Genomic DNA, 281018 nt, shown 5'->3' with positions numbered 1-281018 from the left:
AAACAAGGCAAAGCCATAAGAATACAATAAAAGCTGCTGCAATCTACAAACAAAAATCGAAATAACATTTTGCAAAAAAAAGAAAAGAAAAGAAAGAAGAAAGGCTGTTATCAAGCACACATTCTTAAAAACACATAATACAGTTAGTTGTTGCAAGTTACTCTACTTGTTGTTGTTGTTCTTGCTGTTCAATGGTGCGTTTCTATTACATTTCAAATGCATTGTTGTTATTGTTTTCGACGCTACCACAAGTCGTATGCATTTAATAGCGTTAAATGAATTGAAGTTGTTGTTGTTGTATTTCCTACATCATTTTTACTTTTATTTTTTTCTAAATCTCCATTCCTTACACTTTACCTATTTCCACTTTTTTCTTCTTTTTTACTCATATCCTTGTTGTACTGTAAGAATCGTAATCGTAACCGCAGCGCGTTAACCATTAACTGTTCCACGATTTGGTCGTGATTCACCGTTACAAAAAACGACTGTCAGACACCGTATTCACATATGATATCGCCCAGCTTCCCCCATGCCAAACGTCACTCATCCGTCACTCAATCGTTAGAGAAGTAGTAGATGTAGTAGTAAATTACCCTGTAGGAAAAATATATATATCTTAAAATCACTACACTAGCCCATAGGTAGGATACTTCGTACCAGTCATTGTCCTTTCATAGAAAATAATATTTAAACAACAGCGAAACTTGTCACACATTAGCGGCCGATGTTTCGAATTTTTGATATCAAAATAATTTCAGATATACACAACTTTTATTCTTACAGCCTAGAGAAGCAACAGATTTTCATTAAATTCGACTAGACAACAGTCTTCAAGCGATAACGTCATTGAATACTCAGACTTCCTCTAGAAAAAGCGACCTGAAGTATAAATTTGTGTTACTTCCGAAAATCCATCGAACAAACCAAATTCAAGGAGCAAATCCGTTCTCCTTAAGACTTCTCTATACTATTTTATACCAAACATTCTTTCTAAAGCTTTGATCTATCGCATGTCTACAAAAAGCTTCTTACGTCGAACTTTCGAAAACTCTGATATTTTAGTCAATTTAGTTATTTTAGTTAAGAATATAAAAATATTTGAAAGTTTTATATGGGAGCTCAGGAGCTTCCACTCTTAGCTCAATACATAATTCAACAAAACGAGAATGTGTTAAAAAAATGTTTTTCAAAAATTCTAATAAAAATTTCTGGAGAAAACTAGCATAGCCTAGGGAATTCATAGTCACTGTATGATTATTTTGAAATAGGTCAGTCTTCGGACTCTATGTTATTTTCATAAAAATATAAATCGAATAGAATTTTCGTTAATCGATACAAAAGTCACAACATAACCACTCAATATTATTAAAATTTATATAATATATTCAAATTTCCTACTGAGTACACCCATACATATGCTACAAATACAAATACTCATACGTTCACCCCATAATCGTTCATGTGTGAAAAGGCACTTTCGGCGTTGATATCGAAACCTTTTAAGGGAATTTCTTTTTCATGGATTATTGCGGTACTCGGTGTATTTGAATTCAAATACTCGTGTCTGATATTTATATGTTTTGTGTAATACTTTCTGTGTTTGGCGGAGAGATTTGCTTTTGTGGGAGTATCCTTGTCCTCCCCTGGGTGAAGCGGTTTTTTTCTATCACTGATGCGAACGCATTTACTTATTTAGGAAGGGTTAGGCAGATTTGAATACCTTTCATAGCCGGCAAATAAATCTGATTGCTTTTTTTTCTCAAATATAATTAGTATCCGTTATTTTATCTTTTGCGAAATATCGGTAATAATTTCATGGATTTATGGACATGAACTGGTAATAATTTAAAAAAATTAGAAGAGGAATTTGATTTGAAGAAATTCGAAGCTTTGAGATTCATGGTGATAAAATGCAGATATCGAGCCACTAAAAAAAACAAACAACAAATCAATGGGTTAAAGCTGATCTACACATGAAACTCGACGATTCCAAAAATATTGGTTCATTGCAGGCTAAGGTTGTAATCTAGTTAAGGACGTTTCTCTTGGAATAGTATTTATTATGAAAATTCAATGGAACAAATCCTGTAGTTCTCATAAATCTCTTAAGTACAGTCATCCATTAATATCGCACACATTTCGTTGACATTTAATATCCTTTCGCGAGAAATTACTCTCACCCCACAATAATGATAAATAATCAACTTCCGTATCAACACTTTCTTAACTGATTACAGTGAGCAACATGAAACCAGCATTAATCTAAAATCCGCTACGCTTAAACACGGCGATTTGCCGCCACAAATCGTGCACTAATACCACAGCTCCCATTCCAAGTTGGGTACCAAATTGTGCTCCAACTCACATAGCTGTGGTGAAACCAAACAAAATCATAAATTTCACAAGCAGAGATAGAAGAGTAAATCGCAACAAAAAAAAACAAGAAGCGCTAAACTTTTTCCGCAACAAAGTAATTAGTCAAAGGCGCTTCAAAAGGATAAAGCAAAATAAAATTATGATGATGACTTGTCGTGCTTGAGCTGAAACCAAATAAAGTTTCGTTTACGCTTCCGATTCAGCACTTTGCCGCTGCACTAATTACTGTCGCTCATACGCAGTGTCGGTCGGAAGGGAGGGAGATGAAGGGTATACCGGCAGCTATGTAATTGTAGCTCACGCCAGTGCTGAGTCAGTTTTGTTAGACACTCAGCTGTGTCTCTTTTTTGGGAAGAGAATGAGTGGTGAGTTTGGTAGCAGTGAAATTCGATTATTCTTCATTTATGTCAATCAAATTTCTTTTTGTGTGACAAAACTGAGAGCAGCGGTGCCTCATAGTTATCAAGTTACATTTCATTAGAGATTTTAATGATCCAGCAGTTCTAAGTGTTATTTTATGTTCATGGTATTTTAAATCACAATTTATTATAGTTTATGAGTATAAAATCGATGCTTAATGAATACACAGTAAATCTATAAGGTTGTAACTATTTTGAAAGACAACAACAAATGAAAGACGTGGATGGCAAGTAGAGGCTCCCAAACGCAAGTTGGAATCTAGTTCTACACAAACTAGTCAAACGCAAGTTGGGTTCGACATTTGCCGGGATGGGAGCACACAACCCATAGTATGGTACCAGCTCTGTAACCCACTCGGCTGTGATTGACCCGATTCTGTATGCCATAGAGATGGAGACCCCAGCTCGAGAAAAGATCACACCTTCGTTTCTAACGCAGATGGATCTATCGAACTATTACAAGTCTGTTCTACTTACATATATTTTACCATATTTTTTGGAGTAAGACCGCTACAACTATAATAAACTACTGCATTTGGTCTTTTGAGGGGCCTGTTGGTTATCTTCGGTCTACCTAACTAATCTAACGAAAGAACCCGTATTTATGTTCGTTCAAAGACTGTGATTTCTTAAGTATTTCCTGAAAATTGTCACATATCTGTACAAATATCTTCAGCCGCTAAGTAGGATCTTTCTATTTAAAGATGCTTGAAGAAAAAAGGCTCGTACAACCATCTTTCATTCTACTCTATTAAAGTTTGTTGATCTCCATCACAAGTTCCTTTTAACCAGCATTTAATATCTCCATTCAACTGCTAATAAAGCAATAAAAAAGAATTTCCCTCATTCACAGCCTTTTTTCAACGTTTTATTTCCTCTATTGTTCGCAAAAAATTGAAATTTAATATGACGATTCGCCGTGCGGCTACATTCTGTGGCATCAATGGCTTGTTTATTTTGTCATAGTTTTTCCCCATTATTGTTGTTTTTGCTTGTAAATATGTACATATGGATTTGCTGAAGTCTTCCTCGATGCGTGTATCCGCATTTCGTGCTTATTATCGTCACAAAACGCCGTCTGTCTGTCTGCCATACTGTCTGCCGCAACTTTTTCATCCGTCTTGGCGATTTATTTATTTACTAAATCTGTTGTTGGAACTGGAATGCTTACTGGCGGCGTTTACTATACACTTCGGTAATAATATACCGTCAGACATATATACATGTATGGGGATATAAGATTCCCTGTAGGTAAAAACTAGTTCGATGACCACGTCTAGTTCGAAACTATAATAATTTTGCGGAAGCAACAGTAGAAATATTCGAAGTACAATCTATGTTCGAATTTATTTTGACAGTACCATCATCTCAAGCTAAATTATTCATTTATTGTATTGGAGTATCAAGAGGTTCTGAACTTGACAACTAGTGGGCCTCACTTTTGCTTCAGTTATTCAAAAGAGAAAAAAAATGAAAGCGAACAAATGGAAATGGATTTTCAAGAGATTATTGATGCAATTCATTTTCTTACAGGGTGTTTATATAGTATTTTGTTTGTTGCTGACTCGATTGTGTTTACATTCACAAGTTTATTATTGCTTTTAGTAGCATTTTGCTGTTCCTTGTTTATTTAGCGCTCAGCTTAGTCTATTAAGTAAGCTCAGTGCTATGGTATTAAGCGATATTTAAATGTGTTTTCGTGCCGTACTTGGTATAGGGTGTCTACGTGTCAAGTTTTTAATTCTCTTCCTGATATCAGTGTCTAAAACGAGTAAAGGATATTAAGTATCGATAGTTCCATGGTTCCAACAATGTTTCTTGAAGCCGAAGGATCCTTCTTTTCTTTCATAAAGGCCTGCTTCATCCTCCCCACATTTTGGATATTACTTTTATGATAAATCTCAACGAACAAAAATTATGTTCTATTTTATTGTTCCCGTCCTATTATACGGCTCAGAAACACGGATGATAACATCCCGAGATACTAACACTAGATACTTGGGGCATTCGAGAAAACAGTTTCCCCGCAATATCTTTGGAGCCGTCCGTGTAAGCGAGAATTACCAACGAGAATCCAACGAATGCTCTGGTTAAGTCATATCGTCCACTGAAAAGTTCCTTCGATTCGATATCAGTGGACGGACAACAGAAGCATGGGCGCTCACGAATTCAAGAAAGGGATCAAGTACTTTGGATGAACAACTGGTGAAGTTTTGTGTTCTCGGTCAGACCGACGCACGGTTGTAGTGCCAGAGAAGAAAAATGAGATAACTCAAAAAAAGGGGAGAACACTCTCGAAGTTTTTAAGTTTTTAGACAATCAAACAATCTGTGAGCCCACAGTCTCAATGAACTTCTAGTATTCTCGCTGGTTCCACCGAAATATATAGTATTGTGCACAGTTTTTCCCAGCTTGAAATCTGCCGGCGTCTAGGAATCCGTTATGGGACATAGGACTGCTCTTCATTGGAAAAATTATAATTATCCTTTATAGTTACGCTGTGAGATAATGAAAATATAGCCGTAGTCGAGGAACCAGCAGAGTCGTAAAGGATTGGATATCTTAGGAAGTCCTTTTCACAGCGATATATACATTTCCTGTACTCTTGGAAATGTATATGGGTTTGTTCACACATTACCACTTCCTCACCTCCATGCTTCTGCTACTTTACCATTTGCCGCATTGACGCGTGCCACCGTCACCACCACAACCTGCACTCTCCCCACCTGCCTATTGTGTATATTAATATTTTGCCACTCGCTTCAGTGCCTCTGATATACATGCTCTAAAACGCTTTCATTACATTGCGGCACGCTTCATTTTTTTTTTGCCACTCGCCTAATGCATAAAACACACGCTTCGCAAGCACTTTGCTGTGATGATTTTTTACGCAAAATGAAAAATGACACAAAAGCCAAAATGCCACAAAATGCACACGATGGGACGACTCTGGATGGGCGGCAGGCGAGGCAAGAGTAAGGCATGAGTGTGTTACAAAAAGCAAATGAACGCCGCTAAAAGCTACTGTAGTGGATCTGCTGTGGCGCCACAAGCGCACACCGTACCATCATTTTTCAAGGTAGAATGCGCTGGACACAATGCAAGGATATGGCGATGGCGGTGGATGAGCCGAGTGTGTTGAGCAGCAGCGGCGCCACCGGAAGTTACATTAAAATGTCCTTTGGCGTTCGATGACTTTTATGGTGTTGGACTGGAATGGAATATTGAGTGCCGTTTGGGTATTTTATATTTGTAATTGTTGCTGAACGGTAGACTGCAATATGTCGGTGAGGAGAGTTGGATTCGTTGGTGAATAGGGCGCTCGAAATCAGTAAATTTTATGAAGGGATGTTGCTTCTGAAAACTTGTTATAAAAACGAAGCGAACTTGAAGAACGGGAAAGACATTCGTAAAACCGACTTTATGAAGGAAACATCACTTCAACCCATAGAAGAATTACCAACGAAGCCTGAAGAGATTTGAAACGTTGGAAGTACCATTCAACTACGATGTTTAGGGTCCGAATAGACACCTAAATATAAAATGCGAGACCCTAAACAGTCGTTGTATTCGCATCTTCCCTTCCACGAGACCCAGAGGTCTTGGATGTTTCATGGTACATAAGTAAGAACAAAGAGAACTACGGATGAGGTGGTTTTAGAGATTAGGGTCGTCTAACGACCTCTTATATGTAGAAAACTAAGAATCCGAAGCGAAGATAATGAGACAACTCGGAATGAACTGGAGGACTTTGGAGGTCATCACTTTTTCAGATCATGTGAGCTAGAAAGAAAAATCGATTCATTCTTTTTTGTAGCGAAGAAAAGATAAACCAAAGAAAAAACACTCCAGTAGAAATAGATGAGACGATTGCCTTTTTGAATTGAAACAGCCACAACAACACCTAATAATATTTGAAAAGTGACTTTTCACGTGCCGTTACCTTTAAAAGTTAACAACAATCGTCCATGAAAACACATTTGCATACACTTGAACGCTCTTTAAAATATATATGTACGAAAATACAGCGTCACCAAGTACCGTTACTAAGTACAAATATAGAGGTATATATTCATAAGCTTTAGGCTTCACAACCATCAACTGTCCAATTCCCCGCCATAATGAATCTAATCACTTACGCTTGAGTGCATCAATTATGCTACCATCAAGCCAGTCATCAAGCCAACCAGACACCCAGCCACACAGCCACCCATTACACCTATTCATCATCAGTCTGCTCTACTGGCGATTCAACAATTCGTGTGTCTGTCGGTCTGTCTACGCTTTGTTCCGCAACGTATTGTAGTCATATGTTTAACCCCCCTGTCGACGCGCATCGCTGTCTCACTGCTTCATCTCCATAGATGTTGGCAGGCGGGCTCATGTTCATACAAATCTTTTTTGGTCGTCGTTTTGCCTTTTGACGAGCGTAACAAAAGCGTCAGCACGTAATCGTCGTGTTTTTGAAAATTTGTTTGCGTCATCGTAATGAAGATAACTTTATGATTTTTCCTTTCACCCACACCTCCGACTAAGCTCTGCTACCTCCCCTTCCACGATTGTGTAAGCCCAACTCAGCTGTATTTCTATTGTGTTCGGTAGATTTAACGCGGGGTTGCTCGTTGTGAGGTGATTAAATGTGTGGAGAACACAATATTGAAGTGGTTTACAACGTAGTTACACAAATATGGCGTAAACGATACCATCCTTCTCACTTCTAGAAGCGTACTTAAATGTCTTTAATGTCCCCATGCTCATTAGAAAAATTAAAAAGGCAAAATCATATATTCAAAGGTCCCTCTTTTTTGGATTGAGAAACATTTAAATTAGCGGTATTATTCAAAAATCTGGACCTGGATAATGAAAACCAATCAATAAATGAAAACATTACCTACAAATACGTCCGTTCATTTTTAGTAGAAGCCATAAAATTCCCAGTTAGGACAGTATATATGTATCTCCCTATGATTGGTACTGTCCACTGTCAAATAGTAAACTGTTACACAAAACCAAAAAATCTAAATTAAGTAATCGAAGGGAAAAATAATAGAGTAGGATAAAATACATAAAAATATTAAGCGATTAGCAAAGATGGATCGTTACTCAACCATTATGGAAATGAAATAAAGAATCTTCTTCTTCGGATTGTATATATGTAGCTGTCACCGTTGCTATGACTGATCCAGCTTTCTCGGATTCAATCTCACTATCTTGTTTTCGCACTAGAAAAAAATAATATTTGGAAAATATAAATTGGAATACTTTTGATACTGTCCGATGTAGTATTGAGAGTTTTTGGAATTTACTAGGGTCTGAATTAGTGTGACGTTTTCGAACATTACGTCGAATTTGAGAGTCTTTAATACAGTCAGTACAGCTAATTCTAAGGTATTCGGTTGTGGGATCTTAAGTTGAAACAATACCTCCCAAAAGGATATAAGAATTATGGTGATAAATACTATGGTATAATTGGAGAGAACGTGAATCAGAAGCTTTAGGAACGTTTGTGTAATAGAGACCCACAACACCGGGACTGTTTGAGGTATACGTTAGCGGTACATGAAGTTTCGCGAGTAAACGTGATACAGACATTTCGGGAATAAAGATAATATTAGAGCAATATTAAGTGTGTAAATATGAATAAATTTTATGGGAGAAAAACTGAGAAAAACACTCAGAATAATCAGTGTATCAGAAAATATTATAGATAATTAATATTGCAAGTCGATGTTCAAATTTTCCTGTAATTTGTTATGTAGATCTTCAGAAAGATAACCTTATTAAGGTCTGTTGTATCTTTGATGATATATTCTGCTGTCTTGAGATCGAAGTTCAAAATATTATTTTATGTTGTTTCCACTTTTAGGATAGCCGAGTTTCAAACCAATTATATCCCGAGAAGTAAACAAATACACACACAATGGTCCGGTCTTTAACCTCTCTTAGCTTTTGGTTACTGTATTTTTTCGAAGATTTTTATGTACATATGTTTGTATTGAATAAACTTAAAAATTACGGTGCCGATTACAAAAATTCTTTCACCATTGGAAAGCCACATTTACCCCGAGTAACATAAGCTATGTTTATTGTTAGAAACTCAACTTTCTGCAAATAGTTCCTAGGTGAGGGTATCAAAAAGACTCCGTGTTGGAGAATCTTAATCTGAAACAGAAAATCGTCTTCAAGCCATTTTCTTCGCAATCGCGTACCAGAGAGTCGAAAAACGGGCGTTCGTATCTGCTTGCTGAACAAAATTTCAAAACCTGCAACGGCTTGAAGAACAAAATATAAGAAATATGCAAGTTCGCACTGGGTCATCGAATTTATAATGAGAGAGAAATACAACGGACACCAAAGACTAGCGGTGGTAATCAAGTTTTAGCTCATTACAAATAAAATATAATTTCAATTTCGAATTTTTTTTTCATTTTTACAATGAACCCACGCAAGAAACGACAAAGTACATACATATATATGGAAGCGTGTGAAAAAGTGTGTACAAACTTATAACTTTTGAAATGTTTGTTTAAACTCGTGCGAAGCCGGAGGGGTCTGCTAGTAAGTTATAAATACAATATTCTATTTTTTATATCAATAAGTATGTCTGTCTGTCAGTCGTAAAAATCACCGCTTCTACATAACCACAATAGTGATGAGGGTGGCTTGTGCGTCAAAGGTCACTCAAGCAAACAGAAATCATTAAAAGTCAGTGAATCGCATTGATATTAACTCATATTGCCTATCACAAAACACTTTTAGCACCACCCTCCCCTGAAACATACAACAATCTCACACACTCCTACACTGATTCACTCGTACCTTATTGTTTGTTATCATGACTCCTTCCAGTTGTTTTAACCCAAACAATTCCAGCGAACGTGCAAATAAACGTGTTTACCACTTTTTTCTTTTCACAATTTTTTTGCACGCGATAGCTACTGAGCAGCGGTGAACGGTAAACGCTTTTTGCACAAATACACAAACGAGTAAGAATTTTATTTTATTCATATATAACTGTGTATATATAGATGAATGTACACTGTAACATATGAACCTGTCAACATATCGAGATTTTCTACGAAATCAACGCTTACAATTGCCGCCGACGGACAGCATGCCGCAGCGTTTAGCCGAATGATTGAGTGGGTGGTTTGATGGATTGACAGCATGAATCTGCTAAATCAACAAAATCACAAACTTCGGCAGGTCATATTACAGTGTTAAAGTGTGCAAACACACACATACAATATATTTATAGGAAGGCTTCCTCTCATCTCTTCAGCGCCTACAGGTTGCAAGCACACACACACCCACGCGTGACCTGCGGTTATTTACACACAGTTTCAATATTACTAAGCTCGATGACGCACACACATCAACAACAACAACAATATGTATACGCAGTGTTGCAAAGTAATGCTTGTTTGCCTTCGTGCGGCATCGCTTGAATAGCTGGCGGGCGAACGCTGTGATTACTCGTTTATCCTCTTCAACGGTATTTAATATCCGCATTAAATTGAACTTTTGGGAATAATCACGATGACTTTTATTTGTTTGGGATTTAGTTTTGGGGTATTACTGCCTCGCTTGGCCACTGGGTCAGAGGTCAAGGGAATTGATGAATTTAAAAAAAGTTAAAAGAATATTAAAACAGTTAAAAAAATCTACCAATATTTACATATAATAATTACTAAAAAAATACTTCCTTATCATTTCCACTGGGTCAGAGGTCAAAGTGAGTTTAAAAAATTTTGAAAAAAAGAATTAAAAAATCTTTGAAATTGTAAATAATTACTAAAATATACTTCTCAACATTTTAATTATCATTTCAGAGTTTAGCACTGTTCAATCTCATCAATCATATTGAATTTCGAAACACACCGTGTTGCCATTGTAGCGCAACAAAGCGGAAAAACGCAATTAAATCTCGCAAGCAAGCAAAATACACGCACACACATACACATCGCGCGGTATTTATGCAAATTTAATTAGAAATTTTCCTTTGAAAGAAACCTGCAGACGTTGCTAAAGCTTTTGTACACACACACACAAGTAAACATATTAATGAAATGGAAACCACAGCTAATACCATGAAAGGACTTTTAAAGGAAACCCAAAATGACAACCACAAAAGATGACTACAGTTACATATAAGTATTAATATGCTGATGCCGCACAGCTGCTCGGCTTAATTATGATGTTTATAAAAATATTGATTGTTTAATGAAGAAGGCATTCTTCACCGAATTGAGTCAACATTTTGAAAATAGTCCATTTTAGAAAGTATAGAAACCCTAAAATGTCAGACCCAAAATTTTTTATGAGTCCGAATTCGACCGATTTTGCTCTTTCATGGACCACGTTAATTGGATTAAAACAACGAGAGGATTCACAAAAAACTCCTCCAAAAGACGCCGGATTTCAGGAATGGCAAGAAAACCATCTTAGGAACCTACCGAAACCAACAAGGTTCGCGCCGAAAGGACAGCCCTTGGCCGGATAAAATCCAAGTCAATTTCAGTACCGCAGAACCGGTTGTCGTGGGAATTGAAGACCTTAGTCAACTCAGCTGGTTCCTTACACAGTTATGACACTCTCGTATCTATTGTGTTCTGAGGCAACTCATTCTAAAAAGCAACCATTAAAATTGGCTACCGAAATTCGGGGTCAGTGGCCTAAATTTTAAGAGCGCAACGCACAATTTATGGTCCTCACAATCGTGCTGTCAGATCAACAATTGAGCGCCTAGTGGAAAAATTTGAATTCACAGACACAGTACAAAATGTTTCTGTGCTAGTGAGACAAAGAATTTCCCGTAATGTCGAGAATATTGCTGCCGGTAACGCCTCAATTGAGGAAGATCCAAAACAGTCTCTCAAACGTCGTTCTCAAGCGATGGGCATCTCAATGACGTAGTCGTGCGAAAAGATCTTGGACTACTTCCTTACAAAATCAAAATGACGCCAAAACTGAAGCCGTTTGCCAACCAAAATCGTCGTATAGTCGGGAATTATCAAAATAGTCAATGGGAATTGCTACCGCTCAATGGTGAACGTATATTTTTAGCCCAAATTGGATGATATGGACTTGGAAAATATGTGGTTCCAACAGGACGGCACCACAAGTCACACACCGAATGTCACAATCGATATCTCACGAAATTGTCCGAGGCGGCCAGGTCGTGTGATTTGAAGCCGTTAAACAAGTCATGGGTCTATGCCAACAAGCCAGAGACGATTGATGAACTTTGTATGAATATCGAAAGTGAAATTGCATCAGTTTCGGCCGATCTATGTTTGAAAATCGAGTTCGAATTGTTGGTTCAGCGTCTGGACCTGTAGTGGCCAGGCAAAAGGAATCGAGTTCCATACATAATGACATCGAATGTACTTTCACGGGAATAAAGAGTTTCATTAAAAAAACTTTTGTATCGCTCTTATTGAAAACCCCTTTACAGTTAAACATTGATATAAAATATACATTGATTTTTTTAATTTTAATGACCATATTCACTTCAAATATATATAAATACCTTCCAGAATAATTTAATATTTTAAATAGTCTATCCTCTTTATCTAGTGCTTTAAAAAGTAGTACTTACCCACTTAAAGCTTAACAAATCGCTTACTTATCTCATAAGTATTTCTTAATCCATCAACTAAGATGCCACAAAACAATGCTAGCAAAGAAGTCACAGACAAAACAAGGGGGTATCACAGCAACAGCGCGCGGGGGATTTAATCAAATAAAAGGGAATAAGAACTCATGTCACCGGCGCATGTAAAACAATTACAAGAGCGCAAAACATGTTTACGAATTTGTCACAAAAACAAAGCGACGAAACGGTAGTCAGCAGGGAGTCAATAGACGACCGGAGTTTAAACCGCGTTGCGACCTGTCACTGATACCACGGCCGCGTGGAGTTGTGCATACATAAATTCCCATTAAGCGACCACCATGCGGCGGCAAGGCGGCGTAAGGCGTATTCCCGCTGGCAAAGGACGTAAGGACGACGCGATGCATTATGGGTAAGTGGGGAAGCCTGCCCGTAGGTGAGTTATTCAAAATTCAAGGCAAAGACATTTAAGTAGATTAAAAGGCGTTTATGTCGACGCAAATGTGCGATGTCTTCGTCGCACAATAAAAAGCGGTAGATTCTAGTAGGGGAAAGGGTATGCATGGAGTTTTTTAAAGAGCACGGAAGCTCTATTAGAGATTGGTGCTTTTTTATTTGCTGGGAGATAGTGAATTTAACAGCCTTATGAAGCCCCATATGTGCTACAAATTTAGAAATGGTTGCTGTTAACTTAGTAACGGAAGTTTTCACCTTAAAGTTCCTTTGAACGGACCTGGGGCTCTGTTCGCGGATCAAACATCGGAGTATATGGAAGATTGTACGATTAAAGAAACGGATGCGCTTCGTTTAGGCAACCCTCGTATGTAAACTCGATACAAATCTGCAGTCACCGGTCTTGACTAGCCGACTGACTGATTTGTGGAGGATGGAAGCCGTAATGTAAGACAATGAATACGATATGGCCACTCGACTATGCAAAATATTCCAATAATATGAATAAAAGTTGCCACAGGAAAGGGAAGAGAAAAGTAAGGATATTTATGACGGAAGTGACTAGACGCTGAAATAAGTCGACAAGAAGTAACACAGAACAAAGAAAAAAGTACGACAAAAATAAATTTTTTATAGATGTTCTTCGTTTTGCTGTCTAAGGTATCCGCTTGAGGGGCTCATCTTCAGCGTCGCTTGCTTAAAATGGGCATAAATCAGTCGATGAAAGTGAAGAGCAAAATATTGCCAACAAACCGACAGAGTTGTATTGCAACGCTGCCAAAGATATGGTAGATAGTAGATAAATTTCTCCCCCACAAAAGCGAGTGCGAACAGCGCCATTGAGTATTTTAATAAGCGCCGCTTGAAGTCGGTAATAAAATATGCCGCCCATCGATGATCTCCCGGCGACTGGGCGACAAACTGCCACGAAAAGTGACTAACCGTTAACAGGCATCGACGGAGTGTTGGAGACTCGCACTTTTTCGCGACACAAGCATCGTATCGATGGCGCCCCCTGGAGAGCGATTTGTAATTTTATGTTGACGATTGCGCTTTTTCTGCTCTTGTGGTTTTGCATTCGCAAACAGCAGGCCGGCAGACGCAGGCAGGTTCGCGGCGGGCATAAGTGGACGCAGTTGTTGTGTGTATGCCACTACTTGTATAATTGTCTGCTGTGCTGAGAACAGTGGATAGTCAGTCAAAGCGCAGTGGGTGACTTTGCAATGTTAAATTGTTGCAATGAAAAATTGTTGATGCGGCAGATTTCCGTTCAAATTTATGCGGTCATAATTTTTTGGGGAAAGTGAGAAGTGATTAGTGTGCGGAAGCAAGTGAAAATGACATGAAGTTGGGAAACGCGTTTAAAAATGTCTTTTCTAATTTGTTGTTGTCATTTGAGCGGAGAAGTTGTGATATTTTTGAGAATCAGTTTTTTTATAATGTAGGTTGTACCGTTAAAAATTCTTAAATTGGCGTTATAACTTTATTCTTCTAAACCTATGTTTTATATACATATCTACATACTCTCTTATTTGCTCTCAAAATATTATTGAAGTAAATTTCTTTTCAAATCTTGAACCAAGTGGTCAATGCACTCAAGAAAAGCCAATTTTACAATTTTGCTAAGTGTCTTGTAGATGCGCCAAAAATAACTAAAGCACTTGAATGTGCAATGAAGAAATTCAGGAGAAGGACGAAGAGAGTGGACTTAATGCTACTTTAACTAATGAAATTGCAATTTTTCGACAAAAGAAAGATATACATACTTAAAGAACAAGCAGCGAAGAAGACATACAAACAGTGATGGAATATGAAAATAAAAATATTAACGGAATTTTTGAATACTAAAAATTTTAACATTTTATAAGAATATAGAACAATATTCTTTCCTGTCTTATCAAAAAGAGGTGTTTCTTCTTCCCGAAATCTAGGAACAGATTTAGGTTAACAGGTGAAAAAAATAAAGTTTACGCTTTAACGGTATCAATTCGGTACAAAATTTTCGATAAACCTATAATTGTTTCATCACTGTAGCTTTTTGATTGAGAATGTCAGCAGAAATCCCAGAAATAGAACAGGGTTCATAAGAAATAATATAAAAATGCCGCTTTCTGAATTCATTATTTGTACCTAAAATACCGATAACCCGTACAATACAGCCAACACACATCACTGTTAAAAAATTTCAGATACAGTTTGTGTGCGAAAAAGTTGGCTGACCACAGGCAATGAACTTCAATGCCACAATTATATTTGGGGGCAATCTTAGCACAGCTGCTGAGCTATTTTTTTCATGTGTGAGCATAAAAAGTCGCCAGTTGTTATGAGGCCCGAAACGGTCAGTTTATTCAACACATGAGACAGCTGAGTGACCATTTTAACAGTGCAAACAATGCATTTGGACAATCAAGCAAATGGCTTAAACATACATTAGCCTAATTGAAATGTCCTCACAAAATGTAAAATGGCGTCAAAGGAGTGAGAGAGAATGTGGACGTATAAGAAGAGAGTGAGAGATGAGCTGCATATTGCTACAACGGCATTTGGATTTTAAGTGTCTCGAAAGACACTGAAGTAATGAAAATCTGTAACAAAGAGCTACATTCATCTGTATTCGAATATGAGAGAGAATTAAAAGTTCTAAGAAGACTCTGTATGTATATGAGCGAGAAACTTTGTGGTACAGAAATACTTGTAGACATTGGAATTCGCCCACTGAGAGACGACAGAGTTTTGGAACAATTTAATATTTTACCTAGACTTGGATTGGATCCTGAGTGGTCGAATTTTACCAATTCACCACCTATATGTAAAGGATGTTCCAAGAAGTATTCATACCAAATTTTGTTGATATTCATCGAGGGGTTTGGTTTAAAAATATTTTCTAAGGAACAGTGGCCTCACGACCTTTACAAAATGGTTCCTTGGTGTATATTTAACATAAGTTTACAAACACATATATTTTTAGTCAAGTAATTGGAGTTAGTGGCTATATAACCATTTTGGAGAGGGAGAGTGAGAGTAAATAACAACAAATGTATACGAAATCCCAGTTAGTTGGCATACAAATCGAAAAATATTGAAAACAAACAGCGACTAATGCCTGTGGCAAGCAAAAAATCACAGAAAAACAATAAAAAATACAAATAACGGTAAATAAATAAAAATAAAATAACAGAAATGTGTGAGAAAAACGCAAAAATCGAACTGGAAAAGCAAAGCCTGAAAAAACAACACCATCGTTATATGTAGTATTGAACTCCACAGCCACAAAAACGAGTGAGGGTTGTGGCGAGAAGATGTTGGAAAAAATCCTTAAAAACATTTATGTGGCACGTTCCAATACTCAAAATACCTTAAACACTTGTATGTTGTATTGAGGGATGAGGAGAATGGCAGCAAATAATACAAACAGTACATTGAAATTGAAGTAGTAGAAAATATTTAGTATAAAAGTAGAAATGTACTCACTATTAGGTGTTATTGTAGTTTATAAAGGTGTTTGCGTGTGGCGCGATGAAAGCTTGTGGCATTAACGGCATTATGATAAGCTTGTAGCTGGATCAACAACGCTCAACACTGCTGGCTTGCTGCTCCAGCCAGCTCAGCAAGTAGTTTGAGTGTTTTTGTGATTGTTGTAGCACTCTCCCCGTCAAGGGTTACCAGCCACCTGTGGTGTGAAGTGTCTCGTTGCACGCCCGCCGTATTAAGGCGCCGGTGCGCAGCTCAGCACGCTCAGGTGCAAATTAAGATTTATCAGCGAACAAATTGAATTTACGTGAAGTGGCATTAAATTGTTTTGTTGGCATGACGCGCGGCTTTCAAAGCAAAGTCTGTGAATAAAAAGTGGAGAAGGAGAGTGGGTGAGTTAGTAGATGCAAATAGAAATCGTGGCAATGTTAAATTTAGATTTAAAAAAGGTAAATAAATTAATAATACTACAGAGGTAGAATTCTGTATTTCTGAAGTAGCTTAGAACTAGTGAGATTCACAATTTATGGCAAATCTTCGAATTAAATTTATTTTAAAACCCTAAATTTATTCAAACTATTTTCATCTCTCTTCTTTCATACAGAAATGTATAAGCTACTCTTCAGTCTATCCAGAGACCTACACAATGGGAGAAATGAGATACGAATAAAACGCTTAGCTTTCTAGAACCTGGGTCAGTCGGAAATATAGGTCGTGAAGTCGTCTTCAGGCATTTGAAATTTATTATTTTCGAATTAGTTATTATTGAGAGAAATATTATTAACTCGCCTCTATAGTAGTTTGAACTCTAACCTAGCAAATTTGACGAAAATGTCCCTTACGAATTTCACTAGTCCAACTGAGTACACAATAATTTCGTCGTATGTTATATATATGTATGTATGTATATAATCTCATATAACACTACAAATTACTATTGGTTATATGCCATAATAAGTAACACTCCTCTCCAAAAGAAAGAAAAAATCTGTTCTCTCACCTCAGTAGGTGTGAATTACCACTTAATAAATTTTATATGACCTATGGGAATTTCGCTTTATTACTGTTGTTGTAACGAGTATATTCGACATGTTTACGAAATGTGCCAATTCATGTACACGAATGTTCGACTGACTGGCATTTGGAAGGTTAAATATTCAGCATGTTTCAGCTTGTACGCCGTGAAGTATGCAACAAAAATATACAAAACAACAAATATAAGCGCGAAATCACATAGAAATCACCCTAACTGAAAGGTATTTTAGCTTATTGTTGTTTTTGTACCGACAGCAATCAACAGGTAATATACTTTTATATGTAAATATGTGTGGAGATGTGTGTTTGTTTGTATGAATAAGCCTGCTTAAGCACGTGGACAGTCTGTGATACTTGAGTGGCGTCTTTGGGGAGTCTCTTGGTTTAATAATTGAATTATTCATGAAATTTGTGGTGAATACTATTTGGAGACGCAACTAGAGAGCTTTCTTTTGACAGTTATATGGCTATTATTGCGAAAATTGAGGTTATAAAATAAATCAGTTGACATAATATATTATTATCAATAATGCGGGAAATCAGGAGAATTATAGCAACTTAGAGTATTTGGTAGATTTCTTATTAGATGAAACACCAAGAAAAACTGTGGAACTCATTTTTACTTGCTTTATAAATTCTTTCTCAGAAGCATTATTAAAAAATATCTCTAATTAACTCGCTCGTTCTGTAATTAATTACTTATTTTCTTTTTTTCTGAAGCTTAACACATTTTTTCTTTATCCAATATCAATATAATTCTTTTTTTCATTAAAAATGTGCATCCCTTTCCCTGCTTTGTAATTGACACTTCAAGAATTTTCGGATTTTTTTTGTAAGAAATACTCTTGCTGTGGCAATCAATAAGCTAATAATGAAAAATGACGAAGAAAACGCGCCATTTCTTACCACCAACTTGCTTTTACCCCTAAAAGTATGCTAGTACTCGCGTGTGTCGCGCGTAATTTGAATATACCGTTTTCTTGCTGATTTGCTGCTTCGTCACGTTTTCTTGCTTTACTCGTCGACGCGCATCGTTGGCTGATTTTTCTTTTGGTAACTTAATACAATTCTTTCAATTGCCAATTCAAGCTACGCGCCAATTACGCAAATAAAAAAAAAAAAAAAAAACAAAAAAAAAATGAAATGAAAACCCAATAAATAAAAAAATAAATAAAAAGAAAAATTCCTAAGAAATTAAATAAATAAAAATTCAATTAAATGTAATCGAATATTTGTCGCGCGAATTAACGTTTCACTGGCGACGAGTGGAGTGCGGTGGTGAGTTTGTGATAAGAATATTTAAATATTTTTTTTTTATTGAAGTGGGGTATCATATTATCATGAAAAAGGAACATTCATTTAAATTTCTTTAGTTCTTTTATTTCTTTCTAAGTCTCAAGAACAGAAATTATTTATGAAATTGCGATAAAAGTGCTGCGCAGCTTATAAGATTGACGAAACAGAAAATGTAGAAAGAGCATAAGCACACATATGTCCTCATAACCTACATGTTCTTTAAATTGAATTATAAACAGAACAGATATATATTATCAATAAGAAGGGAAAGGATAAATAAAAAACACTATTTTTAATACAGATTGCGATCTTAAACCAGGGATGATGGTTTTCTAGATTTCGTAGCTTTCTTAAGCTCTGTCTGGTTTCAACGACCTACCAAATATGTATGTTGAGTAAAAACTTGCTGGAGTATAAATACTATTACCCTTACTTTGGGATATCATAGGATTGCAATTTGATAGCTGAGATTTTGATTCTAGTGGAATTGAACTGTCAAGCTGCTTCATTCTGCAATCCCGACTGAATACATTCCTCATAAGTATAACTAACAAACGAATAACATTTTCTGGAGAAGTCCATAACTATCAAAATTCTTAAAAAGCTGTAAAACTCTATAATAACCTCTTAAGGGGGGAGCCTGCTTTAGAGGCTTCAAAAAATCGATTTTTTTTGCGAGCAATTGGCCGAAAACCAATTTTTTGAAGAGTCCGAAGGACAGTTATATGGAGCAGGAATCGCTGATTAGCATAGTAATAGGGTAAGTTCAAGAAATTTACGATTTTTTGTGAACGAAAACGCGATTTTTCGGATTTCCATTTTTATGATTTTTTCAAATTGGTGGGCAAGATAGGAAAAAAAACTTAACGTCCTATCGAAACGAATCAAAATGCGTTGTATTTGGAAATTAATTCTCTTCTAGGTGAATCTAAAATACATTAAGAAAGTTAACATTAATCCGGTTTTTAAACGATTTAAAGTAAATTTTTTTATAATGATTTTTTTTAATCTGCGAAAAATTGTTGAATTTTTCACTTTTTGTTGTATTTTCTTGGTTCACCTAGGAATTACACTATTGAAAATAAAAAATTTCTTTTTTTTTTTTGGTTCAGATGAAAATTGCGTCCTGCATTTTGCCCGCCCCAGAGAAATTGCACACTCAAGGCGCATCCGTAAATTTCTTTAAACATGAAGAATATCTAATGTATAATACTAAAAAATTTTTAGAAGACTCTTCAAATATATAAGAATAAATCCTAAAAGTTTCATTTCAATCAGACATTTCCATTCCAAAAAAATCTTTGAAAATATAGATTTTTTGAAGCCTCCAAAGCAGGCTCCCCCCTTAACAAATCTACATATAGGAAAACTTCGTTTTATTCTTCCTTTTAGAATAGTTTTATATTCCATTGATCAAACTATAAACTTAAGGGGTTAGGGGTAGTCAGAGACACGAAAAAAATTATAATAAAAATTAGTTTTCTAAATTAATATTCATTTTTAATTTTAAAATTAAATCTATTTTTTTTTTACAAATTTCAGAATTTGCTTTAGAAATTAACAAATCTCAGGATTCAGGAAATTTTTGGGAAAAAAAGCCTTCGCCAAGCCTGAGTTCATTATGTATTCTAAATACTGAATAAATTTCATTAAAATCTACTGAGCGGTTTTCGAGTTACAGTCGTCACCAGTTCAAAAAACATGTGTGTGTGATTGGCGTTGCAACCGTTTAGCCGGTTATAGCCGAATCGACGTTAGTGCGCCACCTCTCTCTCTCCTTCGCAGTTCGGCGCCAGTTGGAGATTCCAAGTGTAACCAGGTCGCTCTCCACCTGGTCCCTCCAACGGAGTGGAGGCCTTCCCCTTCCTCGGCTTCCTCCGGCGGGTACTGCATCGAACACTTTCAGGGCTGGAGTGTTTTCGTCCATTCGGACAACATGACCTAGCCAGCGTAGCCGCTGTCTTTTATGTCAAAAAACATAGTTTTGAGAAAAATCCATTTTTAGTTTCACCCAAGCGTTTTGGATTGAGTTTTTGAAAATCCCGACTACCTCTAACGCCTTAATCATTAGTTTTTGTTCTAACTAGACTCTAATTATTCGTAAGTTTGAATGTCTATTTTAGAATATTTTACAGTTTAACTATTGAGGCTCTTAAGTCGATGTTGCCTTACTTTGTGTAGATATTGAAGAGAAGTTTACGTATCCAGTAAAGAGCCCTCCAAAATAAGGCAACTATTTTTCATTTATTTACTTGCTGAGAATTAAATTTGTTTAAATAATTTTTGCTTTTTATATCTTAAATATATTTCCACTTTCTATTTCAGTCTCATCTATTCGTTGAAGTGTCGCTTTCGGAAGCAGACCTTGACCAGACAAAGAAGAGAATGCTGAAGCGTTAAATAAAGTACACATACAAACACAAAATTATTTACGTCTATACAATTTTTTGTCATACAAATTTTATTGGCCATTTTTACAACATATAGGCAACCCGACTCTAAACTTCATCCGAAACAAACAACAAACCAAGCGCTTCAACGCGTACGCGACGCTACAAATCCACTTGAGAAAGTTTTGCTCTACAAATTAACATCACGTTTCCGGGAAATCCCCTTAATATGACGCGACAGTTTGCGGCTGTAAAAAGAGTATACTTCAAAAGTAGAAATATTTTGGTTATGGCAAGCGAAAAGCGGTGAAAGGAACGCAACAAAATTGATGATAATGTGGCAGAAAAGTTGAGGAATTGGGACTAATATACAACACATACAAACTTGAGGTTTCTAACTTAATTTTTTTCAAAATTTTTGTTCACAAAACTCTTGCAGGTGATAGTTAAAGCTCCGTAGTAAAGTGTGACGCCAAATTTTGTTTGCCGCACGAAGGTAAATTAAATTATAGACGTTCTAAACTTTTCAATTAAGCGCAGTTGCAATTAAATTTGATTTCATTTAGAAAAGAAGAAGAGGAGGAATAAGCAAGAAAAAAATCATAGAGAAGGCAACTCGAAGTCTAAAAATTGAAGAACGCGCCCAAAAGTCAGTGTCAACTGAGTATGATGATGAAGAAGAAAAATGAGATGATGATTTGAAAGAAGATTGGCGAAGAAGCTTAGTATGAAAATAAGGATATTGAGGAAGAGGATAAAGATGTAAACGATGACGATGTTGCTGCTGCTACTCCTACTGGCTGTGAGTGATTCGCTTGGCCTACGTTTTGTTGTTGATAAAAGCAAAATTTCTACGGTTCTCCGCTATCTAAAGTTGTTTATGACCAACGTAAAAGAGCTGTGAATGCCGGCATAGACGAGATACGAGCGAGAAATTCAATTAATGTCAAGTGTTGTGGCTGTGCTTAGAACAAAACAAATTGATTATGCTGAGTGTGTCTATCACACCTCAATGGTGAAGCATCAAGTACAACAAAGCACAACAAAAACCAACAACAACTAGTGCTTTAACAGCAGCAACAACAACTATACAAAACATCAATATCAATTCAACGTCAAGTCCGAAAAACAACAACAACAACAATAATAACAAGTAAGGAAGGACTAAGTTCGGGTGTAACCGAACATTTTATACTCTCGCAATTTATTTATTTAACTTTATTTATATTATATAATACACAATTTGGCCCACATATTCGTCATATATATTGTATAAAGTCCATTGAAAGTTGGAAACCCTAATATTAGGTTAGAAGCACCGAGGTCCTCGTGTAAGATATATGGGGCCTTAAAAACCTATGGTCCGATTTCGGCGATTTTTAGAATGGGGCTGCCACACTATCTTATCTTCTTCACTAGTGCTTACTTTATATATTGTAAAGTAAACGATTCGGATCGTCTTCAAAGTTCTGGTATATAGGAAGTAGGCGTGGTTGTGAACCGATTTCGGCTATTTTCACAACATATCATTGGGATATAAGGAAACTATTACAAACCAAGTTTCATTGAAATCGGTCGAGTAGTTCCTGAGATATAGTTTTTGACCCATAAGTGGCCGCCGCGCCAATTTTCCATTTTGTAAAAAAATCTGAGTGCTGCTTCCATCTGCCATTTCTTATGTGAAATTTAGTGTTTCTGACGTTTTTCGTTAGTGAGTTAACCCACCTTTAGTAATTTTCAACCTAACCTTTGTATGGGAGGCGTGCGTGGTTATTATCCGATTTCTTTCATTTTTGGACTGTGTTAAGAAGTGGCTAAAAAAACGACTGCAGAAAATTTGGTTTATATAGCTTCATTTTACCCAAAAAAATTACTTCCAAATATGCCCCTTCCCAGTGCGATCCTTTATTCCAAATTTTACTGTTATAACTTTATTTATGGCTTAGTTATGACACTTTATGTGTTTGTGGTTTTCGCCATTTTGTGGGCGTGGCAGTGGACCGATTTTACCCTTTTTCGAAAGCAACCTTTCTATGGTGCCAAGAAATAAGTGTGTCAAGTTTCATCAAGATATCTTAATTTTTACTCAAGTTACAGCTTGCACAGACGGACGGACGGACATACAGACATTCGAATTTGAACTCCACTCTTCACCCTGATCACTTTGGTATATATAACCCTATATCTAACTCGTTTTGGGTGTTACAAACAACCGTTATGTGAACAAAATTATAATACTCTGTGCAACAGGTTGCGGGAGTATAAAAATCACCAAACACACTGGTTACGCTGGTGACACAGTGGTTAAAGTGTAAAACCGTAAACGGCTACGGTGTTATGCCAAACGAAATCAGTATTAATAGAGATACTTAATATAACATACAAACATACATAGGTATATGTGAATGTATGTTTGTGTGCTTCATGTATGCATTTGCCCTGCCATCAATTCCATTACGTTATCATCTATCGTCATGCCGTTTAACCCCCGTTTTGGCATGTGCGTAACCCACCACGACCCATTCATCCCTTCTCCTCCTTCATCCCCGTCGTCAATATTTGTTTTTAAATGTGTTTTGGCGAAAGCTCGGCGGCAGCTCTTTTCTTTTTATGGCTTTATTAAAAACCTTGTGATTATCTGATATTGCTTACAATTGTTCGTGTTGTTGTTGTATTTACTTTATGTTAAGTGTGGCTGGGTGTGCCGCTATCAGAGATACCAGCAATAAACAATGTGTACGCAAATATTTACCGAAGCAACAAAATTAAATTTTAAAAGTAGCAGTTTACAAGTGTTTGTTGTTTCTTTAGGAGGAGTTTCGCTGCAGTATATGTAAGTACTATATTTACTTTTGGTATGGTAATGAGTGCTAGAGTTTTGGAAAGTAGTGTATTAAGCGGTTTTAAAGCTAGCCGCTTTTATAGAACTAGAGTTACAAAGACTACCTAGGCTTTAATCCTTCTAGATCGAGGCTCAAAAGTTGTTTAATTTAAGCCTACGGAATATCGGTGTATTAGAAATCATCAAGTTCCAAAAATCTTTTTAAATATTTACCAAAGCAGGAAGGATTGAAACTAGGAGCGAACTCTTGTTAGAATACAAAAAGAGCCCATTTTAAGTTCGGTTTAAGGCTGGTTGCCAATATTGAGATCACACTTTAATCGTTGTGGACCAGTCCTTTGTGGTATTTATTAAGCCTGATAAGCAATTGATCCCCCTACAGAAACGTATCTTAGAAGAAGGAGCTCACTTAAGATCTTGGGATATACACCGGCTCAAAAAAAAAAAACAATATCAAAGATTTTATTAAATACTGCAATATTTAAAAAGGACTCTGAATAGAAGCGAACTCTTGTGAGAACGAAAACGAGATTAAGTTTGTTTAGGTCACAAGGCTGATACACGAGATCAAGATTTGAATGGTTGTGGACCAGTACTACTAAATAAGGATCAAAAGCGATTGATTTATATTGCAGTTGGATAAATGTATTTCACCCGCTCTCACTCGCAAAACCAGAACAGTCAAAAATTGAGTGCCTACATCACTGTTGCCCAAACAACATCGACAATTCTTTAGAACCACTATAACTGAAACACCACCTACATATCTTGCTAGAGAGTAGAAGCTCACAGGATATCTTGCAATGTACCCTGAGCCATACGGACCTTAAGAGCGGCCGACCAGTACCAAACGAGAGCAGAGAACAGAACTCCGATTCTTCTTTTGAAGAACATCTATAGATAGAGTTTTAAAAAGTGGTAGCTCTTTCTCTGTTCTGGGCGAAGAACTTGAATATTCTGAAGGGACGGATTGTATGTTACAACGATGGCTTCAGTTTAAATTAATGGGGTGAAATGCCTAGGGTGTTATCATGGAACATTAACCTCGTTTCAAGGAACATATCCACCAACTGGACCAATGGAGCCTTATTACATTTCACTTGAGTCATATTTGGAGTCCAATTATGGTTTCCTACGAGTAAGGTTGATGATGACTCCAGATTCGTTCGCATAGCCAGGCTGCTTGGAAAAGGAACTCGCATTGTTGCTCGGTCATCAGCAGGGATTATTTACGACCAGCTCTTAATTTGTATTACTGTAACTCTAAGCGCTGTATGTACTCAACATTACTTTACAAACCACTCAGAAATTCAAATAAAAAGTAATAATTCCAGCGAAAGCATTTATTTACATATGCATATAAATAGGAATATTTTAATCTACCATTCGAAGAAAGATTTCCATTTTTAGAATTCATTTATTAATATTTGTCTTTTGCCCAATCGACATGTCTAATAACTGCCAGGCATATAATTTTTCGATCAAGAGATTAGCAAACAGACAAATACACACGCACAAAGGCCGTAGCATACACGTGTGGCGTTGCTGTGGGGTGATGGTTAGGGAAAACTGAAAGCTGAGCGGGCTGCGAAGGATTGCAAGGTTTTAGTCAACACATAAGTGCGTCGCATACACAATTTGTTTGCGAGTAAACAAAACGGTGGCAGCGGATAACGGGCGTGTATTTTCAGTGGGCGGCGCTGAAAATTTACATATCAACGCAATGAAATAAATTGTTGTAGCAATTTTCCAACAAAGCTTTGTTGTTTTTTAAAAGGTTTATTTATCTGCGCACACTAGTTCATCGCCCACTTAAAGTCAATAAATATCCACCCACTTGTCATCCCTTTTAGCCTCTAGACATCATCCAAAAACTGTTTTCGTGCTCTCTCTCTCTATCTCTTCACAGTTTTTGCATACAATTGCGGCTTGGCTCGTGCGTCCCGGGTTCTGTGTGTTGTAATTAAACTTTTCACATTTCAAATTTCAATTTTGTATCTCCTTTTGTTTACTCGCATATTCCACTTTTTTTGTTGTAGTTGCAACATTTCAAGTTTTTTACGCTGCAAGTTCAAATGTTAAAGCTCGGTAATGTATCCACTGGCACAGAGCGTAGGTACATAAATCTTTCGCCCATCTCCGCCTTGTTTTTGTTGACATATGCAAATGTTTTGCCATCGAAACAGATTTTATGTTTTGCTTACTTTTATGTCTGGGCATTTTATTAAATTGTTTGCGCTACTACCGAGAAGCGATCTTGTACGGAAGAAGAAGAGATGAGGTAAGTTGAGGGGTTACGATTTTCATTTATGAAAAGTGTTATGGCGAGACTGCAAAAGTAATCACTCTATAATTTTTTGATCTCACGAGGGTATTATTATATGAACAAAAGCAATTAAAAAACGTTTCCCTAAATTTTATTCAACTATATGGTACAACCCTAATAAATCCAGAATAAGACGAGAAACTTTTAAACTTGAAACCCGGAATCCTCTTAATACGATATGGATTTAAAATACACGTTGACTTCTGTGGAGTTGGTATAATTATTCTTCCTGACTGGCCTAGATACTGCTGACGCGGTTGTAGCCGAGTCCACAACAGCGCGCCACGCTTCTCTCCTTTTAGAAGTTTGGTGATAAGTGGTAATACCGAATGAAGCCAAGTCATTCTCCACCTGGTCCTTCCATCGGAGTGGAGGTCTCCCTCTTCCTCGGAGCCGGGGCCGTTTCGTCCATTCGAACAACATGGCCTAGCCAGCGTAGCCGCTGTCTTTTTACAGCTCATCATTCCATCGTCTGTGGTATTCGAAATCTTTATCTCGAAAACGCCTAGTGCCGTCTCATCGGTTGTTGGCATCATCCACGCTTCGGCACCATAAAATAGGACGGGAATGATGAGGGACTTGTAGAGTTTGGTTTTTGTTCGTCGAGAGAGGACTTTAATTTTCAATTACCTACTCAGTCCATAGTATAATTACACTAATTAGTAGTTGGCATAATTACACCCAGAAAATAACGGACTCTTGGCCAAAGCACCAAAGCTCTTGAAGCACCAGGAATGGTACCAAATAGTTATATGATTGTTGACTCAGTAGTAATCCAGGCACAGAAGTGCTGGAAGGACCAAATAATAACTGCGCGAAATAGTTAAAGAGGAGTAATACCTAAGCCAGACAAAATAGGAAGTTTTGAAATCGCCAGCGACATAATGACAAAAAAAATCGAAATCCATCTAGCGCGGGTTTCTGGGCACAAGAATATATAAGGCAGCGAGAAAGCTGACGAATCGACTAAGGTTGAAGACTGCAATGTCTTGCTAACAAAGGGGAACTACACAGGTATTTCAAAACTGTTTTTCAAACCCCTGGAATCCATTACTATACTAAATTACTCCACTAAACTCTACAGTATGATAATAACCGATCTCCATGTGACCATCATACTAAAATAGTACCTGAAGTTCACTGATTCAACACTACTAGATGCTTTCTTTTAGATATTCCTAAAATTGCGGGACTATTTTAGTAAAGCACCTTCGACCAATGTCAGTATAAGATAGACTATCACAAATCGAATAATGTGGGTATAACATAGACTAACCTTCAAGATCAATTGATTATTTTCCGACAGAGTCTTATTAGTGCTCTTTCGGTGTGGTCTTTCTGTATTTTTGTCAAAAGCCGCGTTATACATTTCCCAAATCGGTGGAATATTTCAAAAGGTTGAAACAACGACCGTCGTGGTGGAGAGGTTAAAGGTAAAAATTATCACTTCGAAGGGACCGATTCTTGTTACTAGCATAGAACGTGAAAAAACTAATCATAGGATCAACCAGCTGAACAGGAGATGACTTGAAACTGTCAGAACTTGTTCGATAACTTCAAGAAGCACAATCGTGTGATGATACTAATTAAAATACCACGAAGAACGAAAAACGAATCCTAATTGAAATTCATTTCCTTTCATTTCAGTATGACCCAATATTGAAAAACGCTTTTATATATATCCTTTTATCCAAACATTCGCAATATATTTATTTATAATAGATCACACCTTAGAAATGGAAGTACACACGTATAAACCTTCTCTTTTCCACAATATACCTTTTACATTCTCATAGATTCTTACACATACTTATGCCACTTACTTACTACATCGTACTATAACTAATTATATATTTAAACCGCAAAATTTGATATGGTTTTTCATATGATATTCTGTAGAGTTGTGCTTTAAATTTGTTTATGATATTTGACGATATATCAGCCAAGACCGTTGAGTAGAGTCCGACCAAAATTCGATTTAGAAGCTTTCACAATACAGTTTAAGTTATGCGTCGATATTTACGATGAGTGCGCAGCATCAAGGATAATCTATATGCGATAATGCTGCGATAGATCTTTATATTCCCAGCGATATTCATTTTCCGAGAGATGCCGAAGTCCAGTTGTAGCGAAGAATGCGCGCCAAAAGTTCTGTTTGTTGCTGCTGTAATGCCGACGGCAAAGTGCTTCCTTCTTAGCTGATTTGTTGTTGCTTATCCTCTTTACCAGCTGCCAGTTGTTGTTGCTCGACCGCGTCACTCAACCTTTTCAGTAGGAATGGCAGTCACCATGCATTGGCAAACGCCTTTTATACCGAAAGCCCGCAGTGTCACCATGGCTGGTGAAAAAATCGAGATAACGCCAAGTGAAAGCTTTCTTTTCAGGCAAAGCTCTGCTAACCAACACAACTGCTTTGCTGGTGGCTTGGTCTCTTGGTGGAGCGAGTGTGGTGAATATATGTGCGTTGGTAAAGAACATCCCTTTTTTGAGGTTATGCATACCACGAGCAGTTTTTGGCGCAGGAAGCTTGTGCGCAGTGCCAATACAGTTGGATACAATGTAGCCAAGCACATGCATACCATGGAGGGAGTCACACACACACAGTGACATCTGCATAACTATACGAAAAACGTATACCACTGGGTGGTTGCAAGCTCGACAGTGTCATTTACTTGTGTTTTTATTCTGTTTTTAAGCCTGTGTGTATGCTTCTTTGCTTTCGTATGTGTGACCTTTGCACTGACGTCGTCTATATAGCACACATCTATAGCCGTTATAGCTGTATCCTTTTCCATGACGTTGTATGCGTAGGTGCGCAAGGACATTTTGATTTGATTTATGCAAAAGGAGGAGCCAATTCTGTAGTCAGCTCTTTAGCATATCGCGCAAATTTGCATTGCATCCCACAGCACGTCGATAAATATGCTTTAAAATAGTTTTCTTCCGAGAATTATGCAATAATGAATGCTTTAAATGATTTTTATTTTTAAACTTTTTAACCTGAAAAACGTAATAAAACTAGCCCACGACAAACGTGAAAATATACATATAGAACAGATTGATTTCAACCTCAGACTAGAGAATTATAAAAAACTAAACTGTGAGTTGAAATTTTTGACATCTTGAGAATTATGTAACACAATCTACTTCTCTATTCTTCTTTATCGACGAAACTATAATGAATGAAATCTAGTATTTCACTGATTTTTCATCTGAAATAGCAAATATAATAGTTTTTTTATTCGCATAAAAGAATAATCAGTAATATTGATTGAAATGGACAAAAATGTTCCTAATGTTTATATAATAGATATCGTACGATACTATTTCAATTGGAAAGCGCAATTTTCAATTCTAATGTTAACAACTAATAGCTTTTCCAAACAGCCAAATTAATTGATCAATCAAAATTGTGATTGATAAACCAGTTTCTGCCCTTCACACTGCCGGCTATTCGATAAATTGATTTTTATACTCTCGCAACAAAGTTGCTAGAGAGCGATAGTTTTGTTCACATAACGTTGTTTGTAACACCCAAAGCTAAAGGAGTTAGATATAGGGTTATATATACCAAAGTGATCAGGGTGACGAGAAAAGTTCAAATCCGAATGTCTGTCTGTCCGTCCGTCCGTCTGTGCAAGCTGTAACTTGAGTAAAAATTAAGATATCTTAATGAAACTTGGCACACTTATTTCTTGGCACCATAGGAAGGTTGCTTTCGAAAATGAGCAAAATCGGACCACTGCCACGCCCACAAAATGGCGAAAATCGAAAACACATAAAGTGCCATAACTAAGCCATAAATAAAGCTATGGAAATAAAATTTGGTATGACGGATCATAATTGGATGTAATTTTCTTGCGGAGGTGGGCGTGGCCCCGCCCCAAATAGGTTTTTTGTACATATCTCGGAAACCAATAGAGCTATATAAACCAAACTTTCTGCAGTCGTATTTTTAGCCACTTCTTAATACAGCCAAAAAATGAAAGAAATTGGATAGTAACCACGCCCACCTCCCATACAAAGGTTAGGTTGAAAATTCCTAAAAGTGGGTTAAGTCACTAACGAAAAACGTCAGAAACACTAAATTTCTCATAAGAAATGGCAGATGGAAGCTGCACTCAGATTTTTTTACAAAATAGAAAATGGGCGTGGCGTCGCCCACTTATGAGTCAAAAACCATATCTCAGGAACTACTCGACCGATTTCAATGAAACTTGGTTTGTAATAGTTTCCTTACATCCCAATGATATGTTGTGAAAATAGACTAAATCGCTTCACAACCACGCCTACTTCCTATATACCAGAACTTTGAAGACGATCTGAGATCTGAATCGTTTACTTTACAATATATAAAGTAAGCACTAGTGAAGATATCGGTGCAGAACTTTGCACAAATACTGTGTTAATAGTGTGGCAGCCCCATTCTAGAAATCGCCGAAATCGGACCATAGGTTTTTAAGGCCCCATATATCGAACACGAGGACCTCGGTGCTTCTAACCCTAACCCTAACCCTAGGTTTCCGACTTTCAATGGACTTTATACAATGTATTATGTAATATTAATAAAGGTAAATAAATAAATTGCGAGAGTATAAAATGTTCGGTTACACCCGAACTTAGCCTTCCTTTGTTTCTATAAAATTTAGTGCTTCTGGCGTTTTCACGCTTTAATGGGGTCGTTCCATGTGACGGCCAGTTTTTTAGGAATTGTTTAAACATTTTTTTCTACGACCAGTAAATTTACAGAGTTGTGGAGAACACGAGTTACAGTTACAGCGCACTAAATATCGCCGGGCTCGCGCTTCTTTCGGCTGAAGCTGAGTGCACCATATTAATTTCAAGTCATTCGGTCAAGCCGTTTTTGAACTACGATGGAGGAATTTTTAAAAACAAAGTTTTGAGAAAAACGCTTTCAGAAGCGTTTTCTTTTCGAAGACCTTTTAAATAACTTCTATCTTAAACCTTGTCCCAAAGAACACGAAAAGGATAATCGGATCGTACATACGTACGAACTCAGAAGCATTAACTGAGAGAAAAAGGACCGATTTCGTCAGATTTTTGAGAGTTCTTTTATGAAAATGTAAAGCTTAAAATATCGGGCATTCGCATAATATCAAGATAAATACAAGTAACTTAGTAATTATCTAAATATCCGCGTTATAATCAGGTGAGGACATAACTGTGAATTATATTTGAATATCGAGGAGTAGAACTTCAAGAGATCTCGAAAGCATACAGGGTTTAACGTAATCGGGTCTGAACATATTTAAACATTAATAGATTAAAAAAATAGCCATGAAATGGAAACTATCAGAAAACACCAGTCAACTCATTGTCTCTCGTTTCAGCCGTGTTGAAATAATGGTATAAGTTTGAAAAAAATAAAAATAAATATTTGGAAGATAATTTTCTTTATCTGGGTTTTATCACCACGTTAATAAAATGTTTGGCTTTAGTTAAGTCCTACATTTACTATCGCTTGCCATCCATTTACTATTCGCTCACCTAGCAATAATTTTGTTATGGAACTCTCTTTCTAATCCTTGAAATTCTTCAAATAAAACCCGTTAATAAAATTTTGTCTACACAGCAATTTTGAATTGAAATCACAATCAGCACAGTGGCGAGTGCGTATAACTATGTACTGATATAAAGACAATAACAACTTCGGCAAAGGAAGAACGTCGCTTCAACGGAACGTGGAGTGATTAATGCCATTAACGAAATTATCAAGGATTACGGAGATTTTCCAGCATTTTAATGCGCTGCCAACAACGCTGCAACTACCGTTAGAGCTACCGCGCCATACAACGGTGTCAGAACGCGAAAGGATGGAAGACAATACAATTTAGCGTAATTCTTTGGCTTCAATTAGTGGAGTGTTGGCGCGGTGTTGACAGTACACCTTGTCGCATTGGGTGGCGCAGGAGGTGTAAGTCCCTTGCGAAGTGTCAGCAAAACTGGTTTGAGTGAGTGCAACCCTTTTACACTTAAAGCGGATATCTTACTGACGGCAGTGTGGGAGACACGCTTTTGTAGCTTTACTTGCTGATATGAGTTTTTATACCGACTGGTTGGGCGTTAGCAAATGTATTATCACTGTTGACGATTTGGGGTGTGAGATGAAGTGCTAGATGAAAGTTGTTTTGTTGTTTTTGTAAAGCTGGAGGCTTAAAATCTCATTTTATTAATTTGTGCGAATACCGGTAAAATGTCTTAATGCGCTCTTCATGCAGTGATAATTAATAGAAGCTGTTTATGTGCATTAAATTTTAAGCTCGCCATAAAATTATTATGCAAACTAAGGTATTTAGAGTCAAATTGTTGGCTGAAAGTGATTTTAGCTAAGTCCCCATTGCACCCCAACAGTATAAAATGGTTTTATTGAAAGAGAGGATTCTTAACGAACACGGATAATGTCGTACGATTGCCTGACTAAGTTTCGCTCTTATAATTATGAGAGTATACTAGACGATGACAAGCTTCTCGGACTGTATATGATTGTTTTAACCCTACCATATGAATAATCAGCGACATAAATTCGACTGATAATGGAACCATTAGAGGCTACGTAAATGCTAAGTACTGGATTTTTCGAATAAAATGATAGCCTAAGAGAGTGTCTATATAATAAAATCTTGGATGTACATATATATATTAGATATATCTTCTACTGTGATTAGCAACAAAAAATTAATAGATAAATTCAGTATCACTATCACACCCGGAATCTTCAAAACTAAAATTATGTCTTCACTCGAACCCTGTGTAACTGACACTAATGAAAGAGAGAGCGACTTAAAGCCAATCTGACATTGAATCGTTCTCTCTGTTTTCGATATGGCGGTATGTCTCTCACCGTTTGAGTGAAGGATCTGATAGATTTCTTCAAACTTTTACCTACTTGATGGGATAATTATATCAGTTCTTTATTAATTTAGATGAGCCTTCTTTAAATGTAAAATAAGTGAAGCTTTTATGTGTACGAGTATGATTGAGACATAACAGAGGTCGCCTAAATATTTCAGCGTAGCGGAACTTGTAATATGGCCTTTATAAGAACTTCAGAGAGCTTGCTAGATCAATTATGTATTTAATGGTTCGACAAAATAGAGAACATAAGTAATAGAATGGGCAAAGGTATCCATATCTTACCCATGAAAGGTTTAAGGTATAAAGATATTCCCTGATATCGAACGGGTTCTAACTGCTTTTGAAATATTTATTCGAATGATAAGAGGATTTTTTTACACGATATTATCACTGGAAATGAAAAATTAATTCATTAGGACCACCTAAAAGCCAAAGGAACTACGAGTAGATACAAGAAGAAATATCGATGTATTTTTCGTTTCGTAGTATCAGACGGATATCCAATGTTATGGGTTTCGGAAAAGTAATCAGATAATAAATGTGACTATCGAAATAAGTTTAGCTTAGTTATTCAGAATATGGAAAAAATGGACAACGAGGAAGTTTTTTTATAATGACTATATATGGGCGGTTCCTCAATGAAACCTGTTTCCTAAACAATTAAATATCGGGACCATTGGACCAAATAAGTGATGTTATATTATAATAATTCTTAAATATTTTAGTGTATTAAATAAACTACTACTTTTAGTAATTCCCAATCAAAAAAAAAAAATAAAATAAAATAAAAAATTTAAAAAAAAATTTCAAAACTTCCCAGAAACTTTTCACGTCACCAATGACCGTCGCATCGCAAAAGAATTTGAAAAGAAGTCGAAAAAAAGAAAAAACTTGATTATTCACTTAACAAAGTTTGCTGATTGATACAGAGATAAGTGAGAGTGCGAGGGAGTTTGGGCGGATGGCATTGAGCACAGGTGGTTGTGTGTCCATGGCGTAGCGTGGCAACGGTTACCCGGGATTCAAGGACAAAAGTTAATAATGTACAACTTCATAACGGTAAATTAACTAGCAGACATTTTCATTTAAGTTGTTGCATGTTACGCCCACTTGCAACTTCTCTCTCTCTCTCTTAGTAGTTGGGTATGTTTGATGGAGGGCGCTGATGGCTGAGTGCGATAGTGTGGGGCCCATTGCCATCATTTGCATTAATATATGCGTAATTCAGTTGATAATATCCGGTCGTCAAGCATTGCCAAGCGAGTTTACGTCATTGCAATATATATTTTTGTGTTTGTGAGCAATTGAACCACCCCTTGATTGAATCTTTCAACTCCACGACGCTGGTTTATATAAGCACTTAGCGTCTTTTTGGTTACTGCTGCTGATTTAATTTAATTTGTGGATGGTCACGTCAATGGGATTTGATATCTGAATTTGCATCTCAATTTAATGAGCACACTGATTTAGATTTTTAGTGTGATACACAGATTGGTGTAACGGTAAATTAAGTGAAAATTAGTAAAATAGAAATAGTTAGAAGTTAAATACTTCAACTGAATCCTAAATATGTAGGTGTTTCAATTGAAAATTAATATTGGAAAAATTCATTGAAATAGCCCATAATAACACATAGCTGGCTTAAATTTCAAACGAAATTCATAAACGATATAAATCTGGTTACGCACCAATTAGTGGTTTACTATAGGAATTGTCAATATTTGTTCCGCAAAGGTCAAACAATTCATTATTCACTCCCATTCATAGATAGTTCGCCACATTTATATCTATTAAAGAATGTTAACTGCCAGAAGTTTAAATTCAAATATTAGGTTGGCAAACTTCTCCCTTCCGCCTTTTTGTCTTTTGAATTTCGCGGCTATGTATAAAGCGCTAAAGAGCTAGTATCTGGCAATACTATACATCTTTGAAAGGTCTTGACATAACCTACAAAACGACGCTATGCAAGATTTTGCGTTCAAAAGTTATAGACGTGTAAACATGGAGTTCACTATCGCCAAAATTCGCGATATTTTAAGATATTACCTTCGTTAAAGTCAAATCCGCTAGAGAAACGTTCCATGAGATTAATGGTGTTTTGAGAGATGGTGCTCTACCACTTCGAACTGCGGAGGAATGGTTTCGACGATTCAGAGCGACACCATGGATAATAAAGCTTAATGTTTGGGTGCCGCATTGTTTGACGCAAAAAAGACATCGGGATCGAATCAACGCCTGCGATATGTTGCTGAAACGGAATCAACTCGACTCATTTTTGAAGCGGATGGTGACTGGGGAAGAAAAATGGATCACATATGACAATATCAAGTGAAAATGTTCGTGGTCTAAGGCCGGTGAGTCGTCCCAAACATTGGCCAAGCCAGGATTGACGACCAGGAAGGTTTTGGTGTGTGTTTGGTGGGATTGGAAGCGAATCATCCACTATGAGGTGCTCCCACATGGCCATACGCCTAATTCTACCACCTTCTGCGAACAACTGGACCGCTTGAAGCAGACGATCGACCAGAAGCGTCCAGAATTGGCCAACAGGGAGCGTGTAGTGTTCCACCAGGACAACGATAGATCACACACTTCGTTGATGACTGGTCAGAAGCTACGGAAGCTCGGAATGGAGGTTTTATCACATCCACCATATACCCCTGACATACCGCCAAGTGATTACCACTTGTTCCTGTACAAGGCGAACGGTCTTGGTGGTGTAAAGTTGAACTCAAAAGAGGCTTGTGAAAAGTGGCTGTCTGATTTCTTCGCAAGTAAGGAGGGGGGTTTCTATTTGAACTAAATCCGATCATTGTAACACTTTTTATAAAGCATTGAATAAAGAGATATTTGTCAACCTAATATTTGTATATCTTGACAGTCGATATATAGAATAGAAGAGTCGAAGTATCAGCTTTCAGTGAATGTTTAGAAAAACTGTTGAACTTCAAGCTTGCTTAAGGAGGTCATTCAAAATAAATTCAGGTGTGGTGTCAATTCAGTTCACACTTGGCAACATCCTATTCTTTTTCGAAATTGTCAAATTATGTGGATTGTTCAAAAAAGATTGAAACTAAATGTTTCACCAATTTGAAACAACTCAAAAAATTTAAACGTAACCAGATTTTCAGATAAGGAGTCCTTGAATTTTAGATTGCGTTATTATCTTTACTATGCCGCAATCAAATGGTTATTATATCACAGCTTAATTCCAAGAGCTGCGGGGATATATGGGGTTATTATAACTCTCGAAGATTATCTGAATCTCAATATAAACTTCCTCTAGAAGTAGAGTAAAATTTGTTTCTACTGTTTCTTTCCAATACGTTCACATTCCGTTAAGTCCAATACGTGGTGTTTAAAAAAAATAACGGGAATTGTAAAATTTAACATTCTAATTTTTTGCCCATGAAGTATGATAATATTTTTAGGTTAGACGTGCTCTTATGAGCTGGGCGATTTTTATTATTAAAAGCTCACGCTTCGTTGCTTTTTTGTAAAGGCATTGGCCAAAAACAATACTGTAACGATGTGTTATCCCAGTGTAGAGCGACCTTGGGATCCTCAACTGGCGCCGAATTGCGAGAGAAAGAGAAGAATGACGCGCTTTTATCGTTTCGGCTATAATCGAATAAACGATTCCGAAGTCAATTCAAAATAAAAACGATGTCCCAGCATCCAAATTCGCCAGACATGACTGCGTGTAATTTTTTTTATTCCCAAAAATAAAGAGAAGCTTAAAGGGCCGTCGTTTTACATGCATACAAAAATCGTTGAAAGAGCCAAAGGTTATCTCAAAAATCTAGTTTGAGAAGTGTTTCGACGATTGGAAGAAGCGCTGGCATAATATCAAATGGATACTAGTTTGAAGGCGATAGCATTAATGTAGACGAATGAATAAATATAAAAAAAAACTTATGTTAGCTGGTATATCGGAATCACTTTATAGATATTTTCCGCCGACTTTCTTAGTGCTGATCTTAATAGAAGATTTTGATAAGTCAAACGGTTTAAAATTGCGAAAAATTAAAGATTCAATAAGACTTGATGAATCCTTATCCTAAAGATAGTCATTTAGGTCGCCTAAGATGGTCACCAATTAACGCTACCTAATCCAATTTTGAAAAATACATATATATATAACCTGTTGACGAAAAAAGGGTAATGAAACTTGCTCTATTACAGACTTATAGTTGGTTCAATTGCCCAAAAAGATTACACAAAAATATTATAAGAAGTGGTTTCAAAATAGATAGAGAGATCATCCATTAATTTCTCACGAAAAACCAAATCTAATGTCTGAAATTGGCATAGCTACTTTTGGCGGTTATTCTCTGACCCAAAATAAATTTTCAAATCGAGTAATGGCAACGTTATTCCGCTATAAAAAAAAAAAAAACAATTTATACAATTTCGGTGATGATGGAACGTAAATAACTTCAAAAAAATATTACTAAGGATAAGCCTACCTAATATTTCCTAATAGTTCCAAAAAAGCGAAAGTGATTCGGGGTTTTCAAGTTATTTCGACTTTAAAACCATCGCTGATATATGTATTTAACTTATGTCATTAGCGAAGTCCATAGTATTCTGCTCGTAATACCCTACTTGGTAAAGTATTTTATGTTTTTGGTTGAAAATTCCAACTACGATATTTCCGGGTCGCTTCGAAAGAATCTTTCGTTTCTATATATTAAATGTAGTTCATTACTCCCTAGATGATATTAAGCCACTAAGAGAACCTCTAGGGTCATTCACATCTAAACAGATACTTTTAAAAACCGGTAAGAAGCTCGTTCAAAGTTCCTGCCTGATTTCATAAAACTAGAAAATAACTGTAAACTAAGCGGAAATTTACTGCATGCATGACATTTATTGATTCACTATAAATGCAGCCGCTAAAAATAGATGCAAATACTTGTTTATATTTAGTGCTATTAACCACAATATGCATATCACTCTCGCACACACAAGTAAATAGAAAAATCTATTTTATTTTTGAAACATAAATCACAAACAACTAACAATAAACAAGTCAAAGAGACGCAATAAAAGCATACATGAAATGAAAAAAGGAGCATGTATGTGGCATGAAATAGGCTGAAGGTGAGCTTCACATTCAAAATGGCCGACAAGCAAAACACACAGCCTTCATACACGTGAGTATAAATGGCAGGGAAATGTATGTGGTCCGAGCAGAGCTGGTTGGAACTGCGACTGGGCTTGAATGCACGTCTCGCAGTGTGGCAGGCGAAAATATGTGTTGTGGCAAGACAATGTGGCATTTCATATATCAGTGCCAAGTAGCCGCGTGGCATGGCATGACGAGCATGGAGCTGGTGTTGGAGATGGAGCCGGAGCGCTGAAACAATGCGGCACATAGCTTGGCAACAAACTAACTATGTTTCACGCACGATTGCCATTCTATGGAAAGTAGTGTGGGCTTATATAAGTATAGCCTGGAAAATATCTAGCTTCTTATATAACTGTTGTATATCTGCATTATATTAGCTGCTGCCAGGCGCCATATTTATACAGAAATTCATCTGTGTATGTGTATGTATTATATGTTAGTCAAACTTGGCGCACACAGCTCCACCTAGTCTCGGCTGTGATTGGCCAGTTAGCACAGGTGGCAACCCACACCACTGCGCTTGTGGCATATCTACACTGCTTGAGTGTGGCTGTGTGTTTGTGCTACAGGCAAGCTAAGCAGTTTTGTAACTGTTGCCTGCTGCTGTGCGCAAGCCACCCTCGTGCGTTACGAGACATTTATATAACGGTACTCATATCTGGATATGTATGTATGTATGTGTGTGACGCAATGAAAATTCCTTTGCATCACAGCGTTGTTGTCTCTGTTACAAAGAAGCCCACACACAGCTTTTCACCACACTAGCGCTGCGCTTCTCTTCCGCATGCGTTAGAGTGAGTGCTGCGTATCTGGTGTGTTGAATTTGACGCTCCTGCTTGGCAGTGGCAGCAGACATGTGTGGCTAAAAAGGATACTGAGGCTAGTTCTTCGTGCGTAGTCCTGCTGTGTGGTGTAAACGGTTCAAGCGGAGCTCTCAACGTGATAGTCAGTGTTTAAGAGATGAAAAAAAAAAATTATATAGCTAAAGAAATATATATTTAATAAATAAATAATGAATTAAATTAAAAATAATTAAAGCAAGTGTTGCAAAATTGTTAAATAATAAGTGTATAAATAAATTGCAAAAGAAAAAAATTAATAGAAAAAAGCTCAGACTCGAGGTCCTCGAAAATTTTCACTTTCACAGCTCACTGCCATTATATACCGTTATATATTATATATACATAAAGAAAGTCTATTGGAATGTGCTGCTGCTGCTGCCACCTTCCAATGTGTTCCAGTGCACATTTCTGCCGTTATATGCAGTTAGTCCGCCGCTGCAGCAGCGCAGTTCGAGTGCGAGTGAGTGAGTGCGCTACATCAATTGTATCATCGCAACCCACATAATTCCTAACCCACGCTTATCGAGTCCCACACTAACTTATATATACTCTTACAACCTTGCACCCACTCACGCTCAACTATCCCCCTCACTCACTCGCACTCGCATCTCACGCTCCACAACGTCTGCAATCAGCGCGCACCTAGCTCAAATCTCAGCTTTGCAACACTGTATACATGCTGGACGCAAATACCTAGTTACAGATTGCCTCGATCTTCCACGTCCACTGCTTTGGCACTTGCTGCAGCTGTCAATCGCAGCGCTCGCAGTCTTCCGTTAGAGCTCCAAACGTTTTGCTCGCGCAGCTAAACGCTCGGTTCGCGAGATGTCGCCGCGGCTGTTGTGGACCATTTAAGTTCTTTGCTTTCTTTTACAACATTTTTGGTTTATTTCTTTTTCTGATTCAATTTCTATAATTTTTCCGTGAGTGTGAAAGCGAGAATTTTCGGTTCGAGGGATATTTTATTTTTAAAAATTCAAAAATAATTTCCACAGTTAAATCCGTTAAAAACTCCGACGCCACATCTAACTTATCAATAATTGTATCGATGTACCTTGTTTGTGATAAATTTTAAGTGTGTTTTTCGTCTATAATAATAATATTTAATCCTCGTGTAATATAACTCTGCCGATCTACAAAAGACTAATTACACCAGAAGCCGTGAAATGGATTACATAGAACTGATGTGTAAGTATTTTTGAGAGAATAAATATTTGTATTAAATGTATGGGTAAAAAGTTCTGGTCCCCTATTCCTATTCCTATTGTAATATTTGTGGTATATATTTGGAACTTGGACTGTTAATGGAGGATCCTAAAAGTTTTCAGTCATATTTCATCAGCTATATAATTGGGGGTTTAAAGTAAGCTTTGGACATTTTTTTAAAATAAACATCGAATTTTTAATTTTGTCTGACTTTGGCGCCGCCGGATCTTTTCTTAAAGGACACTAGAGATATTTGTTAATAAAATTGTTAGAATCCTACAGATCTTTTAATATAAATTCCAATGAATAAATTTAGTTTTGAGAACGAAATATTACTAATAAAAATGCAAAAAAAATTGGTCGAACTTGCTTTAGCTTTAGCATACTTTTAGGTGCCATACACATTAGCTTAAATAGGCCTGTTCCTTTCAATGTAGTGAATAAAGTATAGTGATTTTTCAGTTTTAATTGCAGGCCATGAACACTGTTGTTAAAAAAAGTTTTTTAGATTTGCATTTAGCAATGTTAAGAATATCTCCATCATCATCAATTTAAAAGCCCTTAAAAATATTTCATATTTTCTTAAGCTACAGTAATATTATAATAGATTTATTTATTATAGAAACTGATTATGGATTTCCTAAAGTTTAATAGGTAGTTTATACATCTATCCAACAAAGATGGATATGAAGAAGATTTGTAGTATTGAAGGGCAACACAGCCCAGTTTTGGTGAGAAACGAAGGTAAAGAAGCTACGAAATCCCACTAGTATTCCCAAAGTAATTAGTTCGAAGCTTAAACTCAACATGTAGATATTTCTGAGACAATATCAGCTTAAACACTGGAAAAGGCTAAAAGGTTTGGAGTATATGTGATCAAGAGGAAAAATTTATGATCTCTTCACAAATTATTATATTTCTCGACGATTTTCATTGAATAATATTTCGAAAGATTATTATTTTCTAAAGTCCGTCTGTTTAGGTAATAATATATTAGATTGGCAAATATCTCCCTTCCGCCTTTTTTGTTATTTAATCAATGATTTAAAAAACTGTTACAGTGATCGGATTTAGTTCAAATATGCGCCGTTTCGTTCGATAATCTGTTTCCATCTAGACGGCAACTTCATAATACCCCCTTCGTAGAAGCCCCCACCTTATTTGCGAAGAACTCGGACAGCCACTTTTCACAAGCCTCTTTTGAGTTCAACTTTACACCAACAAGGGCGTTCGCCATGGACAGGAACAGGTGGTAATCACTTTCATCAGTGGCGCTATGTCCGGGCTATATGGTGGATGCGATAAAACCTCCCATCCGATCCGATATCCCATAGCTTCTGACGAGTTATCAACGAAGTGTGTGGTCTGCCGTTGTCTTGGTGGAACACTACACCTTTCCTGTTGGCCAATTCTGGACGCTTCTGGTCGATCGCCTGCTTCAAGCGGTCCAGTTGTTCGCAGAAGGTGGTAGAATTAAGCGTTTGGCCATGGGGGCAGCTCAAAGTGGATGATTTCCTCCCATGGCCACTGTTTGGTATGATTCACCGGCCTTCGACCACGACTGTCTTCCCTTGATATTGTCGTATGTGATTCAGTCACCATCCGTTTCAAAAAAGGGTCGACTTCGTTCCGTTTCAGCAACTTATCGCAGGCGTTGATCCGATCCAGAAGGTTTTTTGCGGCACCCAAACATCAAGCTTTTCTGTGTATCCAGCCTTATGTAGGTGGTTTAAAATGGTTTGGTGACTAACTCCCATCTCCTGGGCGATGTCACGAGATGCCACATGCCGGTCTAACTCGATGATTTCCATGATTTGACCGGTATTCGTCGTCAGAGGTCTTCTGCCGGCTGACTTATCCATGGTGTCGTTTTCACCCGCTCTGAATCGTCGAAACCATTCCTCCGCAGTTCGAAGTGATAGAATACCATCCCCAAACACCATTAATCTCACGGAACGTTTCTCTAGCGGATTTGCCTTTAACGAAGGAGATCTTGAAAATAGCACGAATTTCGGCGTTGGTAAACTCCATGTTTACACGTCTATAACTGTTGAACGCAATATCCAAACTAATCATGCAAAGCGTCGTTTTGTAGGTTATGTCAAGACCTTTCAAAGGTGTATAGTATTGGCAGATACGAGCTCTGTAGCGCTTTATACATAGCCGCGAAATTCAAAGGACAAAAAAGAAGGATGGAAGGGAGATATTTGACAACCTAATATTAAGTAAATCTTGGAATGCGCTGTTTCATTATTGTCTGCCTCATTACTACCGAAATTCCACATAATGGCTCAGAAGTTGCGATTGCTACTAGTTCGATCGAGGTTTTAATAATACTTTGACAGTTTTTCAAAAATAATTTTTATTAAAAGTAGTAGAATGGGTGTGTAATAGATGATTGAAATGTTCAGAGAATTTTAGTATTACACTTTGTAGAAGAGATCGAGTATTTAGACTGTCCTAAATATGAAAATAGCAGTCCTTTTAGGCTAATTGTTTAAAATTAGTACAGTTCAGTTCCTATGATATGGTTTAGAAATCTTAAAATCATCGTTAAAGATGTAATGAGTAATTTGAAAAATTCTGGACTTCTCGAGCCACTATTAAAAAAAATAAGAATTAATAATTTTAGTTTTTTATTATATATTTACTTCCTTAATAAATATATTTGTCCTATTCACCCATCTTTCGCTCCCAAAACTATGCAACTATGCACAATTTCAACAACTGATCACTTTTTCCTGAAGCAAAAAGAGAAATTTATTAAAATAATCCGCTTATGAAACACATAAGACACGAGTGTGAGTAGTTGAAGGGGACTGTAGCAAATAAATTACACACAAAAAGCTTTAACATTTGCTTATCAGCAAATGAACACGCTTCAGTGAAATGCGAAATTCATTTCGAATTTTTTTCTCTCTCTCTGATGTCTTTGTAGAAATGGAAAATGACCCCAAAACGGCAACTGATGTTATTACTGCTGTATTTGCGCTGCTGGTACAAAAACAAATAGAACGACAACACACAAGCTGAACAGCAACAACAACAACACGAAGTCAACGCATACACAACCAACCAATGGAATGAAATTATGAATTTCAACAAATGTAATAAAATCCAATAAATACCCGTAAAGTATATGCTTATGTCATGTGTGGGTGCCACCAACGAATTGAGCTCGTAAACAGCGAATTAAAGTGCAAAACTGGGCACTGGAGCGCATAGATTTGCTTGCAAACGCAAAAGTGTAGCATAACTTTAGGCGCATAAATGAATTGCCGTGATATGAACGCGCGCAGCAGATAAGCGTATTAGTGTGCGAAAAGGTGACGGTGGAAAAATAAGTTGTAACGGTAAATACGAGTGGTGGGTGTGAGAAATTTTGGGCGTCGGCTGTGGACCACCCATGAAGCGGTAATCAACTTTCCGTGAAATCTAACGGCGACCAACCACGAGTGTACAAAAACAATAACTAAGCATTACAAATAACAACAAAAACAACAACACAGCCAGCAGTGAAAAGTGCAACGCACAGCAGCTAAAGTAAAAGCAATAACAATAACACCAACAACATGAAGGGCTTAGCAGCATTTAAGGAGAAGGCTACGGGTGCTTTCAGTGGGTAAGTTTGGCTTTTGCAGTATAATACAACAACAATCTAAAAAGAACGGTTTCAAAAGTTCGAAATTTAATTTAACGGACCAGTGACTGGACATAGCGAAGACCCCCGTCATATTGGTGGGTGGTTGGAATATGAGTGAATGGCAATCAAATTTGATATTGTTGTTGTTGCCGCGGTTGTAGTCAACTCGTAGTGACGCTACTTGAGCTGGCGGAAAATGAAATCATTTGTTACGGTTTATTACAGCAACGAATTCGAACCATATTTCATTTTCTCTTTGACTTCCCCCTGAGTTCTTTTATAGCAGAGGGGGGTTGCTGCGGCTCAAGATTGAGCTGTACATTTTTAAACAAGCTTGATAATTATAATTTCGATTTGTTATGGTGAGATTTATAGCCAATAAAGATAATGAAGTTTCAAAAATATTAGAAATAATAACGGTATTTTTTATAGCAAATGCCTAAAAATATTGATCTCAAGTAATCTCTTGAGAAGAGATGGTAAGAAGTTCGAAAGAGTCCCTAAGAACTTAATGAACGACCAGTATACATCAGTTTAGTTTTTAGAAGAGATATATGTATATGGAAGAAGGATCACTCTTGCCAACAGGTGCTACTTTTGACTGGCAAGTAGGCAATTGAAAAGTTAAGTCCTCTATCGACTAACCAAAATCAAACACTATAAGTCGTTTATCATTACCGTCCTGCTTTATGGTGCAGAAGCGTGGACGATGTCAATATCCGATGAGACGGCACTAGGAGTTTTAGAGAGAAAGGTTTTGCGGCTGATTTACGGTCCCTTAAACTTTGGCAACGGCGAATAACGCAGACGATGGATTGATTAGCTGTATGTGTAATTCGACGACATAGACATAGTCCAGCGAATAAAAATACAGCGGCTACGCTGGCTAGGTCATATTGTCCGAATGGACGAAAATACTTCAGCTTTGAAAGTGTTCGATGCAGTACCCGCCGGTGGAAGCAGAGGAAGAGGAAGACCTCCATTCCGTTTGAAGGACCAGGTGGAGAGCGATCTGGTTACATTTGGGATTTCCAACTGGCGCCGAATTCCGGGGAGAAGTGAAGAATGGCGCGCTGTTATCGATTCAATTATAATCGGAGAAATTACTTACATAAATACCTATCGAAGAATCGGCCTGAAACATCTTAAAAAGTAGGTGTCTTAAAAGTGGTCCTCTGAACATTAAAAGTAGTGTAATTGACTACTTGAAAAAAAATAGTGGGTCAGTAGTATATTAATTCTGTGGTCTTCTGAACGTACACTCCATAGAATCTATAGGACAGATCTAAGCGGACTTTTAAAATTCTCGCATATTTTCTTTATGATTCAATCAAAATTTATACATTACCAGCTCGAGATAGTCTCCAAGCAAAGATGAAGTCTCTTAGAAAAAAAACTGTACACAAAAAGAGTCCATTAAATTTGTAAGAAATCTAAAATAGACTCTGTGTATGTGTGCCGCCGGAAAGTTGTAAAATTATTGACATACCAATAACAAACTCAAACCGCGAAGATAACTCAGCTAAGAAGTCAATGAAGGACAAGTCGATGACACAAGCAAAAATTGAGAGTGGTTTGTGGCACAAACAAAAGCTTGAAGAAAAAACGCCGGAGCAAAGAAAAAGCATCGAATTGTGAACGTAGAAATTCCAAGAGTATGACATTAAACGCGCTGGCATGCCGGCTATGCCACGCGACGCATTCAATTCAGGCATACATACGAGTATACGTAACTGGTATGTGGGTGCGTCGCCAGTGGGCGTTGATGTATCGCACTTGTGGAGCCGGAATTCCGGACACGTTCCATGCACGTGCATCGAGGATGTCGCTGAGAAGAAAGTGCACGCGTTCAACGGAAATTTTTATGAAGTGCGAGCGAGCTTTATGAGCTCTCAACTCAACTCGACTCTATTTTGCTAGGTAACCGAAGCTGCGTAGGTGTTGTGGGTATGAGTTTTTGATAAGTGACGGCAGTTGCAAGAGGAATGTGTTGTAATTTAGAGTAGTAAGAGATCTATTTAGCTACTGCCAGAGTGATTGAGCAATTGAGTTGTCATTTAAAAGATATGAAAGATTCAATTAAACTTATTGAATGGGTTTTACAGGTGAAACAGAGGTTTTTAAAATTCAGTAATAAGCTAAAGGCATCTCAAACTTCGCTGATGAAGGTCGAAGTTACGAGGGGTTCGTAAAAGTTATTATAATTAAGTAAGTCAGGATTTTTTCGGAGTCCTTAAAAAAATATGGGAAAAGTAGTCCGATGCATCAGATCAAAGTATGGCGGCAGATAACGAAGGCGGACTAGAAGTCGGGAATGGCACTAATTACCATCGGCGGGTTTGGCACGGTAGGTAGTAATGACGTCAGTCCGATATGCATAGAAAGAAAAAAAAATCATTGAGAGATTGCGAATACTTCCATAAGTTCTGCTTTGAAATCCAACTATGAACTATGAACCAAGGATTCATCTACTACAAAGATAGCCCAACAATTTCTGGTTGCTTTAAGATTACTACCAAGTATTCGAATTCTGAATACTGGATCTCAAAAAGGCCTAGTATCTAAAGTCCTTCCAAGTTTCTTGGCAATGACACTTCATTCGCCTTCTTCAATCATCCTGAATTCCCCTCGATTATTATTTCCAACCTCACTTTAATTATTAAACTATGAGATAACTGTAGTAATTGCGGCCGTTAACATTACTAAGTACGGTAAATTAGTATTGGATTGAAAAAATGCGTTAAAAGCTAAGCGAAGACACGGAGTATCACAACACCCTCCTCTTCAAACCACTTGATGGCAAACAAAGAAAATGAAATTGAAAAGCGTGGAAAGCGTGAAAATGTTATTCAAATCAAATACAGAAAAGGCGAAAGTAAGTAAGAACTAAGCGTTCCAACAGCGCTACGCTGACAGCCGCCACTTAAGGAGGTCGGATGCCACAAGAAGACGCGCACAAGTGTCTGTCAAACAGCGGCATTGTTCCAGCACTGTACAGCGTGGAAGTGGATATGCAAGCGCGTGAAGACTTTTCCGCGCGGTCTTAGACATATTAGAACTGTGAGCTGGCTCGGGCGCCTAAAAGCCGTACAACAAATCGACCTGCTTTGAATGCGAAATTTGAATTAGAATGAGGTATAGAATACATATAGTATATCGCAGCACAATAAAACCGCTATTCGATTCATTTAAATGTTTTTGATACGACGCTTTGTTGTTTTTGTTGTTCACACTTACTTTCGATTTCACTTTCATTTAACACTAGAAACGCATCTTGGTTACGCGCAAAGTGTTTTTCGTTTTCTTCCGCATTCATTTGCGCCCTTCTTCATCTCTTCTTCTTCATCTCCATCCTTCACTGCTTTTATTGTACTCCTTCAAAGCGCCTGCTTGGCAACGCATTGGCAATTGATAGCCGCAGAAATTGTATGCAAACTGAATGACATATTCATTGCCAGCCAACGTACGCCACTTGCTCCTGCCTCTTCTCTCAGATCTCTCCACTTATTGGTATTGTAATTGAAATTGCTTTGCTCAGTCACAATGCCACTACACAACACTTTCATCTTAATGGTTTCTTAATGTGCGTCTTTATATTCATATACCATGGAATGATTTTTTTATATGTATTTCCAATATAACTACAGTTCATGTGGTAGTAGTCGGTTGTAGAAAGGAGGGAACTTCAGTGTCTGGTATGTAGGGTGGTATATGGAAATATCCATATACATATATCGTCGTATTTTCACACATTGGCTTATGAAGAAATTTACTAATAAATATTTCATATCGGTTTTTAATTTGTCAGAGAGTTCCAGTCGCCATCAACTCAAAAATTTGAGTGGGAAGATAGCTTTGCTTTATAATAACAATAAAAAAAATGTCTTAAGCATGCCAATATACGAAAACCTTTTAAATTCCGCAATAACCACGCCTCCTTCTGAGACCCCGACATTTTTAAAAGCTGGTAAAATATTATTATCTTCGACAAAATATTAGGTTTTTGTATAAAACATATCATAAACTGGTCTCGAGGCAAGATTCACCTTGGCATGGATAATCGTATATCTCTAACCATATGATCGATCTAAATCAAAAAGTACATCTGAGATTAGATACCCTCAGCTTTGTATTGTCTTACCATTAATATTTTGTTAATAATCTAATTCTTTCCCCCACTAAAACTTTGTTTCGTTTTTGTAAATTTGGGATTAGATCTCAAAAGTAGTTTGATTAGACCTTATATTATGTTTTTGCTGTTGTTGCCTTAGCTGAGAGCTCAATAACCTTTCAGATGGAATATAAGATTCTTTCATCGAAAGCTTTTTAATGCTAAAACAAGGAAGCCGGGGGTTAAAAACATGTATTTCGAGATATAGGGATCAAAGAAGTTCGTATAAATTGATTCCAGCTTCTATTAGTTTTGGATATTCGCAGAACACGGTTTTGTCACGAATCCATTGTTTCTTTTATTTTTGAAGTCCTCTTGATTTAGATAGGACCATGGACCATTAATAGGCCCGGAATTATATAGAGAGAGGGCGGCCGTTAGGAAAATACTTTATATCAATAGTGTTTTGCATTCAAATCAATTCCTATAAAACGTGACAAATTTTACTTAGATCCAAATATATCAAAAAATTGGTCCAAAATAATGAGCATTTTACAATCCGAAGTTAGTCAATCCCAACAATTTTTGCATAATTTCAATAAATAAATTTTCTAATACAAAATTCAAACAGTAAAATATTCGTTACTGCATCATCATACACTACCACTACCTCCAAGAAACTGCCTGTACGCAGAAATGTATGCTACAACAAACTATACGGAAACTCCATTACTAACCCAAACCCTGTCTGCAGTCTGCTAACTTCAACCAGCGCCACAAATCCAGTCGCGTCACTGCCGTCACAGACAAACACTCGCTGTATGCTCGAGCATACTCAAAACACTGTTGGCGCCACTACTTTTAATCTATTGGACGCCTAAAAGTCTGCAAAATTTTTACTGTAGCGACAAGGATATGCGCGCCATAATAAACCAAACCGAATATATGCGAGCATAACATAACAATCATTCAAAGATACATATCTTAGTGGAGATGCGAAATAAAATTGGCGTCAGACTAACTGGCTGACATTAAAGGGCAACTAAACTGAGGAGGAGAGACACGAAATTTATAGCGATTGAGGAAGAGCAAGCATAAATGTTGCCAAAAATGAAAAAAATGTATTGAGATATCTATTTTGTGAGTTTGTGTGTGTTCGGAATAAGAAATGTCGGGACTTGGCAAACGAACTACTTAGAAATACGAAAACAAGGACATTAACAAGCAAGGAGCTGGAGAGCAAGCGGTGGTGTGTGCGTCAGAGAAAAATGGCAGATATTTGAATTATGAGACAACTGGCAAATATTTGCAAGGCAGCGAGGTAAAGTGGGAAATGCGAAAGCGACAGGGAGTTGTGGCATTTAAGCAACAAAATTCGGGCGACCAGTGGCTTGTAAGTGGGTTGATTAATGGCTAAAGCACGATATTGCTCGTCATGACACTGACACACACACAACGACAGTTATTTCTATTTTTCCTTGTTCTCTGTCAATTGACAGTGAAATGTGTGCCAATATTACTCTTCATATTCCACTGATATGGGGATGACGCTTGGCTTGACCGAATAACTTGCATAGTTTTAGGAGCCGAGAGTTTTAGAAAAAAAATTGAAAAATATTTCTCATTTGTCTTTGATTTTTTTGTTGTTACGTTGCAACTAAGCGCATTTTTCAGGCAATTAGTAAGGCTTCTGTGCGGCCAGTTTATTTGTCAAATCGCAAAAGAATCTGAGCAAGGTATTGCATTTGTGTTTTAAGAATTTTTTGGTATGAAAAATCTCGACCATAACGACACAGCTTGGCTACTGCTCCGTGGTGTGGCAGCAGTTTATGCCATTTACTCATAAATACCCAAATAATTGGCCGTAAGTCGGTGGAAAAGTACAAAAGCCAATTGAAGCACTTCAAATGGCGGCGAAAACAAGATTATTTGCGTTATTGTTGTTGTTATGGCAACGATCTTTTGTGTTGTTAATTGATTTTGCCAGCGTTGGCTTCGTGCTGATGGAGGAAGGTATAAAGGATGATGAGGAAGGAAAATGAAACTAGTACGATTCTATTTTAGGAAGAAAGTAAACTTTTCGGATTTAACTAAGCTTTCGGCCGAAGCTCTAAGCACTTTAGTTCTGGATGAAACCAAACTTATGATAGAAATGTAATGTCCCAAGAGGCGCTAAGGACCTAAGACCTTTCTAATTAATACATACAAAATTATTTTTAATAAAAATTCAAAGCTTTAAAGCCATAATAGAGGTCTTTCAAGTTTAGGTTCCCACATTAGGCACACCTAAAAAAAATATCCAAAATTTTTTCGATAAAATCCATAAAAAATATTCCAAAATATATTAACTTTACCAAGAAAATATCTGATCCCATCATCCACCATGTCTTCCGATTTTTGAAGGACACTGATAGTATTGGTATGGATTATTGGTCAGCAAAAGGCTTCCTCAGACAAATATTCATTACCTTTGTTTTACCATAGGACTGCACTGTATACTTCGTGCTCGTGGCCTTGGCTTAGTATTCAAGAGATATATTTCTGAACAAGTTAGACTGAAAGTACTGGTTTTGAAAGGTTACCCAAACAGTTTTAATACGAATTAAAGTCAGAACGACGACAGACGTTTCGTAGTCTCAAAGCATTCAGAATATTTATGGGAAATAAGATGGAGAGAAAGTTGGATACTTAGGTTGAGAGTTTGGAACCTTAAGTAAATTTATGTTATCGACTATCTTTCAGACTCTATTCCTTGAAAAGTTTTTCCATTTTCTTTCTAATTATACCGGGTCAATATGATTATCTTGGGTCAGTTTGAGACTCCTTCAATTCTATTAATTTTGGTGCATCTGTCCGGTCTAGAATCTAATGAAACCATCGAGAGTTTTTGAACTTTTTGAAGCTTTTCCGAAAAGCTCTTACTAAAACCATGCCAACTTCGTACCGCAGTTCCTAGCGAACTCACGAAAGAAAATATTTACCATTTCGAACAACAAAACATAGAAAACGCCAACAACAAAGTCCACAGGCATCTCGCCAACTATTGATACGCACTTAATAAAATTGAATTTTATTTCAATTGGACACGTATGTCGCAGCTTCTAGCGCAAAACACCGACAAACAAGCGAGCTGAGGGCAGAAAAACAACAACAGCACCCCTTAACTATGCGACCCCAGCAAGTGAGAAATACATACACATGTGTGTGTCTACAACTTGTTTCACTACAACAAATTCACACTCGAGTCACTTATTTGCTGGCTGGCTGCTGTCAGCTCCTTTGGGAGTTCGGTTTGGTTTGCCTTAGACTCGCTGCGGTGAACAGCAGTCAACGCCTGTGTTGGCTGTTGTTGTTGCAAAGGTTGTTTTCCTATGTTTTGGGGTGGCAACACTCGTATTTACCGCTGGTTGCCGGTATCACACATTTCAAACGGTAAATCCGTGTGCGCCATGCGGTATACCGTTGTTTGTGGAATATGTGTGAGTGGGAGAGTTTGAGTTTGTGATACTTTTTTCCGAGTACGCCTTCGCATTTCTCAGATTTTATTGCTCAATTATGTTGAAAGCTTCCAATCAACAGGTATTTTTGTGGCTTCACAGTGCCATTCTATGACCACTTGGTCATTAAGTTGTAATTTATACGACCCATGGGGATGGTCAGCATTTTCAGTTGTCATGCGAATGTCATTATCAAGGTGTTTTAGAATATGAGTAGGAAAGAATTCTGTGCAATAAATATGATTGCATTTCACAGATTTTTATCTTTAATTTTTCATACCGATAAGGATTTTGGACCGATAATCTCTACTTTTGATATATAAATATTTATAAAAAAGTAACCAAATAATTTCACTTACCCAATATCTTTTTCGCCTTTCTCTTTATCTCTTCCAGCATCAAACCGAATATGGAAAAATTTGAAATCTCCAAAGGCTATCATGGCGGCCACGGCGGTTACGAAGAAATGGAAGATGGCGATAAGATTGGCGATGGTCCCGGCGGCGGCATACCATATGACGATGATAGACCCGATTCGCCAGCCTCTTTCGAGGAGATCGAACGCCCGCCATTACGTAAAATCGATAAGTACTGTAAAGCCGAGTGTCCTTGTTTGCCGGCGCGTTTCACGATTGCCGTGATGGCTTGTATCGGTTTTATGATATCGTTTGGCATGCGTTGTAATATGTCGGCGGCAAAACTGAAAGGAGAACAAAATCATGTGAGTATAGGTTTGGTAATAATGACGATTTTTAAAATTTACAGTAATATAATACATACATATACTACAATTAATGATATCGATATTCATTGAAAGACAGAGATTTAACTAATTTGCGAAATCATAAGTATGTATGTATGACAGTCGAGTGATATATATGTCAATTAATTTTTGACATTTGCCAAAAATGCCGCAGGCCAAAGTCACGTTTCAAATTTCGTTGTGCCGCCATTCAAAGCATACTTTTGCGCTTGCCACTGTTAACTGAAATTTTCTTACGCCACCAACCTCCTTGCGTCACCCATTTCACATGCGAAAAAGCTCATGATTCACAACTGATATTTGTACTTTGTTGTTCACTCCCCCTCAGATCCCTACCCCCGCATTTAATTTTTTTTTTCCTTTTATTTATATATGTTTTGTAAATGTTTTAGAGATTTCGCTTTTCAATGGTTATGGGCGTAATTCCGTCACGCTCGTTAATAATGCCTTCAGGGCGCTGCGGCGAGCTTCGACTGCTGGCGCCAACTTTTGCGTCGTCGGCAGGATGTTTTTTGCATTTATTTTCCGTTTTCTGTCAAGCCCCTTTCTCTAGTCAGATGTGTATCACTGCTATTTGTGACTTTTGTTGCTATGCACTTAGCTATCGAGATTCCGCATCATTTGTTGCAAAATATGCATTGTGGTTATATAAATATACAGCGGTGGGTGTGCATTTTCCATTTGAATACGGCGCACTTGAATGCTGCGAGTTTATTTGTGGTCTTATGTACTCTTTTCTTCAGTTGCAACAATTGTTGGCTGGAGTCCCATTATTGCAGCTGCTAATGGATACATTTATATATTGACTAGAGGGGTTTGGTGAGGTAAGAGAGATGGCATAAAGTGCATCAACTGAGGTTTGGAAATAAACATAATATGGTAAATGTTGGATATTACATCATCTCCCCAGACTAGACTTTAAGGTAGACTCTAAACGGATATGTACTTCGCAAACCAATACTGATAGGTCTTTTAGTGGAGTCAAACTATGAACTTTAACTACATAATACTAAATTTCTAATAATTAATTTTTGGAGCTTAGAGCATTGAAGTTGGTCTGTTGAAGGAATTCCCGTCATGATTATTATATTGTCGCACCAAAAGTTGCTAAGAGAGTATTATAGTTTTGTTCACAAAACGATTGTTTGTGTCACCAAGAAATAAAAGAGTTAGATATGGGGTTATAAGTACATATATGATCAGGATGACGAGTGAAATGAAACTTGGAACACATATTCCTTGGCAACCTGAGGAGGTTGCTTTCGAAGATGGAAAAAATCGGTCCACTGCCACGCCCACAAAATGGCGAAAACCAAAAACCTATAAAGTGTCATAACTAAGCCATAAATAAAGTTATAACAGTAAAATTTGGAATAAAGGATCGCTGTAGGAAGGGGCATATTTGGATGTAATTATTTTGGGGAAGTGGGCGTGGCCCCGCCCCTAAATCGGTTATTTGTATATATCTCGCAAAGCAATAAAGCTATATAAACCAAACTTTCTGAAGTCGATTCTTATAGCGTTTTCTTTTCTCGATGAAAATGCTGCCTCTTTATATTTCAACATTATACAAATGTTGCAGAACCTCTTTGAATGTGTTCCATTTTTTACATGATAAAAGAACAAAAAAATGTCTTCCTATTATGCTGGTCAACTCTCACTCACAATTTGAAAATCCGAGTACAGGGCAGAATAAATGGTAATTTTTTTTAGAAAAGAAAACGCTATTAATTTCGAAAGGTTAGGTTGATAATTACTAAAAGTGGGTTAACTCACTAACGAAAAACGTCAAAAACACTAAATTTTACATAAGAAATGGCAGATGAAAGCTGTACTCAGAGTTTTTTACAAAATGGGATATATATCTCAGGAACTATTCGACCGATTCGAATGAAATTCGGTATATAATATTTTCTTGACCCCCTGATAACACGGACAAAAAATGGGCGAAATCGGTTCCCAACCACGTCTACTTTCCTTATAACTCAATTTTGAATTCCATCTGATTCCTTCACTTTATAATATATACATAAGGAACCAATGAAGATAGCACAATAAAACTTTACACAAATAGTGTATATCACCTCTGGGTTCATTTGTAAAAAAATTGTCGATTATAACTTTTCAAGGCCCCAGATATTGAACATGTTGAACTCAGAGCCTAAGGGTAAATTTTGAACGAAAATATGGGTAAATCTCTTTGATAATTCAATGTAATTCAGAGAAAATTGTTTTCTTCTAATAGTGTTCTGTTCCAATCTCCATCCATCTCCATCTCCTAGCTCCCATATACCTAATTATAGGTTTATCAAAAATACGGTGGGCTTTATTCCACATATATGTATTGGATATCTTTGCAAAATTAAGTGAGTGTATAGTCTTGGATATAGTGCAGCTTGCTGGTTGAATGCTGGTTGAAATGAATGGAATCGGTTCAGGAATTACCTCAACCCTCATATACTATATATGACGATTTTCGTTATTCTATTAAACTTTATGCCGAATTTATGGGTAAATTACTTACTTGTTTTTTTGCTTTTTTTTGGAGCCACGGCACAATTAAAGACTTAAGTGATTTCACATCACTTTAACCTTCAACAGTTTCAATATTGCTTCATACAATAAAAAATATCCTTATTATGTATGAAAAATTATCTTTATTATGCATAATTCGGAAAAAATGTAATTTTTTAAGTAAAAAATGGTCGTTTTTAAGGGCAATTTCACAATTTTCAACCGATCAAAAATATGGGGTCATTATTTAGTAAATATACTCAAGAATACTTAGTTTCAATTGATCAATTTCCCGTTGAGTTATGATGTCAGCAGTTTTGAAAAAAATATGTTTCGAGAAAAACCAAGGGATGAATGTTTAAGGTTTCATCTATCGAGTTTTATACCTGTGAGCGGTCGCTCTTTAGAACTCTGCTATTCAGAAACTATTAAATATACAATCTTGCCGATTTCACAGGATTTTTTTGAAAGTATACACTATCGAATACAGAACAAAATAAACCAGAGCTTAGCTGAGGTCTTAGGGATACATCTTAATATTTTCAAATGTGCCTTTTTGAACTCTTGCTCGAAAATAAACATTTGAAATAAGATTTTCTTTACAATTTTTTTTATTAGATTGTTGTGTAACATTTTTGCTTCATAGTCTAGTTAAAACGATAAGAAATAATATAAAAAAATTAACGTAACGGGAATTTGCCTTTACAGACCAATTTTTTACATTTCTAAGAATATTTCGCCAAGCATTTTAACCTTTTTCGACCAACTGTAAGGACATTTAGGTCTATAAAAAATCAAATGAACCTTAGATTTTAGAAAAAGTTCGGGGGTTAAACTCATCGATTAAGAAATTCTTCATTAAATTGTGATAAAGACCGATAAGACCGTCTTTCTTCACTAAAAGTGTTTTCCATACTATTACATATTAATATACATTTGCAATAACCTACTAAAATAAATAATACACAACAATAAAATCATATTTATATTTCTTTACAGACAAAATTCATGAATTGGAGTGTCGCTGTGGAGAGTCATGTGGATTCATCGTTCTTCTGGGGCTATTTGGTCACACAAATACCGGGTGGTTTCATAGCATCGAGATTTCCGGCTAATAAAATCTTCGGCTTATCAATTGTATGCTCGGCAACGTTGCATTTATTGGTGCCTGTGGTGATGGCCGTGTGTCATGGTTATGTGTTGATAGGTGTGCGTGTAACACAGGGGCTATTCGAGGTGAGTGGTGATAGAGATGTACAAAAAAAAAAGGAGCATTCAAATTGGACGAGGTTTATGAAAGGAAATCAGACAATATTTGTCATATAAGAGATGTAACGTTTTGTATGAAATTCGATTTGCGTTAAGCAGATCAAAGCCACTTGAATTCTCTGTAAATTCGAGATTTTTCGAATTTGACTGCGCACAGCTCATCAGACGTATGATTTGCAGGCATTCAAAATGAAATTGAATCATATGAAAGTATTGCTATATTGTATATTTATTCAAGATTACATGTGTATATGTCTCACATACATGCATTTAAGCTCTCTTTTCATATTATTAATACGCCTGTTGTTGTTGTTTGGCGAAATGAAAACATGATGTAATCTGCTTTTAGGCGTTGAGGGTTGCTACTGCCAAATCCTTTCGTCATCTTTTGATGAGCAAATCGTTTTTTCTGATTGTATTTATATTTTTTTCTACTTCGTTTCATCAATGTAAATCTTGCGTTTCCTGTTTCCTGTGTTGTTTTTTGTCTGCAAATAAATAGTGAAAATAAATCACCCAAAACAACAATAAAATAATATTAACTATGTGCTATACTTTCTGTTATGAGTCCTTTTCATTTCCATTAATTCCACAATCTATTTTGCATTTCCTTTGCCCATGTCCACAATGGCCACATACAGGGTGTCACCTATCCAGCTTGTCATGGTATCTGGCGTTTTTGGGCGCCACCCATGGAGCGTTCACGTCTGGCCACATTAGCATTCAGCGGCTCATATGCGGGCGTTGTGGTCGGTCTGCCGCTGTCCGGTCTGCTCGCCGATGCGATTAGCTATCAGGCGCCCTTCTATGCTTACGGCATGTTCGGCATAACATGGTACGAAGAAATATAGAAGAAATTCCCTCAAATTTCATAAACTTATTTGTAAAAATCCTCAGGTACCTCTTTTGGTTGTGGCTCTGCTTTGAGAATCCCCGCAAACATCCTGCCATCAGCATACCGGAATTGAAATATATCGAGAAATCGCTGGGCGAGACCTCTTTGCAGCCGACAATGCCGTCGTTGAGCACCACACCGTGGCGTGAAATGGCGCGATCCATGCCCGTCTACGCTATTATTGTGGCGAACTTTTGTCGCTCGTGGAATTTCTATCTGCTTGTGCTCTTCCAGTCGTCCTTCCTCAAGCATAAGTTCGGTTTTAAAGTGGAGGAGGCGGGTTTCATCGGTTCGTTGCCACATTTGATTATGACCACGATTGTGCCATTCGGTGGCATGTTGGCCGATCATTTGCGTAAGAATGGCATTATGTCGACCACGAATGTGCGTAAGCTCTTCAATTGTGGCGGTTTCGGTATGGAGGGTTTGTTCTTTCTCTTCGTTGCGCACTCCGATACGGCGGTGAGTATGATTAGCAATGGTTTTATAAAATATTTAATGAAAATACGTTCCATTAAAATCTTGTTTTGTTTAGACCGGCGCCATGTTTGCGCTGACTTGTGGCGTTGCCTTCAGTGGGTTCGCCATTTCCGGTTATAATGTCAATCATCTGGATATTGCACCACGCTACGCTAGTATTTTGATGGGTCTCTCAAACGGTATTGGTACCTTGGCTGGTATAATTGTGCCCTACGCGCTGGATAGCTTGATTGATGAAGATGTAAGTAGTGAGGTTTTGGTTTTGAAGAGACAGTGTAGGACCAGAACGGTGTAAAAGTAAACAGGGAATTCTGAGAAATGTGCATTAAGCGTGGGCGACGGTACTCAAAGACCGGTTCTCTCTTCAACCACACTAACTTTATGTTAGACCAACGTTTATATATAATGTTTTGTTCCTTTAAATACTTCTATTTTTTGGTAGACAACGCCTGGTGGTACTTACCTCACTAGAATAGGGTTCAAATGCATATAAATGTCAATGATTTCTGAAAATTTCTGCCACCATCAAATCCAATGGTGTTGTCTTTTTTATTATTAATCATAAATTATCCGATTATCACACTTAGCCCCACGGCTGTTGGACCACCGTCTTCACGCTCGCCGCATGCGTTCATTTAGTCGGTTGCACTTTCTATGGCATCTTCGCTTCCGGCGAACTACAACCCTGGGCCGAGCCACCGCACGAAGAGAAACAGGTGTGGGCACCACCAATGGGCGCAATTGCCGAAGATCCCAGTCAAGGCGGGTACACCAAGGAGACGTCCTTTGTAAGTTGATTTATGATTTTGAGTGAGTGAGTTGTTGATGTACAAATTGACATGCAATAACGGTATTATATACAGAAAATATGCTTTTACGAAGCATAGCACAAAGGGAATGGGAAAAGTGGTGAAAAATGAGGTCTAAAGTGCATTTTGTCACAACAAAAGCTACATTAAAGCTCCCTTCTACCCTTTCGAAGTTGCTTTCTAATGCATTGCAATTATATTTATATTTATATTTTGAACTCTTACAAAATTTCATTATTTTTTGCGACAGGGCGTCACACCGCAATACACCGAACAGAGTCAAATGCAACAACCGAATGCCATCAATTATGGTGCGACCGGTCACGTGGCCAATAATCCCTTCGCCGCCATATCGGGTGGCACTATACCCGAGGAGAGTGTTATGCCCGACCAGACAGCTGATGCTAGCGCATATGGCGCGTATGACTACACGCAACAACCACAACAACAACAAATGCCCGGTTATGAACAGCAATATCCACAACTACCGCCATACCAGCAACCAAATTATCAACAACCCTATCAAACACAGTAGGCTGGATGAGGATGAGCATGGCATGGTAAATATGAAAATTAATAAAGTTATTGAGATTTCGAAAATTCGAATATACAAAATATTAATACAAACAAAGTGAAGAAACTGGAAAATCAAAAAAAAAATAAAATCTGGAACATATAAAAATTCATAAATTATAGCAGAAATAATCCCCAAAGAACTTCGCAAATCAAAACGAAATTAGCTTTTAACTTGTTTTTGTTGTTTATACATACCTGTATATATGTATGTATATAAACTATATCTTGATTTTGTTCGAAACACTTTACAAATTACTGGAACCAAAGTACGAATCAAAGCAAAAAATGTGTATCAAATGCCATACAGCTATAACTATTACAACAACAATAAGTATAATATTAACTATAACAGTGCTAAGAATAAGTATGCAGACATAAAGTTTAAATTCTATTGTAGCGAGTGAAATTAGTATGAAAATTATATTTAATAGACAAATATTTAATTATTATATGCACAAAACGAACCTATGCACGCCACTCAAGGAAAAATTTTGAATTAAAAAAATATTTAAAAAATTAATAATTAAAAAATTTTTCTTTAATTATTAGTTTCCAATTTTTTTTTTAGGTAAAAAGTTATTCACTTGAAATAAGTTGGTCTTAATTGAAAAATTTCAGTTTTTGAAAATTTTAAAATGTTTTCATTTCATCTTATAAAATATTTTCACTAAATTAGTTGATGGTAATTTCAAAATTTCAGTTTTTGAAAATTTTTAATTTCAAAATTTTGGTTTTTGAAAAATTTTCAATTCAAAACTTGAGTTTTGGAATATTTAACAATGTTTCATCTAATAAAATATTTTCACTAAATTAGTTGATGCTAATTGCAAAATTTCAGTTTTTGAAAATATTTCATTTCAAAATTTTAGTTTTTGAAAAATTTTCAATTCAAAACTTGAGTTTTGGAAAATTTAAAAATGTTTTTATTTCATCTAATAAAATATTTTCACTAAATTAGTTGATGCTAACTTCAAAATTTCGGATTTTGAAAATTTTTAATTTCAAAAATCTAGTTTTTGAAAATTGTGTATTTGTTTAATTTCTCTAATAAAATATTTGCACTAAATTAGTTAATATTAATTTCAAAAATACAAGTTTTGAAAAGTTTTCATTTCAAAATTTTAGATTTTGAAAAATATTAATTAAAAATTTTAAGTTTTCGAAACTTATTTTTTTTATTATTTCTATTTTAAACCATTTATTTTAGAATAACACAGTGCTACTAACCAAAAATGCACCTACTAACATTTATCATATGTTCCTGCACTATTTTGACACACTGTGTGCACTCGCCATTAACATTTTCGCAGCACATTAATATTTTTAATATCCGCACAATCAAAATTTTATTTGAAACTTCATAAAATATATCACTGAACCCAATACTCAACAGCACAATGAACTAAAATATTTATAAATATACTGTATATAAAAAATATATGTATTACTCTATAACTCGGTTTTGATTTTAACTTTATTGAATGAAAAATAATCTCTATTGATGTTTTCTATTATTACCGTTAATGATATTCTCAATGTAGACAAATGCAACAAATACAAAGACAAAAATATATAGAAATTATTCAGAAAAAAACTTATTTGAAAACAAATGAGTTGAAAACTGTTAAATATAATGCAAAAATTGTTGTTGTTATAATATAAATACATATATTTAAATTGTTACAATAATGTGAGGGGAGGAAGTAGTAAAATATTTATGTAAATGAAAATATATACTGTAAAATATTGTAAAAATGCAATAAATTAAATTTTAAAATTAATTTTTTAATGTGTGTATATTAAGTGTTATAGTAGTTTTAGATTTTACTTATATTTAAATGTGTATATATAAAAAGTTTTTGGTGTTGTTAATTAAAAAAAAGATATTTTTAAAATTTTTTGTAATATTTTTTTAGTGAAAAATAATGTTTTAATAATATTTTTTTGTTGTAAATAATAAATAGAATATAAAATTTTTTTTAGTGAGAAAACCGTATTTTTTATGCAATAATTTTTGAAAATAGTGTAAAAATATTTTTTTATTATTAAAATTAAATTTATTTTAATTTAATTCATTTTAAAATATTTTATTTATAATTAAAACAGTATTTTTAATATAAAAGCTATTATTTCTCATTTAAAAGATATTATTTCTAATTTAAAAGTTACCTTAATCAGTGTCTAAATTCATATATGCGCACAAAAAAGAAATAGAAACATGATTTTTTCGACAGCAACATGTTGCCAGACACATGTTGACAGTACGAGAAACAAAGGTAATAATAGTATTCAGTGCACAAAAGCTAGAATATTCTCTGAAAAAAAACTTAATTCGGCAGTGTCGTAAAAAATGTTGCTAAGCAAATGTTGCGCAACGTAAGTATCAATTTGCTTACAAAAATGTAAAAAGAGTTAGAAATATTTTCAAACCTATTATTAAAAACCTTCAAATACTATTTCTTCAGCATATTAGCAGGACTGTTATTGGGAAAATATTTTACGTATATACTTTCAGTTGCTAAGCTGCATATTTCATAGCAAGCAACAATGTTGCGCAACATTTTTGCTAGCTTAGTTGGTCGAAGTAGCATTTGCAGACAGCGTAATATAATGTTGAGGAATAAATTATAGCTTTTTTGAAAAAGAAATTTTTGTCAGGTACTCATTAGCAACAGTACTGGCACTGGAATCGATTACAGTACGCTTTGGGCTAGTTAAGGAGTGTCTTAGATCCTTATCAATAGCTTCCAGCTATTTTGCGATCCGACTAGTGTGGGTACCCGGTCACTGCGGGATCATTGATAACTGTATAGTGGACAAGCTTGCAAGAGAGGCTACCCTAGTTACATTGACGTCGGAATGGGAGCGCATTGGTAGTCCATGGTCCACCTGCGCAAGAGCGCTGGACATGCAGACTACGCACGAGCTCGTCAAACACTGGTCAACTACCAGTACTTGTGCAGTGGCGAGGTCCTCTGTCGTAAGCGGTCCCTTCAACTGCTTTCTCTGGGCAAGGTCCATCTCAGCGCGATCATTGGTGTACTTACTGGATATTGTCCAATGGGTACCCATGCGGTGAGACTTGGGATCGTGGCAGATGCAAGTTGCCAAAGCTGTATGGATGAAGGCGAGATGCAATCATCTAAGCATTTCCTTCTTCATTGTCCAGTATTTGCCAGACTGAGGTTGAAACACCTCGGAAGCCCCTTTTTCGGCGATCCTAGCGAATTGGCTAGAATCGATATTAGCCGTCTTAAGAAATTTGTAACGGATTCCAAGCGTTTTGCTGAATCTTAAAAGTCTTCGATCCACCGGGAGTTTTATGGGTACCAGAATGGACATCGTCAGGCTGTCTAAGTGAGATCTTCTGTTTTTGCAGGGATCTGCCTACAAACCTAACCTAACCTAACTCTTGTAACTTGTAAAGATGTTGCTGAAAATCAATGGGACACTGTAATGATTAGTTTAGGAAACACAAAATATTATTTTGTTGCAATAAAAGTAATTTATTATAGAATAATAAACTTTTTCGATTCTAATTTGTTAAATGTTTATTATTTTTATTTTTTTCATAATTTATTATATTATTTCTATATTAATTTAATTTATTTCCGTAGAAATGTCTATACGAATAGCTATTGCAAATACATAAATAAACAAAAAAAAAAACACAAAACGAAGCACAATTTTGTATGAAATGTGAACATTTTCAAACTAAAAGAGTCAATTCTTATTCAAGTAATTTGTACAGCGCAGAAAACTAAATAATAAGTTAAATATAAATATAAATAAAATAAAACTACAAACTTAAGGCAAATTAAATAAATAATAATAAAATGTATTAAAACTGCATGTAAAATTATACTCAGCACAAAAATATATATGTATAAAATAATTGTTCGAAAAAAATTACACAAAAAATGTTTAGAAATCACCACAAAGCTATAAAGGTTAAGCTGTACTGCTTGCTAAGCTTTTGAGAGCTTTTTAATGCAAATTAATTCGCACACTGTTCGTAAATTAGTCAACTTAGAAAAGACACTGCACATAATTAATATAGAAATATATATATAAAAATAATTTATTCATTTAAAAATAAAATGAAAAATATTTAGAAAATGTATATAAAATAGTTCTAGTTAAATAAAATAGTATATAGAACAATATATGCAATTAAAAAAGCTTAATAAACTGCTTGTGAGAGCGACAATAATTCAATAGCTATAATCACAATATATTATTAAAATATATGAATTTAAAGTAATAATTAGTTTAGGTAAAAAATAATTGTATTAAATTTGAAAGCGGAAATATTCAAGAATTTATTATGATAATAATATGTGTCTGTATATATAAATGGGTATTTAGCAATAATTAATAATATTATAATTGTTTTTTTTTTTGCTAATTGACAAAATTAATTTTATTCTCAAATTCTCGTCGGGACATGTGTAATGCAACATTAGATTAAATTAGATAAACTGCATTTGAAAATAATGTAAAAATCTTAAGTAGATGAATAAAATTAGGACTGAAATTAAGTTTAAATTAAGCAAAAAAATATACAATTTATTAAAAGATGTTTCAGACAGCTGCTTAATTTAGTCAATTAGTAATTTAGAATAAATTAAATATGTAAAAATAACAATAATAATTGCTAATTGACTAAATTAATTAATTGACTGAATCGCCCTTAACTAATTTAGTGAAAATGACGTAGTATGTGAGAACTAAAATGAGAGAGAAAAAATGTTGCGCGGAGAGCGCTGCTCGCTGAAGACAAGCGTTTCAATTTGGGAGGCACTCACTCTCAAGGCTGTGTTGACAATAAATACGAGTAGTTTTGCTAGATTGAAAGTGTGGTAGGTAATTAGTGTGGTAGATTTGTATGTGTGAAAGTAAAATTAAGTAGTTTAGTGTGATATTATTTTTTAATTTTATTTTTAAAAGTTTATTAGTCAAATTATTTGTAATTAATTGTTATTTAATTAATTTAGTAGGTGGTTTTTAACAAAGTATGAGTTTGATGAATAATTTAATTAATTTAATATTATAATAAAATAAATTAATTGTAAAAGTTATTTCATTTATAAAAATATGTATAAAAATAAGAGTAAATTATATAAAAATATAATTAAGTGATGCAGATTATTGTGTAAATATGTACGGAGTCGATAAGATATGATCATTAAATGCTTTTGTGAATACTTTTAAGTCGAAAACTATTGTAAATAACAATACATACGCACATAACCAGATGTAAAAACCGTTAATGAATGTTATATAATATATTTCAATTATTAATTGAGTTGAAAAATTACAACTTTGAAATAAAATACTAGAAAATGCTATAATAAAATTAATTTTATTTTTTAAATATATTAAAAATTTATATTTTAAGTTCTTGAAGGCGTAAACAAGTATGTAGTTAGTAAAAAAATATTAAACAATTATTTTTTTTTTTTAATTTTTTCTATTAAATTTTTATGATTTTTTTCTTTCTTTTATCAGTAAAAAAAAACTTTTATAAAATAATTATATAAATAATTTAAAAAAATATTTATTATTATTATTTATTTATTAAATTTTGTACTTTTTATTTTTCTGTATAAAAAAAACAAATCGAAATACTAATCAACAAAATATAAAGTATTAATTATAAATGTAAAACAACAACTATAAATATATTAAATAAAATTAAATTTATTATTTAAAAAACAATTATAATTAATTAATTGTAAATAATTATGAAGTCAAGTGAAACTGTTGCACGGCATTACAAATATAGTATTAAAAAGCACGTTTCCGTATAATTTAGTTGTGAGCTATAAAAAATAAATAAAATACAAAAATATATAAATATAAAGAGAAACACAAACAAATTTAAACAAAAGTTAGTTGTTAAAATATGTGAAATATTTAAATTATTAATTTAAAATTTACTGTATAAAAACTATACACCACCACACATGCTTCCTGCAATAATAGTTAGTAAAAATGAAGTTTGAAAGGCATAAATGTTTTGGCAAATTATACGAAAATGTAAAAATGTTGAAAAAGTATTCAAAAATATATAAGAAAACAGTATGAATATTGTAATGTAGTCCACACAAATGAAGTATGCATACAAAGCAAGAAGCTAAAAGTGAGTCTAATGACGCTACAGAATTTCCAGAAGATGAAATGAAATTTATGATAAAATATTTTTTTGAAAACCTGAATAATTTCAACTTTTGTGAGACACGAAATTAGTAAAAAATTACAGAATTCTCAGTAAACCATTCTTATTTTATGAAAATTACGTGATTTTCCATTTATGCGCCTATATGTAGGCAACATCAAAAAATTTATCGAAAAACTGTAAAATTACAATTATTGGACTTCAAAATTTTTTAAATTTAATTCTGAAATTATTTACAAATCTCGAATTAAACGATTTCCTTATCAGAGCGCCTAAAGATATAACTTTGGCACAAAAAAGTAACGCCTAAAGGTAGGCAACATAAAATGTTGATTAAATATTTGACTTCCAATACTGTTCTGTAAGCATTGTAGGGTTATAAGTGACTTCATAACCACATTTCAAATAAAAAGAAATTATTGTATTTCTTCAGTAAACTCCAGTTTTAAAAATTTATTTAAAATAATATTCTAGTTATTAAATACCTAATAAACAATTCCCGAAAAATTCAAGGCTATCAAAAATACCAGAAACCTCAAAAACACTCATCAATTACCAAAGCCTTTTCAAAAACGCGTATTGCATATATGAACTCATCAAAAATACTCAACATTTATACAAAAATTATAAATGTGTGTGTATGTACATATGTGTGTCACTGTTAATCACTTGCCATGTGCGTTTTATTATGTAATACAAAGTGTTTGTCTCATTATGCTAATTAAGCGAAATTTATTCTATGCCACTATGCAACTTTTAATATACATATGTATGTGAATAAATATATAGTTGTTGTTGTTTTTTATACTCATTATTACCCAATTAATTACATATATGTGTTCAAATTATGTGCTCGTAGTTAAATGTATACTTCTTCGATTAGTAAGTAGGCAAATTGGAAAAAGAATTTTTAGTTTTTTGAACTAAACTAATATTAAAATGTATATCTCTGTGTATGTATATACGTTATTCATATTATAATTTAACGAAATTACAAAAACAAATATGCTATTCATACTAAAAATCATGCATTAGCAAAGTATATATACTAAATATGCATGCGAATTCCCTTTCCGGCAAATACCCGCCCATTTAATTCAGTGAAAGACAAAAACAAATGAGAGCATTTGGAAAACCCCCAAGAGAACGTCAATACTAATAAGAATTTAGTATAAATAAAGGTGTTGAAAGATATTCATAAAGTGTTATCTAAACAAATTTATATATAAAACCCTAAAATATTCGTACAAAAAATTAAAAAATTATATAATAACTGTAAGCTCACTTTTACGAAGAGATCGGTCAGTCTTATATGTTCATACTACACTTTTTATTGTAAAAACTATTTAAAGCACACTTTTAGGCACATTTTTGCACATTTTATACTCAATTATCTGGTAGACAAGTTTATTTCTAATTTTAAGAAATTTAAAGAAATATAATTTTTTTATTTTTAAATTAATATACATATTATAAGTTGTATTTCCTGGAGGGATAAGTATTTGCACAATTTTTAATACAAATTAAGCACATTTTTAAGCACTTCTATTTTTATGCAAATATTTGTCTAGTATTTATTGGCTTTCGAGTCTTAAGATGGCGCCTAAACGTATACTATAAAATATGATTTTTTATTCACCTTGCAAAAAAAGCACAGTTTTGGGCGTTCTGTCATGCACAACATATTTATTTGTAATTTATATAATACGTACTACTATTGTAAATGTCTAATTCTACAGAAATAATATTATTATTTGTTATTGACACTTATCTATATAAATGTTTATTTTATTGACAAGTAAAGCGCACAGTCCTTTAAGGCATACTATTAGGAGCACATCTGCACAAATGGCACTAACGAAAATTTATTTAGAAGCACTTTCTATTATATAAGCACCTAGCACAATTTTAGCTTTTGCACCTAAGCACAATACTTGAGACATACTATTAGGCGCACATCTGCACAAAAGGCACTCACGAGCGCACAGCGCTCAATTTTCGGCACCAAATAGCACTAACGAATGCACCAAGCACAGCTTTAGGCACCAAAATTGCACCTAAGCACTCTTTTAAAGGTATACTAATGCATTTAATTCCCCTTTCTGAGGCATACTTTTAGGAGCACAAATTGCAATTATGAAAGTACAGTTAAAATTTTGCACCAACACACTATTTTCACACTATTGCACCAAATGGCACTAACGAATGCACAAAGCACAGCTTAAGGCACCTTTCCGAGGCATACTTTTTGGAGCACAAATTGCACTAATAAAAGCACAGAGAAATTTTGCACCAAAGCACTATTTTCGAGATATAGAGATATACTATTAAGCGCACATTTGCACATCAGCACTCACGAGCGCATAGAGCACAGTTTTATGCACCATAATTGCACCAAATGGCACTAACGAATGCACAAAGCACAGCTTTAGGCACCAAAATTGCACCTAAGCTCCTTATCGAGGCGCACAACTGCACAAAGGGCACTAATTAAAGCACATAGTAAGGTTTACACATCAAAGCACAATTTTAGGCACCAAATCATGCATTTAATTACCATTTCTGAGGCATACTTTTAGGAGCACAAATCGCACTAATAAAAGCACCGAGAAATTTTGCACCAAAGCACTATTTTCGAGGTATAGAGATAAATTATTAGGCGCACATCTGCACAAATAACACTCACCAGCACACAGAGCACAGTTTTATGCACCAAATGGCACTAACGAATGCACAAAGCACAGTTTTAGGCATCGAAATTGCAAAAAGCACAGTTTTAGGCGGGAACTTTTGCACCTGAGCACTATTTTCATGGTACACTAATTATCCTTTCTGGGGCATACTTTTAGAAGCACATCTGTACAAATTGCACTAATGAAAGCACATAGAAAATTTTGCACCTAAGCACTCTTTTCGAAATATAATATTAGGCGCACATCTTCAGCACAGTTATAGGCACCAAATAGCACTAACTAGGGCACAAAGCACAATTCTAGGCACCGAATAATGCATTTAATTACCCTTTCTGAGGCATACTTTTAGGAGCACAAATTGCAATAATGAAAGCACAGTTAAAATTTTGCACCAAAGCAATATTTTCGAAATATAGAGATATATTATTAGGCGCACATCTGCCCAAATGACACTGACGAGCGCACAGAGCATAGTTTTATGCGCCACAATTGCACCAAATGGCACTAACGAATACACAAAGCACAGCTTTAGGCACCAAAATTGCACCTAAGCACCTTATCGAGGCGCACAACTGCACCAAGGGCACTAATTAAAGCACATAGTAAGGTTTACACATTAAAGCACAATTTTAGGCACCAAATCATGCATTTAATTACCATTTCTGAGGCATACTTTTAGGAGCACGTCTGCACAAATTGCACTAATGAACGCACGGAAAACAATTTGCACCTAAGCACTATTTATATTAGGCGTACATCTGCACCAAATGGCACCAACGAGCGCACAGAGCAAAGTTTTAGGCACGGATTTTTGCACCTTAGCACTCTTTTCAAGGTATACCAATGTATTTAATTACCCTTTCTGAGGCATACTTTAAGAAGCATAATTTGCACTTTGAAAGCACAGAGAAAATTTTGCACCTAAGCACTCTATTCGAAATATAATATTAGGCGCACATCTTCAGCACAGTTATATGCACCAAATAGCACTAACTAAGGCACAAAGCACAGTTCAATGCACCGAATAATGCATTTAATTACCTTTTTTGAGATACACATCTGCACAAAATGCACTAATGAAAGCACTTTTCAAATTTTTAACCTAAGCACTATTTTCGAGATATACTATTAGGCGCACAACGGCACTCACAAACGTACATAGCACAGTTTTAGGCACTAAATTTGCACCTAAGCACATCTGCTAATCAGAAGGGAAGGGGCCCTGATTAAATTTCAGAATTACTAAGCACAGAGCACAAAGCACCCTGCACAATATATTTATTGGTCTCTGTTCTTGTGTATATGTATAACTTTAGGCGCTGCAACCTGTCTTGACATTTTTTGCCAGCGCAAATTATATTTTGAGTTACATTCTTTAGTTTTATAATTTTTCTCAAAATATATATTACTTTCCATATCTTAAGAACACTGCACACATTCAAGCACACTTTTAGGCACTATTCTAAATAATTATATCGGCACATGCACTTAAAAAAAATATTTTTGAAGCACCCTTACTATCGCACCACACATTATTGGCACAAGATGTACGCACTCAAGCACTTAGTCTGCTCACAAACCACTAAGGCTGGGTACATAGCGAAAACACAGAGCAAAGGACAAAGCATTGTTAAATAAAAAAAAATGAGTTATAAGAAAAATTCTGTAAAAACTGGTAAGATTTGACGAAACTCAATACTTTTGAGTTTTCTTTTTAATCTTTCAATATCTGTTTTGCTTGTAGTTTCACTATGTGCTCGGCCTAATGCACAGTATATAAGCATTTAGAGCACTCAAATAATATTTTAATTTAATTTATTTATTTTTAAATATTATGTTTTATTTTTTTCTGTACCTTAGCTGCTGATCTCATTGTAAAAGTGATTGCGAAAAACTACTTAAAAATATTAAAAATCTCAAAATCATCAATTCATATGTATCCAAAAATAAATTAAAAATATTTAGAGTATTAAATTAAAAAATCTGTAACAAATAATCGACTGAACACTCTAATTAATTATAGTATAATGTTAAATAAATATCTTAGCTAAAATTAATATGAATAATAATAATTATATGCAGCTTAAAAATTATAAATTATTTGAAGTTAAAAAAATTAAATATTAAAAAATTCATACAAAAACAAATAATCTCGACTTATGCCATTTTAAAATTCATATTAAAAGGGGAAATTACGAAAGGATTAATCAGATAATTACATACATAAAAGTTCATCAAGCTCAACAAAATTATGCAATATTAACAAAATTAATAATATACATAAACTAACTGTAAACATTAAACGAAATAAAAAAATATTGGCTAAAATTATAAAATTCTCAGCGTGAAGTTAAAAACATTATTAAATGTGTATTTTATGTGTATTTACTTGCTCCGAACCACACACATAAACAAATGTATTTATATTAATTTCAATTGCTAATATATATAAATAAAAATTACATAATATTTGCATATAATCAGCAAAAATATAAGAAAAAATAATATATATATAAATAAACAAAATACATATAAATACTTGCCTAGTACTTGAAAGCACAAAGCAAAATACACAAAAAAAAGTTAAATGAAAATATTAAAAAATATATTAAAGTAATTGCAGCCTGTAAAAACAATAGACCAAAATTGTAAATGCATATAAAAGTTCCAATAGCAGTGAATTATGTATTTCCGAATGTATACAATATATACTATATATAGTCTACAATTCACATACAAAATACATATATAATATATAAATGAAGTAACGGAATATCAAATTAAAAGAATAAAGAAAACATGTTTGAAAGGAAAACAAAAATCAAATGGATCTTTTAATTGTTTGGGGGTGTACGGATTTTTTTGCAACATCTGTTGAGAAATTGTTGAGAAACTATTGAGAATGGCTTTTTATGGCTTAAGAAATATTCAATTCAAATATTTTTAGCCACAATGTAATTAGTTAAGCTAAAAATGATTTAGAGTTAATAATTTTTTCCATTATTGTTGAGAAACTGTTGAGAATGGATTTTTGTGAGTACAGAAATATTGAATTCAAAAAATCTTGCTAGTTTCAATATAATTTGTTAACCTAATGAGCATTTTGAGTTTACTAACTATATATTAATATATATATATATTTACTAACTTCTTATTCTTAAGAAACTGTTGAGAATCTATTGAGAACGAATTTTGTGGCTTGAGGAATTTTCAATTCAAATAATAATTCTAGTAACAATACTATTTGTTAAGCAAATGATTATTTGGACTTGTTGAACTCCTTTATTATTGTTGAAAAATTGTTGAGAATTTATTGAGAATGTTTTTTGGTGGTTTGAGTTACATACGTATGTCTAATTCAAACTAGTAACAACGAAATTAGTTAAGTTAATGATTATTTTCAGTTTTGAACTATTATTTACTGTTGAAAAACTGTTGAGAATCTATTCAGAATGGATTTTTGTAGCGTGAAAAAGATTTATTACGTCACAAAATTTAATAAACATCAAAATTAGTTGAATTGACGATCATTACAATTTAAGAAAACGCTTAATCACCTCTTGAGTTAAAAAAAACATTAAACTTAATTATATTAAAACAAAAGTGCAAAATTTCACTTCTTAAAATTTATTTTTATATTAAATTTTAAACGCACAACAATTTCCATATTTAACACCATAAAAATGAACAATTTGTACAAATATTTGGTACTAAAACAAAAATAAAATAACCATAAAAATACCAGTAAAATATTTTATAAACAATTTTTACAATAATTAGGTTTGTATTTACAAAACTATTCATAGGTAAGTAAATGGCTTTTTTACATAACAAAAATTAACAATAAACTAGTGAAAAAATAATTTTATTATAAATTACTAATATATAATTAAAATAAATTTCGCTTGAATCTGAAGGTGGAAATAAAGGTTTTTATACCTATAATTATTTTTTTTTCCAAAATATAGAATTAATTTCAAATTCCTTTAAAAATATAAATAATTTTTTACTAATTTTTTAATAATTGTAATAACACACACAATTTGAAATGAAAATTATTTCGAAGAGATTTTTTATATTAGAACTCGAATTTAGATTTGAATTTTTAATTTTTTTTCTGAATTCCAAATGAAACCGTTGTTTATATTTCATTTCCAACCTTACTATATGTACATAATTCCATTTCTACACGCTTAAACCATTAAAAAAATCCAACTATTTACAATTTAAAATAATTAACATAAATACATTAACTGGTACACAGTGAGAAAAAAACCCAATTCTAAAACTAAAATCACAAATATGCACTACTTTTATACAAAGGACTTTAACTATATTATTTTTTATTTATATACATATGAATGATTCTAGGTAGTTGTGATTATCTGCGCACGCCCTGATACTCGCCATTATTTGCGGAGCGTCCCTTTCCTGGAAAGCCACGCGCATAGGGGGGTTTGGCATTTGTGGTTACATAGTAGTTGCCACGAGCTCTGTAATAATAATGGATATTATTTTCACTCCTTCATTAGAAAATAAATGGTTTGAATCTGTGTATCTCTCTAGTTTCTTCTGAGTTTGAAATATAATATGTTTACAGACATCCTTCTTCCTTTCATCTACTTCCTACTTACTCATGCGAGACATGTTCGCCCATCAGCACATAATCGGAATCCTTTGGCTCACACCAACCTATCAGATAAGTGAAGAGATTTGGACATGGACCCGCGTAGAAACCACGCGACGAGGTTATGGACTCGATGAAGTACGGTGTCACCTTCGTATGATCACAGGCCAGAGTTTCTGCGTATACAAGTTAAACATTTTCAAATAAATAAGCACCATACATAGCACAAACATTGGAACCTACGAAATAGCGTCGCTGAACCCACACACGCCGGCTGTCGCGTGCCACCGTTCACATAAAAGTCCGCATGACCGCTGGAATGCCATTGCCCCAATATGCCAGCGCCAGTATGCAGCACGTCGACAAAGTGAGCATCGCTCGAGTCCAAGTCACGCGAGTTATTCGTGCCCGCATAGAAGAAAATGGTCGGATCCAAGGCGGTGATGCGACCCAACTTACCTTCGTTCGGCTTCAGATAGTTCGCTAGGAGTCCAGCAATATGTGCGCCCACGCTATAACCAATGAAGTGCAAATCATCGGGCCGCACACCGCGCGGATGACGCGCCAAATACTTGACGAGCTGTGAGATGCACAAGCTGCCGAAACGTGGCGCCCACTCCATTTGGCTGAGACAAGGCTCCTTCACCGCATCGGCGTAATCTACAATTATGATATTATAATCGCCGATGGTGAAGTACGCCTCGCGCAAATCCGGACTAGGGCTGTTATTGCGGCCGCCGCCAAAGCCGTGTATAATGACTTTGGTGGGATGCCGCGGATTGAAGTGAGTGTAGTAGAGCGCATTGTCGTCCAGCACATCGATGAATTCGGGATTCTGTTGTGTGCGACGCGTATAGAGGTAGAATTGTATCTTCGGATGTGGGCAACGATATGGCTTCTCCAGGCATGATTCCGTGACGTACACCTGATTCGTGTCGTTCTTGTTGCGCTGTGCGACTGCAAATATGAAGCCATGCGGGTTTAATATTTTGGTACTTGATTGATGGTTTTGGTATGGATATTGGTGATATTGTGAGTGTTGGTGAAAATGTGAGTTATTAAATTTATGTTTTTGTGAAAATTGCACACTTTTCCGTTATCTAAACACTTTCACAAGTTACGCAATGAAATGAAAATGTTTGAAAAATATTTATTTTGCATTGAATTACATTTGTTGCCTTCGCAAATCATTACAATTAATTGCGTGTCTTCGTAGTAAACCGTTAAACCGGGATTCAAACGTCTGGCGCCAAATTTCCAAACAACAATTTATGCAGATGCCATTGTTATTGTTGCTGGCGCCTCCAACTAAATCTGGCGGAAGTAGTGGATGCACACTTGCCAAACGACATTGCAACTAGCCGATAATGCATGCAACATGCCACTCGCAACATGGTACTCGCAGCATGCCACAGCCAATGAATGCCCTGAGTTAGTGTTGCAAGCTTTGGCATTGTAAAACCGGTTAGTTTTGACCGAAATTTACCGTTGTTTATTCAGTTCGAAATGCGGAAACATTGACTTTATTTATACGAAAGTGCATTTTTGCTGTTGCAAGTTTTTTATTTGAATATTTACTGTTTACTTGGCTCGATTAAAATGGTTGGGACTAAGTCTTCCGAATCAAGTTGTGTGCCTTGACTACTCTTAGCCAATTTTGAAACCATTTTAAAGTTTAGAGTGGAGAAAGGGTTACGATAACAGTACTAACAGAACTGGCCCCAGAAAATTTTGTGGTTCAATATAAGTTAGGGCCCTTGAAGTCATTTAAATCGAAGGTCTTTCTGGACTTAACGAACTAACATCCGTAAAAATTATAATTTTCAGCGAATTTCTATAAAAACAATGCTGAGTAGCTCGTAACCTCAAAAAACATGATTGAAATTCAAAACCTACAACAAAAATAATATATTACGTCATCATTACAACCTAAATTTGCCCCCAAACAACATATTAATCACCAACATCCAACTTTTTTTTTATTTAACTTGCGGGTCCGCCAACTTGAACTCTGCGCAGATTATCTAATCACATTGAAATGCAACGCTTCCTTAAGCAAAAAACAAAAAGTTGTCAAATAGCAAAAACAACAAATCAACTAATGAAAATGCAATTCACAGCCCGTCGAGCACTAACAGTTGAGGTTGACAGTGACCAATGGGCCATATACATATACTACATATGAGGATTACATAAAAGCAAAATAGTAAAACAAAACCAAAAAAGTCATAAGAAAACTGCAATCAAACAAAGAAACGCTACAATAAATGCTAAAGCTGAAGCTCATGGCAACACTAACGACCAAACGTGATGAGCGTGTTTAATGGGCAATTGGAAATTAATGACAACAACAACAGACGTACCTGTTCATATGTGAAAATAGTTGTTGGCTTACATATATACGATATTACAAATATATAAATATATGAACTCTCTGTGCAAGTATTACATGTTGGCAGCCGAATTTTTGCCATAGACAACTCACTAAGCTAAACCGGCGGTCACCTTTGAATAGTTGGCCGCCACCTACAGCCACCAACGGTAGCAATGTATTGCTGTTGAGAGTTACACAGTGGGTTATTTGCATAAATTAGATGATCAGTGGTGGGTTGCACAAGTATTTTTCAGACAAAGCCTAGGTTAAAAGTTCAAAGAGGAATATTTATGAATATGGTCCCAGAAAAGACTTCGCTTCGTTTTACAGAATACGCGCCAAAAAGCTCGAAGAAGACTATATAGAAATATAATATAAGATATATAAGAAAACGTTTCACTTGTGTTAAGGATGTGTTGAGGCGAATGCTTATCGCAATGAAATCCAAAAGAGAACTTCAAAATGCACTTATATATAGGCACTAGGTTCTAAATCCCCAGCTATCACTCGTTTGGACCTCATTCTATGGATTTACATGACGACCTCCCATTTTCTCAGCGAACTCTGAAGGACTAAGATCTCCTACTTAAGGAAATTCATACTTATAAATTAGGATCCGTCGTGTTGACCTTAGTGGATGTGCAAAAGGGACGGCTAGGGATGAAAACATTAAAAAATCTAGAAAATGATTTCGAATAATCATAAACTGAATTTGATATAAAGAGCTCTCTATTTGGTTATGTGAAAACTCTTTTCAAAGAGGGTTCCGAGCGAATTCACAATCAAGAACTCATAAATCTCGCCAACAGTGATTTTTCCTATTTTCAAAACCCTTTCAAGATGATTCAAACATTCGAAATTCCAAGAATGAAGGAAAAAATAAACCTCTTAGAGACAAAGGAGGAAAAAATTATTAATTTTAGTCCTATCAAAAGTCACCTATCTTCAAGAATGAGTTCCACAGAGCAATTTGAAAAACAGTTAAAAATATAGTTGAACATCAATAACTCGAACTTCTATAACTCGAAGTTCTCCATAACTCGAACATGAATTGGCAATAGATGTCAAGTTTCATACAAATTACCTTCCATAACTCGGAAGTCACTCTAACTCGAATTTTTTTGTGGATTATGGTTATTGTTAGGGAAGCTGAACTGTATTCATTGTTTTTGCAATCTCGTCCCACGGTCAATCAGCTGAGACGCGACGACGAAATTCCACGTGAGTGAGCAGCAAAAATTAGCACAGCAGCCAAGAGTGGCTACAATCACATTACACACACACCAACAAAAACACATACAACAACTACTTTTTACTTGCTCATACAGTTAACTGACTGTTGTTGTTGTTATTGGCGCTCTGCAATTTTACCACTTATAATGTTGTTGTTGTTATTGTTGCCATTACAACGTTACGTTACGCTCGTAACTGGCATTTAAGCTCGGCTACACTCTGGCGGTGCTGTAACTCTGCAATGTATGTTGCAAAACGCCGGCTCGGTTAAGCCGCGTTGCACGCGAATGAAATGTTTGTCGGCTCATTTTTTGCTTTCAACAAAGTTTTTTTTAATAGTTTTTCATTACATTTTATTACATTTCATTTTTGTTTTGATTATGTTGTTTGCTTTTGGTTTTCTACGAGTATATTGTTGTTGTTGTTGCAGGCGTAGTAACCGGTACCTGTGCTGGCGTCTTCAACAGTTCAATGCATTTTACGTTTGTATGCAGAGTGTGTGTGTTTGTTATTATTGTTACATATGCGAAGTGCACAATTTGTGTGATTTTTGTGTATTTTTTATACATATATAAGCATACATTTGTATGCGATTTATTTGCATGTTTGACTGTAAATGGCAAATAACGAAAGTCAATGCTGCTGTCATACTTTTTTTTCCGCTACTGTCAATGTTTATATGACTTTTTCGCTTTTTTGGGTTTTGTTTACTACTGTTGACTTTTGCCAATTTCATTACCATTTCTTTCGCATTTTCTCGCTCATTTATTTCTATTAACAGTTTGTTATTGCTCTCATATGAGCTGTGAAACCAAAAAGTGCCTCCACTCATGTAACGGGTGATTTTTTTGAGGTTAGGATTTTCATGCATTAGTATTTGACAGATCACGTGGGATTTCAGACATGGTGTCAAAGAGAAAGATGCTCAGTATGCTTTGACATTTCATCATGAATAGACTTACTAACGAGCAACGCTTGCAAATCATTGAATTTTATTACCAAAATCAGTGTTCGGTTCGAAATGTGTTTATCGACAAATTTTGTTCAGCGATGAGGCTCATTTCTGGTTGAATGGCTACGTAAATAAGCAAAATTGCCGCATTTGGGGTGAAGAGCAACCAGAAGCCGTTCAAGAACTGCCCATGCATCCCGAAAAATGCACTGTTTGGTGTGGTTTGTACGCTGGTGGAATCATTGGACCGTATTTTTTCAAAGATGCTGTTGGACGCAACGTTACGGTGAATGGCGATCGCTATCGTTCGATGCTAACAAACTTTTTGTTGCCAAAAATGGAAGAACTGAACTTGGTTGACATGTGGTTTCAACAAGATGGCGCTACATGCCACACAGCTCGCGATTCTATGGCCATTTTGAGGGAAAACTTCGGAGAACAATTCATCTCAAGAAATGGACCCGTAAGTTGGCCACCAAGATCATGCGATTTAACGCCTTTAGACTATTTTTTGTGGGGCTACGTCAAGTCTAAAGTCTACAGAAATAAGCCAGCAACTATTCCAGCTTTGGAAGACAACATTTCCGAAGAAATTCGGGCTATTCCGGCCGAAATGCTCGAAAAAGTTGCCCAAAATTGGACTTTCCGAATGGACCACCTAAGACGCAGCCGCGGTCAACATTTAAATGAAATTATCTTCAAAAAGTAAATGTCATGAACCAATCTAACGTTTCAAATAAAGAACCGATGAGATTTTGCAAATTTTATGCGTTTTTTTTTTTAAAAAAGTTATCAAGCTCTTAAAAAATCACCCTTTATATTGGTATGCAGTTGTTCGTGCCTTCCGAGTGCATTTTTGGCCTTTGGTAAATCACTGCTGTTCAAATTGAATGTAGCCGTTACATAACAGTAATAGTGACCCACAGATTTAGTTCAACTATGATTTTTGGCAACCCGGAATTTTTTGCTATATATCATAGTTGGCATTTCCTGGTAGCGGAAATAAAAGCGCTTAATCTTGGATGAATTACAACAACATATACAATATGCCAATTAAACAAATAATATTGTATAAAAAATATTTGCCAAAGGGCAGTTTGGCATTCAGGTTCGCTTACTTCCTGTTTTGATTATTGCCTCACGTCTATTAATACTTTAGACTCACAACAAGCATGGATAAATATAGTTTATAATAAATCTATCACGACTCTCTGGTCGGGTAGAAATAATACTAAAAGAACATAATTAGTTTTTTTAATTAAAATTAAAAAAGAACGGATAATTAGTATTCCCTATTTACTCTGACGACTTGAAAATGAACATCGTTGTCGCAGAGAATATTATTCAAGAATATTTTAAGTATCTCTGACATAATCATATAAAACATTTAACCTGCCAGGCTCTGAGACCCATAGTAAGAGTTCGGTTCTGGAGGCTTTTAAAATAAAATAATTATTTGTTTTCTAATTTAAAAAACCTATAAGAATAAGACGATCTCACATTCATCGAGAATATCAATAAAGGTTCAGAAAATTCTGGAAAATCAAGGATCATCAACTTTAACGGGGCTCAAATGATTGCTTTCTAAAGTGTTAAGTTCGAAAAAGTTGGTCCTTTAGTAGATTAGGTAGGTTGTTATAAGACGACAAGCTGAAAACTAAGCGGAACCCGTTGAGATCGAGGTCGGCAAGCCTACGTATTTTAAACATATTCCTGGCATTGTGAATCTTACAAGCTTTATGGCGACATTGGCGGCACTATGGCGGATTAAATTAATATAGAATACTTTTAAGCAGAGATTTCATGTAGCTTATGAACTTGATATGGATAAATGTTTATGTGGGGTTTTATATCTCAGCAAACGGTTTTTTGTGGAGTAGAAATAGAATTTCGGAACCCTTTACGGTCTCTTAAACATTGGCAATGGCGAATACCGCAGACGATGGAACAATGAGCTATTCGACGACATTGATATATGTATGTAGCTCAACGAGCAAAAAGGCAGCGGCTGCGCTAGCTAAGTCATGTTGTTCGAATGGACGAAAGCGCTTCAGATTTGAAAGTGTTCGATGCATTACCAGCTGGTGGAAATCGAGGAAGAGGAAGACCTTAACTTTGCTGGAAAGATCAGGTGGAGAAGAACCTGGCTGTACTTGGGATTTCCAATTGGAGCCAAACAACGAGAAGGAAGAACGAATACGGCGCTGTTGTAATCTCGGCTACTGATTAAGGCGTAAGCAATGTCTAAGCCAGTTAATAAGGCGAAGAAAAATATAAATTAATCGTGACCTTTGAACCCACCGGCAACCAAAGGCCAGCAAAGCTCGAGCTGCTAAATTTATCAAGGGGGTATAGCTTCGAGAGAGGGTAAATATGAAATGACCAAACTAAACACAATTTCAGATAACGCAAAATAAATTGGACTGGATGAGTACATAATGATACTTTATGAAAAAAAGACTAGATGTAATCGACAGGGGGCAAGTTGAAAGGATCCTTCTTAAATCATACTTTTTAATGTTATTTCCAAAAATCATAAAAAACTTCCAATTTAATTCCAATATTTATTTTTTTAAATTAATTTTTGACTTTTTTAGAAAAATATTTTCTGCAACTCACTACTCTCGTTAATAACTTAAAAAAGGCCGTTACGTAACAAACAAAGATGCAACGATGTCATCTCTGTCAGCTCAACCGACCATAAAATTGCCTCAGCGCTTTAAATGCGGGAAAAATGAGACATACAAGCACGCATGCGCATTTCTATTTCATTAACTATTGCAAAATCCACTGAAATTGCAGCAATTTTCATGATGCGATTTTCAAACTGTCGCTCTTGCAACATTTTTAACTGAATGATTATGTTATGTATTATTATGTGACGACTTTACTAGTTACAAATGTATGTATATCTGCTTGTCTGCGTGCATGCCGGTACCTACTAATTGCATTTGTTAACTCCATGTCTCACTCGATTGCAGCTCGTTTTGTGAAAAAGTTCCTCAAGCGTATATTGATTTCTTGACTATAAAGGCACAGAAGTCAATGAAGTGAAAAGAAGGAAAACACACAAAAAACCGTTTGCCCATAAAGCCAACTAACAGGAAATTTAATGTGAAATACTACATAATTGCAATAACTTGCGGCATATTAATTTGAACTCAATTGTGACTCTATTGAGAAAAAATTGTATGTAATTACTTATGTAATGAGTTATGCACTTGTTATTATAAGTTGACCGAGTTTTTAAGTTTCCTGTGAACATTTTATTAGTTATAATTTTTTTTTTTGTAAGAAGTATTTTGAGGAATTGGTACTTATAAATGGTATTGGCAAGTTGGAAAATATCACTTAAGCTGTTGAGTGAAGCTTGAATTCGAGTAGCTCAAAAAAATTGCCTCCAAAAAATCTAATTGAAACCAGATTATTGTACTTTGACAGTAACTTGAATTAAAAAAATGTTGTTTTCGTGCCACGCGGAAATTTTTTGACTTCATTAGCCTACAAAATAATTTCGAAACGCAGGTCACACTTTGGACTCCAATAGAGTTTTATTTCTAACTATTTCCTCTTTATGGAATCATTAAAAATTGCTAAAATAGGAAAAAATATTTGGTCTACAATTTTGCTTCCGCCGTTTTCCAATAGATGTCTCTATGGTCAAGCACTGGTCGATTAAATAAATTTTTTTGTATCGATCTTGGACGTTTGTGTCAACATTAACCCAACAAAATATTTGTAGAGATCTGTTTGCATCCCAAACTTATTCTCAACTGAAAATGTCACTTTTTGAGCCGAATTCTCGACATTTGCGGGAAATTTTGATTTTCTTTTTTAATTCCAAGAAAAGTGTAACAATTCCCTAAAATATTTTAAATTGTGTTCTTTTAGAGTTATAAAATTTCATAGTGGGATAGCTGTCAATTCACATGACATTTATGTTCAATATATTTTAGAGAGTTGCTAAGCAAAGTCGAGATCATGGAAATTTATTTCGAAAACCCTTTGTTTCGGGACAAGAATAGTTAGGACAACTTCAGCAAATAATTAAACAAAATTGCAAGATCTCTAAAGCGAGAAGTCCTGAAAAGACTTTTTAGATCCTCTTTCAGTTGAAATAAGTTACTGGCTGGTTCGGGCCTTGTTCTCAGAATGCATTTTTATAATTTTTCGAGGAATCATATTAACAAATATGTATTTTATACCACTAAAAAGCACACCCTTTATAACGAATATGTACATTTTCAACATTATATTCACATAATGAAGGAACTATCTAATTGCGGAACTCTTCCGTTAATTTCCTATAGTTTTTTAATTAGTTTAAAGCGGATGTTAAATGTAGCATACAATTTTTATATTTCTTCACAACAAATTTCTTAATTTTTATGTATTCACTTTTCAATATATTTTCAATGCTTTCAACACCCACTAAACCAAAGGCATATAAAAATTAAACAAAATTCGATTAAGTAAAAAAATATTGTGCAATAACAACAAAGTAGAGTTTTCACAATATTTTATGAGCAACTAGCAACAATAACAAATTTTTATGCAGTTATGCATTTGTTGTTTATACAAAGCCATCCGCAAACGATTTCTAACCACAACAATTTTATTAAGAAATGCATTTAGTGCAGCCAGTATAGGCGATTTGTGCGGATATTTGGTTCAATAAACCAAAGCAACGCCCGGACACGCATTAAGCTTCGAGTTATTAATATGCCACGCAAGTGTTGGTTCGATTTCTATGCTTCAGTGGATGATACACGACTTGGAAAATCCAACAAATAAATAAACTAAACGTGAAAAAAATAAGCAACAACAAAAACAATAATAAAATTCTGTAACTTTTTTTTATTAAATATCGCAGTAAAAATGCAGAGTAAATAGATGGTTGTTATTACATGAAATTGTTTCTTTAACCCTTTGGTGAACAGTAGAAATTGTTATCGGCTGCTAGTGGTATTAATTACAAAGAAGGAAATTTAATTTTAATTGATGTTAACTCCAAATAAAATTAACATTTATCAATAAAAATATATGTTTTTTGAAATCAGTACATCAAAATAATTTAAAAAAAATTGAGTAATATATTATAATTATATATGGCAACCCTATACAATAAATGGTTTTTAATTAGTATGCAGCAATTTTTCCCTCGTAGTAAAATAAAAAGTATGCAATTCAAAAAAAAAAAAAAAAAAAATTCAATAGGTGGCAACACCAATTTTATTAATTTAAATAATTTAAGAATTTAATTTTGTTGTTTTTGGAAATAATTACTATTTTCGAGAGCTTTAAAAAATTAAAAACTAAATTCTTTATAAATAAAATAATTGCCATAGTTAAAACATTTTATAACTGCTCAATTAACCGCCTTGAACCTAACCAAAAATAACATGAGTAATTATTCACCGCATCAAACTAAACGCAGTGTTTATGAATTTAAAAATATGAGCTATGTTTGAATTAAAAAAAGTTCTTGAACTCGAACAATTTGTACAGCAAATATTACGCAAGAGTTCAACGACAATAAAAAGTGAACGTGCGCTTGTAACTGTCATTAACTAAAAACTAGAAGCAACAATAAATACGTTGTGTTAGATTTCAAAGCAGAGTAAGAAACACAATTATCAAGAAATATTCCTACGAATACTACTATATATATGACTGTTTATATGTATGTACGAGTATGTATTCACTTGTATGAATTTTGTATTTATGCTTCGCTGGTAATTTAATTGTAGCTGGAATTTATACTAACATAATAATAGCCAATGTGTGTGCTAAATCCACCTTGACACTCATTTACACCAAATATAGTTGGTAAAACAGAAAAGTAAAATATATATATACAAATAACCGACAAATTAATTGAACCATAATATGAGTCTGGTTACATCCACATGTTCGTACATATGTAAACTTGCGTATGCTGAGGAACACCACAAATAAATTAGAAGGCACATGGGGGTTTTCTATATTATATTATGTCTCGTGAAGTTCATACAGAGTGAATGGATGAATAATATAAAATAATTTGTCGTTTCAGCGTTGACAAGGTGCGTTACGCATGCGTATTTCAAAAATTTGCAACTAAGGCTAAGCACATAGTGTGGCAAGCAGCGATATCTTGGTGAAAACAAAAGGAAAAGATAACAGAAAAAATTTATAAAAGCAATATAGGACTTCCTACTACTATATTACTTTCTGTATTTCGCTTTCATTATATTTTTATATATTTTGATAATCCGATTTCTTGGCAGAAAATGTTTTTAGGTAACCCCACTATTAGAAAAACAAAACTAGAAAAATACTTTAAATTATATATTTTAAAATCAATTTCGGGACGAGCAGGACAAAAATTAATCTCTCCTTCAGAATGATAATATTTCGCCTTAATCTATTTTGTTCTACATACAGAAACCTTTCAAAACAAATTTTTATAGCTATAAGACTATCTGAACCTTTAGAAGATATTTTAATAGAATCCCTGAGGCGATCAAGGTGGTTTAATCCGGTACTGTTCAGAACTTTTTACGTTTCAGAGTTTTCTGAAATGAAATACACCTATGTATTTCGACCGCCAGAGCACGAAAATTAAGTATTTTATATTTATTATATTCAATATATAAATTTGCCGGAAAATGCGAAAAACCAGCGTAGTTTGTAGTTTTATAGTGAAATTTTCAAGTTATTTATGAAAATATAGGAATAAATTTGGGGTTACCATTTGGTAATCGTGGGCTATTTCGGGTTAAGGGTTAAACATTCGATCCCTGACCTGTATCAATAAGGGTTTTTAATAGCACTTGATAGGCTATCACAAACCTCTGAACATATTTCTGACAAGAAAAGCAGCTCATAAAATGAATTAGTTTGATGGTAGCTTAAACCAACATATAGTTATGGAACATTTTTATATAAATCGGTCTTTGATTTGGTTCTTAAGTTAATATACGAGTGAATCACAGAATGAAAGTAATATCATCTCAAACAGAAGGAAACTGATATTAGTTTTAGATATTATTCGTTGTTTTTCAAATGGGAATGCAATAAAAGTCTTTTCAAACTTCCCCCGATACTGCAATATTAAGGGGTTATACTCGTATAAAAATGTTGAAGTCGGTAAAATAATCGAACATTTGTTTATTCTTTCATCTTAAAGTATACGTTCTTAAGAATGTTATCTCAAATTTTTATAGAGATTTAAGACGCGAAGTTATAGCGTTTAGCATCTTGCTCCGCTACACTAGACAAAAGTGTACTTCTTGAATCTTTAAACGCGATTATCTCAATTATATTTACCGTATCTTTGAATGATTTCATTATTTCGTTTAAATTTTCATATCAATGTTATGCATTTTTCAATATATTTCATCAGATGAAAAAAGTATTCTTTTTGAGAAAATCGTCCCCGTTTGCAGATTATTTTTTCTGATTTCAATGAATTAAGGACACTACAAGTCTCCATACTAACGAAATTTGTTTGCTTTTATATGTCTGTATAAATGTCATAACTTATATGAACCTTATTAGTATTTTTCATGTTTTTATGCTGAGTTTACAGATTAGACATTGTACTACTCTACAGAATATCAAAATGTTCACAATTTTCCCGCACCTCAACATACATATATACCCCCTTAAAGACTTGCCTTTTAACAAGTTTATTAAAAATGCTTGTAGCATAAGCTTAAATAAGACAGTTGATTGAACTGTTTATCAAAATTTTTGTATGTCACGTAAAAAATTATGTATTATAATTTACGCTGACCTTGCGATAATTTCGAATACAACAAAAAGATATGTAAGTTATTTCAGCGATTTCTGTTACTTGAAGAGGCTAACTCTACAAAATGCGTCTATTCATATCCGCGTCCTTCAAAAATATATAAAAAAATTAGTAATTCAAAAAGTCAAAATAAACAATAAAAACAAAACGAAAAAACAATTTAAAATAAAAAATGTATTTAATTGTGAGTGCAAAAACTTTAAAAAGTAGCACGAAAAACGAAAAACTATTGATTGGATATACGAAAACGTGAATAAAGCTGCTTACAAATGCACAAATATTAAAAAAATCGCATATTTTCGTGGTTGCTTTTGCATCACTTTTTGCTTTGCCTACTAACACATTTTTTTGTTAACATTTTCGCTCAGCAAAAACATACGAATGCATCTCTCCCTCCACTCAGGTTTTTTATGCAGTCTGTCGTCAATCGGTCAGTCTGCTTGTCACTACCAATTTGTGTGCCCTTTTATAGGCTGGCGATTAAGTTTTTATAGTTTTGCTTTTCATTTTAAAATATTTTTATTTTTTTTTTAATTTCGTTTTCGCTGGAATTCGCTTATTTTGTTGTTGTTTGAAATTCCATTATTTATCGTCACAAACGCACAATGTAAAAAGCCGTTTAGTCATTGCTATGTTGTTGGGTTTTGATTTGTTTTGTGTGGTCTCTGCTCTTCGTTAGCTGGAAATTGTACAATTGTTGGCTTTTGTTGTGAGTTTTTGGTATATCCAATTAATAAATATACTTAATAATAATGTATTTATCGCTTGTTAAGCTTTTATGCAGCACATGTTTTGTCAAAATTTGCTTAGTCAAGGACTTCTCGAAAATTCCACGCAATTTGAAGTACAATGTCTAATGACAATCACATGAATCATGTTTTTTGATAGAAATTTTTGGCAGAAAGCTCTTTAATATTGATAATGTTTTGTAGTAGAAACAGTAGGCAAAAAATACAATAAATATCTCAAATCTAATCGTAGAACTGACCGAAAGATTTATGTCCTCATAGAAAGATTTATGTCCTGGATAGTAATAGAACTAAGAGATGAGATGATAAGATGATTTTGAACTCCATTACGAAAATTCCTTCGAAAAATTAAAAGAAGAAATGCAGTGCATTACATTGATTTGTGAAGTGTAAAATGTTACCCGATTTTTCGAGAGAATATCTTTAAATTTTTCTGTTGGAGATATTTATAGACATCGTTCAGCAGTTTATTGTTCGAAAAAATTTGATACGAAGCCTACAATGCCAATAAAAAACTCATTTAGGCTTGAATTGAGAATGTTGTACATTAGATTATCATATTAGAATATATCTAAAGGGACCTTTAGCAGTTCGAAAAAATAAAATTTTATCATTGTTAAGGGGCACACCTAGTGTAAAATTTCAAAAAAAAAAATTGTTTTCTTTGTTTCATATTTCGGTAGATTACATCTTTAAAAAGAACATATTAAAATTTCAAATCGATATCTCAAATAGTTTTTGAGTTATAGCAATTTAAAGAGCAGCCGCTCGGTAACAGTGAGAACGATCATTTTATCTTTAAACGCTTTTTTTCTCGAAACAGCATTTTCCGAATTTGCTGCAGTGATTACTCATAAACAAATGATCCGATCACTATCGAATTGTTTCTACCTGTTCTATATATAGTTCTCCGTACAATGACCTATCGATTTTTAATCTGATCAAAAAATCGAATTTTGGCAGGCCAAAAACGACCAAAATTTGTAAAACATGTATAAATATATTCTCAAAATTTTGAAATAATTGATAAAGTATTTTTTTTTAATAAAAATTCCCAAAAATCACCTTTGTTTTATGCCATTACACTAGGTGTGCCCCTTAAGATGAAGGATCGGAAAAAACTTAAGATGTAGCGGGCACTCAAATTATTTTTATTATCAGCTTGACTTAAAAAGAACATAAGGCATATATAATTTATTATTTGCACTTGTATCCAAAATATATGGATTCTCAAAACTATTGTTCAAACATCAAAGCAAGCTTCGAATAACCTGACAACTATGTAAACTTTAATATTTTCAGGAAAATTAATAATTTTTTTACTAACAATTAGCATTCCAAATGACAAAATTTTATTCTTTTAGATTAAGGAAGTCATTAAAAAGTATATAAAAATATAATAAAACCAAAAAATATGGCAACTCGTTCAAGTAAATGGGCTAAATTGGAGGTTTATTGCAATTTTAAATGAGTCATTTACTTTATATGAACACTAAATGAGTTAATTGCAAAGCTATTATGTGTTATTTGTACATATGTACTTCAGAGAGCATGTGTAAAATAATTTCAGCGGCGGTTACTTTCAATTTATTGCACAATCAACGCTACATGCGAGCAAAGTTGACCAAAATGTTTAGCAAAAATGTCAGAAAAAAATATCTACCGACATAAAGAGTGACATTGCAGTTCACGAAAATGGCACATTGACTATATATATATACATAAGTAAGTTTACTCCAGCTTTACTGGAAATTTGTATGCACGCTTGTATTGACTCAAACACTCCGGTACATAAGTACGCTGACATAGTTTGCTTGAACTTTTTTGGGCAGGTGCTAAAAAGAAAGTTGATTTCAGTGTTTTTTCTCCCCTCCGCTTTTACATCGTTTTCGCATTTCGGCACTTTGCATGTAGCAAAGAGAGAAAAAATTATGATTTACCCAATTACCAGCCAGATGACTCAGACTGAGTAAGGGCAGCATGGTGGAAAAATATTAAAATTTTAAAATTCGAAAGTGAAGATATTAAGCACTAAATCTTGAAATATTTACGATAAAGGGTTAATTAAATATGTCAGCTAAAATGAAGTGAAGCGAAGAAGAAACGAACTTTCATTGAACTTAAAAAAGAGATATCGGATTCAGATGAGAAGAGAATTAACACGAATTCTCAAGCAACGAATTTGATGTTCGAAAAGAAGTGGCTATTTTAAGGGTCTTAAGTGCCGATGGATTGAAAAGTTATGGTCAGATAATGCCTCTGAGTAATACCAGAGCGTGAAGAACGACCCTAAACCGTTTCATCCCAAACAAGGTTTTCAGCTAGACGACCTACTGACATTTAATGTTATTAATCATGACAAATGGTAAAAAAGATCTTAAAATTTGCCACGTCCTTACATTTATGATTATCCCCATTGATAGTCATAACCATGGGATTAAAGATAATTTCGTATTTTTTTTGGAACCAACAATAACTCTTTCGAAATAGCGAAGATCCATTATTTCAAATCAACTTCTCTCGTGAAAGAGTCCTACCTCTCTTAGTACATTAGTTAAGCAGGACCTAGGACTCAAGAAAGCTCATAATCACTGTATCTAGGGGCGTTTTAGAAATATATTATGAGTAAGATTTATGAATCAAAATGCATACATAAGTCAGGACGGAGGTTAATCGAATGAAATCGAATAATCTGGACAAAAATGCGAATAGTCGTAGACTCTTCAACTACAAAAGTATTTTATGTGCTTCTATCTGGTAGTAGAGGAAGAGAGAATGATCACGTGACCCAACCGACAAACAAGATGAGAAAGAGAGTTACCCTTTCTCATATATTAAGTCAATATATTACAAAAAAATTAAAAAATAATTATGAAAGACGAATGAGACCTGCGTTCAAGCTCCTAACCTCAAAAACAAAACCAAAACCTTAACTTTCGGTATAATTCAAAGCTTTTTCCAGCGAAACGTCAATAAGTTCATAAGAAAGATTACCTAAATTGGCATAATAACGTGATGGTTTTATCACTGTGGCTCTATACAAGGCGAATATTTCGGCACTTGAATGCTCACATCTAAGAGCTTAATACACCATCAAACTGTTAATCAGTCACTTAAGTCCAAGATTTGTTGTTAATTAAAATGTTAAACAGCGCTACAACAAAAAAAAAACCAAATACAAGTGTATTTACGAAGACAATCAACAGCGAAGAGCACAAAAGCAAAACAAAAAAGGAGAAAAAACGAAAGGGCAAACATAAATATTACATAGCCATGAAAGTAAAAGTTTTTTTTGGCGCATAAGCGACTGAAGATGGTGTGGGGAGATACCGCATAGATTGACGCGATTAAGGTGAGTAGGGTGACCAGGTAAAAAAAATAAAAAAAAAAAAATAAAAAAAAGTAAAAAAAAATTACAAAAAAAAAAATTTAAAAAAATTAAAAAAAACAAATACAATTGAGGCGTTTTAAAAATAATAAAAAAAAAATTAATAAAAAATCAAAATATTAATTTCTTAAAAAAATATTTTTATTATTTATGTGAAACAAAAATGACTGAAAACTCTTAAATATTTTTGCTTACATTTTTTTCTTTTTAGTAAAATCAATAAATCAACAGAAAAGTGTGCTTTGAGTTAGAATTCTAGTAGAGTTTGTTGCGAAATGATGAATGATGTGTGTATGTGTTTAATTGCAAATTTATGTGCTGCGAGTATAATTAACAAATACCAACCGGCGTAGTCCGCATGACAGCTGAGTAGCAGAAAAATGTGTAGCAATAATGTGGAAAAGATATTGGTGTTGTATTTGCGGCAGATCAACCACATTTTATCTGAATCGAGGTTTTTATGGCGTTTTTATGCACTCACAAATATCGTTGTGTGGTCGTATGGAAATTGTTGTTGCTTTTTTATTATTTTTTGTTTTTTGTAATACTAGCAATTGTCAGATGGCCCACTTAGAATTGTTATTATTTTTTAATTATTCGAAGAATTAAAGGTAGTGATTCGGAGTGTTGTCTAAGTATAAATATTTACACTGAAATTTTTAGTTTTTCTTATTATAAATCGGAGATATTAATAAAAATAAAATTAATTATGTTTTTGAAAAAATGCATATTTATATTAAATTAATTTTAAGCAGAACTTTATTATCGGGGATACTCCACTGGAATTAATTTAGTTGACGTTATTTTATAAATTTATTCCAATCTTTTGCATTGGGTTTAAAATATGTAATTTTTTTAAATGAATAATGAATAAATTTAAATTTTTTATGTTATATACTTTTTGCGAATATATGATTTTCAAATTTTTCTAACATCAGATTCATAATGATTTTTATTATTAATTTTCTCAATCATTTGGAATTTTGTATAACCTTTATAATTTTATTAAATTAATGCTTTTTTATTATTGATTAGTATTGTTTTATAATATTGCAATTTCAATTTAAAGAAATATATATAAAATACGAACTTTCAATTATCTTTTAATTATTACACCATAATTGGCTTCTTTGAAATTTTTTTAAATTGGAAACTTAAAAACAAATTTAAAATTTACCCAAGAAACAATAAAACAATATTTAACTTAACTTCATTAATGAATAATTAAAAAAAGATATGAATTATAATAATTAGAGATGCATTAATTTAATATTAATTAATAATTTTTATTTATATGTATTTTATTTCATTTCACTTTATTTCATTTTACTTTATTTTATTTTATTTTATTTTAGTTTAATTTATTTTATTTTAATTTAATTTATTTTATTTTAATTTATTTTAATTTAATTTATTTTAATTTATTTTATTTTATTTTAATTTATTTTCATTTATTTTAATTTATTTTATTTTATTTTATTTTATTTTATTTTATTTTATTTTTTTTTATTTTATTTTATTTTATTTTATTTTATTTTATTTTATTTTATTTTATTTTATTTTATTTTATTTTATTTTATTTTATTTTATTTTAATTTAATTTAATTTAATTTAATTTAATTTAATTTTATTTTATTTTTATTTTATTTTATTTTATTTTATTTTACTTTATTTTATTTTATGTTATTTTATTTTATTTAATTTAATTTAATTTAATTTAATTTAATTTAATTTTACTTTATATTATTTTATTTTATTTTATTTTGTTTTATTTTATTTTTTTTATTTCATTTCATTTTATTTTTATTTCATTTTATTTTATTTTATTTTAATTTATTTTATTTTATTATCTGTTATCACTTCAGCACATCTCACTTTCCAACGAAGACTTTTAAATTGTATATAATCCACATTTAAATATCGTAAAATAACTGCAATATCAACACTACAACCACTGATAAGAGACAAACACCACGTCTTAACTGACGCAACGTGAGTTTTTGGATTTCTAGTTCATCACATTTTTGCCACTTGACGCGCCTTTGCCATGCCAATGACTTTTATGGCCCACGGAATGGGGTTAATTAAATCGAGCACAAAGCGGCCGTGTTGTGACAGCCAGATAAAGACAAATCGACGTAATAGAGTATATTTCCATTCACAAGCCACTATATAAAAGTACATATAATATATAAATATGTAACTGTTTGTAAGTTATTTAAGTTTACAACATAGCGGCTGCTTGTCTTAACTTGGTCGCGTTACACTTTTTGAACATTTCTATTTGAGCAAAACAACTTCAACTATAAATGCAACACAAACACATAGAAGAAATAAAAAAGTCAGAGAAAAAATTATGTAACAAAAGTCGCCTCGTCACTTTGTTGTTGTCTTTATCACTGTTACAATTTCCCGGCGCTTAAACTTGAATTTTGTCTGTCTGTCAGTTGGTGGGTCAAGGTACGCTTATCGCAGTGCTTTGTCTAGGACTCTGTGCCTATTAGCATAACAACAGCTATCTCGATATTTCTCAATATAAAGGCTTGTAAGTATTATGCGTTTATGCGCATGCGTCTGGTTTACAACTTCACTAACACTAACGCACACACATATATTTTTACAAACACTCACTTGCCTTGATGCCAGCCGCTATGTTGTAATATAATTGTTTGGTCATTGGTCTCTAACAATTCCGGCTTAAGTGGGTGATTTGACAACAGCTGGTGCAACAACGAGTAGCCCGGAGGCAAGCACCCACTTCAAATAAGAGACGCTTTGAAAACAAAATATTTTTAATAAACAATTTCAAGTAGTTTAGGCCTGTTTTTATTATTATTTTTTTAATTTATTGTAATTTTCTATATTTTTTATAATCCATTATATTTTTGTTTGTTTGTTGTATTATTAATTTCACCTTCACCGCACTGCGGATATGCACGTCTTCGGCACTTTGCTTTAACTTTTACTTTCGCATTCACGTTTGCTTTTATTATTGGCTTCGCGTTCACTTTCGTTCGCTTATTTCGCTACCTTTCTCGCCTTTAGCCGTCTGCGCGTTTTTGGTGGCCGTCGCGTTTGCGCACTCAAAACAGTCTGTTTGCTGTTGACCAACTTTTGCTTTCGTTTGCCTTTGCTGCGGCGGCGCTCAACTCAGCTCAGTTGGATTGGATTGCAAGTTTTTCAATTTGTTTAAAAGTTTTCGTTCGTTTTACACTAAATTTTCGTACGAAAAGTTGTGCGACGCTTTTTGCCGCCACTCGAGTCGACGTTTGAATGAGGAGCGCATTTTGTGAGCTTAAATATATCAAAATTAAAATTGCTCTGAGCTTGGCACACGCTCCAGGGGGTTGGCTTGAGTGGCGCCCATCGCACGCAAGGCATTGTGTTCGTGTGAGTAAAATCGAAAAACGAAAAACTTAAGCGACGAACTTGAATTTGGGGAGTTGGAACCTTATGAGTGTTAATGAAATTGATGATATGTTTGTTTATCATACTTGACAAATAAAAAAGTAATAGTAATGTTAGAATGATATGGCTTAATAAAGTGAGCTGTGTAATGTGAGTAGAAAATCTTGAAAAATGAAAAAACTATTTTTTAGAGTAAAACTGCATTACATTGCATATTTTCTGTAGATTTTTTTATTAAACTAGTTTCTAATTGTAGTATTTACAGCAGGTTTAGCTGTATTCAGTTCCACGTCGATAATAGGACCCTTGGCAAATGGCGCAAATGCTTCGGTTTGTAGAAAATAGGATCCAGAGGCGCTGGAAATTAGTGAGGAAGGGAGAGTTTCGTAATTATTTTTTATAATTTGTTGAATCTTTATATTTATATTTATTTTCATTTAATTTAATTTATTTTTTATTTTTAATTTCAAGAAAATTTCTTTCATTTCATTTAAAACACTGTTTTAATTTAGTTTAGTTTAATTTAATTTCATTTAATTTAATTTCATTTAATTTAATTTAATTTAATCTAATCTAATCTAATCTAATCTAATCTAATCTAATTTTTATACTCTCACAACAAATGTTGCTAAAGAGAGTATTATAGTTTTGTTCACACCAAAAACTAAACGAGTTAGATATAGGGTTATATATACCAAAGTGATCAGGATGAAGAGTGGAGTTCAAATCCGAATGTCTGTCGGTCCGTCCGTCCGTCCGTCTGATGAAACTTGGCACACTTATTTCTTGGCACCATAGGAAGGTTGCTTTCGAAAATGAGCAAAATCGGACCACTGCCACGCCCACAACATGGCGAAAACCGAAAAGACATAAAGGGCCATAACTAAGCCATAAATAAAGCTATGAAAATAAAATTTGGTATGAAGGATCGCACTATGAAGGGGCATATTTGAATGTATTTTTTTGAGGAAGTGGGCGTGACCCCGTCCCCTACTAAGTTTTTTGTACATATCTCGCAAACCAATAAAGCTATATAAACCAAACTTTCTGCAGCCGTTTTTTTTAGCCACTTCCTAATACAGTCCAAAAATGAAAGAAATCGGATCATAACCACGCCCACCTCCCATACAAAAGTTAGGTTGAAAATTACTAAAAGTGGGTTAACTCACTAAGGAAAAACGTCAGAAACACTAAATTTCACATAAGAAATGGCAGATGAAAGCTGCACTCAGATTTTTTTACAAAATGGAAAATGGGCGTGGCGTCGCCCACTTATGGGTCAAAAACCATATCTCAGGAACTACTCGACCGATTTCAATGAAACTTGGTTTGTACTAGTTTCCTTACTTCCCAATAATATGTTGTGAAAATTGGCCAAATCGCTACACAACCACGTCTACTTCCTATATATCAGAACTTAGAAGATGATCTGAATCGTTTACTTTACAATATATATAGTAAGCACTAGTGAAGATATCGGTGCAAAACTTTGCACAAATACTGTATTTATAGCGTGGCAGCCCATATCTCCGAAATCGGACCATAGGTTTTCAAGGCCCCATGTATCGAACATGAGGACCTCGGTGCTTCTAACCTAATATTATGGTTTCCAACTTTCAATGGACTTTATACAATATATATGACGAATATGTGGGTCAAATTGTGAATTATATAATATAAATAAAGTTAAATAAATAAATTGCGAGAGTATAAAATGTTCGGTTACACCCGAACTTAGCCCTTCCTTACTTGTTTAATTTAATTTAATTTAATTTAATATAATCTAATTTAATTTAATTTAATTTTATTTTATTTTATTTAATTTTTTTGCCTTAAAGTCTTCATTCGCGCTCAATGAGACGAATCTGTTTTATCGCAGAACTAAAAAATATTTTTTTCCTCCTCAATTGTTATTTCCTCCCTTAAGATTTGTAAGACCTCAAAATTACAATGCATCGTCCTTAGTCCGATTGGAACATCGGTATGGAAATATTTATTTTTTCGTTCTTTCTGAAGTGAAGTTCTAAGTTTTAAGTTCCTAAGTACGCTGAACGCTTTTTCCGGTTTTTATACCCTAGGGATTTACAAACTCTCTAGGTTTCCTAATCCGGCTCGTGATTATGGTCAAAAGCCAGCTTCAATGACGAGGACATGAGTTAAAAATATTTTAGTGGTATGATTTTCACTCGAAAGCATATAATTAATCCCTATGCAGCTGATTTCATTTTATTTCAGATTATTTTAAATTGATTTTAATTATTATTTATTATTTCAACGATTTTATAGGCAATAATCATTCAAATACTCACTTTCTCGACACGAAATAACCCATTTGGGTGTGTGGCACATCGGCATATTGACGACACTGCTGCATAACAAATTGCAACCACTCACCACACTGATAAGACCAGAAGCCACGAGCGCTGCCAATCGATTCGGCATAATAAAGCGGCGCACGAAAGTGATTGCAATTACGTATGCCTTCACGAGATTAAACAAGATTAATAAAGAATTAAACACACCTAAGAAAGTGACTTACGGCCATCCTGCACAATATTACAACCCGGCTGAAAGAACTTATCCAAATTTGGATAGAAATCCGCATGACCGCTACGATCTAACGTGGAATAGAAGAACGGATCTGTATGTATGACATCGACAAACTCGGCATCAGTGTGATCAAGCTTTTCGCTGCGATTATGAGTGACGAAAGCGGGACCGGCGGGATCCAAACCTAGAGAGGCATACTTAGAGATGGAAGAGGTAGAATGGAAGACTGATTTATCTTAAACACACCTGTTATACGCCGTAACGGTTGCCTCACACTATTCGCTGTCAAACCGGCGATTTGTGCGCCCAAACTGAAGCCAATCAAATGTATATCTTTATCGCTATAGATATCATTATCAATTAAATTATCTATGAGCTGCGCTAAACAGCGCGCCACGACGCGCGCATTAGTCACCGCCCACGGATAGTAGCAGGGGAATGCCGCTAGACGGCTGTAATCCACAGAGATCACATGGACGCGTTGGGTACGCAGTAGCACCGAACGCACTTCGAGATTCGGTGAAGCATACTGATTACCGTTAAAGCCGTGTATGAGTAACTTCAAAGGCCAGCGTGGCTCAAAGTCGGTGGTTGTGAGGTTTCGGGGATCTAAGAGTTGTGGTTCACTGGTGGCGCTGTGGAATATTTTTATGTTTTATTTTTTATTATTCTTAAGATTAAGGCACTCACTTTTTGTAGAGCCAAAACTTGATGTGCTCATTGGGACACTCATCGCGCACGTAAATACAGCCGAAGGGAAAGCCAGCGCCGATGTTACCGGCAGATGAGAGTGCTTTATATGTGAAATAATTTATTTCTATTAATTTTTTTAATTTAATTTTTTAATTTTTTTAATTAATTTATTTATTTTTTATACTATCACTTTTTTTCAAAATCAACTTTACTCACTTAAAACAGCAACAATTACGCACAAACAATTAATTTCACACCTCATATTTTAATTTTTAATTGATAAATGCCACACGCCGGCAAGAGAACCGTTAATTTTATACACATTAATATGTTAATCGGGCCCCCATAATTACTAGTAATGAAATTCATATTCATATAATCATTGAAACACATATCGAAAAGGCCGTTATCAACAATCAAGCTAAAGTCCAGGGTCAATTTAAAGTAAATCCACATAATGAGAAAGGCTTAAATATTTTATTGTTTAAATAGCTAATTGTTATAAATATTTACACAAGTGCGGGGGACTTAAACTAAAAAAAAAAAAACAATTATTTACTCATTAAATTCACTTCCTTTTGTCGCTACACTGAAATATTTTCAGCTACATTTAACTAAAATCGGGCGGTACATCCACTAGATCTGTGCCGTATTCGGCGCCGTGCCGTAGAAAGCGGCACATCAGCAGCTGATCGCAAGCCTCCTTGTTCATCATATCGAGATCGTAGTTGTCGCGCCAATTTGGCTGTACTTCTGGTATCTTATCTTTGTTGCGGCCGAGCGCAAATGGTGTGGAGTTCGATGTTTTGAGAAAGTATATGCCTGTCAGGCTATAAATATATATTTTTAATGATTTTTTTTTAATTTAATTTTCTCAGTTGTAAGGCGTGTGTTTTACCTTTTATCAATATGATAACCCATCATGCCATCATTCGAGTCTACGCCGCAAATATTTAAAATGAAATAAAGCCAATTCGAGCAACGGGTACTCCAAAATTCTTGTTTCGGATTGATTGATTCGGCGTAGAAGCGGGGAGCACGTTCGTGATTACAGCTGCCGGGTTCTATAACCATAGAAAAAAAATGAAGACGAGGTGTACAATCCAAGCAAAAAAAATGAAATGGAATGAGACCGAGATGAAAATGTTTAGGCCAAAATGAAGTTTCGGGACTATTTAAGAATTGCGGCAGTAGACGTTCCGTACTCTAGCACCGACAATTATTTCAACTCATACCTGCCTCCACTTCACAACCAGGTTGTATGTAGCCGAAATTTGGATAAAAGTCCACATGACCCATCGGATGCATCATGCCACGTCCGAGCACATCTGTATGTATGACGTCGACAAAATCCGCATCGTCTTTACTCAACTTGCGATCATTGCCAACGGTGATGAACAAGGGTTTCGCAGGATCCAGTCCTAGAACAAAGCACAATAGCGAAGGCATATAGTTAGCATCCACCACAACAACAACGCGTCTCACCAGTTATGCGTAGCAGCTTCTTCTTCACATAGTTTGCTGTTTGACCCGCCACTTGTGCGCCTAAACTGAAACCAATCACATGCAAATCTTCATTCTCCACAATACCCTGCTCAACGAGATTGTTAATCAACTGTCCTAAACAGCGTGCAGCCAACGGTAGATTTTGCACAGCCGAGGCATAGCAAGGTTCGCGCACGAGCGGACCATAATCGGGTGAGATCACATAGACATCCTCATGTTGCAGCAGCACTGGCCGTATAAAAGTGTTCGGCGCAAAGTCACGATGTCCTGTATAGCCGTGTATGAGTATTTTGACAGGTCGGCGTACGGGAAAATCGGACTTTTGTAGATTGAGCGGATCTAACTGCACGGGTGTGTTGGCTGTGGCGCTAAAAAATTGTGGATTTCACTTATTTATAATTAATAACCTTTTTTTTTGTTAAATTTCACTTTTGCACTCACTTTGTGTACAACCAGAAGGTGACATTCTCATTGGGACAATCACTTTTCGCGACAAAACAATTCGGATCGAAGAGTCCCTGTATGGGGTTAGCGCACAAAGAATTCAGTTGAACTAAAAAAATATATTTTTTTATTAATTTTCAAATCACTTAAAATATATTCACATTACTCGTACATAATATAACCGTTAGAATGACATTGAAAGCGCGCATTTTTCAACGTAGAACGAGTGCCAACAACAAACAACGAACGCGGTAGTTTTAGAAATGCCACACAAAATGCAGCGTTTGTCATGTATATAGTAAGCGCACCGCACACGATTTTCACGTACATAATTTGGAGCGACGACATGTATTATCACATAGTTGTAAAAAACAAAAAAAAAAAAAAAACCAAGCCAATGAGCTTCCATAATAATGTTTGTTACTTTTGTTTTTGTTTTTGTTATTTGCTTATTTTTTTTGTTTTAACAAACATTTAACACTTTCTATTACAAGTTGAATCTTTTGTTTTTAACTTTTTTAACTTTGCTGCTTTTTGTTTTGGGAGACTTTAAAATTATTTTAATAAACCACCCACATGCCATTGGTACCCACCACCAATGGTACCCCCAATGGAGAAATTTAAGTGGCTCAATGTCAATTTGATTTCGATATGGCTGTCAGTAAGTCGTTGGTATGCGGGCTTAGCGTTTTCCTTACACAGTTTTGCATTGAGGGCAGCAGTATATGAAGGCGGTCTGAGGTAAAATTCAATTCAATTTGCAATATGTTATTTTATAATTATTTATATAATTAAAAAAAAATATAATTATATAATTTAAAAAAATATATAAAATTAAAAATTTTAAAATGGTTCAAAAATTCAGATAACTGTTCATTGTTTTAATTTTTCATAAAGCGGGAAGGTCATCCGAATACTTTAATGTATAATCTGTATATTCGGCATTCCGAATACAATATTTTTTCAATTTCAAATTCAAATAAACAAATTTGAGCCATAAAACAAACAGCTGTTGTCAGCTTATTAGAAATGCTTAAATTTATCATAAATTTTTTCTTAACAATTTTGCATTGCTTTTGTGAAGTTCATATTTTCTAGTACACAGTATATGTGTTACTTAGTGCAAGGTACATTGAGCGAGATCGCTAATTAGAAACAGTTTTTATTGATAAAATATTCTATACATTGTGTAATAACACTGTACAACACCCGGCTGGGTATAGGGTCAAACTAACTTTTTTCAAGAGAATGAGGGATAAGTAAAAGTACTGTACACTCAGATTTTCGATGTTAGCCTTCACAATCGCATTATTTGCCTTCGAAGTTCGATATTTTATTTATGACTAAATGCGCCGGATAAAATTGATTTGGTCTAATACATACCCAGAAAAAATAGTACAGTGTATTTTTAGTGATTTTAAATTATATAATTTTTGTTTTTTAAATAGTTCATATGTTTAAAGAAAACCCCACTAAAAATGAAGCCGGTGAAAAATGAACGTAACCGTCAAGGGCGACCGTTATCGCGCCATGATAACCGACTATTTGATACCTGAAATTGAAGCTCGTGATCTCGGCGACAAGAAGACGGCGCCACTTTCCACACATTGCATCACTCAATGGATTTATTGAGGGAACATTTCGGTGATCAGATAATTTTACGTTTTAGGCCAGTGGATTGGCTACCAGCAACTTTTTTCTGTGGGAATATGTAAAGTCCAAAGTCCCCCTTCGATTCAAGCCTTGGAGCAAAACATCACGCGTGTCATTCGCCAGTTACCAGTCGAAATGCTCGAACGAGTCATCGAAAATTGTACTCAACTGATGAACCAACTGAGATGTAGCCGCGGCCAACATTTGAAAAAGATAATCTTTAAAAAATAAATGCCAAAGAATGTTCTTTCGAATGCTAATAAACATTCTCCATTAAATTGGAATTTTCTATGTTTTTTTTTTTTAAGTAGAACAACTCGAAATGCATCACCCTTTATTATGATGCAGGAGAGCTATATGAGTATTGCATGATTTTAAATGGAATGTGCAACATTTTGAAGTATAAAATCTTCTATATAATTAATTTTTGTTAAAATTTTATATTTTCCATATTTTTCAAACAATAAAATATAATTCCTAAATTATAATCTATATGTGTCGTGCACTAACCTTACAGCTTTATATTAATGTCTTCCAATAGGTAATATGCGATTGCCGTTCATGCATATTTGCAGGGGTACATATGCATGTTTGTCAATCATCCGCCATTTCGCTGTTGACACGAGCACCTTTCATTTGGTTGCGAAGGCTGCCGAGCACTTCTTAAATTAGCGAACACTTATTTTAATATCACTAAACTTTGATATTTAACGCATTGATGCTTCCCTTGCACCTCATTAATAATTAACACAAACTAAACATAATTGATTTACATATTCACATTTTTCTCATTTTGTTTCAATTGCCAATGGATTTTTACTTCCATTATTTATCACTTCAACTTTTAACCTTTGATTACACAAACACTTAAACAGTGAGGCTGCATTGTCTTCTTTTGCATAAAAAACTTTTGAAGGAAGAGGTGCTTAGAAACACATTACTGCGCACATTTCATTACACTTTTCCATTATTTGGAGCACTAAATGATTCTTGCATATTTGCCTTGATATTCACAAACTATAATTTTCTCATTTTAAACTTCCATTTGTGGCCGGCCAATGGAAATTGCTTGCTTGTACTTCCTTTTCCACCACCGGAATAGGAAGTGCGATATTATCAACGGAAAACACTTATAAGCAATATTTTTAACACATTTCACTTTCCCATACACTAATTCCCCTCGTAACCAACAATTAAAGCGTTTAACACACAATTTATTTAGTAAAAACTAGTTTTCACTCAGAATACGCAAATTCACGACGAAAAAGGCACGCGTTCTTGAAAAACTGACGTTTTATTTCAAGCGTCCGACATACATATTAACAAAGAGCCGTTAGATGAGCGAAAAACTTTGCGCACAGATGGCGCCGTATAACTCGTTGTATTTCGTAATGTAAATCAAATGAGGCAAAGCAGCTGCTTTTAACTGTACAGCGCGCCATCTAGTAGTGAAACACTGCATGCTTGAAGACTGATGATTGTGGAAACTGACAGCTCTCAAACAGCTGTGACTGAAATGATAAGTTTATTATCAAAATAAGTACTGATTTAATATGTAGTGATAAGAGCTCATCACTAGCTACATACATGTCTTAAGTAACACTAACTAAAGCCTACAAGTCATGTCAGCACAATTGCAACACATACAAAATCTACGACACATCTTTCAACGTTCGGTGGAGGCTGTGCGACCGGCACAGTTACTGAGTGAGGCCAACCAATATACGTTGCGGCCACAGGTGAGCGAAGATGGACGTCGCTTGAGCATACAAATACAGGGTAAAACTCTGGATATAACACATAAGCACTGTCATGTTGTCGGATGTGGTAAAGCTGTGCTTGGCATGGCGGTGCAATTGGAAAAATCGCTCGACAAACGCTTGGTTAGTGGTGTGCTGAGCATACCAGAGGGTACAAGAGCGAGATTTCAAGATGTGCCCGAAATGCAATTGTCAACAAATACCGTGCTGGATGTTATCGAAGGCGCACCAAACAATCAGCCAGACGAGCAGGCACTCGAGGCGGCAAAACGCATAAAGACACTGGCGGCGAGTATGACGGAAAACGATATACTCTTTGTGTTAATATCAGGTGGTGGTTCGGCATTGCTGCCATTACCACGTCCACCACTTACACTGTCCGAGAAAATGCAGTTGGTACGGCGTTTAGCCAATTGCGGTGCAAGCATTGATGAAATGAATGTGGTGCGTATTGCTTTGTCGGATATCAAAGGTGGCCGCTTGGCGGCTGCTGCACGCAATGCTTTTGCAGTTATTTCGTTTGTCATCAGCGATGTCGTAGGTGATCCGGTCGATATAATAGCTAGTGGACCAACTTGTACTGTTATAACAAAGCGTACGACAGCAAAGGAAGTTTTGGAAAAGTATGAATTATTTGCTGATTTGCCTAAGCATATACGTCAACTAGTGGAAGCGACAGAGGCTAAAGAAACGTTTCAATCAGCACACAATAACTCTGTTTATGTGGTGGGTGTCAATCGTGTTGCCACCGCGCAAGCTGTGCAGGAGGCGCTCAAGTGTGGCTACAATCCATTTATAGCCAGCACAACGATTGAGGGTGAAGTGCAGCAGCTGGTCAGCAAATACAATGACTTCTTACAAAGCATTTGCGATTTTCGTGAAGGGAAACTGGCTGAAAACGATTTGAAAAGTCGCTTTCCCTTCGATACACGCATTTTCCAGCATTTTTTAAAAACACTGCTCATGTGTGAGCGCACGAAAAAGCCGCTGCTATTGATTTTGGCTGGTGAACCGACTGTTAAGGTGCGTAACTATATGATTATCTCACTACGCAGCAATTAAATCTTATTTTTCATATTTACTATAGGTCACCGGCAGCGGTTTGGGTGGTCGCAATCAGGAGTTGGCTTTACGCATGTCTCTCATCGCACATGAGAATGCGGATTTTAATAATGTTATCTTTCTCTCTGCCGGCACTGATGGCATTGACGGTCCAACGCCAGCAGCGGGTGCTATCGGTTGTGATTTAGTGATAAGCGACTTTTTGGCGAACAACTCGCATAAACTGAGTGATGTACAAGCTTTCTTGCAGCACAGTGATTCGTATAATTTTTATAAAAATCTGAATGCTGGTGAATATCATGTGCTGACCGGCCACACCGGCACCAATGTGATGGATCTGCAGTTGTTGTTAATTGTGTAGCATCATTATAAAAAAGTTGATCGATTTGTTTGAAGAAAAAAGTTATAATATATTCTAAACTAAAGTGGCATCAAGAAAATTTTTTTTGAGTTTGTTTCTTCTTTTCTATAATTTAATTTATATTAAAATATAGCGATCTGAAGATTGTCTGTGACATATCTTCGGGAATTGCATAGAGAATGGGCAATAAGTTCCGTGGCAAGATAGTCCTTAGATCGTAATGAGATTGGCTTAGACGAATCCGATCGAGATCTATAATTTAAAAACATCCAGAAAATGGGATCTAGACAACTAGAACTGACTTAGATTTATTCGGCTAAGGACTGTTAACTTGGCATGATTCTTCACAATGATTTGAGAACTGTTTTCAGGCTAAATTGGCTAGCTAGATGAAGAAAATAGTAGTAAATCAGTGATATAAAAACCCCTGCTACTAGGAGAACAACAACAACATGTTCTACAGGTCCAAGGGAGCATGATCCAGACGCCGAACAGAAGTCAGTCACTCAACACACAAAATTTTGCTTAGAGACCGACCAGATAATTATAATTAATCTACAAAAAAATGTTTGCTTCAAAAATTGGGGCAAATAAAAATGTTATTGAAATTATTTTTATGGCGAGCAGAAGAAACTTCCTGGAATTTAGACAGTAAATTTTTCAAAGCACACGCCGACGTACAGACATTTTATGACTCTTTTAATTTACATACCAAATTCTTCATAAAATAATTAAACATAAATGGGCTAGTTAACATATTTCTGACTGACAGTGTACAGTTGTGTTCAAAATAATAATAGTGCGTGTGTTAGAGTCTTAACATTGAAATTGGAAAAGAGACGAAATATATTATGGACAGATAAAGTAAAATCGTTCTTTTTTGGAGCCACAGATTCACGACAGTATGTGCATCGTCCACCGAAGACTGAACACCGCCCTAGACACACTACGGTAACGGTAAAACATGGAGGGTCAAAAATATTTGCTTGGGCTTATCTTTTATTTCTATGGTACTGGGCCCATATATCGTATCTACACTGTTACGGATCAACATAGCACATGCCTCTAAAATGGGTCCTCCAGCAGGATAATGACTCGAAATATACAAGTCGGCTAGCCAAAGCGTGGTTTCGTATCAAAAAGATTAAGTTATGCCTTGGCGTGCGCAATGGGCCGACCTCAATTTCATAGATAACCTATGGATTTGGGTAATAGTGAAGGATTCTTGGGAAGAAATACCTAAAACCCATTGTGAAGGCCTAGTCAACTCTCTGTCGCGCAGCTGTAAGACATTTTTATATAGTAGGGGCTTCTCGACCAAATACTGAACCCCATTTCTATGCATAATTTTTATACTCTCGCAACATATGGCACAGAGCATTATAGTTTTGTTGACATAACTGTTGTTTGTGTCACCAAGAAATAAAAGAGTTAAATATGGCGTTATATTTATATACATAAATAAATGATCAGGATGACGAGTGGAGTTGAAATCTGGATGTCTGTCCGTCCGTCTGTCCGTGCAAGCGATAACTTGAGTTAAAATTAAGATATCTTAATGAAACTTGGAACACATATTCCTTGGCACCCTGAAGAGGTTGCTTTCGATGAGCAAAATCGGTCCACTGCCACGCCCACAAAATGGCGAAAACCGAAAACCTATACCGTGTCATAACTAAGCCATAAATAAAGTTATGAAAATAGAATTTGCAACATAGATTGCATTAGGGAGGGGAACATTTTTTTGAAAAGTGGGCGTGAACCCGCCCCAAAAAGTTTTTTGTATATATCTCGTAAATTACTAAAGCTATATCAACGAAATTCTCAGGAGACGTTTTTTTCAGACATTTCCTTATATATTCAAAAAATGGCGGATATCGGATTATAACCACGCCCACCTCCCATACAAAGGTTATGTTGAAAACGACTAAAAGTGGGTTAACTCACTAACGAAAAACGTCACAAAATACTTAATTTTACAGAAGAAATATCAGAAAGAAGCTGCACTGAGATTTTTTTACAAAATGGAAAACGGGCGTGGCGTCGCCAAAAACCATATTTCAAGAACTACTCGACCGATTTTAATGAAATTCGGTATAAAACACTTTCTTGACCCTGATGACACGGGTGGGCGAAATCGGTTCACAACCACGCCTACTTCCTAAATAACTCAATTTTAAATTCCATCTGATTCGTTCACTTTTTGATATTTGACATTTGGAACCAATGCAGATATCGGAATAAAACTTTACACAAATACTGTATTTTGTGTGGAAAAATTGTCAAAATCGGACCATGACTTCTCAAGGCCCCTGATATCGAACATGAAGAACTCAGTTCCTAAGGGTAATTTTTCACCAAAAATATCGGTAAATCCTCAGATATTTTAATGTAATTCATTCCCTCTGAATTTTTTCTTATAACAGTTTGTCTGTGTACCAAAAATGATTAAAGTAGGGTCATAACTTCCCCCAGATCCCATATACCTAATTATAGGTATTATAAAATTAAGTGAGCGTATAGTCTTCGATATATTGTATCTTGGTGGTGAAAACGAGTGCAATCGGTTTAGTAATTACCTCAGTCCCCATATACTATTTATAATGATATTCGTTTTTCTATTGGACTTTATGCTGAATATATGGTCGAATTGTGTTATCTTTATAAAATTACATCAATAAATTGCGAGATTATAAAATGTTCGGTTGCACTCAAACGTATCCTTTCCTTACTTGTTAGATTTACCTATGTTTCACATACTTTTTTAATCCAGATGTGTAATCTATTATTTTTTTGAACAACGAATTTTCGAGCTATTTTATTTTATTATCGTTATGTCCGTACTCAATTTCAACACACACAAAAAATTAATAATTTTTTATAGGAAATTCAAATATTGACTAATAATAGTGCTATATTATTTTGAACACAGCTGTATGTATATATGTATTAATTAATATATATCTGCTTAGCTGATTAATGATGTGTATTTAATTTAAGCAGTATTTCAGATATGTATACCAAAATATTGTTATTAATTGAAAGAGCAATACTATGGGTTTTATCGGCAAATTTATGTGTATGAGCAACATATTTCATATACAGGGTGTGCCATCTTTTGGTGAAATTAATAATTTTAAGAATAACTTTGCAAAAGCTCAAAGGCACTTATTGAAGATAATCATACTCGATATGGCTTTTTAAATTTTTTTTTGTCTAAATATTATACAACTGTATATAACAACATAAAAAATGGCTCACCCTATACATATCTACAGTATGTATGGTGAATTTATTATATAGACATCTTGGTCTGCTTGTTCATTTTTTATGAATTCAGATAAAATTTTAATTAGTACACAACAACCTTGAGTCATCATAAATTTCACAGTAGCCAAGATACATACATAACTACATAACAACATACATACATAACATATATCACATATATCACATATACACACACAAATATGCATAAAAACTGCGTGTTGATATTATTTTTGCACTAATTTGAATTTCATTTATTTTTATTTTTTTTTATTGAAATTCCTCAATTACTTGCTTTACTAATTTATGCGTTTGCATTAAAAAAATATTTGTAAATTTTGTATGTAAGTATGTGTGTTTGAGCCACCAATTCGCATAAGTGAAATTCCTCAAATGACAATTAGTGTCAAATATGGCAAATGATTGCGCCGGCGTTGAATCATCGACGCTTCGTTGGAAAATAATTCATGGAAATATGTTGGGGAAAAGTGACACACACACACAAACGCCCACATAACAAAGCAGTTGATATGAACACATATGTATGTGTATGTATGTATGTGTGGGCATCTTGTTGTTCAATTTGTTTGTCCTCCATTAAAACGAGATCGACAGTGTGAACCTTCTTCTCGCATGCAAATAAGTGACAAATCAACTAAAGCAAAGTTCAATTGAATTTGTTCAAATATACATAAAGAATACATATATTGTACTTACATACATACAGACCAGACATATGTGAATAAGAATGTGAGAAGGCGTCTTTGGGGGTTACAGTTACATGCGTATATGATTAATGGTTACGAAAGAAGTTTCTATGGTGGATTCCTCTATCCGATATAAGTCCGGAATATTGAAGTATATACTTTCTACTTCGAAATACTCGAGATTTCGTAAAAAATTACATATTTTCAAGGATCGGAAAATTTCTTGAGCACCATACATGTCTCGTTTCATCTCCTGATCATGATCTTCATGGTCTTTTTACTTTGAAGTCCACGTATGATTTAGTAGAACTTACCGATCCAGACAGGTCTGGGTCGCAGCCCTTGGTCGGATCCGAAAATCCGAATCAATCCCGATATATCGCAGAACCGGCTGTTGTGGGAATTGACGTGTGACATTGGATATCGCATATTTTATCACCTCGGGTATTTTGAAAATTAGAATTAGTTTCGATTCCAAATGCCTGATATAAGTACATAAATACTAATTTTGAAGAGAGGGATCTTAAGGTTCTAATAACCTAGAACTTCAAAAAACAAAAAATGGCCCGTCTAGGTAACTGAACAATAGCGGTTTAAAATCCAGAAAAGAATTTCACTAGCAACAAAAAAATTTGGTTTCAAAAATATAACGGGTTTCGCTGAGAGCTTTAAAACACTAGAATTGAACGGTTCATTGATCGATGAAAAGCTCTATCATGAGGTAACATAATAATAATAGTTAATATTTTTCAAACTGAGACTTACCAGATCTTGAGATTCGGTCTATTTCTGTTTAAAAGTAAAAGAATTCTAGCTGAGCTCCGGAAGTGTATGCTTAAGTTGGATGAAAGACCACACGATATGGGCACACAATTTATGGGTACCATTGAAACCTGCAAAAAAGAATTTATGGTAAAATATTACTTGAGATGGGCTTGGATTTTCCTTGAAATACAATAAAATAAAGGGTTGAGAAAGAAAGTCCAAAACAGTAGGCTCCAGCCAGCACTAATGGAAGTGATCAGCTGGAAACCTTAACATAAACCATCCTACTCCTTTCAGAGTGTTTTTTTAGAGACACCAGTGTCTCCACATACATATTAAAAATTATCACTTATTTTATTATTATTATTGTTGTTGTTGTTTTTATTTTACATTTTCGAAATTGAGCACAAAGTGTCTGCCTGACACTGAGACAAGTCCACACACAATCGACTACAGAGTCGTTGACAATCAGTGGACCAAACAGACCGACCACGTTGCGGCACTGGTGGCAGTTAGGTTGCTAGCAACAACAACAGAACCATGTTCACTGTTGCTATACGACCCATTTGGTAGTTGCCATATTCTGCAAGCTCCCACTTGATTAGCGAACATTCCTAAGTATATGTTTCTATACTCTGTACGCCCATTAATGTATGGATGCATGTGTTTAACCGCCTGGCGCTTGTCCATTTATTTATTGTTATCTACAATTTATTTCTTTGGTTTTATTGCACTTTATTGTTGCTGTTGTATTGCTAGATAATTTATTAGTTTCATTAATTGATGCCACATTAATGAGTTTGAGCTTGAGCTCTGGGCGCTGGCGCGGTGTTGAAGCGCCTATTGGTATGCATGTATATTAAGTGAGATATGTACATACTCGTTGGAGGATATATGCTAGCTAGATTCTACTGCTTTCTATCCCTGCTACGACATGACTTCTGGACTCTGAATTTCGAAGTGTTAGTCAGATAATTGGTTCGCTTCGCTTCTCTAATTGGTGACACACATTTCTTTCCCGATTCAACTTGTTTTTGTGGCCGCAAATCTCCGCTTCGATGCAAATACTTTCAGACAGTTCTGGTTCTTCCAGAAAATTAACCCATTACTCAGTGTTATTCCACCCATTAGATCATTTTATTATCTTCTCAAGGTATAATAATATGTATCTATAAAGAAACTTATGTAGCTCAATGAGACCTTCAGTGAATATAAGAGACTATATGTTAGTAAACTCATTCTTAGCAGTTGGACAGCAAAGCAAAGTTGTAATCAAGATACTTCAATTTCAAAATACAATACTACTGAGAAGCAAGAAAGTTCTCAAGATTTCAATCGTCAACTGGTATTCAAAGTTCCCGAAACTCGAACAGACAGTAGAGTACACTGAGACTAAGTGAAAGTACAACACCAGGAGATGGCGAACCCGATTCCCTAATCGACGACGATGGAACAGATGTTCCATAGCCCGATCGTGAAGAAAATAGAATAGCAATTACCCGCTCGAAGAACAACAAGGCGGCGGGGGCTGATGGATTGCCGGCCGAGCTATTCAAATACGGCGGCGAAGAGCTGATAAGCATGCCCGACGATTGGAATTTCAGTGTACTCTGCCCAATCCACAAAAAGGGGTACCCCACAATCTGCGCCAACTATAGTGGGATAAGCCTCCTTAATATCGCGTATAAGGTTCTATCGAGCGTACTGTGTGAAAGACTAAAGCCCATCGTCAACAAACTGATTGGACCTTATCAGTGTGGCTTTAGACCTGGAAAATCAACAACTGACCAGATATTCACTATGCGCCAAATCAGGGAGAAGACCCGTGAAAAGAGGATCGACACACACCACCTTTTTGTCGGCTTTAAAGCTGCTTTCGACAGCACGAAAAGGAGCTGCCTTTATGCCGTGATGTCTGAATTTGGTATCCCCGCAAAACTAATACGGCTGTGTAAGCTGACGTTGAGCAACACCAAAAGCTCCGTCAGGATCGGGAAGGACCTCTCCGAGCCGTTCGATACCAAACGAGGTTTCAGACAAGGTGACTCGCTATCGTGTGACTTCTTTAAATAATAAATCAGTCTATCTTAATTCAAGCGCGCCACGATGAAAAGGATTGGTAAAATATCTTTTTATAGGCGAAATACAATATACATATAACCCTAACAATACTGTCTTTCATCAATGGTTCTTAAACATCTTTTTCTAGCCTTAAGATAAGATGAAATTAATTTATAAATAAAATAAAATTATAAAAAAAATATTCTTCTTGCTCCTCATCACAGCTCTTATCTAGTTAGCTAATTTTATCTGTGCGCGTTAATGAATTGATTTTATCACTTCCATTCATCAGCATCCAGGAAGTGCTAAAAAATCGCATAAAACGCAGCGCTGTCATTGAAACCATAAATAAATACTTTATAATTATCATGTAAAAATTACGCATTTGCCGCTCGTAAAAAGGCAATTGTAGCACTAAGCGCGAACACGCGCTAAACGTGTAGGCGCACAACACGCCCACGCACGCTTACCATCACGCGAGAACGCCTGCAAGCATTTCCGTTTCCGCACTTTCTACGCAAGCGCAAGCAGCAGCATCAACACAACAACAACAACAACAGAGTTAATGCAGCGCATGACGTCCAACCGCAGCAATGTCGCTCGAGTTATTAACGAAATAAAAGAAATGAAGATTGTGGTGTAATAAAATACAAATGATGAATATATTAGCACAAGCGCTTTTTATAATTCTTTTTAATTTATTTTTTATTATGATTTTATGGCATTCCGCGCGCTGCTAATTGCACATGTTGCTGCTGCTCGTTGTTGATGGATTTTAATGTTGCTCGTGTGCCACTTGCGTTTTTATTGCGATGCTTATGCTTTTCCACAGCTTTAGCTATGCGCTAGACACTATACGCTGATGTCGCGGAATACTCTGCCTGTGGTCAGAGTCTAAATTTAAATTATTATGTGTGTATTATGTGGGGGATGGGGTCATATGTAGAAGTTCACGCAAGTGAGGAAAGTTTCTGATTGCCATTCACTTGGGAGTGGCCAGGAACGATTCTTTTGCATATGACTCAAGCAGCTCACGACTTCCGGTTTTAGACCAAGTATCCCCTGGGTAGCTAACAGACATCCGTTTGGAGGCGAGCTAAAGTGAGAAGGCGAAGCCCGCTTGTGCGGTTGTGCGTAGGGCTTGGGACCCACCGCATAAAAAAATCTCCCCAATGAAAACAAACACCGAGCCTCGGATGAGAAACCCCCCTTTTGATGACGACCCCTGCAAACGTACTAAGGATCATGATTTGAGGGCATGCACCTGGAATGTCCGGACTCTTAATTGGGAAGGTGCCTCTGCCCAGCTGGTTGATGTCCTCATACAACTAAAGGCTGACATCACCGCCGTCCAAGAAGTGCGATGGACGGGACAAGGACGGAAGAAGGTGGGTCCTTGTGACATCTACTACAGCGGCCATATAAAGGAGCGCAAATTTGGTGTTGGATTTGTGGTGGGAGAGAGACTCCGTCGCCGAGTCCTGGCATTCACCCCGGTGGATGAACGTCTAGCCACAATCCGCATAAAAGCGAGGTTCTTCAACATATCGCTGATTTGCGCCCACGCCCCAACGGAAGAGAAGGACGATGTGACCAAAGTCGCTTTCTATGAGCGCCTAGAACGCACCTATGAGCGCTGCCCCCGCCACGATGTCAAAATCGTGCTTGGCGATTTTAACGCCAGGGTGGGTAAAGAAGGTGTCTTTGGCACAACAGTCGGAAAATTCAGCCTCCATGACGAAACATCGCCAAACGGCCTGAGGCTGATCGACTTCGCTGGGGCCCGAAATATGGTTGTCTGTAGTACCAGATTCCAGCATAAAAAAATTCATCAAGCAACGTGGCTGTCCCCTGATCGAAACACGCGCAACCAAATCGATCACGTTGTGATAGACGGAAGACATGTCTCCAGTGTTTTAGACGTGCGTACGCTCCGAGGACCAAACATTGACTCGGACCATTATCTAGTAGCAGCAAAGATACGCACTCGCCTCTGTGCAGCAAAGAACGCCCGTCAACAAACACAAGGAAGGTTCGACGTCGAAAAGCTGCAATCACAACCGACAGCCGAACGATTTTCTACTCGACTTGCACTCCTGCTCTCTGAGAGCACTCATCAGCATCTCGATATAAGGGAGCTGTGGAACGGCATCTCAAACTCATTGCATACCGCTGCAGCCGAAACAATTGGTCTACGGCAGCGCCAAAAAACGAGTTGGTACGATGAGAATTGTCGTTCCGCAGTGGAGAGAAAACAGACTGCCTACCTCGCAACGTTGCGATCGACCACAACACGTTCGGGGTGGGATAGATATCGAGAACTGAAGAGGGAAGCGAGACGCATTTGCAGACGTAAAAAGAAAGAGGCCGAAATGCGTGAGTATGAAAAGCTTGAAAAGCTGGCCGACATGGGTAATGCTCGAAAATTTTATGAAAAGATGAGGCGATTAACAGAAGGTTTCAAGACCGGAGCATTATCATGTAGGGACCGAGAAGGTAATCTGGTAGCGGATGTCCAGAGCACACTGGGATTATGGAGGGAACACTTCTCCGACCTGCACAATGGCAGTGAAAGTACAACACCAGGAGATGGCGAACCCGATTCCCCAATCGATGACGATGGAATAGATGTTCCATTACCCGACCATGAAGAAATTCGAATAGCAATTACCCGCTTGAAGAACAACAAAGCGGCGGGGGCCGATGGATTACCGGCCGAGCTATTCAAATACGGCGGCGAAGAACTGATAAGGTGCATGCATCAGCTTCTTTGTAGAATATGGTCGGAAGAAAGCATGCCTGACGATTGGAATCTTAGTGTGCTCTGCCCAATCCATAAGAAGGGAGACCCCACAATCTGCGCCAACTACCGTGGTATAAGTCTCCTCAATATCGCATATAAGGTTTTGTCGAGCGTATTGTGTGAAAGACTAAAGCCCACCGTCAACGAACTGATTGGACCTTATCAGTGTGGCTTTAGACCTGGAAAATCCACAATGGACCAGATATTCACCATGCGCCAAATCTTGGAAAAGACCCGAGAGAGAAGAATCGATACTCACCATCTTTTTATCGATTTTAAAGCTGCCTTCGATAGCACGAAAAGGAGCTGCCTTTATGCCGCGATGTCTGAATTTGGTATCCCTGCAAAACTAATACGGCTATGTAAGCTGACGTTGAGCAACACCAAAAGCTCCGTCAGGATCGGGAAGGACCTCTCCGAGCCGTTCGATACCAAACGAGGCTTCAGACAGGGTGACTCACTATCGTGCGACTTCTTCAATCTATTGCTGGAAAAAATAATACGAGCTGCAGAACTAAATAGAGAGGGTACAATCTTCTACAAGAGTGTACAGCTCCTGGCGTATGCCGATGATATTGATATCATCGGAAGCAACAACCGCGCCGTTTGTTCTGCGTTTTCCAGACTAGATAAAGAAGCGAAGCGTATGGGTCTGGTGGTGAATGAGGACAAGACGAAATATCTCCTGTCATCAAACAAACAGTCGGCGCACTCGCGTCTTGGCTCCCACGTCACTGTTGACAGTCATAACTTTGAAGTTGTAGATAATTTCGTTTATCTGGGAACCAGCATTAACAACACCAACAATGTCAGCCTTGAAATCCAACGCAGAATCACTCTTGCCAACAGGTGCTACTTTGGACTGAGTAGGCAATTGAAAAGTAAAGTCCTCTCTCGACGAACCAAAATCAAACTCTATAAGTCGCTCATTATTCCCGTCCTGATGTATGGCGCTGAAGCGTGGACGATGACAACATCCGATGAGACGACTCTTGGGGTTTTCGAGAGAAAGGTTTTGCGCAAGATTTTTGGTCCTCTAAACATTGGCAACGGCGAATACCGCAGGCGATGGAACGATGAGCTGTACGATTTATACGACGACATTGACATAGTTCAGAGAATAAAAAGACAGCGGCTACGCTGGCTAGGTCATGTTGTACGGATGGAAGAAAACACTCCAGCTCTGAAAGTATTCGATGCAGTACCCGCTGGAGGAAGCCGCGGAAGAGGACGACCTCCACTCCGGTGGAAAGACCAAGTGCAAAGTGACCTGGCTTCACTTGGTGTTTCCAGTTGGCGCCAAAAAGCAAAAAGGAGGAATGAGTGGCGCGCTCTGGTGGATTCGGCTATAATCGCTTAAAGCGGTTCCTACGCCAAATATATATATATATGTGACTCGGAGTGTGTTGATCCAATTGTTGGCGCGTCAATTTGTCTGCAGTAGACGCGCCGCACATAGCACACATGGCATAGTTGTAGGCGTTTGGGCAGTGGAAGCATGTCACGAGCCCAGTAACAGCGATCGACAGTGCGGATTATAATTTTTAAGCGCTTAAGTGTGCGTATGATTAGAGACTAGTCCTCAACTAGTGGAAATGTAATCAGTTAAAATATTATTAGGTCTACTTCTGCCGTTTTTTTGTAAACTCAAGTTGTTTTTTTATAAAAACGGACGCAAATATGGATGAGCCTCAACCGCACTTTTCTTGGAATTAAAAACGAAAAGCAAAATTTCCCGCAATTGTCGAGAATTCGGTTCAAAAGGTGACATTTTCAGTTGAGAATAAGTTTGGGATGCAAACAGATCTCTATAAATATTTTGTTGCGTTATTGTTGACACAAATGTCCAAGATCGATATAAAACGATTTAATCGATTTAATCGACCAGTGGTTGGAAAACGACGGAAGCAAAGTTGTAGACCTAATACTTTCTTAGACAAATTTTCTAAAGTACAAAAGACGTAAAACTTAGGTCAATATGACCGAATATCATTGCCGACGGGTTAAGAGGAGCTGATAGCTGTTTATCGATCTATAATTGGAGTGACTATTGAGATATTCTGTTATCAGTTTAGAAAAGTAGATAAACCTAACCGTACGTCTGTAGGCATTTCAAAATAGCTTGATGAAGATGTCAAGAAGAGTAAGAACCCGTGAGATTTGCAATAACAGATGACTAAGGATTGAGTTATTTGAGTAGAATACTGGGTACTTCTTGAGTGATTTATATGAATTATACTCAACTGAAAGTATTGAGTACTTTTTGAGTCAATTATGAGTGAAATACTGGGCATCTCCAATATAGACTGAGTGGATTTGGTACTCGATGAGTACAAGGAATTGCTACTCAATGATTTTTTAACTCTATAAAGAATACATTTATCAATATTTTGATTCAAAGTAGTGCTGTCAGGATAAATAAAATACTAAATATCAATCTATTTTTATTTAAATTACTACAAAGTACTTAAAATTTGTTTGAGTAATTAAAATATATTTTTTGATTAGTAATGAGTACATTGAAGTCTAGTCAAGTATGTTAAATTAATTTAGAGTATTTAATGAAGATTTAGAGTGAGTGCTGGAAAAAATATTTCGCGTTATAAGTTTACCTTGACCACATTAAAAGGGCAGTGAGTAATCATTACTTTAAAAATATACTAAGTAAATTACTTTGACGAAGTTTAAGTGAACTTTAATTACTTTCACCATTAAAACTTTGAATAAATATAGTCTAAACTTGTATGCTGAGTATTTTAAATCGAGTAATTGTAATTGTAGAAAATTACTTTAATTAATTAGTGAATTAAATATCAGTATTTAGTTATGACGACTTAATTTTCTTTCACTAAAAGACCGAAGACATTGCACTTGAGTTACAAAGAAGTGTATAAAGTGTATTTTTTTAGATAGAAAGTAATTAGAAAGTAATGCTAAGCATACTGAAGTAATTAATTTGACAAAATTAGCGTTAATGATGTCAAACATTGCCCCCGAATATCCTAAATGAGTAAGACTCTAATGAACTTAGTTTCACAAAGATCTGCAAGATTTTCAATGACCTGTGCTTCAAAATATATATAGTATTATATGTATGATTACATATGTATGTGTGTGTGCCTCTGTGGCAGCCGAGTGCAAATGTCGCGTTGATTTATTAATTAAAAGTGTTTCGTGGCACTCGAAGTGCGCACTGTTTGCACGCTGCTGCTGTTGGGTCTGCATGAATGGTTGGATGACTGGTGAACTGGTTGAATGCCTAAATGGCTGACTGCCACCAATCAAATACACACACACACATGCATACATATACCATCAACTGCTTGTGTTTGTCGCCGCGCCGCAGTGTCGCTGTCTAATGAAGTGTCATGTTGGTGTTGGTATCGATGCGTGGCACTCCGCGCCAAGTACACAAGCTTTAAATTAATTGACTTGTTCATTTGCGCGCTGCTGTTGCGGCGACTCAGCGTGGAGTGTGGCTATTTAAAACAATGTTTCAGAAAAAAATGCATAATTAGTGAAAGAAAAAATGAAGCTGAAAAAAATAACGAGAACTCAACAGATGTACGCGGCTGAAGAGGTTACTATGTGGCAGCAAGCAGTGGCATGAATGAGGCAAGCAGCTTGCTTGTGCTTAATTCGCGCTTCAATACATACATATATACATTTTTAGTTGTTAAATCATTGTCTTGTAGCTTGTGATCACATAATTTTTTTAATTCAAGTACTGCTCGGCCAGACTTAAAGACGACTTTAAAGTTTGTTCTGTATCTGTGTGTAAGCTTATATGAGAATTTTTGTATATATGTATGTATATGTAATTCGTATTAAATTCTTAAAAAAATAAACTGTGTGGTTAATGAGCTCGAAGTTTGAACTTTGTGAGTTTATTCATATTTATATTTAAACTGACTCAGTGCAGGCGGATGTTATATATACCGAAGCTACTTTTTATTTATTTGTTAAAAGTGCTGTTTTTGTTATTGTAGCTTCTAAAGCTTTTTCAAAATAAAATTCATTATAAATTATACCATTTTACGTATTCACGGTCCAGCTAGCATGTGCCCAAAGTTGTACGTATTAACTGTGAAGTGTGTGATCTGCATCATATCAAACTACCATAGATGATCTATTACGACCTACGGTGGTCTGAGCGTACTTTGTATTTTATTAATTGTGTTAAGTCTTCTCATTTTTTTCTCATTGAGTAACGAGGTCTTCGCTTGTCAAATAGTCTCCCTTTAGCTTCAAGACAGAACAATGCTTTTCCTTCCTTTTTATAAATTATAATTTTTATATGAACCTTTCTCAAATCTACTCTAAAATAATTGTACAACAAAAACTTAATTTGTGTTGAAGTCAATATTAGATGAAATCTTACGATCCCCAGAAGAAAGTAAAAAAAAAATTTGTAACCATTAAATCTGATATTTCTTATGTTCTTTAAATATAGAAGAACCACCCCTACGGCGGCTCTTGAATGGATACTTAACCTGCCGCCGATAGATCTCTTTGCCGAAACCTATGCGGCAAAATCAGCTGGGCGACTACTGGCGGGAGACTTACAATTTAGTTATAGAACTTTTGGGCACAGCTCGGTGGGTAGGAGCGGTTTGGCAAGTACCGACTACTTGACCCCACTCATGAACTGGGAAAGAAAATTCCGGGTGAATCTGGAAAAACACGGCTGGCGTAAAAGAATGATAACCTGGTTCGAAAATGGATGACGGGGTAGGAGCGGGAATATACTGTCCGGAGTTAGGTATAAGGCAGCCTTTTAAACTTCCGAATCACTGCAGTATTTTTCAAGCGGAGGTGTTTGCTATTAGGAAAGCCGCAGAGCTAGCCCTCAATACAGCAGCCGTCTACTCCAAAGTCAATATCTATGTAGACAGTTAAGTATCAATCAAGGCAACAACCTCGGTTTGCGTTTCGGCCAAAAGCGTTTTGGATACCAGGGTGCCAGTGGAGAGAGTTGCTAGAAACACGTGTCCTCACTTCTACTGGGTGTCAGGACATAGAGGCATTGAAGGCAACGATATTGTGCACGAAATTGCCAAGCACGGTGTAAAACTGTCTTCCGGAAACGCGACCGACATTGGCAAACCCATGCACTGTCTTTACGATGATCTGGACAGGGGCATGACAAGAGAAATCCTAACACGTTGGAAAAATATACCGGGGTGTAACACCGCTAAAGCCATGTGTAAAATGGTGGACCATAGGTACACCAAACTCATAGTGTCACTCGATAGAAGGGACTGTAGGAGTTTGGTGGGTATACTCACAGGTCACTGTCTGGTGGCGGCACATGCCTACAAAATGGGACTTACAGATCGAGATGACTGCAGGAGATGTCAAGAGCAAGGTGCAATAGAAACAATGAAGCATCTCCTGTGCACCTGCCCTGCATTGACAAGGCAACGACTACGCCTCTTGGGGGCCTCACAATATGAGAATCTCGAGAGGTATCGAAAGTGAAGCCACAAAAACTTTTAAAATTCGCGTCAAGCGCTGGCATCCTAAAGGATGACTACTCCTCGTGGACAACGAGACGGCACTCCATCTGGTATCGCAAAGGACCAAACTGGCCTATGTGTGGCGTATTAGCCTACCAGTATAACTTAACCTAACCTAAATATAGAAGACCGTGTATACAGGAAACTGTGCACTTCGTTCAAATAACAGAGTCATTCTAGAAAGTTATAATACAGTATTACTATTGACCCTGATCTTTATTTCCGATATTTGTTGATACCTAAAGTAAACTATAGATGGCGGTGCTGTGCAGCTTTTACAAAGCTTTTGTTTCGAAGTTGAGCATTTTTTCTTTTTTTATTACATTTTTTATTCATTATTTCATTGCGAAAGTTTTGCTAGATGAAGTTACCAATTTTTCATCATTATTTGGTACATTTGAGATATTTGCTCACGGAGCTTTTTCTGGGAAAGTTTCAATTTGTTTTAAGCCGTACTCGTGTAGCTGAGGTTTCTTTGCAGGTTCTTTATTGGATCTCGAAGCTCCAATTATCAATCAAACTCGTCTCCATATTTAAATGAGATCATAATTCTATATGAGTGTATATATTAATGTCAATTAGATTACTATTACTGGGAAAACCGCTTTAGTTGATAAATGTCACAGCCACTTGGCAGAGTCCATTCTTTCCATATTTAAATTATCTTTAAAAGCCATGAACTAATTGGATTTCTAAGAAACATTATATGTATATATGTACATTTGTATATATGGTGATTATATGAAAATCTACATATTTACATATATATATGTATATATCTATCTCCTCTTACAACAATAATAGTAATCATAATGTAGACGAGACAATTTGCAAGTGCAAGAAATGCTTTGTTTATAGTGAGAATTTGTCACTTTCAACAAGTCTCATGCATATATACTATATATTTATTTATATACATATATGCACTCCACTCCTAACTACAACAAATATCTATGAGTAAATGTATGTAAATTGGTATTTTTTGTTGTAACTATTCTATATTGTTGTTGCAGTATATATGTTTGTATGTATGTCTATTGCATTGTAGCAATAAATCATAATAAATAAAGCTAATTATTATTTTAGAAAAACTAATCCAATAACAAAAAACAACAATATTTAAGCGTGCAAACAAACACACACACACATCATAATCAAACAGTAGCACCATGCATGGGGAATGAAGCAATTACAAAAAATAATATACTAACAACAACAATGACAATAACTACACGCAATAGCTTAAGCTCAGTGTGTTGTTGATAGCAAAAGAACAATTTGTACGCCAGACTAGCTAACTATAAGAGCGACAGAGTGTCTGTGTGTGCACAGTAGTAAGTTGTTGTTGTTGTGTTGCTATTGTTTGTTGTGGGCAATGGAAAATAACACCAAGCGGTAGCTTCTAAAAGCTATATGAAAAAACGATAGTAAACAAAGAGCAATAAACAAAAAAAAACTACAAAAACAACAACAACATTGAATCAAAAGCCGCGCGCTTACAAGTGTAACAAAGCAATAGCAACAACAACAACACAAATTATAGCTAAATATACATATTATACTTTGAAATTAAATATAAAATTATAAAAAAATATATGTAAAAAAGCAACAACAACAATTTGTTGCTAGTATTGTTTACAATATGTAATATGTAAAACAATTTATTCAGTTGCCATCTAATAATTTTTTTGTTGTTTTTTTTTTGTTATTGTTGTTGTTGGTTGTCGTTTCTCTGTTACTATTTTTGTACATTGTAATGTAGGAGCTTACACATTGTTGTTGTTGTAAATTTATTTATAGAATTTCTAGCCCACAGCTGGTCGCATTGACTTTTTTATAATTAATAATTGTTTTGTTCGCGTTTATGGAAACTAATACGCTTCAGTGTTGTATGTGTGTTTGTATGTTTATAAATATTTACGACTTACATATGTATATATTGTGAAGCTTTTAAGCTAATCTTGTTGCTTTGTCACTTTATTTCATATATTACAAGGAATTATTGTTTTGCTTTTGTTTAATTCACATGGAAATAGAAATTAGTAGAAGAACTGAACTGACAGAAATTAAAGCTAATCATCCTAAAGGTAGGCAACATTTTATTGTGGAAAGATGAGAGCAGTCTGATTTTTATTATGGTTCAGTCTTACACCATCTATTCTTGCCCTACTGTTTTAATTGATTTGATTTTTATAAATTCATCCTAAAGGTAGGCAATATTTTATTCTAGAAAGATGAGAGCAGTCTGATTTTTATTATGCATTATGCTTCGAGCAGACTCATTATATGCTTGTTCTTCGGTTTTAATTGATTTGATTTTTATAAATTCATCCTAAAGGTAGGCAACATTTTATTTTATAATACGAAGGTGACAACTGACTGATCTTTATTATACTATGGTTCTACACAAAATAGTTTTGTTCGACCATTTTGATTGTTAAATTTATATCTATTGATCCTAAATGTAGGCAACAAATTCTCTCTCGACATAAAATTACATAAAACATCGCCTACATAGGCGAAATATTGAAAAAAATATCAAATTGAAACACATTTTCATAATCATTCTTCAAATAACTCACATAAGCGATACAAATAAACTAATTTTTTAATATAAATATTATTAGTACAACGTCTCCGCTCCGAAACCCAGCTTCAAGTTCATTAACATGCATAAAATTTAATCAGCACGTGGCAGAATGCAAGCAAAATGTGCTATAATTATCTATAATTATATAAATATGCATATTTCTATGATAAAAAACAACAACAACAACTACCGCCAAAGCAAAAAATGTCAGCTGAAAAAGGAGCACTTAGAAGTGTAACACAAGGCAGCCAGCGCTTGACGAGAAACAACAAAGAAAAAATCTAATGAATTAAAGAAAAGAAAAGCGTAATTCGTGATAATTTTTCACGATAACCGACATGCAAGCGCTTAAAAGTCATTCACGCGGGCATGCGATGAGCGCCAGTTGAACACAGACGTGCTGGCAGAATTCCATAGAATTCAAATGTTACTCATACGCCCAGGCGCACTCCGCTCGTGTCTGTGCTAAAGCAACCTTTTTCTGGCTTAATTGTTGTAGTTTTGTTATTGTAAGTTGTGTTAAAAATAGCCACGAAAGCTAATTATACGATTATTTAATAATTAAGCCTTTACTATTTGCATAGAAGTAATAAAAATTTAGTTGTTGTTGTCATTTGTAGTGCGAATTGTGGAATGTAAGCGGAAAACGAACAAGTTTTGTTCTGAAGAGCATAGAATTGGTGATACAGTTTTGCATGACTTATGCGCTTTAATAATATTATTTAAATGCAGGAAATAGCTCAAACTCGTATCTGTCGCATGACTCATCTGCTGAGCTTGGTGTTATTCATATTAATAATTTTTACAAAATTAAGCAAGATACATAAATTAAAATATTTGGTTTTTCTTCGAAATACAGTTTTACGTAACTGGGTAAAAAAAAATAAATTTAGTTTTTAATCAGAAATATTTGAAATTTAAATTTTTTTTTGTTAAAAAATTCATAAAAATTTCAATTTATTTCACCACAGTTTATCAATGGTGCCTTTCTACCAACTTGTTGCACATTTAGGAGTATTATGAATTGTAAATTATTGATTGCCTTGAATGATGTTCTTAATTATACGAAAAAATTATAAAATTGGTTTGATATACATAAATTAAAAATATTATAAAAATATATATAAAAAAAATATAATTAGACCAAGTTGCCACTAAAAAATCAAATAAAATAAAACAAAAAAAAAGAAATAAATAGAAAGAAAAAAATACCACAAACCACAACAAAGCAAATATCATTTTCAATAGTGTAAATGATATTATAACACTTGGCGCTTGCTTCTCTAGCTTCTAAGTTACACACAACTACCGCCCTAGGAACTATACAAGTCACGATATTTTTTTTGCTAATCGCTGTAAGAAATAATATGTACAAGTTGCATAAGGTAGACCGAGGCTTCGTCGAGAAAAATTAAACTAATTTTTATTATGGATATTTTTTTTTTTAAATCAATTTTATATTTAATATATTCCTTTAATTGTGACGAATTCCAATTAAAAAATAATATTATAGAAAAACGAAAATACCAAGCATTCAGTGACTTTGTGTTTTTAAATAAAAAAAAATTGTTTTCAAAATTTTTTCATTTAAATAAATAATAAAAAATATTAAAATTAATGTTGGCAACTCTATGTATGACTATGCATTAATTTTTTTCACACATTAGACTGTGATCAGTCCTTTTCCAACTTTTGAAAATACTTAATAGTTCAAGTAAAACTCAATTTCTTAACGAAAAGATTGTTGGCAACTCTGTTACAACAAAATAGTTTCAATTGATATTTCTTTACTTTAAAATAAATAAAAAATTATATTCATATATGAAATGTTTTTAAATTTTTAAATAAAATAATTTTTCGATGAATATAAAAAATTGTGGCAACCTTGCACAGCTTTAGGAACCACAAAAAGATTGTTCCAAAGTATTTCATTTAGTTTTAAGATTTGCTTAGTTTCCTCGCTTAACATTCAGTGCTTTTGGTTTTAAAAAATATATGGTAAACATATTTAACAAATAACGGTAAATTTGTATAAGAAGCTTCAGCTTATTTCATCAGTACTTGTTTCCAATTGTTAAATAGGAACTTTTAACTTATTTACAAGTCTATTTTCCTATATATCACACATATTTACATATACTCTCAAGTAGTATGTATGCCCCAATTTATTATACTCCATGTAAATCTAGTTCTCTGAAGCAGATTGAGTATACAAATACATATATAAATAGTTATAAATGACTGAATATAGAAGACCCGAACAATCGATATCATAATCGTCAACTCTCTATATGTATTGTATGTCTCTGTCTATATGTATGTATAAAATGATCTTCTGTATGGGGGATGTCGAACGACTTAATGCTGCAAAAAACAAGTTCGAAGTAGCAGCACTTGCCTTTATGAATACCATATGTAGATTTAACTATATACTTATGTATATGTACATATGCATGTCTGTGTGCTAATTCATCTTGATTCAAATATAAACAAAAACGCCAAGGAAACCTTAACAAAAAAAGCAAATATAAAGAAATATGAACAAAGCACGCGGCAGTGGAGTAATTATTAATAAGGGGCAAGCCATGAAGGCATACATGTATATTTTTGAGTTAACAAAGAGTAAGCAACAACGGTTATATACATTAATGCGCCAAAAACCTACTTTTGGAGAAATGATATTGTTAAATTAAAGACGGAAGATCTGGACTGACAACAATTAAAAGTAATCATCCTGAATGTAGGCAATATTTTGTTTCAGAAAGGTGAGAACAGTTTGATCTTTAGTATAATTTTATAACAAAATCTTCACGCACTTCTGTTTTAATTGTTAAATGTTTATCAATTCATCCTAAATGTAGGCAACAAAATTTCTCTACATATGGAAACCTAGTTAGCAATGAAAAAATGTAGCATACAATTAGACAAAAAGCTAAATTTGCATTTTTTTGTGGCGGTTATAGAATATAATCCATATATTATAATCATGTTAAGCATAAATATATAGCGTAGAATTTAGAGAAAAATTAGGCAGATCTTCTTACCTTATTTCTATAATCGTTTTGTTCCACTGTGACTTAGCCTTGTTTATACTGATGACTTCTTCGGGTCTTACTGGAGAAGTTGAGGGCCTCTGGAGATTTCAATACTAGCTTGTTAATATATATTGATCAACAAGCGATTTGCTATTAACAGTAAAGTAAGTGTTCTCCATCAGTTCATCCACCGTCTATGTCACTCTGCCTTCAAGCCAAGCTTGAGCTTGATTTACAAAAACTTAAATTTTTGCGAACTCTTATTTCGCTCAGTGTATTAAGGGAAAACAATTTTAATAAAATTGTCAATAATCGAGCTGAACTTGTTGCTATTGTCAGCTGGTGCTACCATCGTCGTCAACGACGTTGCCTTCGGCGTCACCGCCGCTACTGAGTTAATGCGTCGACGCTGACAACGCTCGTATGTATTTGCTATTGTTGTTGTCCAGCTTTTCTGCTTGATCTGCCTGTTGCTCACAGCCGCCGCAGCTGCAGCTGCCAACGCTATTGATGTTGCTGTTGTCGCCTGCCAGTTGTTGGTTGCTCATAACTCGTAGTACCAACAACAGCAACAGCGGCGACCGCATTGCCGACGCTGTCGTGGTTAAACAAATGAGCTGCGGCGTGGCGTGGATTGGCGTTGCGCCGGTCGTCAATGCTGTTGCTGTTAGTGTTGGCAACGTCGTCGTCGCAGCTGCTGAAACCAAATACCAAACAGCGCTGAGCGCTGAACAGCAATTGACGACGCTCGACGCTGGTCGTTGCGAACTGGGGCTGGACCAAGTTTAGTAGCAAAACAAAGCACGAAGCGTATGAGACGCGCTCGAGCTCGAGTGTCAAGTTTAAAACGTATGTAAATTGTTGCAGCTGTAAGCGAACGAAAAGGAAAACGAAACAAATATTAGTTAAAATATAAGAAAATAACAACAACAAATACTAAAAGTTAAATAGTAAATATTTGTAGAGATCAATGATAGCAACAACAACAATAAGTTGTTTAAAAAGGAAGAAGTGAGTGCGTGCGCGCGATTTGATATTGCCTAATGTACATACTGGCCGTACAAATCAATGTACCGTAGCGTAGCGTAAAGTAAGCAACGACCAATCGTTCGATCGTTTGATACGCGACGTATACAAAAGGCCGGAGCCTTGATTTGCTTCGAAGAAAGTCGTGTCGAATAGTTGACGACGACGCGCGACAAGCGAGTTAAAAATTATGAACGCGGAAGATTTCGGTGGAAATTGAAGAAAAAATAAAGAAAATATTATTAATTCCATATATACATACAATAAAATAAAATAAAATATTTATAATAAAAAAATATAAAAATAAAGTGGATGAAATTCAAGCACAACTCTAGAACAAAATCACATAAAAATTAAAAAATATATATATAAAGAAAAAAAATAAAATGTTAAAAAAAAAATATTAAAAAAATAAAAAAATACAAAAAATATTAAAAATATATATAAAAAAAATATTTTATTTAATATAAAATCAGTGAAATTATTTTTTGTATTTTCTAAAATTTTTTTCTCAAAAAATTGCGCATTGAAAATTGTTATTTCTCTGTTTTAGCAATTCTTTTCAACCAACAAATGTGACAAAAATATTTTTCAACAACAACAAAATTTCAAAAAAAAAAATAATCCAAAAAGTAAAAAAATACCGAAATTAGATCACCGAAAAGTGAAAAAATTTATGCAAAAACCGAACTGCTCTCGCTGTTCGCTATTCGTTGCTAAAAATGCGCAACTAAAGCATAATACAATAATTAAATTAAGGCATTAATTAAAAAAAGTTGTTTTTCCGCTTTGCTTTATTTGCTTTGGCCAAGCGAGTTGAGACCGACGTCGTCGAACGTGCGCAAGTGTCATACATATATGTAATACAACAACAACACAAGTGTCTAACAGTGTGTCTGTGTGTGTGTGACAAGGCAAACCAACTTCAGCCACAAATTGAAGCCACAAAGCCTCAAGCAGCATTTGAAACAAAGCCAAAGTGAAGAAAAACGACAAAAGCAACACACAGAGCTGAACGTGGTAGAGTCTTCCAAATGGCCAAAAAATTTGAAAACAAAAAAGAATCTAAGAAATCTACAAATGTTTTAAGTTGAACGTAAAATTATTGAAATGCAAATAGCAGCAGCCGAGTCGCGCAAATTAAAACAGCTTTGGACCACAGCAACAACAACAATAACGCTTAAAACATATATTATAAACAAAAGCAACAACAATACAAAAACAATAATAAATAGCAATAAATATCTTGAATATCTTCAACTTGTTTTTGTATGCTTTTTCGATATTTTTTCCTCACTTTTGTTTCGTATTATCGATTTTGCTTTGTTGCCGTTTTTACAGTGTCGCCATATTTTGTTATTGTTTTAAGTGAGACACAATTTTTTTTCGTCATTTCTATAAAGTGATTTTTCATCAAATTGAATGGATACTACAACAAAATGTGATTTTGAGTGCAAACGAAGCTACCACGAGGTCCTGTGTTTAGGTAGAAGGTGATCTGAAATTCTGAAAATCTCAAGAAGTTACAACTATTTGCTTAAAGATTGCGAATTTTGACTAACTGATTAGACTAAGTGTGGAATATGAAGAACTGGTTCGAAAAAAATCTGGAACCAAATGCAAATTTGCGGGATCTGAACCCGATTTCTATATTTAATCCGTTATCTGAAATTATGCTGGTTTTCCAGATCAAAAGTATAAGATTTTAAACTGATAACTCGGTACGTCGCCTAATAAAGCGATTAAAATGGTTTTCTTATTGTTGGTCGAAAGTTGCCCTCACCTTTCAGTCTGGACTCTTCTTTATAGAAATATTTCTTAATGGGATTTAAGTAATCCCTACCCAGTAGAAGAACACAAGAGACTTATGTGCATAGTCATATGGTCATTTCTTATAGTCGTAGTCTTGAAACTCACTTTGGTATTCTTTATCGTAGCGTTTCTAATTCTTGTAAGCTCTTCTACCAGTCAATGTTAGAAAATCAGTTTGTTTTACTCGTTTGGGATATACTCTTAAATAGATTGTTTCGAGAACGGCTCTTATAAATATAATATAAAAATATAAGAAGAAATACATTTACCGTTACTTAAGAAAAGATATTGGTATGTGAATAGTTTCTAGAATTTAAATGATCTCATCAGATTAGGGATGTGCTGAGAGAATACTAAGGAGATATTGTTCAAAAATAAATATGAGAAGCATAAATGCTATTTCCTTTCTTAAGCTAAAGTGACGTCACTAAATTATTATTTAATCTACTTGCCATTGGATCTCAAACTGTTAAGCTGATTGAACCAAATATATTGAAAGAAACTGCTCTTCTGATTGTGGTAGACCCTTGACAGCAAAGAATAAATCCAGGATAACTATATATCTGTAAAGGATTCAATAATTGTTCCTTTTGAGTTGGCTTAGATCCAGGTTAGGTAGTGTTAATAGACCGATCCATTGCATCCCACTTAGAAAACTAAAATCACCAGTCCTTTGTGATTTCGCGAACTCTTAAATGTGGCTACCACAGATCTTCAGGGCGCTTAGCGCCTGTTCCAAAAATGTTAAGGCGGTTAATATCTAAATGAGCCAGTTCATCTGGTTCGGCGAAACTGGTACTGCCGAGATATTTCATATGCAATCTACCAAAAGCTGGACAGTGAAGGAGAAATTGTCTCGATGTTTCAATCGCTTCTTCCTCCCTGTAACTTTGGCAACCTGCATCATGAAGGATGTTTAGTCTCACGGCATGTGAAACCATTGGACAGTATCCAGTAAGTATCATTTAGGCGAGTTGAACTATGTTCGTCGAATGTACCCAAAGCAAGCAGTTCAGTGGACCCCTTATGATCCACTCTGGACCAAAATGACTAAGGCTTAGTAGGATTTTACTTTTGTTCAACAAATTTATACTAAATGGTTTTGGAAATAACAGTTCATAGTCTCAGAACCCCAGTCATTCCTTAATTCTATCACAATGCTGAGAAATCAAATTATATCTGAAAAGAAACACCCTGTCTAAGCCACGTTTCACACCTGCTTTGTTGCTCAGTACAACATTGACGCTGCCGATCATCTTTAAATAGTTAAGGAGTATCTAATAACAATGTATGTCAATAGGAATGCAGTTCTTCACCTTCTTCTTCTTCGCCGAACATTAGTATTTTCCTGTTTTTGTTTGCTTTTTTGTTTTTGCTTTGCATTTTCTTTCGTATCTCCTGCGGCCTTGAACAACTTTTTCGCGCTCTGATTTGGAGTAAAAAATTTTCCATCGCCTAAAAAAAGTGGAAAAACAAAAACAAAAACAAAAAAGCAAAATCCAAAACAAGATAAAAAACAAAAAAAAAAATAAATAAAAAACAATAAGAACAAAAAATCTCAAACATAGAATTATGTGATTGCCGGTTTTGCATGAACAACTTAGCAACAGCAACACTAATAATAACAACAACAACATTAACAAGCACAACCAGGTGCTTATTAAAATTATTGCGTGCCTTGGAATGTGCCACGCACTGCACAGCACAGCACACGGCTGCAGCTGCCGCACGTTCACCTCTAACTGCGGCAATGCAAAAATCAGCAAAAAACAAAAACAAAACAAAAAACAACTTCAATGCAACAACTTATTGCTGGCAATCACCACAACTTTGCTCAATACTCTCGATCGCTGGTTGTCGTCGTGTCCGTCGTTTATTAGAAAATTCCGATGAACGAGTTTTCGATTTTTACAAACAACAAAATGCTGTTGCACCTCAGCTAGTTGTTGGTGTTGTTGTTAATGTGTTTTTTTTTTGTATTTTCTGTTGCTGCAACGGCTCGCTGCTATTGCTGTCAGCATTTTTCCAAGTTTGTTGCAACACACGCCGCTGCTGCTGACAATGTCGCCACACGACTGGGTGCCTTGTTGCTCTTTACAACACACGCCATCCAACACACCGGCCGCTAAGCACACACATTTCTTCTTGTTGTTTTTTTTTCCTTACATCGATGATTGAGGATCGGAAAAACAAGTGCAATATTTTAATTACGAGCATAACTTGTTGCAACAACAACAACGACGGCAGCAGTAACGGCATTAGCAATGCCAGTAAAAGAGTTGTGGCAACCAGCGGTTGGGGAATGTCGTCACTTCAGCGATGGAGCATCGTGTTAAAAAGACACAAAAATCATAGGAATTATGACGAAAGCAACAGGAAAATAAAATAAGTATTGCAACACTGTTATTTAACCGCAAAAAATATGGGACTTTTATATAGACGAATTGTACCAAATGGCGCAGCATTTATTATTTATTATCAGTCTGATAGCTAAGTGAATCTCATTACCGCACTTCAATAGAACCCTCAAATAGTTATAGCTCGTCTCAAGTTATGGCAGAAAATATTCAAACTGAAAAATCCGCAGTCTAAATGAGTGAAACTATCTCCGATATTTCATCGGTACTTTGCTCATACTTTTCCAAAAGCCGTACACTTAAAGAAACTGGTACGCAATAAACCACCCCTTATACCATCCCTTGAACATCGCTTCCAAGTAAATATTCTAAGTATTGCCTAATACGGCGTGTATCTAAGTTAGTCCACGAATCATGTTTTTAGGGATGATAATTAAGCGGACCTCATTCCGAAAATGTTGACGATGTTTATGAAGCTTTTCCTCGAATTTTAGGAAAGTAGACCATCAACTCCTCAATTTGCATTGCAAGTCAAATGTGGGATCAATTATGATCCTTAGAAAAATCAACCTTGTGATATATCTTAATCAAAGATAAGTGTGACAACAATAAACATCTCCTAATACTCTTTATCAACTGACAAAAACCAACTTTGTACGTGGATACAAAAGCTTTATTTTTGTGAAAGTACATTCGATACCATTATGTATGGAACTCGACTTTTTGTGCATGGCCATCACGGGCACGCTTGCAGAAGTCCAAACGCTGAACCCAATTTTCGACGGTTTTCAAGCATAAATCGGCCGATACTGCTGCAATTGTAATTCGTACGTTCAAATCGATATTCGTACGAAGTTCATCAATCGGCGCTGATTTCTTGGCATAGACCGTAAACTTGACGTAGCCCCACAGGAACTAGTCTAACGGCGTCAAAACGCACGGGCGTGGCGACCAATTAAATTGGCCATTTCGTGAGATAACACGTTCATCAAACTTGGTTTTCAATAAATCGTTTGTGACATTCGATGTGTGGCTTTTGGCGCCGTCCTGTTGGAACCACATATTGTCCAAGTCCATATCTTGAGTAGCAGTGAACGATTCTCATTCACAGTAACGTGCCGGTCTTGATCATCACGGAAGTTGTACGGCCCAATGACGCCACCGGGTCAAAAACGGCAGCAAATCTTAATTTTTTAGAGATGCAATGGTGACTCATGGAGTACGTGTGGACATAGCGCTCTTAAAGTTGAGGCCACTGACTCCGAATTTCGGTAACAGTTTCGACTCATTGTTGGATTGTTTATCTTTCCATGATGAAATAGTAAACTTTACTTTTGTAGCGTCCTATTGAGAAACCCGGTGCGTCTCAACATATATAGAGACCTTCAAAGTCTAGATTTTTATTCAAAGCTCCCTAATGTTGGTAATTTGTCAGCTCGTTTTTCTTGTAATTAAAATTAGCCCGGCAACACTGTGGACATAATCACTTAATGCGCTTTTAGTTCAAAGCTGCGATTACACTAAATACATATTTTTACGAAAATCTTCAATCATATATATTATTATGTATGTATATTTGTAAATGTGTTTGTTGTGAAAAAAACCTCCAATCACTTTACTTAGTTACAGTTGTTGATAAATAAATATGTGTCGGCTTTGCACGCCGCTTACAAGAATATAAACAAAGTCAGAGTACAATTTAAGTTGTAAGCCAGAGAGCTGGCAATCAAACGAGTAGCTGAATCAAAAAAAAACTGAAGAAAAATATTACAGTGATAAGAAGAATAAAACGAAACAGCGAACGAAACCAGCAAGGCAGTTATAACAATATTTTGAAATAAAAATAGAATCCAATTCTTAAAACTAAAGAGAGACATAAACATCTTCGATTCGTCATTTCGCTGGAGTTCAAGCTCTGCTTTCTTTATGAAACAACGATTTCAAGACAGTGGGTTAAAGTGATATAGAATTTGGCTATTCCATCTCTATTTAATTATGCCAGTTTATGCGAGTCGATTTGTCCGATTTGCCATTTGGGGAATCGAAGAGAGCTTTTACTAGTTGCTGACTATGCATAGCTGCTCTCAATCTTCTTTTCAAGTTTAGACCAAGTAGTTCAAGTCCGAGCAGAACTCGGAGAACTGGTGTAGTATACGAGCGTCGTCCTTTTTCGGAATCGCTTATTTGGGGTTCGTACAAAAAACAAAGTATATATTTTAATTTATTTTCCGCTCTCTGGTTGCCATCTGGCGCTAATTCTACAACAGTTTAGAAGTATAATCAAATTCAAGTATCAAAATCACACTAACATTACGATTCTTCAAGATATTTAAGCGATCACCGCAATTGTGATCGTGATCTCGTAGGCAGAAAAAAATATGCGAAAGAAACTTCAGTGGAACACATACAGTTATAAATCGCGCTTACAAAGAAAAAACAAAACGAGATCGGAACAATTCAGCGAAGCAGATTAAATGAAAAAAAGATGCCTAAAATACACTATATGACGAAATTGATACGAAAGTAAGTCAAAAGTGACGTGGAAGGCTTGCGATTACAGCGATTACTTGCAGAGCGTTTTTTTTATTGATTTCTTAAGCTGTATTTTCTGAACTCCAAAGCGTGCGTAAGCGCGCTTAAGTTATTATTTAGCGCAGTATAGATGCTCTCCCAGTATACACATAACAACAATAAGAAAACAAAAACAAAAGCTATTGGTTTCCAAGTGTTGATTAGCATACGCTGGCAGACGAGTTAAGCGCAAGATTTTAATTAGTTGTCGTCTGCTAGCGCTGCCAGCCGCAACAGACGAGAGACGAGCGCGCGCGCGCAACAAAAAAAAAAGAGCGATAAAAGTACGAGCAAAGCGACAGCGAAAATAAAAATTAACAAGTTCAAGAAAAATATTGTTGAAAGTTTTAAAAGCGTGTGAGATGTGTGTAACAAATTATAATTTTTTGATTGCAATAAGCGCGTGTCGCGTGCTTTTACCGTTTAATTACGGGCAATTTAGGTTAGGCGCTTAAGTTTATGTGTTTTAAAAAAGTCACTTCGACTTCTTCGTCAATGTTCGCGTTGTGCAAATCGCACAACGAAACGGTTATAGTCTGCGGTTTGGCAAAAAAGGTCTCAAGATCGCGCGCCGCTCACACCGCTACGCCCTGTCCGTCAGCGCGCAGTGTCTCATAAGGCGCGGCGCCTCAAAGCGCATATCATTTTCAGATATTTTGCGGTTTTTCGCAAATGCACACACATACACAAGCGAACTGCGCGCTTATATAGCTTTTCGTTTGAACGCGCTCGCTATCAAAGGGTAATACAAGCGCGCGCTCATACACACATAAAGTATAAGTGGCTGCGCGTCGCAACAAGCTACATCTGGCCGGCACATGTCTGGCACTAACACAACGCAACACAGCAGCTAAGCTTAAAATGCTCCACACAGCGGAGCGCGACGCGCACGAAGTCTGCGCCGTGTGGCGCTTACGCACACCACTTGAGTTTATGGCGCATCATTCGGTCATAGCTAAGCGTTCGTCGACAGATTCTACAAACAGTTTTTACTGTATCACTCGTTCGTTGGTTCGTGCTGTCGTTTGCTGGCTGGCGCGATCTTTGTTCGATCTGTCGTCAGCGTTGCGCACGAAGCGCCACTAAGCGCCGCTCTATAGCGCTAACAACGCACTAGCTCACTAGTTATCAAACTTTAGCCGCGCCTAGCTTACCCTCTCATATATACAAAATTATATATAGTAGATATTGCGCGACGTTCAAATGTGCTAGTTCAATTGCAATTTTAAATGTTTCGTTGTGTTCTTAAGTGTAACGGCAAATGAAGAAATTACAAGTGAGGAATACAAGCAAAAATTTGAATATAGAAAAAGTGCGCTAACATATAATTAAAATAATTAAAAAATGTGTAAAAAAATTAAAACAAAAATCATAAAAATTTAAATATATTTTATTATTTATTTTTTTCATTTCGAAATTTCCCTTTCCTTACAACGCCTTCACAGCTACACTAACTCGATAAACCGATAATGTCGCCTATTGTTGTTGTTGCACGATCATTAGCTTGCCGCGTGTCACGCCACTTACAGCTTATTTATTTGTAATTGATATGTGTTCATTGGTCAACATTATGCAAAATAAGGAAATACTACATTTTCCAACGCCCATTAGAGTCGCAGTTTTATACCTCTCTGCTTCTTCTTCCTTTTTTGAAAATATTGCATTTTCTAGTGATTAACTACAAATTTGTTTTGCCATATTAGCAGAGTGTATTTGACCAATTTCATAAAGAAAGCGAGAAAAATAAACAAAGTGCGAATGGAAACTCGTCGGATTGTTATGAATGCAACGACAAATTACATAAATGCCAACGTAATTGTGTGGAATGGAATTCCATGGCAAAATATTTGAAATGTGTTGTGCGCAGTGCCATAAAAGTGTTGTTAAAAAATTATGAAACAAAAAAATTTTGAAAATGTTATAAAAAATAACGGGAATGTAAGATAGTAATAAAATACAAAAAAAAAAAAAAATAAATATATATATATATATATATTATATACTTAAAAAATCAATAAAATAATTTTCTAATTTTAGCCTTATTTTTTCTTATCAATAGAATAAAATTATCGATCCTGAATCATGAAACCAAAAAATATTTAAATTATAAATATACACTAAAAAAATCTATAATTAATTTTTTTTAATTTTTTAGCTTACTGTTTTTCACAGTGTTTGAAAAAATAACAAAATAATAAGAAAAAAATAAAAATTATTTTATTTCAGTCACTTTTGCAGGAAACCCCCCACGAATTTCGATATAAAGTGTAACTAATTACCTTTGTGATTTTTAAATAATTGTGCTCTCCTTTTTATATAAAAATAATTACTATAAAAAAATAAAAATTTCGAAGTGCTTAAAATTCAACGAAATCAATCAAGTGTGCTCCCGAATATGTGATAATGGATGTAATTGTCATTATATCTCACGTATGGAAAGTATTGTCACTACAGCCGAAGGATTTATGGATTTTAACTAATTTACAAGTGGTGAGTTTAAATTGTTTCAAAAGAAATAAATATTTAGATTTTTTGTGTAATTCTAATTTAAGAAAACTTAAAAAGTATGCCTCAAAAAAAGTACAATATTTAGTTTACTTATGCGCCTAATTGTAGGCAACACTTTGATTAAATGATATACTTAAAGTCTACATATAGGGATGAACTGAATTTTGATAACGTCTGTTTATAAGTTGATATTGAATTCCAGTTACATATTAACTGAAAATTTAACTGAAATGTAGGACTTTATATATCAGCCAGATTACATCGAAGAGTGTATAATAAAATACAGTATGGATATGATATAATACTATTTGAAGAGCCTAATGTATTTTCTTTGGCATCACTCCCAAACTTATGCAAAACTAAGAAACAACTAAGCCTCAACCCACAACCGATTAGTCAAGACGTTTTTTCTTGTCTGATACGACAACAATCCATAGCTTCATATCTGACAAGCCACACCAAACAAGACTAGACAAAAAACTATGTTCGATAAGTTTGGCTAGATCACAATACGTTTTTGTGTCTTATTAGTCAAAGACGCTTTTGACTAATGCGGTGTGGATTGTGCCTAAGGTGCCATAGTAGTTAGATTACACTATCATTACATAGAGAGTAATTTCAATCTCAGCAACTTATAAACTATATTCAAAGACAGACTTCGGAGCGCAATTCTTATATGAAAATGCTGCCGATATAATGAATCAGCCATACGCTGACTTGCCATTTATCACGTCGCGAATTACAAAGGATATATGTAGGTCCCTTTTATTCTTTATTTACATTTCTATCTCCCTTTCTTACTTTGTCAAATCAGATCTGTTTAGTCCAGTACGCGTTCCATTCACTATTTACTCAGTATGAGCGACACTTGTCATTGTAATTACAACTCAACCAAACTTTAATCTGCCTAATGATGTCTAAATAAGCTATGGCTTATAAGCTTTAAGTTCAAAGAAATAATTTTAATGATAATTTTCATCCCAGCTTACGCCCATAATGCCATATTCACACGCGGCAAGCGCTCAAAATACGAATACGTCGCTAATACGAATTAAATGTGTAATTACTTGGAAAACACCGGCAACATTTGTTCCATTAATTTAATGAGACAACCCATTTTCACCTCCAACACCTCGCAACGCAATTATTTGAAAACAATTAACTTTATAATTGTCAACCATTTTATGCATTTCACACGTCCACAAATGCAAAAACAAATGGAAAAAACAATATGGGTGCCGCCAATCGTATATATTGAAGTGAAAAAATCGCATTTGAACCTAAAAACAAATGGAAAAATTAATGTAATCTCCTTTGCGGTTGAATATTTATGAGGGACCCGCTTCGCATTTGTTGTGTGCTTGCTGCACTTAGGTGCTGACACTACATAGTATCGTGCTTTTATGATAATTCGCTACATCGCAACAAGTTTGGCATGCGCTGTGAATGCGATTAAACGTCTATTATGGCATAAGGCTGTGGGCATAGTAAGCGATGGTCAGGGACGAAGTATAAGAAAGAAAGGGGAGAAAGGGTTGATTGTAGAGCCGGAGCTCTTCATCGCAGTTGGTTGGCAAGTTCTTCAGCTACCGATTACAAGAAGAGGAATTGGCAAGCAGGAATCGCTGCTGGCTACATATGCATGGACTTCGCCACTCCAAAATGTTTCTCGGGGGATACAATCTGAAAAGATTCAAACAGTTAATTGTGCTCCCCAGGAACAAACTGAGACAACTAGTGGTGCTCTATACCGGCCACTGCAGACTACGATGTCATCTGCACAAACTGGAAATCTATTCGTCGGATCTTTGCCAATCTGCTATTTGGTAGCGAAAACACCAGAACACTTACTCCTCGATTGCCTGGCAATCGCGAAGAAAAGGGGATAGATAATTGGGGCTCTGTAACCCCATAGGGGTAGTATCGCATTCATCAGCCCTGGAACACTGTTGAGGTTTCTTAACGTGACGAGGTTAAAAGGATTACTGTGATACCTAGAGAGGGTACAATAGACCTTAGGTCGCTGTGCAATCCTCAATATGTAATCTAATATAATCTAATGAACAACTCATGTCGGAGCCTAGCCTCGACTGCTAATGACGAATACTTTAAATAATCCTTGATTTTTTTCACCAAAAGAGTCATGTGTGAGCATAGGATAAGGTTATTGAAGGGTAAGTCAATTAAAGATAGTGATGAAGATCTTGTCTATGATGCTCTTTTTGATCCAATTTTGATTAACTTTATAGCGTAGTGGGCCATCTATCGGAATTAGTTAGTAACTCGAAAATATTTGGTTTTCTAGTAATCTGTCGTATCTGTATATCAACATAGATTATTGACTGGGCATATTCTCATGAAAAACGGTCTACTCTTATGATCTAGGTGAAGTAATTGATTATAGAACTGACTTTTGAGGGTTTCATGGCCAAATCTTCCTCAAAGACTAACCAAACCAAATAACCGCTGAATTAGGGAGCCTGAAGAATGCAGGTTTTTATCTCAGAACTCTCAACACTTTGCTGAACATTTCACTATGCACTCAGCCTTAGTCAATCACTCGTTCGCTCTCTCATATTATCATTATTATTTGTTTTCTTTCTGCGCTCGCGCACCTGCATTTCTCTCCACCGCCAGCGCCATATCGGCGTGGTAATAAATTTATAAATTTATTTCACTATTAATCTAATTGAATAATTATTTTTTTATTGCTTTCGAATTAAACGCGAAGCTCTAACGCCAGCGTGACGCGCAAAGGTACGACCGGGACGGCGCGGCACCGATTGTGGGGCTAAGCTGGAATTTCTGATGACATTTACGACTGCACAGCGCGCCAGTTCATTAAGCGCCAAGCGCGCTATTAGCTTTTTAAATGTTGGAACAACAAGCCATAACACAGTGGCTTGGTGGTCCCCGGGCGCATGCATTAAACGCTAGGAATGCCATAAATTGCTTTGACATTACAAATATTTACATTGTATAATTAATATCGTGCATATGCAAAATACAAATGCAGCACACCGTGCGTTATGTAAGCGTATTTAGTTTATATATATTTTTTTAAATAAATTATTTAATTATCGACAATTACAGCTGCTGATAACTGTATAATTGCTTCGTATATTTTTCCATTGCAGTGTTAAAAGAGAGTGTGTGTGAATACCCTTTACTGTGTGTTTGGCGGCAGCAAACGAAGTGCAGTAGAGCAGCAACAACAACAGAAGCAGCAAAGAATATACAACAACGACAAAAAAGTTTAAATAATTGCTTATTATTAATTATACACATCATATGCATATGTACTATATGTATGTACATATGTCAGTCTTGTGTTAGTAGTGCTAAATGAGCGGAGCAATAAATTTAAAAGTTCAATTGATTTCACATTCAGCCACAACGGCTGTTGTCACCATTTAGCCACGCTGTCAAGTTGTCAACATTGTCAAGTGGCTCACATATGTGTTTGTATGCCTATAGTGTATGTGTGATTGCGCGCGAAATGTCAAAGAGCCACTGACACAGAGGTCACATTATTGTGTGATACAGCAGTGAATTTAGCGAAAATTACAATAAAAAAATTTGAATAAATAAAGAAAATTATTTAAAAGCTATAAAAAAGTAAACAAAACAAATTTGAAAGTTAATAAATTTAATTATAAAAAAAATTTATTACGAAAAATTTTTATTTCGAAAAAAATTATTAAAAAAAAAATTAACTTCTAAAAAAGATATTTACGAAAAAAGTCTATAATAAAATTGTTTTCAAAAAATAAAAATTCGAAATCCGACTTCGAAAATTCGAAATTAAGTTCGAAAATTCGAAGTTCATCAAAAATTAAAATTCTTCAAAATTTTATCCATTAAACACGTAAATTGCAAAATTTCATTTACAAATCAACAAATTACCTAATCTAGTGAATGCAAATAATACATCATATTAGTGTCTTGAATTTTGTGCGAAATTCTGAAAATGAAGTGTTTGCTAAATGCGCAAATCGATAACACAATCAGCATTGTATTGCTAATGTTGTTAATTGCGTTGAATTCGCGTTGTGTCGATTCAAGCTGAATTGTGTTAAATAATTGTGATGTTCGTTCACCAACAGCTTTAGATTAATACATTCAATTATTAATGAATTTACTACGCAAACTACGAGATTACCAAATATTTTGGATACTTTTTAGACATAAAAGTGGACTTAGCAAGAGCTTGAGGTGGAGATTTTAAAGTGAAGAAAGGTGAGTGACAACAATATTATTTTTTTTAATAATTTTATAATATTTTTTCTAATTATTTCAAACTAATACTATAAATTTATATTGTATGCTATTGAAAAGAAAAATGAGGGTATTATTTTGTAATTACCCTCGATTAATGAGCTTTTGAAGCTTTTAATCTCTCTTATCCATAAATTTAAGCTCCAATTAAGTTGACAACTACGTTTATCAAACATAAAAACAACAACAATTAGTTACCTTCAAAGCCTTTGACATTTCTTATTCCTAACCGGAACTCGTTAGACAAAATACTTGCCACCTGTGCCACTAGGCCAACGAACTTGCTGACGAGGTTAACCGCAACATCTTTGCGTTGAATAAATTTTCACAATTTTTAATAAATTTGGTGCCAGCTAGTCGTAATTTTTCCATTTATTAAAAAATGAAATGAAGTAGAAAAAAATTGGCTGCAAATGTGTTTGACACGCGACAAAATTCAGGAAAAAACCAGAAATGACCAATAAATTAACATAAATTATGCGATACTAAGAGGTAGAGAAGAGGTATGCATATCATTTTCAATAGCTGCTTATGGTTATATACCAGGTAGTATACATAGAAATAAATAAGCAAAGATGTGGTAAAGAAAATTTGGGCTAGTGAGAGAGATAAATAAAAGTATGTATGTGTAGGTGAGAGTTTATGTTACCAGCTAAATATGTAGAGCTAACTGTATACGAGATTATCTGCACCCATTATCTGATTATTCTGATTCATCTGATTCACATATTTTACTCTATACAAAAAGAAAAAGAAGTGGTTCGAATTTAAGCTATGTGTAACTAGTTTGAGACCACTTTTTAGTATAATGATAGTTGAGTTGTCGATGATTCCTAAATATACCATATAAGCTACTGTCAGAAATGCTTTATCTAATCAAAAAAACAAGAAAAGTGCGTTTTTCGGCATAAATGAGCATATTCTTTCAAACAGTCACTTCTCCATAGATAAAATAAATGGCCCAGCTTCTTATAAAAAAAAAGCTGAAAAAGCTTCTTATAAAATGAATTGAGAATTGGTTTGAAATGTGTAGATCTCTACTTCCGAGCAAATAAATCTCTCTCAGAGCCAACTAAAGTTCCTACTGGGTATTCTTTAATATACCATAATTTTGACTTCAACTTCTTTACATATGTATGTATACTTCCATATTAGTATATGAGTAAGTAATATGAGTATATATGATACCACAAAAGTACTCGTATAACCGGCAGATATGTTACTTTTGACTAACTAAGCGCTTGTACCGAATTTATTAACATATTTCTTACTTAATTATGAATATTATATACGAATGTCCATATGAGGTGTGAAATTGATAGCTAAACGAGATAAAATATACAACGCTTGTCAGAGTATGTGCTCAAGATACGCGGCTTATAGCTGTAGCACAAGCATATGCATATGAGATATATATGTATGTATGGATGTGCTCTTGGTTATGCGTGAATACTGAATATGAAGGTCTACTACTTTCAGTTAAAATTTTAAGAAAAAAAAGGAGAAAAAAAGATTTTTGAATAGGTTTACATACTCGTACATATGTATACACTTAAGTGATGAGAGGCACTAGTATATGTGTATTATATATAAAATGGTAGAGTAGAAGATAATAGTAAAAGAAAATTAAAAACGCTTACAAAAACATTTTTAGTTTGCCTCATGACTGTATTCACTCAGCAATTAGTTGATTTCAAAATATTATTAATAAAATAATTTAATTTTTGTAGTCTTTAAATCGGGTTACTTATACGCCATGTCGAACAAATGGTAAACTTATATTTTTTCTACTATAAATGTGCAAAGTAAAGAGTAAAGACCGACCAAAACCACGACTATAGAGAGTGAAAAAGTGAAAAAAACTGGGAACACTTTTATGTCCCAGTTCTGAAGGCTTCAAAAAAGCATTCAATCTTCAATATCTCTCAAATATGTTCCTTCAAGATACAGATCTCTCATGCAAGTTCATTTTCATCAACTAATTTTTCCCTGTTCCTTCACCTATACAGCCAGTCAGTCAGTCCCCTCTCCCATTTGACAAGTTATCACACAAATTCTTTAATATTAATCAAGGAACACTCACTTGATTAGCAGCAACTCATCGCATACAAGAACCACTTGGCAACTCAATCGACATACGATGCTGTCGACGAGATAAATAGGGGCAGTGCTGATAGCAGGCGGTGAGCTGGTGTCCGACAGTGGCTACACATTTTTTTTGTGTGGAAATGTGATACATACTGTTAAGCGTAAAACGGTAGCAACATTGCTTGTGAGGCCAAACAGGTGTTGTTGTGTTATAGTTGTCGAGAAGATGTTGCAGCAACATTTTAACGACATCAATTTAGACACCGATGACTGCGCTACTTAACTCTGTTTGTGGTTGTTGTAAAGACACATTTGTTGTTGTAAAGAAAACTCTAAGCTAATGTTGCTAGGCTTGTATGTTGGTGTTGTTGCAGTTGTTAAATTAATCACACAACATTTTTGCGCAATAGTTTTACATTTGCTGTTGTGTTTATAGACAATTTTTTATTGCTTTCCTCACAAACTTTGGGTTATGCTGAAGACAATGATATTAGCCATAGAAAAATACTAATAGAGACTCTTGCTTCTCGATCATTTAGGGGTTTCTATCTTGTGGAAAATAGAAAAGGTCTTACTGGTCCCAGGGAAAGTTAAGCGCGCCAAAAAGTATGCTTCAATGAATTTTTTTTTTCGAGAAGTTTTACAAAGTAAATTTTTTTGATAAATTTTGAATCAGACTGTATAAGGGTGGGCAAGATTATTACTAGAATAAATAGCTCCGAACCTAGTGATCTCCTTTTGCTAGCTTTTAACTAGAAATATCTGGTCAGTCCAGATTTAGACAGAACAATTTTGGTAAGCTCTCTTTCTAGGAATAGTATTCTAACCAGAAGCCAAACTCGGGGTTCTTTACAAAATCATAATGAAATGCTAGACTTTCTCCAATTTCTTGATAATTTTTAGGGATGCTTAAAGAAGACATCTTCTAAATCCTCGACCACTATCTCTCAGGATCCTGATCAATCAAATATTCGTTCATCCTTCTACAAACTTCATACCATCTTCTGCAAACCCACACCTCACGATTGCAACGGTCAGCATGCAACACTGACACTGAAAAGCAAAACCCAAAACAAAAACAAAATAATAAAAACAACACGAGCAACATTCGTGATCACCACAACTGGATTACCGCCGATTTGACTTCCAGCATATTTTGTGTGGTGTTGTTGTTATTGATGATCATATCGCTGTTGCCGTTGCTGCTACCGTCTACCAAGCGTCATTCTGCTATCTTTAGTTTTAATTTTTCGTGTTTTTTTCGCCCATACACAACAACAGCAACAACACTCACACAAACAGTTAACATTTAATAGCAGAAATATACAACTTTTTTATATAAAATGCTGATGACCAGTAGCAGTCGCAACTGAAAATTATTGCGCATCTCGTTATCGCACCTGTTGATCGAGTAGATAAATAGTTGGTTGTTTAACTAGTTGTTGTTGGTGTTGTTGCTTGCTTTTTTTGTTGTTTGCTTGTTGTTGATTGCTTGTTTGTTGTTGATGTTGATAACTTTTTTCCATTGGATTGTTGTAGATTTTTTGGTGTATTTCTGGTATTTGTTTTGTTGCTGTTTTGGAAGTGTATGCATGTCTGTATTGTTGATTTTATATTGATAAATATTTTGTTATTGTTGTTGTTGATTTTTTAATTCCCTTTCTACTTTTTTTAGAGCCGGTAAGGAGGCAGCTCCGTACGTCTTTAAGATTTTCTATTGTTTTAATTGTATTCTTTTTCCTTTAGCTTTTGTTCTTTGATATTTTTCGGCCTATCTTGTATTTGCTGTATTTCTGAATCCCAGTATATGCAAACTTACCGTTTTTCAAGAGAGTCATAGTATAGAAAATGGATATTTCAAAGTATTATTTGAAATTAACTAAAGATCTAGTCAATGGAAGTAGAAACCCTACTAGTTTCTGATTCCTAATCTACGTCACGAAGATCAGTTTAACCTTTCTTGATCTATTGTCCTTGTTGGACAGTATCTTTGGCTCAATAAAGACTCGGACTTAGATTTATATTCTGGATTATTTGCTTTTGAGTGTTTATATATGAACTTCCATTTGGAGATCAGCTGTAGAACCTAAACTAATCAATAGTTATGGTATATTTAGACCAATTTGGTCCAACACTTTAATCTTCCCTACTAACATGAAATGACTTTCTAGACAAAACTCACCGAAAACACCAATTTTTCCATTATGATTTAATGGTTATAACACCAACTCTTATTGATGGCATATAAAGTCGCCAATGCCATCGTATTTTATATCATTAAAAGCTTACCGTTGATGCCATTAATTGTCGCTACCGAATTCACTTCCTTGCGCTTTATACGCCACAGCGTTTTGGCATTAAGAAAATCAAACTCGCTTTAAGTTGTTTGGCTTATGCCACTTGTTCATCCATGCAACACGCTTACGGGCATTTGTGGCACCTGCTGTTGCCGCCGCAACGATGATGCGAACGCCAAGGCAATCGACCACTTTTAATTCCTGTTTGGTGGTGTCAATAAACGTGCCTGAGTATGCGTTAAGTGTTAAATGTTTTATGCATTTACATCTACCGTACATATATCCTTTTTTTTACTGGTTTGAACTGGCTGTTGCTGATACTACTGTTGTTTGTATGTGTTTTTTTTGCTCTTTCGGAAATATTTTTGTTTTTCAACCAACTGACGTAAATAAAATAGTATTTCTTTTTAATTGAGTTAATTTAATTGAATTAATTACTATGATTTAATTAAAAATAAATAAATCAATGCATTAAAGAAGTGATTTAAGTGGAGCCAATTTGATTAACACGGAATAAACTGGGTACTGAGTTGAAATGTAAAAGATTTTTGAGATAATTAAGTCAAATGAGGCACTTAAAATATTTTTTATCGGTTTTTAATTACTTAATTTAGATTTAAATAATTTCTTTATAAATTTTTTTTTTTATAAAATTAAATGTAAACTCAATTAGGCTAATTTAATGTAATTTGCTGCTATTAATTCAATCAGTATAAGTTAGTCACCTTAATTCAAGTGACCTAATTTCAATCAAAAAACTTTATTAATTTTCGTTAAACTCATTTAGCATATTAACTTAATTGAATTCAATTGAATCGAATTGAATGACATTAAACCGAATTATGTTAACAGAATTGAATATAATTATAATATATTAAAGATAGATGGTCCCAATTATAGCGGCTTTGTCGTTCAGCTAATATTGGATAATACTGGCGACTTAATTTAATTATAAATAAGAGTATTTCTTTCAAACCATGTGGGCTTAATCGAACATAAATTAAGCTGAGTTTATTGACAGAGTTGTTATAGCGAATTAAATGAATTAAGTAAACCAATTTTTCACTAAATAGCCCTATAGCGTTTTTAGACAGGAGCTAATTGATCAATTAACCGGCTTCTGCTCGATTAAAGTGCTTATTAAAATCGATTTACCATACAAAATAGAAATCTACATTTATTTTTAATTGAATTTTAATCGACTTGCAAATCAAATGCAACTATGTGACAAAGACATACGTTCTTTGACTGCGATTGGCTGAATTTTTTGATAAAAGAAGCTACGGTAGGAAAATATTAATCAGCTGATGAAACTTACCAACTTCTTATGAAAAGCAAAAACAAAAATGTATAACAGCTGATCGGTTATCGAGTAGCCAGACGGCAGTATAAAAGGCAAAAACAGAATTCTCAATAAAATTTTTAATTAATCAATTAATTTGGCTTTTTATTATCTTAATTGAATTAAATAAAGTTTAATTGCATAGACTCAAATGAGAAATAAACTGTGTTTAATTTCTATCAAAATATAAATAATATATTTATTTATAATGATGGGCTGAATATGTGACGATGTTAATACTAACGTTTAGTCAATTTAATCGCATTCTTATTTAATTTAAGTTTGTTGAAGAATTTCTAATGTTTAAATTAACGAAATTTGCATACATTAAATCTAAATTAAATCAGTTCCTTTCAGTGCTGTTTAAATTAATTTAATTGATCGACAAATTAAATCGCTTTCATCAAGAGGTATTATAATTATGCTAATTTAAAATAAATTACATTAATAATTAAATTGGATAACTTTGAATTGTTATTTTAAATAAATTTAATTCAATTAGTGTTTCATTAATGTTAATTGTTTAATTTAAATTTAATTATTTCATAAAATAATTCTCATTTTAATAAATTTCAAATAAACGCGCTTAATTTGATCCGTTTAATTATTAAATTATATTATAACTTTCAAATATTTAATTATTGTTTATATTCATATTATTTCATTTTACATACATATTTCAATTTACATAATTTAAGATTATTTTATTTATGTTAATTTTTATTTTTTTATATATTTCTTATAAACTCTGCTGCCATATTTCAGTTATTTTCATTTTTTGATATGTATGATAAACCAGTTGGCGTGTGCTTGGCACTCTTTTGCGCATGCGTTGCTACCGTTCGATTCGCTCAGCTGACTTTGCAGCTGTTAAACTGTTGATGTGATTTCTTGTTCCTTTGCCACTGGCAAGATTTGAACTTTGAAGGCTGGCTACGTAAAATACGTATGCAAATATGCTCATAAATATGTATGTGTTTTTTTTTTGTTTTTTTTTTTTATAGTAGGGGAAGCATCGAAAGCCGGAGTGCGGAACTTTAATCCGCTAAACCTAACCTACTCCCAACACAAGACTCTCCCACGGAACCACCGGATTAAGTATTACTTCGTGGATTAAGTATTGCTTCGCTAACAGCTTTCCATTTATCGGGGGACTGACATATGAGTGCAGTCAAATTTTCCACCATTAAACTACCTCCTAGGGCAATTTTAAGCCTATCTCTTGTACTTAAAAATCGGGGGCACTCAAAAAATATGTGTTCACAGTCTTCTATGGACTCTGTACACAAGGGACAACACGGACTAGTGTCATGACGGAATTTATATAGGTAGCTTCTGAAGCATCCGTGACCACTTAATAATTGGGTCAAGTGGAAATCAAGGTCCCCATGCTGTCTATTTATCCACGAGTGGATGTCAGGTATGAGTCTGTGGGTCCACCGTCCTTTAGTTGAGGTTTCCCACCGCTGCTGCCACATTGTTATGCTCTTATTTCTCTCGTCTCTCTTTTTGGTGTCTGTTATTTCTGAGAGTTCGTTTAATCTTGCGAATTCGTCACCCTGGATGTCTATGGGCGGTATACTTGCCAGTACTTCAGCCGCTTCGCTGGATATAGTGCGGAAAGCACTTATTACTCTTATTACTGAGAGTCGATGTACAACATTTATTGGTTTCGCATACGCTTTTATGTCTAGCGCCTGGACCCATATTGGGGCCGCATATAATATTACGGAGCTCATGGCTTTTGCAATTAAAAATCTCCGGCTGGAACGCACGCAGCCTCTATTTGCCATCATTCTTGATAAGGCGTTATAAATCTTATTTGCTTTATTTGCCGTGTACGCCAAGTGTTCCTTGAATTTAAGCTTAGAGTCTAATATTACCCCTAAATACTTCAACTTTGGCTGTGAAATAATCGCACACTCTCCAATAGTTAGGGTTATTTTTTCCTCAAGTTTCCTGGTACTTATAAGCAATACTTCTGTTTTGTGCTCCGCCAGTTCCAAGCTCATGGAAGAGAACCATTGGCGCAGACCATTTATACACTCATTTCATTTGTTCCGAAGGTCACCGAGCTGTTTAGATACTGCTACCACAACAAGATCGCTAGAAATAGAGTAGCTCTTAGTTCCTTCGTCGGTGTCGAAGATCAATCTTCTGTTTTCAAAATAGCTCATAATAATATTTATCAAGTATTTGGGGGCGCGTATTGTATATAATGCTTTGAATATATTTGCCCACTTTGCTGAGTTGAACGCATTCTTTACATCCAGGGTAATCAGCGCTAAAACTCTGCTTATATTTCCAATGGTTGGCAACGCCAAAACCAAAGGAGAAAAGAAAACAAAAAGGGGATCAGCTGATCTAGCAAAACAAAACGGCAGAATAAATTATGAGCACATTTTTTTTGTCTTAATCACTGATAGGGGAAATAATGTTTGTTTTTTACAATTTGCCACGCAAAAAATAACAGGCAAGTGAAAATTAATTTTAATAAAAAAGAAATTTCTACTTATCTATTCCTGTAGGTATGGTGTCCGGTCAAAGTTTCAAAGTTTACCAGTTTTGCGAGAAGCTTCTGGCAAAACTAATGTTGTTGATGTGAAAAACTAGGAGAATCGTACAAAACCCCCAGGACCTCACACAAAAAACGTCCACTTCACTTCACTTCTAAACTCTCAATATGTATGTGTATGAATGTATGTATGTTTATATATGTATGTATGTATCTGTGAGTATGTATACTTTTCGATGTTTTTAAATGGATCTGTTGGTTCATATATTGAATTTTGCATATTTTAAATGCTTTTATTTTCTTAGCATAGCTAACTTTTAGTGTAAAAGTGAGCAAAAGGCTGATTGGCAAGTTTCATAAGCGGTTTAGTAGCTTAAAGCTGCTGTGAATATGAGTAGATAAAGCTTCTTGGATTTATTTGAAATAACATAAAAGTAATATGAACTAAAGAATCATCAACTTTTCTTAGAAATTCCACTGAATTGAGATGTTTGAAGACATAATTTCTAGACAAGAATAATATTAAGAGATAACTAAATACTGAAACTTGACATCTTCCACCTAAGGATTTCCCTCCATAACTAATACTACCATTGTCTAATAAACAAACTTATCATTTTTATATAATAATTATATATATTTACTTGCTTTAGTTAGTGTGAGGCGAACACAAGTGCTTTAATGCATTTACATATTCATATTGAATTCAAAGTTAAATGCGAAAAAAAATTTTAATTTCCTCAGCTGTTTGTTGTTGCTTCCTTGTAATGCAATACTTTCTTTTCCAATCTTATGAATGACATTACATTGTTTATTGAACAACAAGTTATGCTTATTTGCTTATTTTTGTTTGTATGTGTTTCGTACCTAACCTAACATTTCGTAATCGAAACGCCAATCTGATGGATTTTCTTCTTATCGCTGCAATTATTCGGTTTGAACCGGTCAAAAATTGTAAGTTGAGTAAATTGAAATTGAAATATTATAATATGTAGAGTACTAGGGCAGTTTGAGAAGGCAGTGATTTTTGAAGATTTTTTTTATAAAATCAAATCCAGTGACACTTGACAAAATTATTTCAGTTTTGTTATTTTCGAAAGAAAAAAAAATATTTTCAAACAATCCCACTAAAAACTGCTATAGACTTTAAACCTTAGGAATAATACTGCGTGAAATAGAGAATTAGCATGAAGATTCTCTTCTACTTCCCAGCAAGTAGTCTTTTAAGCTCGAATCATCAGTCTCCAGTTCGTTCTCCCAGTGAACACCATATTTTTTTATTTATCCGTTATCAAAATCCTTAGTAAAATGGTTCAATGAATATTTACTTCGACAAGAACTCTCACTGTCCCTGTCAACTTTATCAAATCGCCCTCATACACTTAAGTTTCTTATATTTTATGAAAAAATATCACTAGCTTGAGTATTTTTTTTTTTTTTTTTGAGGTTCTAGGTGTGAGAGACAGACAGTCTGACTTTAAACAAGCGGCTTGAAATCTTGCTCATTATAACGAAGGAAATATTTACTGGGTACTAATTGATATATTCTAATGCCGATCACTGATTAAATTTTAGACCTGAATATGATTAGATCGCCGAAATACAGTTCCTGTCGAAATAAATTTGTCTGTTAGATATAGAAATTGCTTTGTGAGAATTTGGAAGATGTGCCTATTAAAGGCTTTTTGGCAGCTTCATAAACCTAAAAGGAAGAGAGTCGATCTCTATTGTTATCTATGGTGGCCACATAAAATGACCAAAATTCCAAGTCAAGATAATAAATGATTTAATATTTTAATAACTCACATTAATATTTTAATAATATCACAAGATATTAGATCTTGGGAAATCAGAACAATACGGTATGGATTCTTACAATAAACGCTTGGAACACTCAATGCCAAAGTGTCCACTTTGAGAGAAAATTGAGTTAGGAAAACTTCCTAGGTACTACCGCGAATAATATAAGTTCTCGGGGTCCGGGGTCTTAGGCTAGATCTTATCTACTTAGATACTAAACGAGTTACCCAAGGTTCTTGAAGGAAAACGTAGAACAGTTACTATTTATAGTGATCGACTTCCAGTTTCTATTGTCTATGTAGTTCGATAAGACCTCCAGCCGTTAATTCCGGATTTTCTAATATATAATATGATTTGTATTCCAACTTGTAATAAATATATTAGCGGATATCTTTTGTGATATCATTGTACAACTAATCGGCGACATAGTGAATACCCATAATAAGTCAACATCCTTCAGAGCATTCACACTATAAACAATATGGTGTAAAACAAGAAATAGATAGTAAATAAAAACAAGCTACCACATAATAATAGAACTATTGAGAACAAATCAAACAACAACAACAATAGCAATAGCAACAATAACAACAACAGTTGAACTTCGAAGTATAAAGAAGAATTACAACAAAAAAGTAGTAGTAAACCAGACAGATAGTTATAGTGGCTGCTAAAACAATCGACGGCCTAGTGCTTAATACAGGCAGATATTTATATATAAAGAATATATACTAATATATATGTATGAGTATAACAGATGGCAAAGCGATGGTGAGCTAAATAAGCTAGAGTTGTAAAAGAGTGACGGCGCGTACCAAGCCGAACGCTTCGCTCCAAGTGCCAACCGCCGAGGCACAAAACCGCAGTGACAAAATGAAAAAGAGTTCAACTGACAACTGAGTGAGCAGACGTGAACACGCTTTTGAAATGCGGCTACACATTAGCCACCACACACACACACACACTCACATATGGCAGCAGTGTATTCATGTCATAAATAAATTAATAATTAAAAACAAGAAATTAAATTAAAAACAACAACAATAACAAGAAAAAGCGTGCTGAAGATCGTATAGTATTGCTCGAACTCAGTCCAGATTGAAATCGTAGCGCAGCAGCAGCAGAAGGCAGTCAGCAGGCAGCGAAGACAAAAGCTTGAAACTAAGTAAGTAAGCAAGAACGACAACAGCAAACGAACGAACAATAGCGAACAAAATATGCCAAGCGGCGAGGTGATGAAGCGACTAAGTGGCTGCGGTGTTGGTGGTTAAGAGATCCGGGTGTGAGTAAGAAAGACCAACGCCGCCGCCATCGCTCATACGACATACACATGACAACGACTGTCATTGCTATTACTGTTGTTGTAATTGTGTTGTGCGTTCAGCATTGCGTATGGTTGTTGCGTTGCGTGCTGCGGCCGCTGTTGTGTTGTGGTTGCCGTTGTCATTGCACGCTACGCCGCTGATAAGGAAATATGATGCTGCCAAGCGACAACACGCTTGCTCGCTCATCTACACTCTACTTTGCTCCCTTGCCGAGCGACCAGCTCATCGGTATCTGAGCTGGGCGGTGCTGTGCTGCGGATCGAAGTGTTCCGCATTTTGCGGTGACAAACAGTCTTGTGACGAGCTCGGCTTTGAATCGCTGGTCTGGTGTGGATGTTGTAAGTTTTAGGTATCTTAGCATCGATCATATGTTTTTCATGAGTTAAGGTATTGGTCCAGCTTTCATCATTATGTGTCTCTGCTTACTGATAATATTGAAAGAAGTCGCTGGTTTCAAGTTCTGAAACTCCAAACAAATTTCGAAAAATTTCTTTACTTTTAGAAGTCGGGTGTCCATAGAATGTGGAATGGATGGTTAGAATTCGCTAGAAGCGATCCCCCAACTGTGTCAGATTTCTAAAGAAAATATGAATAAAGATAATTTAGATGTCGGATCCCTATAGTCCTGTAGCATGTATGAACATTGTCACTGAAAGCGAGATCCCGACATATTCAGTGTAAGGTATCCGAAGAAATATTGGATAAAGACCATGTAGATGGCGGTTACTCATAGAATGTGAAATGTAGAATCTCATTTTTAGATGTCTTATAGATAATAGTACAGTCACTACAAATTTCAGGAATTATTAGAATCAGTCGTCGCTTGAGCCGGTCTCTCAACATTGGAAGAGTCAGTTTGCTAAAAAAGATCACTGCTGTTCATAGTCCTACAGATGTAGAATGGAAGTGTTACGGATGGATAGAACTCAATCTCACCGGAACCGGTCCACCGACATAGACAGTGTAGGAATCCGATGAATCTTTGGCTAAGTACCATTTTCATGTACATGGTCTCGTAAAATGGGGAATGTCCCATAGAGTGACTACATTATTAGAAACCATTGTTGCTAGAATCGGTCTCCCGTCAAAGGCAGTGTCAGGTCTCCGATGAAGATGTCGTATGACGTTTGAAGAATATGTCTGCTGTCCATAGTCACAGAGACTATAGAATGCTCCAAGTGTTATAGAGGGGTAGAATTCGCCGACGACAGAACGGTCTCACAGCGTCTCTCCTCTAAAGAAATTTTTTGATAAAGACTTCTGATGGATTATTCTTCAGGGAGTATTTTACATAGATATGCCACAAAGAAAAGATGTTCGGTTCTTTAAATTTGATGGAGAAATTATTTAGTAAGAGAACAAAAAGCCGAGAAGAGTATAGGCTTATATTTTCCTCCATCAAAGCATTCTTCGGGGAAGCTACGCAAAGGCTGACATATTAAAATTAATTCATAGAAGTCAACAATGGCTATTTGGACCATCTTGTGATACACAAAAACAGTCTCAATATAAAAATTATAGAATCAGATTCAATTGTGTCTCAACCCCATCTCTCTCTGAAGTTTCTTCCTACTGTTCATACCTCTAAAGAGATGACACTCTGTTAACCGAAAATTAACTGTTATTTGGGGAGTAGTGTGGTCAATGAGGACGCCACAGATCAATGCAAAGCCCAGCAAAGAGGGACAAATGAAGAAGGCCAAGTGCCAGAAAATTTCAATGTCAAACCGGGCTTTAATAAAGAGACAGATATCAGTCATATGTCAACAAAAAAAGAAACGCATTACAATTGCGCGTGTAAAGCACCTGATTGAAAAGACTGCTGCACAGCCGTTCGTGAATATTAAACAGCCGAGTGCACGCACCGCTGCAATGTTAGGTCCAACAACAGCAACTACAACATTCAGTACTTGTCAGCCCAACATATGTACATTTTGGTAGCACATTTATTCACTTAGCCTGACAGCCGCCACTCGATTACTCAGGCTGTCAGTCACACACTAACTCACCCGTTGCGGCTGTCGGTTAGACAGTTAGTTAGTCGGTCAGTCACTTGGTGCACCCGTTTGTCATACAGTTCGCCTGCACATGCGCCGCGACGTTCCAGTCATTTAGGCGCTACACACACAGCACAGCGAAACGTCATCGCGACTGATTGCTGTGGAATGTCGCCAAACAGGTTGAAAATGTAGGTAGAAATACGAATTCAATAAAATTGCGATTTATTTTTAAATACAACAACAACAACAACAGTGATAGCAGTGGCAGTGGCAGTTGTTGCTAAGTATGTAAAATAGCCATCGACGTTGTTGTTGCTGTTGTTATTGCAGTCATTTGCTGTTGTACGCCTGCTACGCTGCTTTGCGGTGCAATTGTTGTTTGTTGCCAAGAAGAATCGCAACAAAAATGTTGTGCATAAATTAATTTTAGAATTTCTTCCCCTTTCACCCGGAGACTTTCGCGTGCTACAGGTTGGCTTTGATGAAGACGAGAGGAATTGGTTAATGTTGTTGCTATAAACTCAGGATTGAGTTGTGACAAGCAGCTGGAATGTGTTTTGGTTCTCTAACACAAGAACGAGGCTTATTTGGTCTGTGGCTTCATTAACACACCAATTTTGTACCCTGAGCTGAATCGGTTGAAGGGTTGGGCTTTAATTGGTATAGATCTTCGTAAGATTATACTTTCATATATCGAAAGTGGACCCATAGTTTTAAAGGTCAATTCTGGTTCTTTTCCTTATCTTTTCATAACAACCTGAGATTTACTGAAATAATCCCCTCAGATTTTAAGCCCAGAGCTCTATAATCTATACTTCAGGCTAACCACGAAGCTTTTGGAGGTTTATATAGAGAGATACTCGTGATATGATCTCACGTTTCGACTGGATAGTTGGTCGAGCTTCTTCTCCAATAAGAGATAAGAGAGAATTGTAATAATTTGATTTTGCCTGCCAGCGGATCAGGGTAAAAGGCCTGGAAACATTTTCAAATTTTCTACAAAGATTTTTCCACTATCTTTCGAGCGTCATATTCTTTAAAAAACAAATCATGAAAGTAGTATCTAAGATCCTCTGTATCAACAGCGTGAACTTCGTAAATATAGTATTTTCAGTGAAAGCGGACCTCACCGTTGTGGTCTAATTAAGTCTTTGTAAGTCGAAAATTTTCACTAGAAAATTGAGTGAATGTCAACTAATCGAACCATAATTATTTCCAAATTATTTCTAATTAAGTAATTAACTAATTGCTCAATTAACACTCAATTTACAGAGAATTTAGATGGCTGACTGCAACGCTGTAACCCTATCAAATAATAACTTTTTATGCTAAATTGAGTCTGTTTGAATCGCAAACATGATGGGTCAATTTACAACTTAATTGCCTCAATTAATTGACTGGTTTTGGTAAAAAATTTTTAGAATTTCTTTGGACAGTTATAAAAGTTTCAATTAGATGACCCATAATTGTTCAAAATTTGACTTGTAATGAAACAATTAGCTAATTGAGCAATTAGCATTTAATTGAAAATAAATTTAAATTCTTCATTGCACCCTCTGAAGCTGCCTATAACAATTACCAAAGCTAATTGAACGATATATTCAATGACTCAATTAAGAACTTAATTGTGTCAATTAACTAACCCATTTAAATTTTGGTTTTTTGTTTTTTTTTTTATAACAAACCTAACCTCAAAAACACTTTTGTACATTTCTAAAACTAATTCCAACCCGGGAAATATATGCAGTGTTATATATATATACATTTTATCGACAATCTATTATTGTATAATTAGTAATCTAAAAATAGCGCACTTGTTGTTGTTTTCTCCAAGATTTTATGCAAAAAGCTTGTTACATTGTTTTCGAAGCACAAATCATAATAATTTGTTTTTGCTATTGTCAACGTTGTTAATATTTTCTTCACCTTCCTACATATAAAATGAACACACAACAACAACACACTCACATACATACGAAGTAGCAATAAAGCGATAATTATATTAGCGCGCATTTTGTAACTGTAATGGATATATGCAATTAATAAAAAGAGCTAAAAATAATTTTTTAATGGCAAAACAAGTGTGTGACACAAAAACCGACGGGGCGTATAAAATGATATTCACAATTCACTTGACTTACACTTAATCGCAAGCGATGCAAGCCGCGCTACAAACACACTCACACACGCTTACAGTTGCATGCAAATCCATAGTTGTAGGAAAAAACCTCGAAAGTTTTGAATTCCGATAAAATACGAGGCAACTACACAAGTGTGCCACAAACACACACACAGAGACACTGGATAATATGAAAAAAATGGTATTTTAATGCCCGCATTTGCTTGCATCTGATATAGGCTAGGCTAGGCAGCAAAGCGTTTCATTTCGTGGCAGCTCGATGTCTAAGCTCAATTTATAGAATGCGCTTTAAATAGCACACGCTCGCTTGGTTGGTTGGTGTGTGGGTGTAATGCTTAATGCAGGCGACCGCAAAATGTTTTAATTATAGCTCACCTACTGTGCTATTTTTAAATTCTATTCTAGTTAAATTCAATTATTTGCCTTGCAAACTACGATGTCAATTGAACCTCGCTTTGTTTTTGTTTACTCTGTAGTATGCGATATTATTTGTTTAGTACTAATAAGGAATTGTGAATATATTTTATATAATTCAGTGTTTACCTAGAGCTAACAAGGTAACATTTTGAAGGATCTCAGGAAACTATGGGATCGTTGATGTATTCGAGCCTCTTTGAGACGTCACTTGTTTCGCTAATAATGAGTAGAGCAAGAGAAAGCGTGAGGCAGACAATATTCTTATGTCAACCATGGCCTAGAAAGTATATAGATAATGTATATTCTTCTCACAGGTTCTCATTTTAGTTACTGCTTTGTGCGAAATGAGTACCATCTGACTATCTTCGGTTATCTTCTGAGACGGAATTCGACTCGGTTACTGGAATCACCCAATGAGATCAAGTGACAGTATTCATAAGAATCTCAGGGTTAGCCATAGCATTTTTATTTTATAAATAAAACAGATTTGCTTACCCAAGGATCTGTCAGTATAAATTCTGTATTTCGCTTCAAATAGATCCAATAATCGAGTAAGATCGTTCAATCTCCTGGCTTCAAACATAAAACAAACATCATCGGATTTCCTTAAAAAGCTCATATTTCTCATAAGCACAAAATTCTCCGAAGATAACACGAGTACCGGGAAATTATCCTGCTGAATTTCCTTAATTTAAACAACCTATAGTTCGGAAGCCAAAGTTGACATAACTCTCTAATCAAACTCTGTAAAATTGGCGATCAGCTAAGGTTCTACTCTACCTCAGCGGAACCAGATTTTAACTATTCGAGCTCCAGCTACTCCAGATTCGAAAGCTCGAAATAAATATTCTGTAACTCGTTCTAGAGGTCTTCTGAAGGAATGCCGATCAAGGATGACCAACATGAAAGAATTTTCGATATATAGCAATCCTACCTATGCGGAATGAGGTCAATCACCTCGAAGAGCTCTGGATAGTCCATTTAAATGTCCATAAAACGTATTAGATATAAAGGTTTTCGCTCAATATTTCCAATACTGACTCACCACCGACCATTCTCATCTTTTTTCTACTCAATCTGTCGTCTGTAACTCAAATCAAATTATATGAGTTGAGGTTATGTTCGCTGTCTGAAAGTAGTGCTTGTATTTGGAATAATTTATCTGTTTTCCAGCCCGGTTAATGGAATTCATATTCAAATCTCTCAGGAGCTTAAATTCCGAACTGATTACGAGACCAAGTGTCTAGCCTAATTCAAGCTTATTATTTCTAAGCCACCACTACCATACTAAGACACTGCATATTCCATTATAAATATGACTGCAAATATTTTTTTATAAATAAATAAATACTTATGTATCAGTGTCCGTGCCTGAATATTTCGTCAGTGGCTTGTCACCTTCGCTTTGCTGCAACCGTTTTTTTGATCGATCGTTTCAATTTGCTCGGCTGGCAGGCATGATAAAGATATCCGCAACTAATTTTTGATGGGAAAAGACAGTCGAAAAAAGTTAACAACAACAAAAAACAGAATTTCTCACATTCAAATATTCGTATATTTGCGTAAAATTCGTTATTTTATGCATCAAAGTGACAGTTTTGATATTAAATGTTCTCCTTCCTGCTTTGGGTCTTTAACACCGAGTTTTTTTTATTGTTTTAGTGTGCGGTATTTGTTGTTGGCATTTTTGAAAAGATTAGCTGAATCAATGAAATTTTTGAACTGATAAATTGAAACCATTCAATCGGGGATAAAGAAAAAAAACTAAATTTAGATTTGTATAAATTGATGATTTTTATGTAACTTCAAGAAATCAAAAAAATGTGAACTAATTGATACATAATTGTTCGCAAATTAACTTCAAATGTAGTAATTAACTAATTATTCAATTAGCACTCAATTTACATTGAATATAAATGCCAGAATGAAACCATAAAAAGCTATCAAATAATAATTTTTTAAATTAATTGAGGATGTATGAACAGAAAACACGATGAGATAATTAATAATTTTTTTAATTGCCTCAATTAATTGCATTTTTTAGAACATCATTTAAGTAAATTTCAACTCATTTGCTTAACAGTGTTCACAATTTGACTACTAATGAAGTAATTAGCTAATTATACAATAATCCTTTAATTTAATTATATTTTAATTGACTATAAATTTACAGTACGGAGACTGAGGAATTGTATGTAACTTTCAGTATTTATGTAAGAGGTCGTATGATTCTTCTTACCCGGAGAAAATCGCAAGAGGTTCAGCGAAGAGTCATTCCTTCAACAATGTTGGATTTTCCAATCGTTGCATTAGAATTAATATCCACCTTAATGGGTTTGGATCATTCCAAAGGAACTGTATATAACTATGTGATCAGTTTTAATGACTAACACCAAATTCGACAGAAGGGTTGTCTGTCATGATAAAACTCTCAATGTTGGTATTACAGATTGTAAAATTATAAAGTGCTATAACTAGGTCAGAAAAAAACTACAAGTCAAAGTAGGGAGGAGTATCGGTGGTCAAAGCAGCAGAGTTGCATGTGCGTCGGTATAAGAACTGGACAAAGGGCGTGGCACTGCACACTTTTAGGCGAAACTCCCAATCAAGTGTATGGTAAGAAGGATAAGAACGCATGATTGCGGCCACCCACTACAAATCCATTAAAATTCTTTATCAAACAAGGTCAATTCAAGGCTAAAACTCACACTTGACAGCAAAACAAAGTATTTTTGAATGAATTTAATTTCGTAATTAGCAAACACTCAAGTCTTTCATATTTCCCAATCAAGGTCATATGTTAATATTTATTATTCATTACTGCGCCGGCCAATACAAATAAATATCACAAGTTGCACTGAAATAATTCAAATTTCGCACGCCTACTTCAAAGAAAATATCAACACTCTCTTCTGGCTAATTTACAAGTGTCCGCCTACAGGCGAGTCATGTGAAAGTTTACCTTGAAAATACTAAAAATATGTGGACTTACTGTGAAAATTTCCCATTAACACTTAACTGTAAATACTTTTGTTTTTGCAAAAATTTTATTTTCTGCTTAAAAATGATTTATTGCGTTTATTTTCTAAATCCAACAATTTGGCAGTTAAAAATTCACTTTCGTGCAAATAAAATTCACGCTGTAATACTTGCAAGTACTTGCAGTAAATAAAAATTATTTAATCGACACTTTTTCTGCGTAAACGAATCGGTAAGATTCTAGGTAAGCAATGCGTCTCACCTCAAAACATATTGGCCTAGAGCGGGATGAGATGAGTAGAGATGAGATCCAAAACAAATCGCAACAATAAATATACAAAATGTATAAAATTGTGGTATAAGTAAGCGAAAAGCAAGCGGAATGCCATTAAAAAGAGTAAAAAGACAAGAAAATATTGAAGAAGAAACAAATAAAAGCGTAGAATGGTTAAGAGTTTTCAAGAAGCGAAGAGTATTCTCGTTGATATCGTTAAAGTTTTGGGTGAAATTGCGAACTGCGCGATTTCAAATATTACAAAAAACAATTGCGAAAAACAACAACAAAATTCAATAAAAATTAAAGCAAACAAATTTGCAAGAGTTGAGAGCGCTTGAGCGTAAGAAAAGCGCTCAAGAGTTAGCAACAATGAGTGCGCGCTCCGTTTGAGTGAAAATTTGAGTAAAAATTTTATTTTAGTGTACTCTTAAAAATAGCGCTCAAAAGTGTGAACTCACTTCAAGACACTCAAATTGAGTATTTTTCTACTCACATGCCACTTTTTGATGCCATATTTGAGTTTTTAATTTTAACAAATTGAACGCGAATTGTGTGTGCCGCAAGGTAAGATTGTATACAGACATAGAGAGATTGCTGGACTACACTACAATATAAAGCCATAATATAAACACAGAAATCTTGAGATATGTACATATAAGTATGTATGTATGTGTGGCTATGCGAAAATCCACTTTGGCAAATTAACAATTGTTTATTTCACCGGAAAATTTAATGAAATTATTCGCCAAATGTGAAGAAGTATCGCGCATTTCAACTTGACCACTGCGCACCGCTTATGGGTGAAGCGGTTGCGACACGGTTTTCGGACGAAATAAATATTTTACAGGTGGCAGTCGTGTTCTACATGCGTAGGATATGTATGCTGACACTTGTATATACTAACTTTGACGTCGCTGCCACTTGGAAATGTTTCTTTTTCGCTGGAAAACGCGATGGCAACAGGCCGGGGAGGTATTGGCGCACAGTGGTTTAGATGAGTTGGTTTTATGGGTATTTTTTTCGAAATTTTTCTGGCAAACTTGTGAACTCCTGCATGTTTTTAGATACTTAATAATACAAAAAATGAATAAGGTTCGAACTACTATTCCTATAACGTCTATCTTGCCAATGAATATCCAGTCTAAATGGGGTTTTGAAGTAAAGTCTTCAAGAAATCGTATAAGAATTGAGTTAAAGTTCGAAATAAATTTTGATTTCACAAAAAATGGGTACCAATCTTAGACCTTTATGAATCCTAAATACATCTCTACATCCTAAAGGTAGGCAACGTTTTTCACATATAATTAAATAGATTATTTTTCATTCGTTTTCATGCGTTTTCGATATCTAGAGTTGGTTCAATATTTATTTGATTTATAATAATATATAAGCCTAAATGTAGGCTACGCTTTAATATTACGAAAAAAATGTAGCATACATTTAAGCGCGAAACTAGAGGCCTCAAAGAGACAAGCGATCAAAATTCACACCACTGTGAGTAAGTTCACGATCGGTTCCTACCATAACCCGGTCACCACGTCGCAACTTACCAACCACTGTAGACTTTTTTTATTTTTCGTGGGTGTATGAAATCGCGCAAACGAGAGAAACGTGAGTTTTCCCACTTATACGCACTACTTCGTGGCGGCGTAAACATTTTAAATAAATACAATTTCATGTAGAACGTTTTCGGACAAGATTTATTTACATTTAACAATTTTTATGTAACTTTTTGGCGCGTCTTTTTTACTCGTTTTTGCTGTTGTTGTTGTCGTTTTCGCAATTTGATTGTTTATTTCGTTCGATAGCTTTTCGCATGAAAATTTTGCTACGTTGCGCGAAGCTAGCTGTAGTTGTTGTATTTTTGTTGTAGTTGAATGGCTAGTGATTTGCTTGCTTTATTTTAATTTTAAATTTTAATGGAAAATCAATTAAATTTTTTTGTGGAAAAAGCACTTGATGGATGTGGGTGTGTATTGGAATAAAATAAGTAAAAAGAAAGGTGAAAGGCTGCTATGAGAACACTCGAGACTAAATAAAGGAGAAGCGCGAGACAGTAAAGTAGCGCGAAAGTTAAAAAATTCCAAAATTTTTACGAAATGGAAATTTTAGGCAGCGCGCTGGTTAAGAGGAGCGCGTTAGCGGCGCGCGCAACGCGGACGCTTTTTTATTGCCGCGTAGCTTTATTTGCCTGTTGCCAACTTGTTGACTTGCAAAGAAAAGTTTCGCAATTTCGCAAATTAACGCAATATCTAACCTATAATACACGCACACACACACACAGAAACACATTTAAATATTTTTGGCAGCGATAGTTGCGGCGCATTTGCTACTATGCGCGCGTTCAGTACGCCGCTGTCGATTGTTATAAATTAATGATCTGTTGTTGTTGCGCATCATTGTTGGCATTGTTGTTGTAGTTTTGAGTGTAGCGCACAACATGGTCAAGGTTATGCAAATAATTATTGTAAGGCAATTTGATTTGCAGCGTGTTGAAATAATCGTGGCGCTGCCGCGCCATCGTAACGCGCCACGACTCGACGCCTCCAACACACTTGAGGCGTTTGCTGCCGCGCAACAGCTTCTACACACTTGATTTTCAACGCGCCGCCAACTATCGCCACTGGCGCGTCGCTGCTGCCGCGCGGCAGCGTTAGTACGTGCAACAGTGCAGTTGCACGCGCCACAGGATATCACAGCAGGTTGCCACATTCGCGCTACCAAGCGAAGCGCTTGGCAACTAACAACGCGCCGCGCGTCGCATTCGTTCGCTCATCGATTAATCGCTCGATTGCAACTTTGTTATCCAAAATTAAAACGCGTGTCCGCGTTAGTGGCGTACAACAATAGCAACAATATGCATAGACATGTGTAGCTTTGCACACGCATGTGCACTACAATCAGAATATTTTATTTATTAGAATTGTGAATCGAATCGAAAACGGGTGTGTGTGTATGTAGGGTTGCGCGCAATTGCAATTAATATGTGTTGCCGCGTTGGTGTCTGCCGCGCGCGTGCATATTTAATGACTCGCTTAAATTTGCTTGTTTTCGCTTTGCTGCAATCGATTAGAAATCCTTGTTTGGCGTTTAACATGCGTAAAACTTATGTAGACAGCGTTTGTGTACATATGTTTGCCAATATACTACGAGTATATGGTGGGGGTCTGGCAAAAGTTCGCTTATGGGGTGCGTAGGAGAATATTATCGCAGAAACTTTGCACGTTTTTGAAGAATTTTTGTTTTATGGGACTAAAAAAGGCAAAGCCCCTCTAAATTTAAAGCATTTCCAGCGAGATACTCTTTTCATCTTTTCATACTAGAACTCGGAGCATATATTCTAAGGTTTAGCAGGCTTTTGAACAATCAGACGGTATCTTAGACCCTGAGAAGCCGATCTTTTCTTCTCATATTTGTATATGACAGCTTAATGAGTTCTTTCTCTAGAACTGCAATAGTACAAGATGATATTGTCACGTGCAGGACCTTGTAGACACGCTTCCATGGCTTTCAATGTCTTTCAAGAAAGTGTATTAGGTCTACAACTTTGCTTCCGCCGTTTTTTTTTTGTAAATTTAACTTTGTTTTTGTATAAAAACGGTTACAAATGTCGATGAGCATCAGCCGCACTTTTCTTGGAATTAAAGAAGAAAAGCAAAATTTCCCGCAAATGTCGCGAATTCGGCTCAAAAAGTGACATTTTCGGTTGAGATTAAGTTTTGGATGCAAACAGATCTCTACAAATATTTTGTTGGGTTAATGTCAATGTCCAAGATCGATATAATACGATTTAATCGACCAGTACTTGACCCTAGAGATTTTTTTTGTAAAACGGCGGAAGCAAAACTGTAGACCTAATAAATTGGACAAAGGTCCTTTGAATCAGAAATTCTTTCTTATTTGATCAACCTGAGTGTACAGTCTCGTTCGTGATGAGATCGATCAGTCAGTTTCTTGGATTTTTTATGACCATCTAGTATAAAAATTCTCCATAGCTTAGATCATCAGCTACGTATTTAATTGAATGTCGGAATAAGTTTCACCTCTCAATATAACTTGATGAGTGATATTCAACAATTATATTTCCGATAAGCGAACATTTGTTGAGCGCTCCCTCGTACACGTGTCCATCTACTCAAGCTGGTTGTGGGAAAATTCGGTCAGTAACATCAGTGCCACATGAATTTAATTGCATTGAGATATTATTTATTTATTATTTGGGTACATTTTATGACTTAATATGCAAAACCCACTGGAAAAGTCATGGTTCGAAACTAGTTCAGTGCGAGTCCATTGCTTTTAGATCAAGGTTTTGAAATACCTTGGGCTAAGAACATGAGATAGATATATGGATGATGAGCATTCCTTAAAAATCAAATTCTCTCGATTTGTTAAACTCGAGTTAAGCGGTAGAGGGTGTTTAAGAAACTCGGAGTTTACTTTGACATATTATGATGATCTCTCAGAACAGTCAATTTAGCGGTGGAATATCAAAAAAAATAGCGTTCTTCAATTTATTAATAAACACCAGAATGACCTCTAAACTCGAGTTTTGGCTCTTTCTCTTAAATTTCGTACCGCAGAGTGGAAGAAAAGCTATATATTCGACATCTACTGAAGTGAAGAGCTCACGACTATTGGCGACATCGACTAAGAAATTGAGTTAAGTTTTCAAAAAAATTCTGAAGAATTCTAAGAGCTTCAGTACGATAAATTAGTTAACGAGTCTGGTATGTTCATGTTGGGAGTTTTGATCACAATAAATTAGCCAAAGTCTCATCTTTTGGTTAACAAATATAAAGAAGTTATCAGTGATGATCTGGGAGATATTGTTGTAATATATTATACTCTAAAGCTAGTTATACATTAGAACAAATAGAATTATATAATCTTATAAGATAAGATCTAGTTCAAACGCTACTTTATGTCATAATCAAACTGAGGGTATCTAATTTGTATGCAGAAATATCTAGAAAACGGGGAGTAACAAAATATAAGCATGTATTATCTTCTTCTTGCTGTCTTCAAAATTCCATCAGCCATGTTAAAATTTACATAATAAATTCTTTCATCTCTAATTGTCATGCACTTTCACAACGAGGCGCCTTTGTTATTGATCAGCTACCGAAATGACACCGAAAACCTACAAACAAAACGCAGTGACATGTTTTTCAAATAGACATACCTACATACATATATACACCATATGTAAATACATGTTGTGAATGTGAGTATAACTTCATAAGTACACATGTACGCAACGCGTGAGTACAAATAACCGCGCACCGGTGAAGCTGCGAAGCTGCAGGCCTTTTGCGGTGCTAGTGCTGCTGTCAAAAAAATGTCAACAAATGACACATTACGAACGAATGAACGAGCGAGCGGTGAACGAGCAACACAAATATTTGCCAACAAATGTTTAGCGATGTGATGCCGCGGTGGATGAGGAGGCAGACGAAGCGTTGTGGCAAACTCTGGATCTGTAGGTGTGTATATGTGTGATGATCATATTCGAACGAGCATTTAAGCGCTTACTTAGCAATTTTCACCTTCAACTTGGGTATTACAACAACAACAACAACAATGCAACAACAACAAGTAAATATGTAATGTCTGTCTGTGTGCTTTCCGCATTTCAAAGCGGCACAAAATCAAAAAGGTTGAATGAAAAAGTAAAATAAGAAAGGAAAAAAAATAAAAAAAAATTGTGAAAATAAATAAATAGAAAAGTACAACAACAACAAAAAATGCTTACTAAAATAAATAATATAAGAAATAAGAACACCACATAAACAACTTTTTAAAGCGGACGACCAACTACTGCTGCTTCTTTGTTGCTGCAACACAACTGCCTTACAACAAAAACACACTACTCCCCGCATAACTGTCATAAATGTAGATACTCACAAGTGACTTGTTGTCTGTCATTATCGTTTTTTTGTATTAGTGTGGTTGTTGTTGCCTCCTTTGTGCATTGTTTGCTGCTAACTCGCTGGCGCTGGCGCTGTCGCTGCCTCTTCTATAGCGACTACCAGCGCCGTTGGCCTCCTAAAATATTTATCCATGGTTAGACATTTGCTGTTAAGTAGTGAGTAATGCACACAAGATTAATTGCTTATGGATGGCGAAGAGAATGAAAACTGATTTTGCTTTAGCTTTTCTTTGCTCCCTCTAACGCGACACAGTGTATGCAGTAAGTGTGCGGTCAATGCAGTAACATATTTTTGTAATTTTGATGCTATTGATTTTTGTGTGTGATAAAAATGGCAAATGAGAACTTAAAGCTCCCCTTATATATTATGAAGATTCTATGAAGATAGTGCACTCGGTAAAGTAGGTCAACACTGAGTGGGTTTAGTAAGCGACGAAATCTAAAACTCGGTCAAAAAATAATATTTTTGAGCTAGGAGTCAATGTATTGCAGAAGATGAAGCTTCAAAATGCAAACCTACAAATAAAAACTTCAAACCCTTGTTCTTAACAAATCAATCTAAAATGTGATCTACTTTTGTGACACACTGTTCTTTAAAAATCCAAATAATTTATTTTCGAAATTGGTACCAGAGATTATGGTTCTGGAACTTATTTTCTCAAGAAGAAAACTTTATAGACCTACATTCCGGAACATATTTTCTCAAGAAAAACCTACATAGACCTAGATTTCGATAGTCGGGTCCATTTAACCGAAAAGACCCGGATTATTATCCGATCACGGACTATATTTTTCTAATCCTGGTCTCAAATAAAATATTATTTCACCTCACTGTGTACTCAGTGTAGTTATTATCAAACATATCTCTACGATATCAACTCTATCTTTTACCATCTTAATTTTATCATAACGGTATTCCGAAATCACTCCATGAGGGATATATCTTGTTAGGAATTAGCTATATATTCATAGGTCTTATAGATCTATAGTTTTTTTTTAAATAAAAATCAACTTTTTGTTGTTAGTCAGTATGGGGATCGAACCGAGGTTAGGAAAGTCGTAACTCGAGCTACTACCCCATGGCATTACCAAAATAATACTTAGATCATCTCTCACCGTCACATAGTTCGAAAAAGAAAGAGAGACAAGATCAGTCTTTGTTTCTTCTACTATTCTAGATTTTCCCTATTTCTCCTCATTCAATTTCGCTTACTGGGTTTACACAATACCAACAATCATGCGAAGTAAACATTTATGTTTCGAAATTAAAATATCCAATCGCAAGAATGCTGAACAACATAGCTTCAGTAAAAAGCAACAAAAAAAGAATGAAGTCCAACTGTTTACTCTTTCTTTATGGGTTTCTATACGGTCATGCGCTTGCATCTTAATAAATCGGTCAATTATGATACTTTTACCCCAACATAACATAACATACCTTTACCGGTTACGGTATATTTCTAGCATGCTTAAGCAACGGTAATTTCCAATACAAACACTCAATTGATTCATGCTACAAATCGGAATGTTTTGCTTTTCAAATATTTTCCCTCAACACCCTCCCACCGCCACGGCAATGCAGCTGATCGCCGTTCAGCGTTCAACAACCAACGATCACCGATCGCTGATCACTCTTTTTTCCTAACCGCTTTGCGCTTGTTAACTGGGCTCTTGCCGCTTACGCGAGGAAAGTCAAGCATTTAGCCATAAATCCAGCAAGCCATCGATCGATCGATCGATCTCAACAAACATACTCGGTACAGCGAGATCGCACGCATTGTGTGGCTCCCGCAGTAGATGATCGATCGCTGATCGCACTTACGCATTAATTAACATTTTAATGAGCTTTTAAGTGTATTTAAGTGGATTTCTAATCTTGCGCTCGGGCTCTAGCACTGACTCCGGCTCTGGCTTTGGTGTTGCTGTTGTGTACTTTGGTGCCACTTTACTTGACTCAAGTGACGTTTTAAAGTACGCGTTTCATAACAACAATAACAAAAACCATCATAAAGAAATGCGGATAAACTGAGTTAGAGTGATAAACCTGAAATTCACGGTAAGCAGTGTTTCTTGCTTATGTTGTTGTTTCGGTTATAAGCTTATAACTATCTATGCCTTAATGCTTTGAGTACTTAAGTTTATCTGTGGATTTGTGGGATTTGCTTTCGTCATTACTAACGAGATTAGTTTGAAAATCATCGCTGGCTCTCTAAATCTGTTATCAGGCCACAGTGTCTCTAGTTTGGAAGAAGAATGGATTGCTGTTTTAAGTATATGAACTCTTAGAAGTCTTGAAGTTATAAGCTAAGGTCGCCTTCAGCTTTCAGGGGTGCCTGTTGCTGTTCTAAGCTTTAGCACATTCTCTAGATGATATTACCGAGCGGAAGACGTGATGGAACTATATGAATAACTTTGAATCACTCTTAGAAAGAGATAGATTTGGAGATAGAAACAGAAACAGACAGAGAAATAAAGATTGAGATAGATATAGGGATAGGGATAGAGATAGAGATAGTGATAGAGATAGAGATAGAGATAGAGATAGAGATAGAGATAGAGATAGAGATAGAGATAGAGATAGAAATAGAGATAGAGATAGAGATAGAGATAGAGATAGAGATAGAGATAGAGATAGAGATAGAGATAGAGATAGAGATAGAGATAGAGATAGAGATAGAGATAGAGATAGAGATAGAAATAGAGATAGAGATAGATAGATAGAGATAGAGATAGAGATAGAGATAGAGATAGAGATAGAGATATGGGATAGAGATAGGGATAGAAAGTTGGACAGTTCTCTGGTTCAACCAAGCTCTTCGAGATCTCGTTAAATTAATATCTTAAAACTATTTTCATAAAAGATTTCTTGGATATTCTCTTAATATATGTAAACCCCTAAATTTATAGAGCTTCCATCAAATAATTAAATAATTGTTTATTAAACCAAAAATATCCGAACTCAATTGACTAACGGTAATCAACATAAATTCTTTGAAGTATAATATTTGCCAAAGTGTTGAAAATTTTGATCGTATCTCAAACGAAATTGTAGCACTATGCAACACTGATTGATATTCAAACAAATTATAGAGACTCGAATATTTTTTTTTTTTATAAAATCAAATCAAAACTATAAATCGAGCTGAGGAGAAAAAATGATGCAAATAAAACCGTAGAATTTATAGTTTTCAAATACTGATTCACAACACTTAGCAATCATTAGCAATAGAGTTTTCAAATAAAATATTGAAAGATTATGAACTAAAAACTCATAAAATTCATTTTCACCCAAACAAAAAAAGAAAGAAAAAATAGAAAAAAATACGCGAATTGGGTAATCTGTAGCTAAGCATCACAAAATGAAACAGTTTTTTAACGAGTTCAAGGTAGTCCAGCCAATATAAAGCAGCTACAGCAGCGAGCCGTAAACTTAAAGGTCATTTCGAGACTTGAGATTCATTTATGTTTGGGTGTAGGTGCTGTTAGAAACTCATTTGAGCGCACGGATCGACATTATTTATATAAGATGATGCTTGCAGATTTTGGAAAACCCTACGGGCCGTCTAGTTTTCGAAGTGTGATATTTTATGTGTTTTACTGTGTATGTATATATCTGTGGTAAGTATGTACTTAGAAAATTCGTAATGTAAACAAATTGGATATTGTTGAAATTTTGAAAAAAAATGCACCGTAGGAAAGTAATAGCTCTGAAAGACTGGATCTAGCAAAGAAGGTTGGGAATCTATAGAGCAAATACAGAGGGTGGTCCGAATGGGTTTTTTCATTTCGAACTGTTTTATTTGGAACATTTCTATACCCATTTCCGATAGGTGTACCATTAAGTTCACCGATTTCAACCATGTAGTTTTATCGACTGGATTCTTAGATACTACTACAGCTATCCGATTTTCCCAAGATATAAGAGATCTATCTCTTAAAGGTCTTCACCGATACTAGCTAAGAGAACTCATCAATGTCCGAGGTGCCAACCTGACCCTCTTTGTTTAACGAAGAATCCCTTAATTCTCTATTTTCGATTCCGAAATATTAAAATACGAAAAATCTTGGGTTATATTTCTGAAGTGGTCATGGTTCTATATTGAAATTTTAAAAATGCGGTTTCTCATCTCAAGTAGCGAAATTTTTACCGAATATATTTATATAATTGTGATCTTCAGACAGAGGCACTATCATAACAGTGAAGACTTCTGGCCGAACGGAAAGCTTACATAGAACTGTATAGAAAAGTTGCTACTTAGATCCATTAGAAAGCTCGGAGGCAAGAGCTTTGGGTCTTGACTTGTGAAATATATTCCTCTATCTATCTCTCCCCCTAACACTTACAAAAAATCCCTTCCAACCAACACTGAAGTACCAACTATGTACGTCTAATGCTATTGTCCTAATTATGACGGAAGTCAGCACAACTCTGGATCAAATCATTAGAACGGAAGAACAACTACACTGAGTGGTCCACCAACGCAGAACAAAGCCGAACACGTTCCACATCGTAAATTGTCAATTTCACGATGATGTTGCACAGTCTTCCTGCAAGACGGCTATAGATTCTTACACGCCAAACGCAGCCAATCTGATCCACATCGTTCAATGACTGCTCAAAACTACACCATTTCAGCAGTCCGTCTGGCCGAGCAGCCAAATAAAAATGCGAAAATGTTGTAATAAATTTGTGATTTTACGGAGGTCAGCAATGCAACAATGCAGCCACAACTATTTCTATGGTTGCTGTTGCTGTGAGTTGATGATGCTGTCGATGATGATGTTCGTGTTGTCATTGTTGACGTTTTGCTATTTTACCATTATTATTATTAGACACTACACTACACTATTTTTGTTGTTGTTATGATTGCCACTGTTGCAGTGCACACGTGTTGTTGATTAGTTGTTGTTGCTGTTGTGCGCTCTTGCAATTGTTGCACCACAAGAAAGTGCCTTGTAAACAATTTGATGGCCCATTAAGGCAATGATGATACGCACACCACCCACAGTGCAGGAATAGTGTAGGACAGGATGGCGGCCGCAGAACTCTTCGGCAGTTGGTTGTGTGCTGTTTTAGCACTTCGGAGTAGTAAATATGAAACATGCATTACGATTAAAATTGTTGATGATGTTGTTTGACTTGGCGCAGTTGAAAATGTTGCAAAAATGAGTTGTTTAATTGCCGTAATTGCGAAGCATTAACGGATGGTCAGGCACCCCCAAACGAACGGAAAGAAGTGTGTTGGGCAATATTAGAAGAATTCGATATCGAAATGGGAGGTCTTTAATTACTTGCTCTCTTTTTTGCAGAATAACGTCATTGACTTGTATAAGGACTTCCTATTCTGTCGAGGCCTATCAGTTCTTGCACTATCTACTCAAGACCTGATTTCTATCGTCGCCAAAATATCTCGTTAGACTTGTAGGAGCCTCTAATTTTACAGGTTTTTAATGTCATCCTCTTTCATACTCATCTCCTATGGAAACTAGGTCCATAATCCCCAGTAAGAGTAAGCCTTATTTAAGGATCTGGCAATTATCAACTGGCATTATTGATCAAGATTTTACCAGGATCACTAAAATACACCAAACCTGCAAGAGGTATTGATCGAATAGACCAAAATATGAAAGGGTGAATTTATTCTCGATTTAGAATATTAGAAATGGGTTAAAGTCTAGTAAGGTAATAGCCCGAGAATGTCTAATTTCAGAACTTGTTAGGTCAAAGAAGCAGATTAACCGAAATCCGGTCGAGCGAAAATCGTAAAACTTGGGTTCCTAGTCATTGATGAGGAAGTTGGAAATTCAATGCTATGAAATCGAATTATTATTCAAGTATAAAGTAAAGAAATCGAAAAGATATACATATAGAAAAAATATTTGGTTCCTATTGACCTTTTCAAACAAAATTTTAAAAGCACTTCAGTAAATAACAGTACTTTATCTAAAGCAACTGTAAAAATTAAATACAAGCCAAATATTACACAAAATATATATTTTCTGTGTTTACGTAGTACTTCTGAGATTGTTATAGCTATCATTCGAAGTAGTAACAGTGGTGGTCAAAAAATTAGATACAGAGGATAATTAAAGTTTTTACTTTAAATTCTACTGCGCTGTTGTTGTAAATATACATGAAAATCACGGTAAACAATTTTGGGTGGTCTCAAATACTATGGTTAGCAGTTTTCTGTATAGAAACTTAAACTAAAACTGTACAAAAAAGCGACTAGTGGATAAAATAATTTCAGTTAATTTTACAAAATAAACTTTTAATTTATGTGTTCCCACTCACATGACCACCACTGTACGCACTAATGCAATTTGTATATCTCAATATGTGTTTGGATTCGCAACAAGTCGGTTGTAATACAGATTTGATGAAGCGTTAAGCGATTAATTGCCGAAACACAAGTGTTTTCAACAACAACAACAACAAATATAAAAAAAAAAACAGAAAAACTGCAGAGAACAAAAAAAATACAAATCAGCAGCAAGTGCCTTGTGGAGGAGGCAGTTTAAAGGAAAAAGTTAGAAGCAATTATTGGGCACTGTACGGACGGACGGCCGGCCAGCAAATGCTGCGGGCGGCTGTCGACGAGACGCAACAGCACGCGTTTCGCTTTCCAGGTGGCCTCGATAATTGTGCGAGTACGCGCTTGCAGCGATGCGTAAAAAAATTATATATTCACAAATTTAAACAAAAATCTTTATACATACATGTATATTATATATGAAGTAATATAAAAGCGCTTTAGTTACAGTAAATAAACGTAAAATATATATATATATGAAACCGAGCTACTTAAAGTGTTTCGGTTACTTTTGGCACGGCAAAAAAATACTCGCCAAATGGGATACATGTACATATGTATGCATGTTCTTGAGATTTCCAGACGTAAAGCAACACGCACGCTTTTAGCTGGAGCGCTGCCAAAATCGCTTAGTCTAGGAAAGTGAATGTTTCGAAAAGTCAATAGACCTAACTAAGGTCAATGACTATAATATTCAAAATTTCATTTCCCTATAAGAAATTTGTATAGAAGTGCATACAAATTCAAGTTCATCGCGGTCGGATGCGGTTTTTAGTTTCATTTAAATATTTAGTGGGAGTTTATTACATGATCAAAGGGGTAGATATGGAATCAGAGTTGTTTTCAAGGAACGTTCTTCAAGCAGTTTAGCCATCAGACACATTTAGGCAAGCATAAGTTCCAAAAAATATTTCCACAGTTCCATAAATTTCGTTTATTAGCTCTCCTTTCATAGACTTGATAGTGGTCAGGACGTTATACTTTCCACGAGAAGACATTTTTATTCCCTTCAATCCACCGACCGAGTCTACGTATCTCGGAGAGCCCTAAATTCTGTTCCTAGAACATTTTCAGAATTTTTAATTTTTAGAGCAATCCTTTTACTCCAAAAAGCTATCTCATGTTCAAATGTACCATGTTAATAGAGTAAATTAATAAATAAATTGACTTGCATATTTGGTTTTTATATTTATTCGTTGTGGTTTAAAAATTAGTAGTTGACACCTGTCTAAGTAAAGGAGCTTGGTAGCAAAAGCTTTCGGATTGAAATTGATAAATCGAGTTGCATTGAGACATTAATTAAGTGTCGATTAAATACTAATTGAGCTATTAGTTAACTCTACTGGGTGCCAGGCCACAAGGGCATAGAGAGTAACGAGTTAGTGGACGAGATTACCTAAAGAGGAGTGAAACTGTCATCTGAAAGCATGATCAACGTAGATAAACCTATGCAATGTCTCACTGGCATACTCACTGGTCTTGTGGCGGCGCACGCCTACAAGATGGGGCTGATAGATCGCGAAGACTGCAGGAAATATCAAGAGCAAGGCACTAGAGAAACAATGGAGCACCTCGTTTGTGAGTGCACTGTATTATCAAGACAACGGCTTCAGAATTTGGGGGCTACAAATTACGTTAATCTGGAAGAGATTTCGTTAGTGAAGCCACAAAGCCTTTTGAAATTCGTAATAAGCGCAGGCGTCCTAAAGGATGATTACTCCTCATTAACTACTTGACGGCACTGCATCTGGTATCGCAAAGAATCAAAACTGGTCTATGTGTGGATTTATAGTCTACCAGAGCAACCTAACCTCACCTTTTAGTTCATTGATTCCTATTATGCTAAATTGAAAACAATTAGTGGTTAAATAGTTAACATTATCCTAGATGGAAAATTATAAGTGAATTTGGATCCCAAAGCTCACTCGGGTTATCTTCTCAACTCCTCTAGGCTATTTATTTCATTTATAAGAATCAACAATCACTGATTCAACTTTAATAAAAAATCTCGACACCATAAACCAAATGGGATGTGCTACTATATACAAATAAAGTATATATATGTGTTTGCCGAGAAAATCGCTCTTTCAACACTTAACTCGGCCATAATTTGCCACTTGTTCGATACACTTAATTCGTGGTGTAAATTCATTTAAAATGTGTGCAAAGTGATACTTTTCCGCTTGTGGTTTTGTTAATCTTCAATTGGATGTTCGAAAATTGTATGTATGTGTGTTTGTATTGGAAAACGGTTCATTTCACACGATTTACCGGCTCGCACTCGGCCGTTCATCCATTCAAGCGTTCACCTTGAAAATTCACCATATTTATATGAGATATGAAATTTCGGCGGAACCGAAGCGAATAGATCAATGCGCAATATTTTCATGCATTTCATGATGAAAATCCTCCAACAGCTCATTTGCAATAGAGCTGGCGTAGTGGGGAAAGTCATAAAAAATTGAAAATTTCGAAACTGCGAAATCAGATAATTTTGCATGTACATATGTATTGGAGTGCAGGTGCGTACGTGCCAAAAATTGAGTAATAATTTTTGGCGGCAAAAACAGATGTGCTTCACCTGAAATCACACTTAACTATATTAGTAGTACAAGTGTTGGTATGTATTACTACTCGTGCGACGCACTTCTTGCGAATACTTAAATTAATATACATGCATATGTATTTATTTGAGCTTCGATACAAAATAAAATCGAGCAAATTTTTTGTTTTCGAATTTAAATCTCTGCCACACTTCGGGCATATTGTTGCTAAACTTCATATAAAACCTGATTCTTCTGAGATAAGACCTTCTTGATTTGGAAAAATATTAATGAAAGTCATGATTTTAGAATTCGAATCGAGTTTCATGTTAAGCATAATGGTTTTAAGACCTTTCTTCCACTAACTCCAGGAGATTGTTTAAATTTGGTCATTCTTAGATAGTTCAAAAAGTTGAGAACCCATTTGGGACCGTTTAAAAGCAACATATTAGCGTTTTAAATTTAAGAAAATTTATGAGATTTATTTATATCACTAAGCAAACGAATTATGTCGATAACCAACCGTTTCACAAGTTCATAAAAGGTAAATGCAGCTTTCTACTTGGAACATCTAGCATAAAAAGTCTTCGTTATCTATCGCTGAAATCTAGATTTTTGGATAATTCTGGATTAAAATAAGACTTCGGAAGAAAACAAGTGAGAGAAAGAGCTTGACCCTCATATCAAAACCTGTCGATAAAACTGGAAGACCGTTTAAATTGGGTAAAAATTAAGATACTTCTATTAATATTTGTACATGTGGAGCTGTTGGGGCAGCTGTTGCTGCCGTGAACTTCTCCCCACGTACGATTTCCTTCCAACAAATGTGTGTCGAACCTTTATTAGAGGTTAATGGACTTTATAAGAAGTTTAGCTAAAGGGGCACACCTAGTGTGAAATTTCAAAAAAATATTATCACATTTTGGTAGATTACACCTTTAAAAATAACATATTAAAATTTCAAATCGATATCTCAAATAGTTTTTGAGTTATAGCAATTTAAAGAGCAGCCGCTCGGTAACAGTGAAAATGATCAATTTATCTTTAAATATATTCTTAAAATTTTGAAATAATTGATAAAGTAGTTTTTTTTAATAAAAATTCCCAAAAATCACCTTTTTTAGGCCATCACACTAGGTGTGCCCCTTAACGGAGGGGTCTGGGTTTCAGCGCAAAAAAAACACTTTTTTTGTGATATCGATAAGCAATTTGATTCAAACTTTCTATACATAATAGATCATAGTTTTGACTATGTTCTGTAAATTTTTCATGCAAAAATATTAAACCATTAGCCCGTGACAGAGCTTCCCCTAGGACGTCTTGAAAAAAAAAAAATTGCGGTGTTCACTGTAACTCGGCCGGAAATTATCCGAAAATGAAAAACCATAAAAATTTAGTTAAATTTTAAACAAATCTTCCCCCCAACGTTCTCTGATTTTTTTTTAATTTTTGGCAGTCATCTAAAGTGTGAACCGTTATTTTCGACTAAAATTTCCGGCATTTTCAGGGTGGGAAACACCCTTTATGTAAAAAAAAAATTTACTAAACGTAGGGCGGAGGTATTTTATGTGAAGAAAATGTGTACCAAATTTGAAATGAATCGGTCGAGTAGTTTTCAAATGGCAGTGAACACGGACTTCAAAAAAGTAGTTTTGAGAAAAACGCGTTTAAAGCTGCACTGCAATCCCAACCGCCCGTAGCTGTTAGAGTTAGAGCGTTAAAGGCCCCGAGGCTAATTAAACAATAACTTCATGAATATTGCTTAGATCGGAAATTCTTGAAATGTTAAACAATAAGATAAAACAAAAAAAAAATCGATTTTTCGAAAGTGAAAACCCAGACCCCTCCCTTAAGTTTAGAAATATAGAGAAATGTTTAGAGATGTATCCGCTAAGCTCTACTAGAGCTTTTAGAAACTATTTTTTCAATTCATCTTAGAGACTTGATCAGTCTACAATCAATTCAAGCTCTTCGTGACACAGTGTAAACATTGGAAAGTATTTATGTAAATATCTATAAGTGCATATGTAAATCACTCGATTTTTGGTTAATTAAATAAAAAATTGCGATATTTCAATGGCAGACATAACAATGCACGACAGCCAGACACAATTTCGACAAAAACAACAGCAAGCTAGCAAATACGTAACTTTTCAAGTGAAATAAACACACGCACACACACTCACACAAATACAGAAGTACACATACTAGACGGCCACTTGGCTTTTCAGCGATCCTTTGCTCCCCGCCAACTGCTTTGATGTTGATTAATTGCGATTGTTGTTGATTGATTTTTATTGGAAATATTGATAAAATCGAATTGAAATTAATTAGCATGAAAATGTTCACGCGAGTACGAGCGTTTAAAAGCGATGTAGTTGTTGTTGTTATAGCACGCATATGCAAAGCATGTTTGTTCGTTAGTGTATATCTGTGAGTGTGTGCTGTCATGCCAGCCACACTTGCTCTTGCCACCCAACCAAGCAACCAACGCTCGGCCTTCTGGTTGGGCTACCGCTGCGTTGACTTGACGTTGTTTGTTAGTTTTCCAAGTTTTTCACCGTTGAAAATCAATTGAAATGAAATTAAACAGAAGCCAGACGTTGTGTCCGCGGCGTAGAGCGGCACATGTTGCAGGTACACATACATACATATTGTGTGGGTGTGTAGTCGTCTCAAAGCCAGGATATTCGTACATTTGTGATTGGCTGCGCACTTGTTTGCTGTTCATAAATTTCACTTTTTGATGAAATTAGCGAGAATTTGCAACAATTTTGGCTATTTCGTTAGATTAATACGAAGAAGTAAATAATTCTAGGAAATGCTTATAGAATATGGACTCTGTCTTCCTCCCTCAGTGGACAGTTAGAAAGTAAACAAATTTCTCAGCAGATATTGTCTCATATATGGGTATATTCTAAATAGATCAGGCTTCGTTGAAACGTTAAGCTGTAGAACCCCGTAATTGTAGTCTAAGTAGGTTTTAGGGTCTAAATAAGATACAACTGTTCAACTGTTCGTACGATCCTCAGTCGGTTCCATATAATCAAAACTAACTTTTGCCCGAGAACTGTCATCTTAACAGACTTCTTATAAAATATTTGGATAATCTTCAAATCTACAACAACAACAACAATTAGTTTTTAACCTCAGGACCATATATAGTAAATACATATAGACTTATATCTATCGAATGTTAAAGCAAAGCCTCAGAACATACTGAGCTAAAAAGCCCCTCTATAAGTGACAAATTGACCTAGAGAATAAATCAAAGTATTTTTCTCCAGAACATAGGTCACTCAAGGTCTAAAACTTTTCTTCTTAACTTGTATTAGTTGTCTCCTTTTAGTTTTTTGCGGTTAAAAGTAACTAGATCTTCAGAGAAGGAGGATAGCATGAGCTAATTTCGAGACCCTGAAATCATTTCAGTGATTTTTAAAAGTTTTTTTAATAATTTTTTTTACCGTTGGTTTTTACTATAGCCAATAAAGGGTATATTAATTGTATGATATAAGAATTGTTAAAGGCTCTGTCTTTTCTTCTATATACGGGTCTTTAAATATACATATCTTAACTTAGCAGATCGACTCACCCTTATGAAAAGCGAATGATATCGCCAATGTTGACGAGGGAGCTGTAAAAAAGTAAAAAAATGTCGTTAGTTTTATTGAATTCAATATTAAACAAGAAAAAACGTTAACTTCGGCTGTACCGAAGCTAATATACCCTTCACAGGTGCATTTCTTTCAGTAACTATGTGTTTAGGCAAATCTAAAGACGTAAGAAAAAGTAAGTAAAAAAAAAGAAAACATTTTACTGATGCTTTTTAGCCGGGTTGTTTGCTAGAAACATTAAGGTTATATAGTTAACCGATCTGAACAATTTCTTCGGAGATTATATTATTACCTTAAGCAGTAATCCATGACAAATTTCGTGAAGATACCACGTCATATGCGAAAATTTTCCATACAAACCCTTGATTCCAATCGTTCAGTTTGTATTGCAGCTATATGCTATAGTGAACCGATCTAAACAATTTTTTCGGAGATTAAATTATTTCTATGAACAATAACTCACACCAAATTTCGTGAAGATATGTAGTAAAATGCGGAAGTTTTCCATACAAGCCCTTGATTGCGATCGTTCAGTTTGTATGGCAGCTATATGATATAGTGGTCCGATATCGGCAGTTCCGACAAATGAGCAGCTTCTTGAAGAGAAAATAGCATCTGCAATATTTCAAAACGATATCCTAAAAACTGAAGGACTAGTTCGTATATATACAGACAGACGGACATGGCTAAATCGACTCAGTTCAACCTACTGATCATTTATATATATACTTTATAGGGCCTCCGACGCTTCCGTCTGGGTGTTACAAACTTCGAGACAAACTTAATATACAATGTTCAGGGTATAAAAATAGAGATTTTTAGAAAATAGCAACTTAACTTAGGAAGACCTTAAACCATTGACCTAACGTATACATCACAATATTCAAAGAATTTGAGCCAATCAAAACACTTAGCGTAGTACTTAACATTTAATCTAAGTCTTTACTATCATATAACTTCAGTCTTCCCTAGGTAAATACCAGAAAGAGAATTGATAGAAGACCGAAGAATTAACCATAAATTATCTATTATGTTTCGTAAAAATATATGAATGTTTAGAAAATACAAAAACATGTTTAAAGAAAAGTTCCGTTCTCTCAATTACTCTTTCTTCCGCTTTCCCTCCTCACCTACTTAACTCAAGCCAATCACTCACTGCAAACTCTCCATCAATTGGCCTACTTGTGCCACTGATTGACGAGTAGTTGTATGACTCAATAATGACTAATTACTGCGGCGTCCTTTGTTGTCAACATAAACAACAATAACAGCAGCAACAACAAGTACACATACATCCATGTCAAAAAACAAAAAACATACAAAAAATTGCGCCAAACCACATTCAAGTGGCAACCATGCCACGTTGGTGGCCTCCTTACTGCTGAGTGGTGTATTTCGTGTACACACTTGCAACGGTGCAACATGTGGTAGATGTGGCTTGCAGCGGCGCTTGCAACAACACATATTGTAGCGCCGTTTGATTAGGTGCTGACAGATTTTGCATGTTCACACGCCCCTTTTGAAGTCAAGCGAGTAATCATAATATATGTAGCTACTGAAGTACACAAACACACATACACTCATGTAGATATGTAAGCATGTGTGGCACATACATATGCTGCATTAGAGTTGTTTTTGTTGCAGCATATCACATGCTGTTATTGTTGTTGCTGCGATATTTATCGACAACGCAAAACAACACAAACAAAAATGCCAATTTATTGGCCAACCAAATCGAAATTGTGGGTAGCAACAACAACAATGTTAACACGCTATAAATGTAATTTTTTGTCTATCTTATTTTTGTGTTTTTTTGTTTTTATTTTTATTTTATTTTGTAGTTTTTCTTTTTTCATTGAGGAAGTGACTGTGTGTGTTTTTCTTTCTTCATGTAAGTTTATTTTCGCATATGTTTGTGTTTCTTCAATTTGTGTCCGCTTGTTGATGAAGTTTAATCACCACACTGACAGATTGACTATCACTGCAGGCTTAGATGTGAAGCGCATTCGTGGAAAGTTGATGAAGTGTTGATCGGCGAGAGTTGTATTTGTTGCAAGTTGTTTGAATAAAATGAGGAGATGCATATTTACTTCAAACACGTGAATTTATTCATGTAAATACCTTAAATATTCTATCAATTATATACAAACATTCATATAGATATAACTATATACTCATACATATCTTATCACCGATGTATATATATGACCTCGTTGTAGACAACATAGCTTGCGATAAACTGAATTGGTCCTTTGGATATACATCAGTCTTCACTTTTACCAAAATTTACTTTAAATCGTATGAAAAATTAACAATATCAATGTTTAGCAACATTGTTGCTAATGACATGTGTCTAGCAACATCACCTAGCAACATTTTTGTTTCAATACTCTCGCAACATGTTGATTATACACGTTTCTTTTCAAAATATGAATGTTCAGAATGACGAAAGGTATGGTGAGTCGACGGCGGTGACTATTAATATCAATACTAATATTATATTATAAAGAGCAAAGATTTGTATGTATGTTTGTAATGAATAATCTCAAAAACTACTGTGCTGATTCTCAAAAATTCTTTCACCATTGGAAAGCTACATTCATCCGTTCCGAGTAACATAGGCTATATTTAATGCTAGAATCTCAACTTTCTGGTAATAGTTCCTAGGTGAGGGTATCAAAAAGACTCCGTGATGGATAATCTTAATCTGAAACTGAAAGTCGTCTTGCTAGTCATTCTCTTCGCATCGCAATCATAATCAGAGAGAATGACAACGGACATCATAGACTAGAGGTAGTAATAAGTTGTAGCTCATTACAAATAAAATATAATTTCAAGTTCCAATTTTCCTTATTTTACTTTTTTATATGAACTAGTACTCATACGATAAGTTGTTTCGAAAATAATCAAGAAAAGAGCACTACGTCGTTATCTCTCTAATTACAACAGCAATATGAAACATATTCAAAATGAACTCAATAGAAAGAACTGTTACTTATAATAGGTTTTCCTTCCTTTCAGCCACTGGAGAAATCTGCCATCCTTTTTTTTAGATTCTGGATACCAAATATATTGCTTTCCATCTGTGGTCCTCATAACGTAGAAATTAATAAATTTTCACGTGCCATTTTCGATTTGAAGATTAGCGAATCGATGATCAACTGGTATAACTGGTATAATAAAACAGAGTAAACAATTATACCAGTTTACTGAGGTAATGTTCACATACTGAAATCAATGCGATAAGATTGTTTTTGAAATGTAAAATTTTTGACAAGAAAAAAATATGAAACAGGGTATCAAGGGAAGTATCGAGTCGGAAAGCTTGCTAGTAGTGGCGAAGTATGTATCTAAGTATATTCTAAAAGCTCTCCCTACTCTTAGCTCCCATAAAAATGAATTTATGACTAAACCAAACAGATCTCCCAAAAAATGCGAAGAATTACCCCAACTGTTAAATGGAAACATATACTATATATGGTACATATATGCATGTACTGTCCCCTCCTACATATCCTCTCTACACAATATATTGCGGCAACAGTCAGTGTGCTTCGATAAACGCGCGAATATGTATCTTGTGGATTGCAGAAATTAGCTAAAGAAGTAAATAAATAAATAAATACACAGTATAGGGTAAACAAAGTGAGAGTTGGCGAACGCTGACCGTCAAAGATAACAAATTAATTCGCTTGTTGTGGGGCTACACGCTGCAGAGTGTTTAAATAATCACTATTTATGTTTATTTACATACTTGTACACCGACTACAAGCATATTTATATAAACAAATTCTTTTTTGTTTTTAAATATTACGTAGCTTTCGGGCAAACAGGCTACATACGGATACATATTCAGAATATTTGGCGATTTTGTGAGGTAATTGTTCACTTGTTGCTGCGTGCGACCTCTGGCGGGCATATTATTTGATATAAAGTTTATTTTCAACTAGTTTGGAGCGACAAAGTCTTGGGTCTACATATTATATATATTTGTTACTGTTACTCCCGCAAGGAGCAGTACCGCATATAGTTTCCAAAATCTTTGTTGGAAAAAAGATAACACAGCCCACACAAAAAAAAAATGTGTCATGACTTTGGACACTTACTATGTGTGCCATATGTTTTTGGGGTCGCTGAATCCAAAACCGAGGTCCATATACCCCACTCAGATCAGAGTTTTCAGATAACCACAGAAAACCAATATGACGGACTGGGATTTTTGAAATTCATCGGAAATTCATTCTTGAAACTCATTATTCGGGGTCTCTGATTAGGAATCCGGTGTCGGTTTTTTAAAATTCAAAATGCCGGATACAATATGGCGGACCCCGTTTTGAAAAATTCATCGGAATAGCTTCAAATTCGTTACTCGGGGATTCTCATAGTCGCTGATTACGAATTTGACGTTACTTTTTTTAAAATATGGCGAACATATTTCAAAACCTCCCTATATTGCATCCGCCATTTTGAGTTTTGTAAGAGCCCCAGGTCAGGACAACAATTTTTTGTTTTGTGTGTTCCTGGTGAGCACGAAGAATATTATAGCACATTCAGTTTGGTCTAAAGTCAAACAGTCGAACGATATGTTGATGACTTTGAGCTTAACATAACTCTAACCTTAAACCATTATTTGAGATCCGTTTCAATTCCATATGTAAACTATCCTATTCGTGCAAATAATATTCGTTTGAACAGAATTTAGGGTCTGATGAACCTAACAAACAACAGATATAAACCAATATAAGGCCATTGATAGCTAACATGATTCTGCTCAGTATATGAGACTATAGTATGAAGTTAATGAAGACGAATATCCGAATGAAGAAATATGTATAGATATCTAAGGGTCCGCCTAAGAGACAGTAATAACTCAGGAGAACGTTATAAGCTCACACTTCAGGAAAAGTACAAGACCCCACTCAACAAACGTGAACCAATAGGTTTAGAAACCGAACTGCTGGTGTTCTCTTAAAATTTATACACTTCCTGATCTAGAGATATATTTCAATTTGTTGACTCACGTTTTTCAACTCAAATATAACAATTTCCGCAAGTTTTCCAAAATTTTCATTGAAATTTTCAACATTTTATTTACTCTAGTCAAACAAAAATCCAATTCAATTCAAATTAATTCAAATCAGATTTGTATTCTTTCGCACTCCTTGCACTACATTAATGTTATCAGAGCGATTAGCGGCACTGTTTGAAGCTATTCAAATTAAAAGATGTGCGAGAAAATTACGGTATTGCAGGTGTGAATAAAATGGAAATTTATGCCAAAAACTTTTAACGAGTTAATGGCAACGGTGAAATGAACCGAAAAAAATATTCACGTGTTGTTGTTGCCGATTACAGAGCGATTTTGAAAATTTTTTCAAAACTCAAACACAATGTAAGTTTGTTAGTTGGCATTGGTTTGGAAGGGAATATTAAAAGTGAAGAAGAGTAAGGGATATATAAAATGTAATTATTATATAGCAGCCAATATATAATACTTTAAATACATATATATATTTATATCTATAAATCAAAGTAGTATATACCTTTAACTGTAAATCTTTCTAATACAAACATTTGCGGCAACCCCAGATGCCTCACCTCTAAGTAAGTCTGTATGTACACCTGGCAACGAAGTGCTTTCTTTTTTGCTTCTGCTCGGTGATCACTTGCTAAATGCTCTTACATATATAATTTGCTGTTTAACGGGAAATGTTATTGGAAAAAAGAATGCGGCAATTGCTTATTTCGCAGAATTCTTAAAGAATTTGTCTTATTTTTAGTGAATCCCCGTCGACTGGGCGCCAGTGTTTGCACAAAAATTGCACATCGCTGAGGGGAATTCGGGGCATTATTAGATAGAAATTATCATACAAATGTTTGCCCGTTGAGTAAAATGGTTGACCTACATTTTCGAATTAATTTTTATTTGAAAAGGTATTGAAGTTATTGAATAAAATATCAATTTTAATGAGAAGACAGAGGACTTGAACTTTTAAGAAATTTTTATTTCGTTTAGTGAAGACACACACCACGCCTATAGGGAGTAAAGATCGGTCTAACATAACATCAATAGTTATTGAATAAAATATCAATTTTAATGAGAAGACAGAGGACTTGAACTTTTAAGAAATTTTTATTTCGTTTAGTGAAGACACACACCACGCCTATAGGGAGTAAAGATCGGTCTAACATAACATCAATAGAGAGTTTTAAGTAGGACCTACAGGGTCCAAGGTCCCAAATTTACTTAGATTAGATGTATTCGAAAGCCATCGCTTCTTTTTTGCTTCAAAAAAGTTAGGTTGGAACTCTGATTAGCAGCTTTCGAATCATCAAACGTTAGAGACTGGCGAATCGAACAAGCAACTGTCAATTGTTCTACTTAACGCCTTTTTCTGAAGTTAAATTAAACGTTCCTTTTAAGATATTTCTATACTTTTGTTCCTTAGTCTTGAGAACTAAATCTGGGCACATGAGAACATACTCCTAGCAATCTTGACTCGGCGCTTAATACAGCTCAAATCTAGCATGGGTCCTAAAAATTACACTTCTCCTGCGGAAAATAGTTATACAAAGCTTTCTGCTTACATTTCTTAAAAGAAATCTTTTTCTTGAAAGAATTTTCTTTGCTACCGATTTGAGTAAGATTCTTAAGTGTTCTTCTGTCACGTATACCTTTCTTTAATGTGCCAAAAATAATAAAAAAAATCAAATTTGTTTATAAATTTTGAATTCTTTTTCAATACCTCGCATATAATTATGTATCCAGCAAAGTGTGTTAAAATTCTTTAAACAATCAAAAAAGGCATATTATCCAGCAATGAGCGCACTCTATAATATTCTTGTTGGTCAATATACACCCAGTAAGCGTCAATATGTATGATACGCGTGTGAGGCCGCTCGCACGCTGCTCAAGTGCTCTGGGGCAGTGTTTATTATTACAAGCGGTGATTTACTTGAATTTATTATATTAAGATTTCGGTAGAATTATGTAAATTAAAGGACTTCAATGATACTCATGGCAAACACTTGGCAGCACTGAGTAAATAAATTTCTTTTCAACATCTTTTTTTTCTGTTACTTGAGTGTAGGCAGTGTGTGGAGCGTTGGTGAGCGTGTGAAAATTCCGATTTCAAGCGGAGATTGAGAACTTGAGAAAGACACGGTTTTTTTCTATTTTATTTTCATTGATTTGTTTGTTGTTGCCTTGTATCGAAAGAAAGAAATATTTTAATTGTTTCGTTGTGGGTTTATGGCTTTATGAGGATTGACTTGATATGCTCATATATGTACATTAGTGTGGTTCCTTTAAAATTATATTTTACTTTTTGTTGTTGTTGTATTGAAAAGCAAAAAAATAATATTATTTTTTTAATTATGAGCTTATGGTTCCATGAGGATAGGTTGTCAAATATCCGCTTTTCTGCTCTTTATTCAATGCTTTATAAAAAGTGTTACAATGATCGGATTTAGTTCAAATATGCGCCGTTTCGTTCGATAATTTGTTTCCATCTTGGCGGCAACTTCATAATACCCCCCTCATAGAAACTCCCCTCTTTATTTGAGATGAAATCGGGCAGCCACTTTTCACAAGCCTCTTTTGAGTTCAACTTTACAACACCAAGGGCGTTCGCCATTGACAGGAACAAGTGGTAATCACTTAGCGCTATGTCCAGGCTGTATGGTGGATGCGATAAAACCTCTCATCCGAGCTCCCGCAGCTTCTGACAAGTCATCAACGAAGTGTGTGGTCTGGCGTTGTCCTGGTGGAACACTACACCCTTCCTGTTGGCCAATTCTGGACGTTTTTGCTTGATATTGTCGTATGTGATCAATTCTTCGTCGTTGGGTCGAGTTCGTTCCAGAAGATTGTTTTGCGTCAAATCATGCGGCACCCAAACATCAACCTTTTTTGTGTATCCAGCCTTCCCCAGATGGTTTAAAATGGTTTGGTCACTAACTCCCATCTCCTGGGCGATGTCTCGAGATGCCACATGTCGGTCTAACTAGATCTTTTCCATGATTTGATCGTTCGGCTGACTTATCCATTGTGTCGTTTTCACCCGCTCTGAATCGCCGAAACCATTCCTCCGCAGTTCGAAGTGATAGAGTACCATCCCCCAAAACACCATTAATCTTACGGAACGTTTCTCTAGCGGATTTGCCTTTAACAAAGGGAAACTTTAAAATAGCGCGAATTTCGGTGTTAGTGAGTCCAAACTAATCATGCATAGCGTCGTTTTGTAAGTTATGTCCAGACCTTTCAAAGATGTATAGTATTGCCAGATGCGAGCTCTGTAGCGCTTTGTACATAGCCGCAAAATTTAAAAGACAAAAAGGCCAACCTAATATTTTGTACTATCGTGACATCTTTAACGGTCTTGAGTTTTTTAGAAATTTAATATAGTTTTGTTAAGGTGTACCCTATAATGTATACACTGATTCTCCTTCTCCAAATTGGAGTTTATTTTATCTTTCTTATTAATCAAATCGTTCAACAAACTATAATTTATTTGTCTTTAAAGATCATGTTATCTTCAGTCTATTGTTCCCCTTTTTTCAAAATCATATCACATTCTTCCAAAATATTTTCGAACTACCTGATCCCGTTTGATTTTACTCTACACTTAAAGACCACCCTAATATACATTCAGTAAGCTCAGCTTCATATTTCTCTTACACCAAAATTACACATATCACCTCGTCCCTACTTCTATTGAACTTCAATCAACGCCAGTCACAACTTGGTTCCAACTCCTGCTTCATATTCAGCTCTTCTACTTCTACTCCTTCACGGTATATAGCAACATCCAGATTTGCGGCGAAATCTCGCTCAGACTCGATGCATTACAACCATGAAATACGAATTGCATGATGTGTAATACTGTTGTTTTTTTTCAATATAATTATTGTTATTGTTGCATTACCTGTATAACGGCATAATTAAATATGCGCGTCGATCGTTGATCGTTCAAAAACACTCGCGCCGCAATATTTTATTACAAATACAAATACAAACAGACATTTTACTACACATTCCATGCACTCACACTGAATTACAGTTATATATAATAATACAGTTATACGAGCGTATAGTACACGTACACCATTTAATGGCTAAGCATGCAGCATCATCTTGAGCATCATCGTCTTCATCGACAGCTTCACAAACGTAACTCGTGTGGGAAAGTCATAAATTCTCGTGGTTTATTAAAAATTATTACTTATTTGTTGTTGTTGTTGTTTTTGTTTTAATTTTTAAATTTTGTTTTATATTCAATTATTCCATGTAATTGTTGTTATTGAATTTTAATTTGCTGTTTGTTTGTTTAAACTTAATATAATATTTTGTGGCGCTGCGGCGATTTCATGGAAATACAATACTTCGGCGGAGGAATTTCGTAGTACAGCTCGTTAATTTTCGGTATTCGCAATTTAATTGTTTATTGTATAACCAGTCGTAGTGATTTTTATACATATTTGTTATGAAGAGGAATATACAGGCCAGTGTTTGAAGAGGTACATGATTCAGGTATTGTACGGGAGAAGTCCGATAAGTTGATAGCTTTTTATGAAAATATATTTAATTTGAAAGAAAATCCCGTTTTTTTCGACAGACTGCACTGCCTTCCGGTAGCTCATCGTCATCTTTAAGCTTTCCGTTTATCATCTCTTCTCTATAGTCTCAGATTTCATGACTAAATTCTTCGAACTAGCGAGATTTCTTGAAACTGGGCCACTTCTACATGATTGAAAAAACTCAGTTGAGCTTAACTTCGCACAATATTCGAGATTACTCTTCAGATTTCTTTGAGAACATTATTTTCACTTTAGAATCATTATTAAGCGACAGATTATATAAGTATCTGAAGAGACCGACCTTAAGTGTTTATGAGAACCTTTATCAAACTAGAAAGGAACTCGGAGTTCAAAGAGCGGATCTTTTAGAAAAACTATTTTTCGACGACAGTCCGCAACTCGGATCACATCCGGTTACTCGTGAGGCTGATACGAACCTATAGCTACCACTAAACCGAGACTGCCCTAATCCATTATAAGAATCTATAACTGGTCTCGCCTGTCATATTTTCATTTCTATCGGTTTCCTCTTTGGTTATTTTTTTATTTTCAATGTCTAAACTGGGATCTGTTTTCTTTAGGTTTAAAAAACATACTCATATTATCTCCTTTCTCTTTCTCTCTTTTCTTTCTCTTGTTTTCCATTTCCCTCCATTCTTCTATACATCTCTCTAATATGAAAATAGCTTCTGATCAGTGCAGTTAATTAGTTAACACAATGTATTTTTAGTGCTACCACTAGGTCACTCCGCTCGTATATTGATCAACCTCGATTTTTGCATAAATTATATTCTCCTTGATAGAAATTCATCGGTCTATTGCGCTTGAGTGATCATGTCCAGAAGAATCAAATAGATCAGTGAAATTATTGCACGTCACTTATGTTGATAATGCTGTATGTAATTAATTGGCAACAAAGAATCATATACAAACAAGTATTTGGCACAAATCTAATCACTTCCTAGTATTCATCAAACGTCAAAAACCTCAACGATCTGCTACAAAAAGAACATGTTGCAGGTGAACACCTACTTATGTATACCACTAAAGGGTGGTTCGATTGAACGATTGAATTGTACTGAGGATTTGTAGAAGAAAATAAAATGGTTCCCAATGACACAAATACCTACAAGTCCATCATTAAAAATTTCCAGCAGTCCTCATAAATGAAGTGGGGTCGAGGTATTTCATTCCATACTAACGAGTTCTAACACAACGTCCGTCGATGTGGAGTTCGCAGACTGTCTATTCTATATTTGGAAGAATTGGAACACTTTTTGAGCTTTAGCAGCAAATAACTAATATTGCTGTCCAAAAATCATCCGGCAACATCACTAGATCCTACAATTTAACTGGACTTCTGAGACCTTTCTACAATAGTTTATAGGATCTAAGGGATTTTGAATATTTTTGAAGTTTCAGGAGACAAACAGAGAATGGTATAAAAGCTTCAAGCAATTTGTAAACGCTCCATGAACAATTAACAAATGTGTCTACAGATTTGTATAAAGGGGATATACAATACAGAGGGGTATGGAAGAACTGAATTTAAGGGAAGTAAGGGTAAATCTTAAAACTGCGGTCTCTAGATAAATATATTATGTTCTTGTTGTTGTTAGAACTGCTGTCGAGTTGACAATTCTCCACTGAAAAAAGTCCGAATCTATTCTGGGTACGTACACCAACTTCGAAAGAACGAAATATGTTGTATAGGTCAAAGGTCACGTCAAATTTTTATAAATAAACAATACTTTTCACTACTACACTGAACATTTAACACCCTTCTGAAACACCCTGTAAAGTATGCATTCATCATCGACTTGTTTGTGCTTCGCAATTTTACAATATTGCCACATGTTTTCATTCCAAATATTTTGCGAGTGCTCGAAATGTGTCTATTCCATCAAATATATTGTACGCATGCGGTATTTTTGGACATGTTTTAACAAAAACATAATAAACTATAAATAAAATTATCGACAACAAAGCAAAATAACTGAACAGTTATTGCAGATTAGCAAAATGTTGCAAGCAACAGATTCAACAACATGCAGGTTTGTATATAGATATGTATGTATGTATGTTTGTATGTGCATTTCGTAAGCTGTCGAGTGGCTGAGGAATGGAATTTTGAAATGGCAAAATATTTGCTTAAGAAATGATTTGACATTGAAAGTTGGCACTTGCAACAACGGCAACGGCAAACGCCATAAAGAATTTGGATATTTTCGCGTTCGAAAAATAAACCAATAATACTTATGGTATGTGAATTACAGAAGAATTGTTGCAAATTTTTGCTGATTTATAAACTGCCTACACGGCAAGGTGAAGCGAGGCGGGGTTGGAGATGGACGAGGTGAAGAGGCGAGCGTTGGCGATTGGCAGCAGGAAAACTTCAGATGAATGGCATTGCAATGAGAAATGCATTTTTATGCATACAAATATGTAGGTATGTATGCATACTTAAGTGTGTATGTGTTTGTGCAACAGCAGCGGCAACAAACAAGCTGCAACATTTCATTCATTGCAAATGCGCCATTAATGTATTGCTAATCATTTTCTACATTGCTTAAGCTACTTATTGTAATCATTGTTGTTATCGTTGTCATTATCGTTTTTTGTTACTATTGTTGTTGTTGTACAACAACTACTTGTGGAATGGTAATTTCAGTGTGCGAATGCATGCGCCTTGCAACTACCAAAAATGGCCAAAGTCATGCCGCAGCCAACATGCCAGCAATTGTTGCATGCAACAATACGAAAAACAACAACAACAACAATCACATCAGCATCCTGATGCTTAAACACTGATTGATCAGTATGCAAGCGGCAACGTCAACATGTTATGTGCAGCACAAGCCGGGCACAAGTTGCCGCAATGCTGTTGCATGCACACGCACTACCTTGCAACTGTAGCCAACAGACGTTGCGTCGTGGTGTAACTATTATACGTTATATGTGGCAACTCGATCGCCGGTTAGTGGATTGCAGTTGCAGCATCAACTAGTTGCAACTATGCGCTAGTTGATTTAGTGCAACTGCAGTTACGCATACGTAATGATGTGACAATGCAAGCGGTGGTCAGTCATCTAGTCAACAGTGAGTGCTAGGTCTACAACAGCCGGCGCTCACTTGGCTACTTGTGCGTAATTCTACTGCGACGCAGCTGTTGTGCCGCGTATGCACTATTTGCAACACGTTTGCGGCATGTTGTCTGTAATGCGGCAGCATGACAATGAAAAGCAAAAACTCACTACAAATGCGACAACAACAACAATAATACGAAAATAAAAGAAAATCGTCACAATGATAATACATTGTATATAAACAGGCGCTTTACAAGAGGGGATGCAACGGTTAACACGAGATATACTGTGTGTTGGGTTACATCAATATGTCGAAAATGTTGTGAAACTTTTTTCGAGAAAACATCATTTTGATACAAATGAAGCGTTTATGAATTTTTGGTAGCATACCTTTAGGCGAATTCGAGAATCATCTCAAAATAACACAGAAGAAACTTCTGATTAAGACTTCCGAAGTCTAATTAATCTCATCTTAACAGATCTCCATGTTTTTTAGAGGGTCCCGGAGTCTAATTGATCTTATCTTGACAGAGCTACATGTTTTTTAGAGGGTTCCGTAGTGATATTGAAGGACATAACGACGTTTATATAAAAGGTAACTTCATTATCTTTGGAGGACTAGTCATTGGGCTTAATTGGTTCTCTCTAGTATATAATTTTTTATATATACCGAAAAGCTGATGAGTGTCAAACTATAAAGCCATTGGCTGCATTTGTTGAAAGTCTCAAATGTCCACATTGACTGGATCTGTCTTCCAGAAGTGCATTATTAGAGGTTTTGAGTAAAAATCAATTCTAAATTTCGTTCTGTTGGATCAGTTTCAATTGATTAAACGCAAGTAGTATTTTAAGGTCTCTCCAAACTTACGTTTTACTACAAGATATTATATTTCTATTCTCTGTATCGATTTAAAAGATAATCTGTTAGAGATGGAAGGGCGAGGAGGTTCACGTGTTTCTAATCAGCCTAAGTATTCCTTATGAAGAGTATGCTTTTAAATGTAGGATCTGTACTTCAAAATCCGATGTCTTAAATCCGAATCCGATGCCTCTTCGCTGGATCGATTTGGAAGATAACCCGCCAGAGACGAAGATGGGATATTGCCTGCCTCTCTCCATATTCTGTTTTATATATGATTTTTTGTTCAAGTGTAAAAGATAGGAATCTTGCGCGTCTCCATGCAAAAAGTGAATTGCATGGAATTAGTTGAAAAAATGGAAAGTTCGGGCATACTGGGGTAGGGAAGCGCCTACACATCATCACCTACTGAACTGGTTACCACACCTACTTTCCGGACTTGGTTCCTCCTATATTCCCATCTAATTTGGCTCTATCGACCGAGGCCAGAAGCAACCTTCCATTATGCAGAGGAAAGGCTTTGACATATTGAAGCTGACATTTACTTGTAAATCCGCTCATATCCAACCCTCCACTTGTATCCTTTCGATGGAACTCTACCTTCTTTACTTCTTATAAAAGGAGTTCAAACCTAATTGATAGTATGTATCGAAGTAGCAGCATACACATCGGATTTGGTGGTACAAAACTCTGTTCAATTGAAAATGATCGGAGTACCCCTACAAATGAAACCGCAAACCAACCATCACTGTCGCGTTGCGACCCCATGCTCCTTAAGACACAGAAGAACTAAGAATAAGAGGAATAGCCAAAAATGAGCTATCAACCTACCTAGATGTAGATGCCTTACTGTTTGCTACTCTCTTATGGAATCAGTTACTTTTTGAGCAGAGACGTTTGATCTCCTGTGAGAATATCCAGGATCCAAGTTAGTTAGTGTTAAGACTTGTAATGCTAAATATCTACCAACTCAATGGTCCATCACAAACAATAACTAAATCATATAAAACAACCATCTTTCCGGTGACACGGTGCGCCGAACTCAAATAAAAACATTACAACTCCTAAGAAGGAAAAAAAGTTGCCAACTGCTGCTACTAAATCTGCTTGCTATTGCCTATTTTGGTGCGTACAAGCTGAGCAGCAATGCCACAGATGACAACATTTGCCACAACAACAACAATAATAAGTAACTACTTAAATATGCAACACATATTTACGATTACCACAACAGCGAGCCACTGGCTGAAGTTGGACTCTTGAACGCTGATGATGATGCACATTCCGGAGGCAAACAATTCTTGGTGAATGGAACAGTGCATATAAACCGTATGTACGAATGTGGCATGAATGGTTGAGCGAATGAATGAATGCCACATATATGGGCATTAACTACGTGTATTAACAACAGCCAGGCAGGCAGCGGCCAGCCGCGCTGAAAAATAGCAAAAGACAAGAAGCGCATTGCTGCAGCCGGCCGGCTGGAAGCTGGGGCATTGTCTAATTTCGAATTCAAGCGACAGCGCAATGTTGCGCACAGCTTTGGGTTGCCACAACACGAGGCGCACCGATTGAGCAGCCGTTAAGCACAGTTCGACTCACCATCAATTGTGCGATCGCGTGCAACGCACTGTTGTTGCCTCCTGCTGCCGTAAGCATGAATGCAACGCGCCTGCGACGCGAGTATGTCAGCGGTGCGGCGAACGTTTTAATTAGGATAATGAGTTGTTTCCGGTTTGCGCAAGCGCATTGCCACGCTATGGCAAGTGAGTCGGTAGCCGAACTGTTGCTGCCACAGATTGCATTACAATCCACAGCAAATCGGCGCTGAAGCGGCTTAGAATGTGTTTAGAAGCTCCGCAGTTGGGTTGAATGAGGACCGAGCGTGTGCGGCTGGTTTATGGTATCAATGAATGGTACAATGAATGACGAAGTGTGCGAGTGAATGAATTTAACTTGGTGATGATGCTGCTTGCAGCTCGGCCGAGTCGTTAAACTTGTTCATCCGCGTGCAGGCTATAAATGGTGACAGGCGGCAGGCGATAGATGACAGTTGGGCTGAACAACGAGTGTGGTTTTGAATTTTAATTGAGTCAACTTGGGTCGTGGCATGAGGATGGTGCAAAAAGAAGTTAGAAAATCATAACAACTGCTGTGGGCCGTGAGGGCAAAGCGAAATGCCGGGTGTTGGTACAATTAACATTCGTTTATACAGGTCACAGGACCGAGTTCACGAACTGGATATAAAAAAGGTGAACTAGATCATTTTCAGGTTAAGGTTCTTCAATCAATTTTTCTTATGTTAAAATACTTCCTTGAAACTTGAGATTACTTCTGGGAGTCTGAGAGAGCTACTGTGAATCTAAGAAAGCCGAAGAAAGCCCTTGTGAGCAAATGAGAGTCGATGAGTGTCAATAAAAACCAGAGGGAGCGAATTTGAGCTTATAAGGATCGTGGAGAACCAATATGTGCGGTCAAGATCTAATGAAAACCGGAGATTGAAAGCACAAGACAGCCTAGGTCCGAGCAAAGCCGGGGAGAGTCCGTGAGAACCGGTGAGTACAGAAGTGCCACTGAAAACTATTGCGTTTCGAAGAGTGGCGTTCGGTTAGTTGGGAGAACTCAAGAGAGTAAGGGAAAGCCTGGAGGAACTACATATGCCATTTGAAGAGGCCGAAATTGAAAACTACTCGGATATATGTAAATACCTATATACTGGACTAGGAAACTCAAGGATGTTATTTTATTGATATGAAGTTCCTTCTAAAAAGTTTAAGAATGCCACAAGCATGTTGTGACCGGCCCGTTTTGCAACCGGCTTTCTCAACCCACAAGCCAACCAAACAAGGACAAAACATATCAAGAAAAATTAAAATTGAAAAACAATATCAAAAAACAACAACAATTTGAAATATATTCGCATTGGTTGCACATCTGTGCTGTATTATTACACATCTGTGGCAAGTTAAATTTGCAATGTGGCAGCAACACCAGCTGGAGCAGCATTGTTATGTGTTGCACTGCACTGATTGTTGGTTGCTGCAACTGGTCAGTTGCATTCTTTTATCTATATTGAACGCGTTTTTTTTTACCTGTTGCAACATAGCTTGCTATTGTTGTTGTTTTTATTTATGCTGTCGTAATTTATTTATCGCCGCTTGTCTGCTTATTTAATGCGGTACTGCTATGCGTAAGCGATTTTTTTGCGAATATTAACCTCTTATTTGCTTTATTGTTGTTGTTGAGTTTTTTGTTCCTTTTTGCATTGTTTCCTCATAACTCGATTATTTATGCGTGAATTTTAAGTGCAACACTGGACTTTTCCACTTCGTCAAGTTATGTGCAACTGCTGATTTAATTCAATTTAACTTTTTCTCTATACTTTTTTTTATCGAAAAATCTGCGGAAGACATTGCGGCGCCTTCAAGTTGAATCTTGTGCTTGCAGATCTTCAGATAAGCTTGTTTTGGAGATGAAGTTTTATGAAAAAATATTAATATTAAGACCGTCAACCTATAGTAAAATAGGAGCAACCTCAGATAAGTTACGATTTCTCAGGGGACGATTCGACGATGATCTTCAATAAATGACAACCATGACTAATCATATGAGACTTTACCCTGCTCACCATGATATGTTCTACATAACTTGATAGAGCCCGATGTTATATCCGAGCAGGGAGTATCAACTCAGCAATAGTAGCGACAACAGTTGGACAACCCGTCTATGTTACAAAATCGGCAGCCAATCAAACTCTCTATTCTATCATATTTTTTAAATTCAATGAGAACTTCAGAAATGAGGTTATATCAAGCATTGCATTGCAAAATTCAGAGGGAAAGCCTTTAAGAAAGTTTTATTATCAAATGTAGTATAAAAAAAATAGGACATGAAAATTTAGAAAATTTTAATTTGCAATATATGATAATGGCTGATACCCCAACGATGCCGGACCCACTTTCGAGTTCATATTTCTTTTAAAAAGTTTATAAAGGGACTAGTACGATGTCCATAAATATAGATACGATAGCTACAGCTCTGTTAAGTACAAGATGCCTACTTGTCTACTGATGTCTTCAGAACGCTATTTATTCATTGGGATCTGTATGTTCTCAAAGAAAAAGCGAACTTCTCTCTCAACAATTGCTTGAAATCGAACTACCCCTAGAATTCTAAAGAGGACTTTTTAAAGTACACTGAGGATATCTGAAAAATGCTACGTCCTTTAATGAGATACTAGACTCTCTCAGGATATCAATGAGAACATATCTATCGATAATGAAAATCTGAAATTATTCGGTAAGGGAATTCAACTTCATCTGACAGTTAGAGTCAATGATATAACTTATCAATGGTGTGAACAAAGCGAATAATCCTCCCGACTGTCTGAGATATGGTGGATTTTATGGTGTTTTTTTTTTTAGGATTAGGTAGCTGTCCTGTTATAGTTCGGGCTCAATTAGCCCTATCTGTGCTATTTTAATGATTAGTATTGAAAATTTTCAATACTCTTCGATTCGCCACTTTTCTGCTCCCTAATTTCATCTGAGCTCTCTTTTGAATGTTAAAACACCTAGGAAGTATATATCAGAGAGTACCAAGAGAACTCATTAAAGTTCTACAACCGTCGTTTTTTCATAAAGACAACCGAATTTTTTAATTTAAGCGAGTTGTTTGTTCGATTCACAAATCCCAAACGACTTATTTCGGTATTAGTTATAATTTTTTACTTTTCGAATGATAGTGTGTAGTCAAAAAATTCGACTAATATACGAATATTCGATTTTGGCATATAAAAAAAAAAAACAATTTTTATTAAAAAATTTAATTTTTTATTACAAAGAAAAACACATAGCTACAACAAAAAAAAAAAGAAAGTAAATACTGAAAATATTTATGACCACAACTTTTTGTATTTAAAATACTTTTGTTGAAATGAAATTTATGCGCAGCAACACAACTGAATTGAACTCAACTCAACTCGACTCGACTCAAATCAATTTGGTGCGTCTTGACTGGCAATGACTCTGAACACAAACAAATCATTAGCATAGATCAATGCTTAAACAAACAGATTCAGATCGAACAATGAACATCAAATCGAAATTAGATTAACTACCTGCCACAAGTGAAAAAAATCACAAAAAAACAGTGAGTAAATTAATTGAAACGTATAACGGCACATATGCATGGCAAAAGCAATTTGTGGCGCTCATAAAATATACACTAGAGAGCGGAGGGTGTACGACTCTACTAACAAACGCCAAAGCGGCCATAATCGATTATGAGACGTGGCAACATAACGCCACAAACACGAAGGAGGATGGTGTATAGTTGTAAATGTGGCAAGGCGTTTGAGTATATGCATGTATGTGGCATATGCCACTTAGTGGCGCTGGCGCTGCGGCAGACGTTTGCCTGGCAAAAATCCAATAAAATCGAATTACCGCAATTAATGTACGTTTAATGGTGCGTTAAGCGGCAATGCAGTTAGACACATAACAAAAACAAAATACAAATATGCGAAACAACAACAACAACAACAATTGAAATAAGAAATAGAAAAAAATTGAAAATAGAAAAATCAATTGAAAATTGACTAATCACATCAACAGCAGTAAAAACTGCATTACAACAACAACAATACGCATGAAAACAACAACAAAGCACACGTGTTATAGCTGAAATTTAAGAATTTTTTGTTCAACTTTTTTTCTGCTCCACCGAGGCCAATGATATGCAATGAAGCAAATTAGGACTTGCCACATTAAGCTGTTGCACAAACACGTGTACGCCTTTGGATTTATGTGCACTGCGTGAGTGTGTGTGTGTGCGTGTGTAGACAGCGAGTAGTTGAGCAATTCAAAAATGTGTAAAAAGCCAAACAATTGCTTGGAGAAATCAGGTATCAGGGCGAAAAGGCGTAGAAAAGTTGCTACTTAAAGCATAAGAGAGGCATTAAAATTTATTACTAATTAGGTGTGAATTGCACCAGAAGTGCCGGTGAACCGAAAAAAAAAAATTAAAAAAAAAAATTAAAAAAAAAAAACTAAAAAAATATAAAAAATACAAAAATAACACAATTGTTGTAATGACGTTTACTGCTGTTGCAGTGCGTTGTTGCAGCAACTAAGAGTAGCCGTTGGCCAACAAGCATAAAGCTACAAACTATACATATAGACACATGTGGCTAAAGGCCAGCAATACAGAGTGTCAGTGGCTGTGGCAGCAACATTTGCGGCTGCCGTCAACATGAGGTGCTAATTGAAATGGCTTTGATGTTGCTAAGTGAGAAAATTTCAAAAAATATTTAGATTCGTATCGAAAATAAATACAATACGGCACATACATAAATATAAACAGGTACTAAATACATACATAGCATACTGTAGAGACTTATACACATACATACATACATACATGTGCAGCAAGTGAGCTTTAGAACTTTCTACCAAAACTTCTGTATTCATGTAGATCGATCATGCTTGCAAGTAGTGAAGATAAAGTAGTGCTACGATGCCGTTAACATGCTTGAACAAAATATTGACCAAAGATAGGAAGAGATTTTTAAATAAAAATCGTTTATCTTGACCACGATGGGACTACAAAAAAGTAACTGGGTTCTCAAGTTCAATTAATTATTAAAATATTAGCTAAATTCGGATTGAATACTGGTGAAATACGAAAGCGATCTTGGCAAAATGACTGAACCGGAAAATCTCTTGACGTCAGCACATGAGACAACGACGAAAAAATAGGCAAAACAATAGACAATCGTTTATGATAATGCAATATGGATGTCAAGATCAAGTTCGGAAACTAAAATCCTGTCCAAGCCAGATAGTTATGGGAAAGGCGGTTATGTATAATGCGCTATAGAGCTCGTATCTGGCAATACTATACATCTTTGAAAGGTCTTGACATAAGCTACAAAACGACGATATGCCCGTGTAAACATGGAGTTCACTAACGCAGAAATTCGCGCTATTTTAATGTTTTCCTTCGTTAAAGACAAATCCGCTAGAGAAACGTACCATGAGATTAATGGTGTTTTGGGGGTTGGTACTCTATCACTTCGAACTGCGGAGGAATGGTTTCGACGATTCAGAGCGGGTGAAAACGACACCATGAACAAGCCAGCCGGCGGAAGACCTGTGACGACGAATACCAATCAAATCATGGAAAACATCGAATTAGACCGGCATGTGGCATCTCGTGACATCGCCCAGGAGATGGGAGTTAGTCACCAAACCATTTTAAATCACCTACATAAAGCTGGATACACAAAAAGCTTGATGTTTGGGTGGCGCATGATTTGACGCAAAAAAAAAACTTCTGGACCAGATCAACGCCTGCGATATGCTGCTGAAACGAAACGAATTCGACCCATTTTTGAAGCGGATGGTGACTGGCGACGAAAAATGGATCACATACGACAATATCAAGCGAAAACGGTCGTGGTCGAACGCCGGTGTATCGTCCCAAAGAGTGCCCAAGCCAGGATTGACGGCCAGAAAGGTTTTGCTTTGTGTTTGGTGGGATTGGAAGGGAACCTTCCACTATGAGCTGCCCCCATATGGCCTGATGCTTAAGTCTACCATCTACTGCGAACAACTGGATCGCTTGAAGCAGGCGATCGACCAGAAGCGTCCAGAATTGGCCAAGAGGGAGCATGTAGTGTTCCACCTGGACAACGCCAGACCACACACTTCGAACACACATGAATTTGTCGTCTAGATGAAAATAGTTTATCGAATGAAACGGGGGGGACAGACTAAATCCGATCACTGTAACACTTTTTATAAAGCATTGAATAAAGAGCAAAAAAGCGGAAGCCAGATATTTTCCAATTTTATATTAAGAAGCCCTGCCCTTATTACTCTGTTGTTTGAAGTAAATACGGTTATATAGTAGATCTATCCTAAACAATATTATTGAACTCGAAAGTAAGCCTAAGCCAATTTCGTAGTGTTGATCTGGAGTATCCAATCCAATCAATGAATCAAATTGCAGTTGAAAAGTGACCAATTGACATAGCCGAAAGAAGTGATTCTATTTTTTCGTGAAAATTCTTTGGAAATCGAGTTTTTAATATGTTGAACGCCTTAAGATCGATTTAGTTAGTACCGGATTGACAGTATACCGACTATCTGTCAGAATTTCAAATAGGAACGAACTGTTGCTATCAAAAATAAATCCTGTGAAAAGCTCAAAAAGTCCAATATTTTATAAGGTTAATAGTCCAATATCGAATTATTTATTAGGGAAGCTGTATTAGAAATACATAAAAAGGCATAAGCCTTCAAAATTAAATGTAAAAACAGAATATTTGAAAACCACACAAAAATTTCTCCCATTGCACCGAGACGCCACTTACTCTTATGCATCATAAACGAAGATATTTCCATTCTTATCACAAGAGCATAACCATATTGCGATTGCCACAAGTTGAATATACTCATATTTAACCCTCTAGTGCATATGCCTGCCTACAGACGGGGTGTTTTCAAAATCAGATATAAAATATTTCTTTTAATATTAAAATTCGGATTTTTTTTCAAAAGAACGCTTAAAGTTCAACTTACGTAATGGTTTTTTCAGATTGGCAATACTACTTCTAGTTTTGACGTACTGTCAATTTGAAGTGACAGATTAGCACTTTCCCGCCAATTTAATTATTTTTGCAATCAACACAATTTTCTGAACAACAAGAAATATAAATTCTTGTGTCGTTTCAAGTTGAAAAAAATACTTACGGGTGTGGAATTTTGTGCTCTTTATGATAGTGTTCGATTTATAATAAAAAAACTAATAGCAGGTGAGTAAATTCGAAAATATTGAACTCCGCCTTGAGGCGGACTCATGCATTGCGCTGCCTACCTTTTTCAAGTAAAATGAAATATTTGTGATACAATTGAAAATTTTTCTTATTTTATTATTGAATAATAATCAGATATGTCGCGTTATTCTAAGACCCATATGACGGATGAAGAAATTCGACAATATTTCGAAGAGTCGCAATTGGTAACTGATACTTCCGACAATGAATGCGATTTTGATAGTGACGATTCTGATATGGATCCAACCTACTCACTACCGGAAAATGATACGATCATTGATGCAATGCTAAACTCCTCAGAAATGATGCGAAACGCAATCGAATGCAGTTTGAATGTGACAGACTTTGAAGAAAATGCTGAAATAATTGAGCTGCCACCGATTCCTCCATTGCCTGTTTGTGACGTTACTTCTAGTGTATTCTTACCGTCGACAGTGACACGTTCTGTGCACAAAGCATTAGAATCGCAAGAAAAAATCGGAGTCCTACCAGCTGCAAGTGATTTGAGAAACGATATGAGTGCGATAAGATCGATTCTTTGGAAGAAGAAAAAACTTCAGCTGAGTGTTGCAGATTTGGCTTTTCAAGGCCAGGACATGCCGGATTTTTTAAAATGTTTAAAAACACCTTACGACTGCTTTGCATATTTTGTGACCGAAGACTTTCTGAAGGTAATTTCTAATATATAACAGTTTATTAAATTTTTAATAAAAATTTTGCAGGCAATAGCCTTACAGATGAACTTGTATGCCAAGCAAAAAGATATATCTTCAAAGTTTTGTATCGATCACCAAGAGCTGCGTAAGTTTTTGGGAATATTGTTGTTTACGTCTGTTTATCGCTTTCCTAACAGTCGCTCATATTGGGGACAATACGGATTAGATCCGATACGTTTATCCATGACATGCAATCGATTTGAAGAAATTAGAAACCACTTGCATTTCAATAATGATGCGTCTCGTATAGAGAAAGGTCAACCTGGTTATGACCTCTTGTATAAAATAAGGCCGCTAGTAAAACATTTCAACCAACGTTTTTCTTCAGTTCCAATGCGGCAGAGACTTTGCGTTGATGAGCAAATGTGTGCCACGAAAATGAGTGGAAACCCAGTGAGGCAATATATGCCAGCAAAACCTCACAAATGGGGAGCGAAACTATTCGTGATTTGCGATTCCTTTGGATATTCGTATTCCTTTGAAGTTTATTGTGGCGCCGGCGATAACAAAATTTTGCCAAATTGTCCAGATCTTGGTGCTGCATCCAATGTTGTAGTTAGGTTGTCACAAGTCATACCAAACAATGCCAATCATATTATTTACTTTGACAACTTTTATACCTCATTGGGATTGCTATTATATATGAGAAGTCGCGGAATTCACAGTTTAGGTACAGTGCGAGGAAATCGAGTACCAAATATAAAACTTTCCACAGACGCAGAGCTGCAATCAAAAAAAGTAGCACGTGGGTATAATGAAGAATACGTGGGAAGTGTTTTTGGAGTAGACATAAGCAGCGTTTTGTGGTACGACACAAGAGCAGTTCGTCTGTTATCCACCTACGTAGGAACAGATGCAATTGTACATAATGAAAGTTCATATTCCTTAAAGGCAAATCGTTGGGATCGAAAATTGAAACAAAATGTTGAGGTGGATTGTCCAGCTATTGTGAAAGAATACAACCAGCATATGGGTGGTGTGGATTTGGTTGACGGATTGATTGGTCGATACCACATAAAAATGAAAACCAGAAAATGGACAAATAAATTATTTTACCACATGCTGGACGTGAGTATGGTGAATGCATATTGTCTTTATAACCGACTAAATAAGGACGTCCTAAAGTGTAAACTTCCTGACTTCAGATCAGAAGTGGCAGAAACACTTTGTTTGATTGGTTCGACAAAACCTGTAAAACGTGGTCGTCCATCGTCTTTAACACCTCCACCAAAAGCTAAAAAGACGTATCACCTATCAGAAAATATAAGATACGATCAAATAGGACACTGGTGTAAGTTTTTGGACCGCTCAGGCAAAAAAATGTGCAAATTTCGTGGATGCAAATCAGAAACTCAGGCATTTTGCATTAAATGTAAAATTAATTTATGCAATTCAACGGCAAAAGATTGTTTTTTCAAATATCACAATAAAGAAGAAATGAAAACATAAATTTATATGAACATTTTAATGCATAGGTCCGCCTTGAGGCGGATTACCTTATTTTACCTGTAAAAGGTACACAAATTGACAAATCGAAAAACTAACATCAGATTCGTCTTCACAGACCTGAATATAGTCTAATATAAAAATCACAGTCGAAACAAAAATTCATGCATTAGAGGGTTAAAATGCCAACTACTTATGCTTATAGCTATATAGCTATTGATTGTTATTGTTGTTGTTATGGTTTTCTGATTGAATGTAATGGAGTGTTGTATTGGGTTGGGTTGGCAAACATCAGTAGCAACGCTAGATCATTTAGCATTGTCATAATCATTTGAAGTTCTTATGGTAATCGTCATCATAATCGTAAAAACCATCAAACAAACTCATCAGTGGCAGCCAAAACAACAACAACAAAAGCAACACGAAAAGAACAATAGCAATGTAACAACAATAACAATAAGAACAACAACTATAGCAACAATCAAATGTAAACAAACGAAGAAAGTCAAAATTGAAGCATAACAACAACAACAAAGCAATGCTATTGATAACCAAACAATCAACTGTGTGCGCCGCTGCAACAACAACAACAACCAGCACAACGCACTTGAGCACTCAACATAATATGCTGTAATCAATTTACTCACTCAATTCGACAATTGAACGAATTGAAAGAGTAGGAAAAATTGATCGTTAGTGTCAAATGCTAATCATTTGACAGAGGAAACATCAAATTTTATGATTTCATAAATATGCAACTTGCCACATGCCACTTGAGTTTGGATAACGAAATTCGAAAAATGTTCAATTTCAACGAAAGAAAAAAAATTCGAAATTGAAATTGGAAAAAAAAAATCGATTTTTAGTTTTGGTTTGTTGCGTCGTTGCGCTTTGTAGTTGTTGTGGGCGTGCTGCATGTCTTTGTTTTTGTTGTTCTTATGTTTGTTGTATTTTTGTATTTTTGTGATTTTGTTATTTTACAATTGTCTAGAGTGTTTATTTAATTATACATTTTTGAATCAACATACTCGTACATCTTCTTTAACATTGCCGCTTGGGCTTGGGCTGCGCTGCTGCTGCGCCGCGGGCGCTTTCATGTAATATAGACCAACCGCTGTCTTACAACAGTTCTGCTTGTTGTTGCTTATTTTTAATTTTTGTTGCTGTTGTTGCTTTGTTGGTGGTGATGGTGCAATGCAAGCATTGTTTATCTACAAATGTTTCTAGTGTTTTTTAAATGTTTTTTTCGAATTTTTTTCGAAAATATTTTGTGGAAATTTTTGAAATTCACAAAAAGAAACTCTAAAAAGCTTATTCTCATTCTCATTTTAATTGTTTGGTAATAGCGCAAAACATAAATGTACTAACCGAAACGGGAGTATAAACCAAAAAAAAAAAAATAAAAAACAACAACAACAATTATGTTGAATATGTAAAACTTGAAAGCGCGTTCGAAATAGTTTCGCTGATTTATGTGTTAATTAACGGCAAAAATTTCCTTATAGAAAATAGCAACAACAACAAGAGCACCAACTCAACACCATTTCACCTGAGCGGTGAGGTTGCATATGCAATAACTGTTGATACAAATAATTTTCGAATTGCTCCAATTTTCACATTCAATTGAATATTATGGAAAAGTTTTAATTACATACAACAACAATAACAATAATTTTTTATGTGTTTATATTTGATTTGTAATTTCTTTCTCTTTATTTTCATTGTTTCATTGCAGGTGAGTTGTTGTGGTCGAAGCGGTGGTCATTGAAAAATTTCCTCTACACTATGAAAAATCTTTCAAAAAATTTCCAAAAATACAAGAAAGAAATGTTCACGATGGCAAAGGTAATTTTTATCCCATTCAATAAACATACATTAAAGCGACCTAACCTAACATTCATGGGGCATTAAGCTTTACATCAAAAAACGATTATTTTTGAAACTTTTGTGTTTTCGAAAATTTGAGAATTTTGGAAAATTTTTCATTCACATGTGAACACCTTACCATTTATGCTATAAAATTTATGGCCACAATTTTCCATTCATTGTTCAATTTGATTTGCAATGTTAGCTTTTGAGAGGGAGAATACGGAGAGAAAGTCTGCATTGTTGATAAATCATTTTAAATTAACTAGTTTTCTGAGTTAATAGCATCTTATGCATGTACAGTATAATTTTCCTGCTGGAACTGTATGTCAAGAACTCATTAACTCCAAATATTTTATATTTTCAAAACGAGTTTCCAATAAAATCAGTTAGCTGTTGGACGATCAGATCATTACAGAGAAATATAGCAGAGTTTGAAGAGATCATCATGGTCTAGTGTTTCAATGTATAATCGTCATTAGTATTGACGTTGACCCAAAACCTCCTCCGAGATTAAGCTATAGAACAAAATCTAAGCTTTCGAATGATATCCTCTTCTTTGATATCCATATCACAACTTCAGGCATACTACTATAAGTATGATATATCCCCATTTTGAATTTTGAAAAACCGACAACGGATTCGAAATTAGAGACCCCGAAAACCCCCGAATAAGGAGATTCAACCGATTCCGATACATTTAAAAAAACGCCCGCCATATTGCATCTGTCATTTTGAATTTTGAAAAACCGAAACCGGATTCGTAATCAGTGACCCCGAAAACCCCCCCGAGTAGCGAATTTCATGGGAATCCAATAAATCTAAAAAAATGCAGTCAGCCATATTAGTATTCCAGGGTTATGTCAAAACACTGATCTGATGGGGTTAAATGGACCTCGGATTCGTATTCAGATTCGGTCTGAAATTTGTCAAATATGTCCAACAAGTTTCCATGATAAATTGTATATCTAAAAGTGTTAAGGCTATTTTCCAATTCTAGTGGGAACACTCACAACTTTTTCTTCAAAGTACAGATAATCCTTTAGGGTGCCTAACTACAATCTGTAAGTGGGTCGGGTCGGGATTCAGTATTAACAACTTTTTCTTTTCTTCTAGTAGCTATGACACTCTGTTACCATATTCGTCTGCTGAAGCACCTATTTTAGGCAGTATTATTTATTGAAACCCCATTAATGTTGTATCACTGAAAAGCTTGCTGTTTCCATAACTGTAAAATCATCCCCAGAGTTAAGTGACTCCTAATGGGAACTTTTTCTCATATTAAAAGCGTCAAAGAAATTTATTAAACTTATATAAATGATAGCCAACAGTCGGATTTTTTTTTATTCCTAAGCTTTTTAGATCTTGATTGAACCAAGAAGCAAATCAATAGGTCATCTATATAATTTTCATAGTCCTGAAGAGATATGTAATGTAATTTTAACTGAATTGATAAGGCTTCCATTCGAATTACCAAAGAACAATCTTATAAATTTGAAATCAGTGAGGATATTGATAATCTGATTAATATTTAATAAAGGATTCCAAACACTTAACTCTCTGCCTTCGCGATCTTACTTTGGAAAGAACCCTAACCTATCCAACACAACAAACTCTACCCACTAAATTTATATTGACTAAAAACAGCTAAAACACTAAAATTCCACCTTGAAGTTCATATTTCAAATATATGAAGATTTATTTCATGAAAAATATCATTTTCCACGCACAAGAATATGCCTAATTGTAAGCATTTCGTACCGAACAAATGGCACGTGATCTAAATGGCGCATAACAAAAGGTCTCGAGAGGCATGTAGTACTCAAAAAAAGTGAAACCAAAAAACAAAAACAACAACCAATAAAGAGCACACCAAACATATGTCAATTCAAGGTGTCTTCGGCGCAGCTGAAAAGTCAAGACATATTAAGCGAAGACACATTCAACGCTCAACAGTCAGCCACTGCGACAACAGACAAACAAAGCGGCATGCGGTGATCCATTATTTTATGGACACATGACAATGCACCCACAAAAGCCGTGTTATCTGCTGCTTGACAAAGAATATCGAAAGACCAAAAAAAACAGAAGAGTGCATGATACCATAAAGACCATAAAGAGGCGGGTGCAAGTGAAGGCAAGCAAAAGTGAATTGAATTGAAAGATGATTGAAAGGCGGTTAAGGAAATCAAAAGTGGCTCGCAAAGCATTAAACACATACCCTTACAAACACAATTATTTCATTGCTGCCGTGATTGTAATTGGAGACAGGACAAGGGTGTTCTGTGTCGAATGTTCGAAAATGGCAGGTTTTGTATTGAGTGAGTGAGCGAGTGGAAATGATTCAAGGTGTTATCGCAAATACCAGCGATATAAATATTATACAGATCGCATTTCAATAGGATTTATACCACAAATGGGGGCTACTTAGAAGAGTACGATAAGCTACCGATTGGCTGTGGAATCTTATAAGTGGAGTTTTGAGTCAGAAATATGTTTGAAACCTTCATTTTGCTTACCAATTTTCATAATTAGTGGCACACCCATGATCCTAGTCCATAATTCTCTCATATTTATACCAGTTGCTTGTTCGATTCACCACTCTTTAAGAATTTGCGTTTTAAAGACGACAAGAAAACTTCCGATTCGAGAGATTTTCTACTCTTATTCAACAGCAAAGTGAGTAGAAATGCACGGAACACGGCTATGTTTCTGTAACACTCATTGAGATTCCTGTAAATCTACACCTCGACAATTATACCAAAATCAGTAACTAAACTCTAACTCTCTAGAATAACTCTCAGCCCCTCTATAAATATCATTTAATCGAGCTAAGGCTTAAATTAGCCGTTTTATTTGTTTATTGTTATTTTTTTTATTTCACTCGCTCTTCTCAACTTCCATTCTGGTAATCTGAGACTTTGTGGTGTCAGTGATGTTTTGGTTCACTGTCGCATTGAGGTTGCCACATCAAACGAAGCAATAACAGATCGTGCGATAAGTTGATAAAAATCGCATTTAAGATCTCTGCTCGGCGTTTCAATTTCAGAGCGGCTTTTTAGTTGTCTACGATTTCTTATGACTTGGTGTCTTTTAGAAACAGTGCAATAAAATATAAATTTTTGAAATGTATTCTCACTTGGTACGGCGGGAAATTGTGGGCAGCGATATGGATCTTGAATATTTTCATTTATTAATTTGTTCCTTTTGTTCTGTAACTTGGTTTCTTCATCTTTCTTTTTTGTGCGTAAAGTTTAGAACTGGTTTCCAGAGAGCTTGAACTGAAGCCAAAACTTTTGTGTTTTTAATGATGTGTGGAACATACTCTTGCTTCTATCCATAATCGATCTTAAAAACTGTAAGAAATCCTCAACAAATCGAGCTAAAGGAAACTCTATGAAACAAGAATTCAGTTCCGATACATAACCATATTAGAAGACTCAGTGGAAGTTCATTATAGAAGAAATTCCTTACTGATAAAGGTGTTAACCTTTAGACGCATAGAGCAAGAAGACTTTTCTTCATATCTCTAATTATTTTAATAAAGTTCATCACTCTCGAACTCAAGCCTAATATTCTATTGATAACTTTAAGCCCATCTATAATTAAATCGCTGAATGGTTTTGAATAATAACTCCAATAGCTCCGAAAACTCTTCTTATACATAAGATAGGGTCGCTCTTAGAAGTTGGAACACGTTTGAACTGTTGAAGACTTCTTAATCTATAGTCCCTAAAACTCATAGCCTCATAACAAGTTTCAGAGTCTAGACCTTCGTATCAGATCTGTATTCAGTTTTTCATGTGAATCGAGCGAAGTGACCACCCATCTTTCTTACTTCTTGATATACCATCATTATAAAAGTTTCTTCAGAACATAGAAGATCTTGAAGGTTCCTCGAAAAGTTCCGGGAATTAATAACACTGTTTTGTATATTACTTAAGCTCTCCCTTTACCCCGCAAAAGCGATACTCTCCACCTAAACACGCACTCAAACACCAAATGTATTTATAATTGTTATCTTACACTCTTCTAACGGCTATAATTCTTAAGCGACCTTTCATATCCAACACGCTCGTAAAGTATAATTTCTATTAACATACACTTACATACTCAATAAATTCTAAAAAATTCTACATTCTCATATTCTCAACGAGCACGTCTTAACGCACACTCTTTATCAATGATAGAGATCTTCAAATGCACTATGATTTATGTAATCGCTTGTAATATGAGCTGATTTGTTTTTGGGAAAATTATTAACTTTTAATAGCGAATATAAATGGAATTGGAAAGAACACAAACAACAGTGTGTGCCTCTCCACGCCGAAAATCGAAAGGGGGAAATAAATATTTCGAGAGAAATTCTAGCGAATTCCACATAAATTACCACATGTGGCGCTTCACTGTCTAACTTAACTGGCACGAAATGTCGTTGGACAGACATACATACGTATTTACATGTTACAACAACAACAAGACGAAACATGTGTTTTAGAACATTGAACCCGAGAGAATCGTGGGCCGGCAGCTGGAGCTAGCTAGCTCGAGGCCGCGCTTAGCTGAAGCTGGAGTTACAAGCGTCGGAAATTTTGTGAAAATTTTCAATAAAAACCAACAAATTCATTAGCAGTAACTTTGAGGCATACTTAAGGCTCACACACACGAAAATCCTTGCATTTGCTTGTGTGTTTGTTTGTGTGGTTGTTGTTGGTTTACCTTTAGCGCCACCGCGACCACTTGAGAATCGTACATTCGCTTGTTGTTGTTGTTTGTGTGATTGCTGTTGTCAGCACATACAGCATTCTTTTCTTACACACCACATTTGTTGTTGTTGTTCTTGTTGTTATTCCTACTTCTTCCATCCGATTCGAAGTTTTTGATTCTTTCATGTTCATGTTAGTTTTGTTTTTGTGTTAAGTTGTTGTTGTTTTTCGTTCCTCAAATCAATTGTTGTTTACATTTCATTGCATTTTTTATCGTCTAAAACAGTTTGAATTCAAATTAACACAGCAGGCAACTGCAATTTAAAATGCAATTAGAAAGCGCATTAAAATCAATTGTAATTGCAGCATAAAATGCATGCGTGTCTCTCACTCTCACTCTGTGACTGTGTGTGTGAGTCCGTTAGTTCATTGGTTAGTTAAATGCAGCGTCGATATCTTAGCTGCTTGTGGCCAGCCAGCAAGCGCATAAATGTCCTAAGAAAATACTAAAAATTACACCTACACACTTTGAGCTAAGTGGTACCAATTCTTTGTGGATAATTTAACTCCGTTTAATACTCAAATTACAATATGTTACATTGAGTATAAGAAGTTTTTCTTTCCCATAATTAAAGAATTTTAGTGCTTAAAGTCTCCCAAGCTCGCTGTTCTATGGACAAAGTCTAGACTTAGAAACAAGTGGGCTGACGAAATGTCAAAGAAAGGCTATAACTTAAAAAAAGCACCGTTTGTCCAACAGACTATCCTTCATTTCTTCTTTTTCTTAATCTTCTTGTTCTTGACAGTCGTTGTGAGGAACCAATTTCATCTTATTTATGCAAAATCTATAGCACTGAGCTAAGTCATTATCCTTCTATCCTTTCAATGGCTGGCCATTGCCTTATCAAAGGAATTTCTAATGAGCTAAGAAGTTTTTCTTTTCCATAATTAAAAAATTTTCTTGCTTAAAGCCTCTTAGTTTCTATAGTCTAGACTTAGCAACAATTGTGCTGAGGAATTGTCAAAGCAAGGCTATAACTTGTAAAAAGCACCGTGTGTCCAACATACTATGCTTCAGTTCTACTTCTTCTCAATCTTGTTCTTTTTGACAGCAATTGTAAGGAACCATTACCTCCTTTTTTATGCAAGATCCATAGCGCTGAACTCCACCTTTAATGGCTGGCCATAGTCTTACCAAGCGAACTTGTAATGAGCTATCTGCTCCGTGTCATATAATTCTTATAAATCCACGGATGTTCTTTAAAAACTATTTGAGTTCCTATCTCCTGGTAGATTTTGATGCCCTGGGCTGCGCATTATGTATCAGTTGAAGACCTAATGCTAGTTGAAGTTTCTGTTCGATCGATAGAAACAATATTTAAGACTGTGGTTCAGGATTATCTAACTTTCTGGCTGTGCGATTGGCGATGCTCTCTTTGTTTGCATTGCGAATGCACTGTATGAAAGCTACCAAGTCAATCATTGATCAATCTCATGGCTTACTGGCAATTCAGAATTCCCTCATTCTTTAATTCATTCAACTTTTCAACTCCAGAAAGCAAGAGAAGTGTAGACTTGAGAGTATTTTACTCTCAAGAACTGATAAGTTGATTCCTCTGCTTGCAAACCCCTCTCTTTTAAACATTGTTCTCAGAGAGCAAATGAGAGTGACTGGAAGTCTCTACTGCACTTCGAATGCCGAATGATAAGATAACGATCAGTATCTAGTTTGGGATCACGATTTATATACACAACTATAGTGTTGAAGAAGTCGTGTTTTGAGATTTTGAGATCGCTATACACTATGTTGCTCCCCAACAAAAATCTATTGAAATGCATTAACCGAATTTCATCCTTTCCTCATGGATATATTCCAATCAAGTCTTAATAAGTCAATTGGTCACCATTCCCAAGTCAATTAACTCTGCGTAACTGGTTAGACCATTAGTTAGTCCATAGTCTTCAGCAACAAAATGTGGTGTAATGTAATCTGCTAAAGCAACACTCTAATTAAGCAATACAAATCCTTTAATTCTTGTACTAGACCTTGACGATAGAATCAAGGGCAATTGGAAGGCTTCAAATTATCGGATATTGGAAGAATTGTTATATATCATATATTGTTTTATGAATAATAATTATTTTTATAATGATCTAGTCAAAATCAATGTCACTCCTTTTCCTTGCAAATGTTCGCTCATTCAATTTCTCTAGAAAGATTTAGCATTTCAACAATTTAATAGCATTTTAGGAGCTATTTCAATCCATCCTAATGCTGAGGATATGCGAACAATCCAATATTAAAGTCCGAAACGAATCTTAAGGCCTTCCGCTAGTGTTTCAATGTTAGCATTTCCAATAACAATTACTTATCGCTTCACAGATATGTACACGCATATCCTTATTCTCGCACACTATATATATACACATATATAAATACAAATATCTGGTTATACCCAGATAAATATAAATTAACGCCGGCGCCACTCGAATGCCAGCAGTAAAAACCCACCTAAACCAAAGTCCTTCCGTTCGTGTACGTCTATGATGGGCATGTCAATACATTGGCAGACCAATGCAAATACAAATACAAACAATACACGTAAATACATATTTACCAATTGATCGCATACATATATGTATGTATGTATGTATTTGTGTGTGGGTGTGTGTTATCTATGTTTGTTCATGCACTTGTGCCATTCTATTGTTGTTAGCGCAGGATTTTCACAATTTTTCGAAGCAAACACACACACACACATACACATATATTTGCATGAATACATATAGAGGAGAACAGCTCGCTAGTGCACCTTCAGTAGCCGTGTGGTGGTCCGGTCTTGTTGCACTTGAAAAGGAATTCACTAAAATTCACTGCGTATCATATTTCTCGAGAATTTATATATTTTCTTCCTTCTCTTCTTCTTCTTTTCCTCTGTTGTAGTACGCTTTGATATATGCTATTTACTGCTGTTGTTTTCGTTTTTGCAAACCTAACGTAGCGGAAAATTGGTGGTGCGCCTAAAACGACTAAAGTCATTTAGTAAGCGCCGCCAATGCGACTATGCCCATGGCCGGTAGAAATCCTTAAACCGGATGGACCTTGTATGTGTGTGAGAGTATATGTGTCTAGCGTGTGGTGTCGAATTCTGCCTAATTTTCTTAAATACATATACATATATATTTCGCTCAGCTAAATGCCTGTTGCTTTGAGTTCAGAGTTCTATGGGTCAAGCGTTACATGCCTTCAAATGTATAAGTATATGTGAGCATTTACTTGTGTGTGTATATGGATGAGTATGGGCTCATTTCTGCTGATTGGCATATCTATTCGTCTGTCTGCATCCGATTTCCCGAAAAGCAGTAAAAATGCCAATTAACAGCGGCGACAACCTCAATGAATGGCATGACAGGTCCTAGTAACGCTCTAACAATGTGGTATGCAACACGTGGCATGCGCTACCAGCGTAATTCAGTGTAATTGATATTTACGTAAAAATTTATGTGTGCTGCTTTTAATAAGCTGGTATTTAATGCCTTTCTTTAATTTTTAAGGATAATGCGACAGTTGGGAAAACTGGAAGGATCTTTTCGGTGGATATTTTATGTAGACAGAAGCTATTTTCTGCTTAATTTGTTTCACAATACTTTTATTATTTTTGTCTAGTGCAATTTTCATATTCTTCCAGAATGTTGATCTGAATATAAAAATATAAAGATTTATATAAGATCAAAATGACCAGAATAAGAGAAAAATAGATTTTTGTATATTCTTATATATAAAGTTGATACGGTTGTAAATGGACTGACCGTACGTGGTCTCAACTTACTCTCAAAAAAATAAAAAAAAAGGTAAGGTACATAACTCTATGTGGCTCCTACCATAGTGGAAAAGGACATTTTAAGTATAAACATGTTTAAGAATTTGTCTATGGCCCGCCCTTTAATAAGCTTAATATATATGTATTTTCTTTGGAGCCTAATATCAACCTTCTGGAACCATTTCATTTCAAGATTGCGCCAAAAAATAGCATAAAAGTGAACAAAATCGGACGGAAAACCACGCCCACTCTTTATATATGATATCCTTTCACAGTATATTGTTCCAAACTGCTATGTCAACCATTAAAAAATCAGTCGAAAAGTAAAATTCTGTAATAAAAATGTCTAGAGGTTGTGGATCAATTAGAAAATTGATCAATGGGCATGGTTCCGCTCACTCTCAGCTGACTTTGTGACCGTTTTGAGCATGTATTCTCAATACTCGTCCTTATACTATTTACAAAACGGGCAAATTGAGAAGGCAACAGAGGCTGCTATCCATCTAAAACCTCTATCAACACCATTTGTTATGTTCAACTTCACAATACTTAATTAAAGCATCAACCGAGAGATCGGAAACCTTTGGTTTGTTGGCAGAAAGATTAAGCTGACTAATAGCTGTCTCAAGAGTCCACACTTAAATCGTTATAAGTTTTTTTGGGCCCCTTAAATGACCAATTATCAGAAGAAAAATAGGTTAATCCTTTCCCTAAACCTCATATACCGACCCTAGGCTTTAAGTTTTTACAGTTTATTTTCCTACATATTTATTGGGATATAATGATTTCCAATTCTCCAAATGCCTCTAAACTATTCAATTTACATACATACATATACTACATGAGTATAAATGCATTCTTCAATGTTAACTCAATTAACTCCAAACAACGCCATTACCTCACCAACACCTTTCCCATGCACTTCAACACTTTACCCCTTACACACACACACATAACGTCACGCTATTGGTGCATAGCCGCAACACTGAAAACGTTGCTTACGTGCCGTGATCCACACAAACAAGGAGGAGCCCCAATTCAACAATGCAACAAAGAGATCCTTTTGTATGGTAATCAGCGGCCACAGCAACAACAACAACACCCTCTTTATTGCCACCGTTTTTGTGTTTTGTTTTGTTGTAGTTGTTTCATCGGCATTAAGCGAAACTGTGGCGTGGCATTGTGGAGCTACAGTTCTTTTGACTGGCTGTGCTGCTGCGCGCTGACTCCAAACTCCACCAAATGCAGGGCGAAAAAAAGTGAATAATGTTCAATTTCTGTGTATGAGTGTGAGTGAGTGTGTTTGTGTGACGGTGACTGCCTCTTTTCAACGTTGGTTTTGTATTCAAGAATGATTTCTTTTTTTTCATTATTCTCCTTTCAAATTCATTTGGACGCCGCCTTTTCGATTGTTTTATTTTATGTTTTTGAATATTTTGTTTCCATTTTTATTCCATTTCCTTCGTTTCGATGAGTGTCGATCATTGTCTTTTGTTGTAGTGTGCATATTTATGTTCCTATGTATGTACATATATATGTGATAAAGTGAATGATCTTCAAAGTTTAAATGCTCTCGAATTAATTTTATTAGGAAAAAATATTAAAAAATAAGAATTCCAAAAAATAAAGTTTTCAACGAAATTTGTTTTCGAAAAACCCAAAAATACATTTTAAAAAATTAGACCACCCTAGTATTAATTTTTTTAATTTTTTTCACTTTTTAAGGTAGCATTCCATTAAGTCGCTTCTTTTCAAGTCAGATTTTGTTGTTGTTATATCAAATTGTCGGCCATTCATCAGTAAGGAACACGAAAGTTCCTTAGAACACGTTCTTATAAGATTATTAGGGATGTCCTTTTTAAATATTAGTTTAATTATTATGGTAGTTTGATGAAATTAATTATTCATTGTACTCATCAGGTTTATATCCAGAAAAATTCACCCCAAAAATCTGTAATCATGTCAGAAATACTATTGCCCCTAAGACCAAAAGTAGTATCATTTAACATCAGATAGACGATGGATAAAAATATAATGGTCACTGATGCCTCACTAAACATATGTATTACCTTACTTCCAAAATCCCAAACAAGAACTTAGTGATCGCTCAATTTAGAAACTATTATGGAACCTTGAGCTTCTAACGGCAAAAAAGAAAGATTCGAAGCTCTAAATAAAGACCAATAAACAATTGCCACTTCCATAGCAGTATTTTGAATAGTATAGCAAGAGAGAGAAAGTAGTACTGACTAGATGACAACTTTAAAGACTCCGGTCCCGCTTAGACGAACGGTCCCAGGTAAAATGGGCATTTTTGAAAAGCAAAATGCTCGAAAAGTCGTTCGCGTGTTTAGGATATTTCGATGAATAACATTTGTACTTTTTATTCAAAGGATCACCCTATTGTTTATTTTTATACTCTCGCAACAAAAGTTGCTAAGAGAGTATTATAGTTTTGTTCGCCTAACGGTTGTTTGTAAGTCATAAAACTAAACGAGTTAGATATAGGGTTATATATATCAAAATGATCAGGGTGACGAGACGAGTCAAAATCCGAATGTCTGTCTGTACGGTATATAATACTTTCCTGACACCCTGATGACACATGTGAAAAATGGATGAAATCGGTTCGTAACGACGACAACTCAATTTTGAATTCCATATGATTCCTTCACTTTATAATGTATACATAAGGAACCAATGAAGAATTTATAGGTAAATTTGGGTGTTATCTTATTAAAATTTCTTCAATAAATTTCGAGAGTATAAAATGTTCGGTTGCACCCGAACTTAGCCTTTCCTTACTTGTTTTGAATATTTTTTAATAAAAAGTATAAGAGTTTTTTATATTATACAAAATTTAAGTAGAAAACTTGTTTCCATAAAAATACATTTAATTCTTTATACAGTCCGCCATTTATTTGCACCTCGGGCGTACTCTTCTGTCACAAAGCCACAAAATCATACAAAAATTTCGGCAATACTGACCGCCCAATTTGTCGTTGAATTCCTTGGAATTCTTGCAGTTTTATCTCTTGCACCTAATGACTTTCACCATTTGCGATTTATTTTCATTTTTTTTGCGATACCTTTTTAACTTTATCACTACTGCTATCCCACTGATTTATTTCTCAACAATTCCTGGTTTTTATATTTTCCAATTTTTTGCTTGATTTTTTGCCGCTCAAATGCCACCAGCACTCCATAAACACACCATCGATCGGCAATTAAATTGCTGAAATTGATGGAACGCACCGGAAAGAAACCCACCAACCAACAAAGGCCAAGCCGCTATGGATGCCACACACACGCAAAAATGCGGCCAAGCAAAAAATTCTATAAAAAAATTAGTTTCCTAGAAGCCAAATCGCCTAAGTAATACTCCGCTCAATTAATTTCATTTGATTGGTTCTTCAACTGAAATTCCAGTTCATTGAGGGTCTGACGTCATTGGCTAACGCACAGCGCTCTTCCCTCAATACCTTATCGCTCGGCAGTTATCTGTTGTAAGGAATTTACGGTCTTTTTTTTTGGTGTTGTACTTTCCCCAAATCAAAAGTATAATAATGAGTCGAAACACTCATTTATTATCACCTAGAAAGTCATTTGTAAAATGAAAGTTTCGAACAAAAAAACAACTGTTAAGGGCACTTAGCATTTAAATTTGCTGTTTCCTAACGTCTTCCAGTTGCTTCGGATAAATTTCTTTTGCACTCTATCGATTTTCCATGAAATCGCTTGCGGCTTGCAATAAAACTGCAATAAGACTACAACAAATACCAATATCCGTCCATCCGTCCGCCTGACTATCTTCCATAGCTCATTCCACACTTACAAACATAAGCAAAGAAGACGCGCCCGAAGAACACACGGCAAAACGGAAAACACTTAATATTTCGTAAATTGTTATCAAATAGTTTCGAAAAGTCGTTGTGGTCCCGTGTCCAACGCAACGGGTCGGCACTTGAGCACACAGCAGGCGCTCGAAGAAATATCCAAGTCTTAGTCGAGTGCAGTCACACAGTCAGAGACAATGGCACAACAGTGCATCCTATGGCGTACAATTGAGCAGATCCCGCCTTCTGCTGTTTTGCCGGTTGATGCTCGAAATGGTCAGCCGTGTGAGAAGAGCGTGCGACATTTGTGTGGACGACGGCTGCGTCTTGTACAGCAGCTGATGTGAAAAAAGGTGAAATTGATGGCAAATGTCACCGAGTTGGTTATAATTATGGACAATACAAATGAGTTCTTTCAAATATTTTGTATTTTGTATGTATTTGCTAGACATGTTTAGATAACAGTTTAGAAGGCACTGTGATTTTGGTATCCGAAATGTCTAATTTGGAAAGATTTAAAGAGTTTAATGAGATCACCAAAGGATAGAGTGCTTCTTTAGGAGTTTGTTAACTTTATTGAAGTCCAATACGTCCCGAATTGACGCAGCTCGACATAACTATGTCAAAAAAGGATTGGTCAAGTTCTTGTCCGAGATCTCTTATATTGACTAGATCTAATCCGTAGTTTAGCCCTTTGATAACCGTTGACTATATCACTTTCGAAACAATAAATCTATAGAAATCTTATATTCTATCCAACTCGCCGAGCAAGAGAGTATGTTTCTAAGAAACTTAAACCAACTATACAGTTAATGCCAAATTACGGGTTGCTTTAGTGCCACGGAAGAGTTTATTAAACTTATATAATAAATAGGCCATACATAGTCATCCTAAAACGTGTGGAATCTCCAGCTTGTCGAATAACATCTCAATAAGGAGAAGAAACTCTCCAAAATTTCAGCAGATATGACACTGAAATGTGGTGTAAGATACAGATTTAGAAATCCTCATGAAGAGACTACATTTTCGAAAGAAATTTTTCTCAATTGATTTTATTGAAATTTTTATTAGAAATAAGCACTCATAAATTGAAACTCTACACAATTTTGAGTCAAACTTACAGAGTAACAAAGAACGCATCGAATCCGTCCTTGTAGCTAATTGGATGAATTATTAGTACCCAAACCAATTTACTTTTTCTATCAAACTAATAAAGTAACGGGGTCTTAAACTCTTTCAAAGTAACCTTTTGAGATTACGATCTCGACAGCTTTGACGATTTGAAAACGATAATTTTTTCTGGGTAACCATTTATATGAGTACTTTTAAAGCTAATAAGGCTTGGTACTCTTGACATCACTGTGTGAGAAAACAGATTATGACTGTTTAATGAACATATTAACTTTGAGTATCTGATTCAATCGGAGAGACAATGGAATCAATTGCTTTCGGGAAAGGTTTGATTTAATAGAGCTTACTCGACATTCTCAGTTAATTGAACTATTACTGTTCAGTTCTATTTATAAAAGTTAAGCGACTTTATTTGAAATATGTTCAGGGATCCTACACTCTGGTTGATATAAGAGCTTTAGTAATGAGGACGGATCTTACAACCTTCTAAGCAGTCGCCTTGATTTTTTTCACTCAATGTCAAGATATGTGATATATTATTTATAACAGTCACACGACGGAGGAGTTTCAAGACGAGAGAAGATCATGCACGTGCCGAAAATTAAATCTGACTCCCAAAAATTGTTTATATTTCGAAAAAGTCACTATGTCTGGCTTGTTGAGTTTGCGGAAATGTGAGTCTTAGTGTAAACAGTAGAGGGCAATCACATCAAGTCAAATTTATATAGAAATATATATGGTTATATTCACAAAAGTTATCAAAAATCACAAACCAGATAAAACCAGCGCGTTGACAAAATTTTAAAATATTATATAAATATACAACTCTGCAATACGAGCTCAAAAAACAATTTATATATATTAATGCAACATTATAGATATCGATAAGCGACAATAAAGAAACATTTGTTCGAGTGAAGTGATACTCGGAGTATGTTTCTCATAAACCAGCTGCGCAGTGCGTTTCTGCAACGGCAAGACTGAGCAAATTCCAAAAATACTAATAAAATATAAAATGACAAGCATAAAATAATAAATACCGATTTACTTAAGTACTTGAGAATCGAAAAGCCAACAAAACCTATACCAACAACAACATGAAGAAACACAATTGCGAACATATTGTCTGGCCAAGTTGCTAAAACAAATAAACAACAACAAGAGAAACATGGAGCGTTGAGTGCGAGCAATCACCAGAACATGCACAACAATAATGACAGAAATCGAAGTAACAACAAGAACAACAACAATACAAATAATAATCATAATAAAGAAAACATGAAATGATGGACGTGATTAAACATGCGAAACAGGCGATTGTTGGTTGGGTCCTACTGCTCCTTCTGCTGCATCTCCTCCGACTTGGAACTGCGCTTGACCACATACATACATACATGTATATATTCGTTTGTATGAGTTTCTATAGCTTCGTCTGCACACCAAGTCAGACATTTCGTAGCGGAAATATGTGAAAGTCCTTAGTCCGAATAAAAAAAAAAAAGTCGAAGCTTCCACGCTCATGAGAGATCAGATGAGTGCGATCGTCATGACGAAGCCACGAAGAAGTTGCAACATCAGGCTTGCGCTGCAGATATCAGTGCCACGTCGGCGCAGATGGCAGACGCGTTGGTCCAAATGGTTAGACTTAAGGTCTGTCTGGTAGTTGTTGTCGCTCGTACGCCATTTATATGCAACACAAATACACTCAAGTATATATACATTATAGGTATTTTATATATAAATGAGCATGAATGTCCGCTGGCCAAGCGCAGTCGTCCGTTAAGCCAGTCAGCAAGCCAGCGAGCCATTCAGACGAACAGTCAGCCAACCAACCGTTCGACCAGTCAACGGACAAGTCATAATGGCTTCTAAAGTAATGATGTGGCAACATTCTCTACAACGATCATTAAATATAAAATGAAGCACAAAAGAACAACAACTACACAAATTAAATGAAACGAATTCTTATTGTTGTAGTTGGTTGTTGTTGTTTCTGTTGTTGCGCGCATACCTGCCACAAAACGAAGAAACCAGAATGAATTTTCGTTCTCTATAACGAATTTCGTCAATACCGACAATAGCCATCGTTCAAACTCCATTTCAGCTCCACCTCCTGTGGCATTCTTTCCACACCACCACCACAACAACTATTGTTTAACTTCGATAAAATATTCGTTCATGTATTGTGAACAGTGTTTTAAGTTGATAAAAAGTGAATTAAATTTTTTTCGAAATTCGAAAATTTTTCGATCTTTAATTTTTTCGAAATTCGAAATAACTACTTGAAATTAAAATAGAAAATAATTCGGTTTGAGTGGAAAAAATATATCTCAAATAAAATATTACAAATTACTTTTAGAATTCAACTCTTTCCTGTTTGAAGGATTTCGAAAATACCTCATATTCTAATATAAGATCTTTAGCATGACAGCTACTGAACTAAGAGGCTCAGGAGTATTTAAAATTTCTAATTTGTAACCCCGAAGTATGATCAAAGTCTAAACGCCTGAATGTATACTTCGAATTACGTCAAGTCGTACATTTTTACTAAATTTTAGTTGAAAATTTTCGAAAATGTATTATATAATATATAATCCCCAAAACAGCTCAATTTTTTGCAAGACAAACATTTACGAAAGAAAATTTAAGGCTATATGGATATCAAATAAAGTTCTAGAGTTCGAAAATAAAATTTAATTCGAAATAAAATTACTTCGAAAATTCCTTCGAAATTATTTTTTATTAAATTATTATTTCAAAAAATTATCTCAATTATACACTATCCGAACAAATAACACTTCGAAAAAAAATATTTACTCCTAAATTTTTTCGATTAATATTTTACTTATAAAAAATTATCTCCACTCATTCAAAATCTCAAACCCACAGTGCACAGCCCTTTGACGCCAGTCATGTCGTCAATACGTCTTGCAGCAGCGCATGCGCACACCACAACTCCTCAGCGATGAGATGAGAAGCGACCGTAAACGATGTTGTTTGGGGCTCGACGGAGGCAAGACGATCCATCCAACCATTGTTGTTGAGCACACAGAATACAACAGAGCCACAGCGACGACTTTGGCGGCGCCACAAAATGAAATGAGCCACCAAAAAAGAAACAACAACAATGTGTATATTGAACAAACACAAATACAACAATGAGCACAAAGCGTGCGCGCGCATACACAGATCCCGAATCAGATCCACAGAGCCAAGCGCAAAGTAAGTCACGACAGGTGCTTAAGTGATCCACCAGCGCAGTAGAACAGTTCAAGAGTGCGCGTGTATTGGTTGATGATGTTACTGGTGCTGCTGATAGCGGTGGTGTTGGTGTGCTCGTCGAGTGGCGCAGACGATGAGTCTTCTTCTACGGCTGCGTCACGTCTGCGACGCTGCAATGACGCGCAAAGAACAAACCGAATCGAAAAATAAGAAAACCAAAAAGTTATACGAAAATACAGAAAGCAGACACAAACAACAACAAGAAAGACATCGAAAAAATGTCAGAAGAGCAAGCAGATTATGTCTGCGCGTTGCTCATTCATTTTTTAAGCGACGCGCATTCAGTTCATTGTGTGGCTGTGTGCGCGCGGGTGAGTGCGCGCCCTAAAAGCGCACACACAAGCAACAACAAGTAGATGAAGTAAGAATGAAGGAGTAAATGAATCAACGCGTTTGCTGCCATCACTTTCCGACTTCCAAGTGGCTGCCACATGCTGCGCCACGACGGCTAGCAGTTTTTAACCAATAAAAATTATCCTAATTCATGCTTTCGCTTTAGGCTCCGTTCTCCACATGTATATATTGAAGTGTGGGTGTGTTTGTGGCACTGTTTGCACCTCCCCACCGTAGACGCGCAAGTTTATCCAACAGCATCTCATAGTAACTGTGTGTGCGTGCGCTCAATCGCTTTAAGGTCACTCATTAAGGACCTAAAACTCAAGCTAAGCAGCTCCCAAATAACTTGGTGTACGGCCACCCAGTTCGTCGTTGTGGCACGTTGCGCTCATTTGGTTGACTTTCGTCTTCTTCTTCTTCTTACAAATGATTCTTCTGTTTCTTACAGTTGTATGTGTGTGTGTTTGTGCTTTGACTGCCCCATTGTTCGCCGTTGTCTGTCGGTTGTCTTCTAGTTCCGCTCGTTGTTCGAGACAGTTTGGTGCTGTTCTTAGTCTCTTGCATTATTTAGTTCATCATACGACATGAACCAGATCTCTCGTCACGAAACGTGTGGCGCTCATAATCCCAGTATATATATTTGTATATAGTGTTTGAACTGACTTAACTGTGAAAATAATTGTTTAATTTGTGTTTTTGTGGGCTTTGTTGTTCTCGTAGCGCCTCAGTTTGTGCTAAAGTTCACAGTGTTTCGTGGAAAATGGTGTTTAAAGTTGACGAAAGATAGTGTTAAGTGTAATTGTTGTACTCGTTAATTCGGACAAATAACGAAAAACACACAAAACCGTCGGAAAAACGTGCAGAAAAGTGGATTTTGATTTGATATTTTCGACAAGGTAAAAAAAATATAGATTTTTTTTCGTTTATTATTTTTTTATAATATGTATTAACTGTTCTAAATAAGATCGAAAAATATTTTTTATGTTCGAATTCGAATTTAAATTTTCGAAGTTCGAAATTGAATTTCATAATTTTTTTGCGCTTGAAATACGCTTTCAAAATAAATTTAGTAAAATTTATATTCGAAAATAGAACTTCGAATTCGAACATAAAAAATATTTTCGAAGTTCAATATTTTAAGTTTTTCTTTTCAAATTGTATTACATTTTTGACGTCTTAAAATGATTGAGCAGTTCTAAAAATCAAGTTATTCTTACTCTAATAATAAAATTCAACCGATTAAGTTAAGAAAAAGGCTGTTAAGAAAAGGCTGTCGGCTGAAACCTTAAAGCTACATAGCCCGGATAAAAATGTATAGATAAAATCGACTTCAAATGAAAAAAATTGTAATTACATTATGCCTAAATTGAGATCGATAAAAATTCCAAATATATGAAAATAAATAATTAAAAATATTTTATAAAAATATTTTAGTTTAGGGAATTTCTTCACTTAAAAAAAATACCTCAGATAGAAGTGAGGGCAGGTTTGCATTTGAGATTGTTTTAAAGTCTCTTTCCTACCCTTGAATAGTCGATATCGTTGGCTTAGTATTAAGTTACGTTGTGTATTTCATTGATCATTCATTCGAGCTCTTTTCTCCGTCTAAAGATCTTACTGCAGTTTCCGCTTTTTCACAAATTTGTGGAATTCCTAACAAATCTTTCATTAGAATATACCCAATGAATGAATGACTAAGCAAATTTCTCCATAAATTTACGACAAATTGAACTATTTAAGCTAATGAAGCAATTACGATTAAATTAAGTAATTCATTTGCGGTTTAGCCGACAACCAAAGACCACAGCGCATTATTCTATTGTTTTTGTAACGAACCACAAAATTCACCACACTTCTAGCGGCTCAGAGAGTATTAATTATCATTTAAAGAAAATCAGCGCACTCCAACTATTTGTCTTGACAAATCGCCAAATGAGTTAATCAGCAGTAATTATGAGAGCGATCTACACTCACTCACTCACTCTACGATGGGACCGATCGATAAACAATGAATGAGCGCATTCACTGACTGATAGCGGCTAGAAGAGGCAGTCTATGTATAGAGAGTGTCATTTCTTAGAGTTGATTATCAGCTGCGCCTAAGTCAGACTTTGATTAGAGCATTGTCATGGAAGGAAATGATCTTGTTGTGCTGATGACGCAGTGATCGTCATTTTATTTCGTAGATGTCGAAATTTTTTTTATAAGTAAGACAAGATGAGTCACAGTCATTTCAATTTAATCATTAAAAAATCACATAAAATATTGCATTATATCAACTTAATATTGCTGCTGATCAGCTGCAGCATTGATCGTGAGATGAAGCGCTTCTGAACGCTCAAGTTCGTACACATACATTTGAAGAGTCTATATTGTATTTCATACTCAAGCGCGACTTGTGTGTGTCTCACAGTTCGCTAAAGTACCGGCAAATAGCGTAAAGTCACACGCTCTCACGCTACCAAGCAACTAGTGAGCTAGTATCTTCAGTGTACTTTTCTCCAGCATTTGGCAACTCAATTTTGCTGAGCACTTTTGCAGGCGCGCTCACTCACTCAGCGCCCATCTAAACGACTCAACCTCGGTGCTACTCGGCAGTGTTATATTTTTGCCGAAAAAAATTGTGTTCGTGAAACCCTATGGTGTTGGTGTTGTTGTTGGCGGCGTTGCTACTTATGTATTGGTGGTCGTATTGCTGTTGGTAGTGCTCCGTTTGTTGGTCGTTGGCTAAAGGGGCTCTGATTATTATTTTATTTTATTTTTTTTGCATTTTGGTTGTATTTTTTTTTCGTTTGTTTTCGTAGTTTCTTGTAGTATGCTCGTGTATGCACGATCGCATGTTGGATCGGCAGATCGGTTGGTTGGTTTTGTGGCACAGGTAGACAGTAAGGCGTTAGTCGTTCTACAGCGCTGATCGAGTTTAAATCTATTTTACGGTATAAAAAGCAAATATCGATCGTTACAAAAGATCGGTAACGCGCCGCTTCTTGTTTCAAAATAATTTTGAAAATTTTTGAATATTAAACAATTACAAAACAGAGCGCGTATTTTAATTACTAATTAAATGTATGTGGAAGGTGTTTTTATATAATGAAAGAAAGCAGCGGTACTTAATTAACTTGTACGTGAAGTATAAAATTATTTGTTTAACGGTAATAGTTGTATTCTTTGTGTGATCAATTAATTAAAATAAATTCAAAATATTGTTGGAAAGCGGTTGTTCGATGACTGAGCATATTCTGTGTTGAGTTTTGAAATATTTTCGAAAACAATTGTTCTTTGATTACACTCAAGTGTGGTGTTGAGACTAATGTGGTTTATAAGCAACAGTTTAACTGCAGCAAATTTCTTAATTTAGTGACTTTATCGATCTGTGATCTCTTTTAAGCAAAAAAAAAAAACGTTATGAATATAAGCAAAGTTATTAGAAAAGAAAAAAATGTTCTTTTCTTGACAATAGCTGTGTTAATTAAAGATGTGCAAGAATTTTGAAATCCTCCAATATTCTCATATGTGAAAGAGTGATCCTAAAACTTAACATTTTAAGAGATACTTGTGTACCATTGTCTTTATGATATGCCTTAAGTGAAATATTTGGACTATACTGTTTTTGAAAACTATAACTGTCATAGTGATTACGAATACTATTACGGTAATGGAAAATGCTCAATACAATTACGTTAGACAAAATTATTACGAAGCCATCTCAGGTCAATAAATTCATATTAGAGTTTCGTTTTATGGAAAAAAATGTCTGAACATTTGTGACAAATTATACCAACAAAAATTTCAAAAAAAAATGTAATTAGAAATTACTTAAATATTGTTGAGTAATTAAAAAGTAATCATTAATACTTTGTTACCTTATTTGCGATTCAATTTTGAAAAAGTATTTGTGCGGTAATTAATACTTGGTAATTAATTACATTATAATTACATACTGTGTGAACTGATTTTTCAAACTAATATTAGATAATTCCATCCTAAGTTATCTATGATTAAAAAAATCAGTAGTTAAAAATATTAAGTAATGATTACTAAGTAATTAATTTAGATTAAATGGTTTTCAATAATGTTATCCTGCTAAAATTCCGTTGTATTGCAATCGTATTAATATAAAATGCTGATTCCAACCACAAACAATTGCCGTAAATAATTGTAATTTAATTGGAATTGACTCATAGTGAATTACTTTTTCATTACTTCAAAAATAATAAACCATAGTATTTCGAAATTGAAGTATATTATCAATTCCAACCCAACTACTTTCGATTTGGCGTTTCATTACCCCAAATGAAGTACCTCTTCATGTGGGTAATGATTACTTGGTAATCAATTACATTTCAAATTTGTGATTACTTCCTAAAAATGTAATTGAGATGAGATCTTCAAACGAATGCTTACTATTTTCACAAGTCAAACAATGCTACATATGTAATGATTACCCGTCTCAATTGAGAAGAATAAAATTTAATAGAGTAAAAGCAAAAAAAAAAATAAGCCACTTTATGATCTGAACAGCTAGCAAATATTTAACGCGATGTTGAGCGAAATTTCAGTGAAACAATTAAAAGATTCCACAGCCAATTTGATAAAACAAATAAACAAATTTTGCGCAAATAAATTTTAGCACATAATATCTGCTATGAAGATACATGTATGTATAGATTCTATATATTAGCCAATAATGCGAGTACACGCACTCATAAAATACCGCAAATGCAAATGAGTATAAAAAAACAAAGTAAAAGCAATCACTCAAGGTCACAACAACAATAAGTTTACTATTAAAATTTTTTAAATAAATAAATATTTAATACAAAAATTAGAAATTGATAGAAAATTTAAAAAAAAAATAAAATTAACTTCCTTTTGTTTTTCGAGCATAACAACAAATACACCTTGTTGTAAAAACAAAATCAAAATAAAATAAAAAACTAAAAAAAAATTATGCAAAAAATTCCAAAAATGCACAGAGTCAGAGTACAGAGTAAAATAACCGAAACAAGTTACAAAATTACAACAATAACAACAACAATGACAACAAATAAAAATTGATTTCATTGGAATGTCAACCGACAAGTTGTAAAGAAAACCCCAAGTGGAGGACGTTGCAGCGGCAAACATGTTGCTGCTGCTTACAGCTGTTTGTCTGCTGTTGCTGCTGCTCTCATTGTTGTTGCTGTTTTTTGTTTATTTTTTCTTGTTTATTTCTCTTTTGTTTTCCACTATTATTAACTGTTGCTGAACGGAAGAAAAAGAAGTAGTAAATAAGTAGGCGTGAGCCGAAGAGGAAGAGTGTGAGCGACCGGTGGCCGGTGGCTGGTGCTTGGTGACCGGCGGCAGCTGAAAATTCAGCGTGAATTTTAATTAAAATAAAATCAAAAGTGTGTGAATCAGGCACAAAGCAAATATATATAACACAAGCTTAATCAATGCAAGTCAATACATTAACGATATTCAAATTGTCAGTTCAAAGTTATTTGGATTACTGTGTCAGCGGAAAAAGTGAAATAATATTGTAGAAGAATGTACACATACAAACATACCTTTGTACATAATATTACAAGCTTTGGAGTTTGTATGTATGTAACTGAAACTTAGTCTAGTTGAGGCTTAATAGCGGAGGCTTTGTTTGGCAAAGTTATAGCTAACGGTAATATTTATATGTGATCAGACCTTAAAATTATAACAAAAAATATGGCAAATGACTTACCGTATTTAATTCAGTGGGTTAATGCTGTATATGCAAACGTTTTTTAAATCTGTAAAGAGATCAAATAAAGTAAGAAATTAGAAAAAAAATTAAATTTATTGACGTCAGTACGAAATTTCCGTAAAAAAGGCTTTAAAGCTTAACTTAAAAATTTTTTAAGATCACCAAGATCAGCGTAATACGAATTTTGAACAAAAAATGTTGAATTCACTTCAATTTCGCATCAGCTCTGTTTTTCTCGCACTAATTTTTCTGTGGGCCTCTCATGATGAGTTCAAAAATGCTATTTTCGAAAATTAGTATGTTATTTTTTTTTTATATTAAAATCCTGAACTCACGTTTTAGAAGATAGATTATATGTACGTTTATAGATTTTTTCAAAATTTTAATAATTTCTGGAAATTTTAGTATAGGTTTCTGTTTAAACTAATAATTTCAAAATAGTTTCCATATCAAAAAGTTTTAAAAAGATTACTATTTGAATATGCACTTATCCATTCCGCGTTATCTTAAAAAAATAAATATATTTTTAAGAATCTAAAATTTTGAACTCAAAACTTTCCAAAATCTCGGTTTTAATTTTTTAACATCGTTTATAAATTTAACACGTTTTAGGATTTTGTTTTTGGATTTCAAAATTAAATATTTTTCCAATGAGTTTTCCAAATTTATGTTTTCAAAATATCAATTTTAGAATTTCAATATTTTTTCTTCAAAATTATTTCAACTTCAATTTTAGAATTTCAATATTTTTTCTTTAAAATTATTTCAACTTTGTATTCTAATATTTCACTTTTAACATTACTTTCAATTAATTGTTCAACATTTTCAAAGTTTCCATATTTTTAACTAAATATTTTAATTGAAAATTTTCAAAATCAAGGTTTTCAAAAATTTTAAATTTTTAATGATTTAAAAAAAATTTTATTTCTAATATTTCACTTTTAACATTACTTTCAATTAATTGTTCAACATTTTCAAAGTTTCCATATTTTTAACTAAATATTTTAATTGAAAATTTTCAAAATCAAGGTTTTCAAAAATTTTAAATTTTTAATGATTTAAAAAAAATTTTATTTCTAATATTTCACTTTTAACATTACTTTTCAATTAATTGTTCAACATTTTCAAAGTTTCCATATTTTTAACTAAATATTTTAATTGAAAATTTTCAAAATTAAGGATTTCAAAACTTTTATGTTTCTTAATTATTTCAATTTTTTTTTAAATATATTTTCTTTACTATGCGTAGGTTCTTCCTACCAGTAAGTAAATTTGTAACGCTTAAAACTAACAAAATAATAAAAAAAATTCAAAACCAAACATTTTTGACTTACGCACTTCTTGCTGTACGAAAACCAATAAATTGCATTCAACTTTATAATGTTAAATGTGGAGAAAATCACACAACAACACAACAAGTGATAGCAACTAACAATCAATAAATCGTATGCAACACACAACAAACAGCTAGCAACAACAACAAATAAGCAAGTAGAAAAAAAATCAAAATCATTGCAGCAGTCAGTAAAGGAAAAATTGTCAGTCAAAATGACACAGATTACTAGATATGCATGACTGTATGTGTATGTACATATGTAGTATAGAGACAGATAAACAAACAGACGGACAACATTTTGCTTTATAACTGTGATTTTATGCATAGCGAGTACAGCTAGCTAGTAGTATGGCAGCCGGCTAGTCGGCCGATCAGGCAACACTGAGCCAAACATTTCGGCAGTCAGTTAGACAGCTAGCCACCAGCCACCTGTGTGGATATCGAGTTTTATTTTAATATTAATACGCTGTCAATGTATTAACAACGGCTCAAATAACAACGACAGTAACAACTGCAACAACAACAACAACAACAAGCGACAATACATGTCAATAATAAAAACAAAAATTATCTTGTATATTTTTACAATTTTTTTTTTGATTTTTTCACTTCATTTTAATCAACTTATAACTGGATTTATGTTTTTTCACGCATTTCATTTCGTTTAGATTATTTATTCGTCTTATTTACTTTTAGTATTTTTTATTTGGATTTTTATTATTTTTGTTTTTCTTTCGCCACAAACGTATTTTGTGTGTGTGTGTGTGTACAAAAAACAATTAATTTATTTTTGCTTTAGCTCTTGTGCTTTGCTGTAAATTGTTGTAAATTGTATAAACAAACGGCAAACTTAAGCGAAAAATAACATACACATACAACGTACAACAACAACAATAATAATAATGATTTACACAAAGTACTTGTACATTTTGTGTAATTGTAATTTAATGTAAGCAAACGTTCAAGTAACACACAGCACGGAGCAATCGAAAATTAAAAAAAAATATTATGACAAACAAATTATAGCAAAAAAATTGTGGGGAAAAATTTTAGTTAAAATAGTCATTGTAAAAAAAATAAAAATTAAATATGTATCAAAATCAAATTTATAGCAAAAAAATTATGGCAAACAAATTATAGCAAAAAAATGATGGCAAACAAACTTTAGTAAAAAATAATTATACTAAAATATAGAGAAAAAAATTTTGAAAAAATATAGCAAACAAATTATGGCAAAAAATTATAGCAAAAAATTATGCCAAACAAACTATAGCAATGAAAATTATATTAAAAATAAAATTATAGCAAAAAAACAATGATGGCGTAAAAAAATACAGGAAAAATGTATAGCACAAGCATTATAGCAAACAAATTATTGCTAAGAAAATCAATACCTAACATTTTCATTTCATTTATTTTATTTACTGTTTTTTTTATTTTTTTCCGCGCGCTTATTTCACTCGCTTCACGCTTTGCGTCGCGGCACACGTCGGTTTCACGGTGCGTATACGCAAAGTCTCCAATTACATGTTGGTTGTTGGAAACATTACCGACGGTGGCGACAGCGTTGAAAATTATTACGATACACAATTTACTCATTTATTATTTTTATTATTTTTTGAACTTTTCTGTTTTGTATGTTTGTTTATGAAATCCCAAAACAACAATAACAACTGATTATAATAAAAATAATAAAACACAAAACACTTGCAGCTCGACTACATGCGCTGCAATGAGTAACTGGAAAGCATTACTTTTTCAACCCTGAACACGTGCCGTCAGTGCGTGGCACGCGTATACTTGTGGATTTGTATAAATACTTTTAATTAAAAGCGACGCTGTTTAGCATTACAAACATTACAAAGAGTTCAAAAAGACTGAATAATATGTGGTATATGCCAAAATATAGAAACTTTAAAGTTATCAGATGCATTGAAGAATCATTCGATCATTGAAAGCCAAATGGAAAGATATTATAATTGTAGTTTTTGAAAATATTTTCGAAATATTATATTTTTTCATACCTATTTTTTTTAAGCTAATTCTGAATTATTTCTAAAATAATATATAAATTCTCCATAAAAACTCCGTAGAGTAGTTATAGAATTTTTTTTCACAGAAAATAAAATTTAAGTCATTTAAACAAATAATTAAATGCGTCGGTTTATAGCAAAAAAGTGCTAAGTTCAATTAGCAAAAACTTAATAATCAAAGAGAAATCAACATTAATAAATATTTAATTTCTTACTCAAGCAATTCTGATCTAGTTTTCGATAATTCGATCGGGTTTTCGCAGTTTAGCTATACTTTTCAAATTTTTTTCTCTCAATTTGAATGAAATATCAAAGGATATTTAAAAGTCGAATAACTTTTGGTAAATACTAGTATACTAATGCAAAATAGTATTTTAAATTAAATGCTAAACATTCATATTATTTTTTCTACGATTCTGCAAGGAATTTTATCCTTTTTCCGGAAAGAAGAAGCATACATTTAGGCGCTTGTGTTATCTAAGTGATTTCATTATTATAACATAACAATGTTGACTTAATTTTGGGAAAATAGTTAAATAGTATTGTTTATAGAATAAATTTTAACTTCCCTAACTGGAATCATCGTAATCCACAAAAAAAAAAAATTCGAGTTAAGGAAGTTCGGGTTATGGAAGTTCAACTGTACATACGAAGTGAACGTGTCAAATAAGTTTATTATTTTACTGGAAGAGAGCTTCTAGGCGCTTCTACTGACAAAAAATATATTTATATTTTGTGAGAACAAATCTTTGGTTTTTATTTGAAATATATAATAATTTGGAGCTCGCTAAGTGACACTAATTTTGATAATACTAACCGATAAGGAGAACTGTCATGACCTGGGGATCTTACTATGTATGCCTAGCGTTAGTGTTATGCTTTTGAGGTCGCTGAATCCGAATCCGAGGTTTTCATTTAACCCCATCAGAATAAGGTTTTGACATAACCTCAGAAAACCAATATGGCGGACAGCGTTTTTAAAACGTCATCGGTTTCGCAGGAAACGTTATTGGGGATTTGCGCGGTCGCTGATTACGAATCCGATGTTGGTTTTTTAAAATTCAAAATGGCGGAACCAATATGGCGGACGCTATTTTGAAAAATTCAACGGAATCGCTCTAAACTCGTTACTCGGGGGTTAACAGGATACTTTTAATTACTAATACTTCCTTCGCCTGATATAATCAAATCAAGCTCACATTTAACTGTTGGTTTAAGTTTAATATTATTATACAAAGAGTATTTTCATGAAATTCGGTATAGGTTAGGGATAATATAGTTACTTCGGAATGGCTTTTTTCACAGTTCATTCGAAATTTTATGACTGAAAATGTAATTTTGAACAAAAAAAAAGCGATTCAAATTTCCTTAGGCATTTTTCAAACTCAAAAGTAATTGAAAAAAAATATATAATAAAAAATATGTTGAAACTACTAGGAATAGCTCAAATATATCGAATTAATGCACCGCAAACAACCGCAATCCCCCAAAAAATGCATTCCAATTATTATTAAAGTACACACACTCATACATACAAACACAAATGTTTGCACTTGAATGTCATCCGAAACTTTGAGAACTAAATACATTTTTGCAATTTTATTAATTACACAAATTTCTTTCCAAAATGCCAGATTGCAACATTAACAAAGAAAATATTACAAAAAGCCAACAACAACAATAACAAGAATAAAGCTATTGCAAGTCTGAAACAAAGCAAAGTGGAGTATCTTACAATTAAATTGTGTGAAAAAATGTGCAATGACATACAAACCAACAAACACACAAACAAACAAATAAGCGAGTGCATGCGCTGTAAGATGAACGCCAGTGAGTAAAACCAGTGTTGTCAAATTGCATGCAACTTGTTGTAAGCGACACCGCAGCGGCTACGGTTACACATGAACAAAGCGAACAGCAATTGCAAAAACAACAACAAATTGGCAGCAAACAGCCACAAAGGTGCCGAAAATTCTAGAACAAATGACAACAACAACAAGAACACTAACTAAGCAATAACTGTAAAACAAAGCGAAGAGTAGAACGAAATTCAGTGTCATCGTCAGCAATTGTGACATTTGCGTCATCAGACAGCAACAACAAAAAGAACAGCAACGCGAAAAGAAACATTGACCAATAAGCCAGCAAGCCAGCCAATGGGCCAAAGCCGCCATTTGAGCTGCAATCAACATCAGCAAACAGCAAACATATATTTCTGCACTAAAACAATAACAACAACAAGTGTATATTAGAGTTGCCACAAAGCGCCAAATAAGTAGTGCATAGCACTCTTTGCTCCCTCTTCATCGAACAGACGCTGTCTCATTCACTCATTCTCTCCGTCTCTATCTCCCTCTCTCTCTCTCTCCGTTCTACAAATTGATTGAACAGTCTAAATGTTGTTGCCGTCACCAGCGTTAACAGCACATTTGCCAAGAGTTGAGCGTTTAGTGCCAGCAGAAACGTCAGCGACGCCGGCGGCACTGTCTACAGCCAATAGAGCAACCAACAGCAGATTGTGCAGCAAAAGCACAAGTGCAGCGTCAATTGACGAGGTGGCAGTTGAAAAAGTGCTCTTTCTACGACAACAATCCGGACTTAATCACTTCAAATATAAATATCAACAACAAGTGAAGCGGCGGCAACATCTGCGGCAAGCAACACATCTGCGTTATTCCATCAACTGTACCCGCAATTCCCAGTCACTGTGTGCAATTAGTCGAGCCAACGCAACCTAAGCGACATCTCTGGGTAGCAAAGAAAGTTAAAAGGTAATTGTTGAAGATAGTCTTTTGAAATGTTTATATATTGTAAATTGTTAAAATGATGTAGTGGATGAGCGATATGGTTGAAGCGATATGCCAATGGTTGAGTTGACGCCATCTGAGTGGCATTGGTAGTCTTTTTTATCTGAAACTAAGGTTCCGGTTGAGTCAGCTGTCTCGTGCACTACATCCTCCTGTTCATTAGATTTGCATTATATCGGCATAAAGGACAGTTCATATCGGTAACTTTTTTCATCGAGTTCTTATCCTTTTATTGAGTGGGTTTCCATACTAGCGACTTAAGAGGCCGACCGGACAGTTCCTCTCTATAACCTCTTCATCTGGTTGTTGGGTTAGCTGTCTTTCGCAAATAAGGGGATGCCGACTTTATCGACTTTAAAATATTTTTTTACTGCAACCTTGTCATCGAGTTCTTAAGTTCCGCTTGGGTAGAATGTCTCTCGAATATACTGAGGTTTCGCCTTTAAGTCAATAGTCCTTCTGTAATAAATATGTTTGGACGAACCTCAAATTATGGGAATCAAGAGATCATTAGCTTAGTATTGACGTAAACATGGAGATCATGATCTTTTATCTTTGAGCGGTACAACGAAACTTTTTTCCACATCCTGACATTAAAAATTTGGTATTATTGCTTTTCTATGGATTTTCGAGGTTATATTATTCATGAAAATCGAGGATCGACGGCAAATCTGCTTTGTCACGTCTTATAGAACTCCATAACCCAACATAACCTCTGTTAAAGTATGCTAAGCTGTGTTGATGTTGCTTCGAGGCATTGCAAAAGCAGATTCCATAAACTTATCTTTCGGAGGACATCATTCTTTTCCGTACCATTTTTTAAACGAGTTCTTAAGCTCCCGTTAAGTCGGTTATATCGTGCACTATGTCCTTCTATTGATTGGATTTCCACACCAACGACTTAATGGATCGACAGGACAGTTCCTCTCTGCAACCTTTCTCATCTAGTTGTTGGGTTGACTGTCTTTCGCTAATAATGGGATTCCGACCTTATCGACTTTACAATAAATCGTTGCTGCAACGTTTTCATCGATTTCTTCAGTTCCGGTTGAGTCGTATGTCTCTCGAATACACTATTGTTTTAAGTCAATACTAGTGAATATTTTTGGACGATCCTCAAATTATAGGGTTTAAGAGATCTTTTGTCTTTGAGCGATACGATCAAACTTTTTCCACCTGGCATTTGGTATTGCTTTTATGTGGATTTTCGAGGTTATATTATACATCAAAATCGAGGATCGATAGCAAATCTGCTTTTGTCAAGTCTTATAGAACCCCGTAACGCAACTTAACCTTGGTTAAAGTATGCTAGACTCTGTTGACGCTGATTCGAGGCATTGCAAAAGCAGGTTCCATAAACTTATCTTTCGGAGTACATCGCTCTGGAGGTGTTCCATTACTATTCTGTGTATCAAAACTAGGTTAGATTCTTACTATTGATTGCTGCTACTTGAAGGTATTCTAATAGGAGGCGCCATTTTTTGAGGAAATCACATGATTTCTTTTCGGGATAACGGTGGTATTTCTATATTCTTTGGCAAGATTCCAAATCATAATTTTATGGTGTTTTTTTTTTTGATAAATGAAGATTTTAAATGATTGGTATTTATTGAGCTGAGTTTTAAGATAATACGAAAAAAAGCTGAACTTGAGTTATGACTTTTTTGTGATTTTTGATGAAAATTTAGATAACTTTTTGATATGACTAAACTTTTTTCAATATTATGTGAATAAATTAATAACAAAATTATTGATAATCACATACATATAAGGGGCCATTATAAACAGAGAATTAACCCGTCTCAGAATTGGACAAAATTAAGTTATGCTGTTATAACTTTTTGACGAAAATCATTCACTTTCTAAATGAAAAAAAATCTTTTTGATGAATTTTAATAGAGAATACGTTGAAATATAATTCTATTTATAACAAAAAAGGGTTGCCAACTGTCCGATTTTTATTTTATTTTTTTTATTCAATTTTTTTTGTAAAAAAATTGCCAAATATGTCCTTTTCAAACAAAATAATTTGAAATAATAAAAAAAATGTTCAGCAAAAATCAAGCTTTAAGTAAATATAATATTGAGCATTTCTGGACTTTGAGCACACGTCCCCGCCATTATTGCTATCAAATGTCATAAATATTTACTGCCATATAAACACATATGCTTTTATACAAAAATTGCAGTGAATATAATCGAGTAAAGGTGCTTTCTTGTATAGCTAGTATACAAATGCACATACATCCTTTATGAAATGAAACTGCACTGCATGCACAAACACCTTTGCACCGCGCCTTGCCAACGTCCAATTTAATTATTTTGACAAGCGCCGCTGGTCTGTGTGTTGGCGCATTTAAAAGGATTGATTGCATTGCAATGATGAATAAATAAACAAACAGCATTGAATTGAGTTCACAACTCAATTTTTGACATGATAGTAAAATGCGGTGTTGCTATTGTTGTTGTTTTCAATTTTTTTCGCTCAGCTGTAAAGGCAATCCGACTTGACTTGACTTGACTTCTTTAAACGCGCACAATTACAATGGATTATGATTGTATATGAAGTATATAAAGTGCTGGCATATTATTGGCCAAAGACATTAATAATGTGAAAGTGCATAAAAAAAGTGCAACAACAAAAGCAATAAACACGCGCACGCACATTTACATATACGCACAGCTGCATTCGCGCACAATTTATGCGCGCTTCACTTGAATATATATGAATATGTGTGTGTGTGTGTGTTAGTATTGTTGTTGTTATTGGTGTAAACAACACGCAACGCAAGGCTGGCAGGCAATTCATCATATTTTCCGGCTTCAATCAAATAAAAAAGTACACAAAAAAAAACATATGGTTGCTATTTCATTGTAGTTGTTGTTGTTGTGCTCACTCAAAAATAGCTACAACACTTTATTGTAAACAACAACAACTGCCAAGCACATCACATATCTGCGTTTTATTACTTTCATAATTTCGATTTTTATTTATTTATAGTATATTAGTTGTTGTTGTTGTTGTTGTTGCCTTGTGTTTTGTTTTTGCACCTACGCAAACGCCAAACGGCTGTTCCATTTGAAAAGAGAGTTGCATGTTGTTGTTGCTATTGTTGTTTGGTGATTTTTCACATAATTTCATTTAATTATAACTATTTGAATTTGAGCGCAAATAAATGTGTGTATTTTGGAATATATTTAAAATAGATTGATTTTACAAGGAAGCTACATGCATACATATATATACAGACAGACGTAAATACGTAAATCCAGACAACTACGCCAGTAGTGACGCCACACTAAACAAATCATGAGATAATTGCAGCCAGCTGCTCCAGCGGCTTTGTCTCACCTGTTGTTGTTGTCTGGATGAAATAATAATTCGGCAGAAAATTCAAATTGGCATATGAACATATATATGTATGTATCATTATATATATATTTGTATGTCCATATGTGATTTTGCAGTTTTCACAACCTTCACCTCTATTATTAGCGAATTTCGCACGAAAATTTATTTTGATTTATCCACATATTTACATGTGTACTGATTTTCATGTTTATCTAAGTGTCTGTTATGCCTTTCTTGGCTTGTGGTTTGTAGTTACAATGAATTTTTGAAAAATACCACAGATTATTCTAAGTGTTTCTAAAATAGTTTGAAATGCCATTCCCTCCTGTCTTAGGTCCAACAAATTAAATTTCATCAATTAACACTACTTTGTTCCAGTATTTTACTTATATCCTATTGTGACAGCCTTATTCTGAGCTTACACTTCAATTCTAAACCCCTTAAGATTATGCCTAAACAAATCTGACTAATATATGAATCTCACATAATTAAAGTTTAACATAACCTCGGTTAATTTAATCAATTTAGGGACATATATTTGAAACCCCTCTACATACTACACTCATAATCCCACTTATTTGAACCTAGCCTGGTCATATATAATGTAACATAACCTCAGTTTTCCTCCTTAAAACTTAATAACCTCCATTATAAGGTTTTTTCTTCAAGTTCTTCTTCCTTCTAGCTCACTTTCAATGTATTTTCACACACACAGCAGACAGAATTGAAATTCTCCACTTCGTTATCAATAAAATGTTTAAAAAACCGAAGTAAAGGAACTAACAAACTTCAAACAAGTTTGGATTTCTTAACTTCTTTACCCAAATCAATGCTTCGCCAACAGTTATTTGGACATAGTGCCCAACTCACCATTATTTGATAATGAGAAGCAATTTTTAATCCACTTCTATTTTCGATATCAGTTGGAAACTATCATCGAAGCCACGCCTTTAAAAAGTATTTTTGACAATTCTCAAATATATTCAGCTTTACGCCGAAAAGTAGGCAATGCTGGATTAAATTTCACTTAATATAATATATCAGACAAAATTTTAAACTCATTGTATATGGAAATGTTTCAAAAGGTATTGAGTAAATATTTATAGACATTAATAGCGTTTTATTTTCTCAAAAAATGTAACATTTATTCTGCCCCGTACTCGGATTTTCAAATTTTTCAAGTGAGACTTATCCAGCATAATTAATAGAAAAATATTTATTTTTTTCTTTTATCATGTTAAAAGTGGAACACATTCAAAGTGGTAATGCATTTGCATACTGTTGAAATATAAAGAGTCAGCATTTTCATTGAGAAAAGAAAACGTTATAAGCTAATTTCTGCACCCTAAATGTAGGCAACATTTAATTTAATTTATACACTTCTACTTAATTTTTTGTTCCTCAGCTGCCTAAATTTTATCTAAACGCCTATAGTTTCCTTAATAGTTATTGCACCAATCTACGTATACCCTAAAAGTAGGCAAATCCCATACAACTAGCCTAACCTGAAATTCCGTCACTTTTTTCTGCATGAGTTGAATACAATGACTCGTATTATTAACGGCGAGCCGAAATGTAGTTTAAAAGTTGCATTTGTACCATTTTCATATATTTTTATTGCCTATCATCCTAAATGTAGGCAATATTTTTTAGAAAAACTGTGTAATACAAATTTCAAAGATAATCTGTTGTTTTTCGTGTATTTTGATTTCATCAGGATCCAATTTTACTACTCTAACAAATAGTCTAGTTCACTTAGATATTGCTGACATAAATAAAACCAGAAAAAAATCGGGAACAAATTATCTGAGAAAAGATAATGAATCAATAGTAATGAAATGAAGTTTTACATAAATTTTAATATTAATAGTATATATATGTATAAACCGCTAGTTTTGCCACAAGTAAACAAATGAATTTCATATTTTTGTTGAAAAAAAATAGAAATATTCACAAAACTGCAACAGCTGTTGCCTTTCGTTTTTCTATGAACGATTATTTTTCTAATAGTTTGCGTAAATAATATAAAATGTGTGTGTATGTATATATTAATATTTTGCCGCGTACCGTCAGTTGTAGCGGTTAAACTACGTGTGAAATTACCTAGACACACATACATGCAATACATATATACAAATGTACGTCAGAGTTGCTGTTGGCGCCTTTCGAGCATGCAACAACAGGCTTGTCGTGTATACTATTCTACCTCTACAAAAAATATGTTGTTGTTGTAATTTTAATGAAAACGCAAAAGTGTTTCACAACTAATTCTTCAGCATGTTAGACAATTTAAAGGCAGATTCGCGAATCTGTCTATATACCTAGCCGCCAATAAGCGCCATTGCCGCCGTCACCACAGTGTATACATGTGTATTCTACCAAAAAACATTTTTTGGTCTAGTCACTCTTTCAACAGGTTTGTTCTATTTAAATATTTTTTGTTTTTATTTTTTTTTTCACTTTTACTTTTTCACTTTTTTGTGGCAGCAACACCTTCTTTTCGCCAGCGCCTGCTAACGTCATCAGTGGCGCGTTTGCTGTTGTTGTTGCTACTTCTTTCGGGTATTACCTATCTGTGTGCATGCCCCTTTTTTATAAGGAAATTGTGTGGCGAAAATCACATTTTGATACATTGCAAACATTTTTATTTCGAGAATCACTACTCAGAATACACACGGCCAAATCATGGCCACTGGAAGGTGTTTTTTCTGCTTCTTGGGGGCTGTTGTGGCGTGTTAGAAGAATATATATAGTTGTTGCTTAGCCGGCGTGTAGCGCACAGTTAGCTGGTGAACGCTCAGTCGGCTGGAAGTGTTTGTATTCGAAGATTCAAAGCAGTTAGCAGCTGATAAGCCGGCCGGTTCAAGTTAATTCGAAAAATCGAAGATTATTACGAAAACGAAGAAAAGTTCCAAAGTGAAGAAAGCGCAAATGTTATTAATACAATATAATATTTTTGAATATATATTATATTTAAATGAAAAAATTAAAGAAATGATTTTTATAAAGTAAAAAAAAAAATGTTTTAATAAAAAAAAATTAATATTGAAATCGTGAAAAATATGAAAACAATTTTTACTAATTGAAGAAATATTTTTATAAATCAAAAATAATTTCAATAAATTCAGCAAATAAAAGAAAAACATTTAAAATTTTTTTTTTTAATTCTAAATTTCCCAAAAAGAAAAAATTAGTTTAAAAAAAATATTTTTTAAAATTATAATTTTTTTTAATTTTCAAAAATTCTAAATTTTTTGAAAAAAAAATTATGAATGAATAAAAAAGCGCAAACCACAATACAAAAAATTAAAAAATTACAACAAAAACGCATAAACCATTATTGCCAATTCACTTCTGCCTTCTGCTACGCCTACAACCCGGCCATAAACAAAAGTCAACAAATTGAAAACTAAACTTACCAACAACAACAACAAGCCCACAGCAAATAGTTCGCATTTCATTTCCACAATTTCAACAAATAATGGGTAATTATGCAATTATAATAATTTAAATAAGCAATTATGTATGAAATGTTTGGCAATTAATTTTATGAAGCGCACCGCATGCTGTGGGTGGCAAATAAATTAATGTGCTGCAGTATTTGCGAAAAAAAAAAACCCAACAACAACAATAATAAAACGAGCAAACAGTGTGAATATACATATCGACATAGTATATATAAGTAGTGAGAGGTTATATACCCACTTGTGCTGGTATCAAATAGTTTTCCGCACGCTTTTGCTGCCATTCTAACGGTGTTTTCAGTTCAATCACGCATAGCACGTTTCAATTGGTTGTGATTATTTTGTTGCCTAAAAGGAAACATGTTCAAAATGTACAAAAATGACGTTTTTGGCAACAAATTTTCAATTAATTGTATGTAATTAAAGAATGGGCAAACTGTTTGAGAAAGTTGAAGAGAAAGTCCTTGTGAGAATGTATATTTTTCAACAAAAATTTCAATTTTAATTTTCAGTGAGGTTTTTAAAACACAAACATTGATTTAGTCAATTAGTGAATTTTTCTTTTACTAAGGCTATTAATTGAGTTAATTAGTTAATTTGTTCCTTTCATAGGCCCACTAAAGGTAGTAATAAGTGTATTTGAACTTTCCTAAACTCAATGAATTGTGTCGATTAAGAAATTTCTAATTTATTGAGCCTACTAATTGAGTCAATTAATTCATTTTTAGTAAACTAAATGTGTTGTTAAGTTGTTAAATGAATTTTTCATTACCAAAGCTTAAATAATTGAGTCAATTAATGATTGTTTGTTTTCCTAAACGTACCAATTATTTAATTTTACGATTCCGAAGGCCAATAATTATGTTAGTTAGTGGAATTTTTATTACTTAAGCTAACTAATTACGTAATTTGGTAAATTATTGGATTCTTAAGCCCACTAATTGAGTCAATTAGTACATTTTTGCTTTCGGATGCAAACTTGATTGAATCGATTAATATATATTTTCGTTTCCTAACTCTAATTGAGTCAAATAGTGAAATTTGACCATCCCATATCTACTTATTGAATCAATTATTACATTTCTCCTATCTATCGATTATTACATTTTTTCGTTTCCTTACTCTAATAGCGTCAATTAGTGAAATTTAACTGTCCTATGTATAGTATAAAATCAAAAAATTAAGTAAATTAGTGAAATGCGGGATTCCTAACCCCACTAATTGAGTCAATTAGTAAATTTTTGCTTTCTGAAGCACACTTGATTGAATAGTTTAAAACATATTTTAATTTTACTCTAATAGAGTCAATTAGTGAAATTTGACCTCATACCTACTTATTGAATAAAATTTCTTGTTAAATAATCACTTCTTTCCCACCGGTTCCCTTCAAGAGTAATAATTTCGTATTTGTAGTAAGTTGGTATTAGTCTTCTTAATTATGAACTCACCCAAGAGGCTGTTGCCGCAATACCCCACAGGCGCACAAAAGGGTTAACCTATCCCCTCGAAAATACACCCTGTTGCTGAGTCATAAAATTCGAACCCGAAAAAAGCCTTCAAGCATAGGTAAACATACAACAACTCTCTCTCTCTCTGTGTGTTCGCTTGTAAAGAAATTCAAATTCGCTTATCTCGTGTGATCAGCAGCTCATTTACATATGCGTTGTCAAAACTATAACAAAATCATATTAAGTAAGGCAAATAATTGCGAGCGCGCCACACAAACAAGTTGTGGATAATTTTTTAATTTGTATACAAAATTTGGCGCGATTAATGCTAATTTCTCGCTCAATAATAATTTTGTGACTAAATGAATATGCTTTAGAATATAAAATATCGCATATAAATCGGATATTTAACAGGGCAAGTCTGTGATACTACGGTAATATTCTTAATAATCTAGATTGTGGACGTGTGTTCAAGCTTGTACGTAGAAAGCTGCGCAGAGCAGGTTTCTTTGGTGATACCACGCTTTTAGCGAGCTACTATGCAGAGATTTTTGTTGTTGATTTTTTCAGTAGCTGTTGTTGAGCTGGTGGAAATTCCCACCCGCAATTCATTCATCGCAAAATTCGTGTGTTCGCTGCTCCAGAAAGCGTAATCTATATATACATATCTACACTATATGTCAGCTACAACAATAATATATGTTATTGTTCTTGGTACAGGTACGATTCTATGCGTCTACTGTGCGTGAGAAGTTATTGACCGCATATGATTATTACTTCTTGTATTTTATTGTTGTTGTGCGGTGATTTTTATGGGGGGAATTTCCAGGACATGGTTTGCGCGTGGACCATGCTCTCGTTACTTTCATTGCCACATTTGCTTGGAGAGGGCGGTATAATGAGTTGTTGTAGCAAGTTTATTGTTGTTGTTGTAATTCAATGTTGTTATTTTTTGTTATGCGACGGCGGCAATTGTCACTGATCCACTCATAATTTCATAGCAAAGCGTCTAATTTTCCGATACACACACACGCGAAGATACCTGATTTATTATCAGCTCGTCAAGATCTTGGGTTCATACACGTTCGGACGCTCATAGCTCATCGTGGCAAGGAATTAAACTCAATTACCCCCTGGCGTGTGCTAAAGAATAATTTTTGGTGTTTTTTTTCTCTCAATTTTTAAGATTTTCTCTAAATTTGTTGCTGCTGCCTACCTTGTTGCACTCCACTTAGTGCGAGTCTTCGATTTCGAGTCTGCATACTTAATGCGATAAGATTTTAATCTAACAAAATTTAGCTGCACCAAAAAAAAAACAAGTAAATTTCTACACTGATTGTTGTTGTTGTTGTTGTTGTTGTAATTTTATAATTTGTTCGTAACACAGTTATGGTGCTACATTAGTGTTGTACACACTAAACGTGGCAAGCATAATAATAAATTTCAGTTTAGTTATTTTATGCGGGTTCTTCCTCTTCTTCGACGGCCCTTCTGAGTTGCGCTTGTTAGCCGAGCTGTTGATTATGAATTGTTGCTGTGATTGTGATTTTCTTGGTGTTCTCGTACACGTTTCATGCCTTTTCAAAATTGTTTTTTTTTTTTTTTTGTTGTTTTCGTTAATAATTTTTTTGGTTTATGAATTCCCTCTCTCCAATGGTGTCTAAGCGACACCCATCGCTTTGTTTGAGATAAAAATCTTAAAATCTCGACAGCGGAAATGACATTTATTACTAGAAATACTTTGATATTATTCAATATACACTATACGAGTATATCTATAGGCATTTACTTATATTTTTTTGGATTTTTAAGTGCTCACAGAAATTATGGCAAACGATCATTTAGTAAATTGGTTGGAAAAATGCATTTTCGCCTCAGAAGTGCCGCTGTCTTGGATTCTTTATACCCTCGCTTAAGTCGTCGAAGATTTTGGTGTATGGTTTTATTGTTGTTGTTGTCGATTTCTAATTGCATATTGCACAAGTTGTTGTTTTTGTTGCTACATTTGTACCTATATACGATACATATGTATCTAGATTGATGAAGTTAACTAGGCGTGAGCGAGGAGCGCTCAAAAATACCTTGCTTGGGAAAATTATAAATGTGACGGTGTAGGAAATTTTATAGTTTCGATTTTGATTTGATTGTAATTGATAAAGAATTGACTTAAGAATATAAAAAAACAGTTTCAAAGCTGAAAACTGGCCATGACTATCACTATCTCCTTGGGAGCTCATATCACCATGATCTTGGTCTAGCAGATAACTTTTAGAACTCTATTTCGAATTATGAAGTGTTTTCTAAGGTTTCAGATAAAGCAATAATCAATATTGAAACATTTTAGGTGCTACATATTCCTTCTGTCTCTGCTAATATTGTTGTTGTATGTATGTCTTAATTTTCTGAATTATCTGTGAGTGAAATACTGAATCCAAGGAGACAACCAAATGACCAAATATCGGAATTAGTAATACTAGAAAGTGCACCGCGACAATTTCTTAGTTCTTCTGCCGAGAAATTGTCTTGAAAAGCTACAGTAAAGGAGCAAAATTAGCTTCACTTCGGTATTTTAGGCTTCCTGTAGTCTCTGACGTATTTGCAATGAATGATTTTATCAAATGTGCCAGAAAACAACTTTTTTCTAATAAAAATGCCTTCTTTAGACATTTTTAGGGAGGAAATTAATCTTATATACATTGGAACAACAACAAATGAATGCCATGCCTTTCTCAAATTGCATACAAAATTTAGAATACATATCTAGGCGGACATCTAGGTGAAATCAAGCAAATTTGTATAGAAATTATTGGGTTAGGATATACATAAATGGAAATGCATAGAAATCAAGCGGTAAATCACTAAATTTGGTCAGTACAAATAGGTATTTATATATAATTTATAAAAATTTTAAGCTTTTAGGAAGCTTTTCCGTACGAACTACTACAGATATATATATAGTTACACACTTATATGAGAATCGTGAACCCTTTTCATGCTCTAATATCTATAGACCCCTTCTGACACACTATTTTCTGACGCCAAATGGTATCAAAGCGACAGTAAAATTATTTTTCAACACCTAAAAAGGATTATGTGATCCTCTTTCTTAATCTAGTAACTATATATACCGCTTCTGATATATTCTTTATTAAATGTAAAAGGATTAAAAGCTTCGGTAACAAAATTTCATAGCGACAAATTTTCGGAGTAGAACTCTACATTTAATGTCAATTAAGAAGATTTAGTGGGCTAAATGGTGTCTTAAAACATATAAAATATTCTTTATTAAATCTAAATGGACTAGAAGCTTCGGTAATATAATATCATAACGGCAAAACTAATTTTTACGTCCCAAAAACAAATTTTCGGAGCAGAACTCTACTGCTAATGTCAATTAAGAAGATTTAGTGGGATATTGATCGGATTATACGAAACCAAGTGTCCGTACTTTGAATAGATTGAGTTTAAAGGAAACTCATTTTATATTACACGCAAAATAATAATTGTATCACTGCAGCGCGTCGGGTTTTTTCGCATTTTGCCCACAGCAAAACAATATGCGCAAGTTAATAGTGCAATTCATGCCTGTTGATAAACACTTTGCTGATGCTTTGATCATTATCCTTGGGAATACCCAGAATTCTTACATTAGCGGTAGTTGCAGAATGTAATATTTTTTATTGTATTTGCATATTTTCATTTATGGCATAATAACGCCCATCGAAAAATAGAATATTTGCATGCCAGCGCACACGCATACACACGTACAAAAAGATACCTGTATGCTATAACATATATAGAGGAAAATACATTGACCGAGAAAAAAACAAGTGAAAAGGATATGCCTTGCCATTTGCCCTTCCTTGCGCGCGAAATCATTCAGCGAATACGCGGAAATACTCGGCTACTACTAACACCACGCATTGTACCTGTTGCAAGCGACAGTGCACTTGTATGGGTAAATACGCAGCTGCGCAAGTGCAACGACGAGTATTGCATTGGCATTGCAGCAGGTACATGCGATTGTAGCGCGAATATTGCGAAGGGTTTCAGCTGAGAGAGAGCGCTGAACTAGCTTGTTGATTAGTAGTAAGATTATTGTTGTTGTACTACGATCATTGTTGTTGCTGTATGCAGCAAGCAGACGTGTCGTGTGTTTACTTATGTATGAAGAGTATATAGTGAGTATCAGGGAGTCTGAGAGTGTGGAAGAGTCTTCAAATGCTGATACTTTTGTATTGGGAGTGTGAGAGTAATTGAGTTAATCAATTTATTATAAATTTATTAAATAAAAACTCATGGGAGTTATATTCCACTCAATTTTGAGCGTAAATTGAGTTAGAAAATTTTATTAATTGAGCTATACAATAACTAGTTGCACGCCTCTACCGCAAGTAAGCGCCCATTTCCTTATAAAAGCATGCGCGCTCTCACTTGCGCTCAGAGTTATGATACTGCTAAGCATGCCAGAGATACTTGAGCTCCCAACCACCATCAACGCCACCACCACAAACACCAGCCATCATCACTACTACAGCAAATAGTACGTTAAACGCTGCACTTGTTCGCTGGTGTTGTTACTCTCAGTTGTGAGTATTTACACTCACTCAACTTGCGCTCAATATTGTCGTAGCGTAGTGCCTACAGTTGTCCGTTCATGTATATACTTAGTTAGTTAGCTAATGCCAAGCACTTGGCATTTGCTACTCAACCGTTTAGTTGGCGTGTTCGTTCGTTCGGTCGCTCGCAGTTTTTTAAACACCATTCGTTCGTTCGATCCGTTGTTAACCCTTTGACTAACGCTGAGCCATTTTCCATGGTTTTGTATCGTTTCAGAGTTGAAAGCGACCATGCGCGCATGGCTTCTACTCCTCGCAGTGCTGGCGACTTTTCAACCGTTCGTTCAAGTTGCTAGCACCGAGGATATTACGTCGAGTTTCATACAGGCGATATCACCGTCAGTAAAGGAACTGAAACAGCAACAGCAGCAAGACTTATTGCAATTGGAGCAAAGCCGTGACACGCGACACACAAAATACAACAACAATAATAATAATACTCAACAATTTGTGGCAAGCAGACAATTAACGGCATTAAGCCCAGTTATCGATATAACCGCGTTATCAGTGACCAAGAGAACACAACCACAAACAAAAGCAAAAACATCGATCGCTACGATCTTCAGCTACAATAAGCGCAGTGATAGTGATATTATTTATACAAATAACGGTAATAATTTCAATCCAACTAGTTCCAAGGATAATCAAGAACAAAGCAGTGAAGTGAAACAAAACAAAAACAAATTCAATAAAGTGAATACAAAACAACAAAAACACAACGAAGTGAACGATAAGCAAAATTTAGTAGAAATTACAACAAATAAAAACAGAAACAACAACGCAGTGCAAGTGCAACAATTAGCAAATACTAGCGATAAAACAGCAACAATAAAAACAAAAAGTACTAAAAAGTTGCAAGCAATAAGTGCAACAGTGAAGTTAAGTGAACAAGTGCACGAAGCAGAAGCAGCAGAAGAAGTGAAAAGCGAAATTACAACAACCAATAAAATGGCTATACAGGAGCACAGCAAGCGGCACAGAAATCATAAGCATCATCATCAGCAACAACACAGCAAAATTGCTGCCGAGCAACAACCAGCGACAGCGACGGATGCGAACGAGCGTTTAGCGACGGCAGAACGCTTGACAGCCGTCAGCGATGAAAGCGCCACAGCGCATCTAGAAGCTGCTGAAAAACTAGCGCAGGATGCCAGACAGGCCTACAATGCGCCTCCTAAGTCTAAAAACGCATCCGCCGCGTCCGACAGCGACGATGATGTCGATGCCGATAGCAGCGAGGATGAGAGCACAAGCGATGTCACAGAACCCGCCACATACAGTAATAAGGAGATTATTGGGGACAAATTGAAACCCGATCCTTCGACGCTAGTCCAAATCGAGAATAGCCTTCTGTCGCTATTCAATATGAAGAGGCCACCAAAAATTGATCGTTCCAAAATCATCATACCCGAAGCGATGAAACAATTGTATGCGCAAATTATGGGCCACGAATTGGATATGGATAATATACGCAGGCCGAGTATGCTGTCACGTTCGGCGAATACAGTACGAAGTTTTACACATATAGGTGAGTGGCGAAAATTATTTCATTATATTTCTTATTTATATTTAAAGTTTTGAAGCTTTAGGGTCTCTAATGAGAAAATTTCCAATAGCATATAGATTACCGTCGGCCCCCTATTGAATTAACTTTAACTCAGTTATTATATTTTAAGTAAGACCAAATACACATCAGATCTCAAAGCAGCTTTTGCAGTCCCCTGAACTCACAAGATGTCCTCATGTATACTATTAGTCATTTGCTGATCAATTCTCGAAATTAGTGTCTTTCATTAACTTGATGTCTCTGATGACTCATCATCTGACTAAGATATTTCAATACTTATGAAATCATTAGCTGTTGAACCGCATGGACAATCTACTACAATATGTTCTCTTAATATAATTTGTGAACCTTCTAGAGATGTTCCACTTTTAAATAGTCTATGAAGATCCCTATAATTAAGAATTTATTTTGAAACATCCAGAAGCTTTAATTTTATAAACGAAAATTAGCAAAATTGACTTAATTGAGTTGTCTCTCATATAATCTGTGCTTGATTTTGAAGATTGTCATATAAGCTAAATTATTTTGTGACCAAACACCAAAAGAACACTCGAAATTTCAAATTGCTTAATTAAGCGACCTTAATGAAGTCAGTAAAAACCAATCGATTTCAAATTACAGATTAAATTAAGTATGATTAATTAAAAGTTTAGAAGACATAATTCCATTAGTCTAAGTAACATAACTTGGCTTTAAGAAAACGGTAATAAGATTTGAGGTTGCTGACGGAGTTTTTGGCTTATAAATTGTATAATCATGCTTTTAAAACCCAAAAGAACACTCAGAGTTCTAAATTCGCTTAATTAAGCGACTTCAAAGAAAATTATAAAAAATGAAAAAAATAGACCTATAGCAAGGTTTTTTGAAATTATAGATTATTTGTAACATTTTCTCGATTATATAAGTATTTCAAAATTGATTTTAACCCCAAATTGGCAAAATCGAATCTTTCACCTAGAGAATTATCGGATTTCGTATAATGGTGCAATGAAATTTTAATGCGAGAATCCCTTTACAAAATATATTATGAAATAAAAATCACAGCTCCTCAATGTACTGAAACCAAAAACTACAATCTGTAGCATCCACTATTGAGGTATCTTCATGCAACATACACTTGAATTTAGCTCAGCCCATTTGTGCCACAATCTAACGCCGCCACTTCAAATACTATTATTTCGGTGATTTATGTGAAGAGCAGCATCTTCACAACCTGAATGCGGAATTGTTTTGCGCGCAATGACCTTGAAATCGATTCAATGGAAATGCGTTAAGCCAAAACACAAATACACATATACACATATATAAGGCATACGTATATTGTTTAGTTAAGTGTCTACACATAATAATACAAAACACTTGTTCTGCCAGCACAATTTAACTAATAACAATTATTACAAAGCATATTTGCGAGCACGAATGCCAAAAGCGATTACAAAGAAGCGCAAAATGCACGAAACGCTCGAGCGAATCACGCAAACAGCTTGGCTTGGCCTGGACCTCAAATGGCTCGAGTCACACATCGACAGCGACAGTTAGGCCCACCAAAATGTCCGTTTTACCTGTGCGCGATTGGTGCGAAATGCAAGTGCAACGTGCAGCATAGCAACAAAAACAACGAGCAGAGACAAAAAGGTGCATCACAGCAAATGCTTTGTAACTGAGACTCTTGCAAGTGTGTGCGTGTGTGTGTGTGCAGGGCGATCCTTTCATTTACCGCTTAATGCAAAATCCTTAAAATCCTACTGTGCATTCGAGTGCTCGGCCATTGTGCCGGGGTACTTGAGATTCGCCTCGAAAGGTGTTCATAACAAATTCCAGCAGCGTTTGTTACCTATGGCGCATTCCCGCTTAGATTTCAAGTACTGCGAATAATTTGTTATTGTTCGTGTCGCTTTAGTCTCAGCGCTAAGCGTTGTTCTGCAGCGACAACGGCGGGTTGCCATTGCATTACAATTGTAGTCAGCCACGGGGACGACTGTGGGAATGTGTGAATTCTATTGTTTCGAGCGTTGTGAGTGTTTATTTTGCAACTCAATGGCAGCTGAGTGTGACGTAAAGTACTCAATATTGTGTCAATTACGGTGATGCCATATCTCTTTGAGGGGATCCTTGCATTATTTGAAGCGGAGATTGCGCAAACTTCGACTGAGGTTGATCCAAGAGTCGAAAGAGGAGCAACTAGCGGGCTAATTATCAAGCTATGTCTATATAAGATCCATTACAAAGATCCAATTCGACTCGAAAGAGGTAGACGAACTGAGGATTCTCTTCATTTAACATTCCATAGTCGATATTGAAAAAAATATTCAAGAGGTTCTTGTTCTCATTGATTTTTCGACGTCTAACCGACCTCAGAACCTTTGAGATCGCCTGGAGAAGTGAAATAACGCCTTGAACGAAGTAAACTCTTTTCATTTTACTTCAGAAAGCTCTAAGTCATTCAACTTTTTCGCGAGTTTTGCATTCCCATTGATTCTGTCTAACCGATCTTAAATGATCCTGACATCAAAGACCTGAAGTCATCTTCGCAGATACTACAATTATTGATAAGTCTCGCATATAGTTCAAAGAATGATAGTGTGATCAATAATACGGAAAGAATTCGACCCTTAGCTTTAAAAATGATTTATTATTTTATCCCTATTTTATTATCCCTATTTTATATTTTAAGCTATAAAATCATATCCGATGTATTCAACTAATTCAACTTTCATTTCCCGTTCTCTCTTCCCTTTGCAGAAAGTAAAATTGACGATCGATTCCCGCATCATCATCGGTTTCGTTTGTACTTCAACGTGAAGAGCATACCCAACGAGGAGAAGTTGCGAGCTGCTGATCTGCAGCTATCACGTGAAGCCATCAGCGATGCAGTGCTTAGCGAGCACCTGGTGAATCGAACAAGCTACCAAGTGCTCGTCTACGACATTACACGAGTGGGTGTGCGTGGCAAGCGTGAGCCCAGCTATAAGCTGTTGGATAACAAAATGGTGCATTTGAATAGCACCGAAAAGGTGAGTTTCGACGTGCAGCGAGCGGTGGATCGGTGGTTGGCGACACCGAAAAAGAACTACGGTTTGCTGATTGAGGTGCGAACGCCGCGTACGCTCAAACCTGCGCAACATCAGCATGTACGACTGCGACGCAGCGTCGACGAGCCACACGATAGTTGGCAACACAAACAACCAGTGCTCTATGCCTACACCGATGATGGCAAACATCGAATGCGTACGGCGCGTGATACAACGACCAGTTCATCGCGTTCGAAGCGTGCCGGTCATCATCGACGGGCGCATCGTAGGAAAAATAGTGATGAGATATGCCGACGACATTCGCTGTATGTGGACTTTGCAGATGTCGGTTGGAGTGATTGGATTGTGGCGCCGCCGGGTTATGATGCATTCTACTGTCAGGGCAAATGTCCATTCCCGCTGGCCGAACATTTGAATTCGACAAATCATGCGGTCGTGCAAACCTTAGTCAATAACCTCAATCCGCGAAAGGTACCAAATGCCTGCTGTGTGCCAACACAGTTGGAGGGCATCTCAATGCTCTATCTGAATGATCAGAATACCGTTGTGCTAAAGAACTATCAGGATATGACGGTGGTCGGTTGTGGGTGTCGGTAATAAGGCGCTGCTAATGTGGAAGCAAGAAAACAAGTTAACAACAGCAATTAACAGTAAATGAAATGCTCGAAACACGACAACGACAAAGGCAACAGAGGAAGAAGCAACCAGACGAAACGAATAATAACGATTAACTGTTGATATTCGTTAACAAGATAAAAGAGAGAAACGAATGCAAATTGTACCAGAAGCCAAAACCAATGTCGTCGATGGCGTATTACGAATACATCGACCAAAATTTGATGTGTCCGAACGACCAGTGTATGTGTATGTGGATGCGTGATCGTGTTCGTGTGTGTGTGCATCAAGTCAACAAGCTGTTGCGACGGACAGCAGCGAAAAAGAGTGAAAGAGACACGTCACACGGCATGCGTGTGTGTGTGCGCCAATTCGTTAGCAACGCCATTAGAGCGGAACTGGAACAGAGAGAGAGCAACCGCTATGCGCTCGCTAAAGGACGAAAGGTCAGAGTTCACGCGAAGCGTTTAAGGCGGAATTTCACTCTCTCTCTCCCACACCACGCATACGTGCACACGAGCACACGCATCGGGAGCGCAAACGCATGAGAGAGCATTTAATGCTGGATTTCAAGCCGCTTCACGCTTTAATAAGTTTAAATTTTATTAAACGAAATGCAAACAAAATGGACTGAATATTATGAATTTTAAGTATACATTTTAGACTTTATTTCTTAAAATAGAGCAAGTTAATAAGTGGACAAAACACATGTAGTAAACAAAGAGAGCACAGCGCGCGCGCAAAGCTGAGAGTTAACACAGCAGACAGTTGCAGAAGCGCGTTCAATGAGAAAAACCACCAAAAATGATTGTCACAATTGACAGCCAGGCTGCCAAGACGTTCGACAATCGGTGAGAGCGCAGCGCACACATTTCGCGACCCCACAAGAGAGTATATTGAGAGCGCAATGGAGTTAGAATAAGAGAGCGCGCCGCCACCTATCGCCCAATGAAGTGAGCATCATCATCATTATCACCGCCTCCACCGCCGCCGCCGCCGCACAACTACTGTTCAACTAACGGCGCTGCTGAGCGCATGCCTTAAGCCGCGTACTTCTAACGCGTTGCCAACTATTTTGTATTATTTGTGGATCGTACTACTTCTCTGCGCAAACGCAACTGAGCTAGCTGAGCGCAATAATTTGTACAGTAGTGTTAAAAAATAAATAAACAATAAAATATTTTTATTATTAATTTTAAATAAATTAATTAATATTAATAAATGTCTTGTTAATTGTAATGTGTAAAGCGCGTAAAAATAGCATTTGTTTTTGTATTTTTATAATTTAATTTAATTTTTTTTTCGTTTTTTTTCTTTTTTTTTTTTACAATCGAATTGTGTCATTCGTAGTCACTGTAGCTGATTGAATTCAATTGAATAAGCGAGTCAAAGAAAACAGAAATGAATAAATTATTCAAATTGAATTTTGGGAAAAAGTGCTTTTATTGAAATTCCATAGAAAATTATATGATTTGCGCTTTCTTTCGAATCGAAGAGAGAGCACGCAGCAGCAAGCAACAGCAAGTGCATATAAATATCGGTGTACATATCGCTCTATCAATATATATATATTTATATTTATATATGTTTGTATGTGAAAATTCTAATTGATTATAGCTTATAGTTAACAATAAAGCGAGTAGAAAGCAAAAAGCACAACAACTACAACAATTATAAATAATTTACATATGTATGTATATTTGTTGCTGTGTCACAGCTGCGCTGCGCGGCACGCGGTCAGTTGCCCGCAGCCGCCGTCGGTTTTGCACCAATTGCCCTCGAATAATATACTGACCTATACTACTTATTATTTACATACTTATGTTAATGTATATGTATATTTTTTAAATTTAAAATTTAAGTATTTTTTAGCATTTTTTTTTAAATTAAATTAAATTATATTCAAATTGTTTGTGCAGTTGTGTGACGAATATGTTGATACTATTTTTAAATGAAATTAAAAACAAAAAAAGAATTATGCATAACTATTTTGTAAAGTGTTTTTTCTACTATCAATATACTGTATGTAATTGTATATGCATAAATGTATGTGTATGTTTTCCTAAAGAATATTGCAATCAACAAAAAAAAAAACAAAACAAAAATAATTATTATAAATATATATAAATTTTATTATATATAAATATATAGAATTTTTGTTTCTAATTAGTATATATTATAACTACGATAAATATATATATATATATATGTGTATGTATGTATGTAGTTTTTAACGATTTCGTTTTTTAAGTGGAAAAAATACTGAAAATTATGTTGAAATGTTATAAACAACACTCACAGACACACACACACACACCAACATAAATAAGAAACAAAACACACATTTTTATTTATTTATAAATATATATTTGAGAACAAAAACAAAGAAAACTCAACGAATGAAAGAAAAAAATATAAAACAAAATTTTTATACAAAAAATATATATGCGACCTTGGTTTTTATTTACTGGGAATGGAAGGAGTTGAAGGAGTGAGAGAAGACAATTTTCCAAGAAGAAGAAGTAGTGAAAAGCAAAATAAAATATTAGAAAATACTATAAAATCTTGGAAGATTAGAAAAATCAGAAATTTTGGTAGAAGAAACTTATAAAAAAAAACAGAAACAAGTTGATTTGAAAAAAATATTCGTGGAAAAAAATCGAATGACTACCCATTCATATAAAAATCGTTGGAGACTGGAAAACTGATGAGCCTACAAGGAGTTTTCAAAATTATTGTATTATACTTAGAACCACTCTCTTTTTCTGGCTTACTACAGGACGGTTGGATCTCGTATGAGCTTGGTGAGGTTGGCCAACCATCCGTACTAACATCGCTATAAGGGAATTACGACCCTTAGCCAGATTTGCCTTTCTGTAGATGTAGGGATTCAATGCGGTCGTTCGTTCTACGAGTGTGTTGTTTATCCAAGATGTTTAAAAGAACGCCAGAAAAAACCATCGGTACTTCCTTTTTGACTGCCCGGCTTTAGTAAGACTATGTTTTAAACACCTCAGATCTCATAACTTTAATCGTTCAGATCAATCAACTGGCCTTGAAAGTAATCGTCGTAGCAGATGTGACCTGTTTGGTATCACAAAGAACATGTCTACTTGTACATCTCGGGGATCAGCAATACAATTCGGAAACCAAACGATGGGATCTTGGCCAACTGTCATTACTTGCGATCATATGGGAACTACGATTCTTAGCCACGTTTGCTTTTCCGTAACTGTAGGGTTCCATGCGGTCGTTCATCAATGTTGTTTATCCAAGATGTTTAAAAGAACGCAAGAAAGAGCCATCGGTACTTCCTTTTTGACTGTCCGGCTTTTGTGAGACTATGTATAGAACGTCTTAGAACTAGATTATGACAATTCTGTAAATGTCTACAAAGTACTCAGAAATAGGTAGCCAGCATCCATAACTTCTACTGGGTTGAGATCTGTCAAAGAATCTACTAACATTCGTAAATGTATTGTGTGAGCTTTAGAGGGCACGAAATATTCCCGAGCCACCTCCTTCCAAGATTTGTCAAGTTTATAGATTTCTGAGGCTGTCGAAGCTATGGAGATGAAAGAGAGAGAAATGAAGATACTTATTTGCAGGTATGAGTATCTACACCACACATCATTTCGAACTCGTTTAAGTATATTCCACTCCCCCACTGATTAATCGGAATGAAAACTCGTGCGAATGTTGAGACTTTTTTTATGAAGTTTCTGACGTAAAATTTTTTTCTATATTTGACTTTCAATTCAAATATTCATATTAATTGAAGAGTTTCCAATCGCACAAACAACTGGTATAAATGGTATAAATCAAATAAACTGGCATAATCAAAAGACTTGGAGACATGGAGTCGAAATTGGTTTAAATCTCAAGCGACTTCATTCTAGATGGCAAAGACAGCAGTAACAAGCGGATGGCTTTAACTATATTTTCTCAAAGTACTCAGAAAAAGAAATCAAACAGAAACATATCCGATAATAGTTTTTACTCAACGCCTTAATATAGGCTACACATATATTTTAATTTTTCATATACGAAAATACCCGATTATCTTAGGAGGAACAAGCTACATAAAAATTTTTGCACTGCGCCATACTGTTGCCTATATATTCGGCTTTCTGTCGGGATTAAATTATTTATATACATACGATTTAGAGCCCACGATGGAGCTTTATGAACGGTATGATAGATAGAAATGCAGCAGCTTGCGGTCAGACGTTCTTGCGAACTCTACTTTCATGCAACCAGCCAATAAATAAAAAAAAAAACTTTTTAAATATCAAATTATAGATATTTTCTATCTAACTGAACCATCTACTAAAATAATTTGTACATGGGTAAGTAAATAAATACACAAATCACTTACCTTTAACACTCCTCCAACAGTCTGCCTGCTCAACAAATTGCTTTTAAACATTGATTTGGTATTTCCTTGACTACACTTCCGGCTCAAAATATTTTCACAAACCACGACATACGCATAAGAGTCATACACACACTCACGCTAAAACAAGAGCCTGAAACATAAAAGAAAGAAAAATAACAAGGGAAATCAATTACATGCGTACTTCCATTAACAAATTACAAGACAAAACTGCGAGATAAAATAATTATTGCTTACAGGAAAACAAAAAAAAAAAAAAACAAAAATAACAACAATAAATAAGAGTCATTGTGAGTGTAGAAATGGATAAAAACAAGGAAGCCACACTTTGCTTGCCCACTTAAATATTGATATTCAATACACTCGAGAAGATCAATTGATTGGCGAACAAAGGAGCAGCAGAATGAGAAGTGCAACCGTTTTAGGCGATGAAACGACACGCCGGCGCAAAACAGCACCAGCAGCAGGCAGCAGGAGCAACTGTAACACCCAAAGCAGCAGTAGTGGCTCGTTGATGGCAGCGCCCATTCATATTCATTCAATAAAATTACACAAAAACTCCTCAAGAAGCAGATGATGACTTGCACTAAGTTAAGCACATTTTATGCGGCAGATATATGAGATACCAGATACTACAAGATACTCGTCAACAATGTGGCATGATGAATATCGTTAAAATATGGATAAAAGATGATCGACGCAATGTGTTGAGGCACTTCAACGACAGCAAAGCGAAGCCGAGTAAATGTGTCAGTAATGGAACGCGACGCAATGACCAGCAGGTTGAGGGAATACGCCAGCTGTGCGGATGGGCGGAGGAAGTACTGTTGGTATTTGCAAGCGATTTTCGACAGTTTAATTGGAGTGGAATAATAATAAGAATAAGAAGCTGCATAAATATGCTGAAACAGATTGTTGTATTGAGTTAAGAGATCCTTTTTGTGCGAAGAATTATATGCTCCCGAATTTCGCAACTAGAATTAGGATTCTTAAACGGTAGCAATAGCTTTAAAGCTACAGTTGTGAGATTTTAGACTAAAAATAGTTCAAAACACTTATAACTAGATAAGAATGTTGTCGGGTATTCTTCTAAAAATTTAAAGACATTTCTGATTGATAGATTAACGAGCCAGCTTCCATCGCTAGCTCTGATTTTAGTATTCTTAATTTTGTACAAAGCTTTTCTGTCTAATTGATATTATATTGATTTAAGATGTAAAATCTAGTAGTCCACAAAAAAATTTTACCATTTGGTTTGATTTAAGCTTGAATTCATATAAAAACTTCTATTTTCATGTTTCGAAAATAAATTTTTGAGTTCGAAAAATATAAAAATAAATACTTCAATTTTAATTTTCCTAAAACATATTTTTTTCGAATTCAAAATTTTTCGAAATTATATTTTCGAGTTCAAAAATTTACAAAATACAATTTACATTTAAATAAAAACATTTCAAAGTATTTTCCAAAGCTTTTTGAATGTATTTTCTCAAGTTCGAAATTCTTCGAAAATAATTTTTCGACTTCGAAATTTTACAAGTGTGTTTTTAATTCCAAATTTGGCTTTTTTATTTTTTTCGCGTTCGAAAATTTTCGAAAATAAAAATATTTCGAAGATAAAAAATTTCGAGTTCGAAAATTTGTGAAAATTTTATTTCTTATAGAAATTTATTAAAAATAAATAATAGCACAAAATAAATAACTTTGAACTTCTAATCACCAAATATTTCTTGTAAAAGCCTGTTTATACCAAAATCGAAAATATAACAATTAAGAGAAATATTTCTTGTAAAAGCCTGTTCATACCAAAATGAAAAATATAACAATTAAGAGAATTTACCAGAAAATTGAATGAAACTAACATGATAATAACTTACAACTATAACAAGACACGCACGATTTCGAAAAACATACTCTCCTACATACATACATACATTTGTGTGTTTATATGAACACGCATCCAACACTCTAAATTATCCGCAACGAATTCGTGCGCTCTGATGAGAAACAAGAATTTTCCACTAAAAGTAGACAAATATTATAAGATTTTACCAAATTGTTAGCGCCAGCAATCAAGCGTGTAAAGTAAACGCAACGAAAAAAAAAACAGAACAGAACAGCGGAAATCAACTGACAAACGGCAACAGAGTTCATTCAAACACATACATACATATACATAACAGCATCTGTGTTAGTGTGAAAATAGTTTTTGCTAAGTCGTGCTTAAATAGCGTTTAAGCAAGTGCGTATGTGCTTCAAATGAATAGCGCCATTTTGGCTAAGAACGTTAAGGCAGCTAAGTTAAGTTAAGCTGGTGTAGTTGTAGTTGTGCTGATGTTGATGCTGTGAAGATGAATTGAAAAATGATCACGCATAAAATGTGTTTAACTACCACAAACAGTGTCTGTATATATACATGACTGTAAGCATGTAAGTACACACGATTTCTTATGATATCAAGTAATTATCCCAAAGCTGTCAGTTATTTCAGTTACACAGACTCATTCCCTGGCGCTTAGCGCTGCATCTTCTACCGCACCTAAGCGCATTTAATTCACATTCTCGAAATCGCCTTGCCTTGTGTGCGTGCACCTTTTTCTCACCGAAATAAATAAATGTTTGTTAATCATTACAGTTGTTGTTGTAGTTTTTTTTTTTTTTTACTATGTGAGTTGCCTTTTTCGGGGTTTTTGATTATCCCAAAATGGACCCACATCTAACTTTGGCGGTAATTGTTGCTGCATGCTGTACAGCTGTTGTTGTTGCTTTATTGCTGTTATGAACATCCTAATTGGTGTGTCAAATCAGTGTACATTTCTTAAATTCTACTTTACATGGCGCTAAGACTATACACATACATATGCACACACAAGCGAAATAAGCTGCCAGCTTACAAAAACAATAAGAAAAAAAGTAGGAAAAATCAACAGGAAAAACATGCCGCATCTGTTGTCGGCACACGACGCTTATCAGCCGTAGCGACCCTGTAGGAAATTAATGGGAAAATTTAATTTTTTAGAACAACAATAACATTTGGTGTTTCGTGGAACGGAAAAAAATTAAAAAAATATATTAAAAATATAAGAAGGATAAGAATGAAAAGAAGAGAAAGAGGAAGAAGAAGAAGAAGAGAAAATAAAATTATAAACACGGATTTTAAGAACACTTTGTGGTCTGAAGTAACCCGATATGGGCAACCGATCCATCATACGCAACTAAAATAGTCGGAACCTTGAGTAAACCATTTCCTTCACTTGGGAAACAACTTTTTCGACTTTTAAGGTACTTCATTAAGCGTCCAAGAATTATTTGAATACTTCATGTATGCTTTCAAAGAAACCGTCTTCTCCGATTTTAGAAAATATAACTTTAACAAGGAGATCAGGAAGCAAATAATACTATCCCTTGGGTTCTGAGTCCAAGACTTTAGATCCATATAACGTAACATCTTCTTCAAAGGAATAGAAATTCCACAAAGCCATTAATATTCCGTAAAATCATTAAATAGCGGGAAAAATAACTTTAACAAGAAGATCATGAATCCAACCAAGCTACCGCTTAAGTGTTTCGAGTCCAAGACTTTAGATTCATAGAGTTTAAAGTATTTTTCACCCAACTAGACATTCCATAAATAGATAATACTGGAATCATTCAGCAATATCAGTTTTGAGACAAGCTCATCAACTACGCAGCTTCCCGGTAGATCCATTTCTACCACATATATGTTTCGGACCCTATAATTGAGATATGGAACTAGGTAAATAATGTTTTCTGGAAGCTATATACCCAGATGAACTGAGATAGTTCCGAAAAAACTCCTAATTTAATAAAGGGTGATTTTTTAAGAGCTTGATAACTTTTTTTAAAAAAAAAACGCATAAAATTTTTCTTTATTTGAAACGTTAGATTGGTTCATGACATTTACTTTTTGAAGATAATTTCATTTAAATGTTGACCGCGGCTGCGTCTTAGGTGGTCCATTCGGAAAGTCCAATTTTGGGCAACTTTTTCGAGCATTTCGGCCGGAATAGCCCGAATTTCTTCGGAAATGTTGTCTTCCAAAGCTGGAATAGTTGCTGGCTTATTTCTGTAGACTTTAGACTTGACGTAGCCCCACAAAAAATAGTCTAAAGGCGTTAAATCGCATGATCTTGGTGGCCAACTTACGGGTCCATTTCTTGAGATGAATTGTTCTCCGAAGTTTTCCCTCAAAATGGCCATAGAATCGCGAGCTGTGTGGCATGTAGCGCCATCTTGTTGAAACCACATGTCAACCAAGTTCAGTTCTTCCATTTTTGGCAACAAAAAGTTTGTTAGCATCGAACGATAGCGATCGCCATTCACCGTAACGTTGCGTCCAACAGCATCTTTGAAAAAATACGGTCCAATGATTCCACCAGCGTACAAACCACACCAAACAGTGCATTTTTCGGGATGCATGGGCAGTTCTTGAACGGCTTCTGGTTGCTCTTCACCCCAAATGCGGCAATTTTGCTTATTTACGTAGCCATTCAACGAGAAATGAGCCTCATCGCTGAACAAAATTTGTCGATAAAAAAGCGGATTTTCTGCCAACTTTTCTAGGGCCCATTCACTGAAAATTCGACGTTAGCTCGTTAGTAAGTCTATTCATGATGAAATGTCAAAGCATACTGAGCATCTTTCTCTTTGACACCATGTCTGAAATCCCACGTGATCTGTCAAATACTAATGCATGAAAATCCTAACCTCAAAAAAATCACCCGTTACTTGCAGTGATTTAGAGGACGCTATAGGCCAAATTTAGATATATGATATAAAAAAATATCACTTTCACATTCCTACCGACTCCTTTCAAAATTATTTTCGTTGGAAGCGCCTTAATTCATATACCTTAATTCATATATTTTTTTTACATAGGAATATACAAATATTTTTTTTTTTCATGTAGGTACATAAGAACATATGCAACGGCATGTCAATGTTGGCGGTCTCATGCCTCCATGCGCCCACCGCTGTGCCTAGGATCCTTTCTCACAAGCCATCGCTCACTTAACTGCTGCGCTTATCTCGATGCACATTACTCGTAATTTTGTTGTTGTTGCTTTACTTAAGCGGCCGCAGCCGCAACCGGTACATTACTATGTGCTATGCCGTGCTAATTGTCTTTATGAATTTATTTCGTCTTATATGCTCGCATAGGTGTTTTATGTATGCGAGTGTATGTATGTTGGTGTATTTGTTGTTTGTATAGTAGTGGCGCTAACAAAGTCGATGCCGCACAATGCTAACATTTTCACTGATAAGACGCGCTTGTATCGTGTACCTTTGTTTCTTCAAATTTGCTATTGGCCCGCCAGCAGCGTGTACGCTTTGCTTTATGTCTTATACACCTCTACATTCATGCATTTGTATTCAAAAGTGAATTGATTTGAGTCGAAATGGCATTCATAGCATTCGTTATTTTCGTTTTGAAGTGCATCGCCTTCGATAGCTCAGTTGGTAGAGCGGTGGACTGTAGTTGAATGAGGCTTGCGAGCGATTGCAATGCAAGCGAGTAGATATCCATAGGTCGCTGGTTCAAATCCGGCTCGAAGGAATGAAAACGTGTGTTTTTTAATATTTTATAATTTTTTTATACTATTTTTCCTATATTTTCTTCAAAACCTACATAGAAACATATTACATATCGGTGGGAATATCAAATGGCCTGTACTCTTTATTCGCCCGCTAATTTGATTTATGGGTCTGAAATGAACCCTGATTTGTATACAAACACACATAGTGAGCTCGGAAGATTCTTCAAAATTATTTGAACGGTGTCTTCTACCACAACAACAACAACAAAAAATCTGCTATAACGCATTTTAAGATCTCTTTTCATATATTTTTATTTTTACAAATTCTTCGCTAAAGTGACATCATCAAAATAGTTAATTCTGTAATAAAGGCTTCACAAGTTCTTAGGAGGTCTATTTAGATATTAGTCATCCAAATGCTAGGACCACATGTATATTTATGACCATACACCCTGCTTCAATAACTGGTTTACCAGGACCTCTAGAGGTTTAAAACAGTAAGTAACCCAACTGAAAAGTATAACTTTTAGCTCATTCAGATAATTAATCAAAGTTGATATTTAGGTATTATTAGGGATATTATCGAAATCCTTTTTCTACTAATGGCGGATTTATTTCTGAAGTTCAACATGCATATCTTGGGAGTAATCATTATAAAAGAGTTCCCTCACTTATTTCGGCTCCAGCCAACGATGAAGCATAGTACAAACCATGACCGATAGATAGCTTAATACACTTGAGTCTTTCCAAGAGGGTAGTAAGTTACTTAGAACCGAGAAAAACTTCATAGATCAGATACTGAATATAGGAACGAACTTAAATTATTCATAAACTTCGGTATATAAAACATATGTGAAACAGATTCAGAAGATCCAATCCACAAAATTTAAATACTTCTCTTGGGCGGACAAAAATCGCTTGACGGTGAGTGTGTGGTGAGAGTGTCCGCCTAAGTGAGGGTCATTTGTTATAAAAATTTAACTTGGTGCATGAAAAAATTTCCGCACCGTCAAATAGAGGTGTCCGTTAAGAGAGGCTTCTATGTATATATTTCATATATCCTATCTTTCAAAAAAAAAAAAAATATCACAGAAGAAACACTTAATTTTCCATACAATTAATATGTGCTCTTAAAACCGAGCCGGAAGTCTATTACAGACACACTCAGCAACAAATAGGTGTCTCAAGAAAATCAAGTAAACAACTTTACGCATTTTGTAATGTCATCTCCGCTTATAGCAGGCCAGCGAATGAGACGCAACAAAGTATTAAAGCGTCTACCACGGACTGGATGACTCATGGCTTTGTCACGTGGGTCAACAAGTCACAAGTAAGTAAAATAGATTTACTGACAATTTGCTATGCTTATACGAAATTAGACAATAAAATGATGCACTAATTGATGGCGATGCATATCAACGGCAACAACAACAAGAAAAACAACAAAAAACAAAAATAATAATAATCACAAGCAACTAAATAACGTCATCACTCTACTGGGTTAGAGTCCAATAATATGTTAAGCTGCTGCCGCGCTAGAGTGACGCAATACTTAACGGAGGGTTATAGGTTGGCGGTGGCGCTAAAGTGCTCACTGGAAGTGGCTAATCGCCAGGCAGCAGCTGAATGATAAGGGCCAAATAGCGTTGCTTAGACCGCACAGGAAATCCATTTCAAAAATGTGACGCTTAGGCCGAAAAGCCAGAGATTTCTTTATTACTAACTTTTTGACCTTACAGCCGAAGCATACCAAACACAACAACAACAAAAAAATACCACCGAAAGAAATATTGCTGAAACAGGAAACACAAAATAATTGAAAGCAATCAGATGAGTCAGTGGAGTGGTGAAGGCCACGACACCAGCCAGCAGCGACTGAAACACAAATCAACGAAGAAAACAACAACAACAACAAGAGCTGAAAAGAAATAAAATATTTCATGAACAAAAAACTGTTTATTGAACGCACCGCATTAAATATAATACTTACAGCTACATCGAAAACAAGAACAACAGCAAGCAGCTTCGTGGCCGGCCGGCTGACCAGTCCAAATCCGGCTGCGCCGTATGCGTGAGTGACATTCACATTGATAAGAGCAACACGTTTCGCTTCAGCGCATGCACGAAAAAGATGCCACTCGCTGTGTGATAAGCAGCAAAACAACAAAAAAAATAATATTATTAAAAAAACACAGAAATAAAGGTGAACTCGCACACACACACACAGAGACACTGGGGGCCCATAAAGCCACACACACTCCACATTCGCTTGGAACTCACACATCGGCCAAATAGTGTTTTTACGAGCGCATCACAGCACACACATCACAGTTTTCGGCATTTTCGTTTAATCTAGCGTTTTGATTTTGGCAATCATTTGCCACCGCTGTGAATTCTCGAAATAGCCGCCTAGTTTTGGCAACTGATAAGACAGTCACAGTTCAAATACAATTAAATAGTTATTCTGGATCAATGGCTTATCAGCGCGCTGTCAGTTTTTTCTCATCTCCACTAATTGAACCTCAATCTCCGGGTGTATGGCAGCTGCGTACTGGAATCTTTTAGTGCTAAAAGCGGATTAAAATGGCACTGCGTGTGGTATTAACGACTTTCTTAGATACATATAACGGAATATAGATAAGATCGTTTCAATGAATCCGGCTCGGTTCACCAGTCAGTGTTAGTCAGTTCCATTCCAGTTACTTTTTATTTTTCCAACTCAAAAGTGCCGCTCTGCTGATCTTCAACGGTGTTGAGTGGCTTCTTCTTCTTGACTGGCGTAGACACCGCTTACGCGGTTATAGCCGAGTCCAAAACAGCGCGCCACGTATCCCTCCTGTGTTGAGTGGCTGCTTCCCGAAAAAATAGTTTGGACCCTTTCAAAATAGGATAGAAAGTGAGTTCAAGCCAGCCTGAACTATAACCACTGTTCGTAGTTGTTGTTGTGGATGAGGACCGAACTGTCGTAGGAACAGAATTCCGTTGGAGATGTTTTACTGGTTAACGTTTTCAAGATCCAAGTCGATCCACTTTTTCGCCCAACATCAAAAAGTGATCACCGCCTCAAGCATGATCATGCTGTAACTCAGATCCCTCCGACTTTTCCAAAAGTCCGAGTCCATTCCGGTTGCGTAGATCCGACTGCCGTGGGAACGGAATTCCGGTCGAGAGGGGTAACATCAAAAAGTGTTCACCGCCTCAAGCATGATCATGCTGTAACTCAGATGCATCCGACTTTTCCACTTCATCTCATCACAAACCTCATCCTCTCTATTAGGAAATATACGGCTCACTTCTAGTTGTTGTTGTAACGACTGAAAACATTTTCCGAAAAATTTTGAGGAACAGTGCCTGATTTTGGCCGGGCCGGGTCCGAGTGCATAGCGGTTACGTAAATCGGACTGTCCTGGGAACAGAACCCCGTTCAAGAATGTGTACTGGTTACAGTTTCCAAGATCCAATACGATCAAAGTTACTGTCCAACATCTTCACGATTAGGACACTTCTTAGGAACTGGACGAATGGGTACAAAACTCCGACTGTCATTTATCCAAGGCTACACGAAGTAAGTTTCGTCAGTCTGCGAGTAGGAAGAACTTCATATGAAGACAAAGAATCTTTCCTGATAACACATAATTCAATCGGCAATCCGAGCTAGACAATAAAAGTATGTTCACCGGAGTCCAGTAGGACGCAGACGTCGACATTCTGCGGGATTGAAGATAAAGCAGGCCCTCAAGACCTTGCTAGTTATTACATAAATAATTATTCCAAAGAATCTTTGCAGTATGTGGGCTCAGAAGGTCTGAACTTCTGAGTTTTACCAACCCCTTACCCGGTAGTAGCCCCTCTTCTTATTCTCTTTAGTAACAGAAATGACAATTTCCGATTATGAATATAGAAATGCAATAAGTAGCTGAGAACAAAACATTTGCTATAATATTTTATGGCAAACTAAAAATATCTCTGGGAATGGCCTTGAGGTGCATAGTTAGAATGAACAGTAAGCGATGTTTAGTGTAATCAGATGCAATGAAACAACCATATAAAAGTAATAAAACCAATGTCTACCAGATTAAAACACCATTTACTAGTAACAAATTCTAAAAACAAATGCACAGGGCAATGAAAATGTAATTATGGCTTGTTTAGCCATAAAAATTTCTCACATTAAACGAGGCCACCTTACGACGCGAAAAATGCTAACGAGACACAATAAAATCGCTAAAATTCGCGATTACAGCAATTTAATTGCGTTTAAAGTTAGCCAACTGCCAACTACATGTTGCAAGTATCTACAAATAATTAGGCGAAGGCGTCTCGCGCGGCATTCTTCGCATTCTCCGAATGCGCGCCAATTAAGCGATATGAATATATTAATTACAAATGAAGATAGTAGTGGCTTAAAAGCAGTGCGCATGCGCAGTGCGGAATTCCGAAGACCACAGGAATTTGCATTCCACACACATTTGTAATGCCATAAAAATAGCGCCGATGCATGGATGCGTAAATGATTGGCGCGCGGGTGAGCTGATGTTCATATACGACAAAGTATTTGTAACTGACAATTTGTTATAGTTGTTGGTGTTGTTGTTACCAAAGTCGGCATTTGTTTGCAATCGAAGATGGGTGGGTTTGAATTCCAACGTGTCATAGTCGCATATGAGAGTGAATCACTCGTGAATTGCTTTATACACGAGTATAAAGAAAATAGCAACAACGCTTGGTAGATAGACTTTTCCCATAATTAGTTTGTCATAGCAAGATTTTCAGTTTCTGAAGACATATATACCCTTAGTAGAACTGAAAATAACCAAAGCTTTCTTAAATTAAAATTTCTTATTCCTTCTACTTTTACTAGTTAACAGGTTGTATTTGGAGCTAGAGACTCCATATCTAATCGAACGACAGAACACAGTCAACCAGGGTAGTCCTTGATTTTTCATTTCGGTTTCATAAAGCTCACTCTAGAACACATCGTTCCACATTAAGATACATTCGCAGCTACCAACGTTACAAAGATCATAAAACTTTCCTAGAATATTTCCCTGGAACTCTCTGTAGAGCTTCGTTCTTCAAGACTTCCGTTTAGAGATTGAACCTCAACTGTTATTTTCTGATGTTTGTATTATCTTTCCAACATTGGGTTCAAGTAATCGCACGACAAGGAATCTCACAGCTTAAGACTATGCCATTGTTTAGTATGGAACGGCTCGGAAAGGACCATCTCAACATTGACTAGTCTAGATCTTCTAGTTTCTTTCATGCATTTTACAAAATTTTCTTTCAGAGATGATAGGATACAGTGATAAAATCGCTCTTCTTACGGGTTGAACAGATTACACTTAAGTTCCCATCGCGAGGCAAACTGTCATGGCAAAAGGGCCGATGAGGACACACTTCATGAATTGGATATATACCCATTCTTAAACTATCGGATTCATGCTATTAGAATGGACATAGATATTCATACGGCAAAGGACTGTCAACTCGTAAACTAGAACTTATTGGGGACTGTTTTTAACAAAAGAAGAAAGGGTTGGTAGCCATTTCTGAATAGTTCCGCTGGTAATCCGAGAGAATCTGTAGGTTGTTTCTTCCTTTTCTTTGCAGTTCTCTGAGTTACCTGGTCGCATATAGGAACTGCCGTACTCAGTTCGTCATCTTGGAGTTCGGATTCATCCTTCTGTTAGAACATTTACTTGATTGAGGAGACGAGCTCCCTTCCTAACCTCATCTCGCTCTGGGTGTTCATCAACAGATCTCTTATTTCATCACTCAACTACTTTGCTTATAATTTTTGTTTCCTTAAAGGTATAAAGTCAACTAGCAATGATGAAACACAAAACTACAGGAGCGGCAACAATGTTTGTTTTGTGGCATGCCACAACAAATCATAACAAGCAATAAGTTTTAATTACAACATGTCACCAAATGAGTGACATTCATCAACCAACGACAAGCAACTGCGAACGTCACACGTCAACTAGTCTTCTGTAGCATGGTTTTGGTGTTGTTATCGATGACGCTTTTACAAGCGATGGAGCGACGACGACGCCCGCGATTAAAAGTAAAAGCTAGCAAAAAGAATGTGGAGCATAAAACTAAAATATATGGAAAAATACACACATAGTATAGCATATAGACCTATATAGGTGTATGTGATTGCATCTGCATCTGCATCTGAGCACAACTACTGGGGCGCCATTTCGTTAGCACCGGTAATGAGACCTGGTGAGTGGCTATGTAGGCAAAAAGTGTTGCTTGCAACAACAACAATTCAACTCAAAGCGCCACTGCCCCACCATTCGACACTGCAACACTTCTTCATCGTTGCGCCACAAATAGGCTCAGGCTGAGCAGCGTCGCTGTGTCTGCGGAATTTTTATGCAAATACGCGTGCCCATGCGCTGTAACATTTCAAGCATGTTGTTGGCAAGTTATTGTTGTTGCTATTTTTTTGTTGAAGTACACGTACTGAGTCTACGCTACGCATGTGCCACCGAGTTGTGGCAGCGACTTTAATTTATTATATTAAGTGCTGGCAAATGTTGCAAATGTAAATGCTGCGGCGCTGTTGTCCGGCTGCAGCCAAGATGAACATAATGATGAGTGAGGTGGCTGTGTGTGAGTGTGTGTTTGCCTTCAGTTAGCTGCATATATCTTATTAAAGCGCAACTAAATGCTCGGATTAGGCTGTTCGCTTGACTTGCCACTGGCAGTTGTTGCAACAAGGAGTGGCAAAATGTCATACGACACAATTGTACACACACACACATACATATGTATATATACATAAATGATCGGAGTATTATATATATTTTAAGGATTACTACTGTATAAGCGTAGTTTCATATAAGTTGTGCAATTAAAACGATACTCGCTTAAAGTTGACAGCCAGCGAGTTTGTCTTACAAGCTTAAATTTCATTAGTTGAATGAAGTCGTATTGCCGTTACGCGAATTGAATTATTTTTAAATATGCGCTTTCACCGCTTATACTAGTGTCTATCAATGCAAATGCAAATATTTTTATTGACACGCAAATTTAATAAATTTAAAGTATTTCCCAATATTCGCGCTGAAAACACGGCACAAACTACCTAAACAAGGTGCACACCCAATATTATATGTTTTGAATGAGGAAAAGATTTCGACAAAATAAAGTAAATATTTAGAGCCACACCCGAAACAAGAAATGTCACGCCACTATAATTGAATTTATGTATTGAATCTAGTGAGGACCGGCGAGAGGTTTTTATTGCCTTTTATCTGCAAGTCTAGAGTAATTTTCGGATCTAGGTGAGATCTAGTCGATTTGCTGTGAATACCTATTTCTAGCTATCTACGTCCATTGTTTCGAATATATGCTGAAATCTCAATAGTCCCGAAGTGATACAGAAAAGTTTTCGAGGCAAAGGCTTCACGATACGATGAAGCAAGCACGAGAGTGTTAAGAGAGCGTTCGGTTTCTAATATGCATGGGACGATAGATGGCGGAGAACGGTAAGGTGAACTTCAATGACAAGCAACTCAATGTCAAGAAACTCGACGATCCCCTTTCACTTCGGTTTGCGAACTGAGAGTAATATATATATATATATATTTGGCGTAGGAACCGCTTTAAGCGATTATAGCCGAATCCACCAGAGCGCGCCACTCATTCCTCCTTTTTGCTTTTTGGCGGTGGAAACACCAAGTGAAACCAGGTCACTTTGCAGTTAGTCTTTCCACCGGAGTGGAGGTCGTCCTCTTCCGCGGCTTCCTCCAGCGGGTACTGCATCGAATACTTTCAGAGCTGGAGTGTTTTCTTCCATCCGTACAACATGACCTAGCCAGCGTAGCCGCTGTCTTTTTATTCGCTGAACTATGTCAATGTCGTCGTATAAATCGTACAGCTCATCGTTCCATCGTCTGCGGTATTCGCCGTTGCCAATGTTCAGAGGACCATAAATCTTGCGCAAAACCTTTCTATCGAAAACCCCAAGAGTCGTCTCATCGGATGTTGTCATCGTCCACGCTTCAGCGCCATACATCAGGAGGGGAATAACGAGCGACTTATAGAGTTTGATTTTGGTTCGTCGAGAGAGGACTTTACTTTTCAATTGCCTACTCAGTCCAAAGTAGCACCTGTTGGCAAGAGTGATTCTGCGTCGGATTTCAAGGCTGACATTGTTGGTGTTGTTAATGCTGGTTCCCAGATAAACGAAATTATCTACAACTTCAAAGTTATGACTGTCAACAGTGACGTGGGAGCCAAGACGCGAGTGCGCTGACTGTTTGTTTGATGACAGGAGATATTTCGTCTTGTCCTCATTCACCACCAGACCCATACGCTTCGCTTCTTTATCTAGTCTGGAAAACGCAGAACAAACGACGCGGTTGTTGCTTCCGATGATATCAATATCCAACTTCTTCATAACATCAACGAAGACATTATATATTTTCCCATAGTTCCTAGATGGGAATGGACCTATGTTCATAAAGTCCTAATTGGACTTAAATGAGTCCGAAGTAATGGATACTAGGGAAAGTTGTGAGTTAAAACGGAAATGTGGATTTGGTATGGAATACAAGGGAATGTTACTGGGAACTGTGAAGGGAGAATAGACGTATTTTTCGATTGCAAAATATTTCGGTAGCACTGAAACAGTCATCTGTCATAGGTCAAGAAATGTTTCAATTACCTCCTAGATGAAAAAAATGTACCTTCCGGACACATTACTGGTGGAAGAACTCCCTCCTTGTACTAGGGTGCTTTTCTGCTTGCACTTCTTTCTTTGATCCCTGCAGCTGATCTAACATTGCGTTCACCGTTATATAATGAAATTATGTCAACTTTCAATGTGATACGGAGTTAAGCCAGCTGGGAAATTTTAACATAATTGGACCCTACCCAGAAGTCCTCATATTCTTTCACTATATTTAATTGATAGTATTTTTTACTGAATAATTTCGAAGCAAATCATCAGATTTTAAACTAAATACCCAACTATAGTATCACATATTTACCGTTACCTCCACCACTGTGCAACAGATGTACTTTTGCTCGGAAATAACGTTAGTTGCACAATTACGATGCGCTACTACCGCGTGGCAGCTGAAGCAACATTGACTAGGCAGTTGAAATTGGCCACACATAAAAGCATAAATGGCATTTACTTAACGAAAAAATGGCAAACATACTTACATATGTACACAACAACATATGTACGCACAAACAACAGCAATAACGACATCTGCACAGCTGGCAATGCGAAGTGCGGCGCATGCGTGAACCATTGCTAATATGAAAAATGAGCAAAAGCATGGAAAATACACGGACAACAACAACAAAAATATGTGACAAAAGCGCATAAAAAAGAAATTGCTACTGTGTCACAACGGCAACAACAAGAAAAAAACAACAATAACAACATAGCCACCAACTAAGCAACAGAAAAACAACAACAACAACAATAAAGGAAATGGAAAAAAGTGATTGCATTACAACAGAAGCGTCTACAAGTGGCAAGTGTTGCCGCAGCGGTGAGTGTAGGAGAGAGGAAAGGTGGTGGTGGCCAATCAACAATATTGAATTTCGCTTGCCAGTTATTAAATGTGGCTAATGAAGCAGTTTGGCAGCAGCCAACAAACAACAGCCAAAAGCACCGGTAGTGGACAACCAGCGAGCGGCTGGGCAGCCAACAAGCGGCCGTAAGCTGTAAGCTGTAGCCCCAGCAATCGCGGACAAGTTTGCTGCTTAATTGCACACTTACGCTCGCTAGCGCAGTTCGCACTGAGTTGAAGAAAGCGCTTTGTGCGCATGCGTGTGGATGTGTGTTTTTGTGCTGTGTGCGCGACCAACAGTCTGGCAGTACCAAGGCTTACAAGCAAACACACACTCACACACATATGTATGGATGAAAGAGTTCAGTTGTACGTGCTATAAAATTGATTTTTTTCGCAATTTAAATGTATTTACTTAGTGATTTTCACTGCCTTTGTATGTGTGTATGTATGAGTGAGTGTATACCTAAATTGCTGGTGATCATCTTTCGCAAGCAGCAAGCGCGTTGTATGTTAATTGCTGGCAGCGGCTTAAAGAAATGCATACATACACACACACATACATACATACATACATACATAACTCAAATGTAAATGCGCATATTGCATATATACATATTAACATACATATGTATATGCATCTGTATGTATCTACAAACAATCATCGTTCAGTCGCAGCATCCACTGTGCAAGTGACTAGCAATTTTTCAATTTGTCTATTTTTCATCTTCTGCTTACGTGCACCGCACTGACAACTCAATTAATTAGCGATTTTTGACATAATAAATTATTAAGTTGCACTTAGTGGTTACTAATGCAACACAAATGGACTTGACGTTGAGCTAACGCGCTGTGACACTGATTGACTAAGCACGACGACTTGATTCGGCGGCATTTGAGTGGCTATGGGTGTTTCGTTACAAACAGGCTATCAGTTGTTGTTGTCAGATATATTAAAAAAAAAATTAAGTTAAAAAAAGGTTCATAGAATTATATTTTTTTTTTATAAATCTAATTCCAATTTAAACATAACTTAACTTTAACTTAAACTTAACATAAAATTTTATTTTAACTTCAACAAAGGTTAAACAAATTAAAATCACAATTAAAACTACTACTTGACTTAAACTTAGACTTAACTTAATTTAATTTTTACTTTAACTAATTCTTATTAAAATCAAAATTAAAATTAAAACTTAACTGAAACTTAAAATATAATTTTAATGTCAACTTAAACTAACTTTTATTAAAATAAAAAAAACAAGTAAGGAAAGGCTAAGTTCGGGTGCAACCGAACATTTTATACTCTCGCAATTTATTGAAGAAATTTAACCAATACATATATGCGGAATAAAGCTCACCGTATTTTTGAAAAACCTATAATTAGGTATATGGGAGCTAGGAGAAGATACTTTTGAAAAACCTACAATGAGGTATATGGAAATGTTATGACCCGATTTTAATAATTTTTGGAACAGAGACACACTATTAGAAGAAAACAATTTCCTCTGAATTAAATTGAGATATCTGAGAGATTTACCCATATTTTCGGTTAAAATTTATCCTTAGGCGCTGAGTTCAACATGTTCGATATCTGGGGCCTTGAAAAGTTATGGTCCGTTTTGGACAATTTTTTCACAAGTGAAGCCAGGGATGATATGCACTAATTGTGTAAAGTTTTATTCCGTTATCTTCATTAGTTCCTTATGTTTACATTATAAAGTGAAGCAATAAGATGGATTTCAAAATTGAGTTATAAGGAAAGTAGTAGTGGTTGTGAACCGATTTCACCCATTTTTTGTCTGTGTTATCAGGGTGTCAAGAAAATATTATATACCGAATTTCATTCGAATCGGTCGAGTAGTTCCTGAGATATGGTTTTTGACCCATAAGTGGGCGATGTACGCCCATTTTCCATTTTGTGAAAAAATCTGAGTACAGCTCCCTTCTGCTATTTCTTCTGCAAAATTTAGTGTTTCTGACGTTTTTCGTTAGTTAGTTAACCCACTTTTAGTAATTTTCAACCTAACCTTTGTATGGGAGGTGGGCGTAGTTATTATCCGATTTCAACTATTTTCATGGTGTGTGGTGGGGTACGTAAGAGAATCGACTGTGAAAAGTTTGGTTTATATAGCTTTATTGGTTTGCGAGATATGTACAAAAAACTTAGTAGGGGGCGGGGCCACGCCTACTTCCCAAAAAAAAATTACATCCAAATATGCCACTTCCTAGTGCGATCCTTTATTCCAAATTTTACTGTTATAACTTTATTTATGGCGTAGTTATGACACTTTATGTGTTTTTGGTTTTCGCCATTTTGTGGGCGTGGCAATGGTCCGAATCTGCCCATTTAGCAACTTTTGTTGCGAGAGTATAAAAACCTAAATTGAAACCAGAACTTAACTGAAACGTAAACTTAACTTAAATTAAACTTAACTTAACATAAACTTAAAATTTAATTTTTATCTCAACTTTAACTTACTTTATTTAATATCAAAATTAAAACTAAAACTTAACTTAACTTAAACATAAAATTTAATTTAACCTTAACTTAAACTTAAACTTTAATTTTAATTTTAATTTTAATTTTAATTTTAATTTTAATTTTAATTTTAATTTTAATTTTAATTTTAATTTTAATTTTAATTTTAATTTTAATTTTAATTTTAATTTTAATTTTAATTTTAATTTTAATTTTAATTTTAATTTTAAATTTAATTTTAATTTTAATTTTAGTTGTTAATTGTAATTTTAATTTTAATTTTAATTTTAATCTTAATTTTAATTTTAAATTTAATTTTAATTTTAATTTTAATTTTAATTTTAATTTTAATTTTAAATTTAATTTTAATCTTAATTTTAATTTTAATTTTAATTTTAATTTTAATTTTAATTTTAATTTTAATTTTAATTTTAATTTTAATTTTAATTTTAATTTTATTTTTAATTTTAATTTTAATTTTAATTTTAATTTTAAATTTATTTTTAATTTTAATTTTAATTTTAATTTTAATTTTAATTTTAATTTTAATTTTAATTTTAATTTTAATTTTAATTTTAATCTTAATTTTAATTTCAATTTTAATTTTAATTTTAATTTTAATTTTAATTTTAATTTTAATTTTAAATTTAATTTTAATTTTAATTTTAGTTGTTATTTTAATTTCAATTTTTATTTATCTTATTTTAATTTTAATTTTAATTTTAATTTTAATTTTATTTTTAATTTTAATTTTAATTTTAATTTTAATTTTAATTTTAATTTTAATTTTAATTTTAATTTTAATTTTAATTTTAATTTTAATTTTAAGTTTAATTTTATTTTTAATTTTATTTTTAATTTTATTTTTAATTTTAATTTTATTTTTAATTTTATATTTAATTTTAATTTTATTTTTAATTTTAAATTTAATATTAATTTTACTTTTATTTTTAATTTAAATTTAAATTTTAATTTTAATTTTAATTTTAATTTTAATTTTAATTTTAATTTTAATTTATCTTATTTCAATTTTAATTTTTATTTTTAATTTTAAATTTAATATTAATTTTAATTTTAATTTATCTTATTTTAATTTTATTTTTATTTTTAATTTTAATTTTAATTTGAATTTGAATTTGAATTTTTTATTTTTATTTTAACAATTTAATTTAATTTTATTAAATAATTCTTTTCTAATTCCTTCCAACCTTTGTATTATCGTTTTCAATGACTTGTTTCGTAGAATTCCAGCCCCACACGCTGAGGAATGTTGCCAATATTGACTTGTATTCGGTAAGTAAACATGAGCATTTGCTTACACACTAACCCCCATTATAACCTGTCCAGAACAACTCAATCAGCCTCATCGATCAACGGCGTGCAAACGATCCCACCTCATGCTTTGAATAAATGCTGCGGGGAGGGTGGTGCAAATGATGAATATCGCTTTGAACTATTTGCACAAATATGCGAAATAACAATTAGCTTTAAGCTACCCCGCTGCTGGACAGTGGGTTGTTTGCATATAAGAATGGATCAAAAATTATAACAGCCATTAGCTTTACGCTCAACAACGAGAAATATGTTTCAAACTTCGAAATATTGGTGTCTATAAGAAGAATTAACCAAGCGTTTGATCCAATGTACCCTATCAAGAATCAGAAAGCCCATCTGTAATAGTCGTAGAGTTCAATATCATGGAGTCTTGGCTAGTTTATTTACTTCAAACACTGTCTGTCTCGACTACAATTCAAACATAGCGATTTTCAGAAAAACAAAAAATAATTATACGCTTTATAAATACATTTTCGCTATTGTTGTTGTAATTGATGTGTTTAGTTTTGTAATTGACATGCGGTGTTAGAATGATTTATCATCTGTTAATAGTAAAATTATACGATTTATTTGTTTGACTTGTTAGTTAGTCAATCAAATCGTTTGATTGGCTTCAGCAGCGTAATAAACGCTGACGTCTTGGCGATTTAGTAGTGTGTGATTATCGAAAATAAAATGTAAAGAAAACACGTTTAAATTGCAGTTTAGAGCTTGAATTAAAAGCTATGATAATATGACTCAGAGTGTGATTTGATGATTTATTTTAAAACTGAAATTTTCCTATAATTTTTGCTATAAACGGTAGAATAGCTTAAATAAAAAGATTATGTAGTTTACAATATCAGTTTAAATAAAAAATTGTTTCATATTCTATGCCATAATCATAGTTTCAAACAAAAATGTTGCTATAATTTATGCTATAAAAAGTTGGAAAATTTTGCTATAATTGTGTTAAAATTTTTTATAATTTATACTATAATTTTAAGTTTATTGTAGTATGCACTGGAAAGAACTCTTAATAGAATGTTAACTCAATATTATAGTATATTTATAACAAATTAAATAAAGTAAAAGTGCTATATAATGAATTCGAAATACTTCAATCTTCGTTATAATTCTGTTACATGTCATAATTACAAGTTTCAAGTAAAGCTGTTACTAGAACTTATTATAATTTATGCTATAATAATATTTTCAAACTAAATTATCGCTATAACTTATGCTACAATTTTTATAACACTTCAATTTTGTTTATGGTGTAGGTTCTAATCTTAAAAAGCTTTCAAAAACTTTACTGTAATATGTGCTATAATTAAAACTTCAAATAAAATGTTGCTATAATTTATGCCATAATTTTTATTAAGTGTCAATTTTGTATATTTTCACTATTTTTTTAAATTTTAATTATAAACAAGTTCTAACACACAGTTGCTAAAATTTATGCCATAATCTTCATTGAAATAATTCGAATAATCGTTCAAATAGCCAATATATTAATAGATTTCCATAAAATCTTACAACCCACAGCAACCAAATCACATGAATTGTCTCAATTTGTCTTTAAATGATTTATGTACGTCAAAGCATCGTAAAAATGATTTCGAAACATTTAGACTCCCATAAAAGTCAAGAAAATAAAACAAAACTATTTCACATAAAGCAAAAATCCACCGCACTTGTGGCATACCAGCAATTAGCACTTAACTTTGCAGCAAATCGCACTTGTTTGACAAATAAAAATATTTTCATTTTATAGCATACAAAACAAGCGCAATATTTATAGCAAAGAAAGTGTTTGTTTTCCGCTGAACTTGCGCGAGAATTCGCCTTTGAGCACCGCTTTGAAATTTAGTTTATTGCTAATTCATCTATTATTGATTCTGTATGAGTCTTATTTATTCATTAGACACCAACTCGTTCCGCTGATTATACAATTTACAAAAATATGTGTTAATTATTTGCCGCTGACACTACATTTTTTACGCTTGCATTGTTGCTGTCGCTTGTGAAATGACTTTATTTATAGAATTTTTGTGGCATTTCGTAATGTGAAAAATATTTCAAATAAATATTTACCTTTGCTGAGTGTTTAATACGTACCGCTTGAGCTTTGTACTACTGAGTTTTTGTGGAATGTGTTAGGTAAACAATTAGTAACATTAAAACAATGCTGTAGATCATAGATAATCGTAAAAGGTTCTTCAGAAGGGGTGGAAAGTTGAAGAAAATGCTTAAAAAGTTAAAATTGGAATTTTGAGGAATGAAGTCTACATTCAGGCGCACAGTACATTGACTTAAGCGAGTTGTGTGTTCGATTCGCCACTCTTTAATGTTTATCATTACTAAATCGAGCAATTTTGAGACAGATTATTAATAAATTCATGAACCAATATATATTCTCTTCTCTTTCTGTCTCTGAGCCAAAATCCTTCCAAAAAAATAATCAAAAAATATTCACCACTGCAACACAGTGTAATATTTCCATAACAATCACAACAAAGTAACCCAAGCAAATAAATATGCCATCTTACAATACAATTCCAATGATTTTTATGCCTTTGTCAATTTTTGCTTTGTTTCCGCGCCCACAGCAAATTTCCACCGCAAGCGCTGCCTGTCACCTGCATGCGAGTATATCGCGCAAGATCGAGACTGCATCTGATTACGAGCAATTAGCACAGAGACCAATTAAATATTCATTAAGCACAAGTATACACCCACGCTTCATTACGTTTGCCAACCATATAAGTAATATAGATATTTATAAATGTCAAGAGGTAAGGCAAAAGGCAACAGTTGCACCAAAGCAACTCTGCATTGGTTGTTGTTGGTGATTGTGTTTGCAATCAGTGGCATCGCATAAATATCACGCGCAATTAAAAATGTCGAAATATTGTATGAAGTGGTGGCTTAAGCTGTGCATCAGCCAAAGGATAATTACCGCAGCAATGGACGATGGTAATATAAAGTGGTTTGGGGTAAATAAGAACGGTAATAAAGTCGCAAAATAAGGTAATTGTATGCAAGAGCGGCGGAGATGAAAGCAAAATTTTGTTATTTTCCACTGCCGTGCTCGAATTGAATCAGCAGATAAAGAAAAAAATTACAAAATTTCATTAAAAAAATATTTTTACCAAGGGTTGCCAACTTGTATAAAATAATTTCATAAATTAAAAATATAAAAAAAAATTTCACTTTATGTCTAAATGGTGAATTATTAAATATAAAAAGAAAAATAAAATAATAAAAAAAATTAAATAGAGTTGCCAGACAATACTATTTCTTTAGTTTTAAAAAGAGTTGCCAACTTTTATTAATTTAATATTCATTTTCAGTGCTCAAGAAAACATTCTTTGAAAATGTTGACATTTGACTATAATTGGGGTATAGGGTTGCCAGACCACTGGTTTCATATATTTTACAGGAGTTGCTAACTTTCATAAAATAATATTAATTTTCAGTGATAAAGAAAATATTCCTTGAATAGTGAAATTGTGGAATTTTGACTATAATTAAGTTGTATAGAGTTGCCAGATCTTTATTTCCATAGTTTTAACTAGAGTTGCCAACATTATAAAATAATATTTACTTTCAATTATATAGAAAATATTCACTGAATTGAGAAAGAGTGAAAATGTGACTAAATTAAATTGTTTAGAGTTGCCAGATTTAAAAAAATTATAATCTCAGCAAGAATTGCCAAATTAATTTTTATTTATAATGAATGATAACATTGTCTTTGAGGTAGTAATGGTGGAATTATCTTAATTTTATTGAATAGGGTTTCCATATTATGTATAATATATTCTCATAATCATAATCATATATTTAATAAGATCATTTAAAAGGGAGCTTAAAGTACTGGACAGATTTTTTTATTATTATTTTCATTTTATTAAATTCGCAAGAGTTGTCATCTTTAATAACAATTAATTTTCTTTGTAATGCTGATTACAATTTTTCTGAATAATATATATTTGATATTTGATCTATATATTTGATATTTAAAATAATTCATTTGTATTTGATATAGTAATTTTAGTGTTGCCAGATCACAACCTAAATAAATTAAAAATATACACATTTAATTAAATTTTTTTCACAATATTATTATGTTAAAACACCAAAAACACAAAAATATCGCACCAAAACCACACAGACTCTGCGAAAATACCAACAACTATGCACCCGCTCTCAAACGACCACATGATATATTACCTTCAAAGCAAAAGAAAAACCAACTCACCTCGACATTTCGCTGGAAAGTGCTAACAAAACAATTTATACCCACTTAATGGCTTATTAACCATCATTAGCCAGGCTTATCATGTCACTAGCTGAATGTACAACAAACAAATAACACACACACACAAGGAATAAATAAGCTGCAACAGCACTAACAATAAGAACCAGCGCAGAAGGCGAACGCACATTAATTCATGAATGTCGCATGCATTGCCTACGAACCCATTTTGTACACAAAAGTGTGTTACTTGGTGGTCGCCGGTAGTTGCACCGCTGCCACTGCTGTCACCCCTGTGCGACTCGGTCAGTCGTTGAATGAGAAATTGTCGCAATAAATTAAATTCGCTATCGACGCACATTAATTTCATTCTTTAGCCAAAAGGAATTTCATTCATTCACGGGTGATCTTTTGTTTTAACTTCCATTTGCCTTTACCTTTGTTTTGTTGTTGTTACTGTTTTTATTGTTGTATTTCAGTCTTTTTATTTTTTTATAAATGCTTTACTTTTTTGTTGTTGCTTGTGGTATTCGCTGGCGTTCTGTGCTCAAGTTAAATGACACTTATGCTGACCTTCTGCGGGAGTCGCGTGCAAACAAAAGACTTAAGCAACGAACTTGATATGCATTTAGTGCGAGTTGCTGCTGCTATGCGTTTATTAGTGTATTGTAAAGTTTAAATATTGCAGGAAAATAGTTTAGGTATGGAAATTTTTTGAATTTTATGTAGGAAAAGCAAAATTTTACAAAATAAAAATTAATGAGAAATGTGAAATAGTGACCAATTTTTGGTGTACTAGATATCTTGAGCATAAGTTTTATTAAGAAAGGTTGTCTTCTTCTAATAAGATTTGAAGGATTTTTTATTGGAAATCTTTATTTTTATATTATTTTTACACATTTCTTAGAGTAAGTAAAATGTTTTTTACGATTTCTTATCACTGAGTGCTCTGCAGAGTCGCAAATTACACTGTGATAGTTTTTTTCCAAAAAAAAAAAAGACAAGACCAAATTCGATGGTTTCCCCCTATTTCGGGTCCTACGAATCGAACTGCATCATTACTTTTTTGAGTTACAATCATGGTTTCATACAAATTTTTTTTTTTTTTGAAGTTTTTCATCAAAGTGGCCCATTGTAAGAGAAAGGCACTTTTTTCTTCGGTCTCTAACTTTTTTAATGTTGACTTTTTTGGTAAACTTTCTTTGGCAAAGCTTCTCAGAATAAGTCTGTCTTTAAGTTCTTAGAGGACTGTAAACCCCAAAATCAATGTTTTTTGTGTCCTTATAGCCAATATGTCGAAAAAACTGAAATTTAATCCATTTTTTTAATTTTTTTGCCCTCAGGTTTCGTCAATATTTTAATTTACCCTTTGATACTTATACATTAAGTGACATCTTGTAATAGTAAGAAACTTAAGCAAAGACAACGTTCTGAGAAAACTAACCATTAGAAAAAAAAAACTTAACAAAATTTGTATTTTTTAAAAAAGCTACACTAACTATGTTTGTATGCTATTTTATTCTTTTTGTATCTTATAACTGTTATCAATAAGTATCATAAATTTGTACACAATATTTAAATTAAATTTAATAAGACATCTATCAATGTCCAACACAAATCAGCAAGCAACGAGTCAAGCTTTTTTCCGCTGTACCAATGCTCAAGGGGGCGGCGACTTGATGAAATCTTTCTCCATGCTCATCGGATTCAGTCGGAACTTGCTGCTCAAAATGGTCCTTGTGATGGTGAAAGAAATAAATTTTTAAGGACATATTCACACCTATTTCTTCAAAAGCGTCTACCATGTCATATACATATTTTTTCCAATCTTCAGACCGGTGCATTCCTAAGCAATGGTTTATAATGTGATGGGGTGTCACTTAATGTATAAGTATCAAAGGGTAAATTAAAATATTGACGAAACCTGAGGGCAAAAACATTAAAAAAATGGATTAAATTTCAGTTTTTTTTTACATATTGGCTATAAGGACACAAAAAACATTGATTTTGGGGTTTACAGTCATCTAAGAACTTAAAGACGGACTTATTCTGAGAAGCTTTGCCAAAGAAAGTTTACCAAAAAAGTCAACATTAAAAAAGTTAGAGACCGAAGAAAAAAGTGCCTTTCTCTTACAATGGGCCACTTTGATGAAAAACTTCAAAAAAAAATTTTGTATGAAACCATGATTGTAACTCAAAAAAGTAATGATGCAGTTCGATTCGTAGGACCCGAAATAGGGGGAAACCGTCGAATTTGGTCTTGTCTTTTTTTTTTACTATCACAGTGTTATTGAACATGTTGGCATTTATTACATAAAAATGTTAAGAAAATAATTGAAAATGAGTGTTAAGGGATTTATCTTGTTGTACTTTGTGACAAAACTATACCATCCTGCATCCTGAGCTCTCTATCGTGAACAATTTTAATATAAATGAGGTTTAAATATTTTCATAATTTTATTGTTGTTGTAAGCTTAACTTAAGAACTTTTTCAGTATTTGAAAAATACTATTCAGAAAATGTTTTATACCACCACAACAACAACAACTTGACTCTAGCCAGGATTTTCAAAAATTATTTTTTTGTTTTTTGTATTTTCGTTAAGTCTTAAATCTTAAAAATATTCTCTGAAAATTTGAAGTTGATCCAATAATTATTTTTCGAGTTATTCGGCAAATAACAGAGAGCGCTCAGGCACTCCAAAACAGCTTTATACAGCTTTTAGAATACTTAATAATCCTGGGATTGATAGAAGCTTTTTTCGTTTTTCAAATATTTCGATTTTTTAAGACCAATTAACTGAATTAACTGAGATTTTTTCCCGAAAATCTAGAAAAAAATTTATTGAGGCCGCCCTTTTGTTAATTTTTGAAAAAAAATCAAAAAAACTTCGATCAAAACTTAATTTTTTCGTGTCTCTGACTACCCCTAACCCCTTAAAGGCGAGTTGATAAATCACAATAACTTAGTTCAGTAAAATGTTTGTAAAAGTGCTATTACTATATCACTGTCAGCCAGTTATACACTTAAGACAGCTTATCACAATGATGGATTTAATAACTTAAGTGTAGTAAGCCTCAACTGATGGATAGTACCTTTTTCAACCAATTTCTGCTACCAAACTTTACTTTTTTCAGAGTACTTATCCGTGCGGTTCCACGCAAATTTCTTACCCCCTTAACTATTTTCAAACATTCATGCTAATTTAATACAGTCAAAAGAATAATCCAGGGTCGACCCACCACAGTGAAAGAATTTCCTTTGAACTCAATTGCAGCGCTAATTTCCACACTTCACAGCTTCATTGCTTCATTGGAAAACGAATTTCGTACAACAAGCACACAAAGCTTTCGAGTACAAAGTTCAGCGCAATAAAAGTTTGCGCGTTGCAAATGCTGAATGTCAACATGAAACTGGCCGCAGATGGCATATGCCAACTGTAAAAAGGCAGCCGAAATAAGAGAAGTTATGGCAAAATCAAAAGAAAAATTAAAAAGAAAAAACAATTACAACAACGAATTACAGCAAAACAATTAGTAACAACAACAATAACAACATCTCCAGTAGAAGTTTTGCTTCAAAATTATTGCAAAATCAAATTTAAAGAAGCTAAAAGTAAGTAGAAATTATAAAAAAAAATTATTTGTTTTTTATTTTTGTCATATTTTCGAAATGCTCATTTGTTGTTGTAAAGGTTGAAGAAAACACGCTTAAGTGCAAAAACAAAATTGCGATAAGCTTTTGTTAAGTGAACAACTGCAGACGACACAATTGCGAACAAATGAACAGAAATCTCGAAAAAAAAAATTACAAAAATATTACTAAAGTGTACAACAACAAGAAGACGATGATGTCTATAGCCTGACAGGCCGGCAAGCATGTACGAGTATTATCAATAAAAAATTACAAAAGCGCAAACAGCAAAATTTTGCAATAAAAATAACGTTAAACATTCAACAATAACAACAACAACAATGAAAATGCAGAAACAAAAATAAAAATATGAGGAAAAGAGGCATTAAGCAGTATTGTAAAATTATATTGTTGTATGGCAAGTTGACTTTAGCGGCAAGCGACAAGCGCTTACACACTGACTAACTTACTTGCTTACTTACTTACTTACTTAGTAACTTACAGGCCTTAGCTGCTGTCGTCGTGTATGAAAATGTGCTGTGTTTGTTGTGGAGCCTCACAGTCTGCCAAAGCGCGAACATTGCCGGTGGTGGTGAATCGCTGACGCAGACGCAGACGCTCAGCTAAGTCCAAGTTCGTTTAAGGCAAGGCACAGCTATAAAGTGAAGCAAAGCGAGGAAAGCAAGGCAAGGCGCAGCACGCAAGGCTGACAAGCTGGGCTAGTGTGCTCGAAGCCAGCCAGCCAGCCAGCCAGCCAGCCAGCCAGCCAGCTAGCAAGCAAGTACCTCTAGCTCAGGCAGCCAAGTTGGCAGCGCTGGAGACGCTAAGCCAGCCAGCCAGCCAGCCAGCGCGTCGAGCAAAATGGCACAGCTTAGCGCGCGGATAGCTTATGGCTGTTGATCGCTTGTGTACTAACCTTTTTCTGTTGCTGTTTTTGAGACGCTTTCGACAGCGTTTGGCTAGCCTGTTTGGCGCATTTCTGGAAACACACAAAATGCTTCATATGCTCAGCAGACAAGTCACAGCTGTCGGTTTTTGTCATTATTATTATAGTTGGCTTTTTTTATTGACAAACATTTCATTGCGCATTTTGTTGTTGTTGTAGTTGTTCATATAGTTGTTTGTTGTTGCTGTTCAGATAGTCTTTTGTTGTTGTTTTTCATATAGTTGATTTT

At 35.1% G+C, this 281018-nt stretch overlaps 6 protein-coding genes, 2 long non-coding RNA genes and 1 other non-coding gene across 18 annotated transcripts; 5 read left to right on the top strand and 4 right to left on the bottom strand.

Annotated features, from left to right (window-relative positions):
• Positions 1 to 39121: 39121 nt before the first annotated feature.
• Positions 39122 to 59468, top strand: LOC105217014 (vesicular glutamate transporter 1). 2 transcript variants are annotated; one of them, XM_054228162.1, is made up of 10 exons: positions 39122 to 39179; positions 40072 to 40264; positions 43221 to 43904; positions 51930 to 52254; positions 55810 to 56046; positions 56721 to 56914; positions 56977 to 57436; positions 57510 to 57695; positions 58042 to 58242; positions 58514 to 59468. In XM_054228162.1, exons 3-10 carry the CDS (start codon positions 43855 to 43857, stop codon positions 58796 to 58798), a joined length of 1938 nt encoding a protein of 645 aa, XP_054084137.1. In that variant the 5' UTR covers positions 39122 to 39179; positions 40072 to 40264; positions 43221 to 43854; the 3' UTR covers positions 58799 to 59468. The 2 variants fall into 2 exon arrangements, with proteins under 2 accessions (XP_054084137.1, XP_011190118.1); XM_011191816.3 differs by lacking the exon at positions 39122 to 39179 and having other exon boundaries at positions 39652 to 40264.
• Positions 59469 to 64456: 4988 nt separating this feature from the next.
• On the top strand, positions 64457 to 69988 carry LOC128920551 (uncharacterized). The gene is made up of 2 exons (XR_008470636.1): positions 64457 to 67659; positions 68132 to 69988. It is a non-coding gene; the product is annotated as an uncharacterized LOC128920551 (long non-coding RNA).
• Positions 69989 to 71618: 1630 nt separating this feature from the next.
• LOC105217013 (phospholipase A1 member A) lies at positions 71619 to 92103 on the bottom strand. Of its 4 annotated transcripts, none has more exons than XM_054228164.1 (5): positions 91749 to 92103; positions 89180 to 89502; positions 72584 to 73297; positions 72348 to 72516; positions 71619 to 72206 (listed from the first exon to the last, which is right to left on the bottom strand). In XM_054228164.1, exons 2-5 carry the CDS (start codon positions 89271 to 89273, stop codon positions 72095 to 72097), a joined length of 1089 nt encoding a protein of 362 aa, XP_054084139.1. In that variant the 5' UTR covers positions 89274 to 89502; positions 91749 to 92103; the 3' UTR covers positions 71619 to 72094. The 4 variants fall into 4 exon arrangements, with proteins under 4 accessions (XP_054084139.1, XP_011190115.1, XP_011190114.1 ...); XM_011191813.3 differs by having other exon boundaries at positions 89180 to 89484; XM_011191812.3 differs by having other exon boundaries at positions 89180 to 89465.
• A 354-nt stretch (positions 92104 to 92457) lies between these two features.
• LOC105217026 (inactive pancreatic lipase-related protein 1) lies at positions 92458 to 95830 on the bottom strand. The gene is made up of 6 exons (XM_054228166.1): positions 95702 to 95830; positions 95483 to 95585; positions 95039 to 95427; positions 94782 to 94976; positions 94552 to 94723; positions 92458 to 92599 (listed from the first exon to the last, which is right to left on the bottom strand). The coding sequence occupies exons 1-6, from the start codon at positions 95745 to 95747 to the stop codon at positions 92482 to 92484; spliced, it is 1023 nt and encodes a 340-aa protein (XP_054084141.1). The 5' UTR covers positions 95748 to 95830; the 3' UTR covers positions 92458 to 92481.
• Positions 95831 to 95940: 110 nt separating this feature from the next.
• On the bottom strand, positions 95941 to 97733 carry LOC105217012 (endothelial lipase). 2 transcript variants are annotated; one of them, XM_011191810.3, is made up of 6 exons: positions 97608 to 97733; positions 97433 to 97544; positions 96971 to 97359; positions 96721 to 96906; positions 96384 to 96549; positions 95941 to 96315 (listed from the first exon to the last, which is right to left on the bottom strand). In XM_011191810.3, the coding sequence occupies exons 1-6, from the start codon at positions 97642 to 97644 to the stop codon at positions 96096 to 96098; spliced, it is 1110 nt and encodes a 369-aa protein (XP_011190112.1). In that variant the 5' UTR covers positions 97645 to 97733; the 3' UTR covers positions 95941 to 96095. The 2 variants fall into 2 exon arrangements, with proteins under 2 accessions (XP_011190112.1, XP_028899174.1); XM_029043341.2 differs by having other exon boundaries at positions 97602 to 97729.
• A 2866-nt stretch (positions 97734 to 100599) lies between these two features.
• Positions 100600 to 102350, top strand: LOC105217011 (glycerate kinase). Its single transcript, XM_011191809.3, has 2 exons — positions 100600 to 101871; positions 101936 to 102350. Exons 1-2 carry the CDS (start codon positions 100711 to 100713, stop codon positions 102269 to 102271), a joined length of 1497 nt encoding a protein of 498 aa, XP_011190111.1. The 5' UTR covers positions 100600 to 100710; the 3' UTR covers positions 102272 to 102350.
• A 34668-nt stretch (positions 102351 to 137018) lies between these two features.
• On the top strand, positions 137019 to 251069 carry LOC105217010 (protein decapentaplegic). Of its 5 annotated transcripts, none has more exons than XM_054228155.1 (4): positions 137019 to 137531; positions 229379 to 230515; positions 243652 to 244962; positions 247744 to 251069. In XM_054228155.1, exons 3-4 carry the CDS (start codon positions 243666 to 243668, stop codon positions 248628 to 248630), a joined length of 2184 nt encoding a protein of 727 aa, XP_054084130.1. In that variant the 5' UTR covers positions 137019 to 137531; positions 229379 to 230515; positions 243652 to 243665; the 3' UTR covers positions 248631 to 251069. The 5 variants fall into 5 exon arrangements, with proteins under 5 accessions (XP_054084130.1, XP_054084135.1, XP_054084134.1 ...); XM_054228160.1 differs by lacking the exon at positions 137019 to 137531 and adding an exon at positions 201503 to 201523; XM_054228159.1 differs by lacking the exon at positions 137019 to 137531 and adding an exon at positions 219205 to 219552.
• A 7438-nt stretch (positions 251070 to 258507) lies between these two features.
• Trnay-gua (transfer RNA tyrosine (anticodon GUA)) lies at positions 258508 to 258622 on the top strand. The gene is made up of 2 exons: positions 258508 to 258544; positions 258587 to 258622. It is a non-coding gene; the product is annotated as a tRNA-Tyr (tRNA).
• Positions 258623 to 277351: 18729 nt separating this feature from the next.
• Positions 277352 to 278502, bottom strand: LOC128920550 (uncharacterized). The gene is made up of 2 exons (XR_008470635.1): positions 278013 to 278502; positions 277352 to 277946 (listed from the first exon to the last, which is right to left on the bottom strand). It is a non-coding gene; the product is annotated as an uncharacterized LOC128920550 (long non-coding RNA).
• Between the last annotated feature and the right edge of the window lie 2516 nt (positions 278503 to 281018).

The sequence above is a fragment of the Zeugodacus cucurbitae genome, chromosome 3 (assembly GCF_028554725.1).
Source record: "Zeugodacus cucurbitae isolate PBARC_wt_2022May chromosome 3, idZeuCucr1.2, whole genome shotgun sequence".
Lineage (NCBI taxonomy): Eukaryota > Metazoa > Arthropoda > Insecta > Diptera > Tephritidae > Zeugodacus > Zeugodacus cucurbitae.
The sequence above is the reverse complement of the archived record's forward strand: the minus strand, read 5'-3'. Positions and strand labels throughout refer to the sequence as shown.

Excerpts from the sequence above, each read along its gene's own strand:
- LOC105217011 (XM_011191809.3), top strand. The coding sequence starts at position 100,711 with ATGTCAGCACAATTGCAACACATACAAAATCTACGACACATCTTTCAA. Across the intron at positions 101,872-101,935 it reads CTGGTGAACCGACTGTTAAG|GTCACCGGCAGCGGTTTGGG; the intron begins GTGCGTAACTAT and ends TATTTACTATAG.
- LOC105217013 (XM_054228164.1), bottom strand. The coding sequence starts at position 89,273 with ATGTGGTTGATCTGCCGCAAATACAACACCAATATCTTTTCCACATTA. Across the intron at positions 72,517-72,583 it reads GGGTTCAGCGACGCTATTTC|AAACTCTGGCCTGTGATCAT; the intron begins GTAGGTTCCAAT and ends TTGTATACGCAG. Across the intron at positions 72,207-72,347 it reads GGCGAACATGTCTCGCATGA|AGCTCGTGGCAACTACTATG; the intron begins GTAAGTAGGAAG and ends TTATTATTACAG.
- LOC105217010 (XM_054228155.1), top strand. The coding sequence starts at position 243,666 with ATGCGCGCATGGCTTCTACTCCTCGCAGTGCTGGCGACTTTTCAACCG. Across the intron at positions 244,963-247,743 it reads ACGAAGTTTTACACATATAG|AAAGTAAAATTGACGATCGA; the intron begins GTGAGTGGCGAA and ends TTCCCTTTGCAG.
- LOC105217026 (XM_054228166.1), bottom strand. The coding sequence starts at position 95,747 with ATGAGGTGTGAAATTAATTGTTTGTGCGTAATTGTTGCTGTTTTAA. Across the intron at positions 94,977-95,038 it reads ACCGTTACGGCGTATAACAG|GTTTGGATCCCGCCGGTCCC; the intron begins GTGTGTTTAAGA and ends ATGCCTCTCTAG. Across the intron at positions 94,724-94,781 it reads TAATATTGTGCAGGATGGCC|GCATACGTAATTGCAATCAC; the intron begins GTAAGTCACTTT and ends AATCTCGTGAAG.
- LOC105217014 (XM_054228162.1), top strand. The coding sequence starts at position 43,855 with ATGAAGGGCTTAGCAGCATTTAAGGAGAAGGCTACGGGTGCTTTCAGT. Across the intron at positions 56,047-56,720 it reads TAACACAGGGGCTATTCGAG|GGTGTCACCTATCCAGCTTG; the intron begins GTGAGTGGTGAT and ends GGCCACATACAG. Across the intron at positions 57,696-58,041 it reads ATAGCTTGATTGATGAAGAT|CCCCACGGCTGTTGGACCAC; the intron begins GTAAGTAGTGAG and ends TATCACACTTAG.
- LOC105217012 (XM_029043341.2), bottom strand. The coding sequence starts at position 97,644 with ATGCGCGCTTTCAATGTCATTCTAACGGTTATATTATGTACGA. Across the intron at positions 96,550-96,720 it reads TGGTTGTGAAGTGGAGGCAG|AACCCGGCAGCTGTAATCAC; the intron begins GTATGAGTTGAA and ends CTATGGTTATAG. Across the intron at positions 96,316-96,383 it reads GGTTATCATATTGATAAAAG|CCTGACAGGCATATACTTTC; the intron begins GTAAAACACACG and ends ATATATTTATAG.